Source organism: Pristis pectinata, chromosome 15 (genome assembly GCF_009764475.1).
Source record: "Pristis pectinata isolate sPriPec2 chromosome 15, sPriPec2.1.pri, whole genome shotgun sequence".
Taxonomy (NCBI): Eukaryota; Metazoa; Chordata; class Chondrichthyes; order Rhinopristiformes; family Pristidae; genus Pristis; species Pristis pectinata.
Window position 1 is genome coordinate 33,030,576 of NC_067419.1, and position 288,358 is coordinate 33,318,933.

Consider the following 288,358-nt stretch of genomic DNA (forward strand, 5'->3'; position numbering starts at 1 on the left):
GCTGGTTTTTCATGGATTCCAAACAATGTATGAATGCTTCCAGTATTGGATGTAGGTCAGTTGCTTCTGTAATAACTTTTAAGTTCTAACAACACTGAGAGAGCCTGAGTCATGTGCTGTGTTGATCTGAGTGCAGCCATCTTTATTCTTATTTTCTCCTCCTGTCTCCCCCTACTGGTACACTCCAGTAAGCAAGCAGGACATCAACCCAAATGCAGATGAGAAAACAAATTGAACAAGTCAAAATACGACACACAAGCCCCTTTGTTTGCAAATGTAAAACTAGTTGCCTGCTTAAGGTATAGGCCCTGGATGGCTCTTTCAAATTATGGTGACCAGTGCTTCTCTGGCATGTATGTCTCATGTACATCATATTGGCTGCTTAGGTATCTTTTCTGCACCAGAGAAACATGCTGTGTACTATTGACAATCGAGGATGTTTTTATTGACTCATTATAACACAAGAAGCAGCCTCACCAAACATAGCTGTATCATATCCAATTTTTAACAGTCCCTCTGTTAGTTTATTCTACCATTGTCTCAATCTGAAATGTGACTGGGTCAAGAAAATATTTTCTAACAATGTGATGCTCGATCACTTTTACAATAGAGCTTCTACTTAGAACCTTGTCCTTAGTTTGGTAAGACTAAACATGTGATATAGTGCAGCTGTATGTTGTCCGAATTGAAGAAGTACAACATGTAGATGGTATTGTATCATGTGTTTAGTCCTCCTCATCTAAGGACAGTTTCTCCTCTATAGAATCACAGAATGCCAGAAAGGTCAATGATGAATGGTCAATTTTCAATAATTATTCACTTTCTTGTTTAAAAAAAAGCCTTTATATTGTTACCCTTTGTTCTTTCAATGATGATCTTAAACTTCTGCACTCCTATTTATCAACTAACCAACAAATGGAAATGGTTTACTTCAATCTAACATCAGAACCCCTCATCATTGTGACAGATTTCCTCAACTTTCTGTTCTGAAGGAAAGGTTCCCCAGTTTTTCTAGCTTGCTCACAGCGAGGTCTTGTTAATGGAATCTTCTTTGTATGACCTTTCTATACTTCTCTGTATAGCCTTGACATATTTGCCAAAGTAAAGCACTATCTGAACACTCTTTCCTTGACGTTTACTCGGAGTTGTGAAGAAAGTGGTGGGTAGAACTTGCATTTGGGAAATCCAGGAGTATGAGTAGTCTTGATATCACACAATTAAATTACATGACTTCTTTTAATTTTCTTTTAGTTTTTAGTTTTTCTATTGAAAACCAGAAGAAATCCTGTAATTTAATTCTGTGCCTGTAGAGTCCAGTGATGGAGTCTAGTCTTGCTGGGATTCCCCAGCATCAAGTTGGGAATTTGCCTCACCAATCCTAGGTGAGGTCACACCATGCAGGATCAGAGACTCCATTCACTCAAATTGGGACTCTTGGCCCATGGAATAGAGAGGATAAGTAATTTTTAAAAATAATTTATTCCTGTTTAATGTGTTTAATGAAGTTTAGGTGATTTTGTGGTTTAATGTTTTGATTTTTAAAAATGTTTAAATTTTTAAATCAATTTACAGAAAATTTTAATAGCTTTTAAGTATATCTGAATGTCAGAGAATTTAAAACTAAACTAAACTTGATAGTTCTTACACAAATGAATTCTTTGCCTTCTATCAAAGCTTCTCAGAGATGAACCAGGAGTGGGACCAAAGCAGTAGACTGAGGCCTAGCTAAACCTTGCTGGATGTCTCCAAAATCCAGAGACTCAGTGAGGTTCCACCGACACTTCCGTTCCAGGGTAGTATGGCCATGGAGAGGACACAGGCAGTGAGTTCAAGCAGCAGACTGACAGGTTTCTCACCCAACAACCAGTTTTACAGATTGACAGGTTGACGGCCTGTTAAGTAGGAAAACAACAAGAGAATGGTTGTCAGGTATGTCAAAGATCACTGGAGGAGACTGGATTGTACTGAGTGTGGTGGGAAAAATCTTGGATTACAGCTGGGAGTAAGGGCTGTTGCAAATGGATTTAAGGAGACAGAGATCAGAGAAGTGGATTCAGAAATATCAGGATATGGGTGTGTGAAATTGTGAGATCACATGCGAGTTGGGGAAGATAGTTAGATCATATGGAAATGGGGGCTTTGGAAGTTTTAGAAGGTGAGAGAAGTTGGATTTTGTCAAAGCACCAGGGACCAGAAGACAGCTCTGCTTTTCCCTGTGTACAAGGATTGCAGCAAATACATTTACCTCATGGATCTGCCTGACTTGCCACCTCTCTTATGAGCTGCAAAACACTTTGGGATGTCCTGAGGTTGCGAACGTTTTTTTTTCTTATACATGAATGCAGGTCATTTTCATATCCTGCCAGGATTTTCAGGCCCCAGAAAACTGGGGCTCCCTGGTTTAGAACTGAAAATCCAGTTACAGTGGAAGGGGGTTTAACCAACTCATCCCATCCCCTAATAATGGATGAGTCATCTGCCTGACACCTACATCCACTAAAGCCAGAAGTGGGACAATTGGGATCCTATTTCAGTATTTTTAAATTTTTACCTGCCCTATAATTGTCTCTTTGCTATTGATGCATTCAGATTAAGCAATAGGCCCATTGTTTTTGCTATTATTGATCTTGGACCCATATTTTGTTTTACAGCTTGATTGGGTACTTTCGTAGAAATTTTTAAAGTATCTGAACCCCTAGGTCTGCTTTTCAAATCCTTTAGTCTAAATGCTATCTCCAGTGCTTATCCAAACATGCTTTACCTTAAACATGCCACCACTTTAAATTAAGTTAAATTTCCCAAATTGGCGAAGCTCTCATGATTTCTGATTCTCTGCAATACATACAATCCAACACTTTTAATACTGTTTATGTTCTTTTGCCAAGGCAGCTTAAGAAATGAATTGTTTAAGAGATGGTTAGAAGTTGGTTCTATTGTAATTATTTGTAACTCATCTTCTCCTGGTGCTTTTCTATGTCTGAAATTGGCAAAAAGACAAAAACATATAACAAATTTTGCTTATATTGCTATTTATAATGTTTAACTTCTCCAGGGCAAAAAAATAAAGATACTTGGAAATAAATTACATATGTGCGTGAAAGAGAGTTATAGAGAAGAGAGAGGCAGTGTTTAAGGTAATGAATAATGGAAATACAGACAAACCTCTACACAATGAACATCTTGGGGCCATCTTACAAATTATGATCCCTGTTACCAATTGAACTGTGATGTTATTTATGTTTAGGACTGGTAGAATTCTACCAAAGTATAACTGTTTATGATATTTTCTCAGAATGCGCAAGGATCCTGTGATGATCCTATGAGATACCAGCAATAAAAACCTAACTCATGATTACCCTCTTCGGTTTCTCAGCTGAGGCATTAACATCTTCTTTCACTTTTGCTACATTAATGCAGAGGAATTAATTTGGTAATTTTTGGTATGATCCTTCGTTAAGGGTTTATAATAAGGCTTATCTAATCCAATTTTATTTTCCTCACATTTCCATCAACTCCTCCCAGGTTCTACCACTCTGCTGCACACTGGGGGAAATTTACAGTGACCAGTTAACCTACCAACCTGTACACCTTTGGGATGTGGGAGGAACCTGAAAAGCCAGAGGAAACCCTGCTGTCACTGGGAGAATGTGCAAACTCCACACAGACAGCAAGAGGTTAAGATTGAACCCAGGTACCTGGAGCTGTGAAGCTGCAGCTCCACTTACTGCACCACAGTGCCACTCACTAATATGCCAGGACCAGATTTTAGTCAAATTCTCTGATTTTCAAAGTTATCCAGAATAATCAGTGCTCATAGGGGGACATGGTGCTGGGAGATCACCAAGATGGCTACAGCTAGAGTTCAAAGTCTTAAGGAACAGTCATGACAGATGTTCAACTATATCCGTCATTACGGACATTACCAATTGTAAGGCAGTTGCCAGTAGTTGGAAAAATAAAAGGAGTGGCAGAAATTGGAACCTTTGTGTATCTAATGGAGCAATATAGACCTTGTTTAAAGGCTGATGATGTGGATATGTTACTGAGAGGATGGGGACAAGTATTTTGACATTCCCCATAGGATATCACTGCAACTTTCCAGGTAACCAAAAACGACATCATGTGCGGAATCACAGATGAAGAAGAAAAGGAAATTGAATAAGTGTGACCATCCAAAGTACCAGCTTCCAGGTGTATGTGACTACCTCAATGTGTTAGTCATCAGTCTTTTCACATTCAAGTGCTGATTCCTTTCTCCTGTACAGTAGGTCATGGAGGTGCATTGCAGTTTACACATTTTCATACTCATTTCTACAACAGTCTTCAAGCATATGGTTATGGTAACACAACCCACTGGAATGGTTCATGGTCAATAGTAACACAGAATGCAGGACAGATATCTGGTTGACATCAGTGAATTTTTTACTTTGCAAAGTGGAGAAATGCCACAGTCTGTAATGATTGTTGTTTGAAATCAGAAAAGAGATTATAGCTTTAGCCGTGACCTATACAACAGCCATATTTTATTAATTTGTAAGCTATACACAAAATTCTGCCTAAGATTATGACTGTGCTTATTCAAAAGAAGGTGGAAATCAAAGCCAACAAGTAACTTAACTGTCAATGAAGTAATCTGCAAATTCCTCACCTGCCCTCCCACATATGATTGGGAGCAACAAACTGTAGCCACACAACAGATTCACTTGCACCATGGGGATGGAACATCTTAACATCTCTTGGGAAGGCAATAATGTGTACCTTTACTGTAGCTCATCTCATACTTGCCCTGGTTCCAGAAAGCCAGCTGAGCTGAATTGCTTTCCCAACCACTTGGATTCTGCAGTCATTCTTTCAGGACAAAATGTAAGCATCTCCAGACCTTCATATGAAGTATAGCAACCATCTCCAATGTTAAGACAACCGGGGAAGTATTTTGTGGGAGAAATACATTGTATTGCTTAAGGAAGGCACTACTTATTCACAATCAGATTGTGGCTACATTGTAATTAGAAGCTAGATTTAAACTTTTGTTCACAGAGCAGCCTTGTGTTAGCTGTTGATATTATTATGTGAAGTGCCAAGTGAAACAGCAATTCACTTGCACTTGTTCCAATCTTGTGTGTATTGCATTCAGTGTTCACAATGTGATCTCCATTCCTCAAAAAAACCAAAAGCAGATTGGGTGATCACTTTCTGCAGCATCTGTGTTCAATCCCCAGGAGACATCTTGAGCTTTCAACATGGTGTCATGACAACAACCTTTCCCTCAATGTCAGCAAAACAAAAGAGCTGGTCATTGACTTCAGGAAGGGGGAGGTGCACATGCACCTGTCTACATCAACAGTGCTGAGGTCAAGAGGGTTGAGAGCTTCATGTTCCTAGGGGTGAACATCACCAATGGCCTGTCCCGGTCCAACCACATAGATGCCACTGCCAAGAAAGCTCACCAGCACCTCTGCTTCCTCAGGAGGCTAAAGAAATTTGGCATGTCCCCCCGACACTCACCAACTTTTATCGATGCACCATAGAAAGTATCCTGTCTGGGTGCATCACAGCTTGGAATGGCAACTGCTCTGCCCAGGACTGCAAGAAACTGCAGAGAGTCGTGGACACAGCTCAGCACATCACGGAAACCAGCCTCCCTTCTATGGACTCTGTCTATAGTTCTCGCTGCCTCGGTAAAGCAGCCAACATAATCAAAGACCCCATCCACCCGAGACATTCTCTCTTCTCCCCCCTCCCATCAGGCAGAAGACACAAAAGCCTGGAAGCACGTACCACCAGGCTCAAGGACAGCTTCTATCTTGCTGTAATAAGACTATTGAATGGTTCCCTAGTACGATAAGATGGACTCTTGACCTCACAATCTACCTTGTTATGGCCTTGCACCTTATTGTCTACCTGCACTGCACTTTCTCTGTAGCTGTGATACTTTAGTCTGCATTCTGTATTTTACTTTGTACTACCTCAATGCACTGTGTAATGAATTGATCTGTATGTACGGTATGCAAGACAGGTTTTTCACTGTACCTCGGTACAAGTGACAATAATAAACCAATTCCAATTCCAATTCCATTCCCACTCTAATCTATCTGTCTGTGGCCTCCTGCACTCTTACAACAATGGCCCAACACAAGCTTGAGGAACACCTCATCTTGTTCCAGGCATGTCTTTAACTTTAGGTAACACGTTCTTTCTTTCTGTCTGTATCAAAAATGACCGTTTCTGCCTGCCATTGTCATCGCTCAGTATTTTTTCTATTTATATGGTCTGACCAGCTACACATGTCCTACAACCTTGCTGTTAGCAACACATTACACAAACAAAAACCCATCCCTCCTCCACCTTCCAACACTTAATGTTTTTCTTGTTCAGTTGAAGCACTGTTCAGTGAATGATGGTTGAGTCACTGTCTTCAAAATTCAATTAAGCCCTTCCATTTTTTCCATCATTGATATAATTGATTCAAGTTTCTCGTCCAATGGTTGCTTCAAGCATTGCACCATTGCAGGGAAATTTTATGAGACGCACAACCATTTACTGTTGTATGGAAATGTACTGTGGAAAACCACTAGGGCTGTCCAGCAGTAGGACCCAAACCTGAGCACTAGAAATTTAGGGACATGTTTATTTAGGGACTTGTTCCTATCAGAGTAGGTCATTCAAATCATTGAGCTGTCTTACAATTCAATCTCTACTTCAATTCCACTTAGTTTTAATTGCAGTCCTTAGCCAACAATAATTTATCAAACCCAGTCTTGAAAATTTCAACTGACCCACCAGCCACAGCCCCTTGTGTGTAAAGTGCTCTGGATTTCACTACCATGTGGCCTTGCTGTAAGTTACTTCAGTGAACATAGGATCCATCACATGGTTTGATGCCAATATGACCTGTTGCTGAACTGGGATTGTTGATATTACTGTTGAGCCTGACAAAAGTTGGAGGAAAAAGATGTTGAGGGCTCATAGTAACCTTGATTTCATAAAGCATTGTGTCATCAACGAGTCTACTGAGGCATAAAAAAAACAGACCTTACATTAAAAATGGCAAAACAAAGGTCCTCAATCAGTCTGCCCCTGCTGCACAACACCACCCCTAGCAATAAACATCCATAACAAGACCTGAAAAAGAAGGACTAATTTCCATTTCTTAGGAAGCATCTCTCTACGAAGTCAGTGATGAAATTCCCTATTCCTCCAATGTATCAGCACAGTCTTTGAGGTAAAGAGTATTTGAAGATCAAGACCTCAGATCCAGCACAATGCTCATGGTCTGCCAGGCAGTAGTAATTCCTGCCCTCCTGTATGCCTCAGAGACATGGATTACCTGGAGTAGGCACTGGAGACGGAACACCAATGCTGCCTCTGCAAAGCCTTCCAAATTCACTGGCAGAACTGCTCCCAGGCCAACATCCTCATCATTGAGGCCCCAAGTACATTTAGCCATCTTCGAGGGGTGGACCACATCATTTGCATGCCTCACAGTAGACTGAAGCAGAGGCTATGCTCCATGGAGGGCCTTGACTTTCTTTGTCAGGAGCGTAAAGAAGCCAGACAGTACTGGCAGAATGAGCCCACCATCTCCCAAGCTGTCACGTACCCATCCCATCAGACATCTCCACTTTTCTTGGAGAAATATAATTTACTTATTCTCTGAGGAACACAGATGTATAAATATGAGTTTCTGCACACTGTTGACAGGGCAAGGATTTCCACAACCTTTCTCCTCTGTGGTTTCGCTGCAGCTAGGGCTTTATATGTTGCTCCCACCTATTGTTACTGTTATTCTTCCTTTAGTCAGATGAGTTCCCATTTTCAGAAAAAAAGGTACCACCAGTCACTCCATAAGTTTTCCGATATTCTTTAGATGACAAATAAAAGTCACTTACTGGATACCAATCACACAGTTGGGGTTGTGGGTGGGAAGAGGAGGGGTTATGATGCAGTTTACATGCATCCCTCATGTTCTGACTTAATTCTTAGGTTTAATGTGTGATTAGACTTAAGGTCTTTACATTGCTTTTTCCCCTCATCAATATATGAGAATGCCCTACATAATACCCTGAGTTATTTCTCGATGTACCTCCTCTTCAATTCCTTTTGATTCTTGTTTTTTGTTTGCTTTTAATGTTCTTACTACGACATGAAACGTCCATTTCCTTTCTTTGAACTAATTGTTAGTATACTAGAAACCATGCTTGAAATCTTAACTGGTACGTTATTGTGTTTCAAGTTCTAAACAAGCCTGAAAGTATCAGTATTCTGTAGGTCTCTTGGCTTTGGCAATGACTACGATTATCACCACAAAATTGGCTACCTTACTTATCATCAATTTTCTGATTGTTGTGTGATACTTCTTTCTCTCTAAACTGTATTTTTAAACATCTTCACAAAATTGTATTACTTGCACTTTGTTGTAGTGGTTTGTACTTGCAGGTTCTGAAACAAACAAGTCCTATTTTCAAGGAGCAGAATTATGTTCTGTTTCAACTAATATTGCCATCAGGGGAAATACATCATAAAAAGAAACATAGAGAAAACAGACTTCCTGATTCAAGAAAACTCAACATTTGTGAACCTGACACTCAAGCAGCATATCTTTCTCAGTGCAGAATTTTTACTACTTTTGATAAAAACTCATTTCAAATCCTATGTCTTTGGATATGCAGAGTGAAGGTTTGTAACTTTGAGACACCCACTTAATAAACAAATGTTAATAAACAAATGTTGATATAGAATGGACCACTTGTAAAGAATTTTAAAATGTGTATTTACAGCCTGTTAGTTACACTGCTATAACTGTGGAACCTCTGCTAGGTGTTAACCTGCCACGATGCCAATAAAATATAATAAAAGCACTTTGGTTGACAGAGCATTACAGTTAAAGAGAGTGGCACACTGCAAAGAGTGCATTTATGTTAGTTTTTGTGCAGATATTTTATGCACTTTGCCAGATTGTGTGTTGGATATGAACATCTAAAATCTTTCGCAGAAGAATCTTCCAGATAAACACCGACAATTTCTGCTGTAAAAGAACAGCTGTTGTAATCTGCTATATTCTGCATGAGACATTAATGAAAATGACCATAACTTTTGCTTCCTTTAACTAACAATTTGCTTGTTATTTTGTCACTGTTGTTCTAGTATAGCCCAACTTCGTATTGTAAAGTTTCTGTAACTTTTTAACAGTTTATTTCAGTCTTAATATGAATAAAGATATTTTAATGTTCCAACTAATATTGCCTTTATTATTTCCTCCAATGATTCCCCAAATCCTTTGTTATTTTCTTTCCTTTTTATTGTGGCATAATTTTTTGGTATTATTGGTAAATGTCTCTATATTAGAAGGCAATATTATTTGCTAATATTTAAATACTACATAATTGTAAATAAATTGTTAACTAGCCCAGTCCACATTATAAACTGTTTGACTGAGAGAATGATCAGATAAACATTACCTATGTGGAATTCATTTTTGTTGAAGGAATACAAAAGAGGTTGAGGATAAACTACTTTTCAATTTGTGCCTTCCTCTGGCTAAAAATTGTCTCTGATTTTTGATTTGAAAATTTTCCATGCTAAAGTCAATCAAGACCATGTGGATAAATAACCGTTAACTACTTCCCTAAAATTCCATGCATGATCATGTTAGATCTCATGCCTTAATACAACTTCGTGCATTTTTATAAATACGGATTATTGGTGTAGGACTGCACTATATGGCAGTTTATTTATGTCTATGATTCTATGTAATAATCTCCAAACTTTATTTAACTTCTCAAAAGAACTACTTGTTAGATAGTGGCCTTTTTTTCCATATTCAATGAGATCAAATTTATGACACAACATATTGGCTACTCCGGTACACCTCCTAGTGGACAGTTATGGGACATTTCTAATGGAACGTTTGAGAATATCTCGTACCCCAGGCAGTGGGAATGAATTTATTTGAGGGAAATAGTAACAGAAAAAAATGTTGAGTGGGTGACAATAAATGAATTATACTTAATCATATCCATGCAAATGACAATTTCTATGTATGCCTGAGAAAGAACATCCGGTATGTGCCCCATTGTAAATTTAAATCAATCATAGAATTGCCATAGATAACGGGAAATTACCACAAACCACCTGGGGTATGATATTCAAGTAGAACAAAAAAAAGTCTTTGTTTCCTTTGTTACTTTCTGTTGTTGATGTATCCCCTCCAATGTTTTTGGATAGGATTGCAGTCAGTACCAAGGCCTGACGTCAATTTGTTGCTTCTTGCTGCAGCAGTTACAATTTCAATCAAAATTTAGTGGATTCTGTTTTGTTGAATCATCAGGATCTGTAGTGCAGAAAGGAGGCCGTTTGGCCCACTGAGTCATGTTGGCCAAAAGTGGAGCTGCAGTACATAGGTTACTTCCACTCCTCAGCTTTTTCTGCAGGCTTCCAGGTTACGGGTCTCCAAGTACTCATCCAGGTGTATTTTCAGTGTGCAGCCTGTTTCTGCCTCCACGATCCTTTCAGACAGCGAGTTCCAGACTCTCGCTATTCTTTAAATAAAAATGAGAGAGCTGTGGGGGTAGAATCCTTGTGTCTATTTAAGGCTGAAATAGATTTCTAATCAGTAAGGAATGGGGGAAAGGTAGGAAGGTGGACTTGAACAATGTCAGATCGGCCATAACCTATTGAATGGCAGAGCAGACTTAAGGGGCTGAATTGCCACTTTCCTGATTTTGATGTTCTGAATTCCCCACTAATCTTTCTACTAATTTAAGCCTATACTCCCTAGTTATCGATCTCTTCCAACGAAAAGGGTCCTTCCGCTTCGCTCTCTGTTTAGTCCTCTTGTTTACAATGATCTCATTTTAAAAATGTTGTAAATTTATTCCAGTGGACAAACAGGCAATGTGACAGATTGAGTTGCTGATTGGTGCTTAATCAGTATTATTTGGTGGGGGGAGGGGAAGCAGTGGGGTAGCTAATTAGTCCTAATTGTCCATTACAGTGGGTTCAACAAAATCCACTCAGCTATTATTTCAAATCTAGAGACTCCAACATGTTACAGATGTATGGATGTTAACTGATGCCAATAGTGGAATTCGGCAGTAAAATCTTCCACTGTTGTAAAGTCTGCGGACAATCCGAACAGCGGTGGTGTCAAAAAAAACAGGATTAATTGGTCTAAAATGGATAGTTGATGGGTCAGTGCCTTCTCGATGGGCCGAAGGGCATGTTTCCATTCTGTATCTCTCTATGAATCTAACCCGTGGGGCAAAATAGGGACTGAGTAATGTCAAATCAACCTTAATCCGATTGAATTGTCATTTGAGTGATTCTCCGAAGGTTATATCTCCGTGGCATCAAAAGATCTTGAATCCGTGATGATGGAAAATCTTGTTAATAAAGAATTTTGGAGAACATTTAAGGAAAAAAACGTAATCTCGTGTAACATAAAAATCCGTCCTCGTTGATGATAATAGTACAAATAGAATTTGCAGCTAATTAAAAACTGCAAGGGGTGACTAATCGTTAGATTACATTTGCACGTTGCAAATTTGAAATTGAATGACTGCCTGTGTTTGGTGGAGAAGAGACCATCGCCGCTAGAGGGCAAAACAGCCGCAAATTCTGGATCAAACCTGAACACTGGTGTGAAACAAAATAATTGAGACTGAACGTAAACTAAGCGAAACCGGTTTAAAGGTAGATCCCGACTCTGGTATGCATTCTGCCAGTTCCGAGTTCGGTTGAATAGCAATTAAAAACAGCCTTCACAATATTTTTACCATTAGTATATATAGAGAGGACTGCATATTCTAGCGTGGAGACTGGAAATAAACCACAGACCACATCAAGATTGGATTTTCAACAAAAAGAAAACACATTCTGAAGGACTGTCTGTTTCCTTTGTTATTTCCTGTTGCTGATGCTTTCCTGATGCCCTGCACACACAACCGGCCGGGGCGCCGAGTTAGCGTGAAGCCACTTTTCTCACAGATCGCCCTTCATTTAGAGGTCGGGAAAAGGAAGTGTTGGGAAAAGTATGTATCGTATATAAGCTTTCAAAAAATGCTTTGAAGTTTTAATTCTGGAGCTGGAAATGGTCAGTTTAGAAATGGTGTTTTGAAATGACCCAACTGAGAACGGAAAATGGAGCAAGGCATCACCTCGTTACTGCAGAGTGCAGGTGCACACAGCTAGGCGCCAAACTTATTGAGGAAACCTCTCATTATATTACTTGAATTAAAAAAATGTGAATGGTGCAGAAAACACGTAGAATAAACAAACGCCTGAACCTATCTTTTTCTGTAAGTCCAGGTTTTTTTTTCCGGACAGGAACAGTGTGGGTGTAGCCGCCCCTGTAGCATATCCACATGCTACTAAACACCTGCTTTTTGAAACAAATGTTTTCCGATCTTATTGCAAGTGGAGCCTTTACGGCCTCTTGCTATTAAATAAAATGACCCGTGATTCGTACAAGAGTATAAGTTTAATTCTTAATGTTTGAATTTGAATGAAGGGGTAATTCTATTTAAATCAGCAGTCCAAAGATAATGTTACCACTAAAGATAGTGCAAAATATAAACAAATCATTGTCGGGAGGGTTGTACGGGAAGGATGCGCAAATATAATAACTGTGGGTGTTTTCACAACCTTTAACCGTTGATGTGTGTGTAGGTTGGATTCCAACCGAGTTGTCAGTCCGTTTAAAGAAGTGATTTGGCTGTATGGCGGAAACCTAACCTTCCACTCGTAACTCTATTCCCGGCTGACTCCTGCAATATCTCGGGCCGTAGCTCTAAGCTGTAACAACCCAGGGGGCGAGGGTTGGGGGAGGCAAGAATTCTAACACTTGAAACCATCTAACCGGTCCCTTGAAACGTCTTCCTCCTAAGTATGTCCACAAATGTTCTATCAAGATTTCTCCTCATTAATGGGAAACAAGCAGAACTTCAAAAATGTTACTCTGCGAACAGACATCAATAGTTACTAGTCACACTCTGCGGTGAACGGTGGTGTGTTAACTCTGTCCATTCGGCGCCAAATCGAATGAAACTTTCCCCCCTCTTGAACAACGCCGAGTTTGTTTATCAAACTTTGGAACTGAAACGTGCTTTGCATTTCATTCAGTGCTTTCAATTTAAATAATTCAATAAAATCACCAAACCTACAATCACCAAAATCGCTGCCACGTCTTAGCCGGCACTATGGCTTGCAATGTCTGCTGTTTCTGTTTTATTTTCACTGACTGGTCAACCATTACCGAAGTGTTCCGTATTAAGCAACTTCTGGATTTCAACCTTACTTTCCAGTCCCGGCACAGCGTCGCCATCCCAATCAGCGTAATGTTTCCCCCTCGCTCCTACAAATCTGACCTAATCCTACCTCAGCAACAGAACACCACGGGCCACTTCTTGCACTACTATGCACTTGTCTCTGTTTGTTTTGCACTAATGTCTTGTATAATTTATGTACATTGTATGTATAATTTATGTGTGTTGTCTGAACCCAAGTGCCTTTGGTGCTGCTGCAAACAAGTTTTACTGTACCTCACCAAACTTATGCACATGACAATAAACTCGACTTGACCTTTTCCCTTTTAACTCGCTCCACGACTGGTGACCCCGGCTCTGAGCTCTGGAACTTTTCCCCTAAACCTTGCCACATCCTTAAAAAAAACCTCCCCCTTTTTAATTGCAAGTAGCCCCGTGAGATCTCCAACAAGCACCTTGGGACGCCGAGGCGCTCTATTAATGCAGGTTCACGTTGGGCGAGAAATGGGTCAGAACGCAAAAGAGCTTTTTCTTGTTGCCTGCACAACGCATGAAGTGTCGCGCCGCTGCAGGTGTACGGTGCTAAGTGACAGCTGCCAACAGAAAGAACAGCAACTGCACTGGCCCCAAATGACCGTAGAAGTGACAGGCTCCAGGGGCGGGGAGACGGAGGGGGGTGTGGCCGTACGCATGCGCCCTGCTGCCGGCCGGAACCCACACGCGGCTCCGCGCTTGCAGGCAGAAACACACACACACACTCAGTCACTGTTTGCAGCCCTTATGCGTGCATGCATGCGTGTGTGTACATATATAAGCGGATTCCTAAATGTAGGCGACCGATTGCACATCGTGCGTTCGTCCCAGGGCGACCGGCAGCACTTGCAGTGGGCTACGGGTTAGAGACTCAAAGAGAGAAAAAAATAAAACAAACAAAAACAGCCCGAGGATGCGGATCCATCCCAGCGAGGTGAAACCAGGCATCGAAACGATATTGTAGTAGACATGATTTCTGAATTTGTGAGCAGCGCGGTTGCTATTGCCCTGTATCTGAACACACTGAGCGCTGATTTCTGTTACGATGATAGGTAGGTATTGTTCTCTCTCTCCATACTTCCTGATCGATCACTTGAGCAATTCGTAATGTTATTACGCGAATCTATAGACGAGGTGATGGATGCAACGTCCTCTCCTCCCCTCCGAGGATAGGAAGTGAAATCTTGTTTCTGGTTGAAACTCTCAGTTGTGTCACCGGCGTTTGCAGATGCTGTTTCAGCGGAGCTGTGAGTGGGGAAAGCCACAATCGTTCTTCCATGTCACTGGATTCGAAATGTGTTTTTTTTTAAAAAAGGCATTGGATGCAAGCGAAATCGTCTCAAATGTTCCAACCTTTCGGCAATAGTTTCAGTCAGAGGAGGATTGTTTCGTTTAACGCACGTCAGTGATAATTGAATTCAGTCTGCCTGGCAATTTCGTGTTAAGCAACCCTATTTAAGTGTGTCTTTTAACATTGCATACCACCTCTGATCGTGAGGTTGTAAAGGTGTCAGCTGTTGTCTGAAAAACTAGGAAACCTTCTGTACAATCTAACAGTTTTGCTGGTGTTCCATTGGCGAGTACCGCAGTGTTGTGAAGCTCGACATTGTTGCAAATTGATTAAAAGCGTCCCCTCTATTGTGAATCTTGAGTTTAATTCAGTTTCCGGTGACTTAATCTGATTACCATTTAGTGGCTGCATAATTGGAATATATAAGAACAATCACGCGTGGATTAACTTCACTGTCTGGGGTTTTCACGCTCCATTTAAATTAAACCGTCCCAGTATTTTGGCGTGATCCTTGATCGGTTTTGATAAGAGGGCTCCCCGATTATTCCGAGGGTTTAAGGCTGTGGCTGCAAGATCTGAATCGTTCTATTAAAAGCTGATAGTCAATCAGTTGGAGACATTCCCCTCCTCCCTCCCTGCTTCCACTCGGATTTCAGAGGGCCCGTCAGAGAGAGAGAGAGAGAGAGAGAGAGAGAGACTACTTGGTTCGGAGCTGACAAAAGTGAAGCCAATGGCAACAGCGAGCGGTGCAGGCTGCTTCTTACTGAAGCCTGTTAGCTTTACTTACAGTGAGATGCCGAGAGAATGGTTTCAGCCTTTAAAAATGCTTCTCTGCGAGTTTCTTTGAAAGCACGCAGATTTTGACAGGTTCATTTTGTAACGTTGTATTAAAAAGCAACTCCTTTCACACCAAGAAAGGACCATTATCCCATTGTGTGATTCCAACCCCCCCCCCCCCCCCCCCCCCCCCCATGGGGAGTGAGGCATCCTGAGTGATTGGAGGTAGGTTGACAGTAACTAGATTTATCTATTGGTGCACCGTTAGACACTTGGGGAAAAAAGTAATTTCGTAGTATTACGGAGTGAAACGAGTTGGATCTGCGATTGGTGCATACAAAGTGCAGAATAGAAATACCAGTTCAGGAAAGTCCTCCTGTTTTGGCCCGTCCTTGGCAAGTACACGTGAGCAAGCAGCCAGCAGTTCCGGACAACCCCACATAATGGTCCCAAACACTTTACAAAATAAGGCATCTTCTTGGCTAATTGAAATGTAAAACATGGGATAAAAGTGATACACTGGGAGAGTGGTTGGCTCATTGCCAACTTCTCAGCATTTTGGAGACAAGGTGCAGAAATATGGGCCTCGAAATTACCCAGTGGGACACTAATATATCAGCTGAACGTTCATCTGAAATCCCTGCTATTTTAGTGGAGGCGTTAACGCATTGTGAGAATAAGTTACAATAAATTAACCAGTTTTAAAACAAATGAGTTAACGACTCTACTAAAATAACAGATTTCAAAGGAATAGTTAGAAGGTTGTCAGCCAGTATCCCATGGAGTCATTTCAAGACCATGGCGTTTTGTCATTCTGCCTTTGCTGTCAGTACCTCCTGCTGAATATTGCTTTAAATAAAGCAGCAAAGAAAGATCCTAGATATTTGGCCTAAACGTTGAACTATTTGCTTTTTTTAAACCTTGTCTAAGATGGAGATGACAGGCAAGATTAGAAAAGTAGTTTCTTTATCTTGTGCTTTCATTGGGGAAGGTTTGCTTAAATAATCTTGGGTTATAGTTTTCAATCATTCAGTCAGTTAACTGGTGAAAGTGAAGGGTAGGGATTTCCTCCCTCAACCCCACTCTTTCCCCCCCCCACCCCCTCTGTCCAGAATATTCCACCACATTGTCAGATTGTTCAGTAAATTGAAAGTGGAATACTGTCCCCAAGCTGACACTTAACAGTTGATGGTGTGGGTGTGCAGCATACTGTGGTAGTGGCATATTGTGTGACAGTCATTTATACACATAACTCGCAGATTGTTTGTAGGGGAGATTGAAAGCTATTGGATTTTTCTAGCCAGGTTCTATTGCTGTCGTGTTTTCAGGATGTTACCATTATCATCCTAACATGAAATGGTGCAAGAGATAAATGACCATGTGATTTGTGTTATAGTGCAACAATTTTGGTGTTATCGGTTAAATATTATTCCAAATGATCATCTCTGATGTCTCCTAATGTTTGTTAAGACAGTTGAAATTTGAAACAATTAGTCATTGTCTCTGTACCATAAGAAGTGTGTTTATAAAATAAAATCCATACTGCACACTAAAGTAGCCCTGGGTTCATAAGGCAGACATAAAGAACTTGCATTGTTATAATAATTTTAGAACTACATCTTGTCTGAAAGAACAGAACAGAAAATTACAGCCAAGAATAATGAAAGTTGCAATGTAGGAAGTGCAAAAGTTTAGGACCATACAGTCAAGGCATTGTTACAGCACAGAAGGAGGCTATTCAGCCCACTGAGTCCATTCCAGCTCCCTCTAGTCAAATCCAGTCAGCCCAATTTTTGCCCTCTCCTTACAGCCCTATGAATTATTTTCCCCTCAGGTGTTTCCCATTTCCATTTTGAAAGCCCTGATTGACTCTGTTTTCCCTCTACAGGCAGCAAATTCTAAATCGCAGCTATTCTCTACATTAACAAAATCTTTTCCTCGCTTCACCTCTGTTTGTTTTGCCCATCCCTTTGACGTGCTGCCCCCTGGGCCATCCGCTAATGGTAACAGCTTTCCTCTATTTGCATACAGCTGCTTTTCATAAATAGCAATAAGTAAAATGCCCAGGTCATCTGTTTCAGATGCAGATTGAAGGATAAAAGTTGTCTGGAACAACAGGAGACATCCACGCTCTTTTTCAAATGATGTACCATTATTCTTTGACATAAAAATAGAACGTGCTATAAATTCTCAGCAGGTCAGGCAGCATCTGTGGAAAGGGAACAAAAGATTTATCTTTTCAGGTCACTGTCCTTTCATGAGAAATGGATGAAGTTAGAGATAAGAAATGTTAGGATTCACAGAGAAGGGAGGAAGAAAGAACAAGGAAAGTCAGTTACAGGCGAAATACAGGAGAGCTTAAACGACCACCGTCACTATTCTGCATCTTAAGACTTATTTTATCTAAAACTTTTTTCAGTTCTGAAAAGTTATCCAGTTAATACAGTGTCTTGGATTTTCCAGAGGAATGTGGCAGTTCTGCACAGGAATGCCAACACATCTCCACATAATGGTCAGGAAGTTTGGGACTCCTGCACATGTGTGTATGATGATGGATGAGACAGAGCTCCTGAGTTGATATCGCAGCTAGTATTCCCTAATGGAGTCCAGTGGTGGAGAGTAAAATTCCGGCAATTTTCGTGCAGCCCATTGAACCTGCACCAGGATAGGTTGTTCATTTCAATGCAAGGGTTGGGGGAATGTTTCAGATAACTTACAATTTTTTTGAATTATGTGGTGACACTTGTAAAGAATGCAACTGAACACATGCACCCCAGGTATTATTTTTTAATGTTATGAGAGAGCAGGTGAAGTGACTAAATTTGAAAGATTCCTGGGTGGCACAAAGGATACAATATATTTTTCATAAGATTGAAGTTATGTTGCATCTGGTATGCAGATAAAACCAATGTGAGCTGGCCTTGTCTGGCTTCTTGGATTTTCAGTGTTCTCAGCAGTGAATTGGGAACCTGACTATTGAGACTTGCACTGCTGTTAAAACATTGATGTGTATCAGGAATCTGTAGCATCAATACAAAAGTGGTGGTTTACTGGCATTGATAAATTGCCCAGGCTTTATTCTCATTACAATGTAATCTGAAACCCTCAGTTTTATTTTCCTGGTAAATATCCAGTATCTTCTTTGTTATGGCCAGATTGAATCTCTCTCTCATTCTGTGCATCGAATGTACAAGTCTTGTTGAACAAGTTTGTGTACTCCATTTCTTAAGTAGAAAACAGGCTATTTGAATGGAATTGCTTTGTTCTGATTGCTACATCCTCATTTAAAAAATGCTGCTAACTTTTTGAAAACATTGCTGCTTAAAAGTATAGGGCATTTGAACAGCTAAATGCTGCCTTTCAGAAACAATGACAAGATATTAAATTAAAGAATTATATGCCTATTTCATGTTTGTATTCAAAACTATCCTTAACATCTGAATTCAGATTCAGTTGGATGTTGCAGTCTATAAAGTTTGGGAGTTCAAGTTATACATTCAGTCCTTCAAACAACAATTTGAAGTCTAAAGTTAGATACCTTGAGTAATGCTTTAATTATAAGCTAAGAGGAAAATAAATCTTATTTCCCTCCCCAATATTTTAACTGTTCAGTAATTTACATTGAGAATGATTATATGAGGATATTTAGGGAAAAACTTAAAAATAAACAAACTAATGGAGCTTCTTCAACTACTTTAGCCTTTAATGCAAAAATATAATTAAAGATAATATTTATCAGCAGTAATCAAATGAACTCATTACAGATTAATATTCATGAAGTTAAACAGATTGGTCAAGCTTTTGGATCACATCACATAAATGACCAAATTGTGCAGTTCTAATGATGGTGAGAATATTGATCATTGTCAAGGAAGTGACAGCGACTTCAGGATATTCAAGTTTACATAGTTCAAAGTGGAAATCCAGATGTTGCTGTTTTGTCATTCAGTCCTTGTGCACACCCTGTGCAATCTTTTCAACCGTAATCAAGGAAATTGGTTGAACTAACAAAACATCAAGGTATTTCTGAACTGTTTTGATGTAAAATATCCTGACTATGTTTTGCATTGTCTCCAGAGATCAGAGTAGTAATTCCATATGAGGCCATATTATTGCTTAGCAAGTTTTTATGACCTTAAAATATGGATTAAAGTTTCCTTACTTTAGTATGGATTATTACAATAGTCCTATTTTTAGAAAAAAAGCTTATTGATGATATTTTAGCTTCTGTCTTACTTTCTGTAAATAAAAGTTCTTCATATGCTACTGGTTGCCAGAAATCCTTTGAACTAATGCCAGAAAACAACCGACATTGGGAGAGTACAAGACAAAGAGATTGCAAGATTTTTCATTGAGGTCCATGTTGAGTGCCATTGCTTTGCCTATGATCACAAAATCCAGGCCATTGAATGGTATCAGGCTGACCTTTATGATTGCATGCTGGAGCACAGCTTTTTGAATTGACTGAATTTACATCAGTGTTAAGTGGAATGAAAAATGTAGGTGTTCATCAGAAGCCTAAGAATGACCAAACTAGTTTCTATTGTTGGGTTTGAACTCAACATAGCACAACAGATTGAAAAGTAGATTTTTGAATTCTAATACCTAACAGGTTATCCCACCGTGAACACCAAGGGTAGGTTAAAATTGGTCATTAGCAAGTATATTTTATTCACTATGCTGTTTGATAATCTGCATTTATTGGCATTATAAATGAATAAACTAAGGGATAATACTTAAGCTGCAGGTACAATGATTAGGAATATGTATAAAAATGATTGGGAAATTATAATGCACTAATGTAATTTTCCATTATCTGGAAACAATAGGTTATTGGCAGCTTGCATTAAGTGACCTATGACGTTTCATTTGGATAAGGTATTTTAGCAGTAATCTTAGAGACACAAGAGACTGGAGATGCAGGAATCTGGAGCAACACACAAAGCGTTGGAGGAACTCAGCAGGTCAGGCAGCATCTGTGGAGGGAAATGGACAGTCGACGTTTTGGGACAAGACTCTTCACCCGGACTATATCTGATTCTTCATATGGACGGTCCAGATAAAGAGTCTCGACTTGAAATGTTGACTTACCATTTCCCTCCATAGATGCTGCCTGACCTGCTGAGTTCCTGCAGCGCTTTGTTGGCAGTCATCTTGTTTTGAGTCAAAAATTTTATACCACCTATCTGAATGAGTTATTTATATTCCTGTCAGCGCTGAGTAAATTTGCTAATATGATTTAAAAAATCTTGTGCTATTTTACTGTAACTCTTCTCTCTTTCTGTCTTACCAGTCATTAGTGATGTCATGTTAAAATGGTCACTGCAAGTTCTCTCTTATTTGATACAAATAAACATCAAAGCAAGTACATCATTTTCTTTTAACATTGTCCAGTTGATAAAAAAATCAGAAAAACTTGAGAGGTTGGGGATATTTTGTTACTTAATTAGCTTGTAGTGTTGTTTGCTGTTGTGTCCAATGAGTGGCCTTTATGCTTGTGGCAACAGTTTAGTATATTGTAATTTCTTGACAGTAGCTACACTCCAATCCCAAAATGTAATAGAAAAAGGTCAGGCATTTCAAACAAGTCTCTCTTGTCACTAAACTAGACATTGTTCTGAATGACTCTTTGAAATAGTTGGCATGATGTTTATAAAAAAGCACGTTCTGCAATATTTTTAAATCAAAAATTCTTGTGCTATTGCTATTTGAGAATTATTGAAATCATGACATAACAAAAATCTTTTAAGAAATTATAAAGCAGCAAGGAAAAAGATATTCTACAGTGTTATTATTAATCAGGAAGCACATGCATATTAAGAGCTGATATGGTAATATCTTTGAGCAAGACTGATATAAAACAGACTACGTATTATATGTATGGTCAGAAGCTTTTCTGTCAAGCTGTTTGAAGACCTAAGGTTTATTTATACCAGCTGTGAACGAATCTGGTATTAGGTATGTCTGAAGAGCCTAAATAAGCCATAATTTGTTAAGAATAAAAATGACCTTAGCCAAAATATGTGTAATCCTGTTCTTATTTCTTTCAACACCAGATATTTATGTTTGGATTTGACTAAAGATTATTTAGTTTAGATATGTTATGGCCCAGAATACCCTGCCAGTGGTGAGCTGACCTATAAGGTAAATGGGAATTTACCTTCTGCAGATTTGCCAGGGCTAACCTTACAGAAGGCACCTTGATTCCTGATAGTGAGGTCTTGTGCAGAGGCAGACCTTGCACATGTGAATATTACCATTTGGGGGTAGATGTTGCACCACCAAAGAAACAACTGACACAAACTTTGCCAGTTGACTGAACACACTCCCCAGTTTAGCTGGCATTTATAAATATTCAGAAGCTACTAAAACTCAATCAAATATTTTAAAAATTTAAGCTCTGCAGGGGTGACACTGAGCTTCCAGTTCCCTGTCATTTGAACTCTCCATCCCACTCTCACTCTGATCCACCTGCTTATGGCCTCCTGCACTGTCCTAGTGATGGCCAACATATGCTTGAGGAGCAGTACCTCATTTCTCGTCTGGGTGCACTGCAGCTTTCTGGACTCAATATTGAATTAAATAATTCTGGATAACTAGCTTTCACTGTTTGTATTCGGAAAGGCCAGTTCTTCTGTAGGGTTATCCACCAGTAATATTAACTCTGTTTTTCTCTCTCTACAGATACTGACGGACCTGTTGGGCATTGGTTTCAGGTCTCAGCAACAGCTCTGACCTGCATTTCACAGCTTTAATGTCGCTCTCTCTCTCTAACATTCCTCATCTAATTGTCAACCGGTCAGCTCCGTGAACAGTGGAGTCCCCTTGGCAACACTGCCCTCACTTTATCAAAGATGCTCCCTTTGCCCTATCCATTCCTTCTGATCTTCCAATTTAAAACAAACTTGTTTTCCTACTTTCCCATTTATGATGATGGGTTTTTGACTTGAAACACTCACTCTGCTTCTCTTTCTACAGATGCTGCCTGACCTGCTGAATATTTCCCGCATTCTTTGCTTTTATATCAATTTTTGGATTTTTTTTTAAATTTAAAATTTATTAACAGAAATTAAGACACAAAACATCCATGAACACCTAACAACATTTAATTAAATTTAAAATGTAACTAAAATGTAACCTAAAATTATCTCTTGCAGCAATTCCTCTCCATGTCAGTGATTAAGCTGATACAGGTTTAGTGGGAAGATTCCACAGCCTAAAAGCTAGAGATTTGTTGTGTTCTGTCACCTCACTCCACAAGGAGCTCAAAGCAGTAAGTAAAAGGGTGGTGAAGAGTAGCCAGGAGGTTCGGCACTTCCATGTTCAAATATACATGTGGAAGAGTTCAGGACTTAGTCTCATTTACACATGGGTAAATATAGTTAGTCCAGTTTCCTGTAAAATCTAGGTTAACTACGTTTGTACAGCTTTACACATCGGCTACAGTAAATCTTTTTCCCCTGATAATCAAGGCCGTGGATTCGTGGAAGAATTCAAAGAATTATAGAATGTAATCCCCAAAGCACAAGATTAAAATTTTGTAATCCCACAGAATAAAACAATTTCTAATTTATTCACTCTAAATCAATGGATGGAATTGTGGAATGCCACCCCAAAACACCACTTAAAAAGTCTTGGTACCCATGTATCAAAAGGGAATTTGATTTTTATAGTCATTATGATACAGTGGCCTTGCTTGTAATTATTCCTGTCAAGCTATAGAGGAAGGCAACTGGGAGAGTCCACTTGTTCTCAGCTGTTTTTATCAGACCTAATGATTTTAACTGATGTTCCCATGTGCAACATCTGGCTTCTGAAATAGAATTGAATTGCAATTACTTTTAGAACAGTGGAATGGAGTAAAGGCAATACAATAGCATGTTTGTGCTCCATTGAGCTGTATAGTTATCAGCTCAGATTTCATCCCGAAATTGGTTGTTGTACTCAATTATCCTTGTAGATGTGTGCACAATCCACTGCTGAGAACAATGTATTACCTTATGTCTAATCTTAATAGGTTTCAATTTATATATCTGCCAAATCTTTCAGAAGGCCTTTGATACAGTGCCGTACTAGAAATCATTAAATAAAATCAAAGCATATGGTATTGGAGGTAATATACTGGAGTTGTAGGTAATATATTGGTGTGGACTCAAGACTGGTTAATGGACGGAAAACAGAGTAGGAATAACAGGGTTTTTTTGGATTCTGAACATGTGACTAATAGGGTGCAACAGGGATTGGTTCTGAGGCCCCAGTTGTTCACAACCTATATTAATGATTTGGATGATGAGACCAAGATTAATATATCCAAATTTACTGATGATGCAAAGGTACTGGCAGTGTGGGCAATGAGGAGAATATAGAGGGACTTTGGGTGGATATGAACAGGTTAACTGAGTTGGCCAGGAAATGGTAGATGGAATATAATGTGGGAAAAGATGTGTGGTCATCCACTTTGGTTAAAACAAAATATAAAAGCAGAGCATTCTTTAAGTATTGAGAGACTGAAAGCTGTTTGTGTTTGGGTGGGGTGGGGTGGGGGGGATCTGTGTGTCCTTGCATACAAAACACTGGTATAGCAAGCTATTGGGAAAACAAAGAGTGTTGGCCTTTTTAACCAAGAGGATTTACATAGAAGAGTATAGATGTCTTCCTTCAATTAAATAGAGCTTTGGTGAGACTGCATTTGGAATATTCTGCACGGGTCTGATCTCCCTTCCTAAAGAAGGATATAGTTACAATGGAAGGAGTGCAACAAATGTTCACCAGACTGACTCCCAGGATAGTGGGTTTGTTGAATAAGGATAGATTTAGCAGGTTGGGGCTTAGAAGAATGAGAGGTGATCTCATTGATATATATAAAAAAATTTATGGGGCTTGACAGGGTAGGTGTAGAGTTGATGCTCCCCCTTGCTGGGGTGTTTAGAACAGGGATCTCTCAAAGTAAGTGGCCAGCCTTTTAGGACAGAGGTCAGAAGAAATTTCTTCACTTGGAGCATTGTAAATCCTTGGAATTCTCTCCCCGTAGAGGCTCACTTGCTGGGTGTATTCAATAATGTGGTCGACAGATTTTTTTGATCCATATAGTCCTGGTGCAGGTAGCAGAACTACTGCCTCACAGCAACCTGGATTCAACCCTGACCTCAGGCGGTATCTGCGTGGAATTTACATATCCTCCCTGTGACCAAGTGAGTTTCCTCCAGGAGCTCGTTTCCTTCCACGTTCCAAGGTAGGTTCATTGGCCACTGTAAATTGCCCCAAGTGTGTAGGTGAGTGGTAGAACAAGAAGAGAGTTAATGGGAATGTTGGGGAGAACAGAAAAAAATGGGATTTGTGTAAATGATTCTTGATTGTACTTGATGGACCAAAGGTCTGTTTCTGTGCGATATGACATGAAAGCCTAAACATTCTTTTTCTCCTTGCAATGTATTTAATGTAGATATTATTTCTGCTCTGAGCAACCAATAAGCAAATCATTTACAAAATACCATAAATATCAGCTGATGAATTTTGATTAAAAATATCAATGCATTTTAGATATGCATAAAAGGAAATTAAAATCCAAGATTCCACATTCTCTATAAATTGTATGTATGTATTTTCTATGTAATTTGATTGGCCACTGCTTGGGAAGGAGTAGGACAGTTGGCCTGTTTATGGTGCATTCTATCAGTTAACTGATCAATAAGAAAGATGAAATAAACCAGGCTCATTTTCCAGTAATTCTCCAATGGAGAAGCCCATATCTCTAACTGGTAACAGTCCAGACATTTGCAGGGACTGGAAAGTCATAAAGATAAAAGTCATATGTTTCCATTCTGTTCTGTACAATGGCAGTGTGGTTACTTGATTATTTTCTTGAACCAGATTGTTGAATTGGATCAGTAATTTCCTGTGGCCCATCAAGCTAACTTCATGTAAACACCAACGGCAATGCAAATTATGGCAGAGCCAAAACAAAACTACATGTATAATTAACAAACAATCTCTAATTTAGCACATTACATAAAAATGTAATGAAGCATGGAAACTGTACATACAGTAAATTTTGGAATTGTGGACCCTTTTGCTGATACTCGTGTAACTGCACTCCAGCTCTGTTATGTTTGACTTGAGGTCCTTAATTTCATCACTGATCTTGCCACTGTGTAGTCATTTAGGAAGCTTTATGTTGGGCATGTATCATATTTTGCATCTCATACTGTTACCTTTAACAGCTGCCTCATCTGTTAGAATATATTAAGGGAGATTGGCAGACTGTATTCTGAGAAGATCAATGTCTAGGGGGCAATTTTCCTCCCTCTAAGATTAAGATTAATTATGATGAGAATTTATTTAGTTGCAATGGATTGTATCTGTGAAATGTGGTTCCCACATTCATTGGGAATCTGTCTGTTGTAACATCCATCTTGGAGATCCTCATTCTAGAATTGTGGTAGTCAGGATATAATTAGAGTTTTTTTATAGGGTCTCTTGAGTATTAATCTGGATCTTAGAGTACTTTTACTGAGCACATATAACATTGTTTGTTAAATTGGCTACATTAATAAATATTGGAATAGTTATATCTTCATAACAGGCAAATCTGAGTCAGGTTTTAACTAGCATCTTACAGCTAGGGCTTTGCAATTTATTATAGTTGCTTTCTTGTATGTGCATTACATACATGAAATGTACATTTACGTTTTATTTTCAATGGGAAGTGCTCACCTTAACATTAAGACTACATCCCCATATGCTGTCTAGACAGTAACTGCATAAAGTCCTTTGTGATGTTTTTTCCTGTACTTTTAGACACAACATTAAAGATGTTCTGTATTGGTTTTGGAAGCTTTCTCAAGGAAACATTCAGAAAAGGATCATGTTGTTCATGCCAAGCCTTTGATTAGATTATAATATTGTACCACAATCAGGATGTTTGGTTGTTTATGCTTGGGAATTGATGTACAGGAGAGAACTTGTAAACTTGTGATTTCAAAAATAGTTTTATTTATGAATGCATTTCTGTGCAAACAGGGGAATTGCTAATTCTGGGTAATGTTTTATGAATATTTTCATATTGCTTTAAATAAAGCTGCCAATGCAGTTTTTTGTTTGATTGTTTTGCAGTCAGACTCTGCTGATTTCACAATAAAAAAAAATCTGGCTTCTGACTAAATGAAATAATGCTATTAACTGATTTTTAAAAAAGAGAATAATTGTCTCAAATCTGCCACCTGCAGATTGGAGATGTTGTCCTTTGATGGAACAGCAGGTGAGTCATTACTTTGAAGCCTTTATTTCAGAATAATTGCTAATTTTGTAAGAAAATGCTTGCCCTTAAATGCATTGTGTAAACTTGGTATTTCTGTAGTCTAAATGGTAGATCTTTTCAGGAGGTTTTTCCAGACATTCTTCTTGTTTAGTTCCCAAGATTGATTCAATTCAAAGTTGCTCTTCTCAAAAACTACACAGCCAGAAGTCAATATCTCACAGTATTAACTAACTAAATGAACCATCTATGCCACTTCACATATTACTTGAATAGCTCTGATGTTATTTATTTATTTGATTTTGATAGTGAGGTAAGAAATTGCTGTTCATGAAGTTAGCAATTAATAGAATTGTATGTCTTTATTCTGTTAGTTTAAGTGAACCAACATCAACATTCTCTCCCAGGCTAATATCCCCATTATTCTTGGTTGGCCATGACGAGCAAGCAATGTTGTTCAATTGCCTGACATCAGACACTCCCATTATGGATGCCCTATTCTGAGTTCTGGCATGGGAGGAGATGACCAGACAGGGAAAGATTCAAGGATGTGCTCAATGCTTCTCAGGAAATGCAACATCCCCTCTAACTCCTGGGAAGTCTGTTCAAAATGGAGAATAATGGTATTGACAACCTCAAGGCCATGTACCAGGAGCACACAGAAGTCCCACGTAAGCAGCAGACCACCTGCAAAGTACCCACTCACCTGCCCCATCAGCACCATCAGCTCCATCTGTGGAAAAATTTGCAGTTCCTACATTGGCTTCTTCACCCACCTCTGAAACCACAAAACTGAGTGGAAGCAAGTCATCCTCAGTCTTGAGGAGCTGCCTGTGAAGAAGAAGAAAGATTAGGTAATTTATGGAATCTATTAGTTTATTCAGTTTAAAGGGGTTCATCCCTTCAGTAAAATAACAAAAGAATAAATGATATACACAGGCTAAGTATTAATGACAACAGTAATTTCTGTGCCATTTAAGGAAGCGTGGAATGGAAAAGGATTGTCCAGTTGACAAAATAGTTCAATTCGTGGATTACCCCAAACCATTCCATGATGGATTTTAAAGAACCTGTTAAATCTCAGTGAAATACCTTCATTATACCCATCAGATAGCCTGCCTGAGATTTGAACTCAATGTCAGGAAAAATCCAGGATTACCTCAAAATGCAGTTACCTTGATATTTGATCCTGTTGTAAAATGTGTGCAAGGATAATGAGGCAGGAAAAGAACTTGAGAATGTAAACTAGTGCCGCTTACAGCTGAAAGTTGTGCAGTTTTTATCATGACTAATCGACCTATCTTGTATATCGATAGTAATGGGGAATAATTTGAGTTCTGTGCACCAATGGAAACTATCTAATGCTGTTGAAAAGAGGGAAGGCAGGGTGGGCACAAGGTGATGATAGGTAGATGCAGGTAAGAGATAGTGATAGGCAGATACGGGGGAGGAGGGAGAGCAGATCCATCGGGGTATGGGTCAAAGGTAAGGAGAGAGAGGAAAAAGGGGTAGAAAAAAGAGAGAGAGTCTAGGAAAGGGAAGAAGAGAAGTGTGGTGGTGGTGGGGGGGTGGTTGTGGGGAAGGGGGGTGGGGATTACTTAAAGTGGGAGAATTCAGTGTTCATGCCATTAGGCTGCAAGGTTCCAAGACGGAAAATGAGGTGCTGTTCCTGCAGTTTGCTCTTGGAATTCTCCTGGCAGTGGAGGAGGCCGAGGACTGACATGTCAGTGATAGTGTGGGAGGGGGAGTTGAAGTGACTGGCAATGGGGAAAAGGGAGGGGGGGTTGAAGTGACTGGCAACGGGGAGAAATTTTCACCCTGCTCCCCAATTCACTCGGGCCATCTCTGACACCGCTCTCTCCTTCCTCGATCTTTCCTTATCCATCTCAGGAGATTCCTTATCCACCGACATCTTCTCCAAACCCCCTGACGCCCACAGCTACCTCGATTACAGCTCCTCCCACCCTGTCTCTTGCAAGGATGCTATCCCTTTTTCTCAATTTCTCTGCCTCCACCGCAACTGCTCCCATGATGAGGCTTTCCATTCCAGGACATCCGAGGTGTCCAACTTCTTTTCTAACTGGGGCTACACCCTGACTGTGGTCAAGAGAGCTCGCACCCGTATCTCTGCCATTTTCAGCACCTCTGTTCTCACCCCCACCTCTCCCAGACCCAACAGGGATACGGTCCCCCTTGCCCTCATATTTCATCCCACCAGTCTACGTATCCAACACATCATTCTCTGCCACTTCTGCCATCTCCAACAAGACCCCTCTACCAAGCACATCTTCCCCTCCCCACCCCTTTCTGCCTTTCGCAGGGACCGCTCTCTCCACAATTCCCTAGTTCACTCCTCCCCCTCCCACCCATCCCGTTCCCACCCCAAGAACTTTCCACTGCCCCCACCATAGGTGCAATACCAGCCCCTACGCTACCTCCATCCAGGGACCCAAACAGCCCTTTCAGGTGAGTCTCCCCATTGCCAGTCACTTCAACTCCCCCTCCCACACTATCACGGACATGTCAGTCCTCGGCCTCCTCCACTGCCAGGAGAATTCCAAGTGCAAACTGGAGGAACAGCACCTCATTTTCCATCTTAGAAACTTGCAGCCTAATGGCATGAACATTGAATTCTCCCACTGTAAGTAATCCCCACCCCTCCCTTTCCCACAAACCCCCACCATGCTTCCTCTCTCTTTCCCCTTCCTAGCTTCTATCTTTCTCTACCCCTTTTTTTTTCTCTCCTTACCTTTGACCCATCCCCTGGTGGATCTGTTCTCCCCTCCTCCCCCACACCTGCCTATTACTATCTCTTACCTGCATCTACCTATCACCACCTTGTACCCACCCCAGCTCCTCTCTTTTGTCCACCTATCACTGCTCTGCTTTTCCCTCCTATATATATGGGCTTCCCCTTTTCCTATCTTCAGTCCTGAAGAAGGCTCCTGACCCGAAATGTTGACCGTCTGCTTTTTTCCACGGCTGCTGCCTGGCCTGCTGAGTTCCTCCAGCATCATGTTTTTCATCTAGATTTCAGCATCTGCAGTCTTTTATTTCTCTTAAATAAGCATGGGAATGGGCATCTCAATTCTAGGACTTGGCACTGGATATATTAATGGAAGAGCTGGAGACCAGGGAAAGGAACTTGCATGCAGGAGGTCCTCAGAATCCTACTGGAGCTGAAATGGAAGGAGGTTGCCAGAGAGATTGATGCCAGAAATATTGTTCCAAGGGCCTGCTTACAGTCCTTGGAAATATTCAAGGATCTCACACAGGCCGATGAACCAATCAGTGAATTCCATGCGCCATCAACTGTATCACCAGTTCACACACTGCTCCATGCATCACTTATCAGTCACAGTCAACAACAATCTCTATCAGTCATCTGACAAATATTCATATGCCCCACCTCACCCTCATGAACCTACCATGACTCTTACACAGACTTAACACATTCTTCAGCTATTTAACCATGATAGGCACTTGACACAGGCACATTGTAGCATGCTCTTCCATCTCTAGAAAAGGTGAAGCTGGCACAAAACTACTGCCACTGACAGACACTAGTGGCAGACAAGTCTGCCACTACCATACCCATGAACTCAATGCCAACTGGTCTGGAGGAGGAAGTGTTCGTGGTCAAGAGACCACCGGCCCCTGCAGAGCAGAAATTGCTGAAGATGATGGTATAATGTATTTGTTCCTCCTTCTCATACCCCACATCCCTTCTCATTTCAGAATCCCATCTTGTTTGCTCGTTGTTGATTCCAGCCTTCTGGAATGATTCAGAGGTTGAGAAGTTCAGGGCTAGAATGACCTTCACCTCCGTAGGCAGTACCATCCATACATGGATCCGTGGTTAGAATTTCATTTCAGCAGGTGGCAGACCCAATGACCATTGCTTTGAAAATGTTGGTCTCTGGACTCATACCTCCTCCAGCAGACAGAGAATGGAGCATTGCTCAGGGAATACTCTTGCAGAATAGGTCCTCGTGGACGAATTTCTTCTTTCCCTCTTTGTTAAGCCTCAACTGGCACAAGCTTTGCCAATGGAATAATCTCCTCCTGCTTTTGGCTCAAATGAAGGTGCTGAGAGATCACCCCGAAAACACCAATTTTTAACAAAATCCATAGAAGTCTTCACCGTGGTCCAGTGCACATACAGTATCTTGGCACAAATCTGTACCAACTACCTACTTTCAGCATGCCTGTATAATCCACGGGGAATTGTGTGATTCTTTAAAAGAAAACATCAAAATTCATTCTATTTATTGATTGGAAAGTTCAACAATTATTTTTTCTGTCCATTGTGAAGTCTTGAGTTTCATCTTCAGAATACTAACTCCATTTGGCTGTGTTGCTAACTGTTCATATGTACATGTTTGTTTAATCTCATTTTTCATAAAGTTAGATCACTGGAAGAAATGATATTTTGATGAAGTCCAGAAAGCCAGGAGAAAATATGATGAGAATTCTTCTGAGGTGTAGCTATGATGAATGGCAACAGTGTCATGGTGGCATCCATTAATGAGTCTCTTCATTGTGTTATATTCTTGCCCCAGTGAACATAGTTTTCAGATCAATTGTTCTAGTGCTTGAGACTCCATAAAGTAAATGGAGTGTGCAATTAAATGGAAAATGTGAGGTCCGATCTATCAAAGGGCTGCATCGAACAGCTTCTGGCTCTTGACATGCACTTCTTAAAAGAGTGGATTGACCAGATATGAGACCATGCTCTTAATTATGCAGTATTTTTAAAGTTATAAAATGTGGTTCAGGGAGAAATGATTTGACTGTAGCAGAATAGTTATGAGTCAATTGAAAACAAGAATGGAAAGGTAGGATTGGATGAATGTTAAAGGTAGGGTCAAAGTAGTAGGGGAGTATATTGAGACATAGGGATGGTAGGGACTATTCAACCATTCAGGTCTGGTCAGCCTTTAATAAGATCAAGACACAAGAGACTGCAGATGCTGGAAATTTGGAGCAACGTACAAAATGCTGGAGGAACTCAGCAGGTCAGGCAGCATCTATGGAGGGAAATGGACAGTTGACGTTTCAGGTCGAGACTCTTTGTCAGGACTGGATGAAGGGTCTCAACCTGAAATGTCAACTGTCCATTTCCCTCCATAGATGCTGCCTGACCCGCTGAATTCCTCCAGCATTTTGTATATTGCTTTAATAAAATCAGTTCCTTTACCTGCCATTGGACCTTACTCCTAGATATTCTTTGCCCAACACAAATCGATTGATCTCAGTTTTGAAAACTTTAGTTACCTTCCCAACTACAGCATATTTAGAAATGTAGTTCCAGATTTTCACTACTCTTTGTGTAAACCAAGGTCGCATTTGATTTGACTCTTAAATAAATTCCAGGTATTAAGATTATGACCCCTTGGTCTGGATTATAGTGTCACGCTCAGCAAAGGAAATAGTTTCTAGGGATCTCTGTCATCAAATCTGTTTTTCATTTTAAAGACTTTGATTTTATCACCCATAACATTCTAAACTTAAGGAAATACTAACAGACTTGATGCAATCTTCCTAACTGACCTGTAAATATCCTGGTAAATCTCTGTTGTACTCCCTGAAGGGCCATTCCATCTTTCCTAAGGTTCAGCATCCAAACTGAATGTAGTTTGATGAATAGCTTTCAGGATGAGTTTCAGAGAGTTGGGTAAAGCGACTGGTAGTCTTTTCTTATGGAAGAGTGATAGGATTGGAGTGGAAATGCACAATGAACAAGAAGTTGGAAATAAAAGAACTGTGGGCTGAGATCTGGATATACAAGAGGTTGCAATGGTAATGACAAGTGAGAGAGTGAATAGATATGGCGATATTGACAATTAAATTCTATGTTCAGCTTCACAGAATAGTTGCAATGTTTGTGCATTGTGTTCTTTAAGCAAATATTCTACCACCTTAGACCAGAGCTGGCTTTAACTTGTGGGTACATATTTCTATTTTGCTTGCAGATGTTTCATTCTGAGATCAAAGTTCTGGACTCTCATTCACATCTCTTCTTTGCCTGAGTTGACCATGAATGGTATGTTGCCCCCTACCATCTCCATGCCTTCGGGGTGTAGTCTGAATCATCTGGAAATGAAAAATGATTTTAGACACTCTCGAGTTATGAGCCTGCCTAATGATGCTTAGTCGGAAGGAAAGCATAAAAAAATTAAGTCAATCTGGAAATGATTATTGAAAATTGAGCAACAGTCGTTATTTGTTATATTGAGGACACTAGTGGCTGGCATTAAAAAAAACCCTAATCTTTTATAAACAAATGATCTTGTGATAGGTTGGTCAAAGGAAGGATGAGGCTGATTAGAACCAAAAAGGAGATCTTTCTGTGGAGGCAGAAGGTATGGCAGAAGTATTAGATATGTATTTTTTCCATCTGTCTTCACAAGGGAAGAGGATGTTCCCAGTATTGCATTAAAGGAAGGGGCAGCTGTGATATTAATAGTATAAAAAATAGATTGATGGAAGTAAAAGTTATTCAGGCCAGATGGGATGCAGCCCAGGTAGTGAATGAAACAAATTTCTGCTGAGCCTTCAGAGTTGTGGTGACTCATTTCACAATTTTCTAATCCTCCTTGGTGAAGGATTGGTGCCAGAGGACTGGAGAAATGTAAATGTTACAACCCTGTTTCGATGGAACCAGATGATGGGCACCTTCCACCTACCTTTTTCTCATTTCCATCTATCACCTACCAGCTTCTGTTTCAACACTCCCCCTCCCTCACCTGGCTCCATCTGCCCATTATTTCCAACCCCTCGCCCCCCCCCCCCCCCACCACTTCCCAATAATCTCTTCCACCTACCAACCCCTGAACCCCTGCCTCACCCCTCCTTCTCAATTCTGTATACTGGCCATCTTCCCTCTACACCCTCAGTTCTGATGTAGGGTCTCGACCTAAAATATTGACCATCCCTTTGCCTCCGTAGATGCTGCTCGACCCACTGAGTTCTTCCAGCAGTTTTTTTTTGTTCCAGACTCTAGCATCTGCATTCAATTGTGATTGCATAGTAGACATGTTCATAAAGTTAAATAGACAGAGGTAACCTGGATACAATAATCGCTAAGGACCAGAAAACAATGCAGTAGTGAATGGTTACTTTTCAAACAGGAGTGGAGGATACAGAGATTTTCCCCAGGCATTACTATATGATCACATTTCTCTTTAATATAAGTTGATGGACTAGAATTGAGTATGATAGAAATTAAATGGGTGGATACAAGACGTCAGAGCAGGAAAGTGTGGCATAATGTATTTTGGCAGAAAGAATGAATAAAGGAAATACGAAATAAATGGCTCCAAATGGAAGGAGGTACAGGAAGAATGATTAGAGAATCCCTGAATACAAATCTTTCGTGGCTGAATAAAATGAAAAGTCAATTAACAAAATAGCACAAAGGATCCTTGGTTTCATTTGTAATAAATTTTTAAAACAGTAGTCAGTACTCAGGTGGACTACTGTGTTCGGTTCAGGGCATTTAATTTTAGGAGCGATGTCAAGGTCTTTTGCAGAGAATGTTGCCAAGGATGGAGGTCCTCCTTTAGGTGGAGAAAATGGAGAAGCCTTAGTTGTTCTCCTTAAAAAAAAATCAAAGGTTTATTGAGCATTCAATCTAGGTGTTCAAAATCAAAATATATTTTAGATGGAGTAAATGCAGAGGATCTTTTTTCCAGTGTCAGGCAGCTTAATACAGTGACTGACAGGAGGTCGATTACAGGACGTTGGTTAAAAAAATAGTTACATGACCAACTGCTGTGATTTGGAATGCATTGCCTTAAAGGGTGGTGCAAAGATTCAAAAGGGAATTGGATAAATACTTGAAGAGAAACCAATGGCTGATCCGCAGGGAAAGAGTAGAGGAGTGGGATTAATTGGATAGATCCAACAAAGAAGGTCAGTACAGGCATGAAGGCTGAATGGCCATGTGCTGCACTGTTCATTCTATGACAATATACTGTTAGATTAGATATTTATTTCAGTGAATATTGATAAAGAACTTTATTGCTAGGAGTGTTATTTGGCTTGTAATGTTGTGAATGAGTTACTACAGTATGGGCAACTATAGGTTGGACACTATTGATATGATAGCCAGTAAACAGCATTCCTGGTGACACAGAGTTTATTTCTGTTCATGGGATATAGAAATTAAATCAGATGGTCTATGTATCACTGTAGGAGAAATTGCACATTCAGTAGCTAAAGGTATAGTTTTCTGTTTATTACTGTATAGGACTAATTTTAATTTCTGCTCCGCAGCACAAATGGATTCAAACAAATTAGTTACTTTTTCGTAATAAAAAGCCCAAAACTAGGGGGGCATAGGTTTAGGATGAGAGGGGAAAGACTTAAGGGTACCTGAGGGGCAACTTTTTCATGCAGGGTGGTGACTATATGGAACGAGCTGCCAGAGGAAGTGGTTGAGGCAGGCGCAGTAGTATCAGTTAAGAAGCACTTGGATAGGTATATGGAGGGGAAGGGCTTAGACACATGAATGATAGAAAAATAGGGGGCTATGTGGGAGGGAAGGATTAGATAGATCTTAGAGCAGGATAAAATGTCGGCACAACATTGTGGGCCAAAGGGCCTGTATGGTGCTGTAGTGTTCTATGGATATGGGCCAAATGCAGGAAATTGAGACTAGCTGGGGTGGGCACCATGGTCAGCATGTACTGGTTGGGCCAAAGGGCCTGTATCCATGCTGTATTGCTCTATGATTCTATGACTGTTGTCTTGTGTAGTGTAATAGTTATTTCTTCATGTACCAAGCGTAGAAGTGTCAGATAAGACCAGCATTTATTGTCCATCCTCAATTACCCCTCAAGTTGATTGGCTTAATTGGCTCTTTCCAGTTATGACTTCGCTACATTGTTAGGTTTGAAGTCACATGTAAATCAGACTGGATGAGAATGGCAGATTTTCTTCCCTGAAGGACATTAGTGAACCTATTGGATTTTTAATGATAATTCAGTAGCTTTACCAGTACCGATACTTGTTCTTTATTCCAGATTTATTTAATTACTTACATTTAAATTCCCCAGCTGCTCTGGTGTGAATCGAAGTCGTGTCTCAGATCAATAGTCCAGGCCTCTGCATACTAATCCAATAATTTAACCACTGTTGCACTGTGACTACATCCATTGTGCTACCACTGTATTCCCAGAAAGACAGAGCCCAACGTTCTTCACACAAAAGTGGAGGAAATTGTGCTTTTCTTCAAAGTCCATGAATTTATAATGTAATTGTAGAAGAGCTTGCCTTTCAAATGGATGATTTGTGAAAACGGCATTCTGTTAATAGTAACAAGAAGGACATTCTTCAATCATGATCCTTTGACATTTCTCAGGCAGCTCCCAAACCACTTAGCAGTTGAGTGTCAAAGTTTGATAAGCCAGTTGTGGAGTGCTTAATAGTCAGAAAATAACATATGAAAATAACATATGAATATAAACAGAGTAAAAGGTCATTTAACATCAGTGTCTTTCAAATAATGAAGTGTTCAAATGGCAGGAGTGGTGGGGGCACAATGCAAACACTGAACGATAGCACAAACCATTGCAATGTGTTATAAATATGGCCAGTGCTGTCTCCACCACTTCAAAAACCTGGCAGGCAGCCCAGAAGAAGGTCCCTAACTTCAATAAAAAATATGGCATGCCAATACTGCAAAACAGTTTGCATATGGAACAGTTTGCACTGCTCCATAACCTTTAGAATTGTCATGGATAGGGATAGGAGCAAAGAGGACGGGAAGATATTTAATTGGGGAAAGGCGAATTATGAGGCTATAAGGTGAGAACTTGAGAGTGTGAATTGGAGTGACATTTTTGTAGGGAAATGTACTATAGGGATGTGATCGATGTTCAGGGATCTCTTGCAGGATGTTAGGGATAAATTTGTCCCGGTGAGGCAGAGGAGGAATGGCAGGGTGAAGGAACCATGGGTGACAAGAGAGGTGGAACAACTAGTTAGGAAGAAGAAGGCAATATACGTAAGGTGTAAGCAGCAAGGATCAGACAGGGCTCGTGAGGAATATAGAGTAGCAAGGAAGGAACTTAAGAAGGGGCTGAGGAGAGCGAGAAGGGGACACGAAGGGCTTTGGCGAGTAGGGTTAAGGAGAATCCCAAGGCTTTTTATCGTATGTGAAGGGCAGAAGGATGGCTGGAGTAAAGGTAGGTCTGATTAAAGACAAAGGTGGGAGGATGTGCCTGGAAGCTGTGGAAGTGGGTGAAGTTCTCAATAAATACTTCTCTTCAGTATTCACCAAGGAGAGGGGTCTTGATGATGCTGAGGACAGTGTTGGTAAGGGTAATGTTCTATAGTATGTAGATATCAAGAGGGAGGATGTGTTGGAGCTGTTAGAAAATATTAGGACAGGTAAGTCACCAGGGCCTGATGGAATATTTCCCAGGCTGCTTCACGAGGCTGGGGAGGAGATTGCTGAACCATTGGTTAGGATCTTTGAGTCCCCGTTGTCCACGGGGATGATACCGGAGGATTGGAGGGTGGCGAATGACGTCCGCTTATTCAAAAAAGGTAGTAGGGATAGTCCAGGGAATTACAGACCAGTGAGCCTTACGTCTGTGGTGGGTAAGCTGTTAGAAAGGATTCTAAGAGATAGGATCTATGAGCATTTGGAGAATCATGGACTGATTAGGGACAGCCAGCATGGCTTTGTGAAGGGAAGATCTTGCCTCACAAGCCCGATAGGGTTCTTTGAGGAGGTGACCAGGAAGATTGATGAGGGTAGTGTAGTGGATGTGGTCTACAAGGATTTTAGTAAGGCGTTTGACAAGGTTCTGCATGGTAGGCTTCTTCAGAAGGTCAGAGACCAAGGGATCCAGGGAGGCTTGGCAGTGTGGATTCAGAATTGGCTTGGCTGTAGAAAGCAGAGGGTTGTGGTGGAGGGAGTGCATTCGGATTGGAGGGCTGTGACTAGTGGTGTCCCACAAGGATCGGTTCTGGGACCTCTACTTTTTGTGATATTTATTAATGACTTAGATGAGGGGGTGGAAGGGTAGGTTAGCAAGTTTGCAGATGACACAAAGATCGGTGATGTTGTGGATAGCATGGAGGGCTGTTGAAGCTTACAGAAGGATATTGATAGGATGCAGAGCTGGGCTGACAAGTGGCAGATGGAGTTCAATCCAGAGAAGTGTGAAGTGGTACACTTTGGAAGGACAAACTCCAAGGCGGAATACAAGGTAAATGGCAGGATTCTGGGCAGTGTGGAGGAGCAGAGGGATCTGGGGGTTCATATCCACAGATCACTGAAAGTTGCCACTCAGGTGGATAGGGTAGTTAAGAAAGCTTATGGGATGTTAGCTTTCATAAGTCGTGGGATCGAGTTTAAGAGCCGCGAAGTAATGATGCAGCTTTACAAAACTCTGGTTAGACCACACTTAGAGTACTGTGTACAGTTCTGGTCGCCCCATTATAGGAAGGATGTGGAGGCGTTGGAAAGGGTGCAGAGGAGATTTACCAGGATGGTGTCTGGATTAGAGAATATGGATTATGAGGAGAGACTAAAGGAGCTAGGGCCTTACTCATTGGAGAGGAGGATGAGGGGAGACATGATAGAGGTGTACAAAATATTAAGAGGAATAGGTGGAGTGGACAGCCAGCGCCTCTTTCCCAGGGCACCAATGCTCAATACAAGAGGGCATGGCTTTAAGGTAATGGGGTGGGGGGGGGGGGGGGGGAAGTTCAAGGGAGATATCAGAGGGAGATTTTTCACCCAGAGAGTGGTTGGTGTATGGAATGCGCTGCCTGGGGTGGTGGTGGAGGCTGATACATTGGTCAAGTTCAAGAGGTTGTTAGATAAGCATATGGAGGAATTTAAGATAGAGGGATATGTGGGAGGAAGGGGTTAGTTAGTCTTAGGAGTGGTTTGAAGGTCGGCACAACATGGTGGGCCAAAGAGCCTGTATTGTGCTGTATTGTTCTATTCTATACAATAATTATGCATGAGAACAAATGAAGTAATAGAAGACCTACACAAAATATGTTGTAATCCCAGAATAGTATTTGCACAAATCTAGAAAGGGATGTTATTTGAGGTTTAAAACAGGATGATCATGCAAGTGGCACTAGATATGATGCAATCGGGACAAAGAAAAGATCGCATGAAATAATTTCCATGGAACAATTCATGTGTTATTCATATGTTTCAAAGTAAAGTCAGCAGGAGTCTTTGGGGCTTAATCTTCTCTATGTTAATGGAAGGCTTCACCTTACTTGGGGAATTTTACAGACAACTAAGGTTTAAGATTGTTTTGTTGATGCCCACATAGACTAGTGGGCACTTTGAGAAACCCTCCAATCATGGCACAATTGAGTAGCAGAAGAACAGATATTTGACACTCGAGGTCAGTGACAGTTTTGTTACATCACACCATACTGAACAAAAGATGGTAACTGATAACTTTGAAAGCTCTTAGTTCAAAGTAACAATTGCTGTTTGATCCTCTTAGTCCTCTTCAATATATATATCGATTGTAATTGCATCTCTGCAATGAGTTAGAAGACACATCTGAGTTTTTATTTTTCACGTTATTGTGGCAATACTGGCCCTTTGTTGAGCTCTCTAACAGCAGGCCTGACTTAAGTAAAATGCTTTTCAGAGTGCCTTTGCCTTTGTGAAGTGTCAATAATCTTTAAACAGCTACATTTGTGATTTCTGTTCTCCAGCTTTTGACAACTACATTGGAGGCATGCTCAAGGTCAGAACACAATTGAACATGTGCAAATTGGCACATTAGATTGACACTAAAAATCTATATCATGGTGTGTGCAGGAATCCAGATCTGCCCACTCTCAGAGATATTAGACACATCATTATCACATGTGTTAGCAGATGTGATGGTGTGCCTGTTCTTACCATGCTTAATGATTGTTGGGCAGGGGGCAGGCACTAAAGCCCTGTTGGCCCTCCTCTGATCATGCATTTATTGTTTATTCATATTTATTTAAAAGCTAACTTGAGAACGTGTGCTTGAGAATGTCCACGTTCGTGCAAGGTTAGGATGCAGAGGGCTTTATATCTGTAAATCTACATGTTTTGAGGATCTTGCTGTTTGAAATGATTGTGGCTTTGCAGTTTATCTGAAGTACTTGCTCATGTGTAAATAGTGGTGTCTGAGTGGTGCTGGTGTTTTCTGCTCCAGTCTTCTGTGAACGTTTTCTAATCCATATCAGCCATTGCAAAGCCATAAGAATGGGTCTTGTTCACATCTTGCTGGCAGGTCTGAAGATACATTTGACCTCTCATCCTACAGTTGAACGAGTCACTGTGTGCAGAGGCAAAGCACTGACAGGAAAAGCAGAGGGGCTAGATGCACTTTGTGTCTGCCCTTCAGCGTTACGCCAGCTCTGACTAGCATCGGTAACGTGACAACATTCATTTGAATATTGTTGCTGACTCTGAATAAGAATGTAAGTGTAAGTTTATTTACTTCCATTTGTGTTTATCTTAACATTTTAAATTAAGTTCTAGGATTTCAAGGTGTTTGAAGTTATATTTATAATTTTAGTTTTATTTTAAGATTTTTTAGTATAATTATTTACATCTATTTGAACATTTTTTTAACAATTCAAAGGCCTTTGATAATAGTGAGCTGTCAGGATGCTCCGGGAGATGGGCCTTCTGATCCATCACCTGAGACTGAGGTGCTGTTTGAGGCCTTCTCTGCCTCGAGCAAGGATTCTCACGTCTGGAGGGTCAGCTCTAGGGGTTTTTCTGGAATAGGTTAGTGCTGGTAGGCAGTCACAGAAAGCAGCAAGTTTGGCAATGGGCTGAATCCAGGACTACCTGGACCATTGATAGGATCTTGAATGAAAGAACCTTCGTAAAAATAATTACTTTTCATACAATTGATATTTAACTTCCGGATACATAAGAGAATGTATAAATGGGGGGAAAAGCTAGTTGGCTTACTCAGCTTGTTTAGTTGTTTAGATCCATGCATGTGAATGGTCATTTCCTGAATTTGTAGACTGGAGGTTGCAAAGGCTAAATATGTGATGTAATATATGGACTCTTGCTTCTGAAATTATGTACCAATCACTTCACTTCTTGCCCTTGTAACTTTCTACTCTGTTAAATCAATTAAAAATATTATTGTCACAGAGTCATAAAAGCACAGAAACAGGCCCTTCGGCCCATCAAGTCCATGCCCACCATCAGGCATTTATCTGTACCAATCCCATTTACCTACGCTTGGTCCGTTGTCTTCTATGCATTGGAGGTTCAAGTGCTCACCAAGATACTTACTAAATGTTGTATTTGCCTCCACCACCGCCTCCCTGTTGGGACAAGTGTATGATGACCTTAGGTGTTGCTTCTGGACAATGAGACTGGGCCATCATGACTTGGCCCAATATATGTGGTTTGCTGGTCTGATTCTTGTATACACCAGCAGGGATAACAATGACCTTATCAGGAAACTTTTTTAACACAGAAAATAATGAGGCCCTTTAGCCGTTCATTTCACAAGCTGATGCTTAGGTAATTAATGACTTGAAAGTCATACTGCTTAACCTCTGTACAAATTATAATTGCATAATATTCATCTGCTGCTTACTTATTGAATGTATTTAGGGAAATGAACCATCAGTTATGAAAAGTCTTCAGATATCATGATTAAAAACCATAATAGCTGTGGCTCAGTGGATAGTGCTATCAATTCTGAATCAGAAAGTTACTGGTTCAAGACCACTTCAGAGACTTAAGCACAAAATATCAGTCCAAGTCTGAGGGTATGTTCGATTGTCAAAGGCACTGTCTTTTGTCTGAGTTATAAGGCAATGGATCTCACAGGTGGATGTAAAAGGTACAATTTCTGCTTTGTAGTGGAGGAGAGTTCTGCCAACTGACCTGGCCAATGCTTATTCCTTATAAAACATTACTAAAGATCAGAGGCCAAGAGTGGCACAGTGACACAGCTAATAGAGCTGCTGTTTCACAGCTCCAGTGCCCTGGGTTCAATCCCGAACTCCGATGCTGTCTGTGTGGAGTTTGCATATTAGGCCTGTGACTGCACAGGTTTTCTCCCACATTCTAACGATGTGCAGGTTGATAGGTCAATTTGCCACTGTGACTTGCCCCTCCATGTGTAAGTGAGTGGCAGAATCTGGATTGAGTTGAGGGAAACATGGAGAGAATAAAATGAGATGAATTTAGGGCAAGTGTAAATGAGTGTTTGATGGTTGCCCTGGACTCGGTGGGCCAAAAGTTGTGTTTCTGTTCTGTATAATTTTATGGCTGTAAATTGATATATGGCATGAAAAGAGCAATAGACTGCAAAATTTAGTACATCGTGGCTTTTGAGGCCAGGCCTGGCTTCAGATCTGGAGACTTTGCAAATGAGAGAGGGACCCTAACCCTAACCTTATAGCTCTGGGATAATACCTTCCTTTGGTGGGGGAGTGGAGGGGTGGTGAATGGAGATGAGGGCCTGGATTGGAGGGTAACAATGGTGGGGATGGTAAAGTTAAGGGGTAGGGCTGGTTGAATGTTGGGGATTGAGGAGCTGGAAGTCAGAGCCTGGGCTGAAGATGTAGTTCTGGGGATTGGTGATTGAGAGCAATTAGTGGTGGTTTTGGTTTAACCAAGTGAGGAGGGCCTGAAGTATAGAAGGTAAGTATTGGGACATAATGGGGTCACTGTCCAGAGTAGTGTTATTAAAACCCATTTGTTCCAAGGGAGTCAAACAATGGTTGATCACGGGACACTGTAGGCCAGTTTACCCTGCAGGTGGGAAACGAGCTGGAAATGGTCATTTCACACCATTTTGAATCAGTCATACAATCAAATTTCCAGTCCAAATTATTAATTCAGCTTTTTGTGTGTGCTGGCTGGAGCTCTTCCTATATTGTAAAAGTAACTCCACTTCAGAAAGTACTTCATTGGCTAGAAGCTGTTTAGGGACAAGCTGAAAGGGATGTGGATGGTGCCACATAAGTGCAAATCCTTCTTCTGGCTGAGAGCTACCATTCCGAGCTTCATGATTCAGACCTGAACATGAACCTTTCGGTAAATCAAGCTGTAACTGAGTGACCATCTTTAAATGAATTAGCTTTCAGGATGACTTTTAAGTCTCCTCGGACATTCTTTGTCATTCAAGTTGAGGGTAAAAAGACCTTAAGGCAGGCAAGTAGGGGAAAAAATTTCAAGATTTCTTTCTCAAAGAAGAAAAGTTCTTCTTATTCTCGCTGAGAATAAATCTGAATTGTGTAGATTTGGGAAAGTTTCATATTTCCTGATTCCTGATGAATAACTGTACAATCTGTCTTCTTAAAGGTATATTTACAACCAGAATTTCTAAGAATAATCTACTTCTCATTGATTACTGCTGCGTTTTACGTGGTAGGCGTATCAAGTAACAAAAAAGATAAAAGCTTAAACCTGTTTAAGTATTCAAAAAGTTAATTCTACGCATTTCTGAAAACAGTATTGAATTTGGTAAAATTGAAATGAAATTTGAGCAGCTGAATGATATTGGCCATGTTTAAAAAAAATGCTGTTTTCTTTTGTGATGAATGAGTGCCTGTGTGTGGGAGATGAGCTGAATTCTTTATTTCTCCCAGGGCAGGCTGCTGTGGTAATGAAAATCATACTGGTTAGAGTCAAAAGCAGAATCTCGTGCCATCTCCATTTATTTCATTTCAATTTTAGCTGGATGGTGGTTAGCAGTATAATTGGAACTAGATGGAGATTCAAAATGGGGAGAAAATCACTGCAGGAACTGATGCCGTTGGTTCCAGAAGCAGGAGCTGATCGCAGATTACTGGCCATTGCTTTCTGTCACTTGTGGTGATGAATGTCACTGATCATGCTATGAGGTAGCAATAGACATCACCATTTGTAGGCACTGTAATCAAATGATAATTCTAGCCATGGGGACAATGACTTGAAGGTTTGCTGATTGACAAAAAGCCGCAGATTATGCCTACTGCATTTCACATAACCTCATTACTTATTTCATAAACTGGCCTGGCAATTAAGTGATCCCAATGAATAATTTAGACGTTTGCTGTTCTATAAACAAAAATGTCTTGACATGAAGAATATTCAGTGTCTTTCCTCTTTTTAAGTACAATAATTCCTTAATATTGTTTAAGAAATAAAAAGCGGAAATGTTGTTTATGTTTGAACTCTTCCTATTTGTAACCATAAAACCTCAATGGGTTGCATACATTTTGATTCTGCACTGAGCAGCAAATATGTAGTATTGAAGATAACTGCAATGGCAAAAGATTATAAATAGGAAGTAGTTAATGTCTACACTGTAAGGTCATATTTTCACAGAATAAATGCAATTTCAAACACATCCATTGTCAAGCGGTTGAGCCTCCTTTACAAGGCTGCCTTTTAGTATTATGCAATGTATAGAGAATGTGGATTGATTTCAATGAAAATCTGATATGAAATCATTCAGCAGGTAAAGCAGCATCTGTGGCAAGAGAAACAATTAACATTTTGGGCCAGAGATCCTTTGTCAGTTCTGAGGAAGGATAGAGGACCTGAAACATTGACTGGTTTGCTTTGCACAGATGCTGCCTCACATGCACTTATTTCAACTTTGACAATGATAGGAGCTTTGAAATGAATCAGATCATTTTCCACAAGTAGAATTAGAGAAATAATCACTTTCATGCAATTCAGAACGAAGTCTGCAATTCAGGTTGAAGTCTGAGAGAAGGTTGCATCAGTTGATGGGAAGTGTCTGTTTAAAGAAAAGAAAATGTGAAGGATGGAAGATAGCAGAGAAATTATCTTGAGTGCTTATCTTTAATTTTATTAGCTATGTTACAAAAGTTTTTAACAAAATATATTGAGCTCAGATTTTGAAGGCAAGCATTTCCTTAAATCTAGGAAACACCCAGCATCTGGTAACAGTGATATTATCAAGGAAACTGAGCAGCCAGTCACAATGAAGAATTCTCGTAACAGCAAACCAAGGAGGAAAAAGATCCAAATTTTATCCAATTTTTAAACAGTTTACAAGGTGTGAAATAAAAGCATGTTCACGGGATTAAGGTAGAAGCTGAAGTATTATTTACTTTAAAAATAAATTAAAATGTTTCCATTATTTAATTCACTCTCTTGGGATGCCAGATGTCCCTGGAAAGGCCAGAATTAACATCTCATCCCTAATCCTTGTACTTGGTCCATATAAATGTTCGAAATCATTCCCAGAGGGAATGGCAATCCACACATAAAATAGTATTTTTTTTTTGGTTTGGGTTTTTAGGACTCATTTTAATATCTAGTTTGCCATTTAAATCAGAGCTACACTTCAACAAAGTGCACATTTTTTTAAAAAAAGAAAATCATTCATAAATGCCCAGATTTCTCATATGTTGTCCGATTTCTGAAGAGCACATGAGCGAAAATGGCAGAACAGCACTCTGTGTGGAGGAGCAGGGTATCACTGGCAGCAAACTCTGGATTTCCATGCTGAACTTGAGTTGTCAGTAGCTTTGTTACAACAGTAGGTGCTGATAGTCTAACCATTATTCTCACCACAAATTATGAGCCAAGGATGACAGATGGGTTTTATTTTCAACTGCATAAGTGAGAAATATTTATGTCACACCAAAGCATTCATGTGCATATCTGACAGACACTGTAACATCAATTCACTCTGAAGTGTGGGTGCTTTTGAGTGATGTGGCTGTACGTTCCTCAAGGAATGATGGAATTTAGTAGAGGACATTTTCAGCAAGCAAAGAAAGAAATCATTTCATTTTAAGCCCAAGTTTTATGGAAGAAAAGGAATAGTGTGAAAATCGCCTTGTCACCAACCATCTGGAGTGGCAAATTTCTGTCAAAGTTGTAGAATTCAGTTTCCAAGTTCCACAGAAGAAACTAGTACAATTTATTCAAGTCTCTGTACTCCATATAAAACAAAAGTGTGTGATGGAGTATTTAGAAATTGCATTCCCTTGTGTTTCCCAGGTCTTGAAATCTGGGTAGACGGTGTTTTATTCAGCAGCTGGTATGATTTGAGAGACTGGGTGGTATAGTCAGCGGTTGGTGAGATGGCATCACTGCTATTTCTGTATGTCCTTTCATCTTAACATAGTTTCCGTATTACAGCTGAAATCTTCCACTTGTTGAGCATTTTTTCTTTCAAGTTGACTGTCTCCAGCTCTTATAGTTTTTTTTCTCTCAATTTTTTCATTTTTTTTCCTGAGGTTGATGACTGCAGGAGGAGCATTCAGCCAGTTGCCCAAGAGATATTTCATTTGAGACAAGCAGGTCAGCCACATGGCAGTAAGAAGGCTGCTAAAGAATCTAAGAGTGAGATGAAAAGGAAAGGAAGACAATTATTATAAGCACGTTGGAAAATTTATATTAAGTGACAGGAATCATTTAATTTTACATTTTAACAACAATTAACAACATTTAAAAGACATTTGAACAGGTACATGGACTGGAAAACTTTAGAGGGATATGGGAGGCATTGACAAGTTGGGCTGAAGGTCCTGTTTCCATGCTATATGCCCCCATGAATCATTAAATCATAGAATTATTATGGCACAGAGCAGGATATTTGGCTCATAAGTCAATGCTGGCTCCCAGTAGTGCAATATTGACAATCTCATTCCCTGCTCTTTTCCCGTAACCCCAACAATTATTCTCATTTCTATCCAATCCAATACAATGTCTCTCAAATTCCTTTTGAAAACACTGACAGATGATGTTTTCATTGACTTTGTACACAGTAAATTGCAAATCTTAAGTCCTCTCTGAATCAGAGTTTTTCCTCTAATCCCCCTTGTATCATTGACTCCAAAGTATGAATTTGTGCTGCTGGGCCATTAATAGGAAAGGCTTTCCTATGTCTATGTGTTCTGGACTAGTCACGATCTCGTGTTCTCCGTGAAATCTCCTCTCATCCTCCTTTTCTCCAAGGAGAAGAATGCCAACTTCTCCTGTCTGACCCCCACGGCTCACAACAGAGAACAGACAAAGAAAAGAGCAGATAGCGATTGAGGACCTTGGTAAGAAGAAACTGAAAGACCAAGAAGCAAGAAACAATTTAGATTTAACTCCTAAGACATGAATCAAAAATGATTCTTCATGCTGTAGCTTCAAGCAAAATATTTAATAAGTTAATCTCTTCCTGTAGTTTTCTTTCAATTGAAATATTTAACAAAGATATATGACTGGTCCTGTCTGGGGTTTCTGCATTGACAATCTCTTGCAGGTAACACAGATATTTTGTGAGTTCTTAAACTAAAACATAGATTTGGAATCTGGTGTTTATATTGCTGTTGTGCACACTATTTTCATTGGGTATAAGTGGTGTTGGGTTGTCATATAATTATTTTTTGTTTCAATTAATTTGCAATCGGTGGGGTAGTTTGCTGAAATAAATGTGAAATAGCATACATTGGAACTGTTCAGATTTCTTCTGAAGCTTGTTCCTGAGATGTCCCGAGCTAATGCAGCTATTTTATGCAGGCACCAGACTTCATTTTCACCTGGGTGATCTCTCATCCCTTGTGTTATCCTGGACCTGTCCAATGCTAGTTAGATGCTCTCTGTTTCGTTTGTTTGCTGTGGTGACTTTTAAAACTACTTAGCTCACAAAACCACGATGCTAGTGTTCCCTCAAAAGGAAGATACATCAAGAGAGAAACATCACAATGTCTGATTTTTGTTATCTGACTGATTTCTGTATTTTTCAGTGTTACGTCAGGGAGACTTTGACTCCTATTTCTAAAAAAAAATCTTCCATGACGTCTCCTAGATTTTGAAATAATTTAAATTGACATCTTACTTATTTGCCATTACCTTTTTAACCCTTTTTACTAGTTCCTTGACCATGTAATCCATCTAGTATTTTGTTAAAGATGGCTTGAACAATTTGTAATCTGATATTATTTTAATTAAAGCTGCTTGAACTTACATATCCAATATCTGATTATTGGAAATTTAATTTGAAACTGCTTCAACTGAAGTTAGGTTGTGCGAGGTATCTGTGAGCTGGTACGAAACTCATGGTCTACCAGACAGCACTGATCCCTTGGCTGCAATAGGATTTTGAGATCTGGATTATGTCAAGGCACTGGAAAGAAACCACCAATGTTATCTTCACAAATCCTCCAAATTCAATGGATAGATAAATGAAATAACATCATTGTTTTCTCCCAGGCTAACATCGCCAGCACTGAGGTCCCAGTTACACAAGGTTAGCTCTGCTGGGTAGGCCACATCATTTGAAAAGAAACAACAAGATGCGAGAGGAACGCAGCAGGCCAGGCAGCATCTGTGGGGGGATAAAACAGGCGGTCAACATTTCAGGTCAGGACCCTTCTTCAGGATTGAAGATAGGGAAAGGGGAAGGCCAATATATTGGGAGGAAAAACAGAGCAATGATAGGTGAACAAAAGAGGGGGAGGCAGGGTGGGCACAAGGTGGTGATAGGTAGATGCAGGTAAGAGATAGTGATAGGCAGGTGCATGGAGGAGGGAGGGGAAAGCAGATCCACCAGGGGATGGGTCAAAGGCATAGAGGCAGGCGACAAAGGGGGAGGGGAGGAGAAGAAAAGGAGAAGGGGGGGAAAAAGCGAGGAGAAAAAAGAGATAGAAGCTACTAAAGAAAAGAAGAGGCAAGGTGGGGGGGGTGGGTTTACTTAAACTGGGAGAATTAAATGTTCATGCCTGATGACAAGGGGGGACCCTATCCCTGTTAGGTCTGGGAGGGATGGGGGTGAGAGCAGGGGTGCAGGAAATGGCAGAAATGCGGGTGCAAGTTCTCTCGACCACAGTAGGAGGGAAGCCACGGTTAATAAAGAAGTTGGGCATCTCTGATGTCCTGGAGTGAAAAACCTCATCATGGGAGCAGATGTGGCGGAGGTGGAGAAATTGAGAGAAAGGGATAGCGTCCTTGCAAGAGACAGGGTGAGAGGAGCTGTAATCAAGTTAGCTGTGGGCGTCAGTGGTTTGTTGAAGATGTTGGTGGATAAAGAATCTCCTGAGATGGAAGTCCACTTTAAGTAAACCCACCCACGCAACCCCCCCCCCCCCCACCATGCCTCTTCTTTCTTCCCTTTCCTAGCCTATCTCTCTATTTTCTCGTCGCCACTTTTTTTCTCTCTCCTTTTCCTCTCCTCTCCCTCCCCCACCCCCCCCCCCCCCAATACTGCCTGCCTCCATACTGTTGACCCATCCCCCAGTGGATCTGCTCTCCCCTTCTCCCCTGCACCTGCCTATCGCCACCCTGTGCCTACCCTGCCTCTCCTCTTTTGTCCACCTATCATTGCTCTGTTTTTCCGCTCAATATATTGGGCTTCCCCTTTTCCTATCTTCAGTCCTGAAGAAGGGTCCTGACTCAAAGTTGACTGTTTTTCTCCAAAGATACTGCATGACCTGCTGAGTTCCTCTAGCATCTTCTTGTTTTATCATCTAGATTCCAGCATCTGCAGTCCTTTGTGTCTCTAGGCCGCATCATTTGCATGCCTGAAACCAGATTCCCAAAACAGACGTGCTATTCCGAGCTCTGTCATGGATAGAAGTGGATAGAGGATAAGATTAAAGCATGTGCTCCAAACCTCCCTGAAAAAAAATGTAACATCTCTCGTGACTCCTGGGAATCTCTGGCCCATGGCCAGGGTGGTGGCACTGAAAACGTTACATCTCTGCTTGAGGAGAACATAAAAGTTCTGCATAAATAGCATTTGGAGTACGTCACCTTACAAACTACCCTCCAGTCTCCTGCATCAGCCACCTCCTGCCCCATCTGTGGATGAGTCTGTGATTTCCACGTTGGTCTCGTCAGTCACCTCAGAACCCACAAAACCAGAGTGGAAGCAAGTCATCTTCAATGCAGATGGATTGCCTAAGAAAAGTAATAATTGACCACACATGGTTTGTTGTTTGTCGCTGCTGATCATCTGCTGATGGCATGCAGCAGGACAATGCCAGCAGTCTGTCCTTCCAGTATTCTCTCCACATTTTTGTTTCTATTTACACTTCCTTTTAACTGTATCTTAGCAAACATATTTCTTCTGCAATTTGTCGGGGAGTGATTCAGTCTGACCAACTCGATTGAACGTTCTGAGGAGTCATCAATGTGCCGACGAGGGCAGCGTGGTGGTTGTCATTTCCATGGGCTTCAGTGAGGTGTCCAAGGTCCCATGCGGGAGACTGGTCCAAAGGGTTCAGGTATCCAGGGTACCTTTTGATCCAAAATCGGCCTGGTGATAGGAGGCAGAGGGTGGGGGTGGAGGGGTGTTTCAGTGATGGGAAGCCTTTGACAGAGGTGTACCACGGAGATCGCTGCTGTTATGTACAATGATGACCATCTGCGGATGGGCCTAGGCAGGAATGATAAGTGAGTCTGCAGGTGACATAATCGGTGGGGTGAAGGGGCTGCAGGGTGGCACTGATCAGTGGGTAAGGTGGGCAGAGCAACGGCAGATGGAGTTTAATGCTACAAAGTGTGAGGCCGGACATGCACAGTGAATGGAGGGACCTTGGGGGCACTGAGGAATGGAGGGACCTCTGTGTACAAGTAAGGACGCCTGAAAGTCTACAAAACTCTGGTTAGACCACACTTAGAGTACTGTGTCCAGTTCTGGTCGCCTCATTATAGGAAGGATGTGGAAGCATTGGAAAGGGTGCAGAGGAGATTTACCAGGATGCTGCCTGGTTTAGAGAGTATGCATTATGAGGAGAGACTAAAGGAGCTAGGGCTTCACTCTTGGGAGAGGAGGAGGATGAGGGGAGACATGATAGAGGTGTACAAAGTATTAAGAGGAATAGATAGAGGGGACAGCCAGCGCCTCTTTCCCAGGGCACCAATGCTCAATACAAGAGGGCATGGCATTAAAGTACTGGGTGGGAAGTTCAAGAGAGATATCAGAGGGAGGTTTTTTTACCCAGAGAGTGGTTGGGGCATGGAATATGCTGCCTGGGGTGGTGGTGGAGGCAGGTACATTAGTCAAATTCAAGAGATTACTAGATAGGCATATGGAGGACTTTAAAATAGAGGGATATGTGGGAGGAAGGGGTTACATAGTCTTAGTGGAGGTTTAAAGGTCGGCACAACATTGTTGCGCCGAAGGACCTGTATTGTGCTGTTACTGTTCTATGATTCTATGAATTTATGTTGTGCTTCTACTGTAGGTGAGAGTGTCATCACCATAACCAATATATGAATGAAAGGGAGCGGCTGTGGGCTCAGGCGCAGCCTGGTGGCTCATCACCCTGTCCATGGGTCAACGAACCACTGTGGGCTCCACTGGGGAGTCAAACCAATGTCGTAGGGCCAATTGTTTCTCTCTGAGAGGGACATCTCTGGTCACATTCGTTAAACTCCCTTTGCCCTTAAACAGGGTCACCTTGAAGTCGGCCCTACATATTTGGAGTAGAATTGGACCACTTGATCCCCCTTAAGTTTGTTCCACCATTAAATAAGTTCATAGCTGATCTGATTGTGACCTCAGCTTTGCATTCCCACCTCTTTGCAGTAACCTTTAATCCCTTTGCTTATTGAGTATCTAACTTTGCCTTAAAAATATACTCTACTTCCAATGCCCTTTGAAGAAGGAAGTTCCAAAGGTCATCTCAGAGAAATTTTTGGTCTTACCCCTGTCTATAATGGGCAACCCTTTATTTTTAAGCAATGACCCCTGGTTCTAGATTCTCAAACAAGGGAACATCCTTTCCACCTCCAAGCAGTCAATTCTACATTTCGATCAAATCGCCTCTCGTCCTCTGATACAACCCATCATCTTTTGTTTCTTCTTAACTCATAAGTCTGTGATGACAATTTGTAGAATTCTGTCAGTGTTTTCAAAATGAACATATGCTTCTAGATGTTATTTTAAGAATCACGCCAGCTGGTTGTAAATTAGTTTGTTTTATCAGTTGTGATGCGGATCTGCATTACTCTACTACACGCAATGTGCTTATCTGTCTGGTGAGAGTGAAATGACAGCAGCTTCCTTTTATTGAGATTATGTGAAATGCAACCATTCAAGTTAGCAAATTGCCAGAAAAGGATGTTGAATAAACCAAAGAATGGATGATTCTAAAGTAGAAACTTTTCATAAAGGAATAGAATCATTCTCAGCATCTGCATTATTTTGCTTTTGTATAAATGTTCTCTTATTGACTCAATATGATTTTAAACTGTCTGTCTTGTGACTGTGCATCAATGTCATGATGCTAACATTCATTTCAAGTCAAGCTAAAATGATGAGAACATAAAAGTAACTTAAGAGGAAATCGTCAAGCTGTCAGGCAGGAAAGGATGATCGCCAGAATGAAAAACTGTAAACTGAAATTTTCATTCTAACTCATTTAACTCTTTAAACTGGAATTTGATGGTTTAAAAAATCACCCTAGTGAAATAGTAAGTGAAATTGAAAGGCATTGCAGTGAGTAAATCTCCTCATAATAATCCAAAGGAAAATACTGCAAATATTGGAAATATTAAATAATAATAAAAAATGATAGAAATGCTCAGTAATCAATCAGCATCCGTGGAGAGAAAATGGTTAGCATTTCAGTTTGATGGCCTTTCATCAGATCTGTTCTGATGAAATGTCATTGACCTGAAATGTTAACTCTGCTTCTTTCTCCATAGGTCCATATTGATATTTCCAGCATTTTTCTGTGTTTATCTCTTTATAATAAGTTCCAAGTTATCCTTTTACCTCTTTGGAAACAAAAAACACCTGATAAAATACACCTTTTCAGCAAGGTTTTGGCAGAAGCTTTGTTGCAGCAGATTCTTGAGGATAAGGGCTGATATATTTTGTGACGCAACCTCATGAAATGATTCTTCACTCTCTATCTTTTCCTCTGCTGCTCTTATCCTCGTCTTCCTCCATTATGAAGCAGCAGGAGCAAATTATCCTGGTATCTCACACTTTGATGATAAAAGTCCAAGGTTGTGTAGGTTGAATTCCTAAGACTTTCTCTACAGTGAAAGTTCTGGCTTGCTGTAATTGCTATTTGAGCTTCCATTGTTCTTTAAGTGTAATGTCAGAGTAGGCTTCCCGACGAGGAAGAATTTCTCTGCCTGTTTCTTGCTCTTCAATCTTATAGAGAAATTTTACTTTCTGTCGTAACTAAGCAACTATTGTGAAAATTACAGTGAAGGCAAGAACAATGAGGGCTGCAGAGCAGCTGATGTTGAAGATATTCTCCATATGGCAGGAAGGAATTTGGTAACGTGAAGTCTTAAAATGTTTGTGATAACTTCCACAGTTTCAATTAAATTCTATTGCTTGTCCTGAAATTTTGGGTACTGACCAGAGTAAATGGGTGTTGACCAGTTACAGCCTTTATGGGAAATGAAGGCTGGAATACATTTGTCCTCCAATTTGCTTTGATTTTGGCATTGAAATCTGCACAAGCAATTCCACAGCAGTGATGAGTACAGATCTCAGTTATTTTTATACTTGCTATCATCCATTGGTCTCTTCTACCTGCTCTGAATCACTTTCCATACACTCAAGGGAATTCATGTTCTCAGTATCTTTTTTGATGAAAATTCATTTGAGCAGATAAAAGTAATATTATGGGAAATGTAGCAATTAAATATTATTAAGATGTGGAATTTGTAATTTTGAAGAAACAGTCATATTTAAAACAGATTAAACAAACACATTTGTGTAAACTAACAATTGAAACAAAAATACTTAGTTCCCTCACAGCTGTCTCTTTCCATTGAATTGAAAAGGAATATTGGAATGTATCCAGGGAATCATCTGCATAGCTGACAAATTTTGAATATGGGTCAGGATTTTGGTCATAAACAGGGTCATATTCAAGACACTGCAATGCAGCGCATGGGAGAGGACACAAAGGAGCCAGTACGTGGTGAACTTTCATATTTGCACAGGAACGCTGAACTTGATGGCATGTCTCCAGAGAACTGTCAACAGTTCAGTGCTGCTGGCAAGGCTCAGCTCAATGATTCTTACACCCAGGTTGGTTGGACTGGAAGATTCAGCTTAAGTGGGCCAAGAAGGTGGATTAGTCATGTTTTGCATTTATATAAACAAGGTGACCATTGGAAGTCCTCATCAGTGAGAACTTTGATATGGGATTTTATGATTATAAAGTCATTCATTACAATGAATTTGACTCCTGTTACAAGAATAAACCTAGGAGATTTGTTGAAGCTGGGTCACTGACAGCATTTAAGAAGTATAAATGTATAACGTTACGGATGTATAAAGTTACAGATCAAGTGCTGGGAGATGGAACTAATGCTGAAGGGTACCCACTGGTCAGAGTGGCTGAGTTGGGCTGAATGGCCTTTTACATGCTGTATAATTCTCTGACTCCATGACTCTATGACTCTAATATCTTCTCTTCAGCCCTCTTCGTATCGTTTCCCACATATTATGTTGCGCAGTGACTTGGGTGTGTCCCGGTTTATGACTAAAAACCTGACCCATGTTAAATCCACAATGAGCAACGAGCAATGCCTCAATATTTTGAATGCCTTACTGCTAAAATATTAGGATGATTCAGTTAGATTTTGATTTAATTAAGATTTTCATTCTAAAACTCCACTGCACAAACATGTAACTAATAAAATAGTGCAGTTATCTTTGTTTACCACATTCTCCCACACAAAGAATGACATCACCAATTACTAGTGTCTGCGGGGACACTTCAGTCCCTTGTGCAAGTTGCCTAAGTTTTGTTTTGAATAGACTCACTGGAAACAAGGAGATGCAATGAACGGAATTTTGGAGGTGAAGAATGGCAGACATTTTCTACAAAAGCCTTGAGATAAAATTCAGGAATTAGTGAAAACCAGCAGGAACAAATAAATTGGTTGCTACAACATTACAAGTCATGTCTGGTACCAATCAGTCATGAAATATCAAGTAAACATATTGCCATTCACAAAACAATTAGTAGTACTCTTGTTCTTGTTTACTGTAGTCTCTTTACATTCAAGGATGATGTCACCAATTAGCTCAGCATTAGGACAGCATGTTCCCTTCTTTAACAATGTATTCATTTATGTAATGTCTATGGAAAATTACCAGTTAGTTTAGTAACACTTATGGCAATTGATATTAATGTTGAGAGTCTTCATTCTGAAAATATGTGGCGGGGGGTGGTGGTGTTGTACTTTGCATTGGACAAATTTTAAGTGTTTTGAACACTACTGCACCATTGTATCATCTTGTGGGGTCTATGCTGAATTTATATGTGGGTATGTATTTTAATTGAATAAGTCCTATTTGTTTACTAAACAACAGCTTTGTTCACATAGAAAACCTTAATAGCTCTATAAGTACAAAAGGCTTTCATTGTATCTTAGCTTAATCATCACACAAGATGTAGAAAAATCTGTGCTTTATATAGGGTTCTCTTTGTTTGTATTTGACAAAGATTGGGTAAGAAGCAAGGCATCCTTTAATTCATCGAAACTACCACCCAAGGATCTGACCCATTGCCGTTCCTGTGGAATCGTCTGTAGGTCTCTACTATTCATTTGTGTGGTGAAGTCAAGCATGAGAAACACAACCAGGGAATGAAACACAGCATTGATGACTAAATGCTGAGGTTCCCACTTGAAATCTTTTGTTTTAAGTTATATTTATGCCAAGGGAAGTTAATATATTGGAATGTAACACGTAGCTTCTGGGCGAATTAGTTTGTTATCAGCATTGTAATTTATGGCCCTAACTCTCACTGCTATCACCTGTGACTCCTGTGTCCACTGACCCACATTTGAATAAAATGCTGATATAAAAATTCTCATCTTGTTATCAAATTCCTCTCTGGCTTTGCCCTCCCCATATCTGTAATCTTGACTGGTACTGGACTATCTCAGGTATCTTCCAGCTGTGGCCTCCTGATTATTCCAAAATTAAATGCTAAGGTACTAAGCTCTACTGTTCCGTCCTTCAAGATCTTTGCTCCTTTTTTCCTCCCTTGGAGAAGGTCCTTAAAACCAACCTCTTTATCCAGCTTTTGTTCATTTGCCCTGATTTCTCCTTGTGTGGCTCAGTCACCAACAAAGCTCAATAATGCTTCAGCAATGTGTCTTTCTTTTTCTCTCTCTCTCCTGTGTTCTCACTCATCTCTTACTTACTTTTCCTCCAGACAGATCACCTTTCCTATATCATGGTTTTCCACCTTCAATAAGCTGGCACCACCACTGCTTGTGTTGGTTCCCACCTTGTCACAGACACTCCATCTGTTTTTTTTCCACCTCTCCAATTTCTCTAACTCAAAACATGTTTAATTTCTAACTTTTCCTGGTTCTGATGAAAGATCGCCAATCTGAAGCTTTAATTCTATTTCTCTCTCCACAGATGCTGTCTGATCTGCTGGTTGTTCCATTTTTTTCTGTTTATATGTCGTACCAAAGACTCGAGCTCAAAAATCTAGATTGAACCTCCAAACTATTATTGAGGGGATGTTGTATTGTTCGAAATAGCCTTCATTCTGAAGCAACATCACACAAAGTCCTTGTTAGCTCTCTCAGGTATATGATCCCATAGTGTTATTCTGAGGAGAAGCAGGGGAATTTATCCAGTATCCTGTTCATTTTTATCCCTTACTTAACATAACTAAAAAAAACCTGCATTATCTTTTCTTTATGGTACTATGGCTGTGGCAGACACTATGCTCAAATTGGCTGTCACTTTTCCAAGGTCACAGTGACTGCACTTCATTATTTACAAAATACTTTAGGACATTCTCAGACCATGAAAGGTGCTTGATAAATGCAGTTCTTCATTCATTCATTAATGCATTTATTCATTTCACTCTTGGAATAGCAGGACTGGATTTCACATCCCTAAGTTGCTTTGCACTGCATGATCCAGTTTCAAAGAAAGGTCAAACTTAGTTGAACATCAGCGACTTCATGCGAGTTATACCAAGTCATCAATTTTAGTTTTTTGCTGAAGCACAGAGAATCCTGGAGAGACGTAGCAGCAATGCATGCCTCAACACCACTTCCAGAACTACAGTTGTACAGTGTGTGACCTGCACTGCCCTCATGCAGAAGCAGACTATTACAGCAACTGTGAAGTCTGCTTCTGTGTGATTGAAAGAGTAAGTGCCTTGGCTGACTGATGTTAAGTACTATTTTAAAATTTGTAAGTTGATATTTAACCTGCTGTCCTTCGGGCACCGATTGTCCTCACTAGGAGAGAGATTCAAGCCCATCCTGGCAGTGTTGACCCTCACCTGACACATCTGCCCACCTCATCTACTTACTCGACCAGTGTTGCCCAACTAATGATCACCCTGCTCACTCCCAACCACTGACTGTCAAGCGAACCAGCAAACCATACATCAAGCAGCGTCATCACCTCTCCTCCACATAACTGCTGATTATATCCCTGTTCACAGACTGCACGCCCTCAACTATCATTCCTACTCCCTGACTGCCAATCTCACCCCCATTCCCAAGCGACCAAGCCTAACTTCCATGACCTCAGATACTGACCCTCAGCTTGGGCCTTCCATGCCCTGGTCCCACTTCTGATCCTTGACGTTCCCTCTCCCCCCTCACGCTTTTCTTCTCCTACAACTCTTTAACACCTTGCCTTTACAGACCAAGTGTGTAATGCCTTTGATTTACATGCAATGCCTTCATGTGGTGTGATATTGAATTTTCCAGTGACAGGGCCTCGATCAAAACATTCTTTGGCCTGATGAAAACCAGTTGCTGCAGATGTCTTTCAAGGTGATGACTAATTTCTAGTCCAGCATTGCTACTAAATGCTTCTGTTTGCTCCATGCATAGTCATGGTAATTCCTGAAGGATCCATCCTTGGCTCTCTTCCTTTTTGTTGTCCTTGACAACATTATCTGTAGAGATTTGGTTTGTTTCCAGCATGCAGATGACATCTTCCATCTGTATGATGTACCTGATCCAAAGCTTTGCTTTTGATGTCTTAAGCACACCTATTCTTACCACCTCCTGTTCTTGCTGACTTATATTGGCTCTCATTTCCATGAACATTTCTAACCTCTTAAATCCCTCCATGCTCCTGCACTTCACTACCTCAGGGCTTATGTGGTCCCAGCAATGAGGGATTTCAGCACAATAATAGACCTGAGTCGACGGGACTGTTCTCCTCGAGCAAAGTTGACAGGGGAATGGATAGAGATGTTCAAGATCTTGACTGTTAGAGAAAAGAGGGAAGGTTGCCTTAACAGATTCAAGAACAAGGGAACCCAGATATAAAACTTTGGGCCTAAGCTACAAGGGGTGTTAAGAAAATGTTTTTAAGCAAGACATTATTAATAGTTTATGACAAGCAGAACCGGTAGAAGTAAAATCAATCTTGAGGGCAAATGGGATGTGTAGGTAAGCATTGCGGTTGGCATGAATGAGCTGGGCTGGAAGGGCCCATATCTGTGCTGTATATTTCTATGATTCTATGATCAGAGCTTTCGAAAGGGATAATTTGCAGGGCCATCAAGTAAGAATAGGAGAATGGGACTGATGGGATTGATCTATTAAGAATTTCTCGATGAGGTAAATGGCCTCCCTTGTATGCTATGACGATTCTATGATTGTATTAGGAAATAGGTGGTTGTCAAGAGCAGCACAGACTCCTTTAAATCTGTTATCAGTGATATTGTAAATTAAAGTTAGAGATGGCAAGCAGATATAATACTTTGCAGCAGTATTTTCATTAACTAAATGGATAGGATGTCAAAATGCTAAAGAAAGTAATCCCAAATCACAGTATCTCTGAATTCACATAAGATACAGCCCCCTGATTTGTGTGAATAAGACCGAGGGGAACATGGCAATGACTTCCCAATCACCAAATGAGGCTCCTTAATGCACTTGCACACTTCCCCAACTGGTCTAATCCAGACATCCATATTTCCAACAAAATATCAACGGGCTGTAATTGCGATTCAGAACTATGTTAAAAGGAAATCAGATCCACCCTACTTAAGATCATAATCTCTCTATGATATACAATGCATATTTTTTTTTTGTAAAAGAATTTGTAGTGCTGCCCAGCATGAGATGTTTGCATTATTCTGTATTTTGTTTGCTTTTTTATGGTTAGCCAGACACTGAAACTACTGATATATTAAAATATCTGAAGTTGCCAGCATGGAATGGTTGTCATTTTTATCTGTGGTGCCTATTAATATCAAAATATTAGTAGTCATCAGTTCAGATGAATGGACAAAAATGACAACCACTTGGTGTAGCTTGTAAGCCATCACATCAACAATCCTTTGCCTCAACTCTACGTTGAATGTTTAGCCCCTCAGGTGCAGCTTGAGAGTAAATGTAACAGTGATTCTCTGGCTCTTATCATAGAATGACAAAAGGAGGCTACTCTTTCCATGTGTCAGCTCTTTGCAAAAGCTGTTCAATTATTCCCATCCTCTATACCTTTCTCATGTACAAACATTTCCCCTTCAAGTATTCTCTTCAGAAGTTTAATCCTAAATCAGCTTCTGCCAACATTTCAGGCAGTGCTTGATCAGAACAACTCAGAGTTTAGTAAAATGATTGCCTCAGCCCATGGTTATTTTGCTAATTTACTTTAAATCTGATTCCCCTGGAGATTGTCCCTTCTTGGAACAGTGTCTGCCTCTCAAACCCTTCAGAAGTTGAATTGTGCTCATGCAGTTCCATTGAACGTCCTGTTTCTCGAAGTTCAATATGTGTGCTTTGTGTGAAAGCCTGCTCCCATGGACAGAGCTCTGCTTCCCATGATCCCAAACATGACCTATTTTTGGAAAATATCTGTCGTGTGCCAGGACTCTTTTGAGTGCACCAGAATGAGTTTACACTAAAATAACATACTTTGGATTAAGATAATGAGAAGAAAATTACAAAATTCTGTGTACCATAATGTAAAAAATGCATCACATGATTTTTCCTAATATAGATAAGTCATTATACTTTCAGTTCTGAGACGGAAACAGTAACTCACCTGAATATCACAGGTGGCAGCTGTGCTTTAGTGGTAGGGTTAGACAGAGGATTGGTGGTTCCAATCACACTCCAGAAACTTGAGCACACAATCTCAACTGACCTTTCAGTGCATTACTGTGGGATTGCTATGCTGCTGAAGTTGCCCCATTGGATGGCCAATATTTATCCCTTACCTGACATTACTAAAGTAAATGATATTTGGTTATTATCTCTTTGCTGTTTAGAAGACTTGGCTTCGTGTAAATTGTTTTTTGTTAACATTGATGACCTCTTTGCTGCTTTTTATTATAAAAGCTGGGCTATTTTCAATAGAAGCTAATGGTTTTCCATCTAATAATTGATGGATTCAGCTGCAGGTCACAATGAGCACCTTTCCGTGGAGTTCTTCATTGTTGGTAACCAAACAACATCTTCCAGGAAACAGCATAAATTGAAAATTACAACCCAATAAATTTCTTCTCAGCTATAAGCTGACCTGAACAGCTATTAAACACATGTGATTACGACATCTGAAAAATTGAAGTTTGCTTGAAGGCACATCAACAATAGCACGTTGCCAAAGATGAACACTTCAGCATCACCGCATGTGTTTTCCTTCACGGTAATAAAGGCGTTTTACATCCAGCATCAGTCTCTTTGAAACTTTTTACAGCTAGGGGAGAGCCATTGAGCAAATCCAACAGGCTCTGAACAAGAAATATCAATATAAGTACCGACTTCGAGCTACAGAAGTAGAAGGAAATTTAAAATATGAAGAATTAGTGAAATATTAATAAATTTTTCAAAGCTTATGGTGGGGACTTGAAATTAAAAACAACACTGATGCTTAAAATTTCAGTGCTTATGTTGTGTGAGAAGAAACACATGGTGAGAAATTCTGGAGCTAAACCACACAAATATTGTTTATTCCCTGGGCATAAAATGTATGTTCCATTAATTATGAGTTGCTCATCTTGAATTGATTATATCTGTCTCATGTGCTTTGACATCTGACCAGTGCTTTAAAATCCCTAAGATTTCTGTTATGAACTAAGATATTATAGAGCCATATTCAACTAAATATCAGCTGAGAATTCATTGAGCTTGAGCGTATTGAAACAATCCAGTAACTGGTTTCACCCTTTGCCATTTATCTGCTAGTTATTTTTGAATTGCTTTAAGATTTCCTTTCCTTTCCCTCTTCCCCCTCCAGCTGTTGGCCCATTTGATGGCACGGTCAGGAACTCAGCCTAGGGAATCCCAGGCATAAAAATATGGGCTCGGAGCCTGCAGTAAAAATAACAGTGAGACTATTAGCACTCACCATTGTTAAAGTGTAAATTGGACAGCAACTTCCGGCAGCTGCATATGTGCACTTGAGCATGGACATCGGGAGGTTGTTGTCTGAGTTGCATGCACCTTTTCATTTAGTAATGACCTACTGAAAGGTACAGCCTTAAAATTCATGGAAGGTTGTGCAGTTGTTGTGCAAATGATAGATGTGCTAAACTCACTAGCAAAAAATTCAGTGCTTCTCCTTTGTAACGAAACCAAACTTTTATTGCTGTGCTAAATGTCAGTAACCACTTTGTTTGCATCATTTGTCTAGATAGACATTTACTTTCCTTGAAGTATTAAAAGAAGTAAGGGAAAATTATTTTCAGTTACTTTTATCTCCCAATTTCACCATTCTTTTCCTTTGTTTTCTGTACATGATTTGGGATTGAATGAAACATTTTAATTGACACTTTCTGGTTCAAACCCTGCATGCCTTGTTAATGATTCTTCAATCTGATTGGTTGAAGCAAATTAATTAGTAGCTTATCCTGCTCACAAAGGTCTCTGATTCCCTGTGGTGCTGCACTGAAATAACTCCCTTAGCACATAACTTTCAGTGCAAAATCACGTAGAAAGTCTGTGGGTATGTGCAAGTTTAATGAATAGCTGCCACTGTTCCTTTGCTGCTGATCTCAAAATCCAGCCATGGTTTCAATTCAGTGATGGAGGGAGAAACTGCGCAATAAGTTAAAACCTTTTCATCGTTGAAGCTAAATTCAAATCTTGCTCAGATTAATGGAATACAAGTATTTACTTCTTGCCAGCTGAAGGATCCTAAACGTAATTAGTACATGTGGTAACAATCCAAATCCCAGAAGGTGCACAGTATAAACTTCTCTACAGTTGGTTCTTTAGGATTACTTTTGTGAAAGGGAACAGATGATGTTGGGAAGTATGTTGACACTGCCTGGATATTTATCCTTGGTTGGGAGTGTGAAGGTTGTACAATAAAGCTATGGTACTACAACCCTTTGAGGAGAGCTTTAAGTATTCTCTAAAGTTCAGGAGAACGAGGTGGTCTCTTGGAAACTTACAAAATTCTTGGAGGGCTTGACAGGGTTGATGTAGAGAAGGTGCTTCCCCTAGCTGAGGAACCAGGGAAGTTGCAGAGTAAAGGGTAAATTGTTTCAGATGGAGATGAGGAGTAATTTCTTCACCTAGAGGATAATGGAACATTGGGGTACGCTGCCCCAGAGCACGAGGAAGGCTCAGTCATTGAGTTCGTTTAAAAACAAAGATCAATAGATTTCTGGATATAAAAGCAACCAAAGGATAAGGGGACAGTGCAGGAAAATAGAGCTGAGGAAGAAGGTTGATCATGATCCTGGTTAATGGTAGAATGGGCTTAAAGAGCTTAATCTTGTTCCTAATTCATATGTTATTACACATGTAGGCTGGATTTTGCAGTAAAATTATTAGTAAAGCTATTAGCATTCACTATCATTAGAACACAATAATGTTCTGCTCTTTCTCTGAAATTCATTCCCACGATGTGGATGGAACTGATTCTAGACAATAGAGACTTTTTGGGAGGTCCTTTGGAGTCAAAGATGATTTGCTTCAACTCCATTTCTGAGAAGTGTAAGATATTTGTGTAAAAACTGCTGTTTTGAATGCTTATTCTGTCCTGCCAGCATGGATTAGGCCAAGCATACATATTATTGTGGGGGTGGAATAACAGGTAGAGCAGCAGACTTATTATAATACTACTGTGTCTTAAAGGAACCTAAGGGATGAAATGAATTCTGTTTTCCCATCTTTTGAAGTGGCTCTCAAGAAAACACTGACATAAAGGAATACTTAAGGATAGTGACCTTTTACATTTTAAACAATTTATCTTTGTGGTCTTTCCAGATCAGTTTAATTAGCTTGCTATACAATTGAGCAGTTTTGTATCATCACAAAATTAAACTCTGGTGTTGGTTGGATGATGTTTCATTGCAGTGGATTCATTTTAACTGTTCCCACTAGACAGGAAATTAATGCCAGTGGGTCAGGGTTCTGTTTTCTATCCTGCTTGACTTTCCTTAACATTGAAAAGTCAAATCAAGTGACGTATAAAACCCAACATGTTGGTGGAGTTCAACAGGGCGAAACTAGACTCCGACCAAGATGCATTAAATAAGGTGAAACAAAGGTTACTATGGTACTTGAGGGTGGTAATCTTCCTACAGAACATTCAATATAGCTGAAAATGAATCAACAGCTCTTAAATACAGGCAATGGTTTCATTTAAAATGCTAAATTTTACTGGACACTTAGTGTTGACCTGCTTTGCTAATTTCCATCTGCCAAAATTAAACCTCTTAATGTCTTAAGGGAAATGAAATCTATGCCCAATGTACTGGAGCTAAATTTCATACGATGATGCTGTTAACAAAACATTCTAACTTTATTAATGGGCATCAAAGGAAGCAAACATGATCGTGTTTGCCAGAATCAGTGGAAATACTCAGGATAAGCAATGTCTGGGGAAAGGGAAACAATTTATTTATATGTTGATGACCTTTCAGCAGAATCTAATGAAGGGTTTTGATGAAAAGTCATGAAATTTAAATGATACCTGTTTGTCTCTCCATAAATGCTTCCTGATCTGCTGAGTATTTCTAGTGCATTCCCCATAAGGTTCTTTTTCTTGGATAAATAGACAGAAACCAATCCTGATGTTACTGCAGATATAATGGAAAATATCTGAGTAAGCTGCTGTTGTTCAATGAAAACTGAATTATAGTTTATATATAAATAAAAAAAAAATCCTATTATCTTGCCAGAATGTTTTCAGGGTGAGACGGAAATTTGCAACAGAACAGTGACACATTATTGGCACTGCAATAATACATTTATGTTTACATTCAGTAAAGTAGTGATGAACATATGCTTCAGGCACTCATGGTGACTGAGGATATGTGGGCTAGGAATTGTTATTGCATTGCCCACACAATTCTGGTTCCAAGTTCATTATAAATCACGACAATTTAGCAGCGGATGACCTGTGATGATCACCACAGGCATTGACAATAGAAAGTGCTTTGGGAATCATTTTTGGGTAGACAGCTAAAACGGGCATAAGGCTGCTTAAATATGCAAATTTGCACCCTAAAACCAAAATAACTCATTAGCATTAGTCAGGCTTGCCTCATGCAAGATCTGTCAGTGGTCTTTGCAGCTATTAATTTTACATAATGATGAGCAAAAAACTGCTGATGCTGGAAATCTGTAATGAAAACTGAAATATCATTGACCTTAAATGTTAACTCTATTTCTCTTCCTTAGATGCTGCCTTAACTGCTGAGTTTTTCTGATGCTTTCTGTTTTTATTGGAGAGAAGCAGGTGGTCAACGTTTTGGGTCAGGAAGGGTCCTGACCCGAAATGTTTATTATTTACAGCGTGGTAACAGGCCCTTCTGGCCCAACGAGTCCGCGCCATCCATTTTAACGTCCCATATTAACCTACCCGTACGTCTTTAGAATGTGGGACGAAACCGGAGCACCCAGACGAAACCCACGCAGACACGGAAGAACATACAAACTCCTTACAGACAGCGACAGAAATCGAACCCTGATCGCTGGTGCTGTAATAACGTCGTGCTAACCGCTACGCTACCGTGCCGCTGACCGCCTGCTTTTCTTCACGGATGCTGCCTGGCCTGCTGAGTTCCTCCAGCATCATTGTGTTTTTCATCTAGATTCCAGCATCTACAGTCCTTTTGTTTCTCTTTCTGTTTTTATTGCAAGTAATTTTTTTTAATGCCTATGGAGCAAGAAGAAGCAGGTATCTTCTCCATCACCAACCCTCCACTCAACTTCAGAGGGGTCACTCCTTTTCCAGGCCTCCAGTTCTCCTTCCCTGGACTTTTCAATGCTTTCATTGAAGCAGGCAGACCTATTTCAGTTGATCTCCTCCCCTCAGTATGGGTGCAACCAACATTCAAGTCCTTCAGAAAAAACAGAGTTTGCTGTCACTGGAATTTTATACTGAGACTGAAATGTGAATACATGTTAAACAATACTAATGCACTAAATAATATATATGTGTGTCACATCTTAAATATATTCACAGCTGCCTGACTGTCCTCTGCAGCTAGGGAATGACTTCTACAAAACTGCAGATGCTGGAAACTGAAACAAAAACGGAGATGCTGGAAGAATTCAGCCAGTCAAACAGCATCTGTGGAAAGAGAAACCAATCAATGTTTCAACCTAAAACCTTGACTGGCTTCTCTTTTCACAAATGCTTTTTACTCAGCCAAGTTCTTCCAGTGTTTTCTGTTTTCACCAAGACTCTGTCCCATAATCAGCATTGTTCAAGATGCATTATAAAATTACATTTTAGCATTAACCTTTTCAGTTTAAGGCCAAAATTTCAAAAAATATTGAGTTGAAATGCTACTTTAAGCATACATTTTGCAACTCCAGTATTTATTTTTTGTTAGCTTTGGATCGCTGGCAAAGCTTTTGCTGCCTTATTCATGGGTTTTTATTCATTTTTCCATATGGATATTTTGTTCATGGAGGACAATGGTGAGGCACTTCTTAGTTTGGCATGACGGGAAGTAAATCAGAATAGCTGATATTACATTGCCACTTTTGGGTACTCAAGCAGGTTAGTCATGACATTAGATTGGAGACTGAATATAGTTAAGTTTAAGATGTGGAATCAGTTGGCTTGCTGGTTCCCTCGAGTGCAGAGGAGTGCGTTTCGTCCCTTAACAAGAAACATTTTTTGTTAATGGGGAATTTTTAAATGGAAGTTTCAAAATATCGGTTCATTCTTCAAAGCAAAACGTAGTTTATATTAGAAGAAGGTCTTTCGACCCATCAAGTCTTTGCCAGCCCTCATGGCATTCCCGTCAATTCTATTCCCCCACTTATTTCCCGATAGTTAATTCTCTCTCACGTGCCCATCAATCACCACCAAATTTCACAAGTCAATTAAACTACCAGCATGTCATTGGGATGTGGGAGGAAACCAGAGCATCCTCATGGGGAAAATGTGCAAACTCCACGCAGATGACACTCGAAATCGGGTTTTGCAGCACCATGTGCTCTGTCATTGTGCTATCATTAGCAGGATTTGGCAAACATTTGTATTAACTGTGGCTGAAGTAAGCGATTCCACCATTCAATAAGATCAAGGCTGATCAAATCTTGACTTCCACCACTTTTCTGCCTGATCTTCGTTACACTGGAATGCCTTATTTTTCCTTGCTATCAATGTCAGCCATGAATATTCTTAACGTCTCAATTTCCACAGCTCTCCAAGTTAGAAAATTCCAAAGATTTGACCCATCAGGAGAAGAAATCCTTTCTGAATCTTAACTGGGTGACACATCACCTCAGACCATGCACCCTAGTTCTAGATTCCTTCATAAGAGGTAATTATCCTCCCTGCATCTATATCATGACGTCAGTCACAATTTTGAATATCTGAATAAGATCATCTCTTATTCTTCTAAATTCCAGTGTCTATCTTATCAGCTCAATCTTTCCACATCAGTTACTCTTTCAGTCCAGAAATGATTTGACATTACTGCCACCAAGGCAAGTATATTCTTTATTAAGTAAGGAAATTAGAACTGTACCCAATCATCTTTTTAGGAAATCCTTTGGGGTCAAGGATGACTTCCACTCTGACTCTTGTGAGTTCTGATGTGCTGACCCCAAAGGATCCACTGATTGCCACAGGTGGAGCGGATGCATCTTAATGGGGTGGATAGATGGACTGCCTGAATCGTTTTGTGCTCCTTCCTCTGTCTGTGCGTTACCTCATACACTTGTCAAAAAGAGTTGAAGTGCTCCACGCCTCCCTGTATATTTTTCCAACAGTTTGAGCAGTCTTGGATCAGGGGACTCTCATGAGTCAGTGAGGATGTTGGTCCATACTTCTGTCTTTGGTTCTTGTTGGAATAAAGGCTAATATTCCATTTGTCTTCCTAATTACAGGCTGTGTCTGTTTGTCAACCTTGTACGAGAATCCCCAGATCCCTCTGAAGAAACATTCAGTAGTCTTGTACCTTATTAGTAATATTCTGCTTATGACAGGGGACAACCTCACATTTCTCCTCGGTATACTTCATTTGCCAATCCCTAATTGCTCTCACAGAGGTGGTGTGCCTTTTTGAAGCACAGTGGACTGTGTGTTGAATGGACTCGCTTGCACAGTGCAGTTGGATAGGGAGGTCCAGCATTTCAATCCAAAGATGATCATGGCACAGCAACAAATTTCCAGGCTGGGATAGTTTGCATCTTGAAGGGGAACCATTAAGCACCACAGAACAAGATCTTATTTATAACTTATAAAACATTCTATACTTCTGTCACATCCACAGGACCCTAACACAAGTTTGAGAACCATTGGTAGAGTGTGCCTGGAATGTAGACCTGTTTCTGCCAGGCATTGTGCAATAATCATTGAGGCAGGTTGTATAGAGAGCAGGTTAAATAAGCAGTATGTTGTTATTGCGCTAATATTACTGGTGGGCTCTCAAAAACTTTAGGGCCTGTATATAATTCCACCCCTGCACACAAGCCACTCTCCACCACATTCTATAGAGCAATTTGATATTATATCTGTAGTCCAGAGGGCGGTCAGTTTTCTGCACCCAACAAAAGTGTTCACAGAACATTGGCATTAACTGAATGAGTCCCTGCCTTTAATTGACTCAGAACTTATAGCAATACCCACTCTCCCCTGTTGCTCTGGAGTTCCACTCAAAATGAAAACCTCATTATCTGGTAAGTTACCTGCTGTTTGTGGGAACTGCTGTATGCAATTTGGCAATACCACACTTTCTTTGTTCTTTAACATATTGAGATGCAATATTCTATAAATGTATGAATTGTAGTTTGTCCCTCCTATTTGTTCATGAAAATTTTATTGTTTGATTTATTTACTATGGAATATTTTAGTAACTGGAGAACATTTGGAAGGTAGATTGATCTGTTAATGAAAATCAAAAGAAAACTGCAGATGTTGGAAATCTGAAATAAATAAATGCTGGAAACTCTCAGCATGTCTGTGGCTTGGCCTCCTGAGAGTTTCCAGCAGTTTTTGTTTTTAACTTGTCGCTCTGACCTGAAAACTTCATTAAAATCAACAGAGAATTAAAAATGAATTTCTCGTCAGTTAAAGTTTCTAATTAGAATTGTTATGTGTCTGCTACTTCAATATTTCATTCTGTATATTTTCATTAGTGCTAACGTTTAGCTTTCCTTATTTTAAGCAACTATGTTTTCATACTTTGATCAAATGTGTTGTCTTGTTTTCGCACTTAGTTTGAAATCTTCTGAGACTGTTGCTGGGAATTACATCCCTACTCAACAATACTCAACAAGCTCCTTTGCAGGCCTGTTGGAATTTGGTTCCATTAACTTCATCTGCAGATTCACAAGTAGATAGGGTGATGGTTGAAGGGACTTGGCATGAGTTGCGATACAAGCAGTAAAGTTTTGGCTGAGCTCAAGTATATCAAGGGGGAAGATTGGAGAGAACAACTTTGAAAATAGTCCAGCCTGCAGGTTCATCCATTTTGCACAAGTTTGCTCCAATCCATATCTTTACTTTTTTTTTTAGCAATTCTTCAGTGATCAAATGCAATTCTTTAAATCCACAATGTCCATTAGTCATAAAACAAGGCAATTTGTTCCCACTATTCCTACATATATAAAGACCACATTTTGAATATGTCATCGAGAATAGCAGGCTCAGGAGCATGCTGTTAGCTTATTGTTAGGAAAAGGAAGAGTGAATAAGGCAAACAAATCAAAAGTGGAATAGGAGTAAAATAATTGTTTTCTAATGAGATCCAGCTTCATCACCTTTGGGGGAAAAAACAAAGCTACAGTAACAGCACTTATGTTCTTGTACTGGTTGTTCACTTACGAAATTGGTGACCTTTATAAACCAACAAGAAATGTGATTGGAGATCTGCTATTAAATTGTTATGACTTTCTGGTGCAGTAATTAATTTTATTTCTATTTTTCCTTATAGCCGAGCCATTAAAGCCAACCCAGATCTACTTCCAGAAACGCCGTGGGTGAATATCTTTTATAATGACTTTTGGGGAACCCTGCTCACACACAGTGGCAGCCACAAGTCCTACCGGCCTCTGTGTACACTTTCCTTCCGTTTTAACTGTGCCTTTGGAGGTTTGGATCCCTGGAGTTTTCATCTTGTCAACGTGCTGTTGCATAGTGCCGTCACTGGCTTTTTCACAAACTTCTCCCGGCTACTGTTTGGCGACGGCCAGTGGACGTTAATCGCAGGCCTACTCTTTGCTGCTCATCCGATCCACACTGAAGCAGTGGCAGGAATTGTAGGACGAGCAGATGTCGGAGCTGGGCTCTTTTTCCTCCTGTCTTTAATGTGTTACATACGGCACTGTGATTGCAGGGGACGTTCCCTGTGGAGCTGGCCCTGGTTGTTTGGAAGCTTCACGTGTGCAGCCTGCAGTATGCTCTGGAAGGAGCAGGGTGTGACTGTCCTGGCTATTTCTGCTGTGTATGATGTTTTTGTAGATCGCAGGCTCAGATTGTGCCAGCTCATCTCATTAATTCACAAGGTAAGCCACTTCAGATTAATTCAGGATTTACACTTTAAGAGGCTAACGGTGAGCTCATTCTTTTGAGAAAAGGCCTCACTCAGTACACATTAAAAAAAACCTGCTGTGGACTGTCCATAATTTCCTGTGTGGAAGCAAAGGCATATCAAATTATCCCTTCAATGAATTTCTCTTTTTTTTGGTGCTATCGTGCGGATACTGATAATAATTGTATTAATTGCCTTCCAGTTATGCTGGTTTTCAGCAGTTGCATCTGACCTTAAGAGTATGTTTAGCCCTGTTTGTGCTCTTTGTGACAAAGCCAATATAAACCACATCAGGCACTGGTGTCATGCTGAGAGCAATTTAGACACATACCAATGTGATGGGGCAGTGTAGTGAATGGCAAATTGCCCATCCCTTGTTCTTGGCCTTTGAAAAACTGCACCCCCTCGGTGTGGGCAACAGCTGCTTTGCTCCATTTGTTTGCAGTTATGATTTCAAAAATATGTTACAGCAAAAAAAAATGATTGTTCAGGCTAGCTTTCAAAGCATTGGGTATTGGTGCAAACAGTACCTAGCTGCCTCTTGAGAACATCTATGTTAAACTTGGTAGCGTCACTAATTTATCTATAAATATTTTGATGCGGAACTTTAATGAGGCACTATTTTTCAATGTAACCTGAGGGACTGATATGATTCCTCAAAAAATGTGGCAGAAAATGTAAATTCTGATTTTACTATCTTCATCCCTGTCTTTGCTGAACACCCCCCATCCCCCACACCCCTGTTCCTCCAGCTGAGGTGCCTATGTCACATCCAGTCCACATGCTCTGATTCCCATCAGCACTCCACCCCAGGAAGCCTTGATAATACAGCTTGTCAGGCTACTCAAGCATGGCAGGGGGTCTTATCATGGCTGAAGCTGATCTGCTTTGTCAAAGTTCACAGTTGCTGTCGAGGACTGGGATTCCCTCCTCACAGGGGCCTCAGACCAACTGTGGCCCTTCCATCAATATCCGACCTGAGATTAGATTACTCAGCACGTGCCAGGCATCAAACCCAGGAGGCTCTTGGTCTGATTAACTCAGCTACTCATCCTTTAAATAAATTATAAAACATCCATAGGAACATATAAGCTGCCAGAAAAAAAATCTGCAATTTTTCCTTCAACTGTCCTTATAGTTGTATGATACATTGAGACTGCAAATGTTGGCTTATCATAGCAATCAATCTCTATCAATTAACATACAACAGATGTGAGGGAAAACCCTAGTGGCTGAAGGCTTTAAGTGTCATAGGCCCAAGGTCACCTTCCCATCAAGCAAGTTACGCTCCAGCTATAATCTAATAAGATTTCTACAAATATATATATTTATGTATTGTTATGTGGCTCATACAATTATTCATCTGAGAATGCAATACGCTATATTCAGTGTTCAGTATATGTGATTTCATTCTTTATTCCATTTGTTTTCCAGATAGGCAGTTCTAATAATGTAATCAAATAGTACACAGCCTTTCATCTGTGTGTCTTAAGCAGGAATTGTGAATTTTGATGGGTCTTAATGTGAATGAAATAAGCATGATTTTCGATATGTGTCAAAGAAATCTCATAGATGCCTGGTCGTGCCTGTAAGCTCCTTGATAAAGTTACACGATGATCCCGTACAAATAAGCTGTAATAGTCCATAGTCGTTAAAGGTTAAAAGGCCAAATCTTTTTTTTAATCAGAGGATCCATCATGGTCCTTTAGTAAATTAGAGAGAAGTGCATAGCAATGAAGTGAAACTAATCCTGTCTTCCAGCTGAAACAAAAGGGTAAAAGCAAAAGTGTGTTTGACAGGAAAGATTTCATATTATATTTCAATGATGCTTAATCCTTTTAAACTGTCTAAGTATAAAAGAACGAAAGGGGATTTCACTGACCGTGAATGAAATAGGTAATCTCCATGATGGATTGTTGAGTTTATCTCTGAGTAGCTGATCCATATGCACCATGCAGGCACCATGTCTGTTGGTCTGTACTGTTTCAGTTGCAGCTGATGACAGTTTTGGTTCACTTATGATGAATAGCACTGTGACACTTGTCGACATAATGCCCTTTGGATGGGGTTGTGGAAACTGGGAACCAGAATAACTGTAGCTAGCTCTATTTCTAATATTTTCATTGAAGAACAGTAATTTAAAAGCACAAGGCACACAATCTCTGAAAAAGGAACATTAGAAATGTACACACACAAAGACCTAAAATTCTCTTGTGTTGTGCAGTGTTTATGTCTACAGTGCAACAGGGGCACACTGCCTTGACCTTGAAGACTGTGATTTCCTTTTAGATCTACTTAATGCATGAAGGCATCAGGACATGCACAATGGTATTCAATGCCTGTTTGGTGCCTCTGCAAATTCAGTAGCATTTGTTGCCTGCAAAGTTACCTGGTCAGGTAATAGAAAAGAAAAATATGCAGATACAGGAAATCTGAGAGAATGGTGGAAACAATTAGAAACATTATCATGCTTTTAATTCATGTAATGTCTTTTAAAATAAATTGTTTGTAGTAATTTAATAAATATTCAAAACTTTTGACCTGTTTAAGTGTCACTGATCATCAGCAGACATTTAAAAGCAATTTAATGGTCTTTGACAGCAGAGAGTTGTTAGAAGTTATTGGGTAGTCTGTGAGCCTGGCCGAAGGATTCATTGCCCAAGGCATATATACACTCACACCCTGCTGCACCTTGTGGGATGGCTGTGGAAGCAAGCTCTCATTCAATTGGACCCGCAAGGTTACAGTTAGTTAGTGTGGATGGTGCAGGAGGTGATTACGAGGTGTAGGCCAGATCAAGCATGATCCAACCCAAAAAATATCTCTTCAGCGATCTGTATCTATCTCGTGTGACATGCGTACAATCAAATACATAATGCCAAACTTGTATTGATGACAGGATATCTAACTTACTGGCTGAAAGAAAAACCCTGCAGTGTTACAGCTGGAGATGAGTAGACATGTTAATCCACTGAGGCTTGGTATGTATATGGAGCATGCTGGGGTTTAAGAATGGAGCCATTAATCAAATGAACTGCATGTGTCCATCTGTCAAACCAAGGAAGGACTAATTTAGCCATCCTTGTTTTCGCCCAGCTCATTTTTATTTGAACATTTTTATAAGAGGCAGGAAATCTAATTGCCGAAGGGCACAACTGACCATCCCAAGCATTTTGTAAACACATGGTAAGAATGCATGGGTCTGAACTTTTAAAAAGGCACTGGGCAAGAAAGGGTGCCCTTTAGTAGGCCAAGAAACATGTGCATAATTTTAAAAGGAACAGCGACACCTGTTTATTAATCATCCCAGTCTGTAGGTAGTTAAGGAAAAAATGATAGCACGTCTACTGAATACCTCATCAAAAAAACCTCCTTATAATAACAAGAAATGTTACAAGGATCACAGTGCAATAAGTAGAGTTGAACAGTATTCCTTCAATGATGTTTAATATGACAAGCTGCATAGTGTGAATTGAGTATAAGATTTCTTGCTTCAGGTGCAGAACTTGGCATGCAAGGAATAAAATACATGGTTGCATCAGTGCTGGGGTTATGCAAGAAAATGTAATGGTGCAATTGACCTGACTTTTTTTTAAAAAAAACTTCATATTATCAATGTTTCAGATGTTCATTCTTTTTGGTAATTTGTTTAACTCTTGACATTAATTTTAGTAAAAAGAAATATCTTGATACTCAGATGAAAGGCAATGAACATGATGAAAAGGCTGACATGCCTGAAATGGAGATATGTTGTCAAAAAGATTTTTGCTGGTTTTCAAAACACTGTGTAGCCAACATGGAGCTACCACAAAGAGGTCTTACAGCATTAAATAGGGAGCATGTCAACTGGAACAGGCGCACAGTCATCTTCAGGAGACTGAGAAAGGAGGTTGAATACATGATCTTAAATTTTAGTGTTTTGCTAGACAGGAAGGGGGAAAACATGTTAACCAGATGGCATTTATATGCACTACTCGTTTGATAATAGCTCCTGTCATCAAGTGATAAGCTGAAAACACATTTTTCTTCTCTGTGAGTTCTGCATCAGCACTTGCTCCTCAGCAACTTGTAGAAAGGTTTAAAGTTATTTCAGTACTTGGTTACCTTTGTTTTCTATTGACAATAAAGACTGTTGCGTATATTTTAATTGATTTGCTTGTGTATTACCAAAATTTGCCTGACATCATTGCAATAAGGGTTAGTACCAAAATAAGACCCTGTTAATAAATGGTGAAATTGGTCAAAATGACATTTGAAACAGCACTAAGCTGGTTTACATCCACAGAAAGAAGTGCTAAGAGGGGTCTTGCACAGTTTACAATGGGACCAGCTCAATTGAACACAGCTGCTGACACTTGGCTATACAGCAATCACATAAAGGTGTCAACTCTTAAAGACACACTGCCAATCAGCAACAAAGTGCATTGGAGGAGTGAGAGGCAGCAGGAGAGATTTTCAGAAAGGGACTTAAGACCTTGGTGCATGAAATGCACAATAGGAGCGAGGTCTTGTGTGTCAGGATAGGGTGAGGATTGGGGAAATAGACCTGCCTGGGCGATCGTAGGAAAAGCCTGACACGAGATGGCCGGAGTTGTCTCCTTCAGAACTGAGAATCCCCAGACCATGAGGAATGCTGAAAAAATTCACACTCTCTCACAAGACATGTTAAGGTCTTATATGTGTACATATATAGACACACACACGCACACGATTCAATACTGCAAGACAGCACAGCATAGGAGGAAGATTAACTGAGGGGGGAGGAAGCAATCATGAAATCAGTACCCAGCTCTCTGTTTTGCAGGAACAGTAAACTGGCCCACTGCACAACCCAACCCCTCCCCAACTCACATTGCTCCTCATTATGAACACAGTACTGCTAAGATTGCTCTGAGGGAAAGGGTGAAAATAGCAAGAGTCCAGACAGCTGTAATCTGCCAACCAACTCACTTCCAAGGTGTAAACAGGTTGAAATAACAAAGGTCATAGGTTGAAATAATAGTTGAGCAGACTGGGTGCCAATAGATTGTTTGCCCAGCCCCTTGAGAGGTGCTGGTTCAGGACATTGATGACTCCCCTGTTTCCCTCCCTTGCTTCCCATCGCACCCTGGGATAGATTTCTTTAGACTCTGGGGATTTGTCCACCTTAATGTGCATCAATATCTCTAACACTTCCTCTTTTCTGATATACACATGTTCCAGACTAACATCTTCCCGAATTCTCATTCCTCCTGATCCTTATCCCTGGTGAACACTGATACAAAGTATACATTCAGCACACCACACATATCGCCTGACTCCACCATGTTTGAAAGTTTTATTCATCCATGTATCTGAAAACATTCATTTTCACCTACCATTGACCTTTTTTCTGGGGTTTCCAGGTAATCTGACAGATGCCATTACCTCTCCCACTGTCTTACTCCACACCATTTTAAAATGTGACTTTAAACTAGGCTGAAGTAATAGTGCATTGGAAGGGCACTCTAACCTCCAAGCTTACTGCCGCACTGCTCACTTCTCCATTGGCTTTTGTAAGGAAAAATCAGTAAGAAATATAAAAGGTGCCTGATCTGCATTCTCCTCCTTTGTGCCACTTCTGAAGTTGAATTTCTACCATCATATCTCTATGAATAAGTTAACATTTAACAGTTCATCAGGTATCATATCAGCTTCAAAGCAGGTTTTTTTAATAGAATTACTAAGAACAACCACTTACAGCATAACTGCAGCTGTCAGCAACTATTTTAACAGTGTCACAATGATCACATGATCATTTTATCAATGTTGAATGAGATAGAGGGAAGTTACTAATGTCAATATGATGTGTTTTTATAATTAGCACATTTTTCTGAGCAATTCAACATATGTCTGTTAATAATTATCCTGTATTCTTAAAGAAAGCACCTAATGGCACTTAAATTCATATATAATTTTCAGCAGCAACAAGCAATGCAATATGAATTGAGGACAAAAGACTAACAATCTTTCCATATTGATCAATCACTGCTGGTGTTTCCTGCATTAAATAGGATTCATTTAGAGCATGGAAGTTTTCCTTTCAATTAACAGTGCTTGACATTCAAGGAAGTTGTATTGCTGTTAATAATCTGTCACACTCTAAAACCTATCATTATTAAAACAATGAATTAACTAAATCTGGTGGACCACTGTAAGGCAAGCCAGCCATTTTGAATGTGGATGGGTTGAACAAACTTTGTATTGCTGTTCACATATAGTTTGACCTCATTTGTTGAGGCACTGATGTGACAGTGAGGCACACAATTGCCATTTATTACACCTGTCAATCATAACAGATTCAGAAACAAAGTAAAATTATCTGGGTCAATGAGATTTCCTAACTGCTTAAAAAATAAAGCATGTCCATTTAAAATTACAGTTGGCAATATTGGCAGATGGTTACTTAGCACATTCATCTAATATTCCTAACTCTTTAATGAATGCATTAACACATTTAGTTTAAGTGGATAGTGCCTTCAATTAAGTAACAGACAAAGAAAATTCATGCATATGCATTGTCTATCCACTAGCATCACCAACAGTAATTTCTAAGATGTGATCATTTATTTTTTTCTGGAAGAATTAAAAGAAGCTTCTCTTCCACCCACCACCCGCCCCCCCCCCAAAGTCTTACAATGTTCAAGAGAATATTTATAACCAACAAAATATTAAATCAATGTTGTTTCCAATCAATAATTAAACTCTGATGACAGTAGATAATGATCAAAATAATGGGGTATCACAGAGCTCCACTTACTTGAATGGTAATGACTATTTTAGATGGTATAACTTTGCTGCAAATATTGCAGAGCATTTTATGCAAGTAGCACAATAATTTGTAAGACAAAGTGTTTTTGTATACTTCTGTGCAAAATGAATAAATTATTGATGAGAGTATTGGTAATTGCTAAAATTACTAATTTGTTAGATTATAACTGTGATTTGTTTTGAGCAATTGTTATAGCTGTAATAGAAGTTGTGCTTGCATTCATAAAGGTTGTTAAATCATTGTTGAGACATTGCTTTTGGAACATAGAACATTACAGCACAGTACAGGCTCTTTGGCCCACAATGTAGTGCTAACATTTTATCCTGCTCTAAGATCTATCTAACCCTTCCCTCCCACATAGCCCTCAATTTTTCTATCATTCATGTGCCTATCTAAAAGTTTCTTAAATGTCCCTAATGTAGCTGCCTCCACCACTTCTGCTGGCAGTGCTTTCCATGCACCCACCACTCTCTTTGTAAAAAAAAAAGTACCTCTGACATCTCCCCTTATACCTTCCTCCAATCACCTGAAAATTATGCCCCCTCATGTTAGCTATCTTCGCCCTGGGAAAAAGTCTCTAGCTGTCCACTGGATCTATGCCTCTTAACGTCTTGTACACCTCTATCAACTCACCTCTCATCCTCCTTCGCTCCAAAGAGAAAAGCCCCAGCTCACTCAACCTATCCTCATTAGATATGCTCTCCAATCCAGGCCGCATCCTGGTAAATCTCCTCTGCACCCTCTCTAAAGCTTCCACATCCTTCCTAAAATGAGGTGACCAGAACTGAACGTAATACTCCAAGTGTGGTCTAACCAGAGTTTTATAGAACTGCAACAGTACCTCGTGGCTTTCAAACTCAATACACTGACTAATGAAGGCCAACACACCATACGGCTTCCTAATAATCTTATCGACCTGCGTGGTAACCTTGAGGGATCTATGGACGTGGACCCCAACATCCCTCTGTTCCTCCACACTGCTAAGAGTCCTGCCATTAACCTTATATTCTGCCTGCAGATTCGAGCTGCCAAAGTGTATCACTTCACACTTATCTGGGTTGAACTCCATCTGCCACTTCTCAGCCCAGCTCTGCATCTTATCAATGTCCTGTTGTAACCTGCAGCAACCTTCTACACTATCCAAAACACCACCAACCTTTGTGTCATCTACAAATTTACCAACCCACCCTTCCACATCCTCAAACAAGTCATTTATAAAAATCACAAAGAGCAGGTGTACAAGGCGAACAGATCCCTGTGAATACCACTGGTCACCGACCTCCAGGCAGAATATGCTTCATCTACAACCACCCTCTGTCTTTGGCTGAGCCGGTTCTGAATCCACACAGCCAAGTTTCCCTGGATCCTATGCTACCTCACTTTCTGAAAGAGCCTTCCATGAGAAACCTTATCAAATGGCTTACTAAGATCCATGTACACCATATCCACTGCTCTGCCTTCATCAATGTGCTTTGTCACATCCTCAAAGAATTCAATCAGGCTCGTGAGGCACAACCTGCCCCTCACAACGCCACACTGACTGTCCCTCATCAGCCTATGCTTCTCCAAATGCCCATAAATCCTGTCTCTAAGAATCTTCTCCAGTAATTTGCCCACCAGTGAACTAAGACTCACTGGTCTGTAATTCCCAGGGTTATCCCTATTCCCTTTCTTGAACAAATGAACCACATTTGCCACCCTTCAATCATCTGGCACTACTCCTGTGGCCAGTGAGGATGCAAAGATCATCGCCAAAGACATAGCAATCTCTTCCCTCGCTTCCTGTGATAACCTTGGATATGTCCCCTCCGGCCCTGGTGACTTTACTACGCTAATGTTTTTCAAAAGTTCCAGCACATCCTCTTTCGTCATGTCGACATGCCCTAGCGTGTCAGCCATCAGCGTACACCATCATCACAAGCGTCAAGGTCTCTCATTGGTGAATACTGAAGCAAAGTATTCATCAAGGACCTCCCCTACCTCTTCCAACTCCAGGCACGTTTCCTCTTTTATCCCTGATCAGTCCTACCCTCACTCTAATCATCCTCCTATTCTTCACATATGTGTGGAACGTCTTGGGGTTTTCATTAATCCTGCTCGCCAAGGACTTCTCATGCTCCCATCTGGCTCTCTTAAGTCCATTCTTAAGCTCTCTCCTGGCTACCTTGTAACTCTCCAGAGCCCTGTCTGATCTTTGCTTTCTAAACCTGAGGTAAGCTTTTTTTCTTCCTCTTGACAAGATATTCAACATCTCTTGTCAACCATGGTTCCTTCACCATCCTTACCCTGCCTCAATGGGACAAATCTATCCAGAACCCCATGCAAGTACTCCCTAAACAACTTCCACAATTCCGTTGTGCATTTCCCCAAGAACATCTGCTCCCAATTTACATTTCCAAGTTCCTGCCTAATAGCTTCATAATTCCCCTCCCCTAATTAAATACTTTCCCACATCGTCTGCTCCTATCCCTCTCCAAGGCTATGGTAAAGCTCAAGGAGTTATAGTCACTGTCTCCAAAATGCTCTCCCACTGAGAGATTTGAAACCTGATCAAGCTCATTGCCTGGTACCAAGTCCATTATGGCTTCTCTTCTAGTAGGCCTGTCCACATACTGTGTCAGGAATCCTTCCTGGACACACCTAACAAACTCTGCCCCATCTATCTCCTTTACACTAAGGAGGTGCCAATCAATATTAGGGAAGTTGAAATCACCCATGACAACAACCCTGTTATTTTTGCACCTTTCCAAAATCTGCCTCCTGATCTGCTCCTCAATGTTGGAGGGGTGGGGGGGAGGAGGTCTGTAGAATACTCCCAATAGAGTGATTGCTCCCTTTCTGTTTCTGACTTCCAACCACACTGATACAGTAGATGATCCCTCCAGGACACCCTCCCTTTCTACAGCTGTGACACTGTCCCTGATCAGCAAAGCCACTTTTGTTATCAACTTGGCGTAGGGTCTGTAGTCCTGCAACCATGCTAACCCATGGTGATGCTGCGGCTGGCATCAGTGAAAAACTAGGCTCTCAAAGGACTTCCATGTTTCAGCAAATAAGCTCCTTTCAATATGAAAATTTTACATTGAATACCTTTGTCCAAGTATCCATTCTAGCTTGGATCTGATTGTGATCTAGCCAATAGTGGTACCATTTAAAGTTTTTATTGGAAGGGGTCCTAAGGATCAATAGTGTGCTTCTGGGGCAAGAAACACGTTCTGGGTGGGTGCTGCCTCACAAACTGTCTCTACCTCCTCAGTGCCCCTTTTGCTATTGTAACTTTTCACCACAGTTACCAAGCATTAATCCAATGAAATGGAAACCTTGCCCCTCCTCCAATATTCCAGCTTGGTGCCTGCAGTTCGATAGCCCAAAGTAAGTGAGGACAGGAGTAAGAAAGCACAGAACTTCTTTTCTGTGAACAGGGGATAATGGTTGACATACTTCCTCTCCACCTGACCCCAATATGCCAGAATATGTTGAATTATGAATTGATATGAATGGAAAAATAATGCTTGTAAAGTTGCAGAAAACAGCAAGCTAAAATGCTATATCAGCCTCAAATTAACATGATGAGTCAAGCTTTTTTTCATTACTCTGGTCTAACGCAATGTCCTTTGCCATAAACATGACTGTGATTCATTAGTTACCTTTTATTTTCAGATGTGCAAAGTAACTAGCTGCCCAGATTGACTTCCTAATGGAGGGAAGGATTTCTTTACCATCATTTTACAGCAAACATATGCTTGCAGGAGGTGACCTGATTTTTATATTGTGGCACGTAGGCAACTGCAATATAATTTAATAATTTAAAACTGACTTGCGGGCAGGTTACCTTGAATGAGACCTTTCTGGTTTGAGGCAGAGCACAGGATCATTAGCCAGTGCATTGCCCTGTGTGCTAATGGCAGCTTAATGAGGAATGGCTACGAACAATGCTTGGAGCTAATATCTAATTACTTTCCATAAGCTGGCTTGCAATTTCAGTTTTGAAAACAGAAGAGAAATATCTGATATTTTCACCTTCGAAAAATATTTTCTAAACTTTATTGATAGAATTTCAAATGCAGTTACTGGTCCTCAATGAGAGTCCAATATTAACAATCATTTGAATTGCTTCCTTTATATTTGCATCCATTGACTTTAGTGGAACCAAATATTAGTGAGAAATACAACAGATAGCTGCTGCTATATAATCCATTTAGCACCAACAGCTAAAGAAACTTGGCATCCCGATAAGCTTAGCAAAGATATACCATTATAGAACATAGAACAGTACAGCACAATACAGGCCCTTCAGCCTACAATGTTGTGCCGATCTTTAAACCTGGCCTAAGACTATCTAACCCCTTCCTCCCACATATCCCTCTATTTTAAATTCCTCCATATGCCTATCTAGTAATCTCTTGAATTGTACCTATGTACCTGCCTCCACCACTGCCCCAGGCAGCGCATTCCATGCCCCAACCACTCTCTGGGTAAAAAACCTTCTTCTGATATCTCCCTTAAACTTACCACCCATTATTTGAAAGCAATGCCCTCTTGTATTGAGCATTGGTGCCCTGGGAAAGAGGCACTGGCTGTCCACTCTATCTATTCCTCTTAATATTTTGTACACCTCTATCATGTCTCCCCTCATCCTCCTTCTCTCCAAAGAGTAAAGCCCTAGCTCCCTTAGTCTCTCCTCATAATGCATACTCTCTAAACCAGGCAGCATCCTGGTAAATCTCCTCTGCACACTTTCCAACGCTTCCGCACCCTTCCTATAATGAGGCGACCAGAACTGGACATGGTACTCTAAGTGTAGTCTAACCAGAGTTTTATAGAGTTGCATCATTACCTCGTAGCTCTTAAACTCGATCCCTCGACTTATGAAAGCTAACACCCCATAAGCTTTCTTAACTACCCCATCCACCTGTGAGGCAACTTTCAGGGATCTGTGGATATGGACCCCCAGATCCCTGTGCTCCTCCACACTGCCAAGAATCCTGCCATTAACTTTGTACTCTGCCTTGGAGTTTGTTCTTCCAAAGTGTACCACCTCACACTTCTCCGGATTGAACTCCATCTGCCACTTGTCAGCCCAGCTCTGCATCCTATCAATGTCCCTCTGCGATCTTCAACAATCCTCTGCACTATCCACAACACCACCAACCTTTGTGTCATCTGCAAACTGGCCAACCCACCCTTTTACCCCCTCATCCAAGTCATTAATAAAAATCACAAAAAGCAGAGGTCCCAGAACCGATCCTTGTGGGAGACCGCTAGTCACAGCCCTCCAATCTGAATGCACTCCCTCCACCACAACCCTCTGCTTTTTTACAGGCAAGCCAATTCTCTCATTTGGTTCTGGCTGGACTCAGAAATGCACAGCCTAATTTGTTAAATCACACACCATCCTGACTGGCTGTATACCATTGATCCTTCATTGTCACTGGGGCTAAATCCCTACCCTACAATTCTGTTAAGATTATCTTCATCAGAATAGCTACAGTGGATCAAGATGGTTAGTTTACACCACCTTTTAAAGGCTTATTGGGTATGAACAATAAATGCTTACCTTGCTAGCAGTGGAACTTTTAATACTGCATTGGTTATATATTTAGAGATTAATTTTGAAATGAAGAGTTTTCAAAGTCTCATGGCTTCATATTTCAGAAAGTTTGAAGGAGAAAAAAATAACTTCAATAACGCATTCAGCTGAAGTGTGATATGAATTCAGAATGATGCACCCAGTTCCAGACAACAACATTTCACCAGCATGTTTTAGTAATCGTGATTATTAATTCAAAGACATAACACGTGCCATGCAGGTGCATCCATATGTCTGGAGGAGAAAATTAATACTTACCAGAGAAGCTTCATGCAGGCAGAGGAGAAGCAGGCTATTGGTATATGAATAAAAAATAAGCAAGTCATTTGAGCAACTTTAGACATACTATGCAATTTCAGAATGCTCAGATTTATTGTACTTGCAGACATCATTGTGGATATAGATTTTGTCACAGTCATTCACAGTCTGAGTATCATCATCTATAGCCACATAGCTGTGCTAGGAGAAGATGCAGAAATAGGTTAACTGAAAAGGATAGGAGCAATGAAAGTATATCACAGCAACATACTGTCGATGAAATTATGATGTGCAAAGATCCATTCAAATTATAATCTGAAATCATTTTGCCTTGGAATGAGAAAAGGAATTGAAATGTGCCAAGGTGATGTAGCAGATTTGTGAGGAAGAATGTGCAAAATTTTGTCATGAAGCTTGACAAATGTTCTCCATGGTTATATGACAAATTTATTTTTCATCTTTGCCAGCAATGCAAGTGATACGCTGCACTCCACATTATCTATTTCATTCTGAATGTACCATTGAATGCTGCTTTGTTTGTTAATTCTTAAAAATCCCTTAACACTATTGGTTTTGGGGATTCATTGCAAAAAATGTATTTACATACCGATCTAACTGAGATTCCGAAGATGATTAAAAGATTTATTAGGTATGTAGAGAGACATTATTTCCTCATGCGTAAGGGGGCAGAACTTTAATTAAGGCTGGCCATTCACTGGTGATGTACATCTGGATCCCTATGTGCTCCCCCCCAAAAAAAAATTGTAACACAACTGAAAAATTTAAAGATTACTGTGGTTGTTAGAGAAGGCTTTTAAAATGTCCACAACCACATGAAGTGTGTGGATTTGAGATACAGATCAACAATGGTCTGTCTAATTGAGTGGAAGAACAAGCTTAAGGAGCTGGATGGTGTATTCCTGTTCTTTTGATACTAGATATCAAAATTCTTCTAAATAACTGTAATCACGATATGCAATATTTCAGAAAAATACTCTATTAGCGGTGTTGTTTAAAAACACCAATTGATTTTTAAAAATGGTAACCTGTGGCATAGGAAGCAATCCATTTTAAGTGTTAATAAACATTAAAAAAGAAGCATTTATGTCTTGCACAATAATACTGCATCAGTAGATCTTCTTTCTGTAATGGATCCTGTGCACAGACTTGGCTTGGACTGCTTTATAATGTAGTAAGGATGAAGTGGACATTTAGAAGGTCAAAGCTGATTGTGGGAACAAAATAATGGGCAACAAGGGAGTCTTTACAGGACATGAAAGAAGTTGTGGAAACACTGAAGCAGGAATTTGCGGAGGGTTGGGGAATGATCACACGAAGAATATGTTGGAATGGATATGTTGGACTGAATCAATGCACATTATAATTCTAATCCTGCTTTCAAAACTGGTAGCAGCCTTTAGAAGATATTTAACAGTGAAAACATCTGAATTCCTGTGATTGACACTTTGATCAAACTGCTCTGCAAGTAAAGTCTGATGAAAAAAGGCTGGTTTTGTCTGACAAACAACAATAATTCGGTGCAATCAGTCCAAAATCCAGAAAATGAGCTACATACGTTATATGTTGTTGATAGATTCTTGTTGCTGCATTTCCGCTGACAACTGTTTATGAAAAAAGCTATACTTTAAAATACATTAAAGTAATTTAAACTGCAAGTTTATAATGCCACTTGGGTTGTGTTTTGAATATGATATTCAGTATTGCCTGTTCTCCAGCTATCTCTGGTTTAACCTCATTTCCCTGTTTGAGTCTTGCGTCTGTCATTACGTGTTGCCTTGAGTTAGTGGAAGGAAGCAGCTGAGTTTAATGGATCTGATCCTTAATCCTGAAATCTAAATATCTGTCACCTGATAAACCACTACTATTCAGACCAGGAAGGTTGTAGGTTCTATGCCTGGAGACTAGATTGTAGCCACAACAGTGGCAGGAGTATTACAGTTATCCATCACAGTCCTGCACCAGCCCTTGTCTTTCTTCCGATGATTGGCCATAGAGCACTTGGCGTTAGTGTGTGTATTTCAGGCGAGAAAGGGATAGGCTGCAAATATAATGTGTAGTAGTTGAATACCATACAGGCATTCATCTTCAAGGTTCACAGAAGTATGTTTTATTAACTGATTCACTGGAGGGGGCCACCATCTGCAGAACAATACCCCAGCTCATGCCTTCAGGAAAGCAATGGAGCAAAATTCCTGAGAACGTGAGCAGGAAATAGTGTCATCAGCAACCCAAACAAAGTAGGAAATGGCAAAGTCATTTGGAACTGTTGATGGCAGAAAGCTTATAAATGAATTGTCTAAATGATTCCATAGATATTTGGGGTCTAGCGGTTTTGTTCAGTACATGAGAAATTCAGTATTTCAAAAGTGCAATATGTGTTATTTTCTTATACATAAAGCTGCCTTAGATTTCTACCATGCTCATTTATCAAGATACATTATTCTAGGATCAGATAACATTTGAGAGGAGAGAAACCATGTTAATATTTGAGGTTATTTCTATCAGAACTGAAAACAAATTGGAGATGTAATAGATTTTAACCAAGCTGGGAAAGATTGGGAGGTGGGTGGGGAAGGGGAGGGGTTTGTGGTGGGTCCTGGATTCATATACAGCATAAAAATAACGTACAGGCAAATCAAGAGATATTGAAGAAAACAAAATGCAGAATTCCTTGAGTACTGGTGTTGTACTGTGCAATGTGTTGCATTATGACAGCAGAAATCGCTACCTAGAAATTGGATTGCATCTATTTTTTGTGAACGTTGGTGTTGGTTTATTATTATCACATGTATCGAGATAGAGTGAAAAGCTTTTGTTTTGCACGCCATCCAGACAGATCATGCCATTCATAATTACATTGCGGTGGTAAGAAGAAAACAGAATTCAGAATATAGTGTTGCTGTTACAGTGAAAGTGCAGTGCAGGTAGACAAATGAAGTGCAAGGGCCGTGAGGTAGATTGGGAGATCAAGAGTTCATCTTTTAGCATATGAGAGGTCCATTCTAGAGTGGGATAGAAGCTGTCCTTGAGTCTGGTGGTTCGTGCTCTCAGCCTTTTGTATCTTCTGCCCAATGGGACAGGGGAGAAGAGAGAGTGACCCGGGTGGGAGTGGTCCTTAATAATGTAAGCTGCTTTCCTGAGGCAGCAGGAAATGTAGACGGAGTCGGTGGAGGGGAGATTAGATTGTGTGATAGATTGATCGCATACAAAACTCTCTGCAATTTCTTGCTGTCTTGGGCAGAGCAGTTGCCATACCAAGCTGTGATGTATCCAGATCACAGTGCAATAGGCACAGTTGCCCACTCAGGTCCATCTTGAAGAATTACAGAATAGGACAAACTCTGCTTTGAAGTGCTGTTAAAAATGCTGTTTAGGCCAGAACAAAGTGCTAAAACAAGACCTGCGTAACTTTCACTGGAACCTCATACAGTTTCACATGTCTTCTGACACCTTGCTACACAGAAACTGGAGAAGTGTGCTACCCCTTTAAATCCACAGCTGCATAGCAGCCAAATAGCCACTGTGCACACTATGGAGATGAAGGCTGTATGTAGAGTGATACAGCGTCCACATTATTTTGAAGGGACATGCAAGTGCTGGTTAATGAGATACATTATGTCAGGGAAGTCCTTTATGCCAAGGGTGACAGGAGACCCACTGGTCAGGAGGTTTAGTTACAGTTGTACAAGGTGCTGGCGAGGCCACACCTGGAATGCTGTGCAAGGTTTTGATCCCCTTACCTATAAAAGGATACAGTAGCATTGGAGGCAGCACAAAGGAGATTTTCCAGGCTAATTCCTGGGATGAGATGGTTGACCTATCAAGAGAGGCTCGACAGTTTGGGTCTGTATTCCTTGAAGTTTGCAAGAATGAGGGATGACCTTATTCAAATACATAAGATCTTCAGGGGGCTTAATAGGGTAGATGTTGAGATATTCTCACTCATGGAAGAGTCACTAACAAGGGGCCACAGCTACAAAATAAAAGGCCAGTCACTTAAAACTGAGGTGCATAGAAATTTCTTCTCTCAGATGATTGTGAATCACTGGAATTCCCTCCCCTCACCGAAGGTAGTGGAAGCCAGATCATTAGATGCATTTTAGGTGGAGATAGATAAATGTTTGAAAGATCAAGGAATTGAGAGCTTGGGGAACTGGCATAGAAGAGGAGTTGAGGCCAGCATTAATCAGCCATGATCATATTGAATGGAGGAGCAGGCTTGAGGGTCTGTTGGACTTCTCCTGCTCCTATTTCCATGTGTTCTAGTCCCTCCATAAGAACCAGGCAAGAGGTCACCTCAAAGTGAGAAGCCCTGAAAGAAATGTTATTATCTCTCAGATACATCAATTTGAGCTGTACACCTCAGTTTACACCTACAAAATGGAGATCCTCACAGAAAATATATATCATGTAGTGTGCAGTCTGAGTTCTTTAAGTGAGGTGCCACTTATCAGGATATACAGAGGTGTTGTTGCAAATCACTAAAGTGGAGCAAGGATTCATTCATTCATGTGGTATGTACTGTACAGGTGGACCTGCAAAGCAAGATATGAGGAGATTTTAGCTATCAGTGCTCTCTTGACTGATTATTATTGTATGATGTTGATGTTAAGGATTGCAATGGCAAAAGAGTCACTTGGTTTGCATTGGAAAACATTATTTTGCAGGCTTCTTATATAAAAAAAATTCTGATTTAGGGAGTACTATTTCTTGTTTGGGCAATAACTGGCTCCTGTGCTCAGGTGGCAGATAAGATTGCAGATGCTGAGCAGAGACATTCTCCTAGTGGCCTTTCTCTTCCCCATGCTCTTCTTGCCCCTGCAGTTCTCAGGGCTCTGACTTGTGACCCTCTGACTCTGGGTCTCTTTCCTTTCCCTCTGGTAGCAGCGACTATTGTCGATTGGCAATGTGGTGCATCATACAGCATACAATGATAGAAGCTGCACATCTGTGTGGTGCATACTGCAAGGCTACAACCTCTTTCAACCCTGGACTGATGCAGGCAACAAAATCACTCCTTCAGGAGACCAATGGCGTTTTCCACAGCAATCCTGGTACTTCTGCACTGCATATTTGACAAGTGGTAGGAATTGTTGTGAACAGCCAAAGAAGTAAAGGAGAGCCTTTGTTCCCCAATATCCATCCTCCAGATACAACTGGTAGGTGAAAATGTCCAGCAGTGCAAATGCACTCTGGATGAAGAAGTCATGTATGCTTCCTGGAAATGGCCTGTACGTTGAGGGAATAGAAACCTACCCTGTTTATATCATGTTCCAGGATATTAAAAGAAATCCTTATAGATGCATGAGTGGAGTCAATCGCTACCTGCACATGTGGGAAGCCAGCATTGTGAGCGAGTCGAAGTGTCAGTCATGCCACCTGTTTCTCACAGAAGTCAAAGTGGATAAATAATTTCTTAATGAATATAGTATCTGGGTGTCCTCTCTAATGCAGGGATAAACAACAGAGACATGGGAGATATTTGCTGTGGACATGGGAATGATCCCGTGATGGGGAAATTGACTTTGACCTGCATATAAAGAACAGTCCAAGCACAGGAGTGTGGCTGAAGGTTTTCCCGCTGAATTGAAGTCTTTAAAACCTAACCCTATTAAGATCTTGTACATCTGTGCTACAAAGTGTTGTCTCCAAAGACACTTGTGGAGTAGGTTGTTCATTGATTGGCATATCCTACCCTGGAGATCTTGAGTGCCCAAGCATGGGTATAACAATGCCACCAGTAATGGAGTGCTATCAGCAATGTCACCTCTGAGGCACCTTTTGAATGAGCATCTCAGTAGCTAAATGCTTATAAAAGCACTCCCTGTTACCTCTGGCAAAATCTGTAGACTTTGGAATGTGTTTAAGCATTATGCTGTCACTTCTGAAGGTGCCTAGTCTGGTCTCTTGATGTCAGCAAAATGTTGTTTCAAATAGTGCTTTAAAAAGCAGCAAACCAGCACAGCATGCTTCTGATTGGAGTGAGACTGTATCATGATGATCATAAGGAGGGGCTTTCTGCTCCAATTTTGGTAGTGAAGGATGGAAACATACATTATGTAAAGTGACATGCCTGATGGGCGAAAGTCAGGTGCACTAATGGAAGACTCCAGTTCACTTTCTTGTCTGGCATGATTTATATCAATGTTTTGGATGAGAATGTAAAAGGCATGGTTAGTAAGTTTGCAGATGACACTAAAATAGGTGGTGTCTTGGACCATGAAGATGGTTATCAGGAATTACAGAGAGATCTTGATCAGCTGGGTAAGTGGGCTGAGGAATGGCAAATAGGGTTTAATTCTGAGAAGTGTGAGGTGTTGCACTTTGAGAAGACAAATGAGGGTATGACTTTCACAATGAACAGTAGGGCTCTGGGGAGTGTTGTAGAACAGAAGAACCAAGGAATACAAATACATGGCTCCCTGAAAGTGGCATCACAGGTAGATGGGTGGTGAAAAAGGCTTTTGGCACGCTGGCCTTCATCAGTCAGAGCAATGAGTATAGAAGTTGGGATGTTACATTGCAGTTGTACAAGATGTTGGTAAGGCCGCATTTGGAATATTGTGTTCAGTTTTGGTCACCCTGTTATTGGAAAGATGTCATGAAGCTGGAAAGAATGCAGAAGAGATTTGCGAGGATGTTGCTGGGACTTGAGGGACTGAGTTATGGAGAGAGGTTAAGCAAGCTGGGACTTTATTCATTGTAGTATAAGAGAATGAGGGGTGATCTTATAGAGGTGTATAAAATCATGAGGATCATAGATAGGGTGAAAGCATACAGTCTTTTTCCCTGGGTTGGGGGATTAAGAACTAGAAGGCATAGGTTTAAGGTGAGAGGGGAGAGATTTAATTGGAACTTCAGGGGCAACTTTTTCACCCAGAGGGTGGTCAGTATCTGGAATGAGCTGCCAGAGGAAGTCGTTGAGGCAGGTACATTAATGACATTTAAAAGACACTTGGACAGGTACATAGACAAGAGAGGTTTGGAGGGATATGGGCCAAACATGGGCAAATGGGACTACCTTAGATGGGAATCTTGATCGGCATGGACCAGTTGGGCTGAAGGGCCTGTTTCCGTGCTATATGACTCTGTGACTCTATGACTTCACCTGAAAGTGATCTCCACCTTGATCTATTCTGGTGAAATGAAATCAGATCATGTAACGTCTAAAAAATGTGATCGCAGTATTTGCCTCCCATAACCACATGGATGAAGAATTCGAGGAAACTACAGTGAAAACATGCTGCCTGTGAAATTACAAAATATGATGAATGTAGGCACAGTATCATTGCCATTATTATTTTATTTTCAGCACAGGGTTAATCCTTATGCCCATTTTGCTTTGGCAGGTTAGCACATATTACTTCTGATTGTCATTTTAAAATGTTGATATATTTGCTTATTTAGCAGTTTTTGATATCTAGTGTATCTCTAGAAAATGGCAAGAATGTGGACTTAATAACACAGTTCAACTTCTTTAATCTACAGTAACATAGGTTTGAGTGAGTTTAAGGTGCCAACTGTCCCATCTTCAGTATAGGGGCAACACGGCAGTATAATAATGAATGTTTAATCTTGGAGTATAGAGATTTCACATCTCCCAACCCTAACCTTGCACTTACTGGATTTATTTCTAATCTGCATGGAAATAACCATCCTTAGGCAGTTGTACTTGCAAGTTTATGATGAGCATCAGCAACCCGCTTTACCAAGGAGAAAAAAATAAGGCAGATACACAGTGGCACAACGAGTAGAGATGCTGCCTCAAAGCTCCAGTTCGATCCTGACCGCTGGTGCTGTCTGTGTAAGTTTGCATGTTCTCCCTGTGACCGCATGTATTTCCCCCTCACATGCCAAAACTGTGTGGATTTATAGGTTCATTGGCTACTGTAAATTGCCCCTAGTGTGTAGGTGAGTGGTAGTATTTAGGAGGAAGTTCATGGGAACATGGGAAGAATTAGTGTAAATGGGTGCTTGATGATCAACATGGACTCAGTGGGCTGAAGGTCCTGCTTTCATGCTCAATGACTGTGACAGTAACAACTTTACCATGATGGGTCACCAGAACATGTCGAGCAACATACCATTGTTCACTTTGCCTGCATTGCAAGAGATTTTAGTAAACTTAGTGATTTAAGCCATTATAAAAGAGAGGCTCAAAGTATACCTGTTGTTTGAAGAGTAACAGTTCCATATTTTAAAGGACAGTGGTGTCAGTAATTTTGTTTTGTGTTTACAAACAAATGAAAGTTGTTACACAGGAAATTGGGTGTCCATTCCAAATCCTTCAGTGTATTTTGTTTCAAATGCATTTCAGATTTCATACTTGGAACAATTAAAGGAAGCTATTCAATTTAGAACAAAGTTTAAACTAGCAACTGGGAGTAATTAGTCAAAAAGTCTTATAGGGAATTGCAACAGGCTAATTGGTAATTGTGGATGATTTTTCTTTCAATTAGTTTCAGGCCTTATGACAGGCCATTTACCTTTGCAATATCAGGAAACTGAAGCTAGGAAGCTCAGTCTGAAGAGTAAGGTCACAATCTGAGACCTGCAATCCTCACTTTCCAGCAATGTTATCACTAATTACATTCTTGGTGGGTGTTTGAGCTGCTGATTAATTTTTCTTGGCCTTTACGGGATTTTTATTTGAAAAAAAGTAATTGAGCTGAAACCTTGATGACAATATATCAGAAGAATATGTTTTATTGGAACTATAAATCTACAAGAACATAGACAACTATGCTGACAAATGACCACAGTACTTAAGTACTCCGTACTACATTTTCATTTGACATGAAATTAAAATAATTCTGGCCATGTTTAGAAAGTGTTTTCGTTGGCTTTATTTTGGTCTGGCTGTGCATCTGAAACACTTAGAAATCCGTGCTTGAGAATCTGTGGATGCACAGGTAGGTAGACTTCTGGCTTGTCATGTATAGAGTGCACACTCTTTTCCTGGAAGGATTTCTTAGTTATGTCCAGAGGTTTACAGGAGCCAACTTCTTTAAGAGCTTATAGAAACCACTTAATGCTATTAACCATATTTAACCCACCTGTTACACTGTTGCTTTACAAGACTAACTCCTGATCCCAATGAAGTGTACCCAGTTAGCTCTTAATAAACTGCATGGTTTAGAACTTATTGCTTATGAAGGTGGTGGAAACAATCCTCTAAGGTTTTTCAAATGGGAATTGGAGAAGGACTTGAGATAGGAAAATATGTAGGGCTGTGGGGAATTGCTCGATGAGAAGCCAGCATGGAATCGGTGGGCCAAATAGCCTCTTGCTGAGCCAGAACAATTATATAATTCTAGAGGTAATGAGTGATTGAAATCATCCAAAGGGTAATGATTTGGTATCAATCTTTCGTTGCCAGTTTTCTTAAATCTGAGTTGACACAGCAGAAGCTATCTGTAAATGTTTCAGTTCTCAAACCAAGAGCCAAATGATAGGATTTTGCAATGTAAAAGTCAGATAACCATAACAAAGCCCTTATATGAACTGTAGCTTTCTTTTTCTATTGTTCCAGAGGAAGGGTTTATGCTTGTGCAGTATTTCTAAGATGTTAAACATGTTAAATTGCTTCTGTATTGTGACATCCTCTTCCACCAGTAGTACCCCATTTTGCATTTACTTTTTCAGAAGTATGGTGCATTTCAGAAGAGCATATGTTTATCTAGGCATTACAGATTCTGGTGATAAAGTGAGGCGTTTGTTTCACACAGCTTTCGCCGGCAAATCACTAACACATGCTCTTACTGCGAGTAAAATATCGTGTTGTTGAAACAACCCAAAATTTAAATTGATCCGGATTAAACCTGAGCTCCCTGATGCGACAGCGGGTGATAAATATTCTAACAGTAATGACAATGAAGCACCCCATGCAGCACTAACTTGCCTTGTGTTTTTTGCCATTGGTACTGGCAAGCTACCATTCTGGAACTTAATTCCACTTCTTCACCAACAGAAATGAATATTAGCACTTCATACATTTACAAGCTATTAAAGACTCCTGTGTGCTTAATGCACATTAAAGATGCATGTTCTGTGTTTAATTAGTATATAGAAGTTACTTATTGCCCAGTACAATCCAAAATTTGAGTTTTATGCTATTAGCTTCCTGTGTACATTGTACAGGTTTGCCCAGACTGAGTTGATGACATAACATGGCCAAATACTGATTTTTTTTTTGTATGTGTGTTATCAAAATATGTAATAGAGATTGGGCAGTGTTACAATTTTAAAACCACAGTGATTTTCTGTAGTTTTTATGATTACTTGTTGATATTGGCTCACAGTTACATCATGCAATGCAATTAGGTTGGAGCAAAATGGGTCCTTGGACCAGATTCTAATCAGCAGACAGCAAATTTGAGATTTTGTGCCTCACACAGTATTAATTGGATGTGCAATTAAAGGCAGATGGATGCCAATAAATACCAGAAATCTGGTAATCTGTGTAAAATTTTTGTTTCGAGTCCATTTGTTTATTAACTGTTTAAATTTCATCCAATTCTACATATGCACTTAATGTGAAATTGAAAACAAATGATCGATAATGCATTTACAGACTTACGGACTGAAAGTAAGAAAGAGTTCAGATTGTAACCATTGTGCTTGGGTAGCAGGTGCTGGGAGTGATTCTGCTGTTTACATTTACATCTCCTTAAGACTGATCTTTCTTGTACCATTATCATCCCTCTTTTGCCTTTTGTCCCATCATTTCTTCAGTTATTTGATCACTTTAGCACAGATCTTCCCTTTTTTTCCCTTTCTTCAACCATCCCCTTTCTGGACACCTGAATTTACTTTAAATATCTGTAGTCTTTCCCCATTCTGACAAATGGGTCAATGACCTGAGGCATTTGCTCTTATTCTGACTCCAACAGGTGCTGCCTGATCTGCTGACCATTCCTAATACTTTTTGTTTCTATTTCAGAATTCCAACATCCACAACATTTTGCCTTTTAGTTATCACCCAGTGATGAGGTGCACCAAAGTCTCAATGTGCTGTTTCTGGACATTGACATCAGAAAGCTAAGACAGAAATCAAGTAAAACTTGCACCAATTCCACAAAGTAAAGTTATAAATTTAGTAATTTTAGTAAGGTTATAAATTATAGTGGTTTCAAAGTGTTATAAATTTTAATGATTTCCCAGTATTCAAATAATTTGCATAATTTGTGACATCATTTAAACCAGGAGTATGCAGGTCTATTTTCAGTTCAGAGAGAAGATCAGGGACTAAAATTGTTGTTGCTGCTTCTGTGAAGATGATGTACAGGTTCACAGAGGCTGCTGATCATCAGTAATAATGTCTAATGATGTTCAACATTCATTTAATGTCGCTTGCACAAAATCCCATTGCGAACAAGAGGCCCATGATCGATGTGAGCCTCAAACATAGAATTAGGTCCGTGGGAAGGTTTTGGGTCCAAAGCAATCTCATCAATCACATCCTCCCAACTTATTTCCCTACTCCCTCAAATATGGCCATTAATATCCCCAGCTCTTGATTCCCTTCCCACCCATGTACACTAGGGCAATTTACAATAGCCAATTCTTCTGCCTGCACGCCTTTAGGATTTGGAAGGTAACTAAAGCACTTGGGGGTCATGTAGTCTCAGGGAGGACATGCAAACTCCACACAGACAGCACCTGAAATTGGAATCAAATCGCCTTAGCTGCAGCCCTGCTGTTGAGGCCTGCTTTGGCGATAGCAACAAGCAAAAAGCTGGAGGAACTCAGCAGGTCACTGGAGGGCATCTGTGGAGGGGAAACAGACAGTTGACGATTCAGGTCGAGAACCTTTATCTGGTCTGGGCTGCTGACAAAGAGTCCATCTTCCTGCAGAAAGCAGGGTCCTGATGTAGGGTTTCGACCCAAAGTGTTGACAGTTCCTTTCCCCCTCTCAAGTGCTGGTTGACCCACTGTGTTCTTCCAGTAGATTGTTTATTGTTCAACTATTTTTCCTTGGAGATCTGTGCTCTCTCTCGCTGTTGCTGTGCTCAGGATCTCCCTTCCTGATAAAATCCCCACCCCAATCATCTGTCTTCTCACTAATTTTCTGCTCCACCCACCCTCTCTCCCAACCCTGATATGGCCTCGAGCCAATACCCTTCTCCTCTCTCTGGACCCCAAGGAACATTGATGTACAGCGGGATCTTGGGGCACAAACAAGTCCACAGCTCCCTGAAATTGGCAACACAAATGGATAGGGTGGTAAATAAGGTGTACAGCATGCTTGCCTTCATTGGTCCAGGTGTTGTGTATAAAATTTGGGAAGTCATGTTGCAGTTGTGTAAAACTTTAGTTGGGCCACATTTGGAGTATTGTGTGCAGTTCTGGTCACCACATTAAAGGAAGGATGTGGAGGTTTTAGAAAGGGTGCAGAAGAGGTTAACCAGGATGCTGCCTGGATTAGAGTGTATTAGCTATGAGAAGAGATTGGACAAATTTGATTGTTTTCCCTGGAGAGTTGGAGGCTGAGGGACAACTTAACAGAAGCATATTAAATGAGAGGCATCGACAGAGTCCTTTTCCCCAGGGTAAAAATGTCAAGTACTTGAGTGCATAGGTGTAAGGTGAGAGGGAGAAAGTTTAATGGAGATTTACACAGAGGTGCCAGGGGAGGCGGTAGAAGCAACGTTTAAGAGGCATTTGGACAGGCAGGAAATAGAGGGATGCAGGCCATGTGCAGGCAGATGGGATTAGTTTAGATTGGCATCATGGTTGGCACAGACATGGTGGGCCAAAGTGCCTGTTCCTGTGCTGTACTGTTCTATGTTCTTTGAGTTACAGCCCAAGTCCCTAAACTCTTTTTGAGGTTTCGAGGCATTAGAAAAATCTAAAATAATTAGCAGTGGAATACCACTAGAAAGAAAGTTGGACTGATGTGTTACTAAATATTTCTAACGGTTGTCAATTATATTGTGCGGACTGCACACATCCTATGCTCGTATACAGATTTTTAATTGTATGTCTGCAGCATACAGCTGGATGAAAACTGACAGTATCCATTTAACAAATACTTGGCAAAAATTGGAAGAATAATTAACAAATTGCATGAAATCAATGTACAAACAGACTGTGCAAAATGCCAGTGCCAGCAAAGTTTCTGAGTGGATGCCATGCAAGCTGGTTTCATCCCTTATCAGCCTAAAGCATCTTCTAAATCTGTGAACACGAGGCTTCTCGGAGAACCCCCGTCAAAGTGGATGTTAACCAAACTAATATATTCTGCAAATATATTCCAAGTTGCCTTCTTGAAACTCGTCTGTTAATTTGTCAAATACTGTGCAGTGCTAATCTTCCTTCTTCCTTTGCATTTGACTAAAAGCAGCATTCAAACGAAGCAAAATACTAAATGAGCCAATTTCAATTGCCAAATAAATAGGGTTACACGGTTCCCATCACACTGCTGTGCTCGTGGTGTTAGTTGATTTTCAAAGCTGTCGGTCAAGTGTGTGATGAGTTTTGTCAGTTTTTGGCTGGGTCACTAATTGGGGACACAGACCGAGAGGAAAAAAATTGCGGATCTGTTCGCAAAGGGTTTGTGTTCAGCAATGCAATGGGTTGTGGAACTTTTCTGTCCCGTCTCATACTGAAGAACGAATGCCAGGTTGTGATTTAAGAGGAAGATTAATATTTATATTTTGACAGGTGATTAAATGAAGCTTTTAATAGTAAACTGCCTGTCCCCACATCCCTAATTTTGAGCAATCATGTAAAATCATTTTAATTTAATCGAAATAAATTACAAATAGTTACCGTTCATTTAGTTTATCAAAATCATTTAAAAAGAAAATATTCTTTCTGCTGAGCCTGTACACAAGCGATACTCACTGACAAAAGGAGGTGAGCTTGGAATGAGGTGGGCTGCGATGGTGAATACTGTGACCTTCATCCTCACTGCTGCCACCTCTGCTCCCTGTTGCTCCTGTGTTTGATGTCTGATGCTCTTATGTCTGATGTTGGCACTGATGATCTGCTGGCCAACCAATGCAGACATTCACCACAGGACTAGGTCAGGATCTTCGTGGGTTGGGATGGCTGATCACCTGACTCCCTTTCACCCCACATCTCAACCCAAGAGCCTTGGAGCAGATGTGAAAATTTCCTCTGAGCCCTTTTTGTTCCTTATATAGTATGTTGTTTCCTCAGTTCTCTCAACATAGGCTTTCCCATCACTCCGATACCTTTAATATCTCAGCCAGACTAGTCCCACTTTCCCCTCCTACCCTGATGGTTAATATCCCACACAGCCTAATTCCGGTCTCCCTTTGCTTTTATATCCCACCCAGTATTTCTGTACCCTTAACCCCCTCCAGAAAGCATGAGACTATTGTAGGAGGTCTCTCCAGCCCACTGCCCCCTTCAAGACTCACTTCCCTACTGCTACCTCTGACACCTCGCTTCCCCTTTCCAACCACTGTTGTTTCTGGTCATCCCTGCTCTCCGCCACCCCTTCCTCTGGGGAGCCACTGGAAGAAAGTGCATGTCGCATCTCAGCAGTCTGCTGTCCCAACAGTCATTCATAGCAGTGCTGTGTGATTGGATTTTGTTGTTTGGGATTGTCCCAAACAAATAGGGACAGATCATCACCCAAAGGAACACTCAGCCAAAGCTCATGGAGGTAGCATCCAGGCTAGAAGTGATTTCGTTCCCAAGTCTGGACCTACTGTCCTCCTCACCCAGTGGATTTTCTATATCTGCCATTGTGTGTTGGGAACACAATGACTTTAAGCAGAAGTCACTATTGGGGTATTCAGGTGGGCCTGGAAATTTGAATCTCTAATCTCCTACTCTGGAGAACTGGACAAATTTTCTGTCATTCAATCCTCCAATTGAGTTAAAATTGGAGCTGAAATCCCCAATTTAATTGATAATTTTAAACAAGCTGTTATCAAAGGGGTGTGTAGTAGGCAAAAGTTAAGCTGAAAGATGATTGCTATTATGATTATTTTGAGAAAGGTTGTACCTATCTCTGTCTTTTCTCTTTATTTTTGTTCATACTCCTCAACCATCAGTTTAATTATGCTACAAAAGGCTGAAGAAAAGACTTTTATCTGATCTTCTGCACAATGAGTAATCTTTCGTTGCCAACTCTTCATTCGATGTACAACTGTCCACGCATTTGGCACCAAGTGATGTGCGGGCAGAAGCAGCTTGGGAACATATTGACAAAAAAATGAGTGAAGTGTATTTGCAGTTAGCTTTAGTTTTTGGAAAAGCTAATTACTTGGCTGGATGATTGCTAAACGTGTTTTCTGATCCTTTGAGCATTTTTTTCTCACCCTAAGCTTCTAGGACAATCACTTAAGGAGGATGCTGTCTGAATAGAGACCAAAGCATTTGCATGATATTATTCTCCTTGTAAGTGAAAGGATCAATTCTTATGTTCAGCTACTTGCTGTTGATCAAGTATTGGACTTCTTTTTAACAGGTTTTCTTTGAGTTCTTTTCTATACATTGAAAGCGTTCTGTTTTTAGATCTAATTCAGTTTGGAGAATACACATATGCATACATAATAAAAGGCTGGATTGTTTCATGCTTATAATGATTATATTGAAATACAATGCCAACTGGGAACCAATAAACCTCTTATTTAGCACTAAACAGGATTAAAGTTAGTGCTGGCTTTCAATAGCTTTCCATATATTAACGATGAAAGAAGGAGGGGAGGTAAGGTCAGGTTGAATTTCTGCTCCAGTCCCCTGGAGGTTCAGTAATTGAACTGTTTAGATTGTTAGCCACTAATAATTTGCTCTTAACATGAATAGGGTATCCGTCCTCACAATTTGCTGACTGGGGAATTTTCTGCATTCTTCTAAATGTGTTGATCTGTTGCATTTTCAACAGTTAATCAGAGAGCTGAAGTTCCAGTAAATAGTTTACTTAGTCACATTTTCCATTGAATTAGATTGCTGGTACATATGGCAAGAGCCATGAAATTGTAGTGTCCTTGTGGAGTAAACAATTGAGTACGAATTTTCACCATTTTTCTTATTGTTTATTTTACTATTAAAACAGTAGAGAATCAGCTTTGGAAAGAATTCAAATTCATTTCTCAGTAGGTTGACAACTTTTTCTTTAGGAAAGATTTTAACTTTGGTCTAACATAAACTGCTGGAAATACTCAGCAGGTTGAGTAGCATCTGTGCAGGGAGAATGGGTCACATTTCAGTGCAATGATCTTTCTCCAGAAGGTTATTCACACTGTCTATGGATAATGCCTGATCTGCTGAATATTTTCAACTCTTTATTTCAAATATTCGGTAACCACAAATTTGCTTTTGTAGATCCAAATTAGCATTACTAAGTTTGTTCTTGGAATGTAAGCAGTGCTGGCAAGGTTGCATTTATTGCTCATTCCTGGTTTAGCTGAGAAGATGGTGATGGGCTTCTTTGAACTACTGTAGCTCTTGTAATGGTCATGCTTTCACAGTGATGTTATATGGGGGATACTAGAGTATCATTCATTGATGATACAGACTTGGTGATAGATGCCCACTTCAGGATGGTGACTTTGTGGGTAGCATGGAAGTGATGGTGTTCACACAAAACACATGCTCTTGTTCTTCTTGGTGGCACAGGTGACAGGCAAGGGAGGTGTTGTTAGAGGAGCAATTGGAGCATCTAAGCGATTGATCAGAGTTCAGAGCCAGGTGACATCATCATTTCTATATCCTTGTGATGTGGTTAGAATGTGCTGGCATATGTAATTATAGAAGTACTAATATTTCCACTTTGGTGTGTGTCATTCTGGATCTGGCGCACTGCCTACCTACCCTCTCCTCACCATATCATTGCTCCACCTGAAACTCAGCGGTGAATCTCATGGCAGAGCAGGAGGTCTGACGTGCAAGCATCTGACCTCCAGCTTGCCTTGGTCTTCAATGTTTGATTGAACATGCTGTGCAGCTAGCAGCATGATTCAGCTCAATATGTGTTCACATCAGAGTGAACTATAGATGTGATGAACTAAAGATGAAAATTCTTGCTAGTGATCACTGGAAAACATTCAAAAACGAGTTCCAAATTCTCACTCCATATATATTCCCTTGACAAATAACATCTCCACCGGAAATGTGGTACAGCCATTGCTAATTACACATGTTAAAGATGGTATTAAGTTACAAGGGAATGTCACAATATTATTAAATGTGGTTAGCTTGAAGAATGGGTGGGTTTTGAATCCTAGCACAAGGTATTCAAGAAATTGAAAATTAAATACACTGAAAAGAAATATAAAGAGCAGATTGCAAATTCTATGACAAGGATATAAAAAGGAAGAGATCAGTAAAAGCAAAAATGGATCCCTTGGATGCAAAGAAAGGAGAAATTATAATTAAGTTCATTGATCTTGTAAAGTTTATTAATGTTTTCACAATAAAAGGCACATGGGAGTTGGCTAATGAGTAGCTTAAAGTGATTAAAGTTTGTTTAAAATAAACTTGAGAAATCTAAATAAAACTGGAAGAACAAAAGTATATAAATTCCCTGGCTCTGATAGCCTTGACCTTAGAATTTAAACGTCATGATTCAAAGTAAGTGGAGGAATTGGTTTTTATCTTACCAGAATTTCCTAGATTTTAAATCAATCCGCATGGGCTGTAAGGCGGTAAACATAACTGTGTTGTTCAAGATAGGAGGAAGAAAGAAAATAAGGTACTATAGACCAGTTGAGTTGGCATCAGTAGTAGAAAAATTGCTGAACCCTCTCATTAAGGATGTGGTCACAGGAAACTTCAAATATCACAAGTAGACGAAGAACACGTATTTTTAAGAAAAAAAAATATCTTTGAAGGTTTATTAGAATTCTTATCTAACTGGGTAGATGGGTAGGAATTAGAAGATGTATTTGGACTTTCACAAGGCACATAAGGGGTTATCACACAGATTTAAGATTCAATGCAAATGGAGTTAATAGCATGGATGAAAATTGGTCAATGAACAGAAAAAATGAGTAGAGATGGCGATCAGTCCTGGTATAGTACAGTATAGCTAGAAGAATGCCACAAGGAACTGTGTATGGGCCTCAGATTTACAATCTATATCAATGATCCTGATGTAAATTTTGAATATAAAGTGTTCATGATTGATGCTGATACTGAGTTAAATGGGAAATTAAGCCGTGAGAAGGATGCAGCACCTTGCCGTTGTTTATAAACCAATTAATGTTTAGCCAAGAAAGTGGAGGATAACGAAAGGAAATGTGAAATTAACAACTTTGGTAGGAAACGAGAAAATGAAAAAAATGTTTTCAATGGTGAAAGACTAGTACATTTTGGCATTCAGAAGGATTTAGGGATTAATTATAGGTAGATCACAAAGATGCAGCTAGCAATTAGGTTGGAAAAAGTTATGTTTGCAAAGGGATTGAACAAGAAAGAAGGGCAGATATCCATTCTGTCGCCACTTGCAGGGCTTTGGGACATTCTAATCTGCTTTGCAGTTAATGAATTATTCTGATTTCATTAACTGTAAAATACATTAAAAGGTGAAAAAAAAGTCAGTTTGCGCATAGCCGTCTACCACAAAGAGTTTGGTGATAATGACCAGATAATCTACATTTAGAACACTGGATAATTATTAAATATTAATTAGAATATTTTGGAACAAACAGGACCTTGGTTAAACATTTCATCGAAAGAACAGCATCTTCATAAACGTAGGATTCCTTCAGTTCTTCACTAAATTTTGTGTTCAGGTTTCTAGAGTGGATGACAACCCACAATCTTCCAACTCCAAGATTAATGAGTGTCGTCTGGGATCGTTCCCCAGATTGACGAGATTTGTTCGGGATTCAATCCAAAGATTTTTGAGGGAGGTCTGATAAATTCTTTTTAATTGGCTTGTGTGTGTGGAAACCAGCAGCAATGGATATTAAGGCATTTTTGGAGTCATCAACCCTACAGGGATTGGAGGTGGCGAGAAAGGATGATCTGATAAAGATTGCTACGAAGCTAAACCCTCCAGAAGTAAAGCAGTCTATGAGAAAAGCAGTTATTCATAGAATGATAGTTGACTATTATTTGGAGAAGGAAGTGTTTGAGTTGAGTGAGGTAGTTGAGTTTCCTGAGAGTAAACCAGTGATATCTAATTGTGCCCTTTTGAAGAAAAGGAAGGAAGCTGTGCCCAATGCTTGCTTTAAGGTAATTAAAAATCAAAAAGGTTTAGGAGATGCTGTTAAAGATCAGTCCTTGCAAGAGGGAAAAGCGGAAAAGTTGGAGGAGGTGAGAAAGGAATTCCGTTCTTATGTATCAGAGGGTTTTGTTTCATGGTGGGCATATAAACATGGTGGGCATATAAACATTTGGTACGCATGAATACAATAAAAGACAGTTAATTTGGCATGTTTAATGCTTTGGTGGTGCTGGACCAGTAGACTTTTTAGACTATTGAATGTTATTCCTATTAATACTCCCAACACACTTTTAATTCACTTTTAGATGTTACAGGATAGAATGATAAATTTTCCAGTGACCCAAATAAGTTTAAAGGCAATGTGATAAACAAAAGCCCAGTAAATTTCAAGAGAGCTTGGGAAATGGAATCAGACGAGTTTCAAGGAAGTATGGGAAACAGAAACAGGTGAGTTTCAAGGGAATGTGGGAACTGGTTCCCTGTTAAGTTTAAAGGGATCACAGAAACCGAAGCCCCAGTGAATGAAAGGGAGCACAGGAACCATTGCCTTCGTGTGTTAAAGGGAGATGGGGACTAGGGCCTGGTAAAGGGAGTGTGAGAATCAGTACTCAGTGAGGCACATGCTGAAACATTAAGATTTCTGAATAGTTGGATAGTATGAAGTTTAGCATGATTTCATTGAGTGACAAAGCAAGTTTGATAAGTCCAATGGCATATTCTGAGACCTATTTATATTCTCATGATGAAATGTTACTTATAGAAATGGAGCAGATAAGCAAGAATGTAAAATTGATTGCTGTGCATTCTTTTTGTTTGGTTTATTCCAAATTATTATCAGCATATCAAGATGAGAGCTAACTCAGAAATATATGGGAAATATGAGGGGTGGGGGGGGGGGGGAAGTGCTGATACTGGTTGCATAACTATTCCAGTTGCATGGGGTAGTTATGCATAGAGTACCACTGTGCATTATACAGTGGTATTCTATGCATAACCTTCAAATGAATTGTTGAACTGTATAAGCTCTCCTTACCCTTTGAAATAACAATGTTTTACACTGCAATTCTCTATTTTAAGATTAAGAGTATTAATGTAAAATGCAGCAAAAATAAATCAAATGCACGACTATATACTCACCATCACATGGTGCCAAATCTTCAAAGAGATTATTGCGACTAATTGGCCTACAACTGCACTGCCCTAATGTATAAATAAACTAAAAAATATCTTTACACATTTACCATAAGACTTGAAAATAAAATTCACTGTTTGAACTTATTTTCATAAAAATAAAACAATCTTGTGTAGGCTGTGCATAGACTTTTATGCATAGCCTATGCTGGGCTAGGCTACTGCTTACATTAAAATCACTTAATTCTGAATATCAAAGGGGCAGTGCAATTTATTTGCTGTGTTCTGACTACTCTAATGGCATTTCATCAGGTTCAACAGAACATTTATGAGTTGAAGTCAAAACCTTCATATCCCTTGAAATTTTTGCCAGTTTCATGAGAGTTCCAGTTGCATAAATACAAGATAAACAAAAGTTTATGTATTAAAAGTTGTGTATATCATCATGGAAATTTGCATTCCAAGACAATATACAAAAGACTCACTATTACTGAGGCCTGAAATGACCAACATTTGGTTTAGATCTGGCTTTGTCAAGTTATTCAAATTGAGCTTTGTATATCGTTTGCTCTATTTTTACACTTGGCCTTTATGAATCAGATACATCGCTGTTGGTTTTCATGAACAAGATAAATTATTATACGTTATTGTGAATGTTCCAAGTACAAGCTGTGGCTGACAAGTCATTTCCTGACTGTCATCAGAAAGAAAACTTGGTTTTTCAATTAAGTAAAATGAAAAGAACTTAAAATTAGTAAGTGACGCACCATTTGAGGGGTTAATATAAAGTAATATGACCATATGATCAATAGCAGAGATGAAGGTGCAACCTATCTTGTCCTATGCAGTTATACGTAATCTAAATAGTTCTCCTGTGCATGTACTCGTAAGTTCTAAAGTAGAAGCAGAAATATTAATAAATGATGATTTATTAAAATCAGCAATTGCAAATAGTTTTAATTGTACAATTTCTGTCAACTGTTCCAGCTTGCACAGATCTACAGCAGGGATGGTCATTCAATTTTAAGAAGCGGTAACTTCACAAGAATTCTTAGTACTGCAAAGAGAAGTTACACTATTAATTCCTCAGCATTATTTATTTGTACTGACAAGGCTGATTTAGATTTATTCTGGCAAGATAATTACCCCATCTATAGATTGCCAGCTACTGAGTTGCATTGACTGCTGCCATGTGTTCAGATGAAGGATCTGTGTTGTTCCCAGTTTTGTCTATCCACACAGCTGAAGCAGACAGGCCTCATGGGGCAAATTTCCCTATGTCCCTGCAAATACTTCCATGTATAATTATAATTATTCCCCTCCAACACCCCCCCCCCCCCAACAACCCATTCAAAATCCTAAAAAACCCAGTGTTCTTTCAGGGGAGCTAATCTACTTCTGCGTGCATCCATTATGTAAAATCCACCTCAATGATTTGCTTTTCTAATCAAAGAGGCAATCACTTGCAATTTTCTTGTGAGATATTTAAATACAGATTGCAAAGAAAATACTGCACATATGAAGATCTCACAGCTGTACCAATCATTTTAAATTAGAAGATGTAAATAATCATTGCCATCAACCTAATGATTAATTACAATGCAGACAGCGCCTAGAATAGAATTTTTGCAAGGATGAAAGGTTTGAAGGTTTCTGTGATTGCAGCAATGGGGTAGAAATTGATCTTTAACATCAGTGCAAAGTGGGTAATATTGAATCACAAACTCTCATTATACCCATCCTGATACCCTGTTCCATTCCTCTCAATAGAAAGCAGAGTTGGATAAGTGGCTATAGATTTGCTATCATTCATTTTATAATATCATACCTTCTCCGTGGATTGCCACCTTGTCGTTGTGGAGAAACTTGTGTGGTCCTGAGATCCCAAGAGCGATGCCCTCTGGAACTATGCTCCTGGTAGGGTCACCCATGGTGGTAAGGTCGATGGCGAGGTCCCTGACAAAGAACGATCCAACCAAGACCTCAATGGTGGAACAGGTGGACAAAGTTATTTTGAACTCAACAGCTATGAAGGCTGCAACAAATCCATCAGCTCCAATCATCGTGGTTTCCATGCCATTGGAATCAGTTGGTTGATTTGTGAAGTATTGTGTGCTTTTTGTAGTGCAACATCAAGTACACATTAAACAAATACACGCACAGGCATCTTCACTCTGTGGGCTTAATCTTCAGAGCCAAGATTGGACTCATAAGCCACTTGAGAGCCCATAAATAGATCAACGGAATGAAGACCATCATCCTCGACCTCGAGGTATAGCCACCACCACGACGATGGAATATCATACCCACTAATATTTCTCACGGCTCACCGAGTCCATGCAAGCTGTCAGGGTAATCCACTTCTCCCACTTATTTCCTCGTATACTATTCTCTCTCAAATTCCCCTGCCCTGCCTTGCACCCTGACTCCTCTACCACCCACCTATACCAGAGGCAATTTACAATGGCCAATTAACCTGCCAATCAACAAATCTGGATGCCGAAGGAAACCAGAGACCCCAAAGGAAACCCACCCAAAAACAGAAATTCTGCAAACTCCACACAGAGAGCACCAGAGATCAGGATTGAACTTGAGTCCCTGGAGCTATGAGGCAGCAGTGCTAATTGCTTGATTATTTTTTGAAGCGGAGGGATATCTTCATTTTGTTTCTGCTTGCTTAATGTACTTGATTATCAAACAGTGACCCTGGTTAATAGGGAGGTGGAAATTAATCCAATTCAAATTACTACAGATGAAAATTAGCACAAAAATGCCATCAATATTTTGAATTTAAACTGGTGTTTAGAAATAGCTTGTCAGGTATTTGTGATGGATCATTTTTTAAAAAAAATTATATTCTTAACAGAACGAATTGTTGCTTCTAACAACACTATATCAGACAATTTATCCTTTGTATTATTTCACCTTCCAATTTGATTTACAAAGCACAGTGTATTGGAGAAGTCTTTGGGATGGGATTGATTTCTTGAAGAAAATCTTTTGTGTAAAATCTATTTTCTGGAGGTAGATCACCAGGCCTAATTCAGATTTAGAGGAATGTGGGCTGAATGTGGGCTAAATGTGGGCAACTAGCTCATATCCCTCTAAATCTGACTTAGACATTTTAGATGGACTAAAATGCTGGGTGGGCACCTTGGTCAGCATGGATGCGATGGGCTGAAGGGCCTGTTTCTGTCTCTGACATCAAAGATGTTTTGTGAGTGCATCTCAGCATGAGAAGAGAGTTAGGGCCTCTGCATTCATATGGTCTGGGAGAAGTTGAGTCTGGTGTGGCTGATTTCCTCCAATGCACATTTAGCTATATATATCTAGCAGTCACTATTTATGAAGTTGCATGTAATTAACTAGAATCATGTCAAGAAAAGGTCAATGTTACAAGTTACAGACAGTACAAAGTACATAAAATTAAGTCATTAGATTTATTTGTAGAATAAAAATGAAGCTAACTTTAAAGAAAGTATTTTCCTTAATATTTAATATATTGTCTTATTAATATTTTTTCTTTTAACTCATTTGCTTTCTATTGTTGATCGTCAAAATTTTAGTTTATAGATATGAATAATTACCCTATGTCCTTCCAACAATTACTGATTTTATTTCAGATTTGCAGCATTTGTAGTTTTACTTATTGATGAATTAAAATTCATATTTTAATAGTCTTTTCAATGTTTTATTGAAGGATGCTATTTTTGAAGTTCTCCAATCTGGCTTTCTATCAGTTTTAAGGTCACCCAAAATTGATTTTCATGGAGCACAATGCAGTTTTATAACCAGGCACTGCAGTGCAGTATCAACTTAACTCTGGTTTCCTCCAACATCTGCATCTCTGCAGCTTAGTTCAGTAAGCTGTTTCAACATGAGCATAGGTTTTAGAGTTTGCTTGTGGATTCCTACCTCAGAGTGGCAAATATATGAATATTGCTTGAATCTTTCATTGATGTATTTTCTCTCCTAACTACATTATTTTTTTCTTTTCTCTTTTAGAGGCAGCTGGCTTCCCTTTTGATAAGATTGGGACTATTGGCTATCTGGGGTGCCACTTTACTAGGACTTCGCTTATACTGGATGGGTAACAAGCCACCAAGCTTCTCCAATTCTGATAACCCAGCAGCAGACTCAGACAGTCTGCTGACACGCACTTTGACGTTTCATTACTTGCCAGCAGCAAATCTCTGGCTCCTGCTGTGCCCTGACACTATGAGTTTTGATTGGTCAATGGACGCTGTGCCATTGATAAGAACGGTCGGTGATTGGAGGAACCTGCACACTTTAGCATTGTTTGTCGGATTGCTGCTCCTCATCCATACCAGCCTGAAGGGTTCTCCAAAAGACAGGGTTTGCAATGGGAAAACAGTGATGAATGGTAAACAGAATACAAATGGGCACAGCTGCCACTCAGCAATGGAGCATGGGAACAACGAACAGGGTTTTTATTTTGTACAACGAACTGACCATTTTTTAAAGAATGATTTAATTCAGGGACTACCAGCAGTTCAGAGCATATTAATTTTCTCTTTATCACTGCTAATAGTACCATTCCTGCCCGCTACTAATCTTTTCTTTTACGTTGGTTTTGTGATAGCAGAGCGAATCCTTTACATTCCAAGCATGGGATTCTGTTTACTAGTAACATTGGGCATAAGGACCCTTTCTCTCAGAATGAAGAAGAAAATCTTTAAGAGCTTGGTTTTATATGCAGCCGTTGCTTTAGTGATTTTATATGGGTCGAAAACCATATCAAGGAACAGAGACTGGCATGATGAGGAAATGTTATATAGATCAGGGATAAAGGTGAATCCAGCTAAAGGTAATCACATTTTGATATTAAAAAATGGATCTTGATGTTAAGATGAAGTGTCTCGTTTGAACAAATTCTAGCAACAACTTGAACAACTGCTTTCTTTTCCTGGCAGCGTGGGGTAACCTTGGGAATGTTCTGAAAAGCCAAGGGAAAGTTTTGGAAGCTGAAAAGGCCTATAGAAATGCCTTGTACTATCGCAGCAACATGGCTGATATGCTTTATAATTTGTAAGTATGCATGACTCAACAGCTGGCCTTTTTCCTAACCAGGTCAATTATAAAAGTTTCAATGAAAGGCACTATTGATCTATTTGTGTGACACAGATATTGTTTACTGGTACAATGAATCGCTGTAGCAGTGTTTAATTAATCCTGTTCCCCATCCTGCTCAGAAAGCAGCATTTCTTCATTACTTTCCTAAACAGAAACAAGTTTCAACCACATTAATAGCTTATTAAAATCTCAAATGTCGCTTAAGTTTTGCACACAGCACTTTTGCGGCTTAAGCTGCATTAAGAGCATTGGTACAATCTGTGAAAGTAAGTTTGCAGTGAGCAAAGAAAAAATGTATAGGAGATCCTTAATCCTTTTATCACGAGATGCATTCTGTAACAAACGCTCCTTAGTTAGGTGGGGATCTGTCACTAAGCATGTGCTCCTGCTGCAGTTGCTCAGTGTTCCTTGTTCTGTAATGATTCAGGCCAACATGTACCATGGGCTTCTCTTCAGGACAGCCAGGCAGAGTCTGTAAGAACTCAGTATATGTGCCAATGGTTGCCTGCAAATATGATCACATTTCACTTTGAGTGAATTAAAAAAAGTCCTGGAATTGTACAACACGTTAGTCAGCAACTGAGAAACCTCATGCCTCCTTGGCATAAAAAAACCTCCCTAATATTGATTTATGTGTTGCGCAATGTCAGCACCTCTTTCAAATCCATGTTCTCCTCCATTGGCTTCCTTAATGTGTTATATAAATACATAGAAAATAAATCTAAAACTGGTCATTTCATTAAATTCTGTTAGGGAAAATTTTTTTTCCAAGTCGTCTTCCATTTTCTGTTACGTCCATTCTATCTGCTTTTAATAATTATGTGGATGTGAACAGCAACAATCAATGAAATTATATTATAGTTTTTATAAGGACAAAATAAGCCGGTCTCTACTGGACAATATCAACTGTTAGGAATCACAATAAGGATTTGGTAGCATGACCAAGCAAGGTTGTGCTCTGAGTTTGAGCTACAGAGCAATGTGACATCTGAACTTATTTACTTTGGTTTTGTGTATTAAAACAGCCATAAGCCAAGATAACTGTATATGTCCTTGCTGAACCTAAGTATTCCATGCCAAGGAGCTGAAAATTCAAAATTTGTTTGTTATGTCTTCCATTAAAATTGCTTCTTTTCATCTGCCTGTGAGGTATTGGTCATGATCGGGGAACACAATGATTTGTCCAGTTGAAGGGTCTTGACCCAAAACGTCGACTATCCATTTCCTTCCGTAGATGCTGCCTGACCTGCTGAGTTGCTCCAGCTTTTTGTGTGTTGCTCACAATTCCAGCATCTGCAGTCTCTTGTGTCAGCACAGTGATTTAGACTGACCTACTTTCAGTAGGATGAGTGCTGGTGGATCGGAATACACCAGCACACATCCATAAGCTCAAGCATACTCACACATGCGCACACAGAAACACACTTGTATTCATTCACTCACTCAATTTTGTGAAGGTGTGCTCATGCACACACCACATGCATGCATATCCACGTACACACACACACGTTTTCATAGCTTGGGGGAGGATGTTTTTTCCTTGTTCCACTTTATCTGTTTCTGCCTCTCCTCACTTTTTTCCCATTGTAATAGGGTATATTCCCCTGAACCATGATCTCCTCTGCCCCATCCATACCTAGTTTTTGTTATTGCTCCCTCATTCATCAGCACCTCAAGGAGGTGGCCACTCATCTCATCTGAGTTTTCTGATCTCTCTCCTGGTCTCTTATCTCCGCATGATACAAACTATAAATCTCCCCATGTACCACCATAACCTATGACAGGACTCATGGAAAACTTATTTTCCTGGATTATCTAACTACAAGCCCATCTGCCTTTGAGCTTAAAATGGATCCAAGCAATTCGGGTCAATTAGAAGTATATGACTTTCAATATTTGCACTGCCATAGCAACAGTACTATTTGCTCCTGGATATCAGTTTGAAGATATTAATCATTTGTAGCCCTTTGCACTGACTGTATACTTAAAATACTTTGGCTTTTCACAGTTTGTTCTATAAATTATATCAGGAATGTTCTCAGATCTACAGAATCCTAGAATTAAAATTAATCTGTCTCCACTCAAACCATATTATAATCTCAAAAGAGAATGCATGTCATTTGTAATTTTTCCAGTATTATGTATTTTGTGGGCATTGTTGATCCTTGGTGTAAATTGTAGGTTTTCAACTATGATGAGAAGAAATGTGAATAAACGAATGTGCATTTAAACCATGTAAAATAAAAACAGTCGTGCAGGGCATAATTACTGTTAGCTTCCTAAAGGAATTGGAATTATCTATTAGTTGTGTGGAGCTGCTTAAATGACATCATCTTCTATTTATGAATTGTGGAAACTCATAACAGATTATATTTCTTTAAAAACAAATCTAGATATTGTATTGTACCCTTGGTGAATGAAGACAGGATTAATACCAAGAAACTACAGCAAAATTGCATGAGAAACTGCTGTTTGTAGATTAAGAGCTCCCGCCAACTCCCATCATTATAAAATGCAGCTTGATTAGTGTTTCAAATCATGGATAGAATTAACCAGGTACTTAATCACAACATTATTAAATTGAACTATTGACACGTCATTAACTTTATTTGCGCTATACTTTTGTTCCCTGGTAAATTAGTGATATGGTTACTGCATTCCAATGAAATTTAATTAATGGAATAATTAAAGTATGGAGAAATTACAGAGTTTACAGCAGTGACTTACTGGTTCAATAAACCTCCTCCCATTCTACTTAAGCTGATTCAATTTTTTTTCTCCTGTATTTGTCTAACTGCCCCTTAAGTACATCCATGTTATTTGCCCCAACTATTTCAGGAAGTAGCAAGTTTCATATTTTGACTACTTACTCACATTAACAGTTAATTGCTGTATTAATTATTGAAGCCAAGTTAAGTTGCAGTGATAGCACCTTGCTGCAATGTTCTATGGAACAAATCATTTCTTTAAATACCTATTCAGAAATTTGTAGTTACCATTATTGCATTTTTATTATAATTAGTGCAGTAACACATCTTTCTGTTTTGAATGATAAATGAACAATAAATAATGTATTATCATGTTGAAATAGTGTTGCTGTGGAAAAGCTCTGAACACAAATTTGAGTAATCCTTGTACTGATTTTCTGATGTTTACAGTATATTATATCAGCAGTCAATAAGATGTGAGGGTTGCTGAAGTAATTAGAGGACACAGTCCTGACTTACAGTAACTTTACATACCAGAATTGCAGACTCTCCTGCCTGGAGGCGCCTCCCCTGCTTGTCAACAGTGATAATAAATACATCTGATAATAATACATCTCATCCCTCTGACCATGAACATTGGCATCTTGCTCCAAGAATCCATATAACCTATATAATCAGATGAAAGGCCTGAACCTGAAATGTCAACTGTTCATTTCCCTCCATAGATGCTGCCTGACCTGATGAGTTCCTCCCAGTTCTTTCTGTGTGATGACCATTCTTTACCATTACTTTGAAGAGTCAGTTCTGTTCTTTGTGTATAAACACGTCTCACCCTGTTGATTTTAGGGATTTGCATCTGTGCCTGTGAACACTTTTCCCACCATCTATAGACTCTGCTTTCCTTTCTGGCTTTGGTTAGCCATTCTTGACTCTACAAGTTCTCAATTCTCTTTTTGAAATCTTATCAATTTGTGGACCTCTTGAAGTCAGTAGATATTAATGAGGTTATTAGTTTCCTACCCATACATGCTCAAATATCAAGTTATGAGCGATATATTCATAGACATGTCATGCTATAGGCTTCATAATGTTGAACAGTTATAGATCATCCTAAAGGTTAATCACTAGGTTGATTCCTAGGTCACCTCCAAATTCCAAGGTTTGATGTATGATGAAAGGTTGAGCCTGCACTCAGTGGAGTTTCGAAGAATGAGATTCTGGGGAGATTGACACAATGGATGCTAAGAGGATATTTCTCCTATAGGGGTTATCTAGAACTAGAGGGCATAGTTTCAGAATAAGGCATCATCTGTTTAAGATGGAAGTGAGGAGGATTTTCTTTTCTCAGAAGTTAAGACTCTTTGGAATTGAATATATTTGTGGTGAAATTTGCCAGACAGAGAAACAAAGGACTGCAGCTGCTGGAATCTAGATGAAAAACACTATGATGCCGGAGGAACTCAGCAGGTCAGGCAGCATTCATGGAGAAAAGCAGGCAGTCAATGTTTCAGGTCAGGACTCTTCTTCAGGACTGAAGATAGGAAAAAGGGAAGCCCAATATATAGGAGGGGAAAGCAGAGCAGTGATAGGTGGACAAAAGAGGGGAGGCGGGGTGGGCACAAGGTGGTGATAAGTAGATGCAGGCAAGAGACAGTGATAGGCAGGTACGGGGGAGGTGGGGAGAGCAGACCCACCGAGGGATGGGGGCGGGGGCAGTGGAAAGTTCCCGGGGTGGGAGCGGGATGGGTCGAGAGGGAGGAGTGAACTAGAGAATTGTGGAGAGAGCGGTCCCTGCGAAAGGCAGAAAGGGGTGGGGAGGGGAAGGTATGTTTGCTAGTGGGGTCCCGTTGGAGATGGCGGAAGTGGCAGAGAATGATGTGTTGGGTACGTAGGCTGGTGGGATGAAATGTGAGGACAAGGGGGATCCGATCCCTGTTGGGCCTGGGAAGGGTGGGGGTGAGACCGGAGGTGCGGGAAATGGCAGAGATGCAGGTGCGAGCTCTCTCGACCACAGTCGGAGGGGAAGTCAGACCCATCCCCTGGTGGATCTGGTCTCCCCACCTCCCCCACACCTGCTTATCACTATCTCTTACCTGCATCTACCTATCACCACCCTGTGCCCACCCCGCCTCCCCTCTTTTGTCCACCTATCACTGCTCTGCTTTTCCCTCCTATATATTGGGCTTCCCCTTTTCCGATCTTCTGTCCTGAGGAAGGGTCCTGACCCGAAATGTTGACTGTCTGCTTTTTTCCACAGATGCTGCAAGATTGCCAGACATTTGAGTGTCAAGGGGTATGGGGAGGCAGCAGGAAAGTCATGTAGATCTGAGTCTAGAGCAACCATAATCATGGTGGAGCAGGCTCAAGGGACAGATTGGCCTAGTCCTACTCCTGTTTCTGACGTTTTACTTATAAGTATAGTCACAACAGCCCATGGGCTTCAGTCTAATGCATGTAGATATTCCAAGAAGTTCCTTGCTCATATTAAAGTGTAATTAGTACAATGTAAAGGCATTTTTGCAGAAGCCAAACTAACCTTTGTGCCACTGTAAACATTGAAACTGCAATACACAAATCCCACCACACTAAATACTGTTGAACTCTGAATATAGTGATGGTTTAATGTGACAACAATCAGCTCATGTTCACTTCTGTTCTATAAACTGTTTCCCTTGGTGAATATGTGACAAAACTCAAAATATATGTCAGCACTTTTATTAAGAAAATATACAAACTCACCTCCATATGTTGTGCATTGGCATTTTTTTTCATATACAGCAACATCTTTCATTTACAGAGTACCATTAATGCATCAAAAATGTTCCAATGTACCTTACGGGAGCAGTATCAAAATGAAGACAATTGGTGGCAACATACATTAATAGTTATTAGGATAGCTGACATCATTTAAGGACCATCTTACAGTAGGAAAGGGACTTGTTAATTTATTCATGGGATGGTGTTGCCATTGGCAATGTTGTCATTTGTTGTCTGTACCAAATTGTCCCTTAATTTAGGAGGCAGTTAAGACTCAACAGCATTAGTGAGTCCAGGGTCACATGTAGGCCAGACCAGGTGAGGATGGCAGATTAACTGAAGAACGTTAGTGAACCAGTGAAGTGTGGTCGTTTCATGCCTACTGGTACTGAGACTAGATTTTTAAAATTTCAGGTTTAGTTTAATTACTTCAGTTTAAATTCTCTAATTACCAAAATGAGATTGACTTCAAAGTTGGGACTCTGAAATCATGGTCCAGTAGGTTAACCATTTTGCTAACATACCTCCAGTATAGTAGGAAGGTTGAGAGATTTTAGGAAGGAGCTCTGGACACCAGCAGCTGAAGGAATGGCTGTCAGTGGTGGACTGATTAAATACATGAATGCGCAAGAGTACATTAAGGGAACACATATATTTCAGGAGGTTATAAGGTGGAAAGAGACAAAATCAAGAAATAATTTTAAAGGAAATTAAGAACAACTTAAATATTGAAGTATAGCTTGACCGGGAACCTGGTTAGGTAAACAAACTCAATATGAACTAGACTTCAGCAAGTTAGCGAACAATTTCATTGGGAAACTTTCAATAACGTGATAAAGAGATTCAGACCTAATTTTGATTTAAATACATTTTGATGAAAAAAAGTAAAGAAAACTTTATATAACACATTATTGTAGCTTTCTGACATGTTCTTATTTTGTGAAATGGATTACTTTTAACCAAAATGCAAATACCAATGAATAATCCAACATTACATGTTGATGAACAAGTAGTCTTAGGAACAATAAGACTGATTCATGTTCCTTTTCTAATAATACCATGACCATGATTTTTTTTATTAACATACTGAATAGCACTGAAATAGAGGGAAAGGGCCTTAGTTTAATATCTTATCCAAATGGCAACATCTTGGACGGTGCAGAGTTCCCTTTGTTCTTCATGTAGTATCAGTCTAGATTGTTCTATTATCATGGAATTGTCCTTGAAGAGACTTCAAGAACCTTTCACAATAAGTAAGTTTTTATTTATTTTAAAGATTTTAGTGGGACTTCTCTGACTCGCTGTTACTACATCATCTCCCTACCCCCATCCTGCCAGGAATTAGGAGCAGCTCTGCCAGTGTGTTTCCTTTAAACAGATGCTTCACAAAATCACTGATAAGCCTTCCATTAATAGTCAGTCATGACCACTATCCTCACTTAGGTTTAGACTGGAGTGTAATATGGAGATAAATAGAGGGTCTGCTGCTAGTGCAGTGGTCAAATTACTTAAGTAGTTGTCCAGAGGGCTAGACTAAAAATCCACAGACCTGAGTTCAATTACCACTGTGGCAACTTAACATTTCAGTCAATAATTTGGAACTTAAAAAAGGAAACTGCAGTTAGTCTCAGTAACGATGACTATAAAACAGTTGGATTGTTGTAAGAACCCATCTGCTGTCCTTACCTGGTCCCTATTTGACTTCAGACCTACCGATAAGGACAGCTAAAGATGAGCAATAAATGCAAGCCGTGCCTGAGATGTCTAGATGGAAATGAATGAAGGAAAAATCCGAAACTCCATTCCCAAATGAACTTTATCAAGCTCTAATTGTGAAGCATCACCAGGTGTCACAGTGGCTCAGCTAGTGGAGCTGCTTCCTCACACAGTCAGTGACCCGGGTTCACTCCTGACCTCGTGTGCTGTCTGTGTGCAGTCACTGTGACATTACTGACTTTCCTCCAAATGCTCTGGTTTCCTCCCACATCCCCAATGCATGATGGTTTGTAGGTTAATTGTCCATTTTAAATTGCCCCTCGTGGGTGGGTGGGTGGGTGCTAGAATTGATGGGAACATGGGGACCGTAGGTTACAGGGGAAATTAGTGGGAGAATAGGATTGCTCTGCAAGCCCGCATAGACTCGATGGGTTGAATGGCCTTCTGTGTTGTAAGGGAATATAGAGGTACTATGGTTGGCTATTTGCAAACGATGCTCTCAGGCATCCAGGGTTATGATCAGACGTGTCACCTTGTAGCAACTTTGTCCCCAGAAGAATGTGCTTATCTCTCCCCTGCCCGCAAGGGAAAAGAGTCACTTGTTAACATATAGATAACTAAAATGTATGGGCTTGACCCTGCACCAGGAAAGCAGCAGACATCTGGAACTCCTGATGCCATCTTGAAGCAGCACAACTAATTACGCTGCCTGACCTGCTCAGCATTTCAGCATTTTCCGTTTTTATTTCGGATTCCCAACATCTGCAGCTTAAAATCAGAGTACATTCCTACCATTCTCCTGAGCACAATGTGAGCAGATACTACAATGTTCATATTGTTATTCTGTCAAATAAAGGTGCAGACTTCCAGCAGCACCTGTTCTTGGTCCTTCAAGGCAACCATGGTGGAAACAAAAAGCAAAATAAAAGCCTCATTAATGCTTGGAATCTGAAATAAAATCAGGAACATCACTGGAAACGTTCAGTACATCAGTCAGGTCAAAACAGGCAAGCTGACATTTCTGAAATGTACTCCTTATCACAACCGGAATCAGTGTAGATTGGTCCCTGTGTGCATGAGCATGTGTTCTTTCAACCAATGTCTCTTATGGTTGATAAGAACATACAGTACAGCAAGAGAAGGCAGCATGGCCCCTCAAGCCTGCTCAGTCATTCAATAAAACTGTGGCTGATCAAGCTGTTGGTCTCTAGTTTCTTGTCTCATCCCCAGAGTCCTTGATTTCCCTTATAGATCTGTCATATCTGTTTCTCCATCAGCTGGGAGATGGACATTCCATCTCAAGAATAAACAAGTGGACTTCAGCTCTCCTGATGTTAAATTTGTCCAGTCCAAACACCAGTTAGTCTTGGTTGTTGGCATTTGTTTAGGTCCTTGTGGTGACTTTGACAAAGAGCACAAGGAGCAAATGCTGTGTGTTACTCAATGACAGGATGGTGCAAGCTGAAAGTTTACTTCCAGCAACTGTTTCCCATTTTTGCTGCAAATCCACTTGACAGCTTGATTCCGGAGCTTGCATTTGAGCAAGAGGAAGCCCTGCTGTTCCATACATAGTTGAACTTGAACTTTGTGCAATTAAAGTAATGTGTCGTTCATTGTATATTGTAGTACAAGTTGCAAGAAACTATAAGAAAATGGTTTAGTGTTCCTTTGTATCAGTATTGACTGTGTTGTAAACAAGACTACTATAGAAGGATGTAGAAAGATACTTGCAAAATAAATAAAAATTTAAAAATATCCAGCTATTTAAATCTGTAGGAAGGACTTCTATTTCCCTTGAATGGAAATCTTTCCTGAATGGCATCCTTGTAGTGCCCATTAGAAGATATGTTATAGAATGGCAGGCCATTCAGAAACGATGTTGCATTGAGTGTAAGGATGGCCTGAATAATTCTTCACTAAGAAAGCAGAAGTAATTTGTATCTGTGATTTATTTTTTCCTCATTATTTTTCTGACCCCCAAGAGACTCCAACAAAATAAGGCCTGCCAGCCCACTTCTTGGCATATTCATTCCCATTGATGATGCCTGGTTTCTGCCTGTTAAATGTGCATGGAGTCTCAACAATGTCCTAAGACCAGAACCTCTGAATCTCAATGGAAGCTTCTGCCTGCTTCGATCAGGATCCCAAGTTGCCCAAAGTGCACCTGCTAAAATGATATCTTGGGGCTAGCAGAAATGGGAGAGCCTGACAATGTTTTTATACTCACTTCCCTGAGAATCTTATCTGGCAAAGGGATTGGTGAATCAAACTGAGGCTACATGATAGTTCTGTGCTTATCTCCAATACTTGCCCTATCATCCAGAGGCAACCTTGAAGTGATTCTTCAAAAATCTTAAGTACATTTACCACATGATGCCTAATATCTTTTTTTAAAAAAAGGAAAGAATCATATAAAGAAATGTTGGGGGGGTGGGGTGGGTGCAGGCAAATTTCAAGTAAAGTGAACCAATTGTCTGAGGCCTGTGCCTTTTAAGACAGAACACAGTCATAAGACTTTGGGGATCATTGATCAGAAGCATCATTTATCATGGTGGGTGGATGGAAGAGGGACAATCCAGAGGCAGGAGAAGAATATGCTATCCAAACTCTCTCGAGGAAAATCATTTCAGATGTAACCAGGAACTGTGTTTCTGTTGTTGAAGTTCAGAACCCAGTTGGGAGAAAAATAGGAAACGCTGCTGTCATCCATTTTGAATATTTGCCATCCTTGCACCTGTTATGCAATTTGTGTCTTTAATCCTGCCTTTCTCCAGGTGACATGCTCCTTGTTTCAGCATTCTTTTCAGTAATGTCTTGGTCTTTGGAGTGAATACTTTGCATTTTTTTTAAATATCAGAGGGCTGCTCTTACAAGAAAATGACCGGTTCACAGAGGCCCTACAGTACTATAAATTGGCCATTGGTAGCAGACCCACCCTGGCATGTGAGTAACCACTTAACTTTGTTGAAAACATTAAATAGCTCTTTGCTTTTCAAAATAGCTAATTAGTTATACATTTTTTTCATTTGAAGTAAGGCACTGCTCTCCGGATTTGGGGTACTAATTTAAAACAAACCAAATGTGAGTTGGTCAACGCTGAACCAATTAAAGTGTCAATCAGTTAAAGTGGTAATTTATGGCTATTTCTTTTTGCAGTAATAGTGATGAAAACTTGATTTCATAACAGTGATGAAAGACTGATTACACTCCAGTCTCTGCTCAATTAGCAAAAAATGTTTTTTTGTTGCCAATTATTTTATTTATTTGAAAATAGTTCTGGTGCATTGATGTTTGATTCTTCCATATGTTTCTGCTCAAAACTCCAGACTGAAGTCAAAATGACAAGGGTCAGGCACAGACTACTCCTAATTGGGTAGCTGTATTTATTTTGAAATTTGCATTTCATCTGATATTGCAATGGCATTGTGCATCAATGGGTTTTGCCTTAAAATAGAAGGGCATGGATTTACCCTCCCTATCAGTTGCAAAGAGTTCCTGGTTTATCCATAGATGCAAAACAGCCAAGGATTTCCATCGAAAGACAATAAGTATATTTGGCTAAATCCAGGGACAGGTTACTCGTCTGTAGTGTTTGAGAAATACTGGTTGGCAAATGTAAATAAGCAAGAGTATCAAATGCATGTGAATTATCAAAAACACAGTTTATGTAAGAGTTGTTAGCTACGTCAAATGATTTGTCTTGCAAATTCTCTGCCATTATATCTCAGTTGTTTAATTGTAATGTATGACTGCTTCAACAATGGGGCCATTATTTTTGTATTTGATATGCACATTAACTTACTTGTAGTCCACAGCATCCTTTTCAATGGTTAACTGTGGAAATTTCAGACTTCTGTGACAAATGACACTGTAATACGTGGAAAAAGGGAACATATCCCTTGTGCTTAATTAACATTTCTGGCAGTTGTTTATTCTTTCTTCTTTTTTTTTGCAGCTGCCTACTTGAACACTGGGATTATTTTAATGAACCAGGGCAGGTTAGAAGAAGCAAAGAGAACTTTTGTTATTTGTGCTGACATTTCAGATGAAAACCTCAAAGATCCTCACACTCACAGGAGTTCAGTAACGAGCTGCTTATACAACTTAGGCAAACTTCTGCATGAACAAGGACAACATGAGGTAGGAGCAGAGTAAGAAGCACAACTGTGAGTGTGCAAGTAACATTGGAGTAGTTCAGTCATTGGAGCCAACCTAACCATTCAAGCAGATCATGACCAGAGATTCTTTAGCAAGTTAAATGTGTGGTGTGTCACAATTAACAAATGTTTTCATGAGGGTTTACCGCTGTTCTTGAAGCCCAACATGTGTGCAACGTAACAGGGCTTGCATGTTTAGCAAGCTCAAAGATCTTTCCTCCACTGATATGCAACGGTGGAGCATGTGGGGAAAAATTGAGGTCATGGGTTTGGATCACAGGCTATGGTGGAGAAGGAACGGTTGGGAAGGATGAATCAGGATATCTGTCGGGTGGGGGGGATTGGGAACTCAAGGATAGGATTTGGACGTAGGAGGAAGGGTTGATCATGATTGGTTGTTGGTGGGAGGACTGGTGAGGGTTATGATCAACCTCTGTCAGGGTTGCATTAGGAAAGTGGGGGTGGGGATCACAGCTGAGGTAGGGGTGACAGGGCCTGAAGGAGACCTGGTATCAGGGCTTGTTTTTTTTACCTGAAATGAAGCCACCTGAAGCTGGTTCCCAGTGCCGCTCTCCAGGGATTTTTTTGTTAAATTCTGACAAAACAGACCACGTATGAAAAGCTGCTTCTGCAAGAGTAGTTCATGGTGTCTGCAGCCGTGCACGTGTGAGCATTGAGATACAGTTTGCACACTATTGATGCCACTGAGCATGACTGGTTCTCTGCCCCTCTGTACGTTAGCATGTCCTCACGAGGAGGCTCTTTAAGGAAAACCACAGTCACCATCTGATTTGGGTTATTGATGGCATCTTTTTTCTTAGAAATTCAATCTCATCAAGCTGACTTGGAAATGCATCGCTGTTCCTTCACCGTCACTGGGTCAAAATCCTGGAACTCCCTCATTTTTGGGCATACCCACACCTCAAGGACTACAGCAGTTCAAGAAGGCAGCTCACCACCACCTTCTTAATGGCAACTAAGGATGAGCAGTTAAATGCTGGCTCAACCTGTGAAGCCCACATCCCTTGAATGAAGATAAACATGAAATAATGCAGCACATTTGAACGTTGTGTAATGCAATGAAATTCCTATGGCCTTGGCTGCTCTAATTCTTACCTTCATGTACCTGGCTTGGTTCTGCAGTCTGTCAATCTTTGTGTAACAAATTTAAAAATATTAGAAAAAGCCATTCATTAGAAAGAAAAATAAGCCTTTTAAAAAAGGCTGATTGAGGGAACAGACTCAAAGAATGTCTACCACCTTTATCCTTTCTCATTCATTCAGTCCATCTTTTCTTCATCTTCACTGCATCTAAACCCTGGAAGTCCCTGGCGAACAGCACTTTGAATACTTTCACTAGACACACTGTAGCGTTCAAGAAGGCTGTTCATTACCCCCTTCTCATGGGCAATTAGGAATAAGCAATAAATACTCATCTTGCTAATGGCATTGTTGTCCCATCAATGAATAAAAAAATAATTGAGCATGGTTATCTGTGGTAGCTGGTAGAGTTTATTATTAAAGAAAAAACTGAAATATTTATTGATCTGTGGATTTAAAATCTTTCACTTACACCAGTGATAAATGGTATTTAAGGGAAACCTCATGAAACACATTATGTTTCCTGAGCAATGTTAAATATTTATTCTATTTTTTGGCCTGGAATGAGTTGAATACGGAGAGCAAAATTCAAGGCAAAGGGTGGAATATATACATATTGGAGCTTGACAGCTGGGGGCTACAGGCCTGTTGTTAACGTGTGTACCACTGGCTTGTGTTCGAAGTACAAGGGATGAGATATTGCTTCTGGCAGCCAACTTTCTGTGTGGTACAGCGGTCATCTCTCTGTAGAAATAAAGAAAATATATCAGTCATTAGCTGATGAAGACGGTGTTAATGTGGTGAGGATCTTAAAATGGTTGGCATTACTGTGGATTTGATGGTGATAGAATGAATTCCTCATGTGTTCAGGGTAACCAGTCTACTTGGAACGTGGATGTCTCAAATACTCGTGAGACCAAAAAGGGAGAAAGGCAGATAATTATGCCTTAAAACACAACATAAAATTCATAATCAATTTCTCACATCCTTTAATAAAATGAATGCACAAAAGGCTTTTACTGTACATTGACTAGGCTTTGTATAGCAACTGTGGTTAACAGCCAGTGGTATAACCTGCCTTGCACTACTCTGAAGCCATCATAAAATCAGCAAAGGAAGCCATGAGGCCCAGTGAACCCATGTTTGCTTCTGTCTTCTTCCTATGCAGTTCCTTGGGGCCATAGATGAATTGTTTCCATTCCATTTTTGAGCCTTCTAAGGTGGCTCATATGGTCAATTTGGGGTCTGTTGACTTTGCTACAAGTGAGGCAGATAATTACCGTAGAAATGTAGAAGTTAAGAGCAGGAATTGGCTTTTCAGCCTACACCACCATTCAATATGATCATGGCTGATCATCCAAATTCAGTACCTTGTTCCTGCATTCTCTCCATATCCCTTGATTCCTTTAGCCCTAAGCACTCTTGCTAACTCATTCTTGAATATATTTAATGAAGTGGCTTCAATTACCTTCTGCAGTAGAGAATTCCACAATTCCACAAATGTCTCCTCATTTCAGTCCTGAATGGCTTACCCCTTATCCTTAGGCTGTGACCCCTGGCTGAGGTTGTTCCCCCCCCCATTGGGAACATCTTTCCTGCATTTTGCCTGTTCAGTTAAGCAATAGTCCCAATCTCTCTCCTACGTCTGACCTGCCATCTCATGAATCTTTGCTGCACTTCCACAATTGCAAGTACATCCTTCCTCAGATAAGGAGACTGATGTTGCTCACATACTCAAGGTGTAGTCTCAACAAGGCCCTGTACAATTACGATAATACATCCCTGCTCCTGTATTCAATTCCTTTTGCTTGAAGGTCAACACTTTGTCTTCTTTAATTCCTGCAATATCTGTGCACTTATTTTCATCAACTGGAGCACAAGGACACTCAGGTGTCATTGTACCCTCCCTTTCCTAATCTCTTACCATTCAAATAATAACCTGCCTTTCTATTTTTGCCACCAAAGTGAATAACTTCATGTTTATCCATTATGTAGTGCAACTGCCATGCATTTTCCCACTCACTCAACCAGTTCAAATCATTCTGGAGCCTCTCTGCATCTTCTTCACAGCTCACTCTCCAACCTAGCTTTATGTTATCTGCTGACTTGGATATGTTACATTTCATTCCTTAATTGAAATATTAATGTATATTGGAATATCTTGGATCAAGCACTAAACCCTGCAGTACCTCACGAGTTACTGCCTGCCACTTGGAAAAGGATCTGTTTATTTCCTACTCTGTGTTTCCTGTATGCCAACCAGCTCTCGATCCATGATGTTGATATTACCCTCAATCCCGTGAGCTTTCACTTTGTAATAGTCTCTGACATGGGACCTTGTTGAAAGCCTTTTGTGGCAAGGATGGATGGTTTTGTTCGCGGGGGTCTATACTCTTTCTGCAGTTTCACATGACTTCTGCATGTTCCCATTGAAGAGACTTAAGGCGCTCAGTTCCTTCAGATGTTTTCTTCTCATTTTGAGTAGTGATGGGCTAGGGAGTTTGATGAATTAATGAGTACATTACTTTTTTTCAAGGAGGCTTTGAGAACCCCCTTGAATTATTTCTTCTGTTCTTTTTGTAATCTCTTGCTGTGATAGAGTTTGAAGTAGAATGCCTGCTTTGGGAGTCTGGTGTTGAGTATGTGAACAATCAGGCCTCTGATCAGAGCTGAATGAGTAACTTGGCACTGTGGATGTTGTCTGAGACAGGATGCTGACATTGTTACTCTTGTTGGAGCATTTGCAGGAACAGCATTGCTTGTATCTCTCCAATGTTCTGAGGTGTCTGCAGAAGGTAGTCCATGTTTCTGAAGTGTCTAGGAGGGCTAGGATTAATGCTGCTCAGTAGACCATGAGCTTTGAGCCAGATCTGAAGTCCTAATCTTCCAACACTCTTCTGAGAGCCAAAGACTGTGCTGGTCCAATGGAAGTGGTGGTGAATTGTGTCATTGCCCTTGTGGGATATGGAAAGTGATCCATGTTTTCCAGTGTCTAATTGTGGATCTTTATTGTCAGGGGATGGTGTTGTGCGGCAGAATCAGGTTAGCAGAAATCCTTTGTCTTACTGATGTTGATGTGAGGCCTATTCTCTCATATGCTTCGGTGAACAAGTCAATGTTGACTTGGAGTTCAGCTCTGAGTGTGCATGTGAACAAGCATCATCTGCATAATGCATTTCAATGACTGAAATCGGAGTGATCGTGGTTCTGGAGTGGAGGTAATAAGGTTCAACAGTTTTCTATTAGTCCTGTAGATTAGCTCCCCTCCACGGAAGAGCTTGTTGAGGGTGAGGTCTTATGTGTAATGAGGAAGATCAAGAAGCATACTGGTAGTGACAACAACAGTGTTGAGCCAATCTGTGTTGGATTGGATCAGCAGAGGACCCATTGGTTAGAATCATGCCTTGCTATCATTGTGTAACAGATGCAGAATGCAGATGAATTTCTGAGACAACTACATTTGAGGAGGATTCCTCCAAAATCCTTTGGGGTGATGAAGTTGAAGGCTTTTGTGTGATCAACAAAGGCTCAGCCCATGTCATTTCCTTGGAGACCAACCCTGTAATCCCTTACTCTTTCTTGCAAATTATTTTACCTTTGAAAGCCCCTGAAGACTCTGTTTTACCATTTTTGCAAATTATGTGTTTCCAGGTTATAACCACTCCCTGTGTAAAATCATTTCCATCACATTTCCTCAGTATTGTTTGTCCGTCACTTTAAATCTGTGTCCCTTGATCTGTAAGCCACCCACTGATGGGAAACAGCTCCTCCTTACCCTATCTGCATTCATCAAGGCCTCGCACACCTCTAGAAAATTTCCTCTCAAACTTCTTTACTCATGAGAGAACAACCTTAACTACTCCATTCAGCTGAAATTCCTCATCTCTGGAACCATTGTAGTGAGTAGCTGCGGCTATTTTCTCTCATGTGCAATGTGGTGTCTGCCTCTCATCTTCAGCAGGATCCTATTCTAAACAAGCTCTCAAATTTATCTGAATAATCCCGCAAAGATATCTTTAAACAATTCATCACAAATAAATACACCACTGTGCTCTCCTGAGTCTTTTCAGTTTAAGGGACAATGGATGAGATTGCAGTGTGCCTGCTGAATGTACCACAAAATAACCTCTAAACTAAGAAGTAATTCATGAGTGGGTGAATGAAAAGAGAGAAAGAGTTAATCACAAAAATTGTGTTTATCAATGTGAAAGGGCTATTTTTGCATATTTCACAAAAGCACATCATGAAGAAGGAGGCAATTTGTCCTACAGGTCCTGTGCTGTTTCTGTTTCTTTTGAGAGGGCAATCATGCATAGCCCCATAGCCCAGCTTTTTGCTGCAACCATCTAAATTCCACAATTACATGACTGTCTCTATTTCAAATTTTTTTAATGAAATAGGCTTCCACCACCTTGTCAGGTAGAGCATTTTGATCCACACAGCACCCAGAATGAAATCTTTTCTCCTCAGCTCCCCTCCAGATATTTTTGCCATTTGCTTTATACCTACTGTCTCTTAATATTCATTTTTGTGGCCTGGGCATCACTTGCTGGGACAGCATTTATTGCCCATTCTGAATTGTCCTTGGTAGGTGAGCCATCTTCTTGCACCACTATGGTCTTTCTGGTGAATGTACTCCTGAGGGCAGATGGAGAGGGAATTCCAGGATATGTAACCCAGCAGTGATGAAGGACTGCTGGTATGATGTCTGGATGATGGGTGGTGGTGGTGTTTCCCAGGCACTTGCAGCTCTTGTTCTTCTTGGTGAAAAGGTTTGGGAGCTGCTGTTAGAGTAGCCTGGCTAGAAGCTACATTGCATTGGTAGATGGTGCACACTGTAGCTAGTGTATGCCAGTGCTGGAGGGAATGAATGGATGGAGTTAATCAAGTGGGTTGCTTTATCCTGGATGGAATTGACCTCTGATTGTTGGGCCACTTGTCATTTTCCTTAACTTTTCCATCAAATGATCACTTTCTGTTTTAGATCACTACCGAATCTTCTCTGAGAACAGGCTTAATTTTCTAATCTTTTGACATAACCAAAATCCCTCATCCCTAGTAGGTCCTACCACACATAATCTACACCATCTTTAATTGTTTACATCTTCCCTCAAGTGTCATGCCCAGAATTGTCCATATTACTTCTGTTTGGGGGCCACTGATTTATAAAGTTCCAGTATCAGCTCCTCAATCTGTAAACACAGTCAAAGAACATACAAGCAAAGTACCCCATATATTTTTACTCGCCTTGTTAGCTTGGTCTTGCCAGCATTTTGTTTTGTCTTGTTTTACACAACATGAACATTTCTCTGCTTAAGGCACTCAAAGGGCCTGTCATTTATATTGTACCATATTTCCATAACTTCAACGGAAAGGATGTGTAATGTTGGGTCATCAATTAATACTTCTTTCCATATCCTGTCAAAATGTAAAACTTACCCTTATGTAGGATGTTGTTTGGTTGGGTTCATAAATTGTCTCATTCTACGACAGATTTAAAGTATACTGAATATGATGAAAGTCAACTTGTATTGATACGAAAGTAGAAACCTCTTTGATGGATGTTCTACTGGGTGTAAATTCACAACGTCTCTCTAAATATGGCAATGATTCTGCCCTTGGAACCAACATCAAGGGATTAATTTTCGCAGCTTCCTTTACTGACATCTACCTCTTTGCTGATTCTTAAAAAAAAACTTTTTTCAAAGACTGGCAGAAATTAAGGAAATGTGTCAACACCAAGATGTTAGCTATCTCCTGTACGACCACAGATTGCTCATGAATCAGCTGTTGTTTAGGACTGTGGAAAACCACTGACTTCCTTTATAGACTTGTTGGCTTATACCTTCAGTAATGGTCAATCTACTGTGGTGGTGTCTGGAAAAACAACTCCTTTCAAACTCACATATTAAAGTAATTTATGTTAAATGTTTAATAAGGTCAGTGGTGGCTCTGTGGACTGTACTCTCACTTCTGAGTCAGAAGATTCAAGTCCAGCTCCTGCTATTTGAGCACAAACATCTAGGATGACACACCAGTGTAACACCAGGGGAGTCCAACTCTCCTGGGGGTGCTGTTATTTTTGGATGCAACTGAATTTTCTTTCAAAAGGTTGCAAAAGTTTCCATGGCCTGGTTTGAAATGCAAAGTAGTTACCACCAGTGTCTGGACCAGTATTTATCCCTGAACCAAACCTGACATCACATTGCTGTGGGAGCTCACTGGACACAAGTTAGCCACGATATTTTCTATATTACATTTATGTATGCAGTTCAAAAGTCCTTCACTGGGTGGAAAGCATTTTGGGATGTTCTAGAACATAGAACAGTACAGCACAGGAACAGGCCCTTGAGCCCATGATGTCTGTGCCAACCATGACACCAGTCTAAACTAATCCCTCTGCCTGTACGAGGTCCTTATGCCTTTATTTCCTCCCTGTTCATGTGTCTGTCTAAATGCTTCTTAAAACTAATCTCTTTAGTATTCGATATTTCCACCCTGGGAAAAAGACTCTGACCATCTACCTTATCTCTGCCTCTCATAGTTTTATGTACTTCTATCAGGTCACCCCTCAGCCTCCTACGCTCCAGTGAAAACAGTCCAAGTCTCTCTGACCTCTCTTTATAGCTAATACTCTCCAATCTAGGGGATATCCTGGTGAACCTCTTCAGTGCCCTCTCCACATCCTTCCTGTAATGTGGCAACCAGAATTGCACACAGTACTCCAAGTGTGCCCAACCAAAGTTTTATACAGCTGCAACATGACTAGTCAACTCTTATTCTAAATGCCCTGACCCATGAAAGAAAGTATGCCTTATGCCTTCCTTCCACCCTGTCCACGTGTTCTTTTAGGATCTCGAAAGGTGCTAAAGAAATGCTCATCTTTCTACTCTACATAAATCCCTTAAAGTGGGGAGGGAGGAACTGAATTTAAAAACATAAGAATAGGGCCCTCAAGCCTACCCGGTCATTGAAGATGATCATGGCTGATCTGCCCTCTCAGGATCTTATATGTTTCAATAAGGTCACCCTCATCCTTCTGAACGCCAAAGAATATAGATCTAATTTCTTTAGCTACTCATGATCCTCTCATCTCAGGGATTAGCTTAGTGAATCTCTTTTGGACTGCCTCCAATGCCAGTAGGGAGGTGGTGAAGAAATGCCAGAGAGTCCCAGACCTTGACAGTTATATCTTAACTTGGTATCGCCGCAATCAGAACAGGCACTACTTAACAGCATTTGATATAAAAGCCACAAATGGTGAATTACACAGCAGATCTATCAAAATAAGTGAAGGCAGGTTAATATTTCTTGCACAGCCTTCCATTGGAAAATGAAAAAGGGTGGTTACTACTTCTTGACTGCTTTTGTTTGATGGGTTAATTCTAGCCTTGGAGACATTTTTTCACCCACACTTTTGGTTGCAATCAACTTATGTGGTCCAGTGAGACCAGGAGAAAAGGGAAAAATTGTGTTGAAAGAGATCTTGTAATCTCTCATCTTTGTAGTGTATGTGTGTTTTTTGTAATAAATTTTGTGTTCAAAACAACAGTTCCCTTTCTTCACTGCAGGATGCACTAGTTGTCTATAAGGAAGCAATACAGAAGATGCCAAAACAATTTGCACCACAGAGCTTATACAACATGATGGGTGAGTGTATCATTTCATGTCTTGTAATACTTGTCACATGCACAGAAGCAAATGTGACTTGTAATTTATCTCTAGTCAATAATGTTAAACGTGCTATATAATGCTAGTGAGTTTTACTCTGCTGTCAAAGTTCATTCCTTTGAAATCATACTGATGTGACTGTATAATGCTTTCAGTCTTGCTGTCTGGGAATGCATCTTGAGCAGTTATGTTTTATAAGGGCACGTTGAACACTGTAGGTCTGGAAAATGCCATGCTTCCACTCCAGAGGCTCCTAATCTATTTTTGCTTTACCCCACTTCAGAGAGGTTTTCTTTTTACTGCCCCCCACCTACTTTCTCCACTATAATTGTAAACATTCTATAAAACTATTCATTTTTTATAATTGCGACCCCTTCTAGCTTTACCATGATCCCTAGTTTGAAAGCTTCAGCTCTAATCAATTGCTGTAAAGCAGCTTTTCTGACTTAACTAGTTCAGTGTAGCCATATCATCTTGTGGAAGTGGCTCCGGTCAAGAACCTCAAGAAATTTTAAACTGATGAATCTCTCAATTAAAATCAAACTCTGAGACGCAAATAAGGTAATATTAAAATTGCAATGCTAGAGCACAACATATGCTGCTTATTAAGCAGTGAAAAAAAACAATTCTTGGTTATATTAGTCAAAGTACCACAGTAAAACTGCTTGTTAAAAGCAACTAAAGTCAATCTTATGCTGGTGCAAGCACCAGTACAGACACATTACTATTTGGATAGAGTTGTAACCCACAGAAAGGGTTTGTTATAGCTGCCAGATGAGTCAAGGCATATTGTAAATTTATTATCATGCCACAAAGCTTTTCTTAGGAATATCACTTGCTGCAGGACTACGAAAACCTCTCATCCAAGGGAAATATTATTGTAGGAAAACATAATTTATCTTGACGCTGTTCAATTTCTTTTGAATGGTTGCAAACGAAAGACATGAATAAAGGTAATATTTTAAAATTGGTCTTTGTGACTAATGACTCCCTTGTTAAGGACAGACATATCATAAAAACTATATGGAGGGTAGTAAATATAGTTCAAGCAATTCCACTACTTAAAAACAAACCTTGTGTCTGTAGATTTAAACATGCCCTTTTAAGTCAGAGCCAAGCCCCAAGTAGCCATTATAGTTGTCTCCTCATTCAGGGCTGCATTGTGTTTCAGGAATGTGATGTTAGATTAATGCTTTTTCTGAGGGTTGTTGGCCTCATACCTGTTGTAATATATTAGTCTTGGGCTGAATAGTGCTTTGGAGGAGTGTTCTCATTGGTGACATGCTTCATTTCTACTTCTAGTCAGCCTGCTTATGTTTCAAAAGGCCATTACTCAAATTGGACATCAAAGTACTTTGCACCAGACTATTCTGTTTTGTGGAACCTACCCATTTGTTAATCTGTCATATTATAACAAAGCACAGAAGTTAGATGAACTTAAAAGATTTTCTTTGCTGTGCTTGTGTTATAAGAGAGTACTGTTAAAGGTACATATTGTACCAACTTTTGACCTCTGTCTGTACCAACAGGTGAAGCCTATATGAGACTGAACAAACTGACAGAGGCTGAGCATTGGTACCTGGAGTCCTTGCGATCCAAGCCTGATCATATCCCTGCCCATCTCACATTTGGGAAACTTCTGGCTCTCACCGTGAGTTGACCTTATTAGTATTAATGCTGTCTTTATGCAATTTATATTTCAGAACTTGTCCCTTGTGAGCTTGTACATCTGGGAAAAGGTTCTTGGAAAGCAACTCTTAAGATCCTAGTGGCTTAACTTCATTATTTCTCCCTGAACTTTGAGTTACTTAACATTTTCAAATTTTCTGTAATCAGATGGTTTTCTGCTTAAAACTTGCTGGGGTTGCTTCCAGAATATGTATGAATAACTAGAACCATGTTGTTTCTACATAAATAAAAACTATTAATTTTAGTATGAGAATGTGGATCAATTGTTGATTAGAAGTCATATATGGTAAAGCAATGGGCCCTCTGCATTGTTATTACATTGACATTATGCTACTATTGTTATTTCATGTGGTAGATGGTTTCAGAGCACTGCTCAGTTTAGAGTCTTTAAAATCACATGAGCTCAGAGTTCAAAAGGAATTGGTACATCGTGCTTGTAAAGTCCATTTCATCAGGGCATATGCTCTTAAATTAATTTGACAACTCAGTTAGCTCTGAAGATTCATATATTAGACTTCTATGAGTAAGGGACCACAATTTCAATGCACATTGTTTTAAAGCATCTGAATTACTGCAGCATTGCTCCAGCACAAGGTTATAAATTTAAAATTTTGACGGGGGGGGTTTGGAGGTACCGGGTTTATCAATGTAGCACTGCAGTTTAGGTGCCAAATTCAGCTGGTAACATTTGATGTAGCAACAGCAAAATATGCTGTAAAAAAGAATAATTGCATGTGAGTCCCCTTTTTCCTTCAGGTAAACTAGGTGTGAAAAATTTCAGCAATTTATAAATTCCTTTTGCTGATATAAAGTTTTAACTATAATAATACTGTCTGGGAAGTTTTGTAGAAGTGGCACAGTGCTGGCAGGCTCACATATTATTGGTAGAAGTTAAAATAACTGCAGACATCTGTCGGCTTGGTCATTAGCCACATTTCACTCCTTTTGTCACAATTCACCTTACTTCTGGTTGACCTTTCTAAATATTTTTTATGGCAGTATCTCTGGTGTCATTTTATTTTCATCTATATATGGAAGGCTCATTTCTCTTTCAAATGTGATTGTTCTTTTCTGAAGTTGGAATTTTGTTTCCATCGTAATCTTTATTTTTTTTATTTATTTCATATACGTCTTCCCCTTTTTCACCCTAGATGTTTGGCCCTAATGTATGTTAGTACATTTCTCTATAGATATTTAGACTACATTGTGACTAGGCACTTAAACTGGTTTATTAAGTGTATTTTAATTGTGAACTATCTCAAGCTTTTCAACAAAACTATTATAATATGTCTTTGATACATGGCTTTACTTCCCTTTCCGGTGTTACATTTCTTCTGTAAATTGAACAAAGGCTGCTAATCTCCCAGACCGATTTGCCAACATCATTCTATGAGTAACCAGAGGACAATGCACTTTAAGAGGAATAAAGTGATCAAGTCTGTTTTTCTTTTTCCTCTTCCATTTGACAGTATATCTAGTAGAATAACGTTGATTGGAAAATTTGTGTTCCAAATGGATTGGCAGATTCCTGTGATAATCAGTTATGGGACCTTAGAACAGAAGAGTCAGGAGTGGAAGATGGACATCAGGCCCTTCAAACCTGCTCCACCATTCAATAAGTTCATTGCTATCTTCTACCTCAGCTCCATTTGCCTGCACTATCTCCAGATCCCTTTATCTCCTTACTATCCAGAAATCTATTGATCTCTATCTTGAATAAACTTAATGACTGGGACACCACAGACTCTGGGGTAGAGAATTCCAAATACTCACCACCCAATGAGTGAAGAATCAATGGCCTCTCCCTTATTCTGAATACGGCCCTTAGCTCACACCTCTGCTCACATTCTCCAAGAACACCAGTAAATTAATCAAACATCATATCATTTCCATAAATCCATCCTATTATCTTTCCTAGGAACTTGTGGCTACAAATGCAGACTGCATGCCCTGATTTGTGTTGGTAGTGCACTTGCTGACGGAATTGTAACTAGAAAATAACAATTTGAAAATAAATGTGGCTAGGATATTTAAAAAAAAGGAATGCAGAGAATGATAGAGAGAAAAAACATGCCTTCCACAATGTTAGGGTATCCCAAAGCACATTACAGCCAATAAGTACTTTGAAGATATGGTTACAACTATGTAAGAAATGAGGTAGCCAATTTGAACACAACTAGGTTGCGTAATCAACAATAAAACAAATAGCCAGATCATCTGTTTTTGGTGTTGCTCGAGGGTTAATTGTTTGGCCAGACACCAAGAGAACTCCCTTTGAATGGCACTGAGGGATCTTTTACGCCATCTGAGAGGGTAGACAGGACCTCTTGTCTGAAAGTTAGCTAATCGAGTATTATTGGGTTCTACTATAACAGTGAGGAATAATAACATTGGAGCAGAACTAGCAAACCAAAGATATGACCTCATTGCCTAGTTTATTATTTTGGTTTGGCTCTGAGTCATTCCAGGCTTAATTCACTGCTTCCTGTGCAAGCTACACACATACTTCAAAAAAAGTGTGTTCCTTTATTGCTCTGAAATATAACAATAACCCAAAGATACATGTTTTGAATGATGTCTGTGTAGTTATACAAATAAATTAATTTAAATTGAATTTGGATTATCACAGCAGCAGGCATTGAACTTCACTGCAGCATCCTGGACCAAGGCTACAAATTAAATAAAGTCAGTTTCATTTGCGTTCTTATTGAACATAAATCCACAGACAAAGATAGCAAAAGTTTGTCATTTAGCTTGAAAATTTAGTTTACTTAATGAATCTTAAATAACAGTTCCCACGCTGCTTCTCTGAGATGAAGGAACGTGTTTGCAATTTGGACTGTGAGCCTTATTGCATGTACCTAAAGAATTCTAGTGGTGTTTCACATTTCCATTGTCCAGCAAGTAATCTTTTAAAATGGGAAGGATTGCTTTTCTGTTGTGCAGTTTTAGCTTTTACTTTGCACACAGATTACATTTAGAATTCCACGTTTCAGCAGACGGAACGTGCTTATTCTTAACAATCTGTCAAATCCTGTTTAATGTTGATTTATGATTGCATGTGCCAATTGTATAATTGAGACTGTTATAGCTACACTGTATAAAATAAATAGTAAACTGTACAAGGCAAATCCATCAATATGATGCAGTAGAGCTCATTTAAACATATAACATTTAAACAAGTATCACACCATACAGTATTACGTAAATGCTTATACAACTTTTTACCATGTAATCATTTTACTATGTAATAATTAATTATCTCAATTTGTGTTATGCAACGTTTTTAAAGGTGCCACACTTTGGAAAGTTAAAATCATTTTAGAATTAAAATAATAAATAAAGTTCATTGAGACATATGTTCAGAAACACTTAGACTCACAATGCATGTGATTCTCATACATCACCATCACTTGCAATTGTTTGTTTTGCTATCTATATCTTACTGCCCACATATCTATATGTGAACTAAATGGTGGTTCAGTTTAACTCTTAAATTGTGAGAGGTTTAGTGTAATAATTGTCTCCTGATGTTTCCTAATTCCCAGCTCACAATGATATTGAAGCAGCCAGTAATATTACAACAGATTTACTCAGGTTTTAAAGGTTTAGGGAACCATTTCTAGGAGCACATTGTGCTGGATTTTGCTGGACTCAGTCCACTGCCAAGAGTCGCCACCATCTACACTCGATTGGGTTGGATGCAAAAGGTTGGTCTTGCTGGCCTGAACACCCCAATTTAGGGAGCAAAAAGCAGATAACAAGTGGGCAGTGTACGACTGTGTCCCATCTCTGGAATGCCATCTATGTCCTTTAACAGAAGGCAAGGTTGGTGGGGTGTTCTATCAAAGTGGCAAGGCTCTTTAACAGCTTTTAAATGTCTCTGATGTTAAGAGCCATTTAAAAAGTATTAAAATTGAAGGAAATAATTCAAAATAGTTGAAAAAAATTATTGGAATTATATTAACTCCATAAGAAGGTTGAGATAGCACTGGAGAGGGTGCAGAGTAGATTCACCGAGATGTTGCTTGAAATAGAAGTGTTTTAGTTATGTGGAGGGGCCTTGTCTATTTTCCCAGGAATGGAGGAAGTTAAAATGGGACATGAATGAGGCTAAAATTATGAGGAGTATAGAAAGGGTAAACTTCAGGAATCTTTTCTCCCCCTCAGAGGCGAACAGTATGAGAGCACATAGATTTAGGGTAAGGGGTAAGAGATTGAGAGGGCATCTGAGGGGGACATTTTTCATCCAGAGTTATGAGTACCTGGAATACAATTGAGTGGTGGAAACAGATTCACTGACAGCATTTAAGAGTATCTAGATGAGCACTTGAATTGTCTAGGGGTCGAAGGCTAAGGCCAAGTGCTGGAGGGTGGGATTAATACAGATGGAAGTCCACTGGTTAGTGTGAACATGGTGGGCCAAGTGGCCTGCTTCCATGCTGTATGACTCTATGGCTATGACTTAGAAACATGTTATAGGCATTAAACTCATGGTAAACTAATAATAAGAAAAAATTAGTTTCCCCATTCCACAAGCCATGAATTCCCAATGAAGTAAATGTTGCCCCAAATTCTGTGTCAGATCTGACCTGGTGTAAGATTCTGGAGGTGATTTTCTTAGTGTAGTGCTGAGGAATTGCAGTAAGACTGGTGTTGATGAAGCATCCATCACTCATTAAGCCTCTGAAATATGTAGTTTAATTCCATCAGTGTGGCTGAACACTGTGGTTCCCTTCAGAACTACCAGACACAGCCAGCAAGATTCTGGACACTATCCTTTCAAAAAAAAAGCTTAATTATGTTATATGAAGCTTGAAGCTTATATATTGTTTTGTTCATTTCCTTATGGACTGTTCCTTCATGTAACACATTGTTTTCTCATGGTAGGTGACTTCTTCCCAGAAACCTTTAGTTGGCTGGCTAAATACATTAATTGACTTCAATTTCATTTCTCTTAAGACAAGTATTTGTTATAATGAAAGGATGATCTGAGACTTGCTGCATGATGAAATATTAAGTGTATCAGTTGGAGCAGTGAGGATATTACTTTTTCTGATATGTTTTATATTTAGTAGTTCTGTGTCCTCATTTGGTATGTTCTAATCACAACTATTACAAGAATCATTTGCCATTTATAGTAAGATCCCAGGGATCCGGGAACTGAAACACATTATTCTACCTTTGAGCATGCCTGCTTGCAGGATTAAAATATAACGGTGAAGCTTAAGTTCTGTTTCTGTCATCTTCTTGGGATGTGGCCATTGCTGTCAAGGCTAACATTTTCTGTCCATCCCTAATTATCCTTGAAAAAGTGGCATTGGGACACATTCTTTATCCGCTGCATTCCTTCTGATAAAGATTTATTATTGGTTTATTGGTTTATTATTGTCACTTGTACCAAGGTACAGTGAAAAACTTGTCTTACAAACCGATCGTACAGGTCAATTCATTACACAGTGCAGTTACATTGAGTCAGTACAGAGTGCATTGACGTAGTACAGGTAAAAACAATAACAGTACAGAGTAAAGTGTCACACCTACAGAGAAAGTGCAGTGCAATAAAGTGCAAGGTCACAACAAGGTAGATCATGAGGTCATAGTTCATTTCATTGTATAAGGGAACTGTTCCATAGTCGTATCACAGTGGGGTAGAAGCTGTCCTTAAGTCTGGTGGTATGTGCCTTCAGGATCCTGTATCTTCTACCCAATGGAAGAGGAGAGAAGGGAGAATGTTCTGGGTGGGTGGGGTCTTTGATTATGCTGGCTGCTTCACCAAGACAGTGAGAGGTAAAGACAGACTCCAAGGAGGGGAGGCTGGTCTCCATAATGCTCTGGGCTGTGTCCACAATTCTCTGCAGTTTCTTGCGGTCCTGGGCAGAGCAGTTGCCGTACCAAGCCGTGATACATCCAGATAGGATGCTTTCTATGGTGCATCTGTAAAAGTTGGTGAGAGTCAAAGGGGACAGACCAAATTTCTTTAGTCTCCTGAGGAAGTAGAGGCACTGGTGAGCTTTCTTGGCTGTGGCTTCTACATGATTGGACCAGGACAGGCTGCTGCTGATGTTCACTCCCAGGAACTTGAAGCTCTCAACCCTCTCAACCTCAGCACCATTGATGTAGACAGGTTCACGTACACTGCCCCCTTTCCTGAAGTCAATGACCAGCTCCTTTGTTTTGCTGATAATGAGGGAAAGGTTGTTGTCATGACACCATTCCACTAAGCTCTCTATCTCCTTCCTGTACTCCGACTCATCGCTGTTTGAGATACGGCCTACTACGGTGGTATCATCTGCAAACTTGTAGACGGAGTTAGAGCAGAATCTGGCCACACATTCGTGGGCATATAGGGAGTAGAGTAGAGGGCTGAGGACGCAGCCTTGTGGGGCACCAGCGTTGAGAATAATCGTGCCGGAGGTATTGCTGCCTATCCTCACTGATTGTGGTCTATTTGTTAGAAAGTCAAGGATCCAGTTACAGAGGGAGGTGTTGAGTCCTAGGTCTCGGAGTTTGGTGACAAGCTTACTTAGGATTATTGTATTGAAGGCAGAGCTGTAGTCAATAAACAATAGTCTAATGTTTGTGTCTTTACTGTCCAGATGCTCCAGAGCTGAGTGTAGGGCCAGGGAGATGGCATCCGCTGTAGACCTGTTTCGGTGATAGGTGAATTGCAATGGGTCCAGGTTGTCTGGTAGGCTAGAGTTGATGCATGCCATGACCAACCCCTCAAAGCACTTCATAATGGTGGATGTCAGAGCCACTGGTCGGTAGTCATTGAGGCATGTTACCTTGCATTTCTTCGGTACTGGGATGATGGTGGTCTTCTTAAAACAGGTGGGAACCTGAGCTTGAAGCAGGGAGAGATTAAATATGTCCGCAAATACTTCTGCCAGCTGATATGGGTGGAGTTCCAGTATTTAGAAATAGTGACAATGAAGGGATGGTAGTATATTTCCAAGTTAGTGACTTGGAAGGGAATCTACAAATGGTTGCTTTTTCAGATGAATAATATATAGGGAACATTTATTCAGCAATTATAGAGTTTGTGCACACATTAAAGTTAAAATAGTAACCCACAAGATTGAAAATGAGTGATTGCTTTAACATTTATAGAATAGAATTTTAACATTTTGAAAAGGTCTGCATTCAAAATATATTCGTTCATAAGTTGACCTTATGACATGAGGTAAGATTTGCCAAGGTATTTGTTTTGGTACTCATTTGTTTAAATTGAAAGAAGCGATATGCTCAAGCCTTTTTCCAAATTAATATTTTTTGTTGATTCAAAGGGCAGGAAAGAAGAAGCTGAAAAGTACTTTTTACGTTCTATCCAGCTAGATCCAAGTAAAGGAAATTGCTACATGCATTATGGTGAGTTCTTTTTAACTCATTGTTTAACTTGGCCCTAGTTTTAGGAAAAACAAATGATTTTAATGCTTTCCTTAGTATGCCACAAAATGTTTTACATCAATAAATTCACTTGAAATTGTGTGTTGTTTTGTTTAGTATCTGTAATTTGTACATAGCATGGTGTAGCACAGAACAATAATATGGATGATTAGCCAATGTACGTGGTGGGATTGTTGAGGGATAAACATTGGCCAAGACAGTAAGTGAGCCACCTGCTCTTTAAGCCTTGGTAAATAAATAAAACCTTGATTTCTTTTGGTCCTTTCACATACTTCAAGAAGCTTCAAAGGGTTTATGACCAATAAAATATTTTGCAAGTATAATTATTTAAATACCGTAAGAAATAAGTCATCCAATTTATGCATGATATTCAATTTCCACATGGAAAGTTCCCAGAATCAACATGATGCTTTGTGCTAAATGATCAGTTAATCTTAGTGACTTTAATAAATATTAGTCAGAACATTGGGGGAATATCGTTCCTTTTGTCATCTAATTCTATATTGAGTCAATAACCCACTTATATTTGCATTATCAACTGATTTAAATTGAATCAAAGTCCATGTCAATATAAAATGTGAACTTGCCAATTCTGAATCATTGCTACTTAAAAATCTCATTCATCTTTGTTCAACTCTGAACCTTATTTTATTCATTTTCAGGCTGTAAGTGTCACTAGCCCTCATAAAAGTGGTTTTGAGTCCTCTTCTGACTTACTGTAGTCTATGTGTTGCGTGTACTCCAGCAATGCTGTTAATAGGGAGTTCTAGCTCTTTGACCTAAAGATGAAGCAGGAGTGGCAACATATTTCTGAGTCAGAATGCTATGTTGGAGAGGAACCTGCAGGTTATGCAATCTCTTATGGTAAAATCACGGAATTTGGCTGTTGAAGAAGATTTGGCAAGTGCATCCTTAAGATGGTACAGCCAACAGTGAGAGTGAGGCAGTGGTAGAAAGAATGAATGTTAAGGTGATGTGCCATTTTGCCCCACATGTTGAGTGTGGTTGTAGCTGCAGCCATCCAGATAAGAACTCTAGCCCACACTTAATACATAATTGGTAGACAGTGGAAAGGCTTTGGAAGACAGGAGGAAAATCATTTACAATGGAATATGCAGTTTATAAACCTTCCTTGCAGCATTAACATGGCTGGTCCAGTTAAGTTTCTGGCCAACGTTAGCTCCTTAAATGTTGATAATGGGGCAGTTGGTGTGATTGTAATGCCATTGAATGTCAAAGGGAGGTGGTTTTTCAAGCATTTGTTGAAGATGGTCATTGTTTGGTGCTCATGTAGCAGAAATATTAATGGCCTATCCCTGGATGTTTCTCAGGGCTTTCTGCATCCAGCTCAAGCTACATCAAATGAGCATGGGTGAGCAGATTATTGTTGAGTGCATGCTTAATAGCTTTGTCAATAATCCCTTCCAACATTTTGCTGATGATTGGCAGTAGACCGAGTGATAATTGGCTGGATTGGCGTTATTCTACCTTTAATGGACAATACCTGGAGATTTTTATTGTTGCATCGTCATGTCTATGTCAGTGTTTAAGCTGTATTGAAAAGCTTGGCTAGAGGATTGGCCACAACAGGTGTTCAAGTTTTCAGCACTGCAACTAGTTAATTGTAAAGGACCTTGACCATTGCTGTATCCCTTACACTGAGCCTTTTCTTGATATCATGAGAAGTGAATCAAGTTTGCTGAAGCCTGACTTCTAAGACATTGACAGTCAAAATGGATCATCCACTTCTAACTTCCGTCTGAAAGTGGTGGCAAATGGTGTCTCCATCATTATTGAGGGAGGTTTGGGGGAGACGACCCTCTGTTAATTCTTTAATTAGCAGAGGGATGTCTGTTTGGCACCATTCATGATTAGACTGATACATGTTCCAGTCTAAACAACTAAATGATACACAGTACAATAATTGAAATCCTACCAATAAACTGTGCATGATTAAAATAAGTTACTTCAACTTATACCATTGTGATATAGGTCATTGATTAAGGCTTGAGTATTGGTTGTACCAGTATTTATTGCATTAGCAGAAAGAAAATTAGAAGCAGATGTATCCATGGTGTTTATTGAGGTTCCGTTGATAATTTTTGGATATTATGCTAAAATGCTGTTGATCAAATCAAATAAAAATAATATTAAAAAATAATACATTTCTTAACTCTGATCATGACAATATTTAGATTTTTCTTCGGCAATGCCTCAACGTCTCACTAACTGCATTATAAAGCAGTCTTGGGCCCTGTTTAATGTGATAAAGCTGTTCCTCTTTAAATATATGTTGCAGAGTACATTGGCATACTGATGTTTTCACCATGTGCAAATAGTGAACTAGAGTTTTGACCCCTCCCTATCTCCGTTCGCCTCCTCCCCCTCACCCATTCTGTTGAGTATCTGGTTTCGGGTTTATTCGCTGGAGTGAACTGCATAGCAGCAGGGTCAAATCACATTTGGACTACTCCTGTGTGTTTGTTAGCAGCTGGTTCAGAATAGCATTTTGAGCCACAATTGGCACATGGCCCAGGATCAGGAATGAGACATAAAATAATAAAGCCACTTACCCTTAAATGATAATAAAAATAATGAAGTATAGCCTCTTAGTTTATTTTTAATACTACCAATATCCATCAAAATTCCAAAGATCGCGTATGTGTTTGTAGATTGGATAGAGCTGGATTGAAGGACAGACAGCATGCCACACACGGTCTCAAACTCAGCTGGGAAATTCCAACTGGAGAACCTATTTGTTTAAAACTTTTCTGATTTGGAAAAAAAAGCCCTGATTACTATTTAAACAGAACCTCTGAAATTCCTAGCAGCTCACTCTTTGAACTTTTCCTCTCTAGCTATGATTGTAAACTGTTTAGGTGCAAACCCATTCCAGGAACAAAATACAGCTCATTGAGGGCTTCTGCCATCAGATTTGGCACTAGTGAGTTTAAAAGAAAAATTGGCACCCTAAGTTGTTGTGTATTTAATGATCCTACATCATGACTCTAAGACACAAGGAAACATAACCATGATATACCATGATATTTGTTAGCTTGTCTCCTGTCAGAAGTATTTTTCATATCGAAAATGTAATAATTTTGTGTCTATTGAAATAACGGAGGGAGGTTTTTTTTTTAATGAATGGCACCTGTTACTTGCTATCCCATGAAATTTCCAGACCTGTATATTTTAAATTATTCAGTATCACACATAGAATGGAATGCACATTTATTATATACCACCTTTTTATGACCTCAATACTTAAGAATAGTTGCAGACCATGAATAATGTGGTCACTGGTCTAATATCAGAAACATAACAAATAATCTGTGCATCGCAAACTTTCACAAAAAAAGTGCAATAATAACCATGTTATTTCATGTTAATGATGTTGATGAGGGAAACATATTAATTAGGAAACTAGTAAGAAATCTCCAAGTCTTTTTTTTAAATTGGTCCCGTGGGATACCTTATGAACTGGAACTTGGTTTAATATCTCCCTTGTAAGACAACACTATCGAGAATTATCAATTGAGCAGGCACCTCCCTCTCAGTACTATATAGCATGTCAGCTGAGATTTTACATTCCATTCTCTGAAACAGTCCGCGCCAGCATGCAGCAAGGCTTAGAAAATAGGTAGGTGTGGCAAGTAACCTTCATTCCAATTAGGTGCAAGGCAGTACTGTAGTCATTTCCAGCAAGATACAAACTTGACGTTCAACGGTATTACTGTGGTTAGGTTCCTCATCATCCTGCAGTTTCACTGTTGTTCAGAAACTTTACTGGAAGTGACATAGATGCTGTTGCTATAAAAGCAGACCAAATCTGGATATCCTGCGACAAGTGATTCATCTGACTCCCCGAAGCCTTTTCACCAGCTTCAAGCTATTGTCAGGAATGTGACTGAATATTCCCCACTTGCTTGGATTAGTGCAGAACCAAAAATATTCAAGGAGCATGACATTACCCAGAATAAAGCACCCTTCTTGATGTACCACCCCTCCAGCCAACCTAAAAATGAATTACCACCAGACCAGTGCACTGTGGCTGCAGTGTATGTAATCTGCAACATATACTGAAACAATTTGCCAATGATTCTTTAACAATGTTTGTTAAATCAGCGGCATTCACAAATGGAAGAATAAGAGCAACAGTTGCATTGGAGTGCAACCATTTCCAAGTTCCTCTCCAAGTCAAACACTATCTGATCTCATAGTCATAGAATGGTTGCAGCCCAGAAGGAAGTCATTCAGCCCATCATAACATATCCCTGCCAGTTCTCTACCAGAGTAACTCGCTGGTTCCTCCCACCGGTCCTTTCTCTGTAGACCTGCAGAGTTTTCTCCACCATTTATTTATCCAATTTCCTCTTGAAGGCCACAATGGAACCTACCTCCATCACTCCTGCAGGCAGTGTATTCCAAATTCTAACCACATGCTGTATAAATAATTCTTTTCCTTGTATCACTCATAGTTCTCTTTTCCTATTGTTTATACCTGTAACCTCTAGACCTCAACCCCTCCAGCAAAGGGAATAGCCTTCCAATATCCACAGTCTATACCCCTCATCATTTTATATATTTCTATCAAATCTTCCCTCCACCTTCTCTTCTCCAAAATAAAGTCCCAGCCTCTCTAATTTATTCTTGTAACTGTAGTCCCCTATTTCAGAAACCATTCTCATAAATGGAGACACAAGAGACTGAAGGTACTGTGATCCTGAGCAAAAAGCAAACTGCTGGAGAAACACAGCAGGTCAGGCAGCATCTGTGGAGGCAGAGAGATGGTTGACATTTCAGGTTGAGACCCTGCATCAGGACACGTCAACCATCCCTCTGCCTACGCAGATGTTGCCTGACCCACTGAATTCCTCCAGTAGTTTGCTTTTTGCACCGTTCTCATAAATCTAGGAAACATATCACTGTTCTTTCATCGATGCTGGATCATAATCCTGGAACTCTGCACCCAACATTAATGTGTGAGAATACCTTCACTGGACATCTACAGTATCCAACAAGGTAGCTTTACCACCATCTTCTCAAGTCTAATTCAGGATGGGCAGTAAGTGCTGCCCTTGCCATCAATGGTCATTTCCCATAAATAGATGGAAATAAGGTATTCAGAACCTTCTGATTCAGAGGTAGGAGTGTTACCATTGAACCATAACTGAAACTTTCTATATTTAAACTAGTAGTTACTTATTAAATTAATGAAAATCAAGGCAACAGATGTAAAAAAAAATCAGGCAAGTCTTTGAAAGATCAATGATGCACTCTGTCATTTTACTGCACACACCAGAGGGTCAGCCTATGTTTGTCTCCTCAGAGACAAACCTTAGCTGAAACTTTGAGGGGACAAACACAGGCTGATCCTCTCGTGTGTGCAGTAGAAATCAGTCAAGTGTGTGGGGGAGATCACGGAATAGAGAGCTGAGTGTGAGGGAGCAGGCTCAACAATTGAAAGAGGGATCATGGCATGGGTTGGTTGCTGGTGAATGGTGGTGTTAGTGGGGGCTGTTGGTGAGCAACCCTCATGGGTGTCGTGATGGGTCTGGGGGAAGTGGAGCTGGTGAGTGGTGAATTGGAGAGGGAATCAGGTCATATAAAGGTCACAACTTGGTGAGGGGTTGGGGGAGGGGCAGGTGGGGTCCTAAGGGAGGGCTGGCAATTAAATATCCTAAATATGATCTACTTAGGTTGGGCGCTCAGAATTGCTCAGGGATGTCCCCTAGAAGTCACACAGAAGCAGGCCTCACGGCAGATGGATGGTAGAGGATACCTGAAGGCAAATGAAAATCCCAGGCAGATATTCTAGATATTCATTGCATATTGATGGTGCGTCTCTGGTGACCTTTGTGCATTACATGGCAGGTGTACAGATGAAGCCAGCATAAAAATCATGAACTTTGAAATCTGTATGCTAAGTCATTAATTTTCATTCACCTTATGTTTTTCTTGGAAGCTAAATTATGTGGGACATAAAAACACAGCCTTTATTTGATCTAATTTTTTAGGCATTCACATTAAGAGTAAATAAAGATACTGAACTGGTGAAGTTGTTATGGAATTAAGTCTAATAATTTATAGATTAATGTAAATTTATTCATATTAAGAACGTATCCAAATTTGAAGTGAGTTATTTAGTAGTTCTTACCTTGTGCAGTCTGTATGAGACCATGAGGTCCTTGGGGTTCCTGCTCATCAACTTCCACAGAAACAGTAGAGAAACTGTGTAAACAACATTTCCCAGATGAATTAAAAACTTTTTAGCTAGATGCCTCACTTAAAAAAAAGCTTAATAGAATACCCATTGCTTGTAACACTCAAATGACTGAAATTAACTTCTTTTTCCTTTATGTTTTCAATGAAAAAAATCATAAGTACAAAATTCTTAAATGTGACAACTAGCACAGAGATTTCCACTCCTAGTTCTGACCTCTCCATCAGTAAAGGGCAAAGGAGGCATTAAAAGAAAAAAAAATGACCTGCATTTTTATGGCACCATTTATGTGTCTCTTAAGATATCCGTAAGCACTTTGGAGTGTTTTTGAAGTGTAGTCACTGTTGTAATGTAATAAATGCAACCATTGATATTTATACAGCAAGATCCCACAAACAGCAAGGTGATAAGTGGTGTTGAGGGAAGAATAAATATTAGATTGATCACAATTTTTGATTTCCCTGCTCATTCTTGAAACAATGCTGTTGGATCTTTAATGTCCATGAGAGTACAGGTATAGTCTCGGTTTAACACCTCTGAAATGCAACTTTTCTCGCAGTGCACCACTGCCTTATTGGTGGATCAGCCTTCATTATCATGCTTATTTCTGGAATGGGATTTGAACTTCATACCTTCTACTTCAGACTTCTATGAGGTGAAGTACAGCTGATGCATGCCAGGCAAATAAGGAGCTCCTGGAAGTGACCCCTGTACTATTAGATCTCTGCTATATTTTGGTCCCAGCTAGCCAGACTGATTATTGAGAAATAGTTTAGTTTGCCAGTCCTTTTAATCATTTCCTGAACTGAAGAAGTAATTGCATTTTTATGTTTTCTCTTAGGTCAGTTTTTGTTGGAGGAATCTCGCCTGATGGAAGCTGCTGAAATGGCGGAGAAAGCGGCTGACCTGGACAGCACAGAGTTTGATGTTGTCTTTAATGCAGCCCACATGCTCAGGTCAGTTCTTTTCCTTGGATCATTGAATGCATTTACAGTAGGCTTGTTGTCGCTGCTGATTCTGTTGTCTGACACAGTTTGGGGCAAAAATAAGCATATTCCTTAAAAAAAAGGGATACAAAGGTTAACATTTCAATGTGGCAGACTTTCAAGTCCATTTAAAAAACTGCAGCATCATACAGTAATTCTGTATCCTGCTGTGCCTAATTTAACTTGAATGTCGAGTGTGCTAAAGCATTTTTTAAAAAAACATGCGTACTTGATCCGAGTGACCTTGCACAGAGCTCTGAAGGGCAGGTTGGAATAAGTGCTCTGCTGGCATAAAGAAAGGAAATGATATACTCCACATTTTTGCAGCTTGTCTGTCTTCTGATGAATTCACTTGCAAATGGATAAAGTTAATCTTTTCTTGCTAAGTAAAACCTTTCACTCAGAGTCTGTATGTAAAGTGGGTGTAAAAATACAATTGGAACCTATTCCACCTATTACTAACTTGCACTTAAAAATACTTCATAAATCTGCAGCTTACAGTAACCTTGACAGAATTGTTGATAAATTAAATCAATTCCTTGTTACGGTAATCTACATTAATTCCTGCAGCAATTATGTTTGTAAGGAACAAGAACAGCAGTTTTCTGTGAGAATAAAAAGCCCGACATGTTGATGAGCATTTGAAGGAGAAATGCAGACTAGTACTTAAATTGCTACCTTTCATAATTCCTGGAAAGATCAATCTGGAGAAGCAACTATTCAACAAATACAGTGAAATAGTGTGCATATTCTCACCTCTTAAATTAAAATTTGAACGAATCTGCTAATCTTGGATAATGAACTTGTTTACTTACTCCTATTGCTTTGAAATGTAGAAGATTGTTAAGGAAATAAACAAAGGAAATATTGAAAATACTCACCATGTCAGACAGCATCTGTGGAGAGAGAAACAATTAAGCTTTCGGGTTGATGACCTATCCTCAGAAGTTTTTGAAACTTAAATTTTTGGCTTAAAGGGTGCTGAGAGATTGTTTCTCTTAGCTGGGGAGTCTAGAACTAGGAATTATCACAAGCAATGGTTGGACAACTATGTCAGAGATGAGAAGAAATACCTTCATTTTGAAGACTGTGAATCTTTAGAACTTTCTACCACATATTGCTCGAGTATATTCCAAACAGGACTCAATGGTTTGGAATTTCTTGGATCATGAGTCACCCACGCTTTCTACTCACGCATTAGCTAAACACACTTCTACATTGACCAGATCTCTTGATGGGAACTTCGTGAATGAAACTAGCTCTGATCTGATTGGCAAGGCCCTCTGATTGTAAGTTTGACATTAAAAGTTAAGGCCATGCCATTACCTGAAGCTTGAATGTGAGTGAATAGTACTTAATTTTACAAACATATACAAAAACTACTAAAAACTATTATATTATTGAAAATGTCACAAATAAAACAAATCACAACACTTGAAAATAATAAGAAAAATAACTCTTCAATCAGAAAATGTAAATAAATGTAAGTTTCCTAAAACTGCCTCTTTCCATTTGCAGCCATTTCCCTCCATTGCATTGATTGGAGTCATCATACCTGCACCAGATGTAACAAGGCAAAACAGGCAGATTTCTTAGCCAAGCTGCTGAGGAACTGTAAGGAGCTGATGCTCCTTTGCTGGAGGACTCTAATTTAGGAGCACAGTGGGAATGATAGTGATGGGGATTATAAGTTGTGCCATAAGTAGCAAATCATAAAAAAATGAACTATTCATCTTGCTTTACCTCTGGGATGGGGGACAGGATTGAAAATTAGAGAAGCTATGGTAAACCTGTATTGAACCTTGGTTAGACCACACTTAGAGTGTTGTGTATAGTTCTGGTTGACTTTTTTTAGGCTATACAGACACAAGGGAGAGTGAGGTGAGAATGCATAAAGATGATGCCAGAAGTACAATGGTATCTGCAAGTCAGCAAAAGATTAACAGATTTGGTCTCAAGAAAAGAAGGCTGAGAGGTGACCTGATTGAGGTTTTTATGCTTATGAATGGTTTTGATAGAATAGCTACAGGGAGAATGTTTTCACTTGTGAGAAAGAGCAAAACAAGAGACTAGTCATCAAGAAATTTAATACTGAATTTAAAAAAAAACATCTTTACTCAAAGTATGGTGAGAATGTGGAATTCATTGTTTGTGATTAGTATGGATTTATTTCTGGAGAGCTGAACAAACAGAAGAGGGAGAAGGAAATGGGGGAACTACACGTAGATTTAGAGGAGATAAGATGGAGGAAGGTGAAGTGAAGCATAAAATGCCATAGTTGGGCCAAATGGCCTGATACTGTGGCAGATATCTGATGTAATCCTATATATAACCTCAAGTGAGGTTCAGGATTTCCACAGTCATGCATTGCTGACATAGTTGTACCAAACCTCCTGATGATTACATGGGGAAGTGTTAGCTGTTAAACATGGAACTGCGGGCATTTCTCAGGAAAATCTGGACCAATAGATTTTTGGACACCATGGAAATCAGGGAGATAGGATAGAAAAATGAAACTTATGTCAAAACTTGGCCATGTTCAGACTGAATGATGGAACATCCTCAAGGGATCGTGTGCTCTACTCCTGCTCCCATTTCTAATGTTACACAGAAAGAGGCTCAAGAATATACATTTAATTACCAGTGAACTGCAGCTGGAATAGGCTGCACTGAGTAAAATCCCATGCTTGAACAGTTATTGCCGTTGCCCTTTCTGCAGTCATCACTTTTACTTTCTACATAAAATAATCTTTTGTAGAAACTTCCATTTATCATGTTTACAGAGCCACAGCACATACAGGCACCTCTGCATTAGCCGCGTGATTTCATTTATTTTCATATTCTGTCAAGTCGTGGAAAACCTAGATGTAATGACACATATTCATGCAGTTTAGGAAATTGGATAAAGGAAAAGTTTTACTCTAAGTTGACTGTCAGTTCCTGATGAATGAACATAATTCATGGCAAATGGGTTAATGCTATCAAGCCGCATCAGTATTTGTGCTGTACCGTGTGCTTCATTTCAAAGTCAAGCAGGATATGTGTCCTCACATTCGATCAAGCATTACTTCAGATTTGTTGCTATTTTTCTCTAAATGCTGTGTGAAAATCATAGCTGATGGTGAGTGAGCACCAGAACGTACAGCAATGGGTCATAAGAAATAATAAATGGAACATTTGGTTAACCTCTTAGCTGAGGGTTTACATGGCTAGATCGGCAGAGTATTCTCACTGTACTGTCCCTGTGCTCTCCAATAATTAAAGGTGCTGTATTATTATGAGGTATGGGTGCGCGGGTCAAATCAGATTCTCACAATGAATTACAACCTCTAGGAAATTACTACAGGGGCAGTGAGTAAACATGACTTCCTGACCTGACATCATCTTGTAGTGGAGAGTTCATCATCAATGTTAAAGTGAGTACATTCACAGCTTCACAAAAATAAATAAATCTCTCTGTGGGCTCAGGACCACCTCCTGGTGTGGAGGAAGACTGGGGAGTAGTAATTATTTGCAGAAATGAAGGACTGCTGAGCAATAGTGGCTATGAACTTTAGAAGTGGCAGTATTTGAAAATAAACTTTAGGCGAAAAACATACTGAGACTATTGTGGAAGTTTAGATTAGGCTTCAATTAAATCATTTAGCTTTGAAGCTTCATTCATGTGGCAGAATATATATCTGGCCAGCTTTCCAAAGTTGTTAGGGAATCATAGTTAAATGCAGGTGAAGCTAGATCAAGCCAAGGAAATTTGAAGCTCTCTGAATTGGAGGCCTTGAAGTTACACTTTTATTCCAGTATTCTAGGTTTAATATTAATAAATTACCTTTCAAATATTCAGTGTGACTCATGTTCAGCATACTTACATGTGTTCCTTTGATTAAACTAGCTTTAATCAATGAATAACTGCTCAATTCTGATTCATTGAAATTGGTGTTTATTTTGCAAAAGTATAGCAGATTTTAACAAGGGGCATGGAGCAATTAAATTAATTAGAAAGTACCTGATGTGTTATTTCTTTGAGCAACTCTAGTAAGATGGCATTTATGACCCATCCTTAGTCATGTGAAGACACTAGGAAATGCAAGAGTAGTGTTATTTTCTACACCTTTACAAGATGTGGCTGCTGTTGGCAGACCAGCATTTACTGTCTTCGAAAAGGTAGTGGGGAGCCCCCTGTTTGAATCACTACAGTTCTTCTGGTGAAGCTATTTGTACAGGGCTGTTGGGCAGGGAGTTGTGGCATTTAGGACTCAGGCAACGGTGACAGACCAGTGATGTATTTCCAAGCCAAGTAGTGGATGATTTTGATGGGAATCTGAAGGTGAGGTAATCCCGCATGCATGAAGCCTTTGTCTTGGGTTTGGGAGGTGTTGTCAGAGCAGCCTAGACATGTCATTTATGCAATTTGTAGATAGTGCATACTGTAGCGATTATGCACTGGGACTGGAGGAGGTATTTAGGGTGGTGGATGGAGTGACAATAACTGGGCCGCATTATCCTGGATGGTGTTGAGCTTCTTGAGTGTTGTTGGAATCGTACTTATCCAGCAAGTGGAGAGTATACCTTCACACTCCTGACTGGTCCATTAGCCATGGTGAGTTAGGGGTTCATTAAGGGGCCAATAATATATCATCTTGCACAAACGTGCATAATATGGAGTTGCTGGGATCATCATCAATAATGTTATGAACAAAAGTAGAGCACATAAAAATGAGTTGGTAGAGATTCTGGGTAAAAACATGGATGCCCTGTGGGATACCTTTGCTTCACATCTTCTTGTTGACTTGCTGAAAGGTTTGTTCCTTCTTTTGCTGTGAGTGAAAATTGCAGTTGTGTAGGTTGAAGAAAGAAAATAAAATATAATTTCTTTTGGTAATGGCCGCTACACATGAGATAACACTGGAAAACATGCAGAAGTGGACAATGGAAGAGCCTGGTCCAATTTCCCAATAGATGGGATTTCAACAGGAATCTTGCATGGTGTGATTTATAGCTTTTCTGTTAGGAAACAGGTGCAAATGGATACCATTGCTAGGCACAGTTGTTTTCTTTTAGAGCAATCCATCAGCTTTCATGCTTATTTTTCATTGCCACTTTCATATTTCCACATTTATGAAATTTAGTTTCACAAACTGCCATGATGAGATTTGAACTCTCAGCCTTGGGTTATGCAGTTTCTTCTTGGTCATGTAATAAGATAGTCCTTAATATGCATTGATGTTCTTCATCACATTACTTGACATCCAATCTAATTCCATTCTCCATGTTCTTTCATATTTCTCTTTTTTAAGGAAATGTTCCCTTTCCATTTAGTTATCAGCTCTCCTACAATAATGGTCTTTAACAGAAAATTTCATATTGTAAAATTCCCACTGTGTTAATTTACTTTGTGGTTACCTGAAACCTGGGTCCTTACTTTTCAAATCTACTGTGCATGTAAAACACTTACCTATCATAACCTTTCATCATTAGTGAAAGACCTCTATCAAATCATGCTTAAATCTCTCAGCTCAGCTTTTTAACTTGTTAACTTATTATGTTGAAAATTAAAAAAAACCTGCAGTGGCTGGAAATTTAAGTTATGTTGCCTTTCATAACTGTAACTTCTCATCCTGATAAACCTAGTGAATTTCTGTTCCTTCTTTCATGTTGTCTTAATGTTCTAATAGCAAGTGATAAAGGTAGCTATGATGCAGTCAGAGTATTACATTCAAGGTCTTGTTAAGTTTAGTATTAGCCCCTTATATATTTTGTATGTAGACACAAAAACAAGCTTATGATTTGTCTTTAGTTAAAGTTCTAACCATGTACATTGCTGCTTTAATGCACATTGGCTTAACCAGGCTCCCTTATCTTTTCACAATTTGTCATAGCCCCAACCTCTTTTAACTTCAATGTTATTTTTTTCAGATTTTGATTGTAGAAATATCATGAACACAGTAACCTTTGCATACTAGCCACAATACATTTTCAGTGTAAGAAACTTTATATTAGCCTTAATCTTTGCTTTTTGGTCTCCCTTCAGCTCTTTGAAAGCTGCTGAGATAGATAGAAATCAGGGTGTAAGGTAGAAGGACGAAATTGTGGAAAAGTTTCATTAATTTGGACTTTAAGAACGTTCTGCATTACTGGAATTGACTGATTTTCAGTTCTGCTTTAACACCTGGGTAGTAAATTGAAAGATTGCCCTGAGGGCCTTGGTCATAGATTTTACTCATTTGTAATTACATTATTGTAAATATTTTAGTTGTGAATTCTTCTATAAATGATTGTTCATTAACTGCTGTAGTTCAGCAGCCAACAAAAAGCCTTGAGCACAGGGATCTAAACTATGGCACTCCTCATATGGATACATTAAACATAGGAATATATAATCTATTTTATTACTCCTTCAAATAGAAAAGTATTGGCAACAAGCACTCTGAATAATAATAATGGTACGGCTCACATGGGACTTCCAGTGGAGCAAGATTAACTGGCTAGTATTGAAGAATTTTTCGCCGCTAGTGGATCAATGCCACTGTTCATCAATGTTCAATTCTTCCACAAAACAGTAGCAAAGATGTTCAAAACCTTTGGTAAAGATGGCCAGCAGTGATGAGCATTATAAGGAAAAGAAAGCTTCCAAAAGTTTCATATAAAAGAAGTATCACTTTCATGATACTTTAGTTTTTTTTTACTCACAAATGTTTAATAACACACTATAAAACTGGAAATATATTACATCCAATGAGTTTGGGAAACAACAGTCTGCTTCTTCCCCTTCAGATCGTTCTGCCAAACATTGAATAAAGACATTAAAAGAAACTCCTGCAGTGAATCAAGCTCAGTGCCATTTGTGCTATCCAATTTTTAAGTAAGCCGGCAATATGATCAGTAATAGACTATGTCCTCAGGGGTCAGTTCAAGCTTTTTTTCATTAAGGGATTGTCCAGTATAGACTTTATAGACCAGTGTGCTGAGTCAATCACTTGGCCACAGTGAGACTGAGGATGCTACAATTGGCTTCAATTCAGAGAGGGGAAAATAAACCAGGGTTCTCATGCCTGATTTAGCTTGATTATTCCCTGTTGTAAAGTGTTCAGATGTGGGCTTTGCCTAAAATGGAAAGCTTAGTCCTAATGCTCAGTTCTGCTGTGTTGCACAGTAGTAGAGGCAGTCTCAGTTCGCTTGTGAAGAATGCAGCACTTAGATCAGATACATGAAGGGTGATAGTACCCTTGGAACCAACTCCTTGAGGTGAGGAAGAAAGGAAACTATTTGGAAAGTGTGTGTGTGTCTGAGATTATAATACATCTGCACAAATCATTTGTAAATAGTTTGCATTGTTTGGGTGTTGCCACTTAATGCTGGAATTAACACAATTGTTATTGCTCTTCTTCATTACTAATAATTTTGGAAAATGTCTAGTGAGTTGCAGGTAAAATGCGATAGGTATGCCTGTGCGTCCTCCCTGCTGAACATCTGGCAGCATTGTCAGCTTTTCTATCTCAAATATAAACCATTTATATGACACGTGTCCGAAGTCAGATTTCATTTCATTTGGAAACTTTTTTTTGTTCCTCAGACAAGCTGGCCTGAACAAAGCAGCTGAGAAACATTATGGATTGGCAGCAGGACTGCGACCCAATGTAAGTGAATACAGCCATAACCAGAACAGCAGCATTGCATGATTAACACAGACTTCTATATACTACATCATTAAAGAAAAGTGGCCCAGTAAATGTACTTAAGGTTATGCTTAAATTCTACTGAAACCAGTTGCTGCGGCAGAAAAGAACCATTGTCACATTGTATGGCTGGGGAATCTCATTATATTGGCTGTGAGAGAGCACTGTTTACATACAGTACATGCTTGGTCTCATCTCTACTTCTACTGGTAAAGTCCTGATGTCTGTAGAGTGTAGGTACGAGCTTTCCCAAAGCATTTTAAAGATGAGACTTTGGTCATTTTCTGATATCTTTCATGGTTCCATCTATACAAATAAAAAGATGATCAGAATACCCCAGATTCAGGTGTATTTCTGGCACTTATGTTTTAGCTGCACCTAAATTTCTTTCTCACTGTTTCGGTCTAGAGTAGGATATGAGAGATTCATGAAAGGTATGCTACAAGACAGAAAGCAATAGATCTCGAAGCACATGACTAATAATTTACCTGGTTATTAACACTAATATACTATTATTGTGCTATGAAAATTCAGTTATGTTGATGTCAATGGAAATGGATTTCAGGACGTGAAGTAGAATGCACTGCCACTGCTCAATTGTATGCTTGGTGCTGTTGACCACAACTGTTTTATAATTTTTGCAATAGGACTATTTAAGGAGTTCAAAGTGATATATTGACTACACCAATGGATAAATGAACAGTTGTTGGAGCACTTGTGGTAAAAAGAAATGGGATTGTAGACTGCAATTTAATCCATTTTCAAGAAACAGGATTTAATTCTATATTTAACACATAACCACAGAAATTACTGTGTTAAGTTGTGGCTTTATAAAAACCATACACTTAGTGGCAAATTGCTATCAACAGATATACATTCAAGTGTATTTTTACCGACAGTTAGAACTCACCATTTTGTAAAGAACACATTCTTGTAACACATCAAGAAGTAGGGATTTAAATTGATAGAGTCTGTTCTAGCAATCTGTTGGCTGAGAAATGAATACCGGCCAGCGTATGGGGAGAACTTGCCTGTACTTTGACTGCTCTCAAGGGATCATTTTCTCACTTGCATATTGCATTAAGTAAGCCCTGTTTTCGCATCATCCCCATGGTTATTGTCAGACTGGCTCTCTGTTTCCATCATATAAAATATAAAATCCCTACTATGTCTACAAGTCTGTGCATGGTTTTATTTTGGCATCTCTTGACTGCATTGCGCAACTTTAGCTACTAGGTCAGAAGGTTGTGGTTTCAAGCTAGAATCCAGAGGATTTAGCCTATGTTGACACTACAGACAGTCCCCAGGTTAAAACAAGGTTCCTGAGAACTGTTCATAACTCGACTTCTTTATAAGTCGGAAATAAAAACGGTGTGTGGGAAACGACAACAGACGGGAGAGTGAGCAGGTGCGGGAAAAACGGCTGCCAGCTGGTCTCACAGACTCAGAGCAGTGATCCCAGCACTGTTCAGTTTGACCCAGACCCCGACTGTTGCAGCTCAGGGGGGCAGGGCGGGGTGGGGAGCGATGACATGGGGGAATGCCCCATTCCTAACCACCAGAAGATGCCTTCAGCCCCAGAGCAACCGGAAAATCCATCGCCATCCAACCCACCAGTTTCACAGACGCTAGATCATATAAATGAGGTGTCCATAAGTCAAGCCGTTGTAACCTGTATGCAGAACTGATGGATTATTGAAAAGTTAGAGCTGCTATCTTTTAGATAAGGCATTAAAGTAAAGGTCCCCCCACCACTAACAAAATAGTTCTAATTGGCCCTTGCTCACAAAATTGAGCATTCTACATGGATAAGCCACAGATGAGGTGGAAAACGGAAAATGATGTGCTGTGCTGGATCAGTGAAAGGTTTATATGATGGCCCCAAAATTGCCCAGAAGGAGGCAGTTTTACATGGAATATCTGACACTTATCCTCACAACTGTGTAAGCTTCAGAATCCCATGCATGGGCACACACTAATGTAGATGTATGGTGGTGGCTGCTGACTGAACCACCATGCTTTAACATTGCACTCCTCATGGGCTAACCTTCATGGAGTCCAGTGGTGGAGCATAAATTGCTGTAGTTTCTCAGCTCTTAGACCTAGCCAGGAATAGTGAGCCTGTTTACATGAATGGAGAGGCAACGGAGAAGGGTGAATCTTAGGTAATTCACTTGAGTTAATGAGAGTATGTTTAAATGTGACTATCAGTGTTTTCATTTTGTTTTAATTTTTAAAACATTTCTCAGAATCAATTTTAATAGCCTGTTATATGCCATCTTGATTTTTAAACATGTTAGAATGTCTTAAGGCACCTAAAAGGAACTTTAACAGGGGTACAATTAAATGAAACTGAGAATGGATGATAAAGCTTAAAATGCAATATTTTACTGCACTTAATAATATTTAACTGGGTGAGCATAAGATTTACAAGAACAGCTGTTTTGAAAGCTGGGTGTGGATATCACCAAAATACACAATACAATTGGTGCAAGAATGCCACTTCAAAGAATTGGCACAGAAGTTACAGTTACTCCACACATTGTCATTTACAGTGCAAAGTACTGTGCCTTACAAATAGCAAAATTGAAAGTCTATGTGGGCATTAGGCACTTTGCTTTTAAGAATAAAGGAATTGTAAGCCATACTGCAAGTCCAGTTTAGCCTTTTGTGTAGCTGTCTTTTTACTAAAGTTCCCTTTCCCTGCCTTTTGCAGGCATGATTTTGAACAGCTGTACTTGAGGAGCTACATCTGCTAATTTATCGTAATGAAAAAGAACAGTTTGAAGTTTTTGTCTGAAATGCATTAAACAAAATGTTGGCGTTTTGTTACATTGTGTTTCCTTGATGCCCACAAAGAGTTCTGTCCTTTTGAAATATCTTTCTGCTGCCTTTAATGCCTTGACCCAGAAAGCATATGTGCTGTTAATGGAAAACCAATGTACCAGTACTTCATATCCAAAGTATTATGACAAACTTTCACTTTGCACGTCAGAACCATGTGGGAAGTAACATTTTTCACTGTAAAATGTTTCTATCCAATGTCATTCCATACAAACAATCGCAGGATACTCTGTCTAGAGTTACACCTCCAGGCAAAGCAGAAAATTATAATAAAAAGGTCTGCATAGTTTGTAAATCTTTGTGGTCACCAGAGCTTTTCAGACTGGAGTCAGTTTGTTGCCATTCAAATTTGTTAAATATTATGTCGTTTGTATTAACAGAGATGCCAAGCATGGAATATTTTGCATGCCAGACTGACTGTCTATAACCTGTTATTCTTTGCTGGGCTCTCTTTATTACTTTTAGTAAATAGTATTGTCAGATGGAGATTGTTAAGTATCATCCAGAAAGAGTCAAAAATCCTAATAAAAAAACTCTTTAGATGGAATGTGATTGATTTGACCACCCAGAAATGAGCTTGTCCAGGACTGCGCAGCATCTGACTGTCAATTGCTAGCCAAAGGGACTTTCTGCATCTCCAACAAGTATAATTTGACATTCATCTAATCGTTTGTTTACTGAATAGCACAAGCTCAACAAAAATTAAAGTTTTACCTCATTTGCATTAGTTCTGTAGTATTCTGGTTTTAATCTGTAATTAGTTTGGTTGGCTTATGTTCTGGTTTTTGAACAAAAGCCTTGAAAAGTGATTTTTTTTTTATTTCACATCCCCAGCCCAAGTTTTATTCTGAGATTACTCATGAAATTCTCTGATTCTGTTCTGATTCTGAAAAAAAAGGGAGCATTCTATTTGAGAATTGCCTCGAGTTTAACAGAACATCCACATTTAGTTTTACTTGTCCATATTAATACTGCATTGGTACATCGAGACATACTGCACGGAAGCAGGCCCTTGACCCACCAATTATGTGCCAATCATCAAGCATCCTTTTGCATGAATCTTACACTAATCCTATTTTATTCTCCCCGTATTCCCATCAACTCCCCTCAGATTCTGTCACTCATCTGCACACTAAGGGCAACTTACAATGGGCATTTAAGCTACCGACATTCACGTCTTTAAGGTGCGGGAGGAAACTGGAGCACCTGGAGGAAACCCACAAAGTCACAGGGAGAACCAGCAAACTCCACATATAGAGCATCTGTGCTCAGGATTTATCCCAGGTCACTGGAATTGTGAGATAGTGGCTCTACTATCTGCACAAATATGCATTAATCATGATGACTAATTTATTTTGTTGTGGACTTTGAGGTGTTAACTGTCTTAGTTTAAATTAATGTTGGATTTGTCTGTTTTCTAGCATAGATATAAGCTGCCCAATCTATAGCAGGAAATGAAGCCAATCTTTTCATCATTTGACCAGAAAAGCTGTAGGTGGTGTCATTTTTACAGAAGTCTAGCTATGGAGTATTATTGAATTCTAGCATTAATGACTTTCTTTATTGATGAGGTGAAAAAGTCTATCAGCTGCATTCAATATAAGACGATTGATTTGGGAAACTTTACTATCATGCATTCATTTACCATTATACGACCTATTAATCATGTGGCCCACAAAGCACACCAACATAATGAAGGTGGTGCATATCCTGAAGCAAATAAAATGTTCAGAGATCTTTTACAAAGAAGATGAATGAGCAAATCAACTTGCAAAGAAGGGTCTGTGAATTGTGCAGGGGATCAACAGTGTTTTCTCTTCAGTTCTTGGAGGACTACATGCTGCTTTTGATAACTTGTCTTAGTCAATGAAACTTCATGGTAAAGGGGAGGATGAAAATGAGAGGGATGTTTTTGGCAGAGAGGTTGTATGTCTGTGCTGTCCCTGGAAACAAAGCCTTTGTGAAACTGAAGCTCATTTCTTGAAAACCAAGATTGACGCTTAAGCTTTGATTTTTGATGTGGATCTATCTTTCTTAGTAAAGCTGCAGGGGAATTAGCTGCACAAAATTCTTTCTAATCTGCTTGACAATTGTTAAGTATGGTCTTGCATGAGTAAATTAAAACATTTGTCTTAACATTTCCTTGATGAACCTTTACTATCACAGGCGCAGCCCTAGGCTTGAATTGTTATGAGAGGATAAAGAAAATAATAGGCACAAATCTACTCTGCAGTATATCTATGAATTAATGTTCTTGTTTTAAGGGGATGGATGGTTAGATTTGCAACTAAATTAGTGAGCCAATGTTAACTTTCTGAAATGTACACTAATGATAACCATTTAAGTTTAGCAAACTCAGACTGGGCAGGCACGTTAGTGTACGGGCAGGCACTAGTGTACGGGCAGGCACAGTAGTGTAGCGGTTAACGTAACACATTGCAGCGCCAATGACCCAGGTTCAATTCCGGCTGCTGTCTGTAAGGAATTTGTACGTTCTCCTTGTGTCTGCGTGGATTTCCTCTGGGTGCTCCGATTTCCTCACACATTCCAAAGACGTACGGGTTAGGAAATTGTGGGCATGCTATGTTGGCGCCGGAAGCGTGGCAATACTTGCGGGTTGCCCCCAGAACACTCTACGCAAAAAAGATGCATTGCACTGTGTGTTTTGGTGTACATGTGACTAATAAAGATATCTTATCTAATTGGTAGGTGATTTCAATGGTATAAGTGTGGAGTGTATAAATTAACACTTTAATCCAGCACTATTTCTGTCTGAACCATCCTCTACTGAGTAATTAACTCAATGGCATTCTTTGGGCACAAGATCAGGAGAAAATCTTGTCCAATTATATAATGGCCAGTCTCACAGCAACAACATGACTTGGATAGGAGTAGAGCTAAATAGAGAAGGGGCACTAGCTGGGAATATTATAATAGAGAGGGTAAGGTGCCTGTGGATAGAAGAGAGTGGATGTTGGAGAGAGCGAACAGAACTGAAACACTAATTGATGCATTGGAGAAAAAATAGAAATGTATGAAAGAGATAATGAGAACCAGGCTAATGAGAGACGGGAGAGAAATATTGAACGGTGAGGAAGAGGTTCAAAAGCCAGTCATGGTGTTTTTGACCAAGGCTAGGGAACTCTGGGATGAGGATGGAAAGGATCAGTACTAATTATATTAGAGAAGTGTGCCATCTTGAATTCAGGGAGTTTAAATGAGAAACTTTGGCAATTTGAGTTGAGGGTAGGACTAGTGACATGGGGTAAAGGTGACAGAAGAGTAAGTTCTTGAATTGGAATGGAGCCTATATTAAATCACAACATGAACGAGAGGGTTTCAACTTTTCAGGGAGAGAAATTGAAGAAGAATTATGGAATTGGAATAATTGGCGGCTTGCACAGAAAGTTGAACAAATGCCAGGTTGAATTGGGGAAAGGGGATTGCTAACTCAAGCTGGACTGCAGGATTTTGGAAAAAGAATATTAGCTTCAACTGGTTTGGAGCAACGGATGGCTTGAAGCTGGGAAGAAATGTAAGGTGGACTATGAAGTGCAAGATTACCTGGTGGAACTGAGGGGCACCATAGAGACAAGTTGTCCTATCATTCATTGAGATTATGGCTGAACAATGTCTCAACTCCATTTACCCACCTTTACTTCATGTACCTGGATAAACTTAAATAACAAAAATTATCCATCTCAGTCTTGGGGATTTTAATTAACTCAGTGGGCTGAATATTCACTCTCCAAAAAGGAAGGATTGGGGCCACATCAGGGGTTAAAGTGCAGGCAATACGGAACAGAAACCAAATGTATCTAGAATCTGTCCACTTCCTATTTTACCAGGAGCAGATCAAGGGGTGGGCATCCAAACAGCTCATGAGATGTGGGTCCATCAGCTAATATTATCATGAAGGTGATTAACCACATTAAGAGTAATACCCTTTTTTAGCATAGGCAAGTGGGTTTATGCCATGGGAAACTTGACAGCCAAAAAAAGGTTAAATCCATAAAATAAATTGATGCTTTTGGCTGCGATTAGGAGGTATGTTTCCTTCAGGCCCAACAAGTTTACCAGTCCCACCATCAGATCCTGTGCACAACTGTTTTCTCCTTTCACCACTATCTGTATCCCTTCTTGACCATTATTTGGCCTCTTTCCTCTTTATCTGTTGAGATCACCTCATTATCACTATTCTTTTAGCCAGAATTGAAAGCCCTTGATCTTCATCCCCATGATACTTCTCACTCCTGTCTATCTTTTCTTCTCCTTGTGAAACAGGCTTTCTACCTGAAAAGGTCCCAGGCTTGTAATCAGGATGCTTGAAGGGAGGTATATCCACTTCAAGAAGCTCTGTTGGAAACTCGGGAAACCCATGGTACCAAGTTTTGTGGCCTGATAACATTATGTGTCAGCAGAATTGCATTTCAGTTAAAATTAAAGGCAGGCTTCTCGGGCATATGAGAGAGATTAAGTTCAGGGGAAATAAGTAAGGGGAATTGAATTGATTGGATTGCTCCTGAGAGCTGGTATAGACTTGATGGCCAGAGTGGCCTCCTTAGGAAATAAATATGAAATCTAATGTAAGAAATTCAGACCCACGTTTGTTTGGGGGTGACGGGGGGAGTGTCAAGGGACTTGTTCCAGATTAATAATTTTGTTTTGCATGGATATGTGATTCCTAATTCCACTGCTCAACATATTTGCAAAGAAGCAAAGTGCATTATTTTAATTTAGAAATTCAATAATTTTTTAACAAAATATGCCCTAGCTGCTTAGAACCATGCCTCATTGTCTATTTGAAGGGCCCAAATTTAGATTGAATGTGCATAAGTGTATTTTCAAAAAATCCTAGCCATTATAAATAGCATGAATCAATGAAATAGGGTTCAAATTGCTTATTTCCCATTAGGCAATTTAAAGAAAATACAATCCAATAAAACAGTGCAGTTTCACTAATAGATTAATGTTACTGAAAGAAAATTAGTTTTAAAATATACAGAAAATAATTTGGTTTCAGAATGACTTTGATGTTGGATGACAATGTAAAGTGGTTGTTATCAGGCTGGGTACTCACTAGACATTTCTCACAATTTTATTCCTGTTTATTTCAAAGGACCTGAAATGAGAGAGATGTTTATCAGGGTAGCTGAAGCAATATTACCAATACACACAACCATCCAGTGTCAAATTATCTCTTCAGAAAAGGGATAACACTTTTCAATATAATTGTGCATAATGGATACACAATTTGCAATGCCAATTTTCACTGTAGCTTTGAACAAACTGTTAAGTAGCAAAAAATGCTTTATGAAAGAATTATGCTCACTGACCAACCAAGAAAATAAATATAGTGTCATAGACATTTATATTCCCCTTCTTTGATATGTTCCTTTTTCTCTCCTATGAGTAGTGGAATGTTGGACATAGCAACAACTTAAGTTACAAGCCCATGTGGCACAGTATAATTACTTGTTTTGATGGGTCATTGTTTTATCCTGGGGCTACTTTTGAAGCTGTTTTGTCAGCTTCAGCCCTTTTCTCTAGATTATGATTATGGTTTGGAATTCTGTATCCTGAAAGGCTGAACTGGAAACACTCTGGTCTAGAATTTGTGTAATATTGTATGTTTATGGGCACTCCACAATACAACCAATATAAGAATTCAATAAGGAAAATTGTGGACAATTACCGTTTTCCTTCTGCATCTTCCATGTCTTTGACAAGCTGATGCATGATCCACTGCCTTGCTATAAGACCTTGACAATGTATGCAAAACTTAATCTATCATACATGACTATTTGGGTCTTGTGCATTATAGAAGTTATTAGCCTATCTAGCATGTGCATTTCTAGCCACAAAAGAATTTTAAGACTATGTCTGTTCAGAAGTATTATTGTCCAACTTCATTGTCCAAGAAACTCTCAGTCAATATATCTCACTTTACATTATACAGCAGCACCAACAACTATAATTTCATTGAAATGTGGGATGGTCACAACAATGGATGGGTAGATATATAATGGCAAAACTTTATCAGGCTCTTACAACTCCATACCAAAAGAAATCAGTGAGGATATGTTTTGAAAATCTTCTCTTTGTGATCCTGATGATACCCTCTGGCACTGATTCCTATTGGATTTTGCTCAGCCTGTACAAGGCACCTGGTGAGTCTGGAATAGATCCAATGCAGTTGCTGCATTTGTCTGGCAAGGCAGCCAGAAATTCTTGGATCTATCTAACTTGCAGAGGGGGATTTGAATAGATTCATTCTCTTCCTCACAGCTAGAGAGATGGACAGATGTGGTGACATTTGTCTTAAATGGGCACTGATCAAAACAGGCACTTACTACTTTAAAGCGTCAATTTAAATTTTGAATGTTTTTCAGTTCTATTTGAATTACATTGTGAGTGTGAAAGCAGTTGTTTGTACACTTCCTGAAGTCGGTGTTTAAATATTGTCCTTATTATCCCTCTCTCACTCTGCTCTCTCTTTTCTGACAGTACCCTGCAGCGTTGATGAACCTGGGCGCCATTCTCCATCTGAATGGAAAACTGCACGAGGCTGAGGCTAACTACCTCCGAGCTCTTCAACTCAAGCCTGATGATGCCATTACCCAGTCCAACCTTCGCAAACTGCGCAACATCATGGAGAAACAAGGCTTGAATGTGCAAAAAAGACGAGATGGTAAAACTTAATCGAACTCTTGGAACACTAAACTTGGAAGAATTAGCAAGGATGTGGATGAACATCTGTTGTTTGTGACCCTGGTGATGCCCTCTAGCACTGAAACTCCTCAGAGTTTCCAGGGCTAGTGGGAAGGCATCTGGTTAGCATGGGACTTGTCCACCAGATCTCCTACACTTGCTCACTAAAGGCACACAGAAATGTTAGGAACTGTCCATCTTTCAGAATGTGATTTGCTTAGAGTCCAACTCTTCAGCTATGATTCCTATGTCCCCTTTGTAAGGGGGGGGGGCAATCTTTGGAAGACTTTAAGATTCTTCTACTTGTCTTCTTGTGAAGCAATCATTCACCCTTCTGAAGACTGGCACACCCCGATTTGCTCTGTGTATACTACGTTCACTGATATATCAGAGCTCTGGTGTGCCACAGGATTGGACAACTCTTGGTTCAGCCTTCTTCCTGCCTGTCCTTTAGCTCTTCAAGGGTAGTTGGAAATTCTTTCCCTGACATGGTGAAGGCAAAGTAGGAAGCTCCCAGAAACAATGGAAATTCATTATTGAGGGGGCATCATTTGTCTTCTCTTAGAAACTGACTCCAGATTTTATGCAAGCTTGGCCTCTCTTGCATCTGCCTTGTCAGCAGACAGTCAGAGCACTTAACAAAACAGATTGGTGAACAACTAATGCTGTTTTGATGAAGGTAAACATTATAAATAAACTATATATTTTTCAATTGGCACACAGAAATTTCATACTCCTGCAGACTGGACACACACTGCCTGATTCACACAGCTTTTGTTTAAATATGCCTGTCTACTTTTTGCTTCAACTTACCATTTATAAACAAGTTGCAGACAAGTCACAGGGCATTTTTATTTTAGGGAATTGTCAAAAGCTTTGTGAATTGGGATTATGCACCTGTCAGGACTGGAGGACCATATGAAGAGTTCTGCTGGGTTATTACTAGTAATTTTATTAGTACAATGGCTGTGGAAGCTTGAGGTTAAGTATTCGTAAAGTGGTCCCACATCCACGTGGTGTCCTTATGTTCAACACAATGCTATGTATGGTTCAGGAGTATTTTACACAATTGTATGTTAAAGTTGGTTTTGGCTAAAACATATTAAGTTATTTCATTGACTGTGGAGGAACAAGTTATTCTAATTAAAATGATATGGGATTGATAATGTTAAATTTTACCCCAGTCTCTCATAACATTAGAAGAACCTATTTGCTTTAGATACAATCATTTTAATAAAAGCGTATTTGTTAATATTTACAGAAAAGAAAGGAAATAGAAATGACAGCATGCATTTGTTCTCCTTTTACTTTTGATTTGTTTACAGCTATCACCTCTTGATGCTAAATATTTTCAACTGATTTGTCTGCCCATGGAACAGATATATTTTTATGGCTTCTAAGTCAGAACACAAAGGCATCACTTTACATTTGAACTTGATTCACTTAAACTGAACAGCAGGGATTTTTTTTCTATTTTATGTGATTGCATGGCAGAAATGACTAATTGCTCTGACTATATTGGCATTGTGTTGTAGCAATGATTCAATCATGGGTTTGTCCGAGACTTAAGGGTGAAACCTAAACCATGCAGAGGAGACTTCCTCTCTGCCTGGCCAATGCTTTCAGGTTCTGAGAAATGCTGATTAAGTATTACATCCGCATTGCTGCTCAGGGATTTCATAAAGTGGAGTAATTCCAGACAGTGCTAAAGAGTACTGAATGTGTTTACTAAATTAAAAGTTTTATTTTTTAAAATTGTTCTATTTGTATAAATTATCCAAATTTGTAGAAGTGTTTCCTCTTGTAAAATGACCATGTACATGCCAGCTTAATTCACAAGCTTTTTCCCCAATTAAAAGAAAGCATTGATGAAAACACATCTTGACTGCTTTTGTGGCGCTTTATACAGACAACATGCTCACTACTCTGTGTGTCTAAATATGTCCTGTGACAAATATCAATGGTAGAATGCAATTTAGTGAATGTAAGGGCTTAAGAGTAACTGCCAGTGTGAACAAACTTCTGCAGCTGTTTCGGATCTGTCATTTGGACAAGTGATGGGTTGTGCACTTCAATAAACTGCATTGACACAATGCCAACAGAGGTGTTGGCTCTTATATTTTATTCAAGGAAAGGAGCAATATGACAAATTAATAATCTAACATAATAGACAACAAGTGACACATTAATGGCTGACATATGTATGATGGGTATCAAAGCCAGGTGCATTAACCATCATTAAAGGTTCTGAAGGAGCAATGATGAGATATGACATAACCTATTTACACATGCTTAAACTATAATTTAAAGCCAGTTTACATTTGTGATATCTGTCATAAAACTGTTGTGTGGTGAAAAAAATTCTTGATTTTTAAGCTGACATTTCACAAAATGTAATCATTTTCATTTATCCATTTAGAAGCCAGTTTTGACACTGACATGCTAATAATTGATTTAGCAGAGATGTTGTAAAAGGCACAAATCATCGGAAAAGTTTCCAAGAGAAACCGGGCGCAAATGAGAGTAGTTAGAAGATAGAAAAACAGCATTGGAATACTAATACTCTGATCTACATTCCCTCTCCAGAACCCCTGACTTAGTCCATCTACCAAATTGTGAGAGCCTTTCATACTATAGTACTGTATTCTTGGTAAGAAACCTGAATGCAGCCTTGCTATGTATATGGATAATCGTGTTTCAGCTTTGGTCAGCCATGATTCCTTTGGAAGGTTTAATCTTTACCATTTCAACTTCTGATCTAAATGTTAGACCTTCCAATGATCTAGTTCTTCATTTAATGTTCAAAGCACATTTCTATATTGCAGAACAGATAGCCGATTATGATTGTTTTCATGTTAAAATGGTGAATTAATGAAAATTTTAAAAAAAACTGCAGGTGCTGGAATTCTGAAATAAAAACAGAAAAGGCTGGAAACACTTGGCAGGTCAGGCAACATGTGTGGAAAGTTAGCATTTCTGGTCCAAGAACTAGTTTTTTGATGTTTTCTTAATTTGTAAATAAAATTATCTATCAGAATTCCTCCAGTCTCTGATCAAGTCTGCACAAGTTATAACCCTGGTAAAAGTGAGATAAAGATCATTGGACCCAAACTCTCATGATCAGAGATTTTTAAAAACATAGACCTTTTGTTTTCCATATTCTGTATGGTTTGAGGGATTGCACTTCCTCATCACACATATCAGATAATTTTCATGACAGAGAGAATAGAAGTCATTTGGTAAGCACTACATTAGTGTTCCATAATCCCAAACCCTAGCTATCAATACAATACTTGGAATAGAACAGGTTTTGACTGAAACATAACTTCCTTGAGCATAGCTCGCACCTCCATTCAAGGTTTTGATCTGATGAACATATGAGAAAAACTCTGTGAGACCATTTATAATTCAATTAGATCATATTTGCAATTAAAATATTACAAGAATAATGAGCTGCAGAGACACCTTTCCATCTAATGTAATATTTAGGAGCTGGCTAATAATATTAGTTCAGTAATGTGCATGGACTATGCTAATGGGCTCAAAAATGATACACAACACCACAATCTAGTTACTGCATATACATCAGTGTGTATAGGGCCTTATAAGGAAATACATGTGAACATGAACAAAAGACACAATGGATTTTATTATCAACTATTGCCTTAAATATTTTGGGGTAATTGTCTTATAATGAAGACAATGGCTAGACTAAAAGCGTTGTGGAACAAAAACATGAGAAGCCACAGGTGCTGTGCAGATGGGCTTCTTGGGTTAAAAGGAGTGAAACTTTTCTCACTGGATCAAAGCTTTTGCTTAAATCATATTATTCTGTAATAACTCTAGTTGTATATAAAGTCCTTTGAAATCTGTATGATGTGTATTCCACCAGGCACCAATTTAAATGGACTGGACAATATCTGCAACTTTATTGTACGGGCTGGAAATGATCTAAATATTAAGCTATTTGACTGAAGATTAACACAATCCACCTTTCTTTAGAGCAGACTGCTCTGTGCTGAAGTAGATATCATTATTTTATATATCACATATGTTTTTTCATCCAGTTCTTTGCACTCATTTCTGAATCTGCCTTCCTGAACCACAGCAATTACTAAATTTACTGAGGAAACAGTCCTAGACAGAGATCATTAGCTGCACCTCTAGAAAAATGTGGTTATGTAAAAAGAAATGCTAGATCGGGGTTCGATTCCTATCGCTGTCTGTAAGGAGCTTGTACGTTCTCCCGTGTCTGCGTGGGTTTCCTCCAGGTGCTCCAGTTTCCTCCCACATTTCAAAGACATACGGGTAGGTTAATTTGCGTTTAAAATGGGCGGCGCGAACTTGTTGGGCCGGAAGGGCCTGTTACCATGCTGTAAACAAACTTTAAAAAAAAATGTTAAATTTGTACAGCAGGAGCCACTCATTCTTGAACATATGCAGGAATATCTTCATCAGACTGAAGAGAAAATTAATGGCAAATAAGTATGTGCCCTGCCAAGATAACTCTGTGACACTAAATGCTGTGCTAATCCCCTTATTAATAACTTCTGCTTTAAATCAATAGTATTCAACATTTTGCTGTTTATTAATAACAACGTGTTTATTGTTGGCTGCAGTAAAAACTATCAAAATGTTCAATCTTCATAGAATTGTACAGCACAGAATGACTACTTTTTTTTTCCATCATTTAATTTCAAAGCTATGCCTATCTTTTCCTCACACCTCTCCTCTACCCTTTCTTAATAGTATTCTTTCTAGTTAATCCTCTTACAAGGACACTCATGAAGATTGTGCTTTTTCATTCCTGAGTTGAAAGATTAATTATGTTATCTCAAAAAATTTCCCACTATTTCCAGATTTATAGAAAGTTTGACCTAAAGGTTTACTGAAGTCCAGTTAGAGAATAGTTCATACAGAGGTTCTTGTCCTATGTTCAATTGTGTGCTTCTAAATATCATTGATTTATTTTGTTCTTGTTTCACTGATCTTTACTTTAAAATTAGCGCAATTAATTTTAACTTTTGGTTCCTGTATAGTAGACCTTGCAAGCAGCCTATCTGCTCCAGGGTCAAGGAGTTCAGTGGCAATTTAAGGCTCCAGCCGCATGAAAGTGGAATTCTTTTGAGGCTTTGGCTCCATTTAAATCCCTGAATTGCAGGCACTGAATAGGCAGCCCAATGAAACTCGCTAGCTTCCAGCCAGCCTATTATTGGCAGACCAAACATTGAAGAGGTTAATAATGGTGCCTGGAGTGTCTGAGAGAGGTAAGGCTGGACTGTAAAATGCTCCAGAATATACTTATGGGAAGCAGAGGAATTCCTAGATATTCCAGAAAATAATTTCAAATTTGGAGACGCAAGAGTCTACAGGTGCTGGAATCTGGAGTAAACAACGAGCTGTTGGAGGAACTCAGTGGGTGAGGCAGCATCCATGGAGGGAAATGGACAAACGATGTTTCGGGTCAAGACCCTTCATCTGGACACATGCAATTCCATCTCTCATTAGTTAGTCTCAAACTTATGTACTCAACTGTGCGTGCACAGAAGTCCAAGGCTCACTGAAATCTTAACAGTGAAGCAACAATATTCTCCCCAATTTTGAGAATTTTTTTGGAGTTTTTCAGAGGTATCTAAGGGGATAGATGAAGTGAATGATGTCTATGTGGACTTGAGTAAGGCCTTTGACAAGGTCCCGCATGGCAGGGTGATCTGGAAGGTTCGGTCGCATGAGATTCAGGGGGAGCTGGCGAGGTGGATTCAGAACTGGCTCGATGATGGGAAGCAGAGGGTGATGGTTGAAGGTCGATTCTCCGACTGGAGGCCTGTGACTAGTTGGGAGCCCCGGGGGTCAGTGCTGGGACCTCCGACCTCTGTTATTCATTATTTATGTAAATGATTTGGATATTAACATACATGGCATGATTAGCAAGTTTGCTGATGATACTAAATTAGGGGGTCGTTGATAGTGAAGCGGGTTACAATGAATTGCAAAGAGATCTTGATCAGTTAGGGAGATGGACTGAGGAATGGCAAATGGATTTCAACTTGGATAAGTGTGAGGTGTTGTATTTTGGACAGTCAAACCAGGGTAGGACTTATGCAGTGAAAGATGGCACTGACAAGTGTTGTAGAACAGAGGGACCTGGGAGTACAAGTGCACAGTTCACTGAAAGTGGCCGCGCAAGTAGACCGGGTGGTGAAAAAAGCATTTAGCATGCTGACCTTCAGTCAGGGCATTGAGTTTAGGAGAAGGGATGTTATGTTGCAGTTATACAAGTAATTGGAGTATTGTGTACAGTTTTGGTCACCCTGTTATAGGAAAGACATTGTCAAGCTGGAGAGGGTGCAGAAGAGATTTGAGGATGCTGCCTGGACTAGAGGGCCTGTGATAGGGAGAGGTCGGCCACGCTGGATCTTTATTGCTTGGAGTGTCGGAGAAGAAGGGGTGGCCTCAGAGGTTTATAAAATCTTAAGGGGTATGGATAAGGTGGACGGTCAACATCTTTTCCCCGGGGTTGGGGAGTCCATAAACTAGAGGGCACAGATACAAGATAAGAGGGGAGAGATTTAAAAGAGACCGGAGAGATAACTTCTTTACACAGAGGGTAGTGAGTATGCCGCCAGAGGAAGTAGTCGAGGCGGGTACAATTGCAACATTTAAGAGGCATTTGGATAGGTACATGGAGGGGAGGGTCTTGGAGGGTTATGGGCCGAACGTGGGCAACTGGGACTAGCAGGGAGGATGCTGTGGTTGGCATGGACCAGTCGAGCTGAAGGGCCTGTTTCTTTGCTGTATGACTCTATGACCCGAATGAATGGCAATATGGGTGGAGTTGTGGAAGATACTTATCAAAGAATGGATTCTCTTATTTAAGAAAAGACTTGCATTTATATGGTGCCTCATCCACAAGGCTGTATACTCAGCGCTCTACCCTACTCCCTATATACTCATGACTGTGTGGCCAGATTCTGCTCTAATGCCATCTACAAGTTTGCAGATGATAACACCGTACTAGGCCGTATCTCAAATAACGATATCAGGGTTCAGGAAGGACATAGAGAGCTTCGTGGAATGGTGTCATGACAACAACCTTTCCCTCAATGTCAACAAAAAAAGGGAGCTGGTCATTGACTTCAGGAAAGGGGGTGGTGTACATGCACTCGTCTACATCAATGGTGCTGAGATCGAGAGGGTTGAGAGCTTCAAGTTCCTGGGAGTGAACATCACCAGTAGCCTGTCCTGGTCCAACCACATAGATGTCACGGCCAAGAAAGCTCACCAGCGCCTCTACTTCCTCAGGAGGCTAAAGAAATTTGGTATGTCCCCTTTGACACTCACCAACTTTTATCGATGCACCATAGAAAGCATCCTATCTGGATGCATCACGGTTGGTATGGCAACTGCTCTGCCCAGGACCTCACAAAACTGCAGAGAGTTGTGGACGTAGCCCAGTGTGTCCCAGACACCAGCCTCCCCTCCTTGGACTCTGTCTTTACCTCTTGCTGCCTTGGTGAAGCAGCCAGCATAATCAAAGACCCTACCCACCCGGGTCATTCTCTCTTCTCTCCTCTTCCATAAGGTAGAAGATACAGGAGCCTGAGGGCACATACCACCAGGCTTGAGGACAGCTTCTGTCCCACTGTGTTAAGACTATTGAACGGTTCCTTTATATGATGAGATGGACTCTGACCTCACGATCTACCTTGTGACCTTGCACCTTATTGTCTACCTGCACTGCACTTCCCGTGTAGCTGTGACACTTTACTCTGTACTGTTATTGTTTTTACCTGCACTACCTCAATGTACTATATACTAACTCAATGTAACTGCCCTGTGTAATGAATTGACCTGTATGATCTATATGCAAGAAAAGTTTTTCACTGTACCTTGGTACAAGTGACAATTATAAACCAATACCAATACCTTTTGATTCCCACTGTGATAAGACTATTGAACGGTTCCCTTATACAATGAGATGGACTATGACCTCACAATCTACCTTGTTGTGACCTTGCACCTTATTGCACTGCACTTTCTCTGTAGCTGTGACACTTTACTCTGTACTGTTATTGTTTTTACCTGTACTACATCTATGAACTCTGTACTAACTCAATGTAACTGCACTGTGTAATGAATTGACCTGTACGATTGGTTTGAAAGGCAAGTTTTTCACTGTACCTCGGTACAAGTGACAATAATAAACCAATACCAATAGCTTTCAGCCTGTCCAAAAACACTTTGCAATCATTAATGCTATTCTGAAGTATGATCACTATTGTAATCTCAGAAACATGGCATCTGGTTTGCATACAGCAAGCTCCCACAAAGAGCAATATAATAAACAGAAGTTTCTTTTACAGTGCTGAGTAAGAAATAAATATTGGTTGGGGGGGGGGGGGGTGTCAACAGAAATAGTTCTTCTGCTCCTTTTCAAAATGGTGCCATTCTGCATCTCCCTGAGCAGCAGCTGGTGCCTGGATTTAACATTTCATCTGAAAGACCAAGCCTGTCACTGCACAGCATTCTCTCAGCACTCTGCTGGAATACCTTGCTACATTTTTGTGCCTAAGTCTCTAGAGTGGGGCAAATCCAAAAAATCGCTGATTCAGAAGTGAGAACTACTAACTTAATCACAGTTGCCACTTATCTGTGTTGGTAATAAATTAGCACACATCAAAACAAAAATACTTCTTGAGGTCATTTAAAGCAAAGCTGTAACAATGTTTTCCTTTGGCCCCATCACTCTCACTGGCTACAGCGCCAGTTTTCATTCAGAGGTATGCAATCTTGACCTGTTTAACCTTAACTTGAGCTTTCTCTGTAGTATTCAAGCCCACTTAATTACTCTGGCACATTGGTTGCTCCCATTCTTATCTATCCTTCACAGATCTATCTAGCTCTCTCCAGCCCATGTCCTCTTCCACAAACCCATTAAATTTCAAACTCCACTGACTCTATCACAAAATGGTTGATTTCAAGGTCTTCAATTCAATTTCAAAACATTTCCATTGCCCTCCCATTGAAGTGACCTTCCCAGCTGTTTCCTCTCCTCCTCTGATATTTGTTTACTTCCCTACTTTATCTTCTCCATCATTGGAAGTCATTTACTTCTTAGCCCTGACCTACAAGAATTGCCTTCGAGAGACACTTCACCCCACTCTCTGCTTCCCTCTCTTCCTTGAGTCTTCTAAACTCCCTTCTTTTCGAGCATGCCTTTTGCTTTATCCTATTCCACCCTTCAATATGTTTTCTTTTCTATTCAAGTGTACTGTGGTATTCTGCCACATAAGTAGCCCTGCACAAATTGTCATTAGTTTTGTCATTTCCACCATTACACAGGTAGTGCAAAGAGCCAATTAAAATATTTTAAAGTGCGAGTAGTTTAGGTATTTATTATGCCAGCCATTTGAAGTTCCTGTTTGTTCAGACCAGTAACAGTTACATTGGTTAGAACTCTCTTGTACACAGAAAGTCTATGCAACTGATGTTTAATAGCTGCTTCAAGTAGAAAAACACATGATTCACAAGTTGTTTCGGATAAGTCCCTTGAAGATGTGCAGGTAAAGCAATCTGGTGATCAGATCAAATAAGCATTACTTCCGTAAGCACAAATGAAGTGACAGAATGCATATCCTATCTGGATACCACATATTTCATAAGGTGACAGATTCAGGAGTCTGGTAATTTATGTCCAAAGACCTGGAGTCTGCTGTTAAATGATTAAGCAATGAACTGAGGAAAGGGTACCAGAGGGTATGCTGTGTTTATTTAGTAAGTTGATTAGTGTACTTTGCACTCGAACAGCTCTCCAGTTTCCTGCCACAGGGCCACTGCCAGGAAGTGCTGTCTTCATAAGATACCATCAGGTGCAAAGGATTTATAGGCTTTTCATCCCCCATAGGATAATGCTGATTGAAGAGTGTGTGATTTGAAATTCATAGATTCAGCGCATTCCTTGGTATCTCATCCATACTATTTTAGAGATCAGTGAGAAAGTGTATTTCACTGAACATTCATACCAACCACTTTTTGTGCTGAAGTGTCTGAGGATGAATTTCTTCAATCATACAACACATTGGCTCCCAGTCTCATTAAGTTTCTTTTTACAAGATTATGATTACATATCCTGCATTCTCCATGATAGTCAGAAATTAACTAACTGTGCAGGATGAACAAGAACCATTCTGCTTTGGGTGGGGTATTTCAATCACTCCAGGCGAGAAAGGAATGTTTTTTTTAAATTGGCCCCACGTTGGCAGTATAATCTTCTCAGAACACGTTTCTTCATTTTTACAAAGACAGACATTGCTGATGTCATCACCTTTAAAAACAGTGAAAGGATGTGATAAAAACAGTCTGGTTTTCTGTTTCTCAAATTAGCTGGTGTCACAAAAATATGTGGCAGGTCTTGCAAAGCTTTAGAAGTTCCATATTGGGAACATCAACTTCCATTTAATAGCACCTATAACATGGCAAAAATGTTCCAAGTCATTCACGGAAAGATTGTTAAGTAAAAAATTAATGCTAAGGTACATTAGGACATCTGAGGCCTGGCCGAGGTGGTACAATTTACCGAGTGTCTTAAAAGAGATAGAGAGGCCATGAGGTATGGGGAGGTAATTCCAGGGTGATGGGTCATGGTACCCAAAGATGCGGTTGGCAGTGGGGAGCAATTAATTTTGGGATGCTGAAGAAGCTAGAATTAGACAAATGCAGTTACCTCAAGAAGGCTGAAATTCTGGAGGAGGTTGCAGAAATGGAAGGGGAGAGACCAAGAAGGAATTTGTAAACAATTATGGTAATTTTCAAATTTCTTAATGAGGAGTGGTGTATGTCTATAAGCATAGGGCAAATAAGTGAACTCTGCATGTCAGTTTGAACATGGGCAGCAGGGTTCTGAATGGTTTCAAGTTCACGGAGAGTAGAAGAAGGAGGCTAGCTGGGAATGGGCATCTTTAGAGGTAACAAAACAATGGGTGAGGATTCCTGCTGGAGATGATCTGATCGTAATTGGTCTCAGGTCATATTATGGATATTGGTGGTAGAATCACATCTCTCACTCGAACTGCTTTCCTCACCATATTGACTGGGATTGCCTCAGTTAAAGGGACTTAAATGTGGTGGAATTTGTTGAGTGAATCCAAGAAAGTTTTTTGAGACAATATGTAGAGAGTCCCACTAACAACGGAGCAGTACTTGACCTTATCTTAGGGAACAAAATTGTGTTGGTTGTGGATGCGCCAGTGGGGGATTACATTTTGGGAACAGTGATCATAATTCTGTAAGTTTCAAGGTAGTTATGGAAAGGGATGTGGTTGGTTCTCAAGTTAAGGTCCTGAACTGGGGGAAGGCTGATTTCAATAGAGGACCTGGCAAAAGTTGATTGGGAGTAAATGTTTGTAGGTAAAATTACAGCTGACAAATGGGGATCTTTTAAAAGGGAGATAGTAAGAGTGCAGGGCCAGTATGTTCCAGTAAGGCTGAAGACCAAGCTGGCAATGACAAAGGATAATAAAAGTTTGATCAGGGAAATAAAGGAAACCAATGACAGGTATAGGCAACTGAGATGGAAGGGGGTCTCTTGAGAACATAGAGTGTGTAGCAGATACTCACAAAAGGAATAATGAAGGCAACAATATGCCATGAAATATCCTTAGCAAGTAAGATTAAGGAGAATTCCTAGACATTCTATATCAGGAGCAAGAGAACGGCCAGGGAAAGAGTGGGGTAATCTATGTGGGGAGCCAAGTGATGTGGGCAAAGTCGTAAATGAATACCTCATCTATATTCACCAAGGAGAAGGACATGGCCAATAGTGAGTTCAGAGAGATATTTGTGGATAATCTGGAGCAAGTATTAAGGAGAAGGTGTTAGATGGGCTGGATGAGAACTATTCCAGGTTGCTATGGGAACCAAGGGAGGAGATAGCTGGGGGCCTAACAGAGATTGTTGCATCTTCATTAGCCACAGGTGAGGTGCCAGAAGACTGGAGGATAATGTTATTCTTCTGTTTAAGAAGGGCAGCAGGGATAAACCAGGTAACTAAAGGCCAGTGAGTTAGATAGTGGTGTGGACTAGGGCAGTGATTGGGGACAGAAGGATATATCTGCAAGCCAGTCAGGTATGGGTCACCAGGATGAGGGTGCAGGCATTCAGTTATGATGCTGTCCAACAGCTATCAAGTACTTGCTGCCTCCATAGATGTGAACAGCACCTGCATCCACCTATTGCTTTCTAGCTCCTGCTCCACCCCCTGCCCTCACTTCTTTATCCTGGCTATTTCCCCTCTACTCCTTCAGTATGGATGAAGGGTCTCAACTCAAAACATAGATTGTTCATTTCCCTCCTCAGATGCTGGCTGACCTGCTGAGTTCCTCCAGCAGCTCATTTTTTGCTTCATTTGATGCCTTCAGTTGGTTAGCGTCAGTTTACTTTCCCCAACGAAGCACTTATTAGATGTTGGTTAATTTTTAAGCCATTAAAATATTAAGTACTTAAGACTGAAGAGGCAGCCAAGAAGCAAATCTACTTATCAGGATAATTTCAGGAATGGTAAAACTTGGTCTGATAATCAAAAGTTCAGAATGCTGTAAGAAGCATTGAACTACACACTATTACACTTCACCTCATCTCTTTTAGAGGAGCTTGTGAGTAAGTAAGTTGTTAATTACTTCAAAATCGAGCATCAGTCATTTTACCATTTTCTGTTGGGAAGGATCATTGAATTTGTGAGGCACAATTCCAACCAGGTTTGTCCATCAGTTTGATTGACTTGTGTTACTGATAAACAGAAACAGGTGAATGTTAATAATTCCTCCCAAAGTAGAAAAATGTGGGCTTATATCTCAATATCTTTTTGTAGGGTCATTCAAAAGCGAACGTCTTTTAGCTGCACCAAGATTATGACCATATGCTGAAATGTGGGATAAATTCCTCCGGCATCTTTCTTCTGCTATGTTTCTAGTTTGTAATCCTGGCCAACATGGTGGCACTGCAACACTTTCATTTGTGTTCTTTCTGTTTCTGATAAAGTTGCCACATGCCTGCAGAGAATATTTTGCTGATGAGAGTGAGAAGGAGAGACTTTTGATATAAATCTGAAGGAACATAATGTGGCTAGTTTAAAAGGGAATTAGATAAATACTTGAAAGGGAAAGAAAATGCAGGGAAATGGGAGAAGAGAGTGGGACTAATTGGATTTCTCTTCGAAAGAGGGCACAAACTCACTAAATGACCCTCACTCTCTCTCACTCACTCACTCTGACTCCTTCAGATCCTCCTCCAGCCCTCCCATTTCTGCCCCCTTTTCCATCCCCACCCCTCCAGCCCCCCATCACCCATCTTCATTCCCCCTCCCCTTCTACACACACAGTTCATTCACAGGCTTCCACCCCACTCCCCCATCTGGTTCTGGTTCCATCTGCCATACACCTCTCCCCTAATGGTTCCCATTATCACCTTCCTTACTTATCAGATTCCAGCACTGATAGCCTTTGTGTTCCCGCTTATCACGCTCGCCCTTCACCCTCCCCCACCCCTTCACCTGGCTCTATCTGCCTCTCCTATTTTTCTGCCTCCATTCATCATCCACCTGCCTCTCTACCAACACCTCTTCCTTCCTCTACCTAGCTCGACGTCCATCATACTTCACGACACCTCAGTCCACCAATCATTTTGGGCTCCTGTGTCACCATCCACCCTCTTCTCTGTACACTGGCTATCTCCCTTCTACTCTTAGTCCTGATACAGGATTTCAATCTGAAACGTCGAGCATTCCTTTTTCCCCACAGTTGCTGCTTGACCCACTGAGTTCCTGCAGGAGACTGTTTGTTGCTCCAGATTCCAGCATTTGTAGTTTCTTTTGCCTCACTAAATGACCCTTGTCTTTGGTGTATCTTTCTACGATTCTGTGTGAGTAAAGCAGCTATCATTGTAAACTTTCTAGGCATGAGATTGCTTTCCATCACCTCCAGATTTCTACCATATTCTCCAGCACACCTACTTTCTTTATTGTTTTTTTTATTCCCTATTCATAATCCATACGAGTCTGTCCTACTTAAATGATGGGAATGGAAATCTACATGTGTGCTGTATGTAGAGCAGATTGCAGACCAAACTTAATTACGTTTTTGGTGTTTGGCCCAAAAAACTAAAAAATTGATTTAACAAAAAATTGCTGTCAAATTTAGTTGCAAGGTTATTTGTCTATTTCTCAAGTTCAATAAACAATGTTTTTGGACCAAGTTTCTATCATTAATAATGGTGCTGTGATTAAAATTACTGTCAAGTGGGAAAATAACATTGCACTTAATGGAGCACTCATCAGCCTTTAGGGCAGGATAGCAATCAATTTCTGCCAAGAAATAAAGGACTAAAAGAAAAATTTGAATATTCAGATCCTCTGAAATCTTCAACCTTATTCTCAGCAATTTCACTCTAAAATTGCTTGTGAGGTCTTTACCAGAAATAAAACATTTGTTTATTTAAGAAGTTGTTTACACCCACTTTATATTGTTATTGGCTTCTTTTGAAATTTCATTTGTCGTTAACCTTTTGGATACTGAATGCTGTTCATAGCCTTCAAAATATCTGCTTTCAGTGAAATGACAGATTTACAGAAGCCAAAAAAGATTAAAGGAAATATTTGTGTTTTTTTTATTTCACCAAACTGACATACGCACTCCTCACTAATACTTTGTGCTTTGCAACTCACCAACGTCACATATTTAACTCCTCATTAATACCCTGCATTTTTTTATTAATACCACATGGTTAACTCTTCACCAACATGATTGCAACTAGGAACAAAAGCACTTCATCTTTATGGCAATAGTTTCTCTTGTAGTTTCATTTAGTGTTAAACATTCTGCAACAGTAATTTTGGTACATGATCATAGAATTGTTACAGCGTAGAGGGAGGGCATTCAGCCTTTAAGTCTGTGATGTATTCTAGTAGAATATCGCATCAGCACCACACCTCTGCTATTTCCCAATTGCCGGACTAACTAGTTTTCCTTGTACCTATCCAATACTGTTTTGAAAGCATTGATTGAGTATATTTCCACCACCTTTGTAGATAATGAGTTAACGATCATAACTATTCTCTGTACATAAATGTTTTATTTCACCTCCCACTTGTACCTTTTGCCCAAAACATTTAATCTGTGTTCCCGGGTCCTTGAACCATCTGCTTTATTAATGTTGATTTCTGCAGATTTTCAAAAGCACAATCTACACATTGTTTTTGTTTACGTATGTTCTTAAATATCACCTACCACATCAGTGATCAAGCATGAAAATTTGCAGCTGGCTGAGTTCTTTAACATACATTGACTATTGGTTATAAGGGGTATAAAAACATAGGTCCTGAAGTTGAGATGATACTGAAGTAAAATGTAAAACTTACCTTTCAACAAGCTTGTTGATATCTGCATTCCTTACGACTCCACATTAAAGCTTTGAAGTGCATAGTCATTCAAATGACATTTGAAAGCATGACACGCAATGGATCTTTTTTTGGTGCTGTCAGGATAGAAGGACATAGTTTGCAAGACTTTACTTTTTATTTTGATTTGTTTCCTTTTAAATCTTTACAGTGCCATTGTGTCCATGTTTTTTGTCATTGCAGGTTCTGTGATCACCAGTGTGTCCTGTCAATCATTTGAAAGTTGTGAACATCCCTGCCATCGTCAAACCCAAAACTACCCTTGTAAGTCCTTTTCTGCCCCTCTCTGACCAACAACTGCCCCACCCCCGGTCACCAGGAGATCATCTCCCTTTCAATGCCATTTTCCGATTATTCTCCCTTTTGCACTGTGCAGAATTAGTTACCATCAGTCTTATTCCTAAGAAACCAATTTTTTAAGTGCTGTTGAAAGGGTTAATGTTGGGACCTATTTTCTTCTGAGCTTTTGCTTGTCATTATGTCAGACTACTGGGGGAAAAAGATGTGGACAGATGGAGAACACCAAGAGTATACAGTGAGTCTTTGGATAACTTCAGGCTGACTTTAGAGGATACAGTCATTAAAATGTGAGACAAAAGGCTGCAGAAAAATCCCAAGGTACAGTTAGTGAAACTGATTGGATGATAGAGCACCAACATTATGATTCAGGGGCACAAGCTGAGGAAATAATCTGTACAGATGCAAGAGGAATGTGAATCAAGAAGCTGGGCTGAATGACACTTGGATCTGGGTTGAAGGTTGGTGGCGGTGAGAGATGCTTGAAGGGGTCCTGAGGCAGGGTTGCTCACATGAGGAATCCATTTAGAGAAGCATTATTTCAGACTCTATGACCTACCATTGGCGGTTTTATGTCAGAACTATCAAAGTAGTCTAGACAGGTAAATAAACCACTGGAAATAAAGCATCACTCTCTAACCCACGCAAGCAATATAATATAGGTTTTTACAATGGCCCTCAACCAATCCAAATCAAGCTTTTATACCTAGCCATAATCAAATACATTTCATACAAACTGTGTGCACATTCCAGCTAGAATTTATGACTTGTGCTTTATGGCTTCTGTCAGCCAGCACTACAACTGTGACATCAAAACTGCATGCGTGGGGATAACACATGTCCAATAATACAAACGGAACAAAGTAAAAATATGGACATCCTTAAGTAGTTGCAAGGCGACATGTAATTGTTTACATGCTGTGGTACAAGTTAAAAACTGCAGTAGAAATGAAATGGCTTACATGAAAAGAAAGAAGGGGGTTAATGTAAGTTATAAATTAGTATGTGTTCAGTCAGTAAGGTATTGTGCATGGTACAAGTCAACTTTACCATCTTTATAGCATCTCCTTTTTACTTACAATTTCAAAGGGCTAAGATACAAAATTAGATCATTCAGTAATTATTTAAGCTAAGATAGAAATCAAATGCAACAGGCTGGGAAAATTAAATTAAGCATTCTTCATGAAAGGGAAATACAGGTACATATGTGATGTTTCCAGGCAAGTTTAATTTCCATAGATTCAGCACCAAATATTGCCTTAAAAATAAAAGAATGATAAAACTACCACTAATTTCAGGATTTTTTTTTCCTTTTCACTGTTCATGATCATCCTGAAAGTGACTTTGCCACAAGAATTGGTTTGATGCAGGACTTAAGCCTAAAACAATGAAGGAATGTCAAAGTGCGCTGTGAACATTGTATGCGTATTCTGAACAAGTGTGTGTGTGTGTGTGTGTGTGTGTGTGTGTGTGTGTGTGTGTGTGTGTGTGTGTGTGTGTGTGTGTGTGTGTGTGTGTGTGTTTGTGTGTGTGTGTGTGTGTGTGTGTGTGTGTGTGTGTTTGTGTGTGTGTGTGTGTGTGTGTGTGTGTGTGTGTGTGTGTGTTTGTGTGTGTGTGTGTGTGTGTGTGTGTGTGTGTGTGTGTGTGCGCGTATGTGTGTGTGTGACTTAATTGGCATTCATTTTCTGTTCAGTTGATTGCCAATTCTGGCCACCATTTCTCAGTCATTACTGCCAGGAGTAATTTTCCACTTGGTGGTCAGGCAGTGAACTGATGCTGCATCTACCGCATAAGAAACTGTAAGGATTTCCTTCCCATTGATTGAAACTGGTGGTTTTCCATTATGGGTAGCCAGTTGCAGTTTATTGCCCACCAAAATTAAATTTACTAGACATTCATCCAATTGCCATTCATGGAAGCTGGCTGTGTGCAAATTGACTGTTACTTTTGTAGATATAATAATAGGCATTCCACCTCAAAGTGATTTATTGCATGTGGGGCAATTTGGCTCACCTCTGACAGATGTAATAACGCACCATATAAATATAAGGTTTTTCATTTATATGAAAGGTTTCCAACGGTTAGGAAAATGAGACAGTTTTACACTCCTGCCAAAGTTGGAAATTACCCCCTACATCTCTGTCTGCATAGTGTTTGGTTTCCACTTAAAACTCTGCAGTAGATTATATTTTTGGTAACTCCTTCAGGTCAAGTCCAGTGGTGTGGCATCTTAGATTTAGAAACTCAATTCCATAGTGTATTTTTTTTATGTGCTATGCACCCCAATTGTTGCAATTGTGATTTGTGATAAGTAAATTAAAATGAGTCTCATGTATTGAGAGATTTGAACACACATTTCCAAAACAAACAGAGAATACACTGGTGACGTCAATCAGTATGGAGTGTACATTTGACACCTGTCCTGTCAAATTGATCCATTCATATGCAATTGATGCACAGTGTAGGCCAAGCCAAGGAGATCAGGTCATTGCCAAAAGAAAAAGGCCCTTGTCTGTGCCATTTAAAGGGCTCATCAATTATTGCAGGTTTGTTCAGTAATTTGGAGGTGGAATAATGTTAGTGATTTTTTTGTTCCCTTCGTTATTGGGTTAGCCCTTCAGATTTTGCATCCTCATCATTAACACAATGCACTTGGGAAGCTCAATGGATTCTCTTATCAGGCTGTTTCTGCCATATTTCAGCCACCACACCAGACACCACTTAAGCACTAATACACAGGTAAACGCTTCCAGGAAATACTGGCGCATTGCTTCTCCTCTGTTTTCAAACATGTTTTCATGTTGAATGTTTAGGTCTTATTGTTCATCTTCATTCTGCTCTGACCTTTGAAGCCAACATATTCAGCTCTTATTTTCACCTTCAGTTTCATAATATCCCAGGCTCTGCCCTTAACACTCTCCCTTTGACTTGAAACATTTATTTTTATTTGTGTGAGTGGTCATCAGAAGTGTTTCAGATTCTGGAACTGACTCTCCCCACAAAAATGTTGTGCATCACTAATAGAACAGGTTTCCTGGCACTATTTTTAGGATCCATGAGCTGCAATTAGCTATGTCACCAAAGGAAATACTGGTACAAATAACTAAAAAAAATTTTTAAAGAGCAACTTAAAGGAGAGAAGTAGAGAGTCAGAGAGGATGGAATTCCAGAGCTTGAGGACTTGGGAGCTGAAGCCTTTGCAGTGGATAGTGGAGCCATTAAAGTTGGGGAAATTCTTGATGCCAGAATTGGAAGAGTGCAGATATCTCAGAGAGTAGTAAGGTTGGAGGAGATTGCAGAGGTTGACAGGTTCAAGGCTAGAGAGATTTGAAAACAAGGATGAGAGGTAACTTGATAGAGGTGTACAAGATGATAGGAGGCATAGATCGAGTGGATAGTCAGAGACTTTTTCCCAGAGTAAAAATGGCTAACGTGAAGGGGCATAATTTTAAGGTGATTGGAGGAAGATGTAAGGGGGATGCCAGAGGTAAGTTCTTTACACAGAGAGTTGTGGGTGCATGGAATGCACTGCTGCCAGAGGTTGTGGGGGCAGATATATTAGGGACATTTAAGAGACTCTTAGACAGCCACATGAATGATAGAGAAATGGAGGGCTATGTGGGAGGGAAGGGTTAGATAGATATTAGAACAGGATAAAATGTTGACACAACATTATGGGCCGAAGGGCCTGTACTGTGCTGTAATGTTCTATGTTCTCTATGTTAAGGGTGAGGATTTTAAAATCTATGTGATGCTTACGTATTACGGAGACAATGCACATCAGCAAACACAAGAGTGATAGGGGAATGGCACTTGGTGCAGCAGCGGAGTTTTGGACAACCTCAAGCCTAGAAAGTTAAGACTATGGGAGTCTAACCAGTAGTAATCTGGAATAGTCAAGTCTAGAGATAGTAAAGGCATGAATGAGGGTTTCAACAGCAGGTGAGCTGAGGCATTTCGTCTTATAAAAAGTTGATGTGGACTCAGTAGGCATAATGGCTTCTTTCTATGCTGGAACAGGAGCATCATTTTATAATTCTAATCTAAGATACAGAGGTGGAAATAGCCTGTCCTACTACAGACGTATGGTCCAAAGCATATCCTGGGGTCAAATATGATGGAACAGTTGTGTGGAGCCTGAATCAGCCCCATTTTTTTTCTAGGGAAGGTGTCAATGGCTCGAGAACAATGTTTGTAGCAGACACCAAGGAACTGGGTCTGAACACAGTTACTTCTTTTGTAGTGGTTCTGTGGAGGAACATCAATGTCTTTCTCATCGAGGTTCAGCTCGTCTCTGACTCTCGGCCTATGTGCATTGCAATGCAGAAGACAGAATTAACTCAGGGCAACTGATCTTCAACTGCTGCTGGTGTCACCATAGGGGCTGGATGCACTTTGCATCTGACAAATCAGCTTTACAAAAGCCATGACTGGCATATGGTACAAAATCCCAGAATGGGGTCACTGACCTTGATGGTAAAGGTAAGTGCAAGTAAATAGTTTGTTTAGTTTTCTTTATTTTACATAATTTTAATATTTTAACAAATTTATAGTATTTTAAGATGTTTAGATTGACTTTTAATTCATAAAAAATTTTAATTCTGTTTGGATTTGTTGAGCTGTCAGAGTTGTTTAAAAGCAGTTCAAAAGCCTTTGAGAGCAACAAGGATTTGGACGTTAGAATCTAGTTAGTCAGTGCTCATGGCTCACCCTGCCTCACCCTGCCTCACAGGATGGCAGTGGTAGTCAAGCCTCCAAATACCACAGAATGCAAGTGTTAACTGTGTGATGGGAAAAGTGCAGGAGTGAACGTAGGTGGCAGGCTGGTTCGAACATGATCAGACCCACTGGCTTTCATCTTTGAAGTGAACAATGAGAAGAGACAGATTACCATCTTCTCAATAGGTTAAAAAATGTTACATGTGATTTTTATTGAACCATTGCTGTGACAGAATTTAATCTACTGTCACTTTTTAGCTTCTGCAAAATTTATTCGTATGTCAATTATATCAAATTTCCTCTATTTCAAAGATGTTTAGTAGGATACTAAAATTGCATCACTTTTCCACTGCAAATATGCAGGTTACATTGTTTCAGAGCAGATAATGAATATATGGGCCCTATTTTAACCTAACCCGACCACCCAGCATGGATCAGATTGGTAACCCATTTCATGCCCAATTTTACTTTCCATTGAAATCAATAATAAAACCAAATCAAAGACACTGTACACAATTGATGTACAAAACATGATAAAATGTATCTGGCTCAAGAGTCAAGTTCTTACTTAATGCTTTGACAAACCACAATCTGATTAGCCTAGAGTCAACTCCTTCACATCCTGTCCAATCTGTAAAATCAAGAATCTTGGTCTACTTCTTTCAGATGACTTAGTACAAGGCACACCATTTTGCAGCTTGTAGGGCAAAACAGATTCTATCTCAATAATAGTTTCATTGAAGAACAACCAGATTATCCCAGATACAATTAAAATGAAACCAAAATGCCATATAATGCACAAGCTTTACAGTTTGATACATTCTGATTTCAACACAGCCACATTAACTCAACTGTAACTCCTTTGTTTCATGAAGTCGTTGTAATATTTATGCCGGTGCACACTTTCCATACTTATAACCTGAGCAATGCAGAGTAAAATAGAGAAACACAAAGAGACACAGAGAGATGCTAGAACATGTGTAACTGGATTATTCAACTATCTTACTGCACTGCACCTATGCACGTGTCATATATTTACATCATGCATTTGCAGTCATAACTTGAGGAAAAGTAACAGGGATTCATAAACGCAAATTATCTACAAATGCAAACTCCACACAGCACCCAAGGTCAGGATTGAATCCAGGTCACTGGAGCAGTAAAGCAGGAGCTTTACTAGCTGCACCTGGAAATTACCACAGTCAAGCAGTCTCATCTGCTTTAGGAACTCCGACAATTGATGTTGCCCTGTCACCCTGGCTTGTCTTAACTCCAGCTCTATATTCTTCTAACATATATGGCACTTCCACCACCTGGTTCTTCAATGCATCTGAGACAGGTTGAGCTTTACAAAGGATTGGTTCGTACCTTGCTTGGTACAAATATGAACATTATAACCTGTAATACAAACATGGGTATTCTTCAATATTTCTACATAATTTATTAACAACATATCCATGTGATTTTGAAGCAACCATGCAGAATATCTCCTTCTGGTCTAGGTTCAATTTTCTGAGCCAAACTTTGTCCATCAACATTGGTCAATTAGTATAATCAGCTTCAACCATTGGCAGTACTTTTTGTTAAATGTTGTGATTCACTAAACATTTCAGCTGGTGTAATATGTTCAATATTTTGCCTGAATATGTTTTCATGTTCACTGCACTCTCCATCAGTGGTACTTGGCAAAGTCAAAGTTGAGTTTATCATATGAACAAGTACATGTACGCGCAGGTGCAATGAAAAACTTACTTGCAGCAGCAGCACAGGTACATAACATCAGATACACAATATTCATAAGAAAAACATAAATTAAATTTTACACAATTTTACAAGAAAGGACACAATTAGAGCAAATAAAAATTATGCAAGAAAGAGTACAGTTAGAAGAAGAAAAAACAAGTCCATTGTAGTGCAAAGTGATCAAAATGATCATAGTGTTGCTACACTGAGGTGGTGATTAGGGTTGTGCAGGTTGGTTCAAGAACCAAATGGTTGAAGGGAAGTAATGGTTCTTGAACCTGTCCTCAATATACAAGTTTAAAGCTATGAATTAAGAATTATGAATTAACACAATTCTAGGAGGGCGCTTTCTTCACAGAAGGAAATGCTTGCAACAAGAACCATGCAGAGGGTGCATACACAGTGTTGAATCCAATGTGAACAATGGAGAATTGGGTTTCTGTACTATTTATGCCAGCAATATATAGTACAGAAACTATATATTGCTGGCATAAATAGTATAGAAACCCAATTTGGTTCTTGAACCTGGTGGTGTGAGACTTCAGGCTTCTGTACCTCCTGCCCGATGATAGCTGTGAGAAGATGAGCTATGCATGGATCCCTGGTCTTAACAGAGCAGTCTGCTGCTTTGTCGATGTACAGTGAACCATACTTCTCACTTGAAGTCATTCTTACTCTACTCTTGCCACTGCTGGCATAAATAGTACAGAAACCCAATTCTCCATTGTTCACGTTGGATTCAACACTGTGTATACACCCTCTGCATGGTTCTTGTTGCAAGCATTTCCTTCTGTGAAGAAAGCACCCTCCTAGAATTGTGTTAATTCATAATTCGTAATTCATAGCTTTAAACTTGTATATTGAGGACATGTTCTTTTTTTCCCTAACAGTAAAATATCTTGCCATTTTAGATTGACATACACTGGTTTTTGTTACATAACGAGCAGCAATCCACTCTGGCCTCATTCACATGCTTTGGATTCTGTTTTGGAACTTTAGCCTCCGTGATTGCTTTACGACTATAAACTGCACTTGTGTTCGCACCTTGCATTGAACAAAATTATTTACCACTTCTCAATGCCATATCCACCGACAATGCAATTTTATAGACCTAGGTCAAATACATCTTATCTTTGACTGAATTCAATCATCCATTAAACCACAAACAAACTTTCATGCACATATATTCTAGTGAGATAGGCCCTTTACTGAGACAAATACTCACTGAAAGTCTTACCTGACTTTTGATTCTTGATTCCAGCTTTGCACAATTTCTGATGGTTTAGGATTGAAATGACCCTGTAACTTTGCTAAAAATAACATTTTTTGCTTTTTGTGCTGTTAAAAATCTTGTTTATGTCATGTACATGTAGGAATCCTTTTCAATTAGAAGAACAGTTTTTGTTGCTCCTGTGTAGCATTGTTTTGTGCAGGTACATTCTCCCCGCCATCATCTATTTTCACTATGTTATTTGCAGTCGGATATAATTTCCAAGTGTTCTATGTATTGATCCAAAAGGCTCACACTTGCATTATATGCATCAAGGCTTCCAGTGTAACCAGGTTGTCTGAACAGTCACAGTAAACCTAGCATAAGGCCAAAGCTAAAATAAACGTTTTTGGGCTTCCAGACATAGCCCACAAACTATTCCCTCACACTTATTGACAGATTCAAAGACTTTGCTTTACTCGTGCTAGTCTGCTTTCACCTTTTCTCTTTTTGTTGATCTTCTCGTCGCCAATTTGTAATGTATCTGTGTGGCATGTGGTACTTTGAACCTGAGCAATGCAGAACAAAGAGAGAAACACAAATAGATCTAATGAGCTGTGAGAGCATATGTAACAGGTTTTTTTAACTCTCTAAGTGCACTGTGCATGTCCATATGTGTCCTACTTGTGGGTCAGAAATTTTTTGCGTACAATGTAGTTGTCAAAGATGGTGGCTGCGATCCCTCAAAGTTGAGAGCAACCTCCTCCGTGGATCAGGTTGTAGGTTGTGGGTTTCGATGTACATGTGACTAATAAAGAAATCTTATCTTATCTTTTGTCCTGGATTAATATCCCTTAGTTTTGGAAATTAAGCTCATTGACCTGGAATATTGACTTTGTCTCTCTCTCCACAGGTGCTGCTTGGTGTGATGAGTATTCTCAGCTTTTTCTGTTTTATTTCAAATTTCCTGTAACTGGAATACTTTGCCTTTGGATTCATAGGCACATTTCTGAAAGAATGGTGTTATTGACAAACACTCATACCTACCCTCCTTGAATAAATTTCAGTAACATTTGCAATAAAGCTTTTCCATGAAATATTATTATCTGATGCTCAGCCAATAGGTTCTCACCCAACGGGCTAATATATTAAAATACGGAATATATTGTTTCCATTGGCTAACCTATTGAAACTGGGTTAATCATAACATTTGAGAAGGAGTTAGATGAAAAAATTATAAGAAATTAACAAAAAGAAGTGTAATTTCAATAGATTGCTTTGATGTGTATCTGTATTCCTACAGGCATTATGATGTGACTGAATTTTCAGTAATATTAAGAGAATGGTATGGGAACACCAAACATTTATTTGCCTTTGGAGTCCTATGCACATAATACAAAAATCAGTTATCAGAAAGTTTTCATTTTTATCTAGATATACACCCATACATAGCACTCTTTTAAAATATTCTTGGACTTTGAAGTATCTGTTGCCTTAGCTCAGCACAAATAAAACCAAATAATGTTTACATAAAGAATTTGCACATTGTTCCTTATCTTAAATGAGGGGGTACAAATGTTGGTTGATACGGGGATGATTGGATGGTGCAGTTAATGAAAGCCACCTTTACAGAAGTGAAATAGAATCTTTCCACAGGACCTTGATACACTTCACACCATGTCAGATCCACGGACAGCTGTGTTTATATTGCACTGCATCAGAGGTTTGCCTCTGAAGGATTTAGAACATCATCATGCTCACATTCCCTCATCATCTGTAACAGCAGACTGAAAAGGGAGGCAAGCTCTTTATTTTCAATGCCAATGTTCCCAGTTCAATGTAAAGTGAAACCCTTGGGAGCTGGAGCAAGGCTCATGTCAGTTTTAATCTGGAACTCATATTTCATCATCGTTGGGGGAAATCTCCAGGCTCTAGGCAATTTATATTCAATCCTCTTCCCTAATCTATTATTCCAAGCAAAAATTAATGTGAATTATTTTATCTTCAAGCCTTCCATTTAGACAGGGCAGTCATTAGTTACATAGTGGATAATGATTGTTGCAGATCAAGGCACCATAAAACATACTACAGGATCGAAATACAAGTCTTCTGGTGTTTCCCAAAATTTCTTTGACTTGCAAAAGACTATTGAGGCATGGAAAAATAATCCAGATTTTGATCACTAGTGCTTGGGTACAACCTGGGGTTATTTTGGCCAAAATAGGCTCCAAATGGGTGACATGCTAATAAAATGCAGACAGCTAGGTTGGATAACCTCCCAAAAATGATCGCGGGTATCATGATACACAATTAACCTGTGCCCGTTGATTGCAATACAGGCAGCATGCCAGTTTCTTGCCATCTGTTTATTTGTGTGTTTGCTGTGTGCAGTCAGCACCAACCACACTGTTCACTTTCTGCATGTCGCAGCAAAGGGGCCAAAATTGGCAGGAGCCAGCAGTTCACGAAGGTGGACCGCACTACTTAAAGTCAGCCTGCACTTCTTATTGTGGCTGTAGCAAGTGTTAAGAAATTCCATCTAACTGGCAGATTTGAAGAGTGGGACAACATGAGAGACAGTGGGCTCCATCATTTTCAGACATTGCTTTGGTGCTGGCGTTGCGGACGGGAGAGAACTCTCACATCCACAGGGGGTTAGGATGCTCTTCAGAGGCAGGTCAGTGACAGGGAGAGGAGACAGCTGTGATGGTCAATACTTGGACTCAGACCCTGAGGATTTGAACGCATTGCTGTAAAACATCTGAAGACTCTACAAGCATGGTCAAATTCGAATGCACCGCTTAAAGCCAATCTGGATCTTTTATTATGGTTGTGGCAGGTATTCTGAAACTCCTTCCTGTCTGCAAGATTTTTAAGAATGGTCATATTCTACAAATTAGTCTCATTGATATTCAGTTTGTATTCCTAATCTCCAACAATCTCCATCAATCAGGATACACCCTGGCTTTATACATTTACCGCTGCTTCTAGCCTCAAACTCACATCTCAGTGGTTGCACACACACTCAGTCATGACAAGCACAACATTCAGATACAAACCACACACCTCTCTCTTACAGCAGCAGGTGATGCATAGGTACAGGAGGCAGCAGCTAATCTGAGGGGTACAGGTGTGCCTGAACGATCTGCCATAACCACAACCATTACTGACATTGTTGCCAGCAGTGGGAATGAAACCATGCAACCTTCATACCTGGTTCCCCTTCTCATCTCCAACTTTCTCCTCTTTCCATTATCTCTTCTTATTTCTGAGGTGAAGAAGGTATAAGCATGCACCATTTAATTTCTAATCCCTCTCCTCCTTCCCAACCTCACAATATCCCCTCCCTTGTACTTTATTCCTTTAGACAACCAAGAACTTGGTGCAGTGGTGATAGAAGAATAAGAAGATAAAGACGCAGACTCACTTGATTTAACACTCAGTTGCCAGTTGAGGTACAGAAATTGCAAATAACAGGTTAAATTATGAAGTGGGAACTGCATGTGGTGGTAAAACACCGGGCACATATGGTTTGATGGCAGGGTAGAAGAAGGGACTCTGTGTCAGCTCCTTGGAGTGTGAAGCTATGCTTGAGTTTTGCTACAAAAGAATCAGATGAGAGCTTTGATGGTGCAGCTCACAGAAAATGGGTATGCACAGTGAAATGCAGATGTATTGGCAGGCCTGCTGTAAGCCCTGTATGCAAAGTCAATGAACAGAGCCCAGAAACATCCAGCACCAGCCTTTCACAAGATTTTTGTTCCGCTACTGGAGCACAATCTTTCCGTTTGGAAGTGCTGGTCAATATCATTGGCATAGGTGTGCACCCAGCCATAACACAGCATCTGAGCAGTGATGGCTCAGTTTCCATCCAATGTCCTGCTGAGGGAAGGTAGAAGCCGCCCAACATCCTACTGATGCAATGGAGGCTCAAGTTACCATTATGCAAGATCAGAGTGCTCTCATACTGAGGCAGATTCCAGCCGTCCTGTCTCAGTGTCAGAAGGACTTGCAGGGTCCAATGCTAGTTCACTAATTACTCCTTCTACAGGTCGCTAGGATTGGTGAGGGATCACAGTGGGCAAAGGCAGTGGCTATGAGGAGCATAAATTAACTGTCCTCTCAGTTTTTGTGATCTTGCTACTGCTGTTCTGTCCAGCGCCCTTGCTGTTGTCTGCCAGCCAATCATCTACCATTCATGCTGAGAGGGTGCAGATGGATGCCAGGTGTTCTAGGCCCAGAGATATTCAAGCTGCTTCTTCCTTCTACTGAATGTGTGTTGAGCTCTCCAGTGTTAAGAGCAGACCATGGCTGGAGGCTTGATAAACAACATGCAGGCAGATTGTCTACTCTGGATGCTTCTGACAGGCTTTAGTGGCAGACTTGCCAATGTCTTCACCAATGTGGTGACCCTGACTTGTGAAATGTGTGCACACACATTGGATACCATATTGAAAATAGTTCTTCAGATTTAGTTCCCAAAAAAGTGTGGCAAAGCTGAACTTTGCAGTCACATGCTATGTTTATTGCACACCTTTGGTCCCCTTTCACTGATTGCTATAATTAGTACTGGGCTGGACATGCTAAACCAGAAATCTGCACACTTACCACTCAATAGCTGTTCAGTCACAATATTTCCAGAGCAGAGTGGACCAGATCCATACCCCTACTTTCACTAATGGTGTAGAGTGTGCTAACTGGCACAAATTGTATTTTACAAAATTTACAGAAACTGAGGCCAAGAGCCCATCATCTCTCTGATGAGACCCAGCAGAAGGGGAATGTTCTGTATCCTCCTGGGGAAGGAAGGGCAGCTCATCTTCCTCACTTTCTTGTCTGTCTCTCTTGCAGCAACGAGTGCCACTATGTCTGGCCTCGCATTCTCCATTTCCTCACTCTAAAGAAGAGGGATTCCTTGGAATATATGCATGACTGACCATACCTTTCTCGAGGTTAATCTTACAAGGCATGACATAAGGAGCATGCATTTTTCGTAGGTGAAGACTTAAAGAATTCATGGGATAAAATGATGCTTGAATTTTGGTCCCAGAAAGTCTGCTAATGGTGTTTTAAAGGTTCTCTTCATAGTTCCAGAATTAACTTGAAGTTGTGAATATCCCTTCAAGTTCACTTGAAATCCTTCCAGCCATTAATCAAATGCCAGCTGGCAATTTAATTGACAATCAGGACTTGATGATACTTCAGTCCTCATCTACCAAGTACTTTACCATTGTGGCATCTTCTGCTCAATGTGCACTAATGTTCCACCTCAAGATTATGTCTTAGCAACCTCAGAGGGTCTTCAGCACATGAGTGTATAGTGGAAAATTGGCATCAATGAAAGGAGCAAGCTGGGTGAAAATGACTGCTATTAAATATTCCATCTTTTAATGGCATATGTCAGGTGATGAAATCATAATAGAGGTATAAATACATCTCTGAAAGAGATTTAGAACACGGGCCTAATTGATAATTTAGAAACATGCCACCAGCCATATCCTTCCCTCCCCAACCTTTCTGCTTTCTGCAGGGACCACTCTTTCTGTGATGCGCCATCCCCACTCATCCCTCCCTCATCCCCAGGCACTTTTCCCTGCAACCGGAGGAGGTGTAATAGCTGTCACTGTCTGCTGGTCATTGACTTTAGGAAGGGGGCACAGTGCACACGGTCCTGTTTACATCAATGGTGCTGAGGTCAAGAGGGTTGAGAGCTTCAAGTTCCTAGGAGTGAACATCACCAATAGCCTGTCCTGGTCCAACCATGTAGACGCCACGGCCAAGAAAGCTCACCAGTGCCTCTACTTTCTCAGGAGGCTAAAGAAATTCAGTATGTTCCCTTTGATCCTCACCAATTTTTATCGATGCACCATAGAAAGCATCCTACCTGGATGCATCATGGCTTGGTATGGCAACTGCTCTGCCCGTGACCGCAAGAAACCGCTGAGAGTTGTGGACACAGCTCAGCACATCACGGAAATCAGCCTCCCCTGCATGGACTCTGTCCACATTTCTCCTGCCTCGGAAAAGCAGCCAGCATAATCAAAGACCCCACCCACCCTAGATATTCTCTCTTCTCCTCCCTCCCATCAGCAGAAGATACAAAGGCCTGAAAGTATGTGCCACCAGGCTCAAGGACAGCTTCTATCCCACTGTTATAAGACTATTGTACCGTCCACTTGTATGAAAAGACAGACTCTTGACCTCACAATCTACCTCGTTATGGCCTTGCACTGCAGTTTCTCTATAATTTTAACACTTTATTCTGCATTTTGTTATTGTTTTCTCTTGTACTACCTCAATGCACTGTTGTACTGAAATGATCTGTATGAGTGGCATGGAAAACAAAGTTTTTCACTGTACCTCAGTACGTGTGACAATAATAAACCAATTTACCTTACACCCCTTCCCTCACCACAATCCAGGATACTAAACAGTCCTTCCAGTTGAAGGAGACATTCACATGCATCTCCTCCAACTTTGTTTATTGCACCCGTTGCTCCCGATGTGGCCTCCTCTACATCGGTGAGACCAGGTGCAGACTGGGTGAATGGTTTGCCAAGTACCTGCACTCTGTCGCCATAGCCTTCTGGAGCTCCTAGTTGCCAGCCATTTTACATCTGGAAAGACAGGGGTTGATTAGGGGTAGTTAGCATGGGTTTGTGCATGGGAGATCATGTCTTACGTACTTGATTGAGTTTTTTGATGAGGTGACCAAGAAAGCAGATGAGGGCAGGGCAGTAGATGTGGTTTATGTGGGCTTCAGCAAGGCCTTTGATAAGGTTCCACATAAAAGGCTGCTCTGGAAGGTTATATAACATGGAATCCAGGGAGAACTGGCTAATTGGATACACAATTGACTTGATGGTAGAAAGCAGAGGGTGATGGTGGAAGGTTGTTTCTCAGACTGGAGGCCTGTAACTGGTGGTGCACCTCAGTGGTTAGTGCTTGGCTCATTGTTTGTCATCTATATCAGCCATTTGGATAAGAATGTACAAGGCATGGTTAACAAATTTGCAGATGACACTAAAATAGCTGGTATAGTGGACAATGAAGAAGGTTATCAAAAATTACAGGGGGATCTTGATCAGCTGAGTAAGTGGGGCGAGGAATTAATTTGGATAAGTGCGAGGTGTTGCATTTTGGAAAATCAAATCCAGGTAGGGCTTTCACAGTGAATGGCAGGGCCTTGGGGAGTGTTGTAGAACAGAGGAACTTGGAGTAGAAGTACGTGGTCCACTGAAAGTGGAGTCACAGGTAGACAGGGTGGTGAAGAAGGCTTTTGGCACACTGGCCTTCATCAGTCAGGGCATTGAGTATCAAAGTTGAGAGGCCATGGTACAGGACACTGGTGAGGCTGCACTTGGAGTATTGTGTTCAGTTTCGGTCACTCTGATATGGGAAAGATGTTATTAAATTGGAAAGAGTGCAGAAAAGACTTATAAGGATGCTGTCATGACTTGAAGGACTGAATTACAGGGAGAGGTTGGACAGGCTAGGACTTTATTCCTTAGAGCGTAGGAGACTGAGAGGTGATCTTATCTAGGTGTATAAAATCATGAGGGGCATTGATAGGGTGAATGCACTCAGTCTTTTTCCCAGAGTTGGGGTATCAAGAACTAGAGGGCCTAGGTTTAAGGTGAGAGGGGAAAGATTTAAGAGGAACATGACGGGCAACTTTTTTTATACAAAGGCTGGTATCCATGTGGAATGAGCTGCCAGAGGAAGTGGTTGAGGCAGGTACAATAACAACTTTTAAAAGACAGTTGGACAGGTACATGGATTGGAAAGGTTTTGAAGGTTATGGGCCAAACGCTGGCAAACGGGACTAGCTTAGATGGGGCATCTTGGTTGGTATGGACCAGTTGGGCTGAAGGGCCTGTTTCTGTGTTGTATGACTTTATGATTCCATGACTCTATGTCTGTCCTCGGCCTCCTACACTGCCAGTATGAGGCTAAGCCCTAACTGGAGGGATAGCACCTCATATTCCGTGTGGGTAGTCTACAACTCAATGGCATGAACATTGAATTCTTCAATTTCAGGAGAACTGCTCCCACTCTGTCCATTTTCTCTCTCCTCCTGATCTACTCAGCTCTTCCTACACCCACCCCAGGCCCCCGTCACACTGCTTCTTTCCCTTCCTCCACCCACTCCATCTACCCAACACCACATCTATCTACCCAACACCACATCCCCTACTCCTGCTGTTCACATCTGCCGACCCCAACTCCCTTATTTGATTCCATCGTCCACCTTCCTTTCCTATCAGGTTCCACCATCTGCAGTCCATTGTTGCCTCCACCTATCACCTCTCAGCCTCTGTCACTATTTCCACTCTTCCCTCCTCCACCTGCCTATCACCCCTCCTCACTTGGATCCCCCTATCACTTGCCAGCTCTTGCTGCACCCCTTCCCTTTGTCTTTCAGTCCAGATGGAGGGTCTTGACCCAAAGCATCAACATTCCATTTCCCTCCACAGATGCTGCCTGACCTGCTGAGTTCCTCTAGCATCTCGTTTGTTGCTCCTAATTCATAAATTCACCTCTTTCTGATTTGCTTAGAGATAAGTATACAAATTGGAAAAAGTTGGCTCAATATTTATAATCTAATATAATGCCTTCAGTAGTGGAATCTGCATCTTGGAACTGGATATTCAAAAATTGCTCATTGCCACATGTCCCAAGGCCTTTCATTTTTAGTGGTCCACTGTTAATTTTTTGAATAAAGTTCTTCAATGGGATTCCAGACTTTTTTTGCAATCAAAGCACATATGTGGTGTTTTCAGGTTTGTGATTTTTTCTTGCACAGAAATTGAAGCTAGTTGCTGTGTTTGGTCAGTTCTTGTTGCAATCTCACCATGGTTATGCACAGATAGGCAGCAAATGGTTTTGCATTTGTTGGATAGTTTAGACATCAGATTTTCAACTTTATACACTTGAATATGCAAAACAGTTCTGTGGTTGTTTTGGCTGTAATGAAAGAATAGGAAAAATACTTTGCTTGTCATCTCTCCTTTAGTAGGTGAAACAAATATTGGAATCTTTTAATTGAAGGTACACTATTGTGGCAGGCCAATCTTATTTATAATTCTGTTGGTGCTGGAGAGAACAACATTGTGCAAAACAGTCCAGATTCTTTCTTAGTTTCCTCCTTCAGAATTTCCTTTCCTTTGGTTGTTTGAGTGCATTTTCATTCCTCTCAATACTACTTCCTCTTCCAAGGTACTGTTACACGTACAATGGAAGTTATATTTCATATGGTTTGATTCTAAATGTGGGTGTAAGAACATAATGGCCTGAACTTTTGCAGTCACTGATGAAGAAACAGCAATTGCTGTTCACCACTCTGACAAGTGACCACAAATCTATTGAGCAAAGATTTGTAGTCATCAGAGAGTGGAAGTGGCAGTCCAATTTACCCCATAATAATGGTGATGCTGACTAATGAATCATTATTCTCAACACAAAAAAAACAGAACTCTTATAATAAAACATTTAATTCGTGGAGACTTAAAGAATAGTCTTTTCTCTCCCACAGAACTTTTGCTTTCCCTGAGAATCAAAGAACTCAGTATGCTTTTTGATCCTCTGGCAACAAAGTTGGCATCCAATTGAGCAGGAAGGAAATCAAATTAAGGTAGAGTAGTAACAAGCTTTCATTAAAAATAAGTGCATCTAAGCAGTACATTCATATATCTTGTGGTGGTTACATCAGAGGGCTAATTGTGCTCAATGCCTAGGGCTAACCTGGCCTGATTGAAGAAGGGGATGGAGTATGGATACATCTGATCACATTCTGCAGTTTCTGATTTTTAAACTAAACTCTGGCTGGACTGCTCAAGAGGTTCAGGCAAAAAACATCTGGGACTGCCTCTCTATTTTGCTCAGCCAGATGGAGGGTTTTGGTCCTCACTTGAAGCTATATGTCATTTCTCATCAATCTGGAAGCATTTCCATCAAAAAGAATAATTGGTCTCATAATTATTTACAAGTAATATAAAAATATTTCTGCAGTTGCAACTCCTAGCATTCATTCATAATCACTGTTTTTCCACATTCGTATAAACCAAGTTCAAAGCAGCATTCTCAGACCTATTTGGAGAAACCATTAGCTGTCTTTTGTCACCAACTGGGCTAAATATATAAGGAAACTATAAATGTCAGCAAAATTGCCTTCTTTAATTAGGAGACTTCATAAAACTGCTTTATTCTAGTGAATGAATAGTAGTTTCCATGCAGTGTTAATGTTGTATTATGCTGTGGTAAAAAGAAAAAATACTGACCCTTAAAACATCCAGAATTCCAATACTTTGATGAAATTTCAGCCAACAGCAAGCAGCATGAAATCAAATTCTGGTGACAATTGATCTTTCACCAGCAGCTAATAATATCCACTTTAAACATGCAGTGAATTAGAACTAAGATGGAGATATTCAAGGAATGTTCCATTTGTTAAGTCGCATTAGTTAAAGACTGGTGCTTTTCTTAAATAAACTTGCAAGTATGGTATACAGAAGAGTTTTGAAAAAAGCAACTTAGAAATGAAACGTTAGTTTTGATTGGATAAACCTGAAAGGAAATTGCCTTGGGCTACATATTGTGAGGAGAAATGAGTAAGAATTACCAGTTAACCTGGTCAAATGCTGTCTTATTATTCAAACCCATTATAGGATATCTTACTCAGATTAAGTCCCATTATTATTGTATTTAATATTGAACCGTCAATGAAATCTATTGACTGCCTCTTCTCAATGAAATGTTAGAAATGAGTCAAATATTTAGCAATTATTAAATCCAGACATATGACCAATAATGTGGTGAAAGAAGTGAAAGCTGATAAGTAATAAAAATGTTTTAGTTTTTAATGGGTTATTACACAATGGTGACTGAATTAGAGAATTTCAGTGTCTTAGGGTTTTTTATACATATAATTATTCAATAGAATCAAGATGGAGTGTTAAATGGCATTTTCTGTCATAGAAAGTCAAGAGATTTTTATTAGAACCATGCCCTCTGTTTGCTTCAGTTCCTTCCTGGGGTTCAAATATTGAGATATTTATGAATAATTCTTTAAACCTATGAAAAAAACATCATTTGCACTAATCTTCTTAAAGACCTCCATGATACTTTCACCAGCCAAAAATCAAGATTGCCATTCCATGGCTGCAACTGTTGACAGACCAACGTAAGTTTTGTTTGACCCATGCTCATAGGTATTTTACGCATCAAAGTAAATTTTCTACCTCTGTAAGGAAAAATAATGCAAATGCTTTTTTTTAACCTTGATTTATTTTTCTTCCATATTCCCACTCTCTCTTAAAGGTAAATCTTTCTGGGATACATTCCATGAGTGCTGGATATCATCTGGTATTTTGAGTTTGGCCCAATGGAAAGAGCTTGAAATTGCCCTCTGTTGATTTTTTTTATTGGATGTTATTGAATACCAATGAAGAGTGCTGTAGCTAATAGTATTATTGCATTGCCATCTCAGGCGAGATCATCAGTTCAAGGCTGGTGTCTGGGTCTTTGTTTCTCACTAAGATATATAAATAAATAGTCTGTTACATCTATCTGTGATGCCATTGAAAGAGTGGTGTTGCTATTCCAAAAGGCTTTTCTTTATTGTGTCTACTTCAGTCGGTTTTATCTCAGTTTTCTTAAGTTTGGAAATTGCTGTCCTTTTTCTGATGTTAAAAAAGGCAATCATGCCCACACAGGAATGCCTTCCCACATGAAGACTGAGTTAACATCTGGGATACATTTGGTTTCTGAGAAAGGTGCCCCTAATTGGTGAGGAATTTTAAGTCTGCCAACCTGACATTTTGGGGATCTATGTCAGACTTCTTTTGTGGTTTAGATCAAGGAGACAGGAATGTGCTCTGGGGTGGTCATGCTGCCATCTCTCACATTCTGCTTATGAATTACGCATAGTTTATAGAGAAAGAAATAATCAGTTTTAGTTTAGAATCATGCAGGATGTGGCAGCATGTGAATTATTTGCCTTGGGGGAGTTCAGCGGGTCCACTTTTTAACCACAATTCTCTGCCAGCATTTGGTACTTACACAGAATTATTAGAATGATGTCTCTGTAATGAACTGGTTCAAAGTACTGAATGTCACTTGTATGCTTTCATCTGTCTCTGAAAAAGAACTGTGGACAAAATATACTTTGGCTTACTCATGTTTTGTTTGTGAGCATTCAGTATGGCTCTCATCTTAATAAAAGTTTGGCATTATGGTAGTTCTTTCACTTCCAAATCAGCAATCTGTGGAATTAATTATCCTTCCAAGATATCATTCCAAAATATGAAGGCAGAAGTTATGATGGGAGTGCTCTCTTTTGGATGAATTGTAGTACCTTCCAACTGTTTGTTTGTCTTAGGTGCGTGCTGAAGATCATATGACATTATTTGAAGAAAGGTTTGGAGTTGGTTCTTTTATCATTGTCACATTATTTTTTGTGTGTGGAAGGTTGCAATTGGGCTATTGTGTCTGCCTACACAACAGCAGGGGCTCTGCATAGTAAGGAAATCATTGTGTATGAACTGCTTCAAGATGTTTCTGAAATGGGAATGAAGTACTGTTTAAATGCAACCTTTTTTTCAGTTTACTTTCCCCTTAATAAATATATGCTGAAATCAATTTACAAGTTCCAATTCAAAACTTTTGTGCATGCATGCTATTATTTTCCAACCTTGGAAGAAAACGAGAGAAATAACTTACCTTATTTTTGTTTAAGTTGTTCTACGTCAGTGTGACCTATATCCTCAACAAATGGTCCTCCTATTCCTTAATGCTAGGACTGGGCTGTATGTTTTCTCTTGAAGATGATTGTATTCAGTTTATACAAGCAGAAACTTTTGCTTAGCCTGTCACTCAATGGACTCTCTAAGGTCTGATATCCCAGATTTAGATTATTGTTCTTTGTGTATATGGACATTTCTCAGTGGACTGACATCTCCATTGTGTGTTTTATGCATACATATGTAAATCTAGTACACAGCATGGTAGCTGGAACTGCAATTCTGGCGGTCTGAGTGCTTGCCCAACAGCTGCACATTGGTAGTTGAAAGAGATTCACATGAATCCTTTCTATTTTAATTTAAAGTCTGGTGTGTGGTCCTTTCAGATTGTAACCCTACTCCACCATGTGAGGTCTGCGGTTGCACCTCTCCCCATCTACAGATGAGAAAACAACAGTCTTACCATATGACTCATTTGCTGTCCCTCCCCATTAAATACAGCGGTAGATACAGTAATTGAGCACTTTCACTTTCTCCGTAACCTTCTAAACCACTTAACCACCACAAGGAAAATTTCATCCATCCTGCACACCATCATCTCTGGCATTGACACTGGTTAGCATTAGTGCTGTTTAACTTTTAAGTAATTTGAGAACTCAAGAGATCAGAATCTTCCAACGTTATCAGTAAATGTATGAGCAATGTTTTATAACATGGATATTTATTCCCAATTCCACCTCTTCTCTCTTAAAGATGGTGGCTTCTGGGAATTGTAGGGGAGGTTTGTAATGTCATGGGCAGCTTCAGCCATCAAGTAAATTGCATGAAGACTCTTCACGTGGGAACATAAACAATCGCCTGATGCACGAGCTTGTCCACAACACTTTCCCAGCTGCTGCATTTACTATTTGCAGCTCTGTGGTTCTACTGCTACAGCCTTCCTGCAAAGTGGAGCAGCAATGAGAGGCAAATAGTCAGTGGATTCTGAGGCCCCATCACTGGAATATCCTGGTGGCACTTTACTGCTGTTAAAGACCTTTGAATTATCTTATAAATGCTTCTAATAATCAGATGTTTGAGAACGGTTCAAACAAATATAAATAATTTTTAAAAAGTATTTTAAAAAGTTAAAATAATGAATTCACTTTAAAATACCTGAACCACTGGAAATTAATTAAAAACCTGATAATAAAGTAAAATAAAGAAAAATAAGCAAACCATTTACCTGTTATTCCCTGTCTAATCAGTTTGTAGTTCCATTCAGATTCAGACTACTTATGCCATCCTTCTTCAGTATAAACCTGAGGAGCCCAATGGGAGCAACACACAAATAATGCTGGAGGAACTCAGCAGGTCAGGCAGCATCTATGGAGGGAAATGAACAGTCGACGTTTCAGGCCGAGACCCTCCCTCAGGACTGGAAGAGTTCATCAGCCGAATGGGAGGTCTGGTCCAGCCCCTCAACTCTGTACGTGTGTAGAAGCATAAAAATGCTGCTCCCTGTGTATTTTTGTTTGTATTTATACTGTGAATCTGATTAGGCAGGAGTGTCATGTGAAATGCATGCTGAACATTAACTACAAATGACAAATGGAAGAACAGCTCAGCAAGCCAAGCACTTGTTCTTTACTGTTCTGTGTGTGAGTTGAAGTTGGTTTGAGGTTCATCAGATTATGGTCTAAGTGCAGAGGTAACTCGTATGATGGATGATAAGCAGGAGAAGCCCCTTCGCTTTCACTTCCTTTATTCTCAAAAGGAATGAGTGCATTTACGTAAAAATCAAGAAGGAAGCACTTGAATTGGGAAGTGCTTGGGATCGAGAAATTCTTTAGTTTTTACTTGGTAGATCCTGTGCCCTAGTGATAGGTCATAATACACTCAGACAGTTTCAGATCCCAAATCAGTGAAATCTCTTTCACATCCTTTTTCACTAAGTGATCTAATCTTGTGAACAAGATCCAGAAGGTAATGCATGTAAAACTGCAGTGTGCCTAGGAACATTCATAGGTCTGTTGCCATGATGGTACCAAGGTTGGGGAGACTTTCTATCATAGGACAGTCAGTAGAGGAGTTCCAAGAAGAATACACTGTGGATGCACTATTTTGGTTACCCCATGAGAATTCTGATTTTTGGATGTGAAAATATGATCTACACAGTAGATGTCATCAATGAGAACGTTCTTTTAAAGATGTCTGAAATTACAGGCACTACTCAAAATAACCTGGTGCTGAAGAAGGACATTGAAAGGATGGACAGAATTAAATCAAGGAACTGAAACCATTCAGCTGTCTTGTAATGAGTTACTATGCCAGCGGGGTGCATCATGTGAGGACTAGAGTGTGGTAATACCTGTTACCTTGAGAGAAAGGATTTTGGCTGAAATTCATAGTGAACACACAGCACAGTCAGTGTGAAAGCAATAAGGACATTGAAATAGATGTAGGACTAAGTCATTCAGCTCCGTGAGTCTGCTCTGCCAATCAATAAAACCATCTCAGGTCTTCTATCTCAAACACCATTTTTCTGCCCTACATCTTTTGATTTCTTTAATAACCAGAAATCCATGATCTCCGTGTTGAATGCATTCAAGTGACAGAGACTTGACAGCCCTCTGGAGCAGAGAATTCCAACGAGTGAAGAAACATTTCCTCATTTCAGTCCTAAATGGTCAGCTTCTTATTTTGAAACTGTAACTCCTGGCTCAGCCAGTGGAAACAACTTTCCCACATCTACTCTGTTGAGCCCTCTAAGGAAGAAGTTTTTGTTTCCTGTCCTCATTTAGACATTGGCATTGAATTATTGATAATTGAATGTTGTCCTTGCTAAAGTCGTAGAAAGACATCAGCAAAAAACTCCTCTTCATTCATCTCTATCATCTACTGGGTGTTTTAAGAGAGTACACACAGACCTTTGTGATAAAATAGGACTTTCCTGGCACTGATTGGTAATTATTCCAAGTGGATTGAAGTGAAACACAGGAGTTCATTGACTGCTACTGAATGTACTATAGATGAGCTGAGCAATGCATGTCATGGCATGCCTGAAAAGCTTGTTTCTGACAATGACCATCAGTTTTGATCTCTCCAGTGAACTCTATGAAAAGCAATGATCTCAAACATTCTGTTGTCCCATCATATCATCTGGCTTCAAATCGTGTAGCTGAGAGTTCAGTCAGAATAGGTAACAAAGTACTTAAGAAGCAAGTGCTGCAAAGATATTCAAACTCTGCATGAAATGTCGCACGGAACATTGTTGAAATACAGAACAACTCTGCATTCCGCCATAGCAAGCACCTTCAAAACTCTTGACGTAGAAAAGACTTAAAATATGCTTGAACCCTATTTTAAATCAAATTTGGTTTCGAGAGTTGAACAGAAGAAGTAATGTTATTCAGAAAGAATGCAAGTTCAAGAAAAATGTGTATGTTGTGTTCCTAGCCCTGACAACAGGTAGAACTCACACAAGTGGGAAACAGAAACTATCGTAGAGCTGTGCAAAACAAAGAAGTATACTGTAGAAATGGGTAACAAAATATTACATTTTGGGTCAATCAAATGCTTTCTGCAAGGGGTGAATCAAGTTTGCGTGTTGAACACATCAGCCATAAAATTGTGTTCAAGTTGCATCCACTCCTGACTTCAGGTAAAGAGCTATCACATTAGATAAAGTTGCCAGAAAGATTAGCAAACATTAGGAATATAATTGAGGAAAAATGACTCAAGAGACGATTACGAGAGAATATGAGAGTAAACTTGCAAAGAACTTGCAAAGCCTCTATAAGTAGGCAAAAAGAAAAAGCTTCATGAAGATGAAAGTAGGTCCCTTGCGTTTCTCATGGGCTACAAAGTAATGGTAGAGCAATTAAGCAAATATTTTAGTTCTTCCTTCACAGAAGAGGACACTTCCCGGGAATACCAGGGAACCAAAAATCTAACGAAAAGGTGGAACTAAGGAAATTAGTATATATGGAAAAAAATGCCAGAGAAATAAATGGGTTTGAAAGTCAATAAATTACCAAAGTTCAGTAATCTGCATCCCAGAGTACTAAAAGAGGTAGCTATGGAAATACTGGATGCAATGTTTGTGATCTTCCAAAATTCTATAAATTGTGGAATGATTTCTGCAGATTTCAGGGTGTCAAAGACAACCTCACAAATTAGGAAAGGAGGAAGAAAGAAAACAGGAAACTACAGACTGGTTAGCCTAACATTAATAGTTGGGAACATGCCAGAGTCTGCAAAAAGGATGTGATAACAGTATGCTTAGAAAGTATCACTAACATAAAAACAAAATCAACATGGATTTATGAAGGGGAAATAGTTCTTGAAAATCCTGCTAGAATTTTTTTGAGGATGCAATTGGTTGAGTAGATTTGGGAGAACTAGTGGATGTCATGTATTTAGACTTTCAGAAGCTCTTTGACAAAGTTCCACTTAAGAGGCTAGTGTGTAAACTTAAAGCACATGGGGGGAAATAGTGGCATGGATTGAAAATTGGTTGACATACAGGAAACAGAGTTGAAATGGATCTTTTTCAGGGTGGCAGCTGATGACTGGTTGCATCAGACCCTGGGACCTCTGCTGCACCCAATGTACTACTGACTCGGATGAAGGGACTAAATGTAATATTTCTATGTCTGCCAATGACATGGAGCTGTATTGGATTGTGAATTGCGAGCAGGATGCAATGAGGCTTGGAGACAATTTTGTCAAATCAAGTGAGTGGGCAAATACATGACAGTATAATGTGGATAAATGTAAAGCTTGCAGAGCAATGAGATAAGGAGAAGGATGGCATATTATTTAATATGTGAGGATTTGGGAATTGTTAATGTACAAGGGACTTGGGTGTTCTTGCACACCAGACACCAAAGGCAAACATGCAGGTACACCAAGCTTCTACCATGCAAATGGTATTTTGGTTTTTATTGCAAGAATTTTTGAGTACAGCATGGTACCTTACTACAATTATAGAGGGCCTTGATGAGACCACACCAAGAATATTATGTGTAGTTTTGTTCACCCCACTTAAGAAAGTATATGCTTGCTATGGAGGAAGTACAACAAATGTTCACAGGACATGGCAGACTGGATGCAGGGAGGATGTTTCTCCTGTCTGGGGTGTTGAGAATAAGGGGTCATAGTCTCAGGTTACAGCGAAGGATATTTAGGACTGGAATGAGAAGACATTTCTTCACTTAGAGGGTGGTGAACTTGTGGAACTCTCTATGTCAGAAGACTGCACAGGCCAAGTCACTGAATATATTTAAGAAAGGGGGAGATAGATCACCAAATACCAAAGACATCGAGGGGTATGGGGAGACTGAATATGATATTGAGATATGCCCTGATTATGCTGAATGGCAGAACAAGCTTGAAGGGCTGAATGGCCAATTCCTGAACCTAACTTCCTATGTTTCTTTCTTTCCAAACAAATCTGACAAAAGAACGGAAACCCTTTTGAATTCAAATCCAAAATTAAACAGTCGAAAAGTTAATTCATCGAAATCAGTAAATGGATCAGGAAGACTTAATAAACAAGAGTTATAAATGCTGTTTATTAAATAGTGTATCGTGTACTGGTGTCTTTTAAAAAAATAAGTGGAACAGTGTAGTGTATCTTTAAGCAGGAATGTACTATTCTCCATGTATCTGTGTGCTTATTCGTATTGTGATCCTGATTGGACAGGAGAGTCATGTGGTATGCCTGTTCGGCAAACACTGTTAGGTTGTTCCAGGCATTCAGTCTGCCAGCTTCAGCATTGAATGCGTAAATAGTTTAATCGTTACGCTTACCCCATGAGTCACTGTTTCTTTGAAGATGTAAGTGTCTAAATCCATTTGTTGAGACGTTACAGTTTGTGTACTGTTCCTGTGCTCAGTGCTAAGTCCAGCAGTGGAGCAGGAAGTGGGATGCACCAGCGTCTGACCTGCAGCTTGAATATGACCTCTGCTTACAATGCACAGGCACAGACATCAGATTTGAATTGACTCATTAAAAGGCTCTTGCCAATAGTTCTCAATGCAACTGCCAGCCAGAGGTAACTAAAAAAGCTTTGATAGAAAAATTGACCAGAGTGAACAAGAGAGTGGAGGATTCACAAATGAATAAATTCTGCCTTCAACCAGCATTCACCTTTGGCACAATAAAAACTAGAAGTAGGAAGCATGGTCAAAATGGTTTCTTTCTGCCCTAGGAATGCAAAGAGCAATTTTTATGCCCCAATAATTATTTGGTATAGTCTAGGGACTTAATCTGTGATGAATGGCTGAGTATCATTTTGCACAATGCTTTCAGCAATTGAGCCACAGGAGAAACTAAGTATTGTCCACCTTAAGCAAGGATGTGGTTAACTTAACAATATTTTTAATGTTACCTTGGCATTTGATAAAGCAGTCATTAATCTTTTACTTCAGATTGAATCAATTCCTATGAAAAGCTGGGTGCTGTTAACAGAAATTACTGTGATTCATATATCCACCGTTCAAATGAATCCCATATTTTGAACATGGTAATAAATTTATCCAAGTTATTTGCTTTTAACGAAGAATACCTAGTAAAGCATAATGTAGTAATTTTTAAAAAAATGATTTGAAATTGCACAGTAATGAGGGTGAACAGTATCATATAGTTTTTGGAGTAGAAATCCATTGGCCATAACTAATGATCTAGAAACCTGAGTTCAAATCCCAGCACAGTGCCTGTGGAACTTAAGTTCAAGTAATTAAGTAAATCTGGAATGAAAAAGCTAGTATCAATTATGGTAATGATGAAACTACCAGATTGTTGTAAAAACCCACCTGGTGAATAAATGTTCTTCAGGGAAAGTCATCTCCTAAGCCTACCTGCACTGATTATGTATGTGATTCCAGATACTCAGCAATGTGGGTAGCCAAGGAGCCACTTAATTTAAGGGTGATTATTGATAGGTAACAAGTCACTGCTTTGCTGGTCATGGCCACATCCTGTAAATTAATAATAATAAACTTAGTAGATAAATGGATAGAAGATTACTTCAGACCATTGTGATTTTATTTTACAGAATTTGTATTGATGGCTGTGTCCGAGTTTCAGGATCAAAATGGATGTTGAAGATTTCAAAATCGCATGAGAGCCACAGATGCCAGGAAAATACAGCTCTCCATATTTGTGAAGACTGAAAAAGAAGCTGTCTGGATCCACAACTAATGGAGCAGCCAGGCCAATGGCATTTAAGAAAATATGATCCACTCGAAGACCTTCTGCTGAAGGGAGAAAGGTAGGATTCTGGAAAGTACCCAAACGTAAGGTCTGGAGGACAGGGTTTTCTTTGGCTGGATTCCACTGAAAATACAGCAATGCAACAGTCAGAATCTGAAATCTACCTGGTTGCTTGCTGCCTCAGGCTGCCTTGCAGATGCGTGCAGCTGGCATGGTGCAAATGTAGCCCTAATATAGATGAACTCCAGGCCTACCCATTTCTGGACATGGATGAATACACAGCTTACACAAACCAGTGTCTTGGCTGCTTTATTTCTGAAAGCATGTAGAGGTTTCAAACGCAAATTTGGTCTGCATTGAATGGAAGAAAAGTTAATGTAGAGAGAACCTTTGTTCTGAAGAACACCTTGCTCTTATCAAACTTGCTATTTGTAGTTAATTTGTTGGATCAATAATTGATTTAAAACTCTTGACAGGAACTTGAAATGTAAAAAAAATACTGACAGGATAGATTTCATTCCTGTAGGACCTGCTTTTTATCATTATTAATGAGTCTAGACCAAGCATTTGTCTCTGTTTTAAATTAATGTGATTTATTATGTAAGATCTATATTTTTGAAATTGAATGTTTTGCAATCTGTGGTTGGATTTCACAAAGAAAGGCTATTTTTCCTGCACTACAACATATTGCAACAGCTCCTCATTAGCAAAACCTTACTGATACAGCAGAAGTTGGAAGGCCATTCACTTTTATATGTGTGCCACTGAAAGAATTGCAGGAGTAGGCAGTATTGAACTTTGATTTTGCATGGCATAGTTATATTTCCACTGACTAAAGTCAAATACTATGTTTACTGCTAATTTCGAAAGTGATAAATATTCAGAAGCAGCCAGGCATATTACATCAATAGGACCTATGGTTTCAGTAACAGTATTTGCAGCTATCAATGGCTCAACCCTGAGTGTTTTAGCTTTTTAAAACAAGTGTTTGATTTATGCCAAAGAATTGTATGTTGAGTGGCTGGGGATTTCCTCTCATTGCAGAAAGTGCTGGGAATACTCAGCAGGTCAGGCAGCACCTGTGGAAAAAGAAAGTTTGTATTACAGGTCTGAGACCTTTCATCAAGCAAAGAGTCGCAGACCTGAAACATTAACTCTGTTTCACTTTTCACAGGTGCTGTCTGACATGCTGAGTTTTTCATGCATTTTCTGTTTTAATTTCAGATTTCTAGCATTTGCATTTTTAAAAAAAATTCCTCTAATTGCTGCAAGTAGTCATAAATGTGTAAAACTTTGCAAGTACACACTGAGCTAAGTTGTCTCTTCCATGCCATTTCTTTCCACAATTTTGTGAAAATCTATATGCAACCTCTCAAAGTCGGAACAGATCCACAAAAATGTTTGTTTTTGTACTATTTTAATTATCTGGCTTTCTACCTTTCCTAAGCTTTGTGCAAAAGGAGCTTTTTTACTTTCTGCATGCAACTATTATATGGAAAGACATATAATCGATATCAAGTTATTAGAAATCCAAAGCCATGGGCTCCAAAATATGATGGGCGCTGCTAAATCCATCAAAGAGTTCAGGAGAAACTTCTTTACCAGAGATTGATTAAAGTGTGGAGGTTGTTACCATATGGAAAAGTTGAAGGAAACAGGAGAGATTCCTTCAAGAGGAGGCTAGATAAGGACATGAGGAAGGAATAGATGGATAGGCAGATGGGGTTAATGAAGTAGGTTAATTAAGTATTGGAATAAGGCTAATGTGGAGCAGAAATGTGAGCGTCAGCCAGTTGGCCATTATAGACAGTTACTGCGATTTATGTTCAATGTAATTCTACGTCTTGTGACCTGGAACCTATTGGAGATCAGTCAAACACAACATTCAGCAAGATTATCCAGCTTGGCTGAGGTTCAAAGTGATTGGTTTCAGATCAGCACTCAATTACATGCCCTGTCCCACTTGTGTTTTCAACAACTTCCTTGAGACAGGTTGAACTTCTGTCAAATTCTCAAAGAGGAAAGCAAAATCTTGGGTAAATGAATTTGATTTTTAGTTGAGGAGTTGAATTAAAAAAAAATCAGATCAACAATGAAAACATTCCAAAAGAAAATAAAGGATGATTGATAGAAAAAATGAGTCCAGATGACAATCAACATGGCAGACTCAGTTAAAGTCAGCGCACTTCAATTAGAAGAAAAATCATTAGGTATCTTACTGAAAGATGTCTGCTAATCTAAAAGGTGAGTTTTTTGGCCTCTATCTTAAATTGTATCATACTGTAAATTTAATAGAAAAATTAATTAGTCCTTTGTATATTCTTTTGTTGTGCAATCCAAAATACTCTGCCATTACCATTTCTATGACCAGACTAATTTCATATTAACACTACTGTTATAATGAACCATACCCATCTGGGGGCCTGCATTTTGGAGTCAGTGATTGTTTATACCCTGGCCTTGGTGTATAGCTGATTTCCTTTTACACTGTTGAATTATTAAACATGAAAACAACATTAAAGAAAGAGGTTCACCTCATATACTTTGCAATTATATATAGATAAATATTCAAAACTCCAAGCTTGGGGAAAAAATTGATTGTCCATTAAACATTTGAATATTTCTACACTTGTTTAAGTGATTATATGGTTAGATATTTAGAAACAGGTTATATATTTACTGGTTTTGTCTTGTTTTTCTTCCACAGAGAGTTTGCAAGTCTGAATAATTACTCCATAATTTTCATAATTTCTCTTCCTCTATTGGGATTCAATAAATGAAACTAAAAGTTTTCGTGTAATGGGGCTAAATTTCTTCAAAGATGGAAAAGTGCAACATCCAATCACCATTTCCTAGTCCTGTCAACATTGTATCTCAGGGGCATTGCTTTTCAAATTGGAGTCTTGCCAGATTGGCAAGATCCCTGCTTTTCTGTATTCTTCTGCATTTGTTGACCAAGGAGCACCTTATTACTTGTGCAGTACATTAAGTACAACACTTTCCCCCATAAGGCCAGCATTTTATTTTGTAAGTTGTGATGGGCATTCTGTAGTTCATAAATATTGTCCTGCACAGTATAACTCTAATAATCTGGTACATTCAGGACTTCGGTGCTGATCAAGCAGATTTTCTCGACTGTTGGATGTTGTTTCTGTTAATACCCCAATACACTTTTAAATCACTTTTTTCAGATGTTAAACAGTACTATAATACATTTTCCTGTGAACCAGGTAAGTTTAAAGGGAGCACAGACATGAGCCCCTGGTGAGTGGAGGCGAGTGTGGGAACTGTGGTCCCAGTAAGTGAAAGGGAAGATGGGAACTGGGACCTCAGTGAGTGGAAGGAGAATGTGGGGAGCCAGATGCCAAATCATCAGGATTTCCAAACAGTCAGATCGCAGATTATTGGAATTTTACTGTATTTGGAAAAGATTTTAAAGTAGGACAAAGAAAGCATCTGCTTCTCCCTTTCAATATACAACCACATCAGATGAAGTGGAAACTCCAAAATGTGTTAAAAAAACAGTCATTACTAGATAAAGAATGGCCCATCAAATTTTGTAGCAGTTCTGCTTCTAATTTTTCTGTTACTGTGAGCAGCTCTTTTAGAATTTGAAAAATAACCAAAAAATATAAATTGAGTCAGGATCAGAAGAGGACAGATGCTCGCTGTGGGATGGGATGGGGGTGGAGGGAGGCTAACAGAAACCTTGGTGAATAATTTCTAATACCTGGACTGGAGTTTGAAAATTTGGATCGTTGCAGCAAAAGGTTGAAAATTAAGGCAAAATAATTGATTAAACTGTCAGTGTTAAAGGTCAGGACTGAACCATGTATGCCCACTAAGAAATGGCAATGCAAAATGTTTGCCACTGAGTTGACTCTGACATTTATAATCAATCTGCTAAACCAGGTTTTAAGTCTTACAGGAGCTGAACCTGTCAAGTTTCAAGAGTTCTGAGATAGAGCTTATCTGTTTCAGGAGCTATCTGCTGTGTTACCACCTGCTTAAGAATGAAGGAATCTGTCAGTTAATTCAACAATAACTACCTCTCTAAAATAAGGAAATGCAATGTGGGAAAAAAACCCAGTAATAAAGCAAGAGGCTGCACTTGCAATAAAAATAAAGGCCCTGAACTTCTGAGCTCGCCCCCCCCCCACCCCCACAACCCTCCATCTGCAGATAGAAAATTGCAGTGACAGGGTCATCTTCGGCTAAATGTAATATTGCCAGCAACATGACTGAAGCCCTCCCAGAAATATTGAAGGTTATTTCAGGAGGCCTAAAGATTTCTGGTGAGGGCGGTGACAGAAGGCAAAAATGTTGGAAAGCACTTTGCTATAACAGCATGCAGCAAAGGGAAGATATTGCTGTAAGAGGAACCAGTAGAAATGACAGCCGATGACTCAGCAGAGGGTGATAGCCCCATTCTACCAAGTAAAATTAGACACTGGGGGGACAGAGTTGAGTGAATGCATAACACGAAACTTATTAATACAAAGCCAGAATTGTGCGGTAGGAAGAAACACTGCTCCCTAACCAATTCACCCATCCAGTTCAGGAAGATGTTTTATGTGTGATGGCAGTAACCTGTCATTCATTCATGTTTTAAGAGTGGTAAACTACACTCAGTAAATGCAAAAGTGCAGTAACAATGTTTAAAGTAAAGCATCTGGGTTAAAAGACTCCTCCGCAATGTAACAATGACATTTTGCAACTGGAGGTTGGCAAAACACAAGTCCTTTGAAAGATCGTTTTGTTTATGGAATCTCAATAAGTCAAGTCATGCAAATTCTCCAGAATTATTAAATAAACCAGTTGTTGATTGAATTTAGAAACTTTTTTTTCTCTCGTGTTGGAGAAAAATCTGGCCTAGATTTTGCTGATATACGTCAGGAGTGCTCCACGTATGCTTGGGGCTCCAGTGTGAAGGTGGAAATCCTGATCTTACTGGTTGAGATTCTTTGACTTTTCCTGGCTGCACTCCAATGGTGAGATTCCCAACCAGCTTAGAACTAGTGCAGTCTATTCACTTTAATGATTATTCTGGGGATTAGGGGAAGGAAGGATGGTTACTTTTTTAATATTTGTGTTTCTTTAATTTTCTTAAATTATTTATCTAACCTGTTTAAAAGATTAATTGATAAAATATAGTTATTTATTTTTAAATTGATTGTAAATGTTTCTGAATAAAGGGAGCTTGAGGTGGGGTTGTGTCTCTATCAGAGGGTTCCAGAGGACATTCACATCAGGATCCTCCGTTCCTGAACACCCTTGGCACTACAGGCAAATGTTAACTGGAGGACCTCACTTGTAAATTCCAGGACAGTCTCAGCCAACAAGATTGGCCTTCCTGATCTGGAGAAGATAATTTCAGGGCTTTGTGGAAGGTGAGTAGTGACTGCAGGCCATAGGCTTTACTTGGGTAATATCCAGGCACATATAAAACACAAAGGAACAACCAATTACAAATAGAAATGCTTATCAATGGACCTAGCTGTAGGTAAAAGCAACTAAAATATTGAGATCCTAATCAGTAGGAGAAGAAGATAGTGGGAAATCCTGTACCTTTTGTTCATGTGGTATATATGAAAATTACGTAGTAGATACAACACAAAAATAGGCCACACAACTCCCATTGATGGCTGGGTGAGAATGTGGTCGAAGAGCAGGAGAAATCATAGCAGGGGAGAAGGAGAGCAGTTGCGTCCATTTGGTCCAACCAGTATCTGCCGGTGTTTACATTTCACATAAGCCTCCTCCCATTTCATCTGTCTCATCTCTCAGTTCTCTGTTCTCTGTCAGCTCTCCTTTTCTGAAGACTAGACCCTGAAGCTGTTCTGATATCTGTAATCTTCCAGTCCTGGTGTATCCCAGTAAATCATTAATTGTCTGTTCCTGAGTCCATCGCTGTACACTTTTGAGCAGTGATCAGAACTGAGCATTGCACCCTAAGTACAGCCCACCCAGCATCCTATAAATGTTTAACAGTGATTCACTACTTTTCTATTCTACACCCCTAGAAATAATTTCCAAGTATCTTTAAAGAGTTTCACTTCCTGACATTTGTACTCCAATGATGCGCTTATGTGAGCAGAATTGTAAGGAAACAATGGGTGGCTTGTTTCTGTCTTTTTGTCCGCACAAGGGCTGAAATCTGGGAAGAAGGTCAACAGTAAATGCCTCAACAAAATGGGCTTGAGCTTGCTGAATTCAACCCACCATCATTTGTCCTCTGCTCTCCCCCACCAAATAGATATTTGTGCCCAGGGGATGGCAGAGGGGAGAGGTGCTGGAATGAGGGAAGAATAAGAATATTTCAGATCAGTAGTGAGCACAGGATGCTGCTGAGGCCATTGCAACTGTAGAATGTTCAAGCAGAAAAGTGGTTAAGGAAATATGAGTCCCTTGAATGGCATTATGTGGATAATGATCCTTGGAGATTTACCACAGAAAGGCAACCAACAAAACATTAAGCCTTTGCAAAGATACTGCAAAACTACTCTGTACAATTTATGTTTAATTTATGTTTTTCTTATGAATGCTGTTTATCTGACGCTATGTGCCTGTGATGCTGCTGCAAGGAAGTTTTTCATTGCACCCGTGCATACATGTACTTGTGCATATGACAATAAACTCAACTTTGACTTTGACTTTGAAATATGTGCAGAATCTGGCAGTTCTGGTAGCAGATGCCAATGTCCTCTTTGTTATCATCCAGGAGACTTCTCCTCAATGAACTTCTCAATGAAGAGCAGCTGACAGCAATTGTCAGCCACAGGAACCATTGACTGCATCACACGGAACACAAAGATTTTGAGTAAGTCAGCATCACCAATTCATACACAACATGGAGATTTTGAAGAAGTCAGCACCTCCAAGTTGTTGCCTGTGATTGGTGGTGTCAAGGCTTTGTCAGAATTGAGAGATATCTCGGGTACCAATTCAAAGCATATTTGGGCTATCATTGGAATAATTGTTCCATAGATTTGGAATTATGGCAGATTGGTGGCAAGCAATATTGTCCTCCATTCTTGGTGAAAAGGCCTTAGTGGTTCTTTTTTACTTCAGGGTGGTGACATCAGCTCTATTTCCTCAGATGCCTTTGTGGCTGAAGAAAAGGCAGTAGGCAAAGGAGATTGCAAGCCCAAGGAGCGAGTCTATCAGGTGGAGGTTCTGAACTGTGCAAGTGTCAACTGCAGGAGGAGAATCACCATGTAGCTCAGCTGTTAACATCTCAGAACCCCCAGAGTGACCTCAGGAGAAAATCTCAGGATGAGAATAAAGCCTTTGGTCATCAGGACTACTGGTCTAGATGATATCTCAATTTCAAAGTTCCAGAAGCTTCCTATTATTGTAAGAAGTATTGTTATGATGTTCATGGTGTTTCTGTTAAATATATGAACTGTTCTAGAAATGTAAAGGAGGTTTGTGAGTGTTGCATTCCCTGAGAGATTTCTCCTTTTCAGTGATGAATAGTGTGTTCTGAAGGATTGTATGTGTAAATTACGAGGGGCTTCCTGCTTACTGCTAATGTTGTTCAACTGTGATATGATCAAATGTTACTGACGGCTTCTCTGAAGCGTTCCTCTTTCAGCTGTCTCCCAGTGATATTTGTACGAGTCCAACTACCTGTCTCAGGAGGTTCTGCGTCTGAGTCTGTCTGCTTTTCTTGATTTCTAGGCTTTTCAAAATGGAGCAGGACACTATAGGCAGAAGCAGTTCCTGATACAACATAGGGAGTGTGTTGAAGGGAACAGCAAGACTGGCAAGATATCAGAGTTTTCTCATGCATGGTAATGGATTGCTTTTAGAAAAAAAAGGGGGGGGAGGTTTGTAGTATTTCTGTATGTCATGGAGAATTTTTTTAAGTGACATTGCAATGCACCGGAAAAGCCCTTGCCTTTGGCTGTGAAAGAGTCCAGAGGAATTAGATTGCCAAACTGGCCAAAGACAAAGGGATCACAGCAGTTGCTTACATACAATGCTAAACCTGTGCCTTTTGTGGCAGACTAATTGGAGATTAAGCTCATAGATTTCATATTTTGACATAATGATGTACATTGACAGCAGAGACTCATTTAGCCACGTGAGTGAAATTTGTAGCTTTGATCATCTGTGAAAATCCACTGATTCTATCAAAATTATTGGCCCACTCACACAATTACCTTTGTAATTGTAATCACAGCCCCAATTCCCTGTTCTGTCAAATAAGGAATTATTGTTGCATCTCTTACTGGAAGAGACAGGGAACTGACTTGGCTGAAGTCACCTTTTCACACTTGCAATGTGTCATTTGCCAAAATAATAATTGGATTAAGTCATTTTATATATCACAGCTGGCCTGCTGTTCTTAAAAGGAAGGAGCCTTGTGCATAGATCAGACTGTAGCAGACATGGAAATTGAGACCTGAAAAACCATTAGAATGGTGGTACAGCTTTATAGTGTTTGAGAGAATGGTTGGAAGCAAGGATTTGTATTCATCATGAAAAATACGATGATGCTGGAGGAACTCAGCAGGCCAGGCAGCATCCGTGGAGAAGTGCATGCGGTCAACGTTTCAGGTCAGGACCCTTCTCTGAAGATGCTGCCTGGCCTGCTGAGTTCCTCCAGCATCGTAGTGTTTTTCATCTAGATTCCAGCATCTGCAGTCCTTTGTTTCTCTAGTTGTGTTTGTCACTTACACGGGCTTGGTCGCTCTCCGCTGATGCATGTACAGTAATCTTTGAAACCAGACTATCTTGGTGAGCTAATGCCAGGAGTTATATATCAGGACCTAGAGAGAGAAGTTCAGTGATTTTATATGCAATTTCAAGGTCTATTGATGGACCACCACAGCATTAAAATGCCACACCCTATCGCTAGCCTCACACACTGCTCATAAAGTCATTAGGGCTATTATTCTGGCCTACATTACCCATTTGCCAGAGCAACTATTAATTTTTACTTGTATCTAATGTTGTACCGTACTTTCACTGAGCTAACACTTTTGCACGTCTCAAATATTATACTTACCTCCAGCTATTCATCTAGGACAACAGCAACAACCACTGGAACTCGCTGGTAACTAGCACTCTCCTTTGCAGGGCAATGTGGCCCACAAATGGCCAGAGTAAAGATAATTGGAGGGAGACAAGGTACCCATAGACTCTAAATCTCATGGAGGAGACACTGCTCACCATTGTTGGGATGGTCCTTGCTGAGTCATGACCAATGGCGGGACTGAAATCGCCAAACAGGACAGTATGAATTGTGGGGAGGGTACAAAGCAGCTGTGAAGCAATTTGGACAGAATAAGTGAGTGGGAAAATACATGGGCAGGTGTAGCATAACATGGATAAATGTCAAGTTATCCATTGGTAGGAAAAACAGCAAGGGCATATTATTTGTATAGTGTTAGAATGGGAAGTGTACAAAGAGATTGAAAGCAAACATGCAGGTACAGCAAAGAGTTAAGGTGGCAGATGCTATGCTGGCCTTCATGGCAAGAGGATTGAATTAAAGGAGCAAACATGTCTTTCTATAATCATACTACGTTTTGGTGAGACCATACTTGGAGTATTGTAAGCAGTTTTAGACTCCTTACCTGAGAAGGCATGTACTTGCCATTGAGGGAGTGCAGAGAAGGTTCACCAGGGAACAACGAAGGTGGGGGAAGTGATATTGAGATGGATGATGGGCCATGATCATATTGAATGGTAGAGCAGGTTTTAAGGGCCATCTGGCCTATTACCATTCCTTTTTCTGAGTTTCTATGTCCCTCTGTTTGCTTATTCCTCCTCCTCCTTCTTGTGTGCTCCTCCTCTCAATCCACACTGTCTTTTGATTTCTATGATGTAAATGGTTGAAAATGCTTCTCTTACTTTCCCCACCGTTCCACAACACAAACTTGACCTTGTTTCTTTTTTGTTTTTGTTTTGGTAACAAAGAGCCACAACCAGGCCAAGCAGAGCAGGAAAGGAAAGGAGACAATAAGGATAAAGACGTGTCATTACTCAATTTCATACTCACAGACAGCGGGTTGGATTCTGAAAATGTAGGTAATTTAAAGGATAATAGAGTGACAGGATCTACATTCCAAACTTATGTGAAAAGCCTTTAGACAGATTTTGAGAAAAATGACTATGTAGGTGCCAGCTCACCAGCAGTTGAGGTTGTAAATGAATTCAGCCCCAGTAGATTCAGTTGAGGACTTTGATTGTGCAGTCCACAGAAGAAGGTTGATGGATAAACAGAGTGACATGCTTGATGCAGAGGGAAGCCTGCCAGAAAGTCTGTGTTAACTGTCAGAAATTATAAAGGAAACTGACATAACTTATCATTTAGGACCAAGCTTTGCACTGAGCTTGGAGCTTGAAGTTTGTGCCTAACTTCATCTGCATTGGAAGCAGCTGAAGATGGTTAAGAAAGCAGCTTTTGTTACAACATGAGCAACATAAACAGCCAGCATCTGACTAATGCAGTGCCAAGTTCTGGGTTCATGCTCCACTTCAATCTTCCTGATTATGGATTTCAGTATACAATGGGGTTTTCAGGGTGTTATAGCACTCATGCAACCTGTCCTTCAACAGGTTACCAGGGTCGTTGAGGCACTGCTAAAGCTAGATCGCAATGATTCCTTGGAGTATGATTCTACAGTTGCCTTTCAGGATTTGTTTTCCCAACCCTGGGGCAATTAGGGATGGATAATGAATGCCAGCATTGGCAACAATGTGTGTATCCCATGAACAAATATTAAAAAAAGTCACAGATCCATGTTCTGGCCACAAATGAGCAATGGAAATGGAGAGATATTACAAAGATGCACTAGTACATAAGGTGAATAGAGAACCTGTGGCATTTGGATTGCAATGTATACAAATGAGCATCATGTTGGACTTAAAATGGATGGAAGAGAGAACTTTCTACATAGTGAAAAGACAGAAAGACCAGCAGTCCAAGAGGCTTAAAGATCATTATGTACATCAAAGTGGAATTGTAATTGGTTTATTATTATTGTCACTTGTACCGAAGTACAGTGAAAAACTTGTTTGCATACCGTTCATACAGATCAATTCATTACACATTGAGGTAGTACAAGGTAAAACGATACAGAATATAGAGTAAAGTGTCACAGCTACAGAGAAAGTGCAGTGCAGGTGGACAATAGGGTGCAAGGTCATAACGAGGTAGATTGTAAAGTCAAGAGTCCATCTTATCATACTAGGGAACCATTCAATAGTCTTATAACAGCAGGATAGAAGCTGTCCTTGAGCCTGGTGGTATGTACTTTTAGGCTTTTGTACCTTCTGCCCGATGGGAGAGGGGAGAAGAGAGGATGTCCAGGGTGGATGGGGTCTTTGATTATGCTAGCTGCTTTAGTGAGGCAGCGAGAAGTATAGACAGAGTCCGTGGAGGGGAGGCTGGTTTTCGTGATGTGCTGAGCTGTGTCCACAACTCTCTGCAGTTTCTTATGGTCACGGGCAGAGCAGTTGCCATACCAAGCCGTCAAAGATAAGTATTGAAAATAACCGAAAAGGCTAATAAAATGGTGGCCCTTATGTTCAGGAATACAATCCAAAGGGGTAAAAATTATACTGGAGTTACTTAAAATCAGGTTAAGCTACACCTGGAGAACTGTGAGTACTGCACCTCAGAAATAGCATATTGATTTTGGAGCAATTGTGGTGCAGCTCAAAGTGATTTCCAAGCATTGGCCAAGCATTTGGGATCCTGGGAATCTTAGATAGAGGCATGCAGTACAAAAGCAGGGAAATTATTTTGAACCTATGCAAGATACTGGTTGGAACAAATTTTGAGTAGTGCATCCATGGACTGGATTTGTCCTGCTTTTTATGAACAGGATATACCTGAGCAATTTTCCACATTGTTGGGAAGCTACCATTATTGTAACTGTACTGGAATAGCTTGACCAGAGACTCGGCTAGTTCTGGAACTCATAAACCTTCAATGCTACAGCTGATCTTTTGCCATATCCAATGCTGTCAGCCATTTCATGGTATCATGTAGAATTGATTTTGTCAGCTGAAAACTGGCTATATTGATAGTGAGAATCTCAGGAGGGAACCAAGTTGTTTCATCTATTTAGCACTTGTGACTGACCATTGTTGAGAATGCATCATCCTTTTCTTTAGCACTCACAGGCTGGGTCTTGCCATCAGTGATGATAGGGATATTCTTGGAGCCTCCTCCTTCCAGAAGCTGTTTAATTGTCTGCCACCATTTACATTAGATGTGATAGGACTACATAGCGTGATCTGAATTGTTGGTTGTGAGATCACTTAACTCTGTACATCGCATGCTGTTTTTGCTATTGAGCACACAATTAGTTCTGTATTTCATCTTCATTAGGCTGGTGTCGCATCAATTTTAGGTGTGCTTGGTGTTGCTGCAGGCATGTCTTTCTGTTTTTCTCATTGAACCAAGGTTAGTCCTTTGGCCTGATAGTAATGTCGAGTGAGAGATATATCAGGCTATGCGGTGACAGATTATGGTAGTGTACAATTCTGTTGTGTGGGTATTCTGGAGTGCTCCATAGATGCCCTGGTTTGAGCTGCAAAATTTGTTCTGAATCTATCCTATTTGGCATATTTGTAATACTACACAACAGGATGAAAAGTGACCACAGCATGAAGATAGGATTTTGTCTCCATAATGACTATGAAGTAATCACTTTTACCAATGCTATCATGAATAGATATATCTGCCACAGGTAGATTGCTGAAAATGAGGTCAAATAGGTTCCTCTCTTGTGTAGTTTCACTCGCGACTTACCACAGGTATAGTCTGACAGCTATGTCCTTCACGACTTGGTCAGATCTTTCAGTTGCGGTTCCACCAAGCCATTCTTGCTGATGGACATTGAATCTCCCACTCAGGGTGCATTCTGTGTCCTTGCTACTTTCAGTGCTTATTCCAAGTGATCAATATAGAGAGCCATGATTCATCAGCAGAGGGAGGACATTGGGATTGGGACCAGACATACCCAGTGATAGAGGAGTCTTAATATTGTCTCCAAGGTATGAAACAATAAGCACTACTATGTCAGACTCTCACTTGACCAGTCTGTGAGACAGCTCTCTCAATTTAAAAAACCGATCCCGAGATGTTTATGAGGAGGGCTTTGCAAGGTTGAGATGGCTGGGAGTAAATTTGCAATGTCTGAATTCTATGCCTGGGTTTCCCAACCTGCCAAGGTAACTCCAGAATGAAACTGACTAAGGTTTCCCACCTGCCAAGGTAACCATGGAAAGAGATTAGTTGGGCTTTTTCTACCTGCCAGTAACCCCAGTAGGAGATTGGCTGAAGTCTCTGCACTTGTCAAGGTAACTCCTGTTACAGACAGATTGGGATTTCCCCCAAGGTCCACCGTAACCCTTGCTGGAAACTGATGGAATCCCTGGGTAAGTTAACTCGTGGAAGGAGATGAGAGAAAGCCTTGCAGAATTCTGACTTCACTGCCTGCACATTGTGCGCCAGGAAGATGTAACCTGCCCATTGCAGGAATGGGAGGAAAGATCACAGAAATAAAGCACACTAAATGTGATCACTGAGCTTTTGAGGTGAGAGCTGTACTTATCCATTCTTGTACTGTGCAGTATTAGGTTTCGTCTCAGGCATACTCTGAATTTTGTTTTTGCTTTCCAGAATGAGATGGCGAGAGATTCACATAAGTTCAGGGCAGCTTTGAGGTGGAAGATTGTAATGGTGAAATATAATTGGAATGAATAATGGCATCATTTCTTCCTGACATCACAGTAGGTTTTAGCAGTCAATTCACAACAACTGTGAGCTTGCAGTTGAAGTCAAAATCAATCTTTACTGCTGATGGCAGAGGTTATTAGTAAAGTTATTCGTAACTCCATGGCATATTTGTTATTGTAGAAGTTTGCTGGCTTAGTCATCACTAACCCAATGCAGATTTCGGCATTTGTTTTAAGTTTCTGTGACTAGTTTAGTCAGCAAAATTAATTTGTGAGAAGGACAGGCTTATTGAACTGCACGTGAAGGTGAAAATTATACCTTAATGATTTTCTCAAGAGGATATTTTTCAGAATATAAATGAAGTTTTTACTTCATTCTCACATTACTCACTTCCTGGAGAGTGCTCTCAAGGTCTAAGGCCTTAAGAGTCAGTGCTGGAATAACGAGCAAATGTACCTGAAAGGCACTTTGTGTCTAGCACAGAGCTGCTTTATGATTGACAAGACTCCCACTAGCCTACAGGCTGATGGATCACATCTTAGACTTTTTCTCGATTCAACACCTTACAATGGCCAATCTTGTCTTTAATTATTTTGTTTATCTTTTCTATTAGGTTTGTTTCTAACAGGTTTTGACTACCTTTATTTATATGCCCTGGTGCATATTTTTCATAACCATGACAGATCTTTAACTTTTCAGACACTGGCAGATGCTTCCCTGCAATTAATTTTGCATTATATTTCTAATTTCCTAAAGCTTTCACCAAACTAAATTGCTGGGTCATTCTGTATGACCCTGAACCTACTGCTAACTGTGATGCACTACTACAGCGCAAAAGTAGTAATTCATTGTGGTTGGATCCTATTGCTCAACAGCCAGTGATTTGTACAGAACAGGAGGCTAGTTGAAGTGTGCAGGTCAGTTTTTTTTCCCTGACTTCTACACTTGCGCATTGCCATGCAAAAATCAGGAACAGTCAACATTGGCACATCTGATATCCCACTGGACTGCCTAAGCCACTGAACTCAGCACAGACTTCTTGGGCGCAGCTCGTACTTGCTGTCCTGAGGGACTTGATACATGTTGTGCCTAGATGATTAGCTTTACACAACCCACAGCAGATGTATTTGTGAAATGAATTAGAAAGAAAAGTTCAGGTAACTGGTTTGGTTACTTCTGTCTTTATTTTACTGAATTTTAATATCTTTTAATTAAATATTCATTTAAAACATTTAATTAAAGGTTGTTTTCATTTTTAATGACTTATGAACAGTTAAAGATTTTGACAGTAATGAGCTGTCAAAAGACTATCAGAGTGGTATTGGGCACAGGGCCTTAGGACAAATTCCAAAAAAATATTTCTGTTTGGTCAGAATAAAGACTAGTGCTACGTTGCTTCCTCCATCATAATGTCACTGCATTGAATTAAAGTTTGCATCAATACAACAAAGATGCAAAAAAGAAGCACATAACTTGGGCGTCAGGAGGCAATCGAACTCCTGAGTTCAGTGAGGTAAAGGAGTAGAATGATGAGGGATGCTAATGGGGCAGAACTTCAAGGAAGTCAGGTGAGTTTTCTGCTTGGCCCCTCCTCCATACAGAGAATATTTGGGACCTGTCTGGCTGAGTTCCTTTACAACCTGGCAATTATCCTAATATGCTCTCACTAGGCCTAATTAAACTAACACCAGCCGAAAATCTGCTGCGAGCTCTATGTGGTATAGTTAAACCCCATGACTGCTCGAAAGAAAGGTAATGGATCCCATCTGGGCTCGATTAAATCTTCACAAATGTTCACTTTATCCCTATGGGGAGAAGAAAATGTTAACATGCCTGAATACCAGATATAGGGGCTATTTTATTGACCTTTTTACTCCCATTTGTCCTCATAACTCCTTGAAGACCAAATAACATGATCCTCAAATCTGAAAAAAATCCTTTGTGTTTTAAGTGACAGAGGTGTGACTTTCTTAGTTGCTTGATTCTGCAGCCAATTTTCAATACCTTATAACCAGAAAACTCTCACCCACTATCAATGGTTAAATTATTTTGTTTTGCTTAGTACAAGTTAGCATAGTTTTTGTAATGTGCCATGAAAATGGATTTATTTACAACTTGTGGTGAAGTACCTTACTAGTACCCCCAAAGGTGCATTACCACCAGGCACAAGATTATCTTCCCCTGAATTTTATTTCATGAATAAACATGGTTCCATTTCCCCATCTCAAATTCATCTTACCTCTAATTTTTTTTGTGTGCAGGTAAAAGGAGTTGTATTTTCCCTGTTGTATAAAAAGTCATGCTATCAACGAATACACATTCTAAATCAGTGAGGAATCCCATATTTCATAGCTGAATTACTGCTTCTAAGTTTACAAATATTATTTTCAACTTACATTTTCATAAAAATGTGATTTTTACTGCTGCAGACATTGATTAATGTATGAAAATGAGGCTTCAACTTGAAATACTCTTGTTGGATTGCATGCATGAAAATGCAATGGCATTCAAATGAATGCCTTGATTAAAATAAAGAGCCTAGGCCTTTTCACACTAAATGGTGTATGACGAAACAAGCTGTTTCCACTTGTTTCCCAGACAGCTGGAGTGAAATTGGAAGGTCATTATTACCTCAGGGATTATCCTTTGGCACAATGCCATGTACAGCTCTTCATGGGAGGAGCGCATTTACATTATAAAATAAAGCTTCAGAAATGGATAAACTGTGGTGCGTGCAGCCACTGGTCATAGATTTCCCATCCATCCTTGAGATGTGGGCAGCTTGGAGATTCCAGATCTCTTTATTACTCAAGAATGATATGACCAATACTGTCTAAGCTTGCAATTATGCTTCAGCAAACATGAACTAATCAACATTGACTTCAGTTCAAAGAGGCAAAACATTGACAAATGCAGCAATGAAGAATGAAGGGAAATAAAAATACATGGTTAAATTGTTCTTATACCCTGAGGTAGGGCATACGTCAAATCATACTAACTCATTGCTGTATTGGTCTGTATGAGGAAGGAGCACAGGAAAATAACAGAAAATTGTAACTGGACACTCTGCTCTGTATATGTTACCATGATTCATAATTGTTTCAAAATACAGTGAGAGCCATGCAGTTTTGCTGCATTATGTTTATATGACACATTTATAGACTTAGAAAATAAGCAAGATTTGCATTTATGCACCAACTTTCTTGACTTCAAGTATTCCAATGTGCTAAATTGCCAATTATGTACTTTGAAGGTAGTTTTGCTGTATCGTAAGAAACAGTAGCCTTTCTACTCACAGCAAAGTACCTTGAACAGTAATGAAAAAATGATTGTATTATCACCTAACACGAGATAACATAAAAAAAATGGAAGCAGATACAGGCGACTTAGCCTCTCATGCCTAATCTGCTCACCTTTCAATAAGATCATGGTTGATCTTTTACCTTGGTGCCATTTCCTTGCACTACCCCCACATTCAGTGATCTCAATATCTAAAAATCTCATCAATCTCTTTTTAAATATTTGCTGAAAGCTAGGTGTAGGCTAGGACTTAAAGAACTTCCACTTCCCTCTTCAAATCATGCCATGTGCTCTTCAATACTCTGTGAGGAAAGACTGGCCTTGGTTAGACGTCTCTTCTGAAAGAAAGAAGTCCTGACTGTGTCGCACCCCCACAGCATTTCACTTAAGTAGGTTGGAAATGTGAATATCTCTAAACAACAAATTGAAAACTGTTTTAAGAGAGATCATTAATTTGATGTTCTGCTACAATTTTAGCTGGATATTGGAAAAAGGAGAACAAATTCAAAAAATATAAATTTAACATAAGAGGTAGAAAGCTATAAAATATTCGAGACTGGAAAAAGAAGAGAAGGTCAAAAAGGTAGAATGATTGATTCAAGCGATCAATTGACATTTAAAGATTTTTGCAATGATTTTGAAATTCCCATTTTGAAAATAATTCCATTTTCTTCTGTGTATTCTAAATTATATTATTTTAATGCGATTATTTGGATTCACATACACATTTTATGCATGACAAGTTGAGTGTCAATTTTCAAAGCTATTGAGCTTTGAATATAAGTATCCATAACTTAAGGGAATTGTTAAGTTTTGATGCAGCTGTTCTAGTAGCTTGAAACTAAGCAGGAATGTGAAGCTGGTCTAACCTGGATTCAAATTCAGACAAAATAATTGAGAATATCCAAATGCAATTTACATAAAAATTAAGATTAATGTTGCCTCTATATTAATAACAAAACCACAGGAAAAAGCATATGGAGTGCTTGAATCAATTGTTCTTTTATCATTTGCAGATTTGAATCGTAAGTCCAATGGAATTCTTGAAGACTCAAGGGTTGAGAGTAAAAGGCTGGAAGTTGTGTTGTGCCACTTGGATTTTAAGTGGTATATGACTGAATGATAATAGGTTTAAAGTGTTTACCTCCCAAGGATGTGGTGAGGTGTTTATATCCAGCATAATGAGAAATTCTTCAGTACACTTCCATGTACATGATGCATTAGCCTATGGAAAATGAGGTGCCCACACAGATGAGTTCAGTCGTCATGCACTGCTCAAATAGGGGCTCCCCTGTGAAAATGTATGACGTATATGCATAGAACCTGCAATGTAGGACTGTCACATTCAAGTGGGTTTTAAGAGTAGGGACATGCTCTGCACCTGTGCTCTCTGAGAGGGGTAATCAATCACCTACTGCCTTATTGGAGAGTCATTTGGGGTAGAGCCGCTTGCGAGTCAGGCACAAAGACATACGGATGTGGAGACATTTGGGAATCTGGACAACCTTCCAAAGGTGAAACCAGCTGCTTTCTCCAAAAATTGAGTTCTTCATTGTTTTTTCCCACTTGGGCTGCAGCGTAACAGGAGCAAGAGAACAGGGCTTGAAAGGTACCTTGGCAGAATGCCCCAAAGAGGAAGGGTCTTTACTAGCAGATCCTATCCCTAGAAAGTGTGCTGGGAATCATCAGGGATTGGCATCAGGCAGGCATTTTTTGAATCATTTTCCAGCAATGGGATAACCACCGTAATTTGCCGGCTGCTATTGATGTGATGTCTGGACTCCAAGTGAGGCCTTGACAAACTTCAAATACACTGTTGCAATTTACCTGCTACCATCTGTAGGTGCAGCCTTACCACAAGGAATAAAGCTATCCTTCACCTCTCGGAGTGCGGCACTTATTACGTAGTCTCTATTAATAGCTACACTAATTGAATAGGTGTTGGAGCATTTGATGGCTCTGGACCTGTAATCACTGGAGTTTAGAAGGATGAGGGGGGATCTCATTGAAACCTATTGAATATTGAAAGGCCTGGATAGAGTGGATGTGGAGAGATGTTTCCAGTAGAGGGAGAGTCTAGGACCAGAGGGCATAGCTTCAGAATAGAAAGATGTCCCTTTAAAACAGAGATGAGGAAGAATTTCTTTAGCTAGAGGGTGGTGAATCTGTGGCATTCATTGCCACATACGGCTGTGGAGGCCAAGTCATTGGATGTATTTAAAGCGGAGGTTGATAGGTTCTTGATTAGTAGGGGTGTCAAAGGTTACAGGGAGAACATAGGAGAATGGGGTTGAAGGGGAAAAATAAATTAGCCTTGATCGAATGGTGGAGCAGACTTGAAGGGCCGAATGGCCTAATTCTACTCCTATGTTTTATAGAGTGAGTGAGCTGCAAGAAGTGTTTGAGTGGGAGAGCAGGCGTAAGTATGTGGGTGCAACACAGGGTCTGTTGTCAATTAGAATTCATGGCTGTTTCTGATGGAATTGACTGGATGATATCATTACTTGCCACTTGTGACCAGGTCTATTTTGCTTTAATCATGGCAACCCCTCTCCTGAAGACCCCTCTCAATCCCACTTCAGCTTGTCCCAAAGACTTCCTGTGTCCCCACCGTACAGGACTTTCTTTGGGATGTCAACCATTTCTAGCAAGGTGTCTTGATCGGTTTCAGTGAGCCCGGCTTCTGAGCCATGCCCTGGAGCCTCCGCATAGCAACACTCAGCATTGTGTTATAGATCTTGATCATTGATATCCAGCAGTGGTGTGCTTAAAAATAACTACCTCTTTAAGAGCTGGAGCCTCGAATGCAGTTAGCATAGGTTGATTTTACCAATTTTCCCCAGGTGTGCAGAATTCAGATTATTAGCACTTAACATGCTTTGACCAGGAAAAGCAGGTGTTTTATTATTTCTAAGTGCAAGAAAGAAAACTGCACACCAAAAGCATTGATGCACATTTTCAGGAGCTGCACAATTTCTATCCCAAGGATTGTACATGAGTGAAATTACTTATAGTTTTAAATTGATTAGATAGTAGTATCAAGCCCTTTGAGCCTGTTTCTGCCTATTCAATTACATCATGACTTGTATGTACCTTACCTGCTTTGGTTCCAAATCTCTAGACCACTGTCCAGCAAAATTCTATTATAGTCAGTTCTGAATTCTCAATTGATCTAGCCGAAACAGCTTTTTAAGCAAGAGCCCTTCCAGATTGCCACAACTTTTTTGTGTGAAGACGTTCTTATTGATTATCATTCATGAGTGTCCCTGCCCTAATTTAAACATTAATTCCTCTTGTTCTGGACTTTTCTGCCAAAGGAAATAGCTTCTCCCATCAAATTCATCAAATCCTTTAATTGTGTTAAATAGACCAGTTAGATCTTCCCCTAGCTTACCATACTTGTGGGAATATGAGCTGGGCCATTTTGTCGTTAGTTTGTTCTTCATACAGAAACATCTTAGAGTGAGGGCTGGACCAGTTTTGACAGGGAAATGAAAGACATTTCAAAATACTTCTTCTCATCCTCAGAATAACCAAAATGCCTCCATGTATTATGTATTGCAAAAGCTATTTTATTGTTAAACTCATAAGCTATTCCACACCAAGTGTCCCACTGAAAAACAATCAAATTCTGAATGCTAAAATAGAAATCACATTCACTGAAGATAGGATTTTATCCCAGAAATTAGCGAAAACTTCTTTGTTTTCTGGAAATAAAGTTGAGGGGGTCTTAAGTATCCACGGGAACAAATAAATAATATTTAAGAACATAAGAAATAGAAGTAGGTACAGATCATTGAGCCGCTCATACTTGCTCTATCATTTGGTAATGTCATGGCTGAACTTGTACCTCAGCAACACTTTACTGTATTAATGTATTCCTTTAACATCCAAAAATCATGGATGTCCCAGCAACTGAGCTTCCACAGCACTCTTAGATAGAGAATTCTAAAGATTAGCAGCCTTCCGAGTGGAGAAATTTCTGCTCACCTCTGTCCTCAATATTCACCCCATTATTTTGAGACAGTGACCCCTGGTTCTGGGCATCTCATCTAGGGGAAAATCATCATCCCTGCATCCACCCTGTCAATTTCTTTAAGAATTTTGTGTGTTTCAATGAAATCACCTCTTATTCTTTTAAACTATAGAGAGTATGGGCCAAATCTGCATAATTAGGTCCTCCTCCAATCCCTGCAATTAATCTGGTGAACCTGCATTGCACTCCCTTTATGACAGGTATATCCATCCTTAAGTAGGAAGACCAGACCTGTGAGCCATATTTCTGATGTGGTCTCACATTAAGAATCTTTTTACTCTTATGTGTAAATCCTCTTGCAATAAATTCAATTTATCTTTTGAATTCCTTGCTACACTTGCTTGTTAACTTGTAGTGATTTGTGTGCATCGATACCCAGATCCCACTGAACAATTTTCAATCTCTTATCACTTAAAAAAATTCTTTCTACCAAGGTGGATGTCTTGAATTTTTCCACATCACATTCCATTTGCCATGTCTTTAGCCATTGACTTAGCCTATCTGTATCTCCTTGAAGCATCTCTGCATCCTTCTCACAACCCAACTTTGAATCGTCAGCAAACTTGGATATATTACACTTGGTCCCTCACCCAGATTATTGATATAGACAGTGAAATGATGGGTCACAGCACTGATCCCAGTCGCATTCCATTAGTTACTGCCACCCAATCTGAAAATGCCCATTTATTCCTAATCTTTGTTTTCTGTCCATTAACCTATCCTCATTCTGTTTCAGTATATTACCTCCAATGCCATGTGTTCCAATTTTGTTTATTAACTTTGGGGTGGTACCTCATCAAGATCCTTTGGAAAAAAAAGTCTAAATAAACTACATCCAGTGGTTCACATTGAATTCCATCAGTTATAACCTCAAAAACTCTTAACAGAATTGTTAAAGATGATATTTGTTTTGTTAATCCATGTTGTCTCTGTCCAACCTTATTTTTTATGGAACACAGGATCCAATTGATGAATATTTACTCCACAGCCTTCTACAATGCATCCCATGAAATATCTTCTATTCTATCCTTTTACTTCCCCTTTCATCTCTCCTAAGTTTCTCATTGTCCACCACTCTCCATTGATCTTGAACAATTCCTCATCCTTCAAAAAGCAAAGCTGCAGATTTGGGAATTCTGAAATAAAAATATAAAATGCTGGGGATGGTCAGTGGGTCAGACATTATTTGTGCAGAGAGAAAAACAGGATTAATGTTTCAGATCAATAACCTTTCATTAAGGCTGGACAAGTGACAAAACAAGCATGTTATAACTTGCAGAGCGGTGGAGAAAGTAAAGGGAAATACTGACAGGGTGGAGTCCAAGATTATTTTAAGTAACGCAATCATTGTTGGTGGCCACTAAAAGATAACGATGAATGCTTGTTAATCATAGCTGATCTGTCCAGTGGATATAAACAGCAGGTGGTGAATGAGGGAAGTAGAGAGAAGTAAATAAAAGAAAGCTAGAATTGGGAGATGCATAATACTATAGGTGCTGGAAATCTGAAATAAGAATGTACTGGAAATACTCAACTTTCTTAACAGATCCGGCAGCATTTGTGGAAAGAGGAAAAACTGAGCTGGTTCTGACAGAAACAGGAAAGATGGGTTCTCTGAAATTGTTGAATTCATTATTAAGTCATGAGGGTTGCAAGGAGCCACCTTCAATGAGATTCTGCCTCCAGACATACCTTCCCCTAATTAAGTCCTTATCATCTCCTTGCTTGGATTTTTTTGGCATTCTCAGAAAATTTCACAGGCCCTTACCCATCTGTGGATGTGGCATCCTCCAATACGTTGGTTCAAACTGAAAGTATGGTCCATTCTTCTGTTCTGGAATGGTTCTGACTACCACACCAGTGACCCAAAATTCCTTCTATCTGATCCAGAGATTTACTTGCACTCCTTCCAATTTAGTGTATTCATGAAATTATGCTCACAATATAGTCTCTTCTATTTTGGAGGAACCAAATATAGATTGAATGACTGCTTTGCAGAGTACCTCTGTTTAGTTCATTCGGGTGTCACTGAGCTTCCAGTCGCCTGTCCCTTCAATCCTCTAACTCACTCCCACTTTGACCTGTCTGCAGTTGGCCTCATACACTGTTCCAATGAAGAAGAATGTAAGCTCAAGAAGCAGCATCCGTCTATACATAATACAGGCCTCCCTTTAATCTTCTCATTACACGTCTGATGGTATATTTCCTTTATTATCTCACTACCTTTATCCGTGCTTTTTTCAATTATTTATAAATCTCCAGAGCAAACTTTGCCAGCTTTGGCCTATACTTATTCTGGGTCAACCAAAACCCCATGACTAACAAGCTTTTGTTGAGAAGCTCCTGCTCAACAATCATCCTGATTTCACCAAAAAAATAAAAACTTGTCAAAATGGAAGTGTGCAATCCTCCTAGAACTTTTCAAGGGCCTACTTACCTCCTGGGAGCAGATTGTTTGCTCACCCATTAAAATCAGGTGAATTATTCCGAGGAGGTTGATTTCTTGTTTGAAATTTTTACTTTCCACACTACCAAAATGCACCAATTTTGAACATTTTGATATTGGCCTTATGGTATCACTGGCACATTTAAACCTTGGATGACGTTATGCTTTCTAGATCTCATTTGAAAGTTGGGTTCTTGTCTTTGAATTTATAGATTAAAAGATGTAAAGATGAAAATAGAAATATTCATGTCCCTTTCAGAAAGGACCAAAACAGCTTTACAAACATCGCAATATACTTAAAGTGCAATCTGCCAATATATGCACTGTAAGCTCCCACAAACAACAACCTGATAATGACCATCAGAAGTGTTGAGTGAGAGATAAACATTGGCAGATGACCATGTAGAACTACCCTGCTTCAAAGTAGTTCCATGGGATTTTTTACAACCATCATAAAGAGCAGAAGGACCACAGTTAACATCTCATCTGATAGACAGACAAGGCTGTCTCTGACAAAGCTGCCCTCCCTCCGTTGTTTGTCACTGGAATGTCAGCCTCACTGTTTTCGCTCATCTGGAGCTGCACTTGAACTGAGAACCTACTAACTGAGAGTCATGTGATCTGCCAAGCCACAATTAATAATATTTAACTTCAAAGGGTATCAATTAAAGTGTGCTGAATTTTCAGATAAGTTGAGGAATTCAATTGGTTTTATTACCTTTGTAGACTTAACCTTCCAGGAAGTGCCATTCTATTCTTTCTGTCTCTATTGATGATAAACTGCTGAAAATATGAGGTACAAAACAGTGGGAAGTATTTTGTAGCAAATATTAGTTTAATGTGTTGGATGTATGACAATGGTTCTGTTTTACTACGTAGCTTTCTGGGAAGAAAAACATTAAGGGTACAATTGATGTTAAATTTATGTTCACCTGCTTATCTTCTTTTGTGTGGTCTTACTGAAAATAGTTGATATATCTGGCTGTCTCAGAACCAAGTGTAATAGTTAAGCCTCATGTCTTGGAAGACACCAGAAATTCAATCACATTGGAAAACTGCTCTAGAATTGCAAGCAACCTGCACCAATTTGATTTAATGTCACTCCTACCTGGAATTTGTGGATGCATCTTATGAAATGATTGCAGGGTATAATCAATGTCAATTATGCTGTTTTACTAATTTTTCCTCATTCACAGGGCATTATTTCAGGAGTCCCATGTACCAGCTGGATCGAACTGGCACTGATTGACTTCATGTTCATGTTCATGAGAAGGAAGCTGTTTGCTCCCTATAATCATTGTTGGATATATTCCATCATTTGTGAGCCTTCATAGCTACAGTGAAAAAACAACCAATGGTAGCAGGCTCAGCAATGGACATGCTAAAGTAGTAAAGACCAGGAGAGAGGCTGGTGTGTGCTTCAGAATTTGAGGTGGAAACACAAGAGACTGGAGATGCTGGAATCTGGAGCAAAATGCAAATTGCTGGAGGAACCCAGTGGGTCAAGTAGCATCTGTAGAGGCAAAGGGATCATTGACATTTTGGGTTGAGACCCTGCATCAGGACTGAGAGTGTAGAGGGGAGATAGCCAGTACAATGAAGTGAGAGGGAGGGGTGAGGTGGGAGCTGGTAGGTGAGGAAGGAGATGATGGGCAGATGGAACCAGGTGGAGGTCAGAAGACAGTGCCTGATGGATGATGGGTAGTGACTTGTTTTCCCCTTATTGCTTTTCCAGTCTGTAATTGGACAGTTGAAGTCCCCTGTTCTCACTATAGTGTGGCTTTTGCAATTTCCTGCAGGTTTGCTCTTCAATATGCTTTCCCAGTTTGCATCCTGTAGAGTAATCATACCTCTATAGTACAATTAAACAATTAGTTTCTGTTCTTGAATTTTCCAGGACATGCCCTCCCTCTCCTGTACTGCAGTTTTCTCCTGAATAAATGCTGCCACTCCCCTCCTTATTTCCCCCCTCCCTATCTTTCCTGAGCAGCTTCTATCTGGGGATATCTAGAACCTTCCCTTTTGTTTTAGCCAGGTCTCCATTATTGCCACAACAATATAATCCCTTGTGGTTAATTACACCTACAGTTTACCAATCTTGTTTAATATTCTTCTTGTATTTCCACTGTAAAGCTTCCTTAAAATTTTTTGTACTCTTTTGGTGTAGTCCTGCCTAAAACAAAAGTCCTGCCTAAATTTTTTTTCTCTTCTGGTGTTGTGCAACTCTCTCAATCCTTGCAAGTATTACCTTCCTGTGCTCATCCCCCTGCCAAATTATTTAAAACCTTCCCAAGAGGACATGGGTTCCAGCTCTATATCAGCCAATACCACATCAGCATCTACTGGTGGAGATCTCGCTTTCTGTTGGGAGACAGGCAGAAGCCTCGTTAATGTATGAGCACTGAAGAGGAAGCTTAGACTGCTGCTGAGAAAGATCAAAGTGTTGCCTTTAGGGTCTGATTCTAGTGTTCAAAGGAGCTTTGAAGATTTCACAAACCTTCCAACAGATTACCCATGAAGTACAAATTTGTCACCCTCTGACTTAATGATAACATTCATTCTCCCAATTGCTGCCACTCTGACAGTGTGCTTTCTATTGTCCATCAGCCAGCCAGCCAGCTCAGGTTGCTGACGCTAATGGTGAGGTGGCATATACTGAAGCTGTGCCATCTAGTTCCAGAGCTGCTGAGATCATCCTTCTTGGCCATCAGGAAGCTACTCCACTGTTAGCTTGGCAGCATTGACTGAGGCAGCAGCTGTAGTTGTGGTAGGACAGGTGAAGGTGCAATGGAAGGCAATGATTGAATGATTTTTTTGGTATTGATTTTTGTATATAACAATGTTTACTGTGTGGATCTGCATGGTTCTTTGTTTCATTTTGCCTGAAGTGGCTCTGAAATAATTAGCGACAGAATGAAGGTGTAAAAATGGAAAATATTGGAGATATTCAACAGGTTAGGCAGCAACTGAGGAGAGAAATTTAGTTGCATAACCTACTGAATACTTCCAGATTTTCTGTCTTCGTTTCAAATTTGCAGCATCTGCAGCTTTTTTTTAACCTTTTAGATAATGGTAGGATGGCAATGGGAACTGGCGATTCCAGTCCCTCTCTACTCTTAATCACTCGTGGAATATAGGCGTCACTGGGAGGTCAGCGTCTTCTTCCTCCTCCTCCTCCTCTTTCTGTTCCAGCTGCCTTCAGCTGTTGTGGTACAGCATGCAAATGATCTTATAATGACTCAGGAGGATATTCCAGCTGCCAAGAGAGCCATCCCATGAATCCCACTTAAAATATTAGATGTGGAATTCTTTGGAATGAAGGGGCAATGTGGGTTTTGTGGATATATAGAATTAAGATGTTTTGGTGGTGGTCACAAACTATTTGCATAGTCACGGCATGGTAACACTCTCTACTCCAAAGTGGATCAGATTTCATATGTGACACATGTCCAGTCTATTATTCATCTGGACTTTTAAGAAGCCCATTTCTCTGGGAGAATCAGCATGCATGCATTGTCAGTTGCTTCCTTCTCAAGCCTAGATGATTTCATCTCTTTCATTGGAAGCCACTGAGTTATTGTGAACGCTATAACCTGTGCAATGTGACATCTTTCAGCCACTGCTGCTATAATAATGGAAGCTGAGGTTTGGGACCACCATGACCTTCACTGCAACAAGCAGGTGGGATGGGGGTGTTTGACGGGTTTCCTACTACTAAGACCGTGTTTCCTATGTACAGCTCACACTATTAAGTGCAGAAATGCAGCCCAATTTGACAGGGCAGGTATCAATTCAGCACTGCATGATGAGTTACACTGCTACTATACACACTGCATACTTCTGAATATGTAAAATGGCGTACATGGAACCATGCAATTTAATGTTACAATTACAGCCTACTAGAATATTGCCATTGTGACTTGTAGTTGAAATTGTGCACACTTTTAAAAAGTTTTAGAGTGCTGAAGTTAATTAATCTTTTTATAACATGGATAAGTAAATTAAAAAAAAAACTTTTATGTGGAATTTTTGACATTCCCAAAGCACCCCAGTGTCATACATAACCAAGAAATCACTTTTGAAGCCTGATCATTGTTTACTAGGCAAATATGACAGTTATGTTGCTCACAGCAAGCTCCTACAAACAGCAATGAATAAGTAAGCAGAAAATCTGTTACTGTGGTGTTGGTTAAGGCATAAGTGTTGGCCAGGATGCAGGGAGAACTCCCCTGGCACAGCTTTGATTATGATACCATATATTATGTTAGGAAAAGAGCAGTAAGTGAATAGCCATATGTCAGATGGGTTATTAATTTTGCCTGTGAAAATAATAAGGTTCCATTACACTACATGGAGATGATTGCTCCTCTCCACTTAGAGCCAAGGTGAAGAAAATAAATGTGAAGTTAAGCCATATGTAACCATATGATAAATGCATTGAATGGCAGCTGAATTCTCCTCTTGTTGGTTTAGTAAGGCAAGGGGAATATGACCCAATGCTACTCTAGTCCAATGAAGTTTCCTTCAAGGGCCTTTGTAAAATATATGGTGTGGGTTTGGAATGGTAATGTCACTTCTGATGATGTTCCCAGCATAGGAAGATCTGTTTTCTGGCAGTTGACAGTTCAGAGATCTTGAGGAGCAGTTGGTTTGTAGGAAGCAGATCAACTGGAGCAAGGATGGATAATACTGGGGCCAAAAGGGACAGACTCTTTGGCATGGATGACAGAAAGTCCATCAGCCATATGGTTTATACTACATCGAGGAGTGTAGCAGATACTCTGCTACCTAACTCCGAGAATTGGCTCAATGATATCTCTAAGTTGTCCAATATAAATCAAGACAATATTATCAATCCACATCCTTCAGCATCATGCTTTCATTTATCTCCTTACCTGTTATACTCTTTCTTAGCAATTGGACATGAGGGAAACTATCTTATGAAATAGATAATGCCTCCAAACACTTTAATCAGTGCATTCTGATAACCCAGCTTGCTTTCTGCAAGGGATTCTTTTCACCGTCAGGTATATTCTTTCTTTTAAAGTGACAATGCACCTGAACATATATTCATCAGAGAAAAGAGTCACACATAACCATTAGCAAAGAAATGCAGTACATGGGTAGTGCAACTGCTGAAAATTACCACAGCGAAAGATACAAACAGAAATGCTGGAAACACTCAGCAACTGTATAAAGTGAAAGAGTTAGTGTTTTGGATTCGAGACCCTTCAACAGAAATAGGAAACATGAAAAAACAATTTAGTTTTCAGTTGGGGAGGAGGATGGCTGGAATAAAGGCAGTATCTTTGATAGGGCAAAACTAAGTATGTTAATGTGGTAGTAGGAATTGGATTATATTTCTTTGTCAGTGCATTGCTACTAATCACAAGGCTGTAGGATGTGCCCAACAGGCCAAACTATACCGATAGAGAAAAACTGAGTTAAAATCTGGATGGATAGATGGCAGAAATGGTCAGTTTCGATCCAGACAAAGAGTAAGTTACCAAATGTTGCAGAATGTCTCATCACCAGAGCAAATGCAATAGAGACTGAGGACCTGGGAGAACGGAATAGTCCTTACATGAGACAGGATGGGAGGAATTATAATCAAGGTAGCTGTGGAAATCTGTGAGCTTGTAATGAATGTTTGTGACCATCCTGTCCCCCAAGAGGTACAGATGGAGAAATCCGGAAAAGAAATAGTCAGAAATGAACCATGTAAAGATGAGAGCAGGATGGAAATTGGCAGCAAAAATGATGAACTTTTCAAGTTCCGTATGTGTGCAGAAAACAGTGCCAATGCAGTTGTGAATGTATTGGTAAAAGAATTGAGAAAAGGGGCCTGAATAGGTCCTGAAATAAAGACTGTTCCACTGATACCACAAGAAGGCAGATAGAGCTTGGGGCCCATGCGATTACCTACAGCTATATCTTTTGATCTGTAAAAAGTGAATTGAGTTGGAGTAGTTGTTTAATGTGAGGATGGATTCAGCCAGATGAATGAGTTGTTGGTGGAGGAGAACTGGTTGACCCTCTATTTTTAAGAAAGATATGGTGTTGCTAAGGGATTGTATGTCTATTGTGAAGGTAAACTGATTGGGATCAGGAAAATAGAAGCCATTGAAGTGGCAGAGGGAATCCAAAGTGTTAATTTAAGTGAGAAGGGGTTGAACCAGGGGAGAAAGGATGGAATCAAGAAAGGAAGAATTAAGTTCAGTTGGGCAAGAGCAGGCTGAAACAATGGGTCTGCCTGAACAGTCCTGTGTGTTGATCTTGGGCAGGAGGTAGAAGAGGAATGTGCAGGGCTGGAGGACGACACATTGGAAGCTACGGAGGGAAGATCTCCCAAAGAAATGAGGAAAAGATGCAGGAAACATTAGGTGCAAGATGGTTCGAGGCTAGAAAAACTGGCTTCTTTACATGGTTTCTGAAAGTCTTCTTAACACATTGTACTTTCATGAAAATGTAACTATTCTGTTTATTTTTCATACCATTGGGTGAGTACTCTAGAGAAAGCCATTTGGGCACTTCCAGACCAAGGTCAACTGGCACATGCACTAAGTTTTAAAGTGATGAGACTTTCTTGGCAACTCCATGTTGATTCACTTATTCTAGCAGTCATTCAGAGAGGCATGATAGAGAGGAGGTTGTTTGTGAGTCAGAAGCGTTGACAGTTGACAAAACACTAAGTACCAAAGAAGGATCAAGAAGTAAAATGAAAATTCCATTCCTCATATGAAGGTTGAGATATGATCTCCTTTCACTGAGAAACCTGGAAAACCAGACATCTGCTTTGAAGGGCAAAAGTTCAGAAGCAGCAATCCCATGTAGAATCCGATGAAAATGATTTTCATGCGTGTAGCTGAGATGAGAGGTGTTTGTCATATACTTTGTAGCACATGATCTACACAATGGCCTTAAGACAGTGGCAGATTACTGAAGCAACTAAATGTCAGGGGGAGTTAGTGAGGCCAGTGATGAGCTCCAGAATGGGAGCCAACACCATTTCAATGGATGAGCCTGGAAACCATACTCTAATCTTCAACCTGTTTAATATTATTCAGTGCTTAATGACACCAACCAGTTGTATTACTGAAACAAAATAAGTCAAGATAATATTACTAATCCATATTCTTGACCATTCATACAGCCTTGATTTATCCCTTTAGCTGTTATACTGTTCTCAACGGGATGTCACGGAAACTGTAAAATGGACAATGTCCCGAAATACTTTAATCAGTACACTCGGATAACTCTGCTTGCTTTCTGCAAGAAGTTTTACTTCTTTTAAAGAGTACTTTGTTTAAAATGGTAATGTCCTAAACATTTCCTCATTGTAGGGAGGGGGAGGGGGGGGAAAGAGCTCATAATCGATGGGATTCTGATATTTAAAACTGCAAAAGTCACTGGAAATTGCATGCAGAATGTCAGGGAAGGCAATGGGAGATGAGAGAGTAGGGCCACAGATGTTGTCACTTCCCCAGAATATGGCTCAAGAGTTTGCTTCCTTAAGGCCTCGGTGATCTCTGCACTATTGGGAACTTCATAAATAGGCCAGGCACCTCTCTCTACTTCGAAAGAGAGAGAGAGAGGCTGACACCCGTGTAAATGCAAGGCAAAGACTTTCAGAGTAATGTGCCTCAAGGACAATTGTTTTCTTGAAACAAAAGCCACCTCAAGTTCTTAGCACTACAGACTTTCCATTGACTTTGATGGAAATGGGGCTTAGATCTAAAATGCACTGCAGTACTTTATCACCTGTTTTACATTATTACACAGTCAAATGTACAAGCCATGCACTCAGATTACTCACAAACCAGAAATGTTCTTTAGCTTTTAAATTCATTTAAATTGGATTAGTACTTGGCACTGGTTAGCAACAACATTTAGTACAAACTAGTTAATTGTAATAATGTCTCTGGTTTCAGAATCAAAGAAAAACTTCTTAATTTTCTTGCTTTGTGAATTGCCCTTTCTGCTCTGAGGTATTGTTTTTTCTGAGGCACAAATGCGTAGTTTTGACAGCCAAACTTAAGTTTTACTGATAGGCATTCAATATTTAGCCAGAAAGTCCATCAGTGGTGATGTTCCCCCTTCCAGGTGTTGCTTGTGCATTGAGCTTTGCTATTTAATTAAAATGGCTTCAATATTCTATGTGTAGTCATCTACAACACTCTTGCTAGTAGTAAATGAGTTGCACTAACACTTCAAAGTATACTTTTTTTCCTCTCAATCCCATACTGAAGCCAAAAAGCAAATTTTAAAAAAAAGTGTCTCTGATTCAGGTTTGCCGTGTGTAGGCATAGCAGGTTTTGCAGTGATACTGGAAGAGCTGGGATTGGCCTCGGTATTTCTTTCCTAGCTGTGGAAGAAAAATTTTAATAGTGTTCAAAACTATGAAGGATTTTGATAGAACAGTTATGGAGAAACTACTTCTGTTGTCAATGCTGGTGGTGTGGGGAGAGCTGTTGGAAATCAAGTGGGTAGTATTTGGCAAAGGAATTAAGGGAACACATTGTTATTAGAGAGAGTTGTGTCCTGAAATGTATTGTGCCAATGCAATGACAACAGTTACAGTAGTAATTATTAAAAATGTATTGGATGTATACTTGAAAAGATAAAATTTGCAAGGCTAGAGAAGGAGAGCAGGGCTGACTGGACAGCCTCCAAAGAGATGGCATAGTAAGAATGCACCAAATAGCCTCCATCTGTATGATGTGATCCTCGAAAAATGCCAACTGCCAGCTGCCAGCTATTACCTCAACACATTACTTCAGTGGATAATGAGTTAAATGCTAGTTTAAATGCAGTATGTTGGGAGTTAATCATTTTCAAGTTTTGTAGATAAATATACTAGAATTAGATTTTTTAAATCATTTTCATTAATTAAAAATGCTCAATTTTCAATGGGTTCAATCCTAAGGGATTTGATTTTGAAATAGTTCCATAAATATTTCCAGTTTTTTAAAGTCATCTGCAGTTCATCCTTACACATGAACAGAAAAAATGAAAATTTAAAATGTTCTCCGGTGCATTTTGCCAAATTTTGCTTCACATTACATTCCAAGGAATATTTTGCAATGCATTTCAGTGTAAGTGATGCATAATTTTAATTGAAGTTTTTAAATACATTTTTTAGTTTTCTCCAAATCAAATGAACTTACCAAGTTCATTTGCACAAGTGTATAATTTAAATGTGAATGCAAAGACCATTGTCTCTTCTACAACTGTTTGCAATAGATGGTATGGAAGGATGTAAACAAAAACACATTCAGCTTTTTTGTTTTCGAAATTAAGAAATGGGTTAGTAGCTAAGACTCTCATTGCAGAATAACATTAAGTTGAATAGAATAAGAGGTGAGATAAATCAGAACATAATGATTAAGTGATGACAAGAGATTCTGAAGTACTTAAGAAGGAAATAGAGTATAATACATATAAGTGATTAAGTTGAATATATTCAATTTGGGAGAAAATAGCCTTGTGGATAAATTGCAGGAAAGGAATTGAATATAGCTGTAAAAATTACTGAGGCTACATTGAATAGACTCTCAAAATGGATGCGAAGAAAACAATGCACAAGTATTGCATTGCACTCATCTGTAGGGGAACTAGATTGAAAACTAACTAGCTGCATTTAAAGGCAGCCTTCATTGTTTGGTAATCTTCATTTCTTGAGCATGAGATTCATTGTAGCTAGATAGATCTGGGATGTCCTGTGGTAGCTGACCCTGCCCTGGTAAATGTGGAGAAATGGGAGGCAATATGCACCCAGGTGTATTGATGTCACACTGCAAACCTTACTGAGGGATATGGAATGATAGTGGGATGTTCTCTACCTACAGGGGAGCAGGAGATTCTCCTGATCGGTGGTGAACAAGTTTCAGGAGCCGATAGTCTTGGAGGTCAATGCCAGAGGATCTGGAAGCAGCACCACAACAAATGTAATGACCTCACAAGATTGGTTTAGGCCAGGGAATGCATCTTCAAATGCAATATCCTACCAACTGCATCACTAGCCTCAAGTTATGTCAAATTCACTACATCCCTGTCACTTAGCTACCTACTAGCCCTGTCAGAGAAAACACTTAGCAAGAATATGCTGCATCTTTACAAAGTTAGTTCTACTGCAATCGTAAGAGCCACTTCTTACATCTTGTGCACACAATCACTTATTCAACTTTGATAGTCATATTACTAAAACTTTGCCTTCCAGCAGCCATGCTGTGGTCCTTCCTCTTAGATTGAACTATTTGAATTAACCTTTTGTCTTCTGTCTTTTACTGTATTTCTTTCTTGTACTTGTAATCAGTGATTGACAATTTGCCTACTAATTCTTTTGTGCTCATTCTATTTGACATTTACGAAGCTCCTCAAAATGGATCAATTACCTTTCTCTACGCAATGCAGAGCTTAATGATCCCATGACAATCGCTTTCATGGACTAAATAATGCTTTTCCAATTTTTTGCATTTTCTTCTTGTATGTAATGACAAAATGAATGTTTGAAAAGCAATCTCTGTCTATATTACAATGGATCAGTTTCATCAAGGTTATGGATAATACCCCTTGGAACTTTTTCTTTTGAGAAGGTGTCAAGACTGTGGCAAAAATAAGGCATCATTTTTATGACTTTCTCTATTTATACAGCATATGCCACTGTTCAATGAGTGGTACCCCACTTGCCTGATACTGAATGTTCTATTCCTGCTCCTATTTTCCACATTTCTATGTTACCTTTTTATTTATCCTGATGTAATTGGAGGTTTCTCTTTCATGCTTTTATCTATGGACTTGACTATTTCCAGTATACGTTCCTGGATTCCCTTCCTCTGCCTTCCATAAACTGGAAGTCATCCATACCTTTATTTGTATCAAGTCCTGTTCACCCATCTGTGCTGTGCTAATGATCTGTAATGGTTCCCAGTCAAGCGAAACCTCAGCTTTAGAATTTTCATCATTAGTTTTCAGTCCCTTCTTGGTACCTTAATCTCCTTTAAGCCTATCATCCACAATGAATGCTGCTGTCCTCCAGCTCTGACTTATTGATCTTTCCTATTTATATTTGCTCCATCAATAGTGACTGTGCTTTCAACTGGCAAAGCCCAAACCTCTAGAATTCCCTTGCTAAATCTACCTATTTGTCTTTCCTCCTTCAGGGCACTCTATATAACCTAGCTCTTTGATGAGGTTTTAATGTGACTGTGTCAATTTTTGCCCATTTTTGTTTTGATAATGATCCTTGTCCAGCCAGATGCATACAAGTTGTTAAAAATCCACCCAGGATGTCCAATGGAATACATGTGCACCCTATTTTGGAAAGGATTTTAGGCTTTTTGAAAATGTCCAATGAGGATTTACTGGATTGGTTCCAAGAATAAGGAATTTGCAATTACACAGCTGGAAGTGAGAAGATCAGGTTCTTCTCCATAGAACAGGGGCAATTAAAAGGAGGTTTAATAAAACTGTTTAGAACAAATGAATAAAGACAGATTGCTGTCAATGGCTGAAGAATCAATTACAAGAAGGTAGAGATTGAAGTTAAATGGTAAATATACTGAGGAACACAAGCTAATTTTTTTGCATAAGGTGAGGATTTGAAACTTTCTACCTGATAAATGTGACATCAGATTCAATTATAGTCTTATGGTGAATTGATTAAATAGTTGAAGGAAAAATAATTGCATGAGTTGGGAAAATTGATGGGGTTAGGATGAATTAGATTGTCCTTTAAAAGAACTGGTAAGGAGTCAATAGATGGAATGGCTTCTGTCTGCACTGTTGAAGGCCGTGACTGAAGAATTTTATGAATATGAAAATGTTTTAATTAGATATCCATTACAATTGGTATTTGCTTAACATGACAAATGTATCTGTTTGCTGTTTACCATTTAATATGAAATTTAATATGAACCTGAAAACCTTATAGGATATCAAACACTACTGATACTGATTTAAAACCTAATTTATTTGATCCTAATTATATTAAACCCATTTTTTCATACCAATGTGCCTAAAAGGCACACACTACCAGAAAATGGGATGAGTTAATATTTACGTATAATGTGTTAAAATGCACATCCATGTAGCTAATATCTCAGTCATTATTGTCTCAGCCGTTTTAACTGAGGAATACTGTTGATAGGGGGAAAGAGCTAATTAATCTTTTGTCAAAATGACAAGCAAATTTGGATATTTACCCATAATTGACTTTAAATACCGCAACTTGGGAATTTTTCTCTTGCATATTTTATAGTTGCTGCAGCCTTCTTGGATTAATATAAATTGGATCTGAATCTGCGCACAATTTCAATCACTTTATCCTGATGCTATCAAAAGCCATGTGAAATAACTTCTCAATGCTGTGTCAGCATGCACAGCCGCATATGTATTTCATTTGCATCAGAATTTTCAGTTACACGCCTACTTCTACTAGTACAATCAATATTCAGTCTTCAGCTCCATACTATAACCAGTACAAACCAAGTTTAAGGGCCAGATGTATTGCCTGGGGTCAGTTCCTTTTGTTGACTGTGAACATGATGTATGTGCAACTTAGACTTGTGAGAATATTGATGTAAACCTTATACACGAGGGATGAGGCAGACTTTTTTCCCCAAATAAAATTGATTTGAGGATCAAGTTAATGTGATGGAATAGGTGAAAGTGGAAAGGGAGAGTTGAAGTGGAAGCTATCCAGTTTTACTCCTTGTCAAAATGGAAGCCTAGAGATGAATAGTGAGCAGATAGCAACAATTAATTTCTTTCTGGAAATCTGTCAGAAAATGTGTTTTTAATTAAAGTATTAAGTAAATAATTAAGGAGGTGACGAAGATGATTGATGAGGGTAGGGCAGTGAATGTTGTCTACATGGACTTTAGTAAAGCATTTGACAGAGACCCTCATGGTAGGCTGATCCAGAACATTACGGCACATGGGATCCATGGAGACGAGGTACATTTCATTCAGAATTGGCTTGGTCATAGAAGACAGAGGGTAGTGGTGGAGGGATGTTATTCTGACTAGAGGTCTGTGACCGCTGATGTTCCACAGGGATCAGTGCTGGGACCTCTGTTGTTTGTGGTGTATATAAATGATCTGGATGAAAAAATAGGCGGACTGATTCGTAAAGTTTGTAGCTGACACAAAAATTGGTGGAGTTGTGGATGGTGAGGAAGGTTGTCAAAGGATTCAGCAGGACATAGACCTGTTGGAAATGTGGGCAGAGAAATGGCAGATGGAGTTTAATCCAGACAAGTGTAAGGTGGTGCACTCTGGGAGGTGAAATATGAGAGGAAAGTGCACAGTAAATGGTAAGACGCTTCAGAGCATTGACGTATGAAGGAATCTTGGGGTGCAAGTCCATAGCTCTCTGAAAGTGGCAACGCAAGTAGATAGGGTGTTAAAGAAGGCATATGACATCATTGCCTTTGTTGGTCGGGGTGTCAAGTAAAAAATCAGAAGTCATGATGCCACTGTATAAAATTTTGGTTTGGCAACATTTGGAGTATTGTGTGCAGTCCTGATTGCCACATTACAGGAAGGATGAGGAGGGTGCAGAAGAGGTTTGCCAGGGTGTTGCCTGGATTAGTGTGCATTAGCAATGAGGAGAGGTTGGACAAATTTGAATTATTTTATCTAAACCATTGGTGGCTAAGGGGGTGACGTAATAGTACATAAAATTATGAGAGGCATAGATAGGGTAGATAGAGTCTTTTTCCTAGGATGGAAATGTCAAATGCAAGAGGGCACAGCTTTGAGGTGGGGAGGGGGGAGTTTAAAGGAGATTTACATAGCAAGTTTTTTTTTATACAGAGAGTGGTAGGTGCCTGGAACGTGCTGCCAGGTGAGATGGTGGAAGCAGATATGATAGCAATGTTTAAGAGGCATTTGGGCACATGAACTGGCAGGAAATTGAATGATATAGACCAAATGCAGGCAGCTGTGCAGTTTCAATTGGCATCATTGTAGGCACAGACATCGTGGGCCAAAGGGCTTGTTCCTATGCTGCACTATGATGCATGCCCAAAACATTGGCAGGCAAGTGAGAGCATAGTGGGCAATAAATACCAACTTTGCCAGTAGCCCACAATGGGTCAAGGGAAGATATCTGTCCATCAGAAAATTATGCAATAACTTGCAGTTTTATCCTTTTACTTTGGAATGATTTGGCCTTTGTACCAACGGTAGGTAAAATAGACCCAAATTTGATGGGATGGAATTTCACACTATAAATATAAACATAGATGAACAAAACTGTTTTATTCAGAATTGCATTAGAATTTTTTGAAGAGTATTTTAACCCAGGTGAACAAATTCTATCTTTAAAAGTATTCATACTTTGTATTTTTACTGTTCTCATTACTTCCATGAATGGTTCAACTGTAAAATATGATTGGGTAAAACCAATGTAATGATTTGGTAATTTCCCCCTTTTGATAGAGAAAGGAATGTATTAGATATCCTATGTGATTTCCAGTGAAATATATTGAAATTAAGTGGGTATTTGTTAATGTTTGAGTGCTGTTCTTTTCAGGCATATGTAACACAAGCAACTTTTGAATTTAAGAGGACTATGCTTATGGAAATTACCCTATCACTGAACGTGGGAAATAATTAATGAGAGAGAGGCTGAACTGCAACAAAATGCAGTCTGCAACTTAATGCAAATTTGACTGCTGGGAGAAAATTGTTTACTTGAATAATTAATTCAAGTCCAATTTCTTCACTGTCATCTTTATCTTATATGGTTCTTGTCATTGTAGGATTAGAATTAAATGCATGAAGAATAAATTACATTTATAGCATTGCATCAGTTGTAGTCAATAAGGGCAATTTTTGTTCATGTGCACTCTTTCTAGATGTATGATTCTATTCCTAAATATACAACAGCCGTGACTATTGAGAGTAATGCCATTTTCACCAAGTTAAGGAATTCAAAAATACATAATTTTATTAAATAAAACAAAGACTACTGGTGACCATAAATAGGTGAAGGCTTCATCTTTAGCATAGATACACGGTCTTAACACATTTTGGTGGCAAACTGTAACATTTAAAGCTCATTCACTGGGCAAGCTGCCTGAAGTTCTGAAGTGGTCCATAAAGTTTACACTTAATGGACACTGCTGTATATGTGTCAAATCACTTGTTGGTCATCTGTCATAGTATTGGTATAGTCCTACCTTCTGGGTTCTGTAATATATAATTTGCACCACTTGACAGGTCCAGTTGTTGGTGTCACATATTTCTGTTATAAAAGGCTTCTTCTGGAACTTTGAACAGTTTCTTTTGCAGGAAAGTGTGATGTAAAACCAGAGGCAAGTGTCAAGCCCAGAACTGCTGAATGTTTTCTATAGCTACAACCTCCATCACTGTAAGTTAGGAAGGTTCCAACAGCCAAGGTCCGGGAAGTGGGGAAGCACTAGGGATAGGACTAAAAGAAAAGATATGTAGAATTCTTGTAAGTTCCTGCCTTGTTTGGATTTATAAATATAGTTCTGCATGGCAAGTTGGTGCCGGCTGTAAACGACTTCACTGTTAGGGAGATATTTCAGCATTTCCTCAATTTTAATAGATTATACTGGAATGAATTGGAAAAACTAATAATATACATCTTCTTTATTACCAGATACCAATGAGTATCCCACTGAATCATACTTGCAATATACTCATTTTGCTGTAGGAGTAATGAATGTCTGTGTCCATAGTGATGGAAATCCTGTGAAACTATAAAGTTGTGATGCTTTGGAGCCAAAAGTATTCATCACCTTGTGAGATGCTATTTCAATCATATTGTTCATATTCTACTGCAAAGGATAATGCAAATAGCAGCAGAGACTTTTGCTTTGTAGATACAATAATTGGGTTGGATTAAGTGGGTGAATGCCAATGGTTCTATGTGGACCTACTGACATTTCATTACATCACTGTCAGCAAATTCAGGACTTCCACACAAATGTGCAGGAGTGTGGAAGTCCCAAACCTCATAACAGCTGCTGTCAATTCTATGACTACAGTCCAAAGATAGATAGTAATGGTATGGCAATTACACTGTAGTGGGTTTGGTCATGCCTACAGCACTGCCACCCACGGGAGCTCTCTCTCTTAATGGAATGCGTGGGGATTATTGAAGCATTATCAGAGGAAAAAAAATTTGTTTTGTTCTTGAAGACCTGAAAACCCAGAGGTGTAAAAATTGCATCATGTATCATGCCCTTATGCACCATGTCATTGAATTGAAGAGTAAAATTGATTATTAAGTGCACTCAGGACTTAAGGTACGATAAGATACGCTAAGATATCGCTAGAATTGAACTCAGGTCACTGAGAACGCACAGCCTTGTTTAAGTGCCAGACAGGAGGGATATATGTTCCCCAAGAGTGATCTGGATAAGGTAGTGAGTGGTGGCAAAAAGTGTTGCAGACAAAGTTCTGAGTTGATGGCTTGATGGGGAAGTGGATGACCTTCTCTGGGACGGAGTCATATGTTAAGAACATATGGAAAACTTTTAATTGGTAATTGGTTTATTCTTGTCACGTAAACTGAGATATTTGTTAATTTTGTTGGCATTGCCATTCATACAGATCATTTTGAAACATAAGTACATTGAGGTAGTACAGAGGGAAAAGCAATAACAGAATGCAGAATATAGTTACAGTTACAGAGTGCATTGCAGGTAGACAAAAGTTGCTAGGGCTATGACGAGGTAGATTGTGAAGTCAAGGGTTCATCTTTATCATACTAGAGGTCTGTTCAAATGTCTTTTCCTTTGCATATGATGTGCCTACACACAAAGGACACTGCACATGCAGCAGTGATGAACACTGGACTATTGATAGATGATGCAGAAACAGTGGGGGTCACAAACAGGAAGTAGGCTGATTGTACTGGACTTAAAAATTATGTCTTACTGCATCTTTGTTAGTGAGTGCTTGAGTGGGCTCAGTCAATATGGAGCAATGGGGCAAATTTCTTGTCATTCTCCAGATGAAATCTTTTGTTTTGGGGGACTCCCTGAGCACTCCAGTCATTTGCTGTCATGAACTCCACTCCAAAATAGCATTGGAGGAGCAGGATGCACCTGGTGGAAACCCACATGGTCACACAGAGAACATGCAAACTCTGCGGCCAGTACCCAAGGTCAGGATTGAACCTGGTACCCTGGAGCGGTGAGGCTGCAGCATTGCCCTCTAACAGCACCATGCTCCATTAATTCCAGCAGCACCACTGTAAAAGGCCCAGTCATGTCACAGTGGAGGTTAGTTTGCCGTTTGTGCATGACTGCCAGTCTTACTCAGGGTTGATATGTGCAACAGCTCATCCACAGGATGCTTGAAGAAGGTGTGCACATGAAAATTATTCCTCACTGGTGCTGGGTTCCCCTCAAAGAATCATTATAATGTGTGTTTAAGTGAGAATGAATTTCTTACCATTCTACTGTTGCTCCCACACCCCATTCCACCAGAGACTCTCCTGCTTGGTGCAGGCCCAGCATATCTGCTCCAATGTTTACAGAAGAAAGTGTTAACTATGTTCAAGAAATTCTTGTATATTAAAATAATATTTAACATATGCATACTTTTCTGGTGAGAGTACATAATCACCTTCTCCTCAGAGACCTATGAGCAAGATAAAAGACAACTTTAATCTTCCCTTCCTGGACAATACTTGACAACAGATCAACTTGGAGTGAAATGCAATAATTTACACCCAATCCGCATTCAACACTTCTCACTTCATTAAAACAGTCTGAGTACAAAGTGTGGTCAGTCGGCAACTAAGCAGAGGAGTGCTTTAAAGAAAAAAATCAGGTTCTTGTGTATTGGTCCCAAGATATATAATCATGTATTATATGTCACATCATATTTGTGATTTATACCAATGTGGAAAATTATTTAGTCATTAGATTTAATATATACATTTGTCCATCATAGAGTATATTTAAGGTTATGTGGGTCACAGTGGTGAAGCAGGAAATGCCCACAAGGAAGAGTTCTGATTACATACAGGATAACATAAATAGCAAAAACATGATTTTAATATACAATCAAAACTCAAAGGACAAAAGTGTCCTGTAAAGTAATTTTTTTTGGGATCCATTGGTGCCATTTTGCTTCCTACTTTATTCAAAACTAGAAAGTGAACATTCACTGGCACTGATTTGCCACCAGATCTATCCAACTGAGACATGGCATTCTACCCAATGCTCTGTGTTACTGACAAACAGGTTATCAGGATTTTAGCAGCAGGAAGAACAGCTTCCTATCATTGTAGCCTGGAATGTTTGAAGAGATTCTCACTAACTTTCAGGTTTGTGGATGGTTCAGTCCGAGGGCAGAATGTTTGAGGGAAATGTGTTCCTTTATTGGAATGGGGAGTAAATCGTGTGGTCTCTACAACTTGGGATGAACCTGGAAAGCAATTGTTCCTCTGGCAATCTTTGATGTACACATGACTAATAAATAAATATCTTTCATTGGCAATGACATGTAGGTGCCTTGGTACCTATCCCATGAGATGACCAGCAGGATAGTGGAGGACAGGGCTTCCAGAGCAGCTTAATCAACCAGGAGGGTTTGTGTTGGTGAGGAAGTAGTGGTGCTTGAGGGGTGGACTAAGCGGGGGAGAAGTGTGTGTGCAGAGTTGGGCTCTGATCAGGAAGGCATGTCTAGTTGTGGTATTCAGGGAGCAAATGCCTCATGGACACAAGTACTGTTGGAGAGTCTGGTTCTATAAGTAGGTGGAGGTGCTACAGAGTCCTGTCTAAGCCATACTGACTGACTGTCAGTGGCCCTAATGTTTTTAACCAGGTGGTCATTCTGTATTGTTGATGGGTAGTTTGCACCATCTTCCAGAAGACTGCTCATTGCTGCTTAGAGAAGTTAATGAAGCTCTCAGATCAAGGAGGTGGGGATTTAACTCCTTTTATTGGAATAGGGACCACCAAGCAGCACATGCAGAGTGGTTTCTATATATTGTGGACTTCTCTGGGGTGCAGTAGATGATTGACTCCACCAACATCTCTTTCAAGACTCCATCTCAGAACACTGAACTCAATGACCATTGTTGGACAACCAGGAAATCCATCATGTCACACCAGCAGACAGTGACTGTGTTACAAAGGTTATCCTCAGTATAGCTGGTTCCTAATTCCTTTGTTATAAACATGGACATGCAGCCACCCATAATCTACATTATTGGTGATGCAACGACTTTGCTGTTCAGTCTACTCTAGATGCACTGTATTGAAATGGTTCTTTGGTTTGTGATGGTTTTTCATATGAACTACAACCTTGTTATCAGTAGCAAGATGAAGAAGAGGAAGAGAAAGAGAGGATTTAATGAAGAGAACCCCTGCCTGTTCAACTATTGGCAATGAATCTTCTAGCTTTGTTCTTCCAATGAGTGGAATCACATACTCAAGAAATTAATTCAGAGTTCACCTGGTAAGCTGCAAGTCATGTTTGAGCCATACAAATATAAAGCAGTTATCATTTCTAAAGTGAACAAGTTTAAATTGCATTGGTGTTTTCAACATTGAATGTACCTGGCATCAATGTTCTGGGGTTTACCATTGACCAGCCACATAAATACATGGCTGCGAGAGCATGTAAGAGAGTGGGCATTCTGTGATGAGAGAATCAACTCTTAAAACCCCAAACCATTTTCATCATCTGCAGGACAGGAGGGATGATGGAACATTTGTCTCAAAAACACTCAAGAAGTTTAAAATCATCCAGGAAAATAATTGGCAGACCAATCACCAATTCGAGCATTTTCTCCATCCATCACTGGCACACAGTGGCTACAGTACAAGCCGCTGACAAGATTCACAACTGCATATAGCTGTGGCTTTTTCAACAGCACCATCAAAGCCCAAAACCACTAACACATGAGTCACAGGTAGTAACTACATGTGAACTCCACCAGCTGTTGGTACACCTATAAAGTAGACATCATTCTAATGGAAATATGTCAGTGGTGTCTACCTGCACTGTTGACTACCTCCAACATAATTATTGAAGTAAGTCAAGAAGGTAACTCCCCATCACTACTCTGTTACAGTCAGGGACAACCAGAAATGCTAATCTACCTATGACAAACATGTGGTTTAACTGGAAAAAAAATAAATGAAACAAGTAGTCCCCATCCCACCACAGTTCCAACCTTATACTCCCTTTATTGAGGACAATCTGATTGCTCGCTAGATCACAATCCACAAATGAAAGGCTGAACTAATTGATAATTCCATGCCATGTTGATGCATCCACTTATGCCAGAAAGGCATATACACATAATCTAGTCACCCCTGTCCAGGTTTTCAGATCATTGCTTGTCCTGTTGCTGCCTCAACAGTTTCGCCACGGCTTACAACACGATTCAGAGAAAGAAACTCAGCATTCAATTAGAAATAGGGAAATTTTGCTACAGTTGTGTAGGGTACTGGTGTGGCCACGCCTCGAGTACTGTGCACAATTTTGGTGGTCTTATCAAGGAAAGGATATCTTGGCAGTGGGGGCAATCTAAAGGAGATTCATAATACTAACTCCTGCAATGTGACGGTTGTCCTATCATGAACAGCTGAGGAAATCGGATCTATAGTCTTGGAGTTTAGAAGAATGAGGGGTGATCTTATTGAAACAAATAACATCCTTATGAGGCATATCAAGTCAATGTCAAGATTTTGGTAGGAGAATCCTGAATGAAGGGACAGAGTCACAAGATTAGGAGTGGTCATTTAAAACTGAGATTCATAGGAACTTCTTTTTGCAGAGGACAGGGAATATCTGTAATTCTGTACTGCAGAGGGTTGTTGAGACCAGATTGGGGGTATTTAAAGAAGAAATAGGTACATTTTTGAAAGAGCAGGGAATTGAGAGCCATGGGGAGCTGGTACAAGAGAGGAGATGAGGCCTGGGGTAGATCAGCTGAGTGGCCTACTCCTGCTCTTAATTTTGTGTGTTCAGTGGAGGAAGCAGTAATTGGCTCTATAAAATGCCCTTGAGCAATACTGCCTTGATGGCAATTAGTGCCAGCAGTCTGGGTTAGCTTACTGCCAGGCAACAGTAAAGACACTGCTGGGAGTCACAAATACTGTCATCCTGAGAGAGGGCAACTGATTCACATTGTGTGTACCCAACATCACTCCCTTGGGTAGATGCCGTAGCAAATCTAGTACACAGTTAAAAACAGGTTATGAGAGAACTGGAACACCCTCAAGGCATTCCAAAAAGTAAGATAGACTTTGCCTGAATAATGATCAGAAGTACGGCTCATTACTCCGTGTGAATCCATCAATGTCTGCTGTAAAGCAGCACTAATAAAGATGACTATAAGATGCATTCTTTAATTCAAGCACAATTTGGCCTGTTTTCTACTGCTTGGGGAGTATAGTTAACTTGTACATAACAACTGAAGAATATAATATGCACAAACTACACTTAATGCTAATTATTTTGCAAAAGTGTGTTTGCTAATTACCACTGGGTGTTGTCACAGAATTACAGTAATTGCACTGAGACTCTTCTGCTTTTGAATTTATTACCCTTCATTCCACATGCTTGTATAAATTTAGGATATAATTGATTTCCCCAATACAACCACGAATGCCTTACCACCAGAAATATTAGTGCTAAATTAAATATTTCATTATTGATAAAAACATTTTGTAGCACATTATATAACAGATTAGATTGGGATGAGATTGTAATCAGTTTTATTTACTGTTCTGAATGCTATTAAATATTTTTTTTCATTTAGAGGCTCAACATGGTTGCATTGGGCATTTTTTCATTCCACTTTTATTAAAGAACAGGTAGGGTCCCCCTACTGGAGGTCATGTAGAGCTCAGAGCTAGCATATACTGCAGGTGAAATATTCCAAAACTGGGTAGCAGCATGGTAGTGTAGCGGTTAGCATAACGCTATTACAGTGCCAGTGACCCAGGTTCAATTCCGGCCACTGTCTGTAAGGAGTTTGTACGTTCTCCCCGTGTCTGCGTGGGTTTTCTCCGGGTACTCCGGTTTCCTCCCACATTCCAAAGACGTACAGGTTAGGAAGTTGTGGGCATGCTATGTTGGCACCGGAAGTGTGGCGACACTTGCGGGCTGCCCCCAGAGCACTCTACGCAAAAGATGCATTTCACTGTGTGTTTCGATGTACATGTGACTAATAAAGATATCTTATAACTTGGCTAATCTGTAAGTATAAGCAGAAATAATTGAACGAAAATCCAATGCAGAGATAAAATTTGTAAAACAAAATACACACGTGCTATTTGGGCTTTTAGATTCTTTTTCTGTTAAATATGTTCTTTCAGGCGTCTTGGATGAGGAGAAATAAGTGAATAAATAACACATATATCATGGTGATTATACGACTAAAGATTTGAAATCTGCTGCCCTTCCAAAATGCAAACATTGGGAGAACTTCTTTACTGCATTGTTTTAACTTCATAAATCTGTATCCTCATAACAATCTCCCATGACCTTTCCCCTTTCTATCTACTCCAATTCTGTGCCCTACATCGTTCATCTGCCTGGTGTCCTCAGGCCTATCATTGGCAACATGGCCTGAAGATATCCATGTCTTTAAATGTTTTATCAAAATCCACCCCTCTGATTATGTTTGATTCATCTCTCTTAATTGAATATGAGACGGAAAAATTATCTCTTTCTCTATCTGATTTTGTTACAAAAATTGCCACATCTGTTCAGCCTGCTGCTGTCACTCACACCACTGGGACGTTACATGCTGGTCTTTTTCAGGAACATCTGAACATAAGAAATAGAAATAGGTGAAGGCCATTTGTCCCCTCAAACCTGCTCCACCATTCAATGCCATCTTCTACCTAAACACAATTTTCCTGTCTGATCGCCATATTCCTTCTAATTTCTAGAAATCTATCAGACTAGATTGGTAATAAAATCAATGACTGATTTCCAGGACGATGACCCACAGAGTAAAAAAATTCTAAAAATTCACCATCCTCCAAGTGAAGGAATTTCTTATTTAAGTTCCAAAATGGCTTACCCCATACTTTCTGACTGTGATCCTTAGCTCTGGACCTCTCAGCAAGGGGAGATGTCCTTCTCATATCTACCCTGATATGCCTGCTAAGAATTTTGTACATTTCAATGGTGTCACCTCTTGCTCTTCTGTATTTAGAGGAAAGAGGATCAGCCTACTGAATCCTTCCTGATTTGACTGACTGTTCATCCCAGGACGCAGCCTGGTGAATCTTTGCTGTACTCCCTCGACAGCATTGTACATTCTTATTTGAGTACTGCTGTCAAATTAAGATTGTCCTATTATTAGAACTAAACACAAACACTATCTCTTATTACTGTGGGTCTGCTCTGCACCAATTTACAATATTGTATTTGAATGTATTAGTAAATTAGCATCACTTAAACTGATGGTGTTCTGTTTACATTGGCGAGCCAATAGTGATTGGCTTGGTATATCCTGCTGGGCTGATATTTGTTTAACAATAGTACAATTGTTATATATTCCCCAGACTTTGCATCTAAACCTGAATTTGAATAAAAATAAACTAATGATTGGACTAGTGGATAATGCAGCCTTGACAATTTTTGGATTAAATTATTCTTTCTTAATGTACATGGGAACTGCATTCATTATGGTATAGAGTAGCTGGCAATTGGATCAGTAACCATTTTGGAACAAGTGGTTTGACTCAGTATCGGAAAGTGTAGTTAAACTTGGAAGGAAACTCAAAAAAAAATTGTAAGAACACTTTATTGTGAAATTAACTGTATTTCCCATATTACTGTCATAATTTTGTATGGCATGGGACATAAAACATTGAACAGTGAAGGCCCTTCAGCCCAAGAACATGCCCTTCGGCCCAGCGGGTATGGCTGACCATGATGCCAATTTAAACTAATCCCATCTGCCTGCACGTGGTCTGTATTCCTCCATTCCCCTGTCTGTTCATATGCCTGTCCACATGTCTCTTAAACGTTGCAATCATGATTGCTTCCACCACCTCCCCTGGCAGTGCATTCCAGGCACCTACCACTCTCTGTGTAAAAAAAATATTTCCTCATAAATCTCTTTTGAACTTTCCTCCTCTCACCTTAAAGCTATAACCTCTAGTATTTGGCATTCCCCCCTGGGAAAAAGACTCTGACTATCCACCCTGTCTATACATCTCATATATTTTATATACTTCTGTCAGCTCTCCCCTCAGCTTCCGAACCTCCAGAGAAAACAATACAAGTTTGTCCAACCTCTCCTTATATCTTATATTCTCTAATCTAGGCAATATCCCAGTGAACTTTTTCTGCACCTCTCCAAAGGCTCTGCAGCCTTCCTGTAATGCAGTGATCAGAACTGCACGCAATACTCCAAATAGTGGCCTAACCAAAGTTTTATACAGCTACAACATGACTTGCCAAATTTTAAACTCAGTGCCTCGACCAGTGAAGGCAAATATGCTGCATGACTTCTTTGCCACTTGCGTAGCCACTTTAAAAGAACGATGGACTTGCATCCCAAGATCCCTCTGCATATCAATGCTCAGAACGGTGCTGCCATTTATTGTTTACTTTCCTTTTACAGTTGATCTCTCAAAGTGCAGCCCCTCACACTTGTTCTGATTAAATTCCATCTGCCATTTCTGTTTCTGTATTTCCAACAGATCTATATCCTGCTGAATCCTTTGACAACCTTCTTCACTATCCACAACTCTGTCAAATGTTGTGTCATCTGCAAACTTACTAATCAGCCTACCTACATTTTTGTCCAGGTCATTGAGGTCCCAACACTGATCCCCGAGAAACACCACTGGCCACAAACCTCCAGTTAGAATAACACCCATCCATCACTACCCTCTGTCTTCTATGACCAAGCCAATTTTGAATCCAATCTACCCAGTCTCCCTGGATCCCATGTGCCTTAATCTTCTGGATCAGCTTACTGTGAGCAACCTTTTTGAATATTTTACTAAAGTCCATGTAGACGACATCCACTGCTGTACCCTCAAAAATCATCTTCGTCACTTCCTCAAAAAACTCAATCAAGTTCATAAGATATGACCTCCCCAGCATAAAGCCATGCTGACTGTCCCTAATAAGTCCATGCTTTTCCAAATGCGAGAAGGAGGCCACTCATCTCCTCGAATCTATTACTGGTTCTCAGAGCAATCCTATTAGCCCCATTTCCCATTTTACTTCCCCATAACCTATTCTCTCACACATGCCCTTCAACACCTCCTTGATTCTCCTGTGACCCTGCTGCATTGTGAGTTATGTATAACTATTAGTTGAACTGGCCATGCTCACTGCTCACCCCATGCTACCCTTCAGCAGAACTTTTGGCAATGCCTTTCTTAATACCAACCACGTGGGTGAGGCCCTCTGAACGTAAGTGGTATCATGTAGCAGGGCTAAACAAGTCACGTCCACTGAATGTTGACATTCAGAGACATTCAAAGTTATCAATTAAAAATGTAAAGAATTATTAAAGTTTTATAAAAGGCAATAAAATTATTCAAAACATTTAAGTTGATTAATTCAGGAAGTAATTTGAAAGTTAGCTTTGTTCCTCCCAATCATGCCCCTCTAGTCAATGGAGTCACGGAGCCTGCAGCAGGTCGAATCTGACATGGGTTCAGTGGGCAGATTTCCCTGGGGAAGTGCTGAGGAATCGCAGGAAGTTCACACTCCACTGCTGGATTGCATGCAGCAGTGGCACATAGCTGGCAAAAGGCCAGCAAACACCTTTCAGGAAGTTCTGGAAATAAATGTTCATGTACAGTTCTGCGGGAGTCCCAAGCTCTCTGACATTTATGTTGGGAAATGCCAAACTTTCATCCAGAACTGCCAGCTTTTTCAGGAGAATTCTGCTCATTTCTTTGACTACTTGTGCCTGCAATTTGCAGTTTACTAGTTTATATTATTTCAACATGTGTAGAGTGCTGCTCCCTGCTTAGTAAATATTTGTGGTTGAATTTCGAAAAGTGTTCCCTCTATTGTCTGCCCAGACTTCTTCATGAGATCCACAGAAACTCAAAAAATGCCACTTCATGTTTGCACGGCTTCAGCAGCCCTTCTGTTGAAGTAAGACAGGTGTTTCGGAGAACCTCTGCAAACTTTCAATCTATTAATGACCCTAGAGCACAGAAAGAAACGTTTGTGGGCTCACAACAGCTGGACGACCCCACAGTAAGTTTATGAAGTGTCCAGGAAGTTCAATGAATCTCACCTCTAGAGTACTTTTAAAATTATCGTTCATGGCACACTGGGTTATAATTAACACAATATAAAGTCCAAACATTGTGAGGGAATAGTTCCTGAATTGGTCCCAGGCCACTTGGCTTTGGGTGCTTTCTTGATTCTAGGGTTATGCTGCTGCTTCTAAAGTTGAGCAATTGAAAGGAAGATTAAAACTGCATAATACTGTCTTCCTTTGATTATCATCACACTGGCTCCAAGAGAGATGAATACATTCTTGTCTAAATAAGAATGAAGGAATGGGACTTGGTCACTGAGTCCCCAGGCCTGTTCTGCCTCTCAGTGAGTTCACAATTGTTCTGAGACTGAATGTGATCTAAGTACCCTTTTCCCTATTCCCTTTAATGCAGGTTTAATAACCGAAGCTATTAATCTCATATTTAACATTAACAACTGACCTAAGATCAATTACCACTTACAGGATAATTTTAAAAATAATCTGTGAACTTCACTTGAATGGCTTGAAGTAACAAACTAATCTGGACTTCACCAGTTCCATTTTGTAGTTGGTATATCGACATTTTGCCAGATTTATCTTCTCCAAGTAGCACATTAGTAAAGGTCTAAAGAATAGATTTGAATGTACTCGGCACTAGATATATCCTTAAGTAACCAGTCATCAACTGGCCCTGGAGGGTATTTTCATATTAAGCACTGACTTGGATTGGGTCTGACTGTAAAGCCGTTGTCCTTCACCTCTCCCGGATGTCTGTTAATGCTCTATCAGTGCTTACTATCAGATGTGAACTTGCAGTGGATCCACATCCCAATGAGGAGCTTACATATTCCCTGAGGAAAGAAGAAGGGAACAATTAGCTAGAAACAGATTTCATTCTGGATGGGGTGTTGTTTTGGAATGGAGGAGGATCCACATACTACAATAAAAGAATTGCTTAATTGATGTCAGAATCTATCCTTTGATGCCCTGGATACTAATCTATATTGTTTACATTTTTCTGTATACATAAATACTTAATTGTAAAGGGTCATAACTTTTCAGCTGCTAGGGCACAAAACTGAAGTAGTCTTGGTCTGTGCAGAGCTGCTTCCTTACCATATACCTACATTGGCTGCGCACAGTCCATACCTTCTCCCTAAGCTCAGCTCTCAACTTCACAACCCAGAGCTTTTGGCTGGGAATGTCTCTTCGTCCTCACTCTTGCTCTTCTACCCCACCTGGCCAGGTTGCATTTGGCTGTCATAATGAAGAAAGGTGTAAGGTTAGGGATGTGGTATAAAGGTAAGTAAGAGAAGCAGAATCTGCAACATATAAATCAGAAGAGACAGACAGATGAGGGGGAAGTGGGATGTATGAAAAACATCCACACCATCATCTTCTACAATATCAGTCCTACTACTGGCCTCTGACTTGATGATGGTTGCCCCAAGGACAATAGGAACCATCTCCACTTTCACCCTGTCTCCTGCCAGTTACTTGCTTCAACATGCAATCATGTACCATAATACTGTAGAGTTGCCAAGAAAAGGGAAATATAACAGTAAGAACTGTGCAATGGGATTGGGTGACATGGTTGTCATGTGTAAGCTGCTGGCGGTGTATGTTATCTATGAGATGTCGGTCCAAGGCTTGCAGACTTCTGAAGTATGTGTGGGTGCAGTCAACAATGTAAATCTTAGGTCTGAGACCTGATTGATAGAGATTCCTGGTATGCAAGTGATGAGGGTGTGAAGCATTGAATCTAGTGGTGCAGGTGATGAACTCTGAAGCATTCTTTGACCTTGATCATGCATGTGTGTTCATTTAGCTTCATCCAGATCCTTGGTTCTTGAGTCTTGGAATTATCTGCCTGCTCCTGCTCTTGTTCTGTATTCCTGGAGAACGAGACATATCTCCTCTCATCTGCCTTCTGCACCAAAACTTCCAATGCATTTAGAAAATCAAAAAGCCTGATCTCTCCCTGACTGTGCCATCTTTGGACATCTCCTGGAACAGAAGGAATTGCGGAATGTAAGTGAACGACTGCCGCAGTGCACGATACCTTTAGGAGATGTAGTCTGGCTTTCATTAGTGCAATCAAACTTTAAGTGGTGTCAGCTACTCACAAAATTGGGCCCCCTGTAGAGGCGATAATCCAATGAACAACAGGGTTTGGACATGATTCCATCATGTAAATGAGAAGGCAGAATGAATTTGTTGTGCTACCTGCATCATGTCAATGTGAGTGGGTTAATTGAGTATCATGATCCTTATGCCTGTTTTCAAATATTTTGATATGTTGATCCAAGTTTATAATCTAATGTTTCTAAATCATTCCTTTTTGCACATTACTGTAGATTTATGCCTTTAGATGAATATTTTCCTTTTCATTATCTCTTATCCTTTCCAATTGGAGCAGCAGCAAGCTACTGTAAATAATCATCATAATGTGTTAATCCATACACATTCATTAATGGACAAACATACAAAACTTATGGGCAGTGAAAGGTCATTTAGTCTCTCATGGCCCATTCAATGACTGGATCATGCACACTCTAGTTTGCCCTGTTTTCTCAGCTCTGCATCATACCCACAGCAAGACTAATATTTTGCGGCTCTATGTATCAAATCAAACTCTAGGTTTGCTGCCAGGCCATAGGTCTAGATTTTGCTGCCAGGCCATCCCATGAAGCAGAGTGAATCCCAAGTGGTGATTAGGCTGTGGGTGACTTCTGCAGTGCACATGCATAAAAAAGGGTACCACTCAATTTACAGTGTTCAATTAACCTGCCAACATGCTTATCTTTTGGGATATGGGAGGAAACCAGAGCACCTGAAGAAACCCACACAGCCAATGCTTTGTCCACAATTAGTAATTATATCACCACCTTCTGCAATGGCAACGATTTCTATTAATTTTTTTTTGTTGTTACCAATAAGGTCCAACGCATTTTGCTTTTTTCAAACCATCAAGGAAACATGACAACTGTTAAGGGTACTTTTACTGAAAATCTAAATCATTTGAAATATATTTTACTTAATTTCATTTTTCTTTCCTTCTCTCTCATTGTATCTCTAACACTTGTGCTTATTTTTTCTCTTTTTGCATTCTGCTGTTTCTCCCCTACTTGTTATCACCGATGACAAAATCTGCAATCTGCTGACAGACTTGAACTTGTAGAATATGCCACGTAAATTGGAGATGAATCTTCTACATAAAATAACAGATAACAAGTCTAGAGGGAAATTATTATTCCCACAATAAAACATCATCATAATACCTCAAAATATTATTTATACTAAAACAATATATTAAACAATATTCATGTAGTGGGCATTTATTTTAGGATTCAACATGAAAATTAGTTGATAATGACAGTGGTGATTGAGGGACCATTGTTCAAAATTGGCTGGAGGAGGATGGCTGTGAAATGGATGAAGTCAAAGATTATGAGAGTTGAGTCCATGGGTAATTGAGAGCTGAATAGAGAATAATGATAAGTATCTGAACTTAGTAATGCTTGACAGGTCATCAAATTTTTTTCTGCATTTCAACCAAGTGCCTGGAGCAACACTTCTGCCTCGGACTTAGTTCACTACCTTTGCATGGTTTTTCTAGCAAGCAATTCAAATATTGTTTGCTGTGTTCATGTAGTGTGGAATCTGGTGATCTTCACCTTAAATTGGCTGGAGCATTATGTTAGATCCAGCTAAATAACTAAATGATGTAGCAAAAATATAAAATGCTGAAGGAACTCAGCAGGTCAGACATCTGTGGAGGGAAATGGGCAGTTGATGTTTCTGGTCATGTGCCTTCATCTGGACTGAGAGATACTGGGGTGATATAAAGAGGTGAGGGGAAGGGAGGTGATGCCTCTTGTCGCTATTCCCACTCTTCCCTCCTCCACCTGCCTATCACTCCTTCTCACCTGGATCCACCTATTGCTTGCCAGCTTGGGCTCCACCCCTTCCCCTCACCTCTTTATATTGACTATCGCCACTCTAACTCACAATCCAGCAGAAAGGTCTCGACCCAAAATATCAACTCTCCATTTCCCTCTACAGATGCTCTCTGACCTGCTGAGTTCCTCCAGCATTTTGTTTTTTGCTCCAGATTCCAGCATCTGCAGTCTCTTGTGTCTGAATTAAGTAAGGTGTGCTGGCTGTCTTTAACCTGTGGCATTGACATTGATTTCCTTTCCTTTGTGAGGCAAGCAAGAATCCAAGTGGCACTTGCAGTTCAGTTGCATCACAGTAAGAGAAATGGGGACCAATTTAGTGCAATCTCCAAGGCTACGTGAACAGGTGTGACACTGGTGTCTAACAACTCACATTACTACCTGTCTTTAGACAATTATAAATTTCTAAATGTGAGTCTTTCTTTCTTTCTTTCTTGTAATCTTGTATTGGTGCAATATTCTCTTTGTGGTTGGTTTTTAAAATTAAGAACACATGTTAAGAAAGCCTCCGGTCTTTTAACAATATGGCAGGAAGGAAATATGAAAAGTATAGTTAGAAGTTCTGCCATACAGTGCCCAGTGCTTTCTGAATGACTACACCTCTACCTTGGGACTTGTGCTTCCATGTGTCCCCCTCTTTCTAAAAGGTACATATATATTTCTAAAATGTTAAATCAAAATCTACTGCCAGTACTTGAAGCAAGTCGTTGGGAATGGGACTGGTTTAATGAGAAGCAGAACTTCATGAAATAACTTGAATGGCACTTGGAATTATCTTGGTTCACTTGAACTTGTGAATCACTGGCATGTTGAGAATCATTTAAAGTAACTTTTATGTATGTTGGGGAACAAGTCCATCCTGGAGATAAGGACACATAAACTTTTCTGTTTTGCTGTTTAGGAAGGCAAGTAACAAACACAGGTGTTAAACCATCATCCTTTATTGAAGGTATTTAAAACCCAACTGACAACAGTGGCTGGTACAATAGAGTATCAAAGTTCATGCAACATGATACCCATAGCCCTTGAAGATACATAAACACTCGATACATACTACATTGGAAAATAACATTTTTTTTCCAATTGTCATTTTTTTTTTACTTTATTTGCTCAAAGCATTTGTGTATTTGCCTTCATACTATTCTTCAGTACAATACAGAAGTCTTGGGTAAAGTAAGTTGATCCCATTGTGAGTGGTACTGTTTCTATTTAGATCTATTGGCTGAAAAAACTAATCACAGAATCTTATTTAATTAATTCCTTCCGAACGTGCCTTTTATTTCACCATGGGTTCATCCCAAATCCATGGTAGTGAAATTTCCCTACCCATCAACACTCCCCAACAACATGGAAGTTTGTGCTTGTCCAACAACCAAGGGTGACACAGTAGTGCAGTGAGTAGAGCTTCTACAGCACCAGTGACCCAGGTTCAGTCCTGACCTCTGATGTTGTCTGTATGGAGATTGCACATTGTCCTTATGGCTGTGTGGGTTTCTTCAGGTGCTCTGGTTTCCTCCCACGTCCCAAAAGATAAGCATGTTGGTAGGTTAATTGGATATTTGTAGTGTGAAAGATCATGGCTGTAATGTAGTGTGAAAGGTCATGGCTGTCACGTGACACCATTGAGCACTGGTTGAAAGCGACACCACTGTCAATCAAGGTTCGGCTACAACCCTGCCCCTCTGGGCACACCTAACCATTGGCTTTTGTAAAACACCTTTGCACCTGGCCCCGAGAGATTGGCTTGTTTGAATCACCTGGGCTGGCTCCACCCCCAGCCCTCCAGCAGTATAAAGAGTGCCACATGCTTGTTTTCTCTTGCTTTGTCCTCTCTAAGGGACATTGAGGTAAACTGTGCACTACTAGAGAAATTAGTTAAGTATCCCTGGGACCATAGAGCCGATGCTTGTACAGAGTCAGGGGGTCAGGCATCATATTGTTTTTTTCCCTGATCATTTCTAACCAGTTTGTTGTGTGTGTGTGCATCTCATCCCTGTTGCGATTTCCCCACATTCGCAATCACCTGTGTGTGTGAGTGTGCATCCATTCCTGTTCATTCTGTTCCCGCATTTGTCTTTGTGAATAAATCATTTTTAAAACTCGAAAGACTGTGCCCAGAGTCCTTGGTCTCTGAGACCTCAAAGAACCTTTTCTCACAACAACACTGTAAGTCAAATGGTAGAATGTGGGAGTAGTTTATGGGAATGTGGGGAACATAAAGTGGAATTAGTGTAGAAAGGTTGTAAGTGGGTGCATGGAAGGTTGGTACAGACTTGGTGGGCCAAAGGGCCCGTTTCCATGCTAAATGAGTCTATGACCTCAGTTAATTTTGTCAGAGACTTCAGCTTAAAACTGGGAATACATCTAGCTGTTTTAAAGATCAGGAGGAAACTGCTAACGTCCTGTAAATTAAACATAGCTGTTAGTTTTTCTGACCACAATACCAAAAGGAGTAAAGATCCAGCCAAATGATCAACCTGAAGTTTAACTTGGCTATTTTATAAAACTAATAACTGTACAGAATAGTACATTTCTGCAGTTGACTGCCATCCAATTTTCCAGTTAATACAAGAACAAGCACTGATTTCCAAATGCAGACTTCATGCTTTAGGGAGTGTTATTTGAATGTGTTGCTATTGGAAACTGTAGGCTCCTTTAACCCTGAGATTGTTGCACACCTTTTCCAAATTAACTCATGGGACAGTAAGTGAGTTTTAATACACAGGAATGAGGCTTTCTCATTAAACTTTGATTTAAACAGAACAGTATTGAATTAATTTGAACATAAGGAATGTCCCTAACCAGCAAACAGATATATTCATTAGCTTTCTGTTGGATAGTCATTTGTCATTTTGCTGTAACTTGTAGGTTACAATAATTCTGGAAACTACTGAATATCTGGTCTACTAGAATATTGCTTTTCAAATCATTTTATGTGGATTTATATTCAAGATTGCAGGGGTTCTCAAAATGAATATTTCAATAAGCAGATTGCAGATGGAAAGAAAATGAAAACAATGGCAAAAATTGCATTATTGTTAGGTTAACATACAGGCAAACCATTTGACATTCTGAGTAATCCAGCACTCACCTGGATTTTAAGGAAGCCTGATAAATCTCATCTTGCCACATGGCAGCAATGCCATGAATAGTTTACTTATGATAAAATGATTAAGTTTCCCTTTTAGGGTCAATGATACAAAGATTTAGGGTGGGATAGTTATTGGGCCTGGAAAAGTTTTCCATCACATGATAATTATGTGGCAGTGTCCTTTATTGCCACAAAGGAAAACTCCAAAGTACTTTGCACACATTCAGATATTTTTTTAGTGCACTGATTATTTCCACATGCACAAGGCACTGGAAACTATGCCTCGGTCTAAATAAAGTGCCACATCTAAAGATGGAGTTGTTGTCTAGCAAAGCTGTACTTGTACACTCTTTTGTAAAGGTCTCAGTCTGAAGATAGGTGATTAAAAACCAGATGAACTCTCCCTGCTGACAACTCCATCCTTGGAAGAGGTAATATAAACTGAGGCTGGTAGTCTGGAGCCATGTGTGTTTGGGCATAATCACTGCACTTTAGAATACTTGACTGTGTGTGGAGTGTCCTGTCATTTTCTTTGAGACATGAAAGAGCTTTTATGAAATTATTTTCTGCAACTCTGCAAAAATTAAGATTTTAAGGAATCTCCAGTGACAAACAAAAGGTGCAGCCAGCAGTTCTGGATGTATTGGCAGCCAGTTTCCTGGTCCAGGCAGGCTGAGCTCTGATTGTTTTCACAGCCCAGAAGTGTGATTGCTCACTTTGAAACCCTTTCTGGATTTCTGTGCCCCTATTTCCCTGCTGTCTCCCCAATCATAGACAGCCCATATCAAGCAATGTGAGAGCCAACTTTGACCCTACACTTGTCCTTGTGTCGCCTCCAGTTCTCAGAATCTGGTGTAAAACATAAACAGGGAGGCCTGCAGATCTGTTCACCATCGCTGGAATACTTATTCAAAAGTCAGGCCAGCTGCTATAAAAACCAATCTGCAAAATAAACAGGGTAATTTCAACAGAAGCAAATTCTGGAGTTAGTAGAGGAAAACCACTACAGGAAGCAGCTCTCCCATTAAAAAGAGCCATAAACCTAAGGCATTCTTCTCAGGAGCAGGCTTCATATTATTGAACTGATGTGTTCGTTGAATTGATACTATAGTTACAACATTTTTTGAATGGAAAGATGTCATCTTATTAATTAAAAGGTTATCAAACACAGTGTGTTAAATTCCGATAGAAAATAAATGATATAGATTGGTAAATGTAATAATTATTTCCAACAAGTTTACTATTTTAAAAATTGTGGTCTATGTTGGTCTTTATGACCAACATTTCATTTATAAATCATGATTAATTAACCATATATAGGTGCATAAAAGTATGCAAACCTATAAAAACATATCTAAATAGTTAAATTAGCCAATCTGGTACCACTGAGTGTCAACATAGACATTATTATGTGGTATAAATTCTAAAGGCTGCGTAAAAATATGCTCAAACTTCTGATAAATGTAATGTATCTCTAGATTTTATAGCCCTCACAGTAGGCTTATGGTTTTTAAAACTCACTGTAGGTCCAGTTTGTGCCGATCTAACCATTAACATGTCGAAATAAAATATAAACATATATCACTGTAGGACCATACATGTAAGTGCACTATGGGATGCTCAAGGACCTCTAACCCATGCTGCATACAATATGAATGGTTGATCTCTGAACTACAGGAGTCATGTTGAAACAAGTTGAATTAATTACTGTGTGTTTTGAATGTTTTTGATTAATCAGAAGTTGAATTGAAAAGGCGTTCAGTGATTTATCACAATGTTCCATCATTTTCCACTTTGGATATTTGCAATGTATAATTTGACATTGAAATCAGAGTTTAATTGTCCCATGGCTTCTGGAGCATGAGCTCTTTTGTACCTGAGGAATAACATTAGCAGGGCTGTCAGGTCAAATTCATTAGAGGAGACAATAATTAGGAAGGTAATATGAATGACCCTCTGCAATTGGATTAGCTTTCAGAAAGTAGATAAACCATTGTAGGTCTTCAAAGAAAATATCTGCTTCATATCAGGAAACTGAATCTAACTGTCAGGCTAAAGAACCATGTTGATTTAATCAGCCAGGCACCTGTATTTCAGTACTCGTCTTCTTTGAGCTCTGGAATTCCCCTTCTGGATCTTCTCTCTTTCCTCCTTTAAGCTTCTCTTTGGCCAGGCATTTGATTATCTCTTCAGAAATCTCTTACCAGACACAATGCCAAATCTTGACTGTATATATTCTTGTGAAACGTCTTGGGACACTTTACTATCTGAAATGTGTTCTTCAACTATAAGATGTTGTTATATCTCAATTACTTTCTGCAAGGAACTATCACTGGGTTGGTACTGCCAGCTGAGATTAAAAGACAAATTCTAGTTCAGGTCTTGGCTTTGAAGATAGTGGTCCTGAAGAAGACAAACTATTTTATTGAACAAAACAAAATTTATTACTAAAAAGCCTTTCAAAATAAGTGTCAAGACATGTCTATAATATGAAATGAAATTCTATTGTTACTAGAGTACGTCAGGAGTGAGGCTGAGGAAGTTCTGAAAACTTACATGACTGTAAAATTTGAGAATTTCAGATTATTATACAGATATTCCTTGATTTATGAATATTCTATTTATGAATTTTAACTATAATCCAATTGACACATTAGGGAACCTATCCTTGATTTATGAAACTCTTTTTCATCAAAGCAAATGACACACCATTCTCTGCCCACTGGAATACAGAGTCTAAAATACCCACAATGCATTTTGCCCAGCCTTTTCTGTTTACAAACTTTCGCTTAGTGACACATTTTTCAGGAACTTGGGTGGTTTGGCTGGAGGTACTGAATGTATGGTTTCTAAATTTGCTGATGACCTATACGTGGGTAGGAAAGTAAGTTGTGAAGAAGACATAAGGAGGTTATAAAGGAATCTTGAAAGATTGAGCAAGTGAGCAAAGATCTGACAGTTGGAGTACATTGTGGAAAATTGTGAATTGTTCATTTTGGCAGGAAAAACAAAAAAAAATGCATACTATCTAATGGAATGAGATTGCAAAGCTCTTGAGGTGCAGAGGGACCCAAGTGACCTAGCGCTTGATGTATGAAAAGCAATGCAAGTAGAGCAAGTGATTAGGAAAACTAACATAACGTTAGCCATTATTGCTGGAGAATCAAACACAAAAGTATGGAGGTTATGCTTCAGTCACGTGGGGTACTGCTAAGACTTAATGTGGAGTACTGTGTGCAGTGTCGGTCCTTTTATTTAAGAAGTACTTTAAAGTATCAGAATCAATTCATAGAAGGTTTACTGACCCTAAACCTGGAATATGTATACTGTCTTGAAGGAAGAATTGGACAGGCCAGCTTGTATCTGCTGGTATCTAGAAGACAGATGGGGACTTGATTGAAACATGTTAGATCCTGAAGTGTTAGCAGGATGGATGTGAAGAGTTGGCATGAGGGTCTGAATTGCATACTTCTGCTTCTATTTCTTATTTTCTCTGTGTTCTCGGCCCAAGCCTGAATATTGTCCAGAGTGCATAGATTGTTTCAATAGCTGCAATTGGAAATGAACACGGTGCATTTATCAGAGAACTTTTCTACTTTTCACCTAATTTTGGAGTGGAGGTCATTGAAGAAACAGCTATAGCTGGTTGGACCAAAAGCATGAGCAGATCTTGCAATGAGGCCTTTGGGCTGAGATGATTGGTTTCCAACAAACATAACCATCTTCCTTTGTGCCATGTATGAGTCCAGATATCAAAGCTGTCAGGAAGTTTGAATGTTTCCTCTGTAACCGTATGCGGCGTGTGGCAGAAAAGAAAACGCAGAAGCGCGGAGGCTGGACTGGAGCACACTTTACTGACTGAAACAAAGCGCGCGCGCTCGCTAAAGCAACCGAGAGCCTCTCTGGTGGACGTGACGTGCGGGCCCCGCCGGAAGGCCCACCCCGCGGTTAGTCTGTGTCACGCTCCCGTGCATGCGCCCGTGGCTGCCGATGGCAGTTCGAGTCCTGGGGGTCCAGGCTGCTACACCACTCCCCCCACAGTTGCCCATCGGGGGCATGGGATCCCCAGTCCGTGTGTCCGTCTTGGGTGGCCTGCCCCGCCGGCGTGGTGAGGACACCTTCACGGGCTGTCTGATGTCCAAATGCGCTGGTTTGAGGCGGTCCACTGTGAAGGTCTCCTCGCGGCCCCCCACCTCCATGACACATGTAGATCCGTTGTGCCGGATCACCTTGAAGGGTCCTTCATACGGCCTCTGCGGAGGGGACTTGTGCGTGCCCCTGCGAATGAAAATGTACTCACAGTCCCTGAGATCCCTAGGAACAAAAGACAGTGTAGTGCCATGTCTGGAGGTTGGAACCGGTGCCAGGCTCCCCACAGAGTAGATGTGGCTAGGCTGCTTCCCTTGGTGGGTGAGTCCAGGACCAGAGGGCACAATCTTAGAATTAGAGGGTACAGATTTAAACCAGAGATGAGGAGAAATTTCTTTAGCCAGAGGGTGGTGAATTTGTGGAATTCCTTGCCACGTACAGCAGTGGAGGCTAGACCATTGGAGGCATTTAAGGAAGAGATAGATAGATATCTAAATAGTCGGGGTATCAAGGGATATGGCCCGAAATTGGGGTTAGAATAGTTTTTTTTTATAGGCCACCCCCCCCCCCCCCCCAATTTCTCATTTCTTTTTCTTTTTTCCCTTTTCCTTGGAGCAGACTCGATGGGCTGAATGGCCTACTTCTGCTCCCTTGTCTTGTGATCTTGTGACCTTGTCCCGTGATCTTGTGACCTTGTCCCGCAGCTTCATCAGCACTTCCGCCGGTGTCCCTGCTGGACCTTGGGCCTGCAGCACGAACTCGCCCGGGACCATCGGGGGGTGCCGTAAACCAACTCTGCCGGGGAGGTGCCCAGGTCCTCCTTGGGGGCCGTGTGGATGCCCAGTAGAACCCAGGGAAGTTCATCTGCCCAGTTGGGCCCTCTGAGGCGCGCGATCAGGGCTGACTTGAGGTGCCTGTGGAAACGCTCGACCAAACCGTTGGCCTGTGGGTGGTGCGCCATGGTGTGGTGTAACCGGGTACCCAGGAGCTGTGCCAGTGCTGTCCACAACCCTGACGTGAACCGTGCCCCTCTGTCAGAGGTGATGTCCGCTGGAAGTCTGAACCTGGTGATCCAGTTTGCGATGAGCGTCCTGGCGCAGGACTCCATGGATGTGTCCGCTAGCGGCACGGCCTCCGGCCATCTAGTGAACCTGTCGACCATGGGGAAGATATACCTGGCGCCCCGGGAGATGGGCAGGGGGCCGACGATGTCCATGTGGATGTGCTGAAACCTGCCGAGCGTCAGTTGGAAATGTTGGAGGGGAGCCTTCACGTGCCGCTGGACTTTGGCGGTCTGGCAGTGTACGCAGGTCCTGGCCCAGTGTCTGACCTGCTTGCGCAGACGGTGCCAGATGAATTTGTCTGAGACCAATTTGATGGACGCCCGAGTGGGCCAGGCCGTGTAGCATGTCGAACACCCGCTGCCTCCATGCTGTTGGTACCACGGACCGAGGTCTGCCAGTCGACGTGTCGCACAGGAGCTGAACCGCTGTAGGGCCGATGGGGACGTCCTCCAGCCAGAGTCCTGAAATGGCGGTGCAATAGGCCGGGATGTCAGTGTCCGCTTGTTGTGCCTGCGCCAGCGCTGTGTAGTCGACCCCTGGGGCTGAGGTGGTCACTGAGTGGATGTGGGGACGAGACAGCGTGACTTGCTGGCCACCAGGATGTCATCTAGGTAGATGAAGACGAAATCCAGGCCTCGCGCAACCGAGTCCATTAGCCTCTGGAAAGTCTGAGTGGTGTTCTTGAGGCTGAAGGGCATCCTTAGGAATTCAAACAGCCCGAAAGGGGTGATGAGGGCTGTCTTGGGCACATCGTCGGGGTGCACAGGGATCTGATGATAACCTCGGACCAGGTTGATTTTTGAAAAGATGGTCGCCCCGTGGAGGTTGGCCATGAAGTCCTGTATGTGGGGCACCGGATATCTGTTGGTGGTTGTGGCGTCGTTCAGTCTCCTGTAGTCCCTGCAGGGCCTCCAACCTCCTGCGGACTTGGGCACTATGTGTGGCGGCGATGCCCAAGGACTGTCCGAGCAGCGGATGATCCCCATCTCCTCCATTTTCCGTAACTCCTCCTTGGCGAGGCGGAGCTTGTCAGGTGGCAGCCTACAGGCCCGGGCGTGCAGCGGTGGTCCTCGCGTGGGAATGTGGTGCGGTACGCTGTGCTTGGGGCCAGTAGTGGAGAAGTGTGGGGTGATGATGGAGGGGAAATCCGCCAGCACCCTGGCGAATTCGTCACCCGAGAGCGTGACGGAGTCCAGGTGAAGGGCCGGGAACTGGGCTTCCCCACGCTGGAAGGTTTGGAAAGTCTCGGCGTGGATCAAACACCGGCTCTTCAGGTAGACCAGAAGACGGTTGGCCCGTAGGAAATCTGCCCCTAGTAATGGCCGCGACACTGCTGCTACCGTGAAGGTCCAGGTAAAACAGCTGGGGCCGAAACGTCCGGATGGTGGTGCCGTTTGTGGCGGTGAGGTCAGGGCCTGGGGCCGTGGTATGGGTGTCCATGTTTGAGGGGGGAAGGACGTTGATTTTGGCCCCAGTGTCCACCAGGAAACGTTGCCCGGAGTGTCAGTCACAGGGGAACAGAGGCTGTCGCGATGGCCAGCCATCGAAGCCACTAGCGACGGCTGGCCCCAGTGTTTCCCGGGAAGGCACACGGTGGACGGCAGCGGCACGCGTTTGACCCCCACCTCTGATGGTAAAAACACCATTGGTCCGAACCCTCGTCTTTGTCCCCCGTGGGTCTCAGCAGTTTCAGTTGTGGGGTCTTGGCCTTAGGCTGCGCGGTCATGGTTAGGCAGATGGAAGCCGCTCCCCGCTGCTTACTCTGCCACAAAATGTCCGCCCTGGCCGAGAGGCTGCGCGGGTCACTGAGATCTTCATCTGCGAGGAGGAGGCGAATGTCCTCTGGCAGTTGCTCGAGGAACAGCTGCTCGAAAAGGAGGCAGGGTTTATGGCCATCCATGAGCGCCAGCATGTCATCCATCAGCTCGGATGGCTTGCGGTCGCCCAGGCCATCCATGCGTAGGAGCCGCGTGGCTCTTTCGCGGCGGGAGAGTCCGAAAGTGCGGAGGAGTGCCTTGATTTTAATGTACCTGTCCTCCGTAGGTGGATGGTGCAGGGAGTCGGTGATCCGCGCTGCCATGTCCTGGTCGAGCGCGCTGACCACGTAGTAGTACCGCATGGCGTCGGCTGTAGTGCCTCTGATGCTAAACTGGGCCTCAGCCGGCTCGAACCAAACATGGGGCTGAGCGGCCCAGAAAGTCGGGAGCTTGAGCGAGACTGCGTTGTGCGAGTCGTTGGGATTCATGTCGCGGGTCCCAGATGCTGTCTTGGAGCGTCGGGGTCACCAAATGTAGCTGTACATGGCGCGTGGCAGAAAAGAAAACGCAGAAACGCGGAGGCTGGACTGGAGCACACTTTACTGACTCAAACAAAGTGTGCACGCTCGCTAAAGCAACCGAGAGCCTCTCCGGTGGACGTGACGTGCAGTCCCCGCCGGAAGGCCCGACCCGCGGTTAGTCTGCGTCACGCTCCTGCACATGCGCCCGCCGATGGCGGTTCGAATCCTGCAGGTCCGGGCCGCTACACCTCTAGCATTCATGAACGATCAAAAACAATATTATAAAAGTCAAACATGGTATTAATTTTTTAACATTATTAAAAATGAAAGAAAATAAAATTGAAACATGAACACTAGACAACAACTATATTATGTTAACCCAATTAATTTATTAAAGTGCATAAAATCTGTATTTTGCCTCTCTAGCACACATTTCTCTCCATTTTAAATGAATTGGTCTAACTTGGCACAGGTTCACAAGGCAGATTTTTCATAATAATAGCTGGAAAGCACCAGTAAATTGGTTCTTCGCTGCTGGACTCCATAAGGAGTCCAACAATGTAACACAATTGCAATGGCAATGAAAATCATGTGTGGGGAAGTGATGTACTTCCACCTTTCTGCACATTTGCTTGTGTGTACCTAACCCCCTAGCAGTTATTAAGGCAATGTCAGCAGTTCTATGTGGGACTACTGGATTTTTTGTGAAAGTTTCAGGCCAATTAGTCTAGAAACAAAAAGTGAAAAATCCCTCTAATTGGGAAGTAAACTATTAGCTAACATTGAATCAAATTAGGTGCAAGATTCTGCAACTACTTTTTGATAAGAATTTCATGGACAAAGCTTCAATGCAGGATCCATTTGGAGTTATATGGGAAAACATGAGTCTAGAATCTAGCTGGTCTTGTGATCTGTAGAAAAATATTTTGAAATGAGCCTCACCCACTAATGCTGCAGTACTGCTGGAGAAATTATTGCTCTTGTTTGCCTTGTCATTGCAATCAGCTTGCTTTTTAGTACAATGTGCAAAGCCAGACTTTCTGTCTTAAATGAAGAATAAAAGCAGGAGCAGATTAGATGTGGAACTTGAACTAATGACAATTAAACAAAACTCATCAAAGAGAAGCAAATTTAAGTTATTTTTATTAAATTTAACCTTAATGCATTATACGATAATGCACAAGTACCATACTGGACTTTTTACTTTTCTCTGTAGTAATTAACCCTGTAATAGCCAGTTTATAGGATTTTTTTCAAATTATACTGTGAGGAATGTCTTTTGGAGGGAAGAAGGGCCTCGTACTCATTGCTGTTAATGCTTTCCTGCTGGTGTTGATTTCTGTATTCAATTCTAAGACTCTTGAGCTGTTTTAACATGCAGCATCCAACAAATATGTTGGGGGCTTAAGCAATACACTGGGTTGTTCTGTTTACAAAAGTTTCCTGATCCAAAAATATTTGAATATTGGAACGGATGGATATGATAAGATCAAGTTGGCAAGACTGGGTTTGAATTTCCCAACTTCCAAATGCTTCATTGCCTTGAAAACCTAGCAAAGTGTTATCCATGGCCCATGTATGCTTCCAATGGGAAGTTCATGGGGTTTTATGTCTGTAATGGATTGAGTGGATGTACACATACTGGCCATTTATCTACTTCCGCTAACCGTATGATTCCCTTTGTTACATTAATGGCCAAACGATCCATTTTGCTTAAATGGAAGGATCCAATACCCCTACTACTTTTCAATGGTTCTCTCAAACTATATCATGTTTAAACTTGGAAAAAATTAGGAGTGGTACTGTTGATCCTTCGCTTAAATTTGAAGATATTTAGAGTCCATTTATTCAATATTTTCACATGATATAGATCCCCTTTTAATAACTTTCCAATTTAGAGGAACAGAGTTGACGACATAATATTGTTCTGTTTCTACTGAGAAATTTCAGTCCAGTCTTTTTCTTTTCTTTTTTTGTTTTTTTTAAATTTTTCTGTTTAGTTTAGTTTGGTTTGATATATTGTTTATAATTTTTCTTATTGATTTGGGGATTTTTTTTCTTTCTTTTCTCATATAAAGATATAAAATCTTTTTCTGTCCTTTCTTTTATATTATATTCATATTATATTCATTTACTAAGAGATCGTTGGATCTACAGATTTTTTTATATTTTATTGTTCTTTATGATTATCTATGCCATGATTGTTCTCCTGATCTCTTTGTATTACATGTACAAACATTGATTTTACATATTAATCTGTATTAATTTGAAAACTAATAAAAAGATTGAAAAAGAAAGGATGTACACATAGTGACCGGAGTCAGCATGCAGAGCAAAGCAGAGCATGATTGACTTTGTGGTTGCTGCTGATTGACATTCTGTTATGCTACCATTTTGCAAGTCTTTCCTTCATCCTCGGTCCCCTCCCTGAACTTTGTACAACTGAAGATTTATTGAAGAACAACCCACTAGCACCAAGAGATTATGAACTACATAAAAAAAAGTTGGTGGCTTATTTCTTCTGGCTATTGTTGCAACACCATGTGGTTTGAGTACTCTGCCATTTCTGTATAAGATGTCAATAGTCTATACAACTTATTGTTGAACTACATTTTGGTGATTTAAAGGCTTCTGCACTAATGAGTTGCTTCTGGAAAGGGTTGACGAGTAAAGTTGCCTTTTGACTTTGACGAGGGGATTGAGCAGAGGCCACATAGAGCAGGTCAAGCTACTAGAAGAGGGAGGAAGCTTTTCAATCTGCCCTCCAGCAAGCTGACACCTGTATTTACCTTTTCCCCTGCTATGGCTCAAACTCACTTGTGACCGGTGTCTCAGAGCATGAAGATCTGGCCTCTAACCTATCCTCTAAATTATGTGCAGATGGAGAGATAGCAAAATCTGTTGGGTAGGAACAGAAATAGCACGCGCACCAAGGCAGAAGAGACATTACACAAAAAGGATCAGTGACGGAAACAAAAGCAAAACTGGATACAAAACTCAGAGTGAGCAAGAGAAATGGAAGAAGTAGATAATGTATATCAGCTCAAAAATATTGAGATAATAATGAAAATGGACAGAGTCCAAAATTATAATTAAAACCAAAGTATCCGGTACTAAACAGAGCACTTAAAGGATAACAAATACAAGTGGGGGGGGGGGGGGAAGAAACAAGGAACAAATGGGGAAGAGTAAAAATAAAGCAGTTAAGTCAAAAGTCATTTCAAATGTTGCTCGAGGCATTGTTTACTACTGCGAAGATGCCATGATGATCTCCATGGAAAAATGATGACCCCATTATTATTGGCAGGGTCCCAGTCCCAAAATGGGCAAGGAACCCAGCAAAGCTGTTCGATATTTATGGTGGGCCATCAGTTAAATCATTTTGTGCTAAGTGCTGCTGACAGCTGGGACCATATTCAGGATGGGCCGGGAACAAGTCAGATGGGAGACCCGATGATCAAAAGAAGAGAAGGGTGAGCTGGTGGGTGGTGTCGGAGACAGAGAGATCATATCCCTATTCCTTTAAACAGGCACAGGGTATGTGGGCCTCTTCCAAGCAGTATGTGATGCTGCAGCCAGACAGCAGATATTGCAGCATCTCTCTGTGCTGACGATAATATTAAGGGATGGAATTGATTCAATCACCGAGCTGTGGGCCTTGAATGTTAAATATGCCCCTACTGGCCTTATGTTTGAACCTCTTCAATAGCTTGATTTGTGGACGCTACAATATGCATTTCTACAGCAGTTTTCAAAGGCGATTCAAATAACCATAATTAAACAAGCCTTGGCACCAAGCCATATATGGAGCCATGGGGCTTGAAATTTGGTTTCAGAATGTCTGAGCAATAGCTTGTAAACTTGGAAACTTAATCAACAGAAGAACCACCTTTTATCAATGAAGGAGGCTTACAGTCAATGTTTCTTAAAGGGCCAGTACTGAAGCTGTATTGGCAGTCTAATTGCTGCACACCACCCTTCAAGCTTACAGATTATTAAGCACACCCTTCACACTGAAGACTAATTTTTCCTTGCACCTTCAGATAATGCTGCATTGAAAATGCCTTTGAGCGCTCACCCGCTGAGCCCTTCACGACCCTTCTGAATGGGCTTCAGTTCCACTCTGTGCTAGACCTTACCGACTCAAAGCTTACAACTGATCTCTCCAGCATGCCGCAGTTGCAGGCTCCTGGCTCTGTGTTGCATGTCCTTCAACTGGTGTACAGCTCCTGGCCCAGCACTGCCACTGTGTTAGAATTGTGAGCAGAGCACAGGTCCTGAGCCCTCAGTCAGTAGCAGGTCCAAGAGCACAGAAAGAAATGGAACACAGACTGAGCAGACAGGAGGGAGACAAGGGGAGGGACACACAATGAAAGAGGGACAGAGGATGTTGAGCAGAGAAGCACTTGAAGAGGGAAAGTGGCACTTCGAGGGAAGCAGGAGATTGGAGAGAAAGGTAATGAGCAGTAGGGAATGGGAGAGGGAGAGAGAGGCTGGCAAAGGAACAAGGGAGAAAACCAAAGGGAAAGAGAGAACAAGGCAGAAGCAGCTGTGTGAGTCACTGTAAGTGGTTATGTTGTAAGAAAATGTGCTATTAGAGTGTGAATTGTGGCGATGTGATGGAGAAGTCTTGAGTCATAATCACATAGGGTGGAAACAGGCCCTTCAGCCCACTGGGTCTGTGCCAACTAAGCACCATTTATACCAATCCTACTCTTATCCCATTTTATTCTTCCCACATTCCCATCAAGACCGCTCAGATTTTACCATTCATCTACACACTGTGATCAGTTTACAGTGGCCAATTAACCAACCAACCTATTGTGAGGGGTTCACCTTGCCCAGTCCTGTAAGGTCACGGCTTTTTGACTCTGATCAGCAGTGCAGAGAATGTTGCTCCTAATGGAGATGTCCCTGACAACCTTCTACCTGCGCCAGCTGCGTTGCTCCAGAAAGTCCCTGTGACCCTGTTGAACGGAAGAGTTCCTCCTGTGTTCCTGATGTGATCTATCTGCCTCCCCAAATCCCTCTCTGTAAACCCAGGGCCCTCAGGAATCAGTGCTGCAGTGAACAATACTTACCAGTAGCATTAAGGAGCTGGCTGATAGGTCAGAACCGCATGGCTAAGTGTTGCAATTGCAAAAAATGCAACTCAATCTTTTCAGTAACACCTGATATGTAATAAAGTTTTCATAGAATGAGGGAGATGTTTTATTTTCAATAATGCTGAGTGATATCACAATCCTTTTAGAACTTTTCACATCAGCTTTGCGGAGAAAATCCATTGCTATTTAAATGTGGAGAAAGTGCACAGATGAATTTCTAGTCCAAGGTCTAAGATGATAGTTTTAAGCAATATAAAAAGATGGAGAGCTGAGAAAAGTAATTCCATTTGTTAAGGGTTTTGCAGCTGAAGTTATGGCTGCCAGTGATGGAGTGGTTAAATCTGGGAGTGACCAAGAGCTCAGAATTAGAGGAATGCAGATATCATGGAGGATTACAGTGCTGGATGAGAATAGAAATATAGAGAGGGTCAGAGTCATGGAGGGATGTGAAGACAAAGATGAAAGCTTAAAAATTGATGCATTGCTTAACCTGGAACCGATGCAGGTTGGAAAGTATAGGGTTATGGTGCAAGTTAGAAAACCAGCAGCAAATTTAAAATGTAAACAGCCAGGAAAAGGTAAGGATAGCTTATTCTGATATAATAGACTCCATTCTTTAGGGATATTGGGCTTTTCTAGAATCATAGCTGGGGCAATAAATTAAGGGGTTGCATGAGCCTACTAATTAGTAAACCTTAATTTTCCAAAACCAATAACAAAGTACTTAAGCAACATCCAATACATGTGCAACACATTCAAATTGTATGATTTAAAACAGGGATGATGATCTTCTGCTATAAATTTAAAGATCCTAACTTCTCCAATACTACAACTGGTCTAAATTCCCAAATGGAAAATGGAAAAAGACAATTCGTATTTGTTGTTTGTTGATTCTGATTCCAACATATTTTGCTAACTAACACACTGCAGTGATGCCACGAGGACATTTACTTTACCATCAGCAACAATGTTCCAAGAACACCCTTATATTTTGCTTGATGCACAATGCATTCTTGGGCCAGATTACATTGATTGTCAGCCGGCAGTTCCATATGGAAGAGTTGACTAACTGGACTGCATGTTCGAGACATGCTCCACATTTGCACACTATACACAGAACTATGAATGTTCTGGAGGTCAGATGATCTCCCCTTCTGTACCTCACCTCACCTCATATTTTCCATCTGCTCCCTCATTTTCACACCAGCCATTCCTTTTCATGGGTCTCCAATCTTCACTGAAAAGGGTAAGTGAAAGGAAGTGGTTTTCACTCAATTAATATTAACAATTTTTTTACTACTTCACATTTTAAAAGTTATTTAACCGTTTTTCAATTATTTCTAAATATCTCTGATAAACAAAGAAATGTAGAAACAGTGGAAATGAGTCTTCTCACAGCCATTCCGTCAAAGAGCCATCATGGCACTCTGCAGCTGTTATCAATTTAAAGATCCTAATGTCTCCAGTACTACAACTGGGCTAATTTCCCAAATGGAAAATGGAAAATTACAACTCATATTTGTTTTTGTTCATTCTGGTTCTACAACCCACTCTGCTAACTAATATACTGCTAAGACATTTGCCACCTGTGGCCCAGTTGCTACTTGTGGACCATTTTGCCTCATGGAATTGCTATAGTGATGAAGCTGGCACAACATTAGGAAATGCACAGCTGCAAAAAGTTAGTGCAGCTGCTGGGATCCTGAATGGCAAACATGAGGCACCAGCCTGATTAGACCACTTGTCTCTTTGTTGGAATTAGATTTATTCTTCCTATCAATACTGAATGTCGCCAAAGGATCTCGAATTGAGTGTTCCTTTTAATATCCTTGGCATGATCTAGCATAAAATCAGAAATACTCATCTGTTTGTCTTTTGACAGTGCCCTAATTTAGCTTTGGCACAGTAAGTTAGGCTGTGTCCAACATATTATAGCAACAGTATGAAAGTTTGAAAGATAAAACTTCCCTGGAATAGACTGAATACTTTCAGATTACATGGCAATTGTCCTGCCAGTGGTTGCTGAAATGTTTATAAAAGACTTGCATTTTATAGTACCTTTCAGTATCTCCAGATATCCCAAAACACTTTTCAGCCAATGAAATACATTGGAAAAATAGTAATAATATATGAAATATCTCTTGGTGAATGATGGATGACATACGTTAAAAGATTTTACATAGTGATGGCTGAATGTCATACTCCATTTTCAAAGTTCAACTCCATTAAAGCCAATGGATCCAGGTCATAGAAGCAGATTTTAACATGCAGCTGCTACAATATTCTTCCAAATATGTCTCAGCTTTACCTACACTTCTTGCAGCTGCTTGTTCTATTTCAATATTTTCTCCATCTCAAACTCCATCTATTACCACCTCTGCAACATCAGTTGAATTCTTTCATACCTCAGCCCATTCTCTGAAGCCCTCAACTATGTTTTTGTAATTTGGTATTGGTTTATTATTGTCACTTGTATCGAGGTACAGTGAAAAGCTTGTCTAGCATACAGATCAATTCATTACACAGTGCAGATACATTGAGTTCATACAGAGTGCATTGAGTTAGTATAGGTAAAAACAATAACAGAATACAGAGTAATGTGTCACAGCTACAGGGAAGTGCATTGCAGCTAGACAAGAAGGTGCAAAGTCAAACAAGGTAGATTGTGAGGTCAAGAGTCCATTTCGTCGTATAAGGGAACCGTTCAATAGTCTTATCACCATGGGATAGAAGCTGTCCTTAAGCCTGGTGGTATGTGCCCTCAGACTCCTGAATCCTCTGCCTGATGGAAGAGGGATAGAAGAGAAAATGACCCGGGTGGGTGGGGTCTTTGATTATGCTGGCTGCTCCACCATGGAAGCGAGAGGTATAGACAGAGACCATGAAGGGGAGGCTGGTCTCCGTGATGTGCTGGGCTGTGTCCACAGCTCTCTGCAGTTTCTTGTGGTCCTGGGCTGAGCAGTTGCCATACCAAGCTGTGATGCATCCAGATAGGATGCTTTCTGTGGTGCATCGATAAAAATTGATGAGTGTCAAAGGGGACATGCCAAATTTCTTTAGCCTCCTGAGGAAGTAGAGGCGCTGGTGAGCTTTCTTGGCTGTGGCGTCTACGTGGTTGGACCAGGACAGGCTGTTGGTGATGTTCACTCCCAGGAACTTGAAGCTCTCAACCTTCTCGACCACAGCACTGTTGATGTAGACGGGTGCATGTACACTGCTCCCGTTCCTGAAGTCCATGACCAGCTCTTTCATTTTGCTGACATTGAAGGAAGGGTTGTTGTCATGACACCATGTCACTAAGCTCTCTATCTCCTCCTTGTACTCCGACTCATCATTATTTGAGATATGGCCTACAACGGTGGTATCATCTGCAAACTTGTAGATGGAGTTCGAGCAGAATCTGGCCATGCAGTCATGAGTATACAGGGAGTAGAGTAGAGGGCTGAGGACGCAGCCTTGTGGGGCACCAGTGTTGAGAATAATTGTGCTGGAGGTGTTGCTGCCTGTCCTCACTGATTGCGGTCTGTTGGTCAGAAAGTCACAGAGGGAAGTGTTGAGTCCCAGGTCTCGGAGTTTGGTTATGAGTTTGTTTGGAATTATAGTATTGAAGGTGGAGGTGTAGTCAATAAACAATAGTCTAATGTAGGTGTCGTCACTGTCCAGATGCTCCAGAGCTGAGTATAGGGCCAGGGGGATGGTGTCCACTTTAGACCTGTTTTGGCGATAGGCGAATTACAGTGAGTCAAGGTTGTCTGGCAGACTGGAGTTAATGCGTGCCATGACCAGCCTCTCAAAGCACTTCATGATGGTGGATGTCAGAGCCACTGGTCGGTGTCATTAAGGCATGTTACCTTGTTTTTCTTTGGTACCGGGATGATAGTGGTCTTCTTAAAACAGGTGGGAACCTCAGATTGAAGCAGGGAGAGGTGAAATACGTCTGCAAATTTCTACACTTGATTATTCCAAGACTCTCCTGGATATCATCCAACATTAAATTTTGTTAATTCCTATTTTTGCCGCCCATATTGTATCCTGCATCAACCACTCATTGTTCTTTACCAATCTATGTTGAATCCTGTTTCCACCATGCATTTTTGAACTTTGTTTTTAAGCATCTTAAGGAACTCGCCTTTCCCTGTCTTTGTTGCAACTCCATCCATTCCCCACTCTAACTTCCTCTTTTGACTCTGACCTCTGGTGCAGCCCCTCACCCTTTCAGGCACCATGAAGAGTTTAGAAGAGTGAGATGGGATGATTTGAAATCTACAAAATCTTGAGGGGGAGGGAGAGGAAGTTTCTTCCTGTGGGAGAATCTAGAACTGAGCATCACTGTTTTAAAAAATCCCTAAATGGTTAGTCACTCATGCACTACATAGATGAGACAACTTTTTTTCATTTAGCGGGTTGTGAGTCTTTGAGACTCTTTTCCTCAAAGGGTGATGGAAACAGAGTTTTTGAATATTTTTAAGGCAGAGGTAGAGTCTTGATAGTGAGGGGATGGAAGCTTGCCAACCAGGAATGTGGAGCTGAGTTTACAATCAGATCAGCCATTATCTTTTTAAATGGTGGAGCTGGCATGAGGGGCCAAGAGACTTATTCCTGCTCCTAATTTGTGTCTTCATATGTATGTAAGTGTTACAAACCGTGGTTTAAGATGTATGGATCCCTCTCTGGAATTCCTGGTTCCTCTCCTCTGTGAAGACCTTTCTCAAATCTTGGCTTATTGACCAAGCTTTTAATCACAACAAGAATGAAGATGTTTATCTACAATGGGGTTTCCCTACTATCTGCCACAGGGTCCAGGGTCTTCCTCAACTGTCTCCTCTTTGCAGCTGAAGAGCTGCTTTCTGAATTACAGTGTGGGTTCTGTTCATTTAGAGGAATGGACATGATGTTCACCAAGCAACAACTCCAAGACAAATGCAGGGAGCAGTACCAGCTGCTATGCATGTCTTTTTTGAACCTCGCTAAAACCTTTGACTCCATCAGTCTGGATGGACTATGAAACACTGTCCTCAAATTCAGCTGCCTTGAGAAATTTGTAACCATCTTACAGCTTCTCCATGATGCCATGTGAGTGATACTGACCAATGTGTACAACAGAACCAATGACAGTGAAGATCAGAGTCAAATAAAGCTATGTCATTTTGCCAACGTTTTTCAACTTATTTCTCACCACAATATTGCACCTCACTTCGAATGAACTTCCCATGTGTGTGGAGCTAATCTTCAGAACCAGTGAGAAATTGTTCAACTTACAGTAACTGCCCTTCAGAACCAAGGTCACTCCATCCTAAATATTTGAGCTGAAGTATGCAGAGGAAGCTTGAGCTTGTGCACATTTGAAGACTAAGCTCCAAGATGTCATCAGCTTGTTCTAGAAGCTTATGAGAGGATGGACCTCGCATTCAGCATCCATAACACCCCTTATAACATTTATTTAGCAACCACTTATTAAAATCAAAAAATTCTGCTGTTAAACTCTTTGTGATACTTTCCAACGTTAAAAGATGCTGTGTCAATACAGATTTATGTTGCTGCTGTTGTGTCCAGAGGCTGGAGCCATTATTTATTAAAGCGTGTTCATGGTTAATACACATCACAAGCAATAAGAAACCAATGGCTCCCTAGTCATTAACTACAGCCTCATAAACTTGAAAGCTCTTTTTGCGTTCAACCATACTCTGAATGGTTTGTAACCACAATTTATTTCTTGGCAGCTGAACTGATAAGAAAGATTTTCTTTGAGTATTGCCTTTGCCTGCTTCACCACAATTGTTTAAAGTTTATCTTTCTGTATGTTTTTCCTTGCCCACAAAGCTGTCCTCATTGGGGCCCACTATTCCAAAGAGTTGATAATGAGAAAATAAGATCAGAAATTATAACATTATAATGGAAAAAGAAAACATGTATTCTGCACTGCTGCAACAGAAATGGTATCTGAATAGTAATCAGTATTTATCAGTGGTTACTCTTACTGAATCAAAACCAGCTGGATTTGAATACATGTAGATACAAAGGCTTGCTTAAGGCTGTTTATTAATGGTAATGAGATAACTGTCATTCACTTTCTTTATCTGACTATACATCTTATCAAGTAGTTGCTGGGGTAGGGAGTGGAATTATTATTCATTCCTAGGCAAGCAAAAACTTATATTCCATTTGTGGCAAAAATGTTGCTCGTGTCTCTCTTTACAAAGTAACACAGACATGAATTTCACTTGGGATGTTTTCACTAACCTTTTTAAATGTGTGTGGTTCCCTTCATAACAACTAATGTTTTGGACAATTAGCTGAAATTTCTTTCCAGGTATATTAGAATTTATGGAAATCTTAAAGATCACATTTAGCATTAAATTGACAATCTGCACATTTCAAGTGCTCTTCTTTTCAATGTTCTTGTGATGTTAAATGGTTTTTAGTGCTATGAAATCCTCTTCTCTGATTCCTTCCATACCAAAGTAAATGTGAATGATGTTTTTGTAAAATCCTTTGTCAGTAATAAATTTGAGTTTTCTGTTGCTGTGTACATTAATAGATGAATCACTGTGTTAACCATCCAACACAGTCTGACAATGCCAAGATTCAGTATACAAGAGGCAATGGTAGCTCATAAATTTTAAAGTCCAGAGGATACATAAATAAAACATTTGTAAAGAGTTGTTTGAAGTCAAAAATTAGAGATGGAGCATTGCAAATGCGTATGAGATGCGTATGAGTATGTGAAGGAGGGGGAGGTTAATAGGAGGAAGCTTTACTTGACAAGGTGCCAGGCAACAACTGGTGAGACAAAGAACTGTAGAAGAGTTAGCTATATGACGATTTTTATATGCTTGAAGATTTCATGTTCCCTTTTAATCATTAGTGGAGTTTTTTCAATGTAGCAACTTCAAATAGTTTTGCTTGGTAACTGCTGAATGTGCTGTAGAAACATGATAAATATCAGATTACTTCTGTATTTTATATAGGAACCATATTTTGGATTTTTCCTTTGTTACAGTAGTTTAAATTATTTTGGGAGTGGGTGGGAGAACTTTATGGTCAAAGTTTTACGGGAGTAATGATGCCACAGTTACCAGTTTTCACCAATACTGACGGCAACTTTGGGATTTCTGTGTTTATGAGTTTGAAGCAGAAATCGGAAGTTCCTGACAGTGATACACTGCACAGTTTCAGGCTACACTCAGTCATTGAACTTACTGTGGATTTCAAAAGAGAGGGAGAACTTGTGCCGATCATCCTCTACTTACATAGAGAACTCACCTGAAGATCTTGTGCCAGATCTGAGGAAGGGCAACGAGGGTTTCCTTGTTAATTTTAATAAAAATGGAATGGCTGCAAAATATTCAGGTAACAGTTTGTTGATTTAAAAGTACATTGCCAAAACTTCTTAATTTAGTAAGGCTTTAGGATATATCAAATACTTTAAAACAAAAACTCTTCAATGAACTGTTAATTTTAAGTATTTCAAAGGGTTTCACACTTTTAACATTCTTTCAGAAGTTTTTGAATGCCTTTCAGTTTTTGAACATTGCTGAGTATTTTGAAATATCTCAGAACACTCAGGGTGTCTTTAAAAGAGTAAATTTTATAGCCTGGGACCGTGACATAAACTTCAATCAGGTTTTTTCTAGTTTTGTGTCAGTGCCTAGTCCTGGCTACTTTGGGAGAAGGCCCTTCAGATGTAAGGCCTCAGGAGTTATGTGCACCTTTTATTTCTATCAGACTTAGCGCAGCCAAGATTGCCTCTTGTCACAAAAGAGCTTACACTCTCTTATTTCACACTTTCCAGCTTAATGTTAAGTTTATTTTCAGGTTGTAAACTTGAGGGCAGACTCTTACCTACCTTCCAAGAATTTCAGCATTCTCACAACCAATATGAAATCCAGTTTAAAATGGATTTGGCTGTGGAATTTGGATTCCATTTTGCTAATTCAATTTGTTGACCCAGATGCAATCAACCTATAAAGAAATTATACAAGCTGGCTTATATTACGATTAACATTTTTGATGCTTGCTGAGAATACAAGTGAAAATTAAAACAAAATGCAGATCCTGGGAATCTGAAATGAAAACAGAAGTGCTGGAAACACTCACCAGGTCATGTAGCATCAATGGAAAGTTAATATTTCAGGTCAGAGACCATTCATGTCTGAAACATGAACACTGTTTCTCTTTCCACAGATGCTGCCGACTTGCTCAGTGTTTCCAGCATTTTCTCTTATGTCAAATTCAGAAATCTTTGGCCACATTTTAACACATGATGACTGAGAAGTGTGGACTGTTTGTGGGTTTATGCCTCAGATTTGCCAGATTAATTTCACATTCAACTGTTTATCAAGAAGGCTGTCATCATATTGAAACTGGGTTTCTAATCCAATTCATAGAGATGTAGTAGTCCATAAGGTTGTATGATCCAGTGTTTAGGAAGGTATTTGTCCTAAATATACATTATGTGAATTTTATTTCTTTAATTCTCTTGGCTATGGCTCAGCATTGATGGAACCCAAGGATCTGGAGAACAGATGCTCCCCTGTGAACAATGATGACTTTTGCTTGGATTCATCAAAATATATGTTACTGGGGTAACAATAATTGACACAATTTGCTTTGAATTTTTCGATCTCATTTCACATTTCAAATAAGAGAAAAATTAACTACAGCAAATAAGGGGAATATAAATGAATCTAGTCTGTGTACCCTACATACCAATGAGTGCAATAATTTTGCAGCAAACGGCTATTAACATAAACAAGCTGCTTGACTAATTCTTTGGGTTATCTTAATCACAGAATTTGTCACATCACCTTAGAAGTCTTATTAGTATTCATGTTAACACTCTTGTGCTAAGATCACTGTGAAATTGCTTCACTATTATAATAAAAATTAGAATTTCTATTAAGCAACCTTATTTTTAAAATGCTAAAAATCAAACAGCTCAACATTGCTAATGAGTTAAAAGACATCAATCTGATTTTGCACTGACCTTTTTATCTACAGATATGCAAAGTTATCAGGCTTGTAACTTGACCTCTAAATAATCTTGCTAGTGTATTGTTTTATATCTGCATATTAATTTTGAACCTAATTGGCTGCAGCCATTTTAGAAAACATGGAGGACTACAGACAAGGTGAGCTGGTTAATGAGCTGACACCATGCTCACAAATGTATACTTGTGTTCCAATCTGTTCCTGTTGTTGTCTGTGATGTATGTGACTAGAGTGATTAATGCAGTGTGGCCCAAAGTTAACTCACCAAATACTTCATATATTGTGCAGCTGGATTTGGTTCCTCTATGGGAAATATCCCTGAATAACAGCTGTGATGTGACATGGTTTAAAGAAAATCTGTCAATACTGGAACGTCACATCATTTGATCAGTACCTCCTAGCAATGATAAAAGGTTTGTGATATCTCTTTCATCTCAACCTTTTATCCTCTATTTGAGCAAGATGTGGCTGTTTTATTAGCCAAAAACAACTTAAAAGAAGGTTTTCAATGCCAATGCTCTGATATTAATTGCTGGTTTTGGGAAAGTTTATAGCATAGAGAGCTAGAAAGTGAACTGTTCCCAAAATGAAGCTTGCGATATTTTAACTCTGGCTAAATTTAAACTGAGTCAGCTGACTTCCCAGACCTTGCAGGTGGAAAGGGGTTAAAAATCAGTGGTCCTACCAGGATCGGTAGACAAGGGCATTTGTTGAAGGTGTTCCAGGGTTTGTGTGTGGGAGGCTGGTGGGTGAGTGGTTGATGGTGAGAAAATATAGCTTGGGAGGCCTAAGGTTTCCTGGAGGGGGCTTTGGAGAACTCCAGCTGTGACTTTTTTTTTAAAAAAGTGACCTTTTCACATGGGCCAGTTAAAATTGAAGTCCAGTCTTGGTGATGTCATCAGGACTCAAAATGACTACATGAAAAAAGACCCTGACAATAATAAATGATGTCATTTACTTCAATTTTTAACCTTTGCCTTAGAAAATTTAAATTAAAGAAAACTTGAAGTATGCCAAATTAGAGGAATATAAGTGAATCTGGTTAATTCACTGTATATACTGAGTTTGTGAATAATTTTTCACTCAAAGGCCACAGACAAAAGAAAAAGCTGCTTAATTAACTCCTTAAATTGGTTTATTCATAAAATGGTCACATCAGCATAGAAGTCTTATTAATATTCATGTCAATGCCCTCTGGCACCTGTTCAATTAAATGGATTAAAACTCCCATTGCTCAGCTTTTGACAGCTCTCGGAAGGTAGGTAAACTGGGATGATTTTTACTTCCTGGTTTCTACCTGGTGGACAGAGTTAAAATCATCCCACGAGTTTCAATTTAATTTATTATGCTGAACATCACTCCAAATCTATTGTGATGCAGTCATGAAGATCTTTTCCAAGTCCAACACTGCCCCAATGATATTCCTAAAAATATGTTGTAAATGGGGCAATTATGTGGACAGTTAATTTAATTGCTTTACCAAACTGCAGCAATATGTCCCACATCTAAGCCTTGTTCTCACACTGTTCTTATCAGACGGAGCCTGTGTTGCTGATAATCTACAATATCATGTGAAAATGTTTCCCAACCTTTTGAAGGAAAATATTTTCAGCAGGAGGTGGGGCAGCTTTTTTCACAAGGAAAGCAGTATTAAGTAACACCTCCTTTACTTAGCAGTTGAATGAAGGCTAATGCTTTATCATGTAGAAAATCTAATCATGCCTGCCAAGCATAATGAATGTATCACCTAACCAGAGTAGAATGTACGTTTACCTCTAAACACCCAAAGGGATTCTTTCTTGTTCTGCTTGCAAATGATTTTCAATAAGCTGGAAGGAAAATTGGAGAGAGATTTCCTGTAGTTGCAGCAATATAGAAAGATAAACAGAGATTTCCCTTTTCTCCTAATACCTTTTAATCTGTACCGAGTTTTTTCTGCAGTGCCAATCAGTTCTATGGAGGAGCAAGTCGAGTGAATGATTGAAAAAGTCATTTAGCGTTCCTTGAGAACAATATTGCTAAACAGTATCTAGTGAGTTTTGGGGTATATTTAAGTACTTACCACATTATTCCCTTTAAACTAGATTGTAAAGATGCCTTGTGAGTACAGCTTTGTTTTAATTTCATTCATGTGCATACATAATAAATCTTAAAAGATTGGTGTTAAATTATACATTACAGTGACATCTTTATCAACAGTTTGAGTTTAAATTTGACAAATTAATGTGTAATTAGATCCTGCTCTCTGCCAAAACTATTTGCTTCACTGGGTATATCCCCTCTTAAATCCCTCTTCCAGCTTTCTCCAATATTCTCAATAACAAATGCAAAGAGCTGAGAGTGTTCTTTGTTCAGTGACAAGTTTAGATCATCTGTTAAGCTCCTCCTTTCACCCCTTGACCAAGCCAACCACTGATAGCCTATTAATTGCCAAAAGTGAGTAGATGGAGTTGGTGGATCAGTCACAATTTCAGTGAATGGTGTACAGGCCCTCCATTGACTCTGTCTACACTTCCTGCTGCCTTGGGAAAGCAGCCAACATAATCAAGGGTCCCCTTCCACCCTGGTCATTTTCTCCTCTCCCCCCTTCCATCAGGCAAAAGATGCAAAAGTTTGAGAACATGTACCACCAGACTCAAAGACAGCTTGTATCCTGCTGTTATAAGACTCATAAATTGACTTCCTGTATGATAAAGATGAACTCTTGATCTTTCAATCTACCTTGTCATGGCCTTGTCATAACCTTGCACCTTATTTGTCTATCCGCACTGCACTTTCTCTGTAACTATAACACTATATTCTGCATTCTATTATTGTTTTACCTTTTGTACTACCTCTATGTACTTATGTATGGAATAATCTGTCTGGATGGCATTCAAACAAAGTTTTTTCACTCTATCTTGGTACACGTGACAATAATAAATCAATTACTAATTAACAAATAATCCATGCTTTTGTTCTCAGTCCCTCTGTTGGTTGGGGATAATTATTGGCATGGCCTCTTAGAGCTCCTCTATTCTGTCACAGAATATATAACATCTGCTCAAGAGGCAAACAGAATCAGAATCATATTTATTATCACTGACATATGATGTGAAATTTGTTGTATTACGGCAGCAGTACAGTGCAAAGACATAAAAATCTATAAATTACATAAATAAATAAATTGTGCAAAAATAAAAGGAATAATGAGGTAGTGTTCATGGATTCCTGGACTGTTCAGAAATCTGATGGCAGAGAGGAAGAAGCTGTACCTGAACCATTGAGTTTGGGTCTTCAGGCTCCTGTACCACCTCCCTGATGGTAGTAACGAAAAGAGGGCTTGTCCTGGATGGTGAGGGTCCTTAATGATAGATGCTGCCGCCTTGAGGCACTGCCTCTTGAAGATGTCCTTGGTGGGGAGGGTTGTGTCTGTGATGGAGCTGGCTGAGTCTACAACCCTCTGCAGACTGGTTGCATCACAGCTTGGTTTGGAGCCTCCAATGCGCAGGAACATGTCCCTAGTTTAACTTCCCAATGAGAAGGCAGCATGCCCTCGATCCTTACTGAAGTGGCAGCCTGTCAGACATATTGTGCAGGACCCTGCCTACCGTTCACCATTTTTGGATGCCAGAGACCAAACTGAGCATTTGCACATGAGAGGCATCTGGACAAGGTACAGTTTTTTTTTAAAATCAAGCATAGAAGGAGGTCACGCAGCCCATTGTGTTTGTTCGATGAGCTACCCAACCTAGTCCCACACTCCAGTATTGAGTCTGTACACCTGTAGGTCACAGTTCTCGAAATTCTGATTAAATGTTATGAGAATTTTGATCCCTCAGGCTGTGAGTGCCACACCCCTTGCACACTGTGTGGAAACATTTTTCTCCTCATCTCCCCTCTAATCCGTCTAGTCATTGCCTTAAATCCATGCCCCCTGATCTTTGATTCTTTTGCTAAGGGAAATAGGTGTCTCCTATTTACTCCATACAGGCTCCTCATAATTTTATACTTTGCAATTACGTCTTCATTTGGCCTCCTCTGCTTCAAAGCAAACAAGCCTAGCTGATCCAATCTTTCCTTATAGCTGCAATTTTCCAGTCCTGGCAACATCTTTAAATGAATTGAGTTACCGTTCCTCAAGTAACTCCTTCCCCTGGTGTAAAGCCCAGGAGCCGGATGCCTCTCTTCAGTGCTCCACTGCTGGGCTCAGTGGTGAGTCCAGTGGCATCTGACCTCCAGGTCACTTCAGACTTCCACATGTGACTCGGCATGTGTAGAAGTCCAAAACAAATTGATCCTTGAGTAGCTGACAGCTGGTTGTATGGAGTGGATATTTTGTTCTCAAATCCTAGAATGGGTCTTGAACGTATGACCTTCTGAATCAAAGGAAAAAGTGCAACACTGTGCCAAGGTTAGCTGTTGTGGTTGTGTCTGAAATAAATCTGTTAACCTTCCTACCATTTTGATGGGTACAATAACATAATGGTTAAATTATGAGATTATTGATCCAGAATGCCGAATTGATGATTGGTTCAAATGCAACCATGGTAACCAGGGAATTCAAATTGAATAAAGAATTTGGAATAAATGAAAAATACTAGGATCCGTAACAATGACCATGACAATACTGGATAATTGTCAAAACCCATCTGGTTACTTGTATTGTTTAAGGAAATAAAACTGCTGTCTTTAGCTGACCTAACCTCCATGTGATTCCAGGTAAAGAAGACCCATGTCTTGTGATAGAATAAAGCATTGTTGTTGAATGACTGCAGTTTGAGGGGGATGGATGGAAATAGCAGGGTAAATGGAACAATCTCATGCTCTCACTGGGGAGTTGTGCTTCAAAATGCAGTCATGAGAATCAAAGTCAATGTTTAGCCTCCTTCTGATCTTTGCTCCTTTGGAAAGGATTTTCTCAGCAAAATCCAGAATTGTTACTGTATCCCACTGCATCCCAGGGAAATGATTCAGTTTTCAGGAAACTCTGGGAAAATACATAATATCCTGCTGTATTTTGAAAGTCAGAATAACTTTCAGCTTCCTGTGATTAAGGCTTATCTTATAAAGTGATGGAAGTAATTGAACAAAATATCCACCACATCTGCATTCATTGGGGGGTGTAGAATTGCCATGTTACTGCAGTGCATTGTTAGATGGTGCACATTGTAGCTAAGCAGCAAAATTGGTGGAACAAGTGAATGTGTAGGGTGGTGGACTGGGTTCTATGGTTGTTACGTTATATTGATTTGCTATGCTATTGTATTTCCTTTTTAGGAACATTGCGTGCACTTCCTTTTTGAGGACACTGCATTTAGTTTTAAGCATTTAATATCGTATGCATGGCAATAAAGAAAGCAGCCATACTTCCATCCTGCCCAGCAGTGAATCTCTATAATTAATCACAAATACAAGGGCAAAAGCCATCAGTTTCCAAGTCCCAATAAAAGTGCTGGATGATCTCAAGCTTCTTGTGTTGGTGCTGTGCTCATTTGTTCACACACCATACCCCTGCCTTGCAGATGGCAGGTCAGGAGCTTTGGGAAGTCAGGAGGTGGGTAACTCAGCTCAGCATAAGTAGCCTCTGACCTGCTCT

The 288,358-nt window shown here is 39.9% G+C and overlaps 1 protein-coding gene across 2 annotated transcripts; it reads left to right on the plus strand.

Moving 5' to 3' along the window:
- The first annotated feature begins 14,006 nt into the window (after positions 1 to 14,006).
- Positions 14,007 to 163,026, plus strand: LOC127578303 (protein O-mannosyl-transferase TMTC2-like). Of its 2 annotated transcripts, none has more exons than XM_052030173.1 (12): positions 14,007 to 14,347; positions 68,876 to 69,446; positions 106,421 to 107,243; positions 107,350 to 107,464; positions 117,548 to 117,633; positions 118,646 to 118,830; positions 127,520 to 127,598; positions 129,149 to 129,270; positions 136,598 to 136,679; positions 143,783 to 143,897; positions 151,498 to 151,561; positions 160,952 to 163,026. In XM_052030173.1, exons 1-12 carry the CDS (start codon positions 14,265 to 14,267, stop codon positions 161,144 to 161,146), a joined length of 2,520 nt encoding a protein of 839 aa, XP_051886133.1. In that variant the 5' UTR covers positions 14,007 to 14,264; the 3' UTR covers positions 161,147 to 163,026. The 2 variants fall into 2 exon arrangements, with proteins under 2 accessions (XP_051886133.1, XP_051886134.1); XM_052030174.1 differs by having other exon boundaries at positions 14,036 to 14,347; positions 118,736 to 118,830; positions 160,952 to 163,011.
- Positions 163,027 to 288,358: the final 125,332 nt, after the last annotated feature.

Coding starts and splice junctions, on each gene's coding strand:
- LOC127578303 (XM_052030173.1), top strand. CDS start 14,265: ATGATTTCTGAATTTGTGAGCAGCGCGGTTGCTATTGCCCTGTATCTG. Junction 14,348..68,875: donor GATTTCTGTTACGATGATAG/GTAGGTATTGTT, acceptor TTTTCCTTATAG/CCGAGCCATTAAAGCCAACC. Junction 143,898..151,497: donor AATGCAGCCCACATGCTCAG/GTCAGTTCTTTT, acceptor TTTGTTCCTCAG/ACAAGCTGGCCTGAACAAAG.